This window comes from Lutra lutra, chromosome 6 (assembly GCF_902655055.1).
Source record: "Lutra lutra chromosome 6, mLutLut1.2, whole genome shotgun sequence".
NCBI lineage: Eukaryota > Metazoa > Chordata > Mammalia > Carnivora > Mustelidae > Lutra > Lutra lutra.
Genome location: NC_062283.1, coordinates 29,741,183 through 29,987,467, shown reverse-complemented (window position 1 = coordinate 29,987,467; position 246,285 = coordinate 29,741,183). Strand labels below are relative to the sequence as shown.

The 246,285-nt window shown below is 50.9% G+C and overlaps 28 protein-coding genes, 1 long non-coding RNA gene and 3 other non-coding genes across 99 annotated transcripts; 15 read left to right on the top strand and 17 right to left on the bottom strand.

Annotated features, from left to right (window-relative positions):
• Window positions 1-9,714: 9,714 nt before the first annotated feature.
• On the bottom strand, window positions 9,715-11,625 carry LOC125103200 (uncharacterized). 2 transcript variants are annotated; one of them, XR_007128312.1, is made up of 5 exons: window positions 11,472-11,625; window positions 11,249-11,287; window positions 10,983-11,024; window positions 10,194-10,388; window positions 9,715-10,017 (listed from the first exon to the last, which is right to left on the bottom strand). It is a non-coding gene; the product is annotated as an uncharacterized LOC125103200 (long non-coding RNA). The 2 variants fall into 2 exon arrangements; XR_007128311.1 differs by having other exon boundaries at window positions 10,198-10,388; window positions 11,472-11,624.
• LOC125103436 (small nucleolar RNA SNORD52) lies at window positions 10,494-10,561 on the bottom strand. Its single transcript, XR_007128422.1, has one exon. It is a non-coding gene; the product is annotated as a small nucleolar RNA SNORD52 (small nucleolar RNA).
• Window positions 11,132-11,194, bottom strand: LOC125103439 (small nucleolar RNA SNORD48). The gene has a single exon (XR_007128425.1). It is a non-coding gene; the product is annotated as a small nucleolar RNA SNORD48 (small nucleolar RNA).
• A 4,486-nt stretch (window positions 11,626-16,111) lies between the features above and the next one.
• LOC125102166 (heat shock 70 kDa protein 1) lies at window positions 16,112-29,294 on the bottom strand. The gene is made up of 2 exons (XM_047732983.1): window positions 27,173-29,294; window positions 16,112-16,506 (listed from the first exon to the last, which is right to left on the bottom strand). The coding sequence occupies exons 1-2, from the start codon at window positions 29,087-29,089 to the stop codon at window positions 16,498-16,500; spliced, it is 1,926 nt and encodes a 641-aa protein (XP_047588939.1). The 5' UTR covers window positions 29,090-29,294; the 3' UTR covers window positions 16,112-16,497.
• Window positions 29,295-29,562: 268 nt separating this feature from the next.
• On the top strand, window positions 29,563-33,387 carry LOC125102167 (heat shock 70 kDa protein 1-like). Of its 3 annotated transcripts, none has more exons than XM_047732986.1 (2): window positions 29,563-29,622; window positions 31,156-33,387. In XM_047732986.1, exon 2 carries the CDS (start codon window positions 31,169-31,171, stop codon window positions 33,092-33,094), a length of 1,926 nt encoding a protein of 641 aa, XP_047588942.1. In that variant the 5' UTR covers window positions 29,563-29,622; window positions 31,156-31,168; the 3' UTR covers window positions 33,095-33,387. The 3 variants fall into 3 exon arrangements, with proteins under 3 accessions (XP_047588942.1, XP_047588940.1, XP_047588941.1); XM_047732984.1 differs by lacking the exon at window positions 29,563-29,622 and adding an exon at window positions 29,642-29,794; XM_047732985.1 differs by lacking the exon at window positions 29,563-29,622 and adding an exon at window positions 29,801-29,894.
• A 2,223-nt stretch (window positions 33,388-35,610) lies between these two features.
• On the top strand, window positions 35,611-44,415 carry LSM2 (LSM2 homolog, U6 small nuclear RNA and mRNA degradation associated). The gene is made up of 5 exons (XM_047734603.1): window positions 35,611-35,879; window positions 36,534-36,601; window positions 43,408-43,438; window positions 43,555-43,614; window positions 43,908-44,415. Exons 1-5 carry the CDS (start codon window positions 35,877-35,879, stop codon window positions 44,031-44,033), a joined length of 288 nt encoding a protein of 95 aa, XP_047590559.1. The 5' UTR covers window positions 35,611-35,876; the 3' UTR covers window positions 44,034-44,415.
• Window positions 44,416-45,126: 711 nt separating this feature from the next.
• On the top strand, window positions 45,127-58,982 carry VARS1 (valyl-tRNA synthetase 1). Of its 2 annotated transcripts, none has more exons than XM_047734565.1 (30): window positions 45,127-45,459; window positions 45,735-46,157; window positions 47,599-47,733; window positions 47,829-47,967; window positions 48,183-48,307; window positions 48,389-48,476; window positions 48,723-48,823; window positions 48,960-49,087; window positions 51,996-52,160; window positions 52,376-52,457; window positions 52,955-53,074; window positions 53,163-53,271; window positions 53,353-53,447; window positions 53,687-53,777; window positions 54,032-54,156; window positions 54,241-54,344; window positions 54,432-54,590; window positions 54,713-54,803; window positions 54,929-55,034; window positions 55,118-55,188; window positions 55,275-55,400; window positions 55,734-55,838; window positions 55,921-55,989; window positions 56,075-56,153; window positions 56,278-56,405; window positions 56,793-56,948; window positions 57,121-57,327; window positions 57,399-57,510; window positions 57,635-57,960; window positions 58,839-58,982. In XM_047734565.1, exons 2-30 carry the CDS (start codon window positions 45,771-45,773, stop codon window positions 58,905-58,907), a joined length of 3,798 nt encoding a protein of 1,265 aa, XP_047590521.1. In that variant the 5' UTR covers window positions 45,127-45,459; window positions 45,735-45,770; the 3' UTR covers window positions 58,908-58,982. The 2 variants fall into 2 exon arrangements, with proteins under 2 accessions (XP_047590521.1, XP_047590522.1); XM_047734566.1 differs by having other exon boundaries at window positions 45,128-45,459; window positions 48,392-48,476.
• Window positions 58,983-59,045: 63 nt separating this feature from the next.
• VWA7 (von Willebrand factor A domain containing 7) lies at window positions 59,046-73,100 on the top strand. Of its 6 annotated transcripts, none has more exons than XM_047734570.1 (17): window positions 59,046-59,411; window positions 59,718-59,975; window positions 60,279-60,560; window positions 61,028-61,124; window positions 61,728-61,838; window positions 62,267-62,480; window positions 62,599-62,768; window positions 64,002-64,114; window positions 64,340-64,456; window positions 64,907-65,092; window positions 65,579-65,711; window positions 65,824-65,976; window positions 66,081-66,173; window positions 66,741-67,042; window positions 67,121-67,260; window positions 67,471-67,645; window positions 72,963-73,100. In XM_047734570.1, exons 2-17 carry the CDS (start codon window positions 59,733-59,735, stop codon window positions 73,098-73,100), a joined length of 2,667 nt encoding a protein of 888 aa, XP_047590526.1. In that variant the 5' UTR covers window positions 59,046-59,411; window positions 59,718-59,732. The 6 variants fall into 6 exon arrangements, with proteins under 6 accessions (XP_047590526.1, XP_047590527.1, XP_047590525.1 ...); XM_047734571.1 differs by lacking the exon at window positions 72,963-73,100 and adding an exon at window positions 68,436-69,032; XM_047734569.1 differs by lacking the exon at window positions 72,963-73,100 and adding an exon at window positions 67,752-68,354 and having other exon boundaries at window positions 62,285-62,480.
• Window positions 68,571-70,470, bottom strand: SAPCD1 (suppressor APC domain containing 1). Of its 4 annotated transcripts, none has more exons than XM_047734598.1 (5): window positions 69,928-70,470; window positions 69,552-69,692; window positions 68,962-69,075; window positions 68,785-68,895; window positions 68,571-68,680 (listed from the first exon to the last, which is right to left on the bottom strand). In XM_047734598.1, exons 1-5 carry the CDS (start codon window positions 70,120-70,122, stop codon window positions 68,588-68,590), a joined length of 654 nt encoding a protein of 217 aa, XP_047590554.1. In that variant the 5' UTR covers window positions 70,123-70,470; the 3' UTR covers window positions 68,571-68,587. The 4 variants fall into 4 exon arrangements, with proteins under 4 accessions (XP_047590554.1, XP_047590551.1, XP_047590553.1 ...); XM_047734595.1 differs by having other exon boundaries at window positions 68,785-68,850; window positions 68,980-69,075; window positions 69,928-70,465; XM_047734597.1 differs by lacking the exon at window positions 68,785-68,895 and having other exon boundaries at window positions 68,588-68,680; window positions 68,980-69,075.
• Window positions 70,539-93,367, bottom strand: MSH5 (mutS homolog 5). 7 transcript variants are annotated; one of them, XM_047734576.1, is made up of 26 exons: window positions 93,198-93,364; window positions 92,725-92,802; window positions 92,490-92,637; window positions 92,112-92,235; window positions 91,525-91,605; window positions 91,279-91,341; window positions 90,391-90,512; window positions 90,096-90,205; window positions 89,819-89,854; window positions 89,386-89,468; window positions 88,581-88,626; window positions 83,208-83,346; window positions 83,023-83,085; window positions 76,604-76,732; window positions 76,241-76,313; window positions 75,977-76,086; window positions 75,456-75,536; window positions 73,716-73,803; window positions 73,318-73,507; window positions 73,074-73,200; window positions 72,521-72,670; window positions 71,872-71,946; window positions 71,554-71,697; window positions 71,235-71,372; window positions 71,008-71,081; window positions 70,539-70,791 (listed from the first exon to the last, which is right to left on the bottom strand). In XM_047734576.1, the coding sequence occupies exons 3-26, from the start codon at window positions 92,622-92,624 to the stop codon at window positions 70,680-70,682; spliced, it is 2,493 nt and encodes an 830-aa protein (XP_047590532.1). In that variant the 5' UTR covers window positions 92,625-92,637; window positions 92,725-92,802; window positions 93,198-93,364; the 3' UTR covers window positions 70,539-70,679. The 7 variants fall into 7 exon arrangements, with proteins under 7 accessions (XP_047590532.1, XP_047590530.1, XP_047590531.1 ...); XM_047734574.1 differs by lacking the exon at window positions 92,725-92,802 and having other exon boundaries at window positions 93,198-93,363; XM_047734575.1 differs by lacking the exon at window positions 92,725-92,802 and having other exon boundaries at window positions 93,107-93,246.
• A 3,505-nt stretch (window positions 93,368-96,872) lies between these two features.
• Window positions 96,873-103,129, top strand: CLIC1 (chloride intracellular channel 1). The gene is made up of 6 exons (XM_047734588.1): window positions 96,873-97,124; window positions 99,160-99,269; window positions 99,460-99,585; window positions 99,745-99,851; window positions 101,003-101,184; window positions 102,200-103,129. The coding sequence occupies exons 1-6, from the start codon at window positions 97,086-97,088 to the stop codon at window positions 102,359-102,361; spliced, it is 726 nt and encodes a 241-aa protein (XP_047590544.1). The 5' UTR covers window positions 96,873-97,085; the 3' UTR covers window positions 102,362-103,129.
• Window positions 102,988-106,167, top strand: DDAH2 (dimethylarginine dimethylaminohydrolase 2). 2 transcript variants are annotated; one of them, XM_047734585.1, is made up of 7 exons: window positions 102,988-103,123; window positions 103,965-104,327; window positions 104,442-104,541; window positions 104,668-104,741; window positions 104,904-105,023; window positions 105,522-105,671; window positions 105,844-106,167. In XM_047734585.1, exons 2-7 carry the CDS (start codon window positions 104,031-104,033, stop codon window positions 105,958-105,960), a joined length of 858 nt encoding a protein of 285 aa, XP_047590541.1. In that variant the 5' UTR covers window positions 102,988-103,123; window positions 103,965-104,030; the 3' UTR covers window positions 105,961-106,167. The 2 variants fall into 2 exon arrangements, with proteins under 2 accessions (XP_047590541.1, XP_047590543.1); XM_047734587.1 differs by having other exon boundaries at window positions 102,994-103,123; window positions 103,969-104,327.
• A 306-nt stretch (window positions 106,168-106,473) lies between these two features.
• Window positions 106,474-110,667, bottom strand: MPIG6B (megakaryocyte and platelet inhibitory receptor G6b). 5 transcript variants are annotated; one of them, XM_047734591.1, is made up of 7 exons: window positions 110,604-110,667; window positions 109,641-110,048; window positions 109,079-109,426; window positions 108,835-108,925; window positions 108,445-108,485; window positions 108,226-108,305; window positions 106,474-108,096 (listed from the first exon to the last, which is right to left on the bottom strand). In XM_047734591.1, exons 2-7 carry the CDS (start codon window positions 109,699-109,701, stop codon window positions 107,992-107,994), a joined length of 726 nt encoding a protein of 241 aa, XP_047590547.1. In that variant the 5' UTR covers window positions 109,702-110,048; window positions 110,604-110,667; the 3' UTR covers window positions 106,474-107,991. The 5 variants fall into 5 exon arrangements, with proteins under 5 accessions (XP_047590547.1, XP_047590545.1, XP_047590546.1 ...); XM_047734589.1 differs by having other exon boundaries at window positions 110,323-110,618; XM_047734590.1 differs by having other exon boundaries at window positions 110,413-110,618.
• A 44-nt stretch (window positions 110,668-110,711) lies between these two features.
• LY6G6C (lymphocyte antigen 6 family member G6C) lies at window positions 110,712-113,973 on the top strand. 3 transcript variants are annotated; one of them, XM_047734600.1, is made up of 5 exons: window positions 110,712-110,815; window positions 111,199-111,286; window positions 112,732-112,747; window positions 112,823-112,904; window positions 113,282-113,973. In XM_047734600.1, the coding sequence occupies exons 1-5, from the start codon at window positions 110,734-110,736 to the stop codon at window positions 113,494-113,496; spliced, it is 483 nt and encodes a 160-aa protein (XP_047590556.1). In that variant the 5' UTR covers window positions 110,712-110,733; the 3' UTR covers window positions 113,497-113,973. The 3 variants fall into 3 exon arrangements, with proteins under 3 accessions (XP_047590556.1, XP_047590555.1, XP_047590557.1); XM_047734599.1 differs by having other exon boundaries at window positions 112,687-112,747; XM_047734601.1 differs by lacking the exon at window positions 112,732-112,747 and having other exon boundaries at window positions 110,719-110,815; window positions 112,794-112,904.
• Window positions 113,974-114,766: 793 nt separating this feature from the next.
• On the bottom strand, window positions 114,767-124,800 carry LY6G6F (lymphocyte antigen 6 family member G6F). Of its 2 annotated transcripts, none has more exons than XM_047734583.1 (6): window positions 124,743-124,800; window positions 123,627-123,956; window positions 123,284-123,547; window positions 122,145-122,300; window positions 116,978-117,124; window positions 114,767-115,053 (listed from the first exon to the last, which is right to left on the bottom strand). In XM_047734583.1, the coding sequence occupies exons 1-6, from the start codon at window positions 124,798-124,800 to the stop codon at window positions 114,830-114,832; spliced, it is 1,179 nt and encodes a 392-aa protein (XP_047590539.1). In that variant the 3' UTR covers window positions 114,767-114,829. The 2 variants fall into 2 exon arrangements, with proteins under 2 accessions (XP_047590539.1, XP_047590540.1); XM_047734584.1 differs by lacking the exons at window positions 114,767-115,053; window positions 116,978-117,124 and adding exons at window positions 121,736-121,760; window positions 121,897-121,963.
• On the top strand, window positions 118,444-120,475 carry LOC125102934 (lymphocyte antigen 6G6e-like). Its single transcript, XM_047734602.1, has 3 exons — window positions 118,444-118,855; window positions 119,474-119,605; window positions 119,733-120,475. Exons 1-3 carry the CDS (start codon window positions 118,804-118,806, stop codon window positions 120,047-120,049), a joined length of 501 nt encoding a protein of 166 aa, XP_047590558.1. The 5' UTR covers window positions 118,444-118,803; the 3' UTR covers window positions 120,050-120,475.
• Window positions 124,801-128,526: 3,726 nt separating the features above from the next.
• On the top strand, window positions 128,527-142,953 carry ABHD16A (abhydrolase domain containing 16A, phospholipase). The gene is made up of 20 exons (XM_047734582.1): window positions 128,527-128,731; window positions 129,725-129,781; window positions 130,487-130,553; window positions 130,788-130,874; window positions 133,667-133,752; window positions 135,333-135,406; window positions 135,590-135,712; window positions 137,877-137,991; window positions 138,076-138,177; window positions 139,289-139,352; window positions 139,766-139,815; window positions 140,157-140,280; window positions 140,983-141,087; window positions 141,320-141,383; window positions 141,653-141,709; window positions 141,850-141,912; window positions 142,028-142,104; window positions 142,188-142,286; window positions 142,386-142,432; window positions 142,620-142,953. The coding sequence occupies exons 1-20, from the start codon at window positions 128,600-128,602 to the stop codon at window positions 142,701-142,703; spliced, it is 1,677 nt and encodes a 558-aa protein (XP_047590538.1). The 5' UTR covers window positions 128,527-128,599; the 3' UTR covers window positions 142,704-142,953.
• A 4,663-nt stretch (window positions 142,954-147,616) lies between these two features.
• LY6G5C (lymphocyte antigen 6 family member G5C) lies at window positions 147,617-150,568 on the top strand. The gene is made up of 4 exons (XM_047731969.1): window positions 147,617-147,744; window positions 148,233-148,282; window positions 148,799-148,948; window positions 150,405-150,568. The coding sequence occupies exons 1-4, from the start codon at window positions 147,617-147,619 to the stop codon at window positions 150,566-150,568; spliced, it is 492 nt and encodes a 163-aa protein (XP_047587925.1).
• A 3,306-nt stretch (window positions 150,569-153,874) lies between these two features.
• LY6G5B (lymphocyte antigen 6 family member G5B) lies at window positions 153,875-156,294 on the bottom strand. Its single transcript, XM_047732163.1, has 3 exons — window positions 155,535-156,294; window positions 155,266-155,394; window positions 153,875-154,968 (listed from the first exon to the last, which is right to left on the bottom strand). Exons 1-3 carry the CDS (start codon window positions 155,656-155,658, stop codon window positions 154,556-154,558), a joined length of 666 nt encoding a protein of 221 aa, XP_047588119.1. The 5' UTR covers window positions 155,659-156,294; the 3' UTR covers window positions 153,875-154,555.
• A 151-nt stretch (window positions 156,295-156,445) lies between these two features.
• CSNK2B (casein kinase 2 beta) lies at window positions 156,446-161,415 on the bottom strand. 2 transcript variants are annotated; one of them, XM_047732161.1, is made up of 7 exons: window positions 161,305-161,415; window positions 159,861-159,943; window positions 159,055-159,157; window positions 158,389-158,504; window positions 157,656-157,731; window positions 157,318-157,507; window positions 156,446-156,678 (listed from the first exon to the last, which is right to left on the bottom strand). In XM_047732161.1, the coding sequence occupies exons 1-7, from the start codon at window positions 161,351-161,353 to the stop codon at window positions 156,588-156,590; spliced, it is 708 nt and encodes a 235-aa protein (XP_047588117.1). In that variant the 5' UTR covers window positions 161,354-161,415; the 3' UTR covers window positions 156,446-156,587. The 2 variants fall into 2 exon arrangements, with proteins under 2 accessions (XP_047588117.1, XP_047588118.1); XM_047732162.1 differs by lacking the exon at window positions 161,305-161,415 and adding an exon at window positions 160,579-160,755.
• Window positions 160,914-164,176, top strand: GPANK1 (G-patch domain and ankyrin repeats 1). Of its 5 annotated transcripts, none has more exons than XM_047732158.1 (4): window positions 160,914-161,214; window positions 161,787-162,098; window positions 162,388-163,012; window positions 163,559-164,176. In XM_047732158.1, the coding sequence occupies exons 3-4, from the start codon at window positions 162,402-162,404 to the stop codon at window positions 164,001-164,003; spliced, it is 1,056 nt and encodes a 351-aa protein (XP_047588114.1). In that variant the 5' UTR covers window positions 160,914-161,214; window positions 161,787-162,098; window positions 162,388-162,401; the 3' UTR covers window positions 164,004-164,176. The 5 variants fall into 5 exon arrangements, with proteins under 5 accessions (XP_047588114.1, XP_047588110.1, XP_047588112.1 ...); XM_047732154.1 differs by adding an exon at window positions 161,364-161,430 and having other exon boundaries at window positions 161,787-163,012; XM_047732155.1 differs by adding an exon at window positions 161,364-161,430 and having other exon boundaries at window positions 160,942-161,027; window positions 161,787-163,012.
• Window positions 164,177-165,427: 1,251 nt separating this feature from the next.
• C6H6orf47 (chromosome 6 C6orf47 homolog) lies at window positions 165,428-167,953 on the top strand. The gene has a single exon (XM_047732160.1). The coding sequence runs from the start codon at window positions 166,302-166,304 to the stop codon at window positions 167,163-167,165; it is 864 nt and encodes a 287-aa protein (XP_047588116.1). The 5' UTR covers window positions 165,428-166,301; the 3' UTR covers window positions 167,166-167,953.
• Window positions 167,954-168,076: 123 nt separating this feature from the next.
• Window positions 168,077-171,614, bottom strand: APOM (apolipoprotein M). Its single transcript, XM_047732164.1, has 6 exons — window positions 170,064-171,614; window positions 169,484-169,638; window positions 169,121-169,194; window positions 168,924-169,022; window positions 168,654-168,752; window positions 168,077-168,223 (listed from the first exon to the last, which is right to left on the bottom strand). The coding sequence occupies exons 1-6, from the start codon at window positions 170,175-170,177 to the stop codon at window positions 168,198-168,200; spliced, it is 567 nt and encodes a 188-aa protein (XP_047588120.1). The 5' UTR covers window positions 170,178-171,614; the 3' UTR covers window positions 168,077-168,197.
• An 846-nt stretch (window positions 171,615-172,460) lies between these two features.
• BAG6 (BAG cochaperone 6) lies at window positions 172,461-183,495 on the top strand. 28 transcript variants are annotated; one of them, XM_047732125.1, is made up of 26 exons: window positions 172,461-172,726; window positions 173,386-173,511; window positions 174,609-174,726; window positions 174,829-175,025; window positions 175,259-175,312; window positions 175,476-175,550; window positions 176,176-176,414; window positions 176,941-177,070; window positions 177,543-177,740; window positions 177,939-178,191; window positions 178,494-178,598; window positions 178,710-178,817; window positions 178,940-179,052; window positions 179,159-179,243; window positions 179,448-179,731; window positions 180,125-180,416; window positions 180,574-180,743; window positions 180,926-180,979; window positions 181,108-181,210; window positions 181,306-181,430; window positions 181,606-181,752; window positions 181,849-181,908; window positions 182,015-182,161; window positions 182,241-182,348; window positions 182,872-183,018; window positions 183,310-183,495. In XM_047732125.1, the coding sequence occupies exons 2-26, from the start codon at window positions 173,398-173,400 to the stop codon at window positions 183,403-183,405; spliced, it is 3,522 nt and encodes a 1,173-aa protein (XP_047588081.1). In that variant the 5' UTR covers window positions 172,461-172,726; window positions 173,386-173,397; the 3' UTR covers window positions 183,406-183,495. The 28 variants fall into 28 exon arrangements, with proteins under 28 accessions (XP_047588081.1, XP_047588080.1, XP_047588086.1 ...); XM_047732124.1 differs by having other exon boundaries at window positions 179,156-179,243; XM_047732128.1 differs by having other exon boundaries at window positions 172,462-172,726; window positions 178,521-178,598.
• Window positions 183,496-184,114: 619 nt separating this feature from the next.
• Window positions 184,115-199,125, bottom strand: PRRC2A (proline rich coiled-coil 2A). The gene is made up of 31 exons (XM_047733566.1): window positions 198,926-199,125; window positions 196,945-197,119; window positions 196,264-196,441; window positions 195,802-195,901; window positions 195,632-195,704; window positions 195,135-195,278; window positions 194,823-194,974; window positions 194,561-194,640; window positions 194,272-194,414; window positions 193,861-193,951; window positions 193,554-193,770; window positions 192,660-193,134; window positions 192,106-192,296; window positions 191,565-191,862; window positions 190,951-191,161; window positions 188,877-190,745; window positions 188,254-188,528; window positions 187,933-188,063; window positions 187,588-187,717; window positions 187,398-187,483; window positions 186,968-187,201; window positions 186,696-186,836; window positions 186,503-186,574; window positions 186,227-186,394; window positions 185,950-186,032; window positions 185,535-185,745; window positions 185,346-185,444; window positions 184,989-185,201; window positions 184,780-184,874; window positions 184,568-184,658; window positions 184,115-184,449 (listed from the first exon to the last, which is right to left on the bottom strand). Exons 2-31 carry the CDS (start codon window positions 197,054-197,056, stop codon window positions 184,309-184,311), a joined length of 6,504 nt encoding a protein of 2,167 aa, XP_047589522.1. The 5' UTR covers window positions 197,057-197,119; window positions 198,926-199,125; the 3' UTR covers window positions 184,115-184,308.
• Window positions 196,630-196,760, bottom strand: LOC125103443 (small nucleolar RNA SNORA38). Its single transcript, XR_007128429.1, has one exon. It is a non-coding gene; the product is annotated as a small nucleolar RNA SNORA38 (small nucleolar RNA).
• A 5,528-nt stretch (window positions 199,126-204,653) lies between the features above and the next one.
• AIF1 (allograft inflammatory factor 1) lies at window positions 204,654-206,460 on the bottom strand. The gene is made up of 6 exons (XM_047734290.1): window positions 206,309-206,460; window positions 206,071-206,132; window positions 205,915-205,981; window positions 205,510-205,551; window positions 205,162-205,324; window positions 204,654-204,857 (listed from the first exon to the last, which is right to left on the bottom strand). The coding sequence occupies exons 1-6, from the start codon at window positions 206,331-206,333 to the stop codon at window positions 204,773-204,775; spliced, it is 444 nt and encodes a 147-aa protein (XP_047590246.1). The 5' UTR covers window positions 206,334-206,460; the 3' UTR covers window positions 204,654-204,772.
• A 14,498-nt stretch (window positions 206,461-220,958) lies between these two features.
• On the top strand, window positions 220,959-228,258 carry NCR3 (natural cytotoxicity triggering receptor 3). Of its 5 annotated transcripts, none has more exons than XM_047734287.1 (5): window positions 220,959-220,970; window positions 225,758-226,048; window positions 227,440-227,784; window positions 227,922-228,029; window positions 228,140-228,258. In XM_047734287.1, exons 2-5 carry the CDS (start codon window positions 226,006-226,008, stop codon window positions 228,151-228,153), a joined length of 510 nt encoding a protein of 169 aa, XP_047590243.1. In that variant the 5' UTR covers window positions 220,959-220,970; window positions 225,758-226,005; the 3' UTR covers window positions 228,154-228,258. The 5 variants fall into 5 exon arrangements, with proteins under 5 accessions (XP_047590243.1, XP_047590244.1, XP_047590245.1 ...); XM_047734288.1 differs by lacking the exon at window positions 220,959-220,970 and adding an exon at window positions 223,367-223,462 and having other exon boundaries at window positions 225,961-226,048; XM_047734289.1 differs by lacking the exon at window positions 220,959-220,970 and adding an exon at window positions 223,374-223,654 and having other exon boundaries at window positions 225,961-226,048.
• A 619-nt stretch (window positions 228,259-228,877) lies between these two features.
• Window positions 228,878-235,414, bottom strand: LST1 (leukocyte specific transcript 1). Of its 2 annotated transcripts, XM_047734293.1 has the most exons (7): window positions 235,290-235,414; window positions 234,275-234,888; window positions 232,897-233,065; window positions 230,326-230,430; window positions 229,837-229,938; window positions 229,562-229,584; window positions 228,878-229,091 (listed from the first exon to the last, which is right to left on the bottom strand). In XM_047734293.1, the coding sequence occupies exons 4-7, from the start codon at window positions 230,330-230,332 to the stop codon at window positions 228,957-228,959; spliced, it is 267 nt and encodes an 88-aa protein (XP_047590249.1). In that variant the 5' UTR covers window positions 230,333-230,430; window positions 232,897-233,065; window positions 234,275-234,888; window positions 235,290-235,414; the 3' UTR covers window positions 228,878-228,956. The 2 variants fall into 2 exon arrangements, with proteins under 2 accessions (XP_047590249.1, XP_047590248.1); XM_047734292.1 differs by lacking the exon at window positions 232,897-233,065.
• Window positions 233,548-235,983, top strand: LTB (lymphotoxin beta). Of its 3 annotated transcripts, none has more exons than XM_047734281.1 (4): window positions 233,548-234,221; window positions 234,641-234,692; window positions 234,878-234,949; window positions 235,349-235,983. In XM_047734281.1, the coding sequence occupies exons 1-4, from the start codon at window positions 234,057-234,059 to the stop codon at window positions 235,819-235,821; spliced, it is 762 nt and encodes a 253-aa protein (XP_047590237.1). In that variant the 5' UTR covers window positions 233,548-234,056; the 3' UTR covers window positions 235,822-235,983. The 3 variants fall into 3 exon arrangements, with proteins under 3 accessions (XP_047590237.1, XP_047590238.1, XP_047590239.1); XM_047734282.1 differs by having other exon boundaries at window positions 233,561-234,221; window positions 235,367-235,983; XM_047734283.1 differs by lacking the exons at window positions 234,641-234,692; window positions 235,349-235,983 and having other exon boundaries at window positions 233,649-234,221; window positions 234,878-235,296.
• Window positions 235,984-238,164: 2,181 nt separating this feature from the next.
• Window positions 238,165-240,828, bottom strand: TNF (tumor necrosis factor). 2 transcript variants are annotated; one of them, XM_047734981.1, is made up of 4 exons: window positions 240,480-240,828; window positions 239,911-239,959; window positions 239,676-239,723; window positions 238,165-239,390 (listed from the first exon to the last, which is right to left on the bottom strand). In XM_047734981.1, the coding sequence occupies exons 1-4, from the start codon at window positions 240,663-240,665 to the stop codon at window positions 238,969-238,971; spliced, it is 705 nt and encodes a 234-aa protein (XP_047590937.1). In that variant the 5' UTR covers window positions 240,666-240,828; the 3' UTR covers window positions 238,165-238,968. The 2 variants fall into 2 exon arrangements, with proteins under 2 accessions (XP_047590937.1, XP_047590939.1); XM_047734983.1 differs by having other exon boundaries at window positions 239,911-239,956.
• Window positions 240,829-242,151: 1,323 nt separating this feature from the next.
• LTA (lymphotoxin alpha) lies at window positions 242,152-244,418 on the bottom strand. 2 transcript variants are annotated; one of them, XM_047734985.1, is made up of 4 exons: window positions 244,145-244,418; window positions 243,631-243,735; window positions 243,439-243,544; window positions 242,152-243,196 (listed from the first exon to the last, which is right to left on the bottom strand). In XM_047734985.1, the coding sequence occupies exons 2-4, from the start codon at window positions 243,724-243,726 to the stop codon at window positions 242,784-242,786; spliced, it is 615 nt and encodes a 204-aa protein (XP_047590941.1). In that variant the 5' UTR covers window positions 243,727-243,735; window positions 244,145-244,418; the 3' UTR covers window positions 242,152-242,783. The 2 variants fall into 2 exon arrangements, with proteins under 2 accessions (XP_047590941.1, XP_047590940.1); XM_047734984.1 differs by lacking the exon at window positions 244,145-244,418 and having other exon boundaries at window positions 243,631-244,014.
• Between the last annotated feature and the right edge of the window lie 1,867 nt (window positions 244,419-246,285).

Sequence of the window (246,285 nt, the reverse complement as noted above, 5' to 3'; positions counted from 1 at the left end):
TTTTTTGAGATAGAACAAGAAAGCAAATGAGCAGGGTCGGGGAGGGGCAGAAGGCAAGGGAAATAGAAAACTCAAGCAGCCTCCACAGCGCCTGAGGCAGGTCTCGATCTCAAGACCCTGAGAACGTGAATCAAGCCGAAGTAAAGATTTTGTTTTTAAGTAATCTCTACACCCAACTTGGGGCTTGAATTTACAACTCCATACCAAGAGTCACATGCTCTACCAACTGAGCCAGCCAGGCACCCCCTCATTTGTTTCCTTTTCAAATCCACCTGCTCTTTCTTTGAAATACCCTGTTTGTGCACAATAGAGTAAATTCCTTCCTTTATCTCTTTGAACATCTTCAGCCTTCATATATGCTGTTATCTGAGTTTCTTAGCTCTCACCTGCTGTTGGGTCTGCTGACTTGCTCTTGCTGGGGCGGGTGCCCAGGGTTTTGGAATCTGGCTCATTTTGGATGTCTTCCAAGGGAGCTCCATGTGTGAGCTTCAGAGTCCGTAGGTGTCCCTGTGGGAGTGACTTAGCTCTGCCTGTGTTCATCCCTTCAGAATTCACAGATCCCAAACCGTGCTTTTAAGTTATTAAGAAATAGTTTAGACATACAAAAATATGAAAAATCATACAGTGAGCACCCATGGAGCCCCTACATACACCCCCTTGACTGCATCACTCTCTACTAACCCTCTGGTCACAGCCCAGGTAACTTCTGGCTTGAATTTAGCATTTTAGCAATCTCATGCATTTCTTTTACTATATTATATTTAACTTTAAATAATAGTTAAGCTGTGGGCCACCTGGGTGGCTCAGTCCTTAAGCATCTGCCTTCAGCTCAAGTCATGATACCAGGGTCCTGAGATCGAGTCCCATATTGGGCTCCCTGATCAGCACTCCCCCTGCTTGTGTTCCTCTCTCGGTGTCTCTCTATCAAATAAATAAATAAAATCTTAAAAAAAAAAAACGAGCTGTAAATATCATTAAACATTTCATACTACATTTGGGCACTTGGGTGGCTCAGTTGGTTGAGCAACTGCCTTCAGCTCAGGTTATGATCCCGGAGTCCCAGGATCAAGTCCTGTGTTGGGCTCCCTACTCAGTAGGGAGTCTGCTTCTCCCTCTGATCCTCCCTCTCTCATTCTCTTCTCTCTCTCTCTCTCAGTCTCTCTCAAATAAATATCTTTTTGTTTCTTAAGATTTTATTTATTTATTTATTTGACACACACACACACACACACACACAGGAGAGAGAGAACACAAGTAGGGGGAGTAGGAGAGGGAGAAGCAGGCTTCCCACTGATCAGGAAGCCTGACACGAGACTCGATCCCAGGACCCTGGGATCATGACCCGAGCTAAAGGCAGACACTTAACAACTGAGCCACCCAGGCGCCCCTTAAATAAATATATTTTTTTAAAAAAATACATTATACAGGGGCGCCTGGGTGGCTCAGTGGGTTAAGCCTCTGCCTTCAGCTCAGATCATGATCGCAGGGTCCTGGGATCAAGCCCAACATCGGCCTCTCTGCTTGGCAGGGAGCCTGCTTCCTCCTCTCTCTCTGCCTGCCTCTCTGCCTACTTGTGATCTCTCTGTCAAATAAATAAAATATTTTTAAAAAAATACATTATACACTACATGGATATTCTTTCGTGACTTGCCTTTTCCCCCCTTCACATTATGCTTGTGAGATTAATCCACGCTGCCATGTTAGTCCCACCACTGCATGTAACGCATCACTGCTCTGTGGTATCGTATTTTACAAAAATGGCACAACTTGCCCATTTTCCTGTTGCAGAACATTTGTTTCCTCCCCCTCTCCCACTTACAAACAATTACCCGTTACCAAAAACTCACTAGCACTGAGGACTTTTGTCTACATAATCTTACATATGCATGCAAGTTTGTTTAGGGTGTATTTAGGGTGTATTCCAGAAGTGGAAACAGTGTTGAAGAGAATGCACATCATACTTCATAGGTAATTGCCAATTTGTTTTCCAAATGGATTGTATAAAGTTATAGTTCCACAAACGATGTCCAGAACAGTTTCTGTTTCTACACTCTAGCATTTCCTTACCACCCAAATTACATCCACAAGCTCTGTTGACACAACTGTCAGTCTACCCTATAGACCAAGGCACATATTTGTGACCCCAGCAGGCAAGCAAAACCTTTACTCCCTGAGCATTGACAGGAGAGTGCCCACCAGCTCCTGGCTTCATGCTGTGTGGTGGAGGCAGAGTGGGAAGTAGGAGATGGGTTTAGAGGCAACAGAGCTAGACCCAGGAGGACCCTGTTGGGTGGTCCTTGTGAAGACTTTGGCCTTCACTGTCAGTGAAATGGGAGCCATTGCAGGATACAGAGCAGGGGAGGGACAAGTTCCAAGTTTTGGCATGGAGGGAAACTTCCAACTACTGTGTGGATATAGGACTGTAATGGGGTCAGAATGGAAGCCAGGAGACCAGTTAGAAGGCTCTGTTGCAGTCACGTAGGTGAGCTGTGAAAGTGCCTACCAGAGTGAAATGGTAGTGGAGGCGTGGGATTCAGTCTGATTCTGGTGTTATTTTTGAGGTAACACCAGCATGATTTGCTGACAAATCAGATATCTGAGGACAGCAGACTATTCAAGCTCACATGCATGTAGAGGATTAAAGTACACAAAAGTCGTTGGTGGTGGGGCGCTTGGCTGGCTCAATCAGTACAGCATGTGACTCTTTTTTTTAAAGATTTATTTATTTATTTGAAGAGAGAGAGACACACACACACAAACACACACACAGCGAGAGAGGGAACACAAGCAGGGGGAGTGGGAGAGGGAGAAGCAGGCTTCCCGCTGAGCAGGAAGCCGGAAGCAGCAGCGCGGCTTGATCCCAGGACACCAGGATCATGACCTGAGCTGAAGGCAGATGCTTAATGACTGAGCCACCCAGGTGCCCCAAGCATGTGACTCTTGATCTCAGGGTCATGAGTTGAAGACCCATGCTGGGCATAGAGTTTAGTTATAAAAAATTTTTAAAAGTCCTTGGTGGTATTGTTTGTAATGGGGAGAAAAAGAAGTAACACACATATTCTCCAACAGGGAAATGGATAAATTGTGGTGTATTCGTAAAATGTAATACTGTAGAGCAGTGATGTGTTCCATGCAGTGGTGGCATGACTAATGTGCCAGGATGGATTACTCTCACAAAGACAAAATGAAGAAAAAAGGCAAGTCACAGACTACATATCCAGTATGTAATGTTTAAGAACATTTACAGCTAAACGACGTATCATTTAGCATTACAGAGAACATAAAGAAGTCAAGCAAACTCCAAGGGTTCTGTGCAGCCAGCAGGGTAGAGGTGCCCCTGGAGAAGCTACCAGACTGGCCAGTGGCTGAGAATCCCAGGAGTGAGAGGCGTGGACAGACAGGTGAAGGCCAGGCCCTGGGAGGCTCACTGTCTGCGGCGGCTGCCAGAGGCCAGCCTCTGCCCAGGGTCACTACAGAGAGCTGTGAGATCTGGCTAGTGGGTTAGGAGGGAGGGCTGTTTACTTCTGAAGTCACTTGTAGAGCATGGGGAGTGAGGAAGAATGTTTTAGGATAGAGGTCGTAACAAACCACCATCACTTCTGAGGGGACACTTGGGGCTCAAGGATGCAGAAGGCTGGAATGTGATTTCCATGCCTGAAATAAAGTTCCTGTGACCCTCACCATGGCTGTAGCTCAATCTTACCCCCCAAACCCGGGGCTGGTTCAGAAAGGAGGGTCCCAGCCCCCAGGGGAGGACTTGGACCATACAAATAAGGGCAAGAGGATGCAGAAGAGACCTCAGGGACAAGAAAGGAAGCTGACCCTCTACTAGTGACATCAGGGATGGAGGATGAGTGAGTGAGGTACTGACTAGGCTATGTACGTTAATGATTAAGCTCTTTGAAATAATATAACTGTAGCTAATACCTAAATAGGGTTTAATATGTGTGAGGCACTGTTTAAGCTCATGTGCACATATTTAAACCTAACAACAGAGGCGCCTGGGTGGCTCAGTCATTAAGCGTCCGCCTTCAGCTCAGGTCATGATCCCAGGGTCCTGGGATCGAGCCCTGCATCGCTCTCCCTGCTCATCAGGAGACCTGCTTCTCCCTCTCCCATTCCCCCTGCTTGTGTTCCCTCTCTCACTGTGTCTCTCTCTGTCAAATTAAAAAAAAAAAAAGTTTTAAACCTAACAACTCTTTGTAAGGATAGGTACTCTCACCCACCGACAAATAAGGAAACTGTGATAGAGTAGATATGTAACCCAGCCAAAGGGAATCAGTCTTGCTCCAGGATCTCGACCAGTCCCATATACTTCCTATGTGATACTGTTAACCTAGAAAAATGCACTTACAAATACAAGTCCTCATATATAGCACCTAGAGACACCCATCAACACAAACGAAGTTTTTTTAAGGTTTCTCCAAAATAAAAATGGACAGAAATGTATATGGAAGGGTACAATCTAAAATACAGGAAAAAACATGAACAAAAAAAATTAAGTTGCAGGGGTGCTTGGGTGGCTCAGTTGATTAAGCAGAGACTTAAGTCAGGTCATGATCTTGGGATCCTGAGATCAAGCCCCGCAACAGGCTCCCTGCTCCGCAAGGGGACTGCTTCTCCCTCGCCCTCCGCTCCTGCCCCCTGCTGGTGCTTTTTCTCTCTCTCAAATAAATAAAATCTTAAAAATAACAAAATCTTTAGGGGCACCTGGGTGGCTCAGTCATTAAGCATCTGCCTTGGGCTCAGGTCTTGATCCCAAGATTCTGGGATCGAGCCCCGCATCAGGACCCCTGCTCATCAGGAAACTGCTTTCCCTCTCCCACTTCCCCTGCTTGTATTCCCTCTCTCGCTGTGTCTCTCTCTCTCTGTCAAATAAATAAAATCTTTTAAAATAATAATAAAATCTTTTAAAAAATCAAGTTGCAGGGCGCCTAGGTGACTCAGTGGACTAACCCATCTGCTTTCGGCTCAGGTCATGTTCCCGGGGTCCTGGGATTAAGCCCTGTAATCGGGCTCTCTCTGCTCAGCAGGGAGCCTGCTTCCCTTCCTCTCTCTCTCTCTCTCTGCCTGCCTCTCTGCCTACTTGTGATATCTGTCAAATAAATAAATAAAATCTTTAAAAAAAATCAAGTTGCGATAGAACTACATGAACAATTATTCCATATTTATTAAGTTCAAAAAGATATCAAACACGCTATGTTATTTATTTATTTATTTATTCAGAGTAAAATTGTAAGAAAAGTCAGGGAATGGTAACAGCCACAATTCAGCTGGGTAGTTTCCTCTGAGTGGGAGGGATTAAAATGGAAAGTGAATCAAAGGCAGGTTTTCGGGGACGCCTGGGTGGCTCAGTGGGTTAAGCCTCTGCCTTCGGCTCAGGTCATAATCTTAGGGTCCTGGGATTGAGCCCCGTGTCAGGCTCTCTACTCGGCAGGGAGCTTGCTTCCCCCCTCTCTCTGCCTGCCTCTCTGCCTGCTTGTGATCTCTCTGTCAAATAAAAAATAAGATCTTTAAAAAAAAAAAAAAGGCAGGTTTGCTTCAGTTACTGGTAATGTTCTAAAGCTGGACGACTGTAAAGCAGATAAAAAGGAATTTGAATCCAGACTGATACTTTCTGACCTTAAGCTAATTCTCTCACATCCTGAGCCTTCCTTTCCTTGCCCCTGAAGTGAGGGAGATACTATTAAAATTTGCAAGATTGAGCTTTAAGGATCCGATGAAGTGAAGCACATGAAAAGCTTCGCACAGATCTAAGCACCACTGGCTGTGAAGATAAAACAGGTAGATAAAATAGGATGATGCCTAAGAGCCAAACAAAATTATGTGCTTGGGACCTTGCATCATAAACTGGTACATTCTTCATGGTACTGACTCAGAAATCCCTGGAGGAAAAAGTCCAAGTCTCCTCCTACCCTCACCCCATCCCAGTCTCAATCCCCTCCACAAAGTAACCTTGACTGGTAACAGACTAATTCGGTTCTTGTCTTCAGAACAAGAGCCCAGGTGAGGGATTTTAAGAATCCTAATTAAGTATTACCTACTTTAATACACGAAGTTTTAGAGAACAAGTCCCTTTTAAGTAGGGCTAATCCTAAGGTTTTGGGCCAAGGACTAAAGCCCAGGGCATCCTTTATTAGGGAACAGCAATGCAAGCAGCAAACTAGACACTGTCTTTCAGACATTACAGACATTCAACCAGGGTAATGTATGGAAGAAAAAAAACAAAACTAGCAAAGGTGATTAAGAAAAATAAAGGCTGGGGGGAAATCATTTCTAATTTATTATTTTAAGATTTATTTTCGAGAGCAAGAGAGCTAGCATGTACACAAGGGGCGGGGCAGAGGGAGAGAACCTGATTCCTTGCTCCATCCCACAACCCTAACCTGAGCTGAAAGCAAATTAGACATTCCAGGGACACCACCTAGGCATCCCTATCTATGCTAATTTAAAGTGGTGGTGGCGGGGGGGGGGGGGGGGGGGGAGCCTGTATGATCCAGTCATAGGTGTCTGACTTTGGCTCAGGTCATGATCTTGGGGTCCTAGGATGGAGCCCTGCGTAGGGCTCCCTGCTGAGCTCCAAGTCTGCTTATCTCTCACTCTGCCATCCCCCAGCTTGTGCTTTCTCTCAATAAAATCTTAAAAAAAATTTTTTCTTTTAAATAAAATGGTGACTAGGGCGCCTGGGTGGCTCAGTGGGTTAAGCCTCTGCCTTTGGCTCAGGTTGTGATCTCAGGGTCCTAGGATCAAGACCTGCGTCGGGCTCTCTGCTCAGCAGGAAGTCTGCTTCCCCCTCTCCCTCTGCCTGCTGCTCTGCCTACTTGTGATCGCTCTGTCAAGTAAATAAAATCTTTTAATAAAATAAAATAAATAAAATAAATGGTGGGGACCAAGCTGGAAACAGTAGGCAGGGGCACCTGGTTGTTCAGTTGGCTGGAGATCTGCCTTTGGCTTAGGTCACAACAATCTCAGGGTCCTGAGATCAAGTCAGCAGGGAGTCCGCTTCCCCCCTTCCCTCCTCCCTCTGCTCACGTAGTCACTCTCACAAAATCTCAAAAAAAAAAAAAAAATTTTCTTTTTCTGTAGGCAAATACAGAAGATGTAGTTTTAAAGAGATTTACTCATCTGACTCAGCTGATAGAGCACAGGACTCCTGATCTCGAAGTTTAAGTTCAAGCCCCACATTGCGGGATAAAGATTATACTTAATAAAGTGGCAAAGGTTAAAAAAAGACTAAAAAGTGGGTGCCTGGGTGGCTCAGTTGGTTAAGTAACTGCCTTCAGCTCAGGTCATAGTCCCGAAGTCCCGGAATCAAGTCCTGCATCAGGCTCCTAGCTCCATGGGGAGTCTGCTTCTCCCTCTGACCTTCTCCCCTCTCATGCTTTCACTTACTCTAATAATCTTAAAAAAAAGACTAAAATGTACTATGAGTTAACAGCACTAAACTGGTGTCAAGTGTTCCCACTGGGAGTAGCAATGACAGGTATAGGGAAAACAGTCCATCTCATGAGGACCCTGATGTCACCGAGCATAAACTGTACAACTTTATGAATATACTATGCATTGTTTTACGAGTAAATCCTTGAAATTCTATTTTTGGAAGTGTAGTATACAACTTCAGATGGGTGCAAATAGGGAATCAGCACTGGTTTACAGCCACTAGAAACCTAAATGCCCCCCTCCCAAAAACTGGATAATTTTTTTAAAGATTTTATTTATGTATTTGACAGAGATCACAAGTAGGCAGAGAGGCCGGTAGAGAGTGAGAGGGAAGCAGGCTCCCCGCTGAGCAGAGAGCCCGACGTGTGACAAGATCCCAGGACCCCGAGACCATGACCCGAGCCAAAGGCAGCAGCTTAACCCACTAAGCCACCCAGGTGCCCCCAGAACTGGATAATTTTTAAGTCCTAACAGCAATGGCAATTTGTACATGCTGGTGAAAAACCATCTTTGAAATAGTGGAAGTATGAATATGCTTCCCCCCCATTTTTACTATTATGAAATACACATAAAACCTACAAACTTTTTTTTATTAATTATTTTTTCAGCATAACAGTATTCATTATTTTTGCACCACACCCAGTGCTCCATGCAATCCGTGCCCTCCACAATACCCACCACCTGGTGCCCCCAACCTCCCACCCCCCACCCCTTCAAAATTCTCAGATCGTTTTTCAGAGTCCATAGTCTCTCATGGTTCACCTCCCCTTCCAATTTCCCTCAACTCCCTTCTCCTCTCCATCTCCCCTTGTCCTCCATGCTATTTGTTATGCTCCACAAATAAGTGAAACCATATGATAATTGACTCAAAACCTACAAACTTTTTTTAAAAGACTTTACTTGACAGGGGCATCTGGGTGGCTCAGTGGTTAAGCCTCTGCCTTCAGCTCAGGTCATGATCTCAGGGTCCTGGGATGGAGTCCCACATCGGGCTCTCTGCTCTGCAGGGAGCCTGCTTCCTCTTCTCTCTCTCTCTGCTTGCCTGTCTGCCCACTTGTGATCTCTGTCAGATTAAAAAAAAAAAAAAAAAAAAAAAAACTTTACTTGACAGAGCTAGATAGAGTGAGCACAAGCAGGGGGAACCACAAGAGAGGGAGAAGCAGGTTCACCACTGAGCAGGGAGCCTGACCACAGGACCATAACCTGAGCCAAAGCTTAACTGAGCCACCCAGGTGTCCCTATCTGAACCTTTTTTTTTTTTTTAAATATTTATTTGACAGAGAGATCACAAGTAGGCAGAGAGATGGAAGCAGGTTCCCCGCTGAACAGATGCAGAGCTCGATCCTGAGATCACAACTCAAGCAGGAGGCAGTGGCTTAACCCACTGAGCCACCCAGGTGGCCCTATCTGAACCAATTTTTTTTTTTTAAGATTTTATTTATTTATTTGACAGAGAGAAATCACAAGTAGGCAGAGAGGCAGGCAGAGAGAGAGGAAGCAGGCTCCCCGCTGAGCAGAAAGCCCGATGTGGGGCTCGAACCCAGGACCTGGGATCATGACCTGAGCCGAAGGCAGCGGCTCAACCCACTGAGCCACCCAGGCGCCCCTCTGAACCAATTTTAAGCACACACTTCAATAGTACTAAATACGCTCTGTAATACTGAACAACCATCACCACGATTTATCTCCTTTTTTTCTAAGATTTTATTTATTCATTTGGCAGGCAGAAAGGAGGAAGCAGGCTCCCTGGTGCGCAGAAAGCCTGTGGGGCTCAATCCCAGGACCCTGGGATCATGACCCGAGCTGAAGGCAGAGACTTTAACCCAGAGCCACCCAGGTGCCCCCATCTCCTTTATTAACAATTTTTTGAAGATTTGACAAAGAGGGGGAAGCAGGCTCCCCAACTGAGCAGAGAACCCAGGACCCTGAGATCATGACCTGAGCCAAAGGCAGAGGCTCAACCCACTGAGCCACCCAGGCACCCCTTCTTTACATCTTCTAAAACTGAAATTCTCTATCCAAATTTCCCATTTACCCCTTTCCCCAACCCCTGGTAACTACCATGGGTATATGCTTTTAAAATAAAGACCCATTTGTTTCCACTGACTCTTCAAAAGGCAAATTACCTGTGTCAGTATTTCAACACCCTAAAAACCTTATTTGTCAACACCTAGTCCATTAAAATCCTGTGGCACACCACCTAAAACGCTTAATTTTAATGTCAACCTAGTTTTAGCTTTCTGTATACAGTGGTACAGATGTATAGCTTTCAGCTGTGATACTCATTCACAGATGATTACCTTTCACCTCCCTACATCTTTTCATACCACCTTGTTTTTATGGAAACCAAACTTTTATTTTGCTTTAAATGTTTTATTAGAATCTTTTTGATAAAAACAAGTATTTTTGTTAAAGAAGTCTCATTGATCTAAAAATATTTAAGCATTTCAAAATTCCCGGGCAGTTTCATTTTTCAAGTTGACAGCTGCTGCTCACACAGGTTAATGCAGGAAGCTTAGATGGAAGTTCCTAGGGATCTGCCCAACACCAGAAGGAGATAATCCTCTGCGTTAACACCTGAAATTTCATAGAAGAACATATATTAGAACCATGCAGGCAACTGGAATTAAGACGTGAACCTGGGTGGATAGGGGAAACATAAGTAAATCAACGGTTTCAAAGATCCTCAGAGAAATGCTAATGGTTCCAAAAGGTTATCATTACCACTCTGGGGCTGCAAGAAAAAAGGGCACTCACCATAGTAGCCAGAAAGAAACAATGTGGCTCTTCTCATCACAGCCTGCAGGTTCAAGTGGCAGGAGCCATTACCTAGGCATCACAGACATCTCTCCCAAGAGGGCGAATTCAAAAACTTCAGCCCTTCAGCCACCAGACCGGTGCCTAATCTGAAAGGACGCGACCCCAGCTAGGCTTCCAGAATAATCACGCTAGAAAGATGAAAACAGGACAGACAACCCAGTGAGAAGGACAAGCAAAGTTAAGGTCCCCCTGTAGGCCCATTCTCTGAGACTCAAATATCCAGTTCTCCAAATGAGTCAGAATTTAATTTTTGACATCAAGACCAGCATCAGAGACTCTAGTCTGAGAAATCATCATTCCCAATTTAAGGAGACCTGGATCCCGGGAGGCCATTCTGGAAAGGGATGTAATACACTGAAAGACAACTGCCCCAGTGTAAGGATGTGACAAATGAAGAGTAGAGATCTAAGTGGGAAAGAGTAAAGTTGGGGGGGGCAGCCTCAGAACTGCAAAAAATACTGCCACCAGGGAAGCCCAGTATGTACAGCAGTAAAGTAGACTGAACCACGCTTGAACAAAACATGAGGAATTACAAAAGCTTTTTAATTGTCACAAAAGAAAAGTAAACCGAAAAGCAGTCCTTGGAAAATCACTAGGTAAAATACTTGCACTGCTTCGCGTGTTCATTAGAAAATAGATTCCACACTGACCCCATGAAAGAGGCAGGTTTGGGGATAAAACGGTGAGAAGCACGGGAGAAGGATCTCACACCTAACACTCACCTTTATTCAACGGTTAACACTCCGGCGGACATCTTAAGAAACCTGGTGGAGAAAACACAGGCATTCGTTACTAGCACAGGTTCTCGGCCATGAGTTTCTCCCCAGCGCCCCCCCCCCCTTAGAAAAACCCCGCCGGGGGGGAGGGAGATGGTCAGCGCGCTGCGGTGATGGCGTCAGCGAGACACTCAGAGTCACCTGGGTTCATCATTACCCCCGCCTTCCCCCAGGACCATCACCAGCCACTCCATCCCGCGCAATCCACTCACCCTCGCGGCGCTGCGGACACGCCTGCGGGGACCAGGGGCCTGGGAAGAAACAGGGAGTCAACAGAGGCCGGGGCGACGCCAGCCGCGTCCCCCCTGCCCTGGGCTGGGTCAGTTCGAAAGAGCGGCGTCACGGGCGCGTCAGAAACTCTAGTCTGTAACGGTAGGTCATCCTGCTCAGCCCGGGACTGCGGCCCCCTCACCCGCAGGGCCCCGAGACACTTACTCACAGGAAGCCGGGGCCATCGCCTCCCCAGGTGTCGGGGAGGGAGCCCAGCAGCCCCGAGGGGGGCAAAGCAGCACTCCCGCAATCCAGCGCAGCCAGACCATTGCACAAAGAGAGCGACAGCCCCTAGTCCCCGGCTATTTATAGCGGCGTGAGGCTGGGGGCCTGACAGGCATGGCTGTCTTCGTCCATGCCAGGCTCGACCCACGGCGTCGTCCCAGTCGTTCGGCCAAATAAGAATAAATCAAAGGAAGGAGAGGCAGGAGAGAATGTGTCACACGCTTCCGGGCAAATATGGGCATATTTTGTTAATTTTGAAAAACAAAAGACGGAGGACTTTTTCTCTCGACCGGCCGGGCCAGACGCATGCGCAGAGGTGCTCTCTTCCGAAGCTGCTTCCCCAGGGAAGGTCAATGCTCCCTGCAGTAATGACCGAGGGACCTCTCCCTCTTCCTCACCGGGGCCCGCTTGGGATCCCGGTCCCTCCGGGACAATGTCACCAGCTTCGTTTAGCTAGCGAAATCTGAATTCGCAACCCACTGCAGCCCGCAGACCTTAATGTCTTTTTTTTTTTTAAACAGCTTTAAGATATAAATGACATACAATAAACAATTTTTAAATAAAAAACCAAACACCATTTGAGGGGCGCCTGGGCGGCTCAGATGGTTAAGCGTCTGCCTTCCGCTCCGGTCATGATCTCCAGGTCCCGGAAGGGAGCCACACGTCAGGCTCCCTACTCAGCGGGGAGTCAGCGACTCCCTCTCCCTCTCTCTGCCTGCTGTTCCCCTTGCTTGCGTTCTCTCTCTCTCTCTCTCAAATAAATAAAATCTTAAAAACAAACAAACAAAAAAAGCACACCATTTGAGGGTTCCTGGGTGGCTCAGTCGGTTAGGGGTGTGCCTTCAGCTCAGGTTGTGGTCCCACAATTGTGGGATGGAATTCCGCTTTGGACTCCTTGCTCAGCGGGGAGCCTGCTTCTCCCTCTGCCTTCCCCTCTTGCTCTCTCAGTCTGTGTCTCATGCATAAATAAATAAAATCTTTAAAAAAAAATAACACCATTTGAAAAAATACACCATTTGATAACTTACTTTTTCCAAGTATTTTTATTTATTTTTGAGAGAGAGAGAGAAAGAGAGCAGAGCAGGGGGGAGGGGCAAAGAGAGAAGCAGGCTCCCCAATGAGCAGGGAGACCGATGCCATTCGAGACTCTATCCCAGGACCCTGGGATCATGACCTGAGCCGAAAGCGAACGCTTAAGGGTCTGAGCCACCCAGGCGCTCCCCATTTGATAAATTTAAAAAGCATTCTAACGTCTTTTAAGCGTAAAGTCAGTAGTGTTGAACATATTAACATTGCTGTGCAACCGATCTGCAGAACTTTTCTTCTCTTACACTACTAAAACACAAAACCATTAAAGTACTCCATTAAGCTGAACTACTCCCATTAAACTACACCCCATCTCCTATTTCATGTCCTCTGAGCCATGCATGGCCTGGGAGTTGGCCAGAAACAGCGGACTCACTCCATTCAGTACACTCTAAATAGCACTATTATCTCACGGGGGTTGGAAGCAAAACAAATGATGGTGGTGAGGCGACATCCAGGCCCTGTTCTCCCTTTGCTAGTTTTGCTCTCTCAGAAATCTGGTCACTTGCTCTTGGCCACTTAATCCATCAACTCATAAATTATCCCAAATCCCACCTTCCTGGACCTTCTATTGCTCCTCATTGCAGTTAATGTTTGGTGATGTGTGTTGGCATCCTCATCTTTTGTGAGAAAGACACTTGGGTGAGAGGATGAGTTAGGGGTTCCGGATCATAGGATATCAGTCCTTTTTTTTCCCCTTAGTAATCTCTACATGCAACATAGGGCTCAAACTCACCACCTGAGATCAAGAGTTGCAGGCCCTATTAATTGAGCCAGTCAGGCGCCCCCAAAATCAGCCTTAAGGCACATAATTTAGGCACAGTGAACACAGATTAAAATTTGGAAGAAGGCCAGTGTGGGTATAGGAAATATATCATTTTACTTCTGCAATCACCTTTCATCTGACTTCCATTGCCCCACGATTTCAGACTTCTATCAAAAAATCTCTCCCAGGGGTACCTGGCTGGCTCAGTGGGGCAACTCTTGATCTTGGGGTAGTGAGTCTGAGCCCCAAGTTGGATGTAGAGTTTAGGAATAAAAATAAATAATAAAAATTTAAAAATCTCTTCCAAGAATCCTATAGTATTCACTCGTTCATTTGGTACATTTCTCGGCTCCCAAGGACTGAATTCCACCCAGAGTTGATGTTGCAAAGTAACTTTGCCTTAAATTCCAAGATATGTGTATGTGCAGGGAGCCTGAATTCTCATACCCTTTTAAAAAAAAATTTTTTTTTGGACATTTGGAAGATTTTTATTTTTTCAAAAAAAAATTTTTTTTAAAGGTTTGGTTTTGTTTTTAACTCTCTATACCCAATGTGGGGCTCAAACTCAGGACCCCGAGATCAAGAGTTGCATGCTCTTCAGGTGCCCCTGAATTCTCATATTCTGATGTTGCTTTCTAAAGTACTATGTCCCCTCAGGGATTCTCTTTTTTGACCTGTTTGTCCTGGGAGATTTCCCTTACCTCTATCACCGCTGCTGAGTTAATCAACACTCTTTTCAACAACTCCTTTCAAGCCTTTGCGTTCCCATTCACAGCAGAAACCCTCTTCCCACTACCTGCTGCTCCTTGGAGCACTGACAGCTCCCTCCCTCTCCCATACCCCAGCCCTCTAAAAACATAATCAGGAGCAGCTTCTGATGCAATCAGGTTCTGCTGCACAGCAGAAACACTCAGGCACCTTAGCCCGCCCCCCAAAGACTAGACTCCTAGTAGAGACCAGGCAATGGGTATTTTTTTTAGCCTCCCCTGATGATTTTAATACACCACCACGTTGGAGAAACAGGTCTCCAGAGCTTGCACGTATCTATTCCCTCTAGCAGGCAGGGGGTGGGCGGGGTAGGGGTGGTGGGGTGGTGGGGAGGTGGGGAAGATAAGAAAGCCTGCAATTCCTGCTGCCGCAGCAATGTAACTGTACTTTCTAAGGCCTATGGTAGGAGGCTATAGTAGTATATAGTTCACTTATTTTGTGAGTCAAGCAGGCCTTTGAGACTTGGTCCAGGAACCAAAAGAGCTTACTATATTCCCTTTCCTTTACAAGCTGTCAAGGAGGGCTTTCTCTACTTTGTCATTCCTAAAAACATTGGATTTTTTCCCCCACAGGGTGAAGTTTCAACAAAACACAGAAACTGAACTTTAATTTGTTTTTATTTTGGAGTTGTTCTTTATAGCCCCAGTTTTGGGAAGGCAGGAGGTTGGGGTTCTACCAGGCTAAGGAAAATGCTAAGGACCTTTAATCTAACTGCTAGGGCAGGAAGAAGAAAGCCCATTTCCTTGATCTTCCCAGCTCCTCCTTCATAATTAAATTAGATGTTACTTTAAGTTCCTATGGTTTTGAGACTCTCCCTAAAAGGAAAAGGAGGTGACTGATCATTAGAACTGGGGTAAAACCGTCACTTAGAACCAGATAGGACCCAGTATCAACAGAGTCGAGGCAGTGTGAAAAAAACATTTGTTGCTAATTTTACCCTGGATGTAGTTGAAGTGACCACTTCCACATGCTAATCTATGAAAAAAACTTTAAAATACCTAATTAGGGGCGCCTGAGTGGCTCAGTGGGTTAAAGCCTCTGCCTTTGGCTCAGGTCGTGATCTCAGGGACCTGGGATCGAGCCCCGCATTGGGCTCTCTGCTCAGCAGGGAGCCTGCTTCCTCCTCTCTCTCTCTGCCTGCCTCTCTGCCTACTTGTGATCTCTGTCTGTCAAATAAATAAATAAAATCTTAAAAAGAAAAAATAAATAAATAAATAAATAAAAATAAAATACCTAATTAGGAGGGGAGATGAGAATTACTTAAGATTATTGGGGTGAAGCAAAGAACCTGCTTCATTTTCATGCCCCTGAAACCCTCAGACTCTCCCCCTCTGTGCCCTTGCTGGGATAACTGCAGCAAACTGACCACGGCTGAAGATACTGCTTATCTATCCCACACTTCTGCTCAAAATGATGTAGAACTTTAAAAGTGAGGCATTCAGACAAATTTCTTTTTTTTTAAAGTGAGACAACCAAAACTAAGGCTAATAATTTGCACTTGGTCACCGAACTGGGATTTACAAAGTAAACCACTGTATCTGCATCTCCTTTTTGCTGCTTTACACACCCCCAATTATCACTCATAACCTAAATAATAGACCAGAAGACTCATAGCTCAGAAGGGACAAATTAAGGGCTCTGCACACATTAAGAGCAAACAAATAAGGAGCCACGAACCCCTCTCAATACTGCCTGTAAACCCACAATAACTTATCCCTCAAACCATTTTTTTGCAGCCTCCATCCCCTCTTTTCCCCTAAAAAAGGTGCATCCAGGGAAATGGGCACCTAGAATTTTCTAGCCCAGACGTCATTTGCAACCTACAATTAAGTCCCAACATAAGTAGCCAAATCATAGCTCCTCAGAGTGCATATCTCTTCAGAAGTACTGTCCATTTCACCGATCTATGCAATTCAGATATTCCAAGAGCCCATTATTCCCACCTCAAATAAAAATAGACTCATATTTTTTAACATTTTATTTTTCATCATGAAGTATACAAATTATAAAAAACAACCATACGAACCTAAAATGACATTCCAAGACTTCTGGTGTTTACATAGCAAAATTGGACAGAGGGTGGCAGTATTTACTCATATTACAAAAAAAAAAAAAAAAAAAAAAGAAGACTTACAGTACCAGTTACTTTAAATGCAAAAAATTCTACCAAACACACTGGTATACTAAAAAGAAATAATAAAGACAAATACTATCAGGTAACAACCTTACTTTAGAATGAACTAAAATAGTAGAAAATGGAAGGTAGAACAAAACCCAGTGCAACAGCAAGGTCCCCAGGTCACTTCCAACTTGAAAAGAAACAGGGAGCAATGAAGGTTAAGGACCCTAATCCACCTCCTCAATGGTGGGGCCAGACCCAGAGCCCCCTTTGGGGGCCTGAGCCCCAAAACCGCCAGCCCCAGGGCCACCCGCCCCCTGGTACAGTCCAGTGATGATGGGGTTACACACCTGCTCCAGCTCCTTCCTCTTGTGCTCAAACTCATCCTTCTCCGCCAGGGTGTTGGCGTCCAGCCAGGAAATCACCTCCTGGCACTTGTCCAGCACCTTCTTCTTGTCCGCCTCGCTGATCTTCCCCTTGAGACCCTCATCCTCCACGGCACTCTTCATGTTGAAGGCGTAGGACTCCAGGGCGTTCTTGGCAGACACCCTCTCGCGCTGCACCTCGTCCTCAGCCTTGTACTTCTCGGCCTCCTGCACCATGCGCTCGATCTCCTCCTTGCTCAGGCGGCCCTTGTCGTTGGTGATGGTGATCTTGTTGGCCTTGCCAGTGCTCTTGTCCGTGGCCGTGACGTTCAGGATGCCGTTGGCGTCGATGTCGAAGGTCACCTCGATCTGGGGCACCCCCCGGGGCGCCGGAGGAATGCCGCTCAGCTCGAAGCGCCCCAGCAGGTTGTTGTCCCGCGTCATGGCCCTCTCGCCCTCGTACACCTGGATCAGCACGCCGGGCTGGTTGTCCGAGTAGGTGGTGAAGATCTGCGTCTGCTTGGTGGGGATGGTGGAGTTGCGCTTGATCAGGGCGGTCATCACGCCCCCGGCCGTCTCCAGCCCCAGCGACAGCGGGGCCACGTCCAGCAGCAGCAGGTCCTGCACATTCTCAGACTTGTCCCCCATGAGGATGGCCGCCTGCACCGCCGCCCCGTAGGCCACGGCCTCATCAGGGTTGATGCTCTTGTTGAGGTCGCGCCCGTTGAAGAAGTCTTGCAGCAGCTTCTGCACCTTGGGGATGCGGGTGGAGCCCCCCACCAGGACCAGGTCATGGATCTGGGCCTTGTCCAGCTTGGCGTCACACAGCGCCTTCTCCACGGGCTCCAGCGTGCTGCGGAACAGGTCCGAGCACAGCTCCTCGAACCGCGCCCTGGTGATGGACGTGTAGAAGTCGATGCCCTCGAACAGGGAGTCGATCTCCAGGCTGGCCTGGGTGCTGGACGACAGGGTCCTCTTGGCCCTCTCGCAGGCGGTGCGCAGCCGCCTCACGGCTCGCTTGTTCTGGCTGATGTCCTTCTTGTGCTTCCTCTTGAACTCCTCCACGAAGTGGCTCACCAGCCGGTTGTCAAAGTCCTCCCCTCCCAGGTGGGTGTCCCCCGCCGTGGCCTTCACCTCGAAGATGCCGTCGTCGATCGTCAGGATGGACACGTCGAAGGTGCCGCCGCCCAGGTCAAAGATGAGCACGTTGCGCTCCCCCTTGCCCGTCCTGTCCAGGCCGTAGGCGATGGCGGCGGCCGTGGGCTCGTTGATGATCCTCAGCACGTTCAGCCCCGCGATCACCCCCGCGTCCTTGGTGGCCTGGCGCTGTGAGTCGTTGAAGTAGGCCGGCACGGTGATCACCGCGTTGGTCACCGGGTAGCCCAGGTACGCCTCGGCGATCTCCTTCATCTTGGTCAGCACCATGGACGAGATCTCCTCGGGATAGAACGCCTTGGTCTCGCCCTTGTAGCTCACCTGCACCTTGGGCTTATCGCCATCGCTGATCACCTGGAAGGGCCAGTGCTTCATGTCCGACTGCACCACCGGGTCGCCGAACTTGCGGCCGATCAGCCGCTTCGCGTCGAACACGGTGTTCTGTGGGTTCAGCGCCACCTGGTTCTTGGCCGCATCCCCGATGAGACGCTCCGTGTCGGTGAAGGCCACGTAGCTGGGGGTGGTGCGGTTGCCCTGGTCGTTGGCGATGATCTCCACCTTGCCGTGCTGGAACACCCCCACGCAGGAGTAGGTGGTGCCCAGGTCGATGCCGATGGCCGAGGTTTTCGCCATGCCGCTGCCCTGCTCTCTTCCTTGCCCCGCGCTCACGTTCAGGCTTTGGGAAAAGCGGTCGGGATCCGCGACGAGGAACTCGGTCTTCTCAAAAGCTGCAAACTCGCGAAGGCACGAGCGGGCCTCAATAACGCCGCGAAAGTTGCGCTAGCGGCGCCGCCGGAGAGCCTGGAGCCTCTTGGCCGCTTTGCTGTTTGTCGGCGGCGGGGCGGCTCTGCACTTATAACGCTTCATCCAGCCCCGCCTTTTTCGTTCTCGGCCAATCGCGGAGGTCTGCGGGGCTGCCGGGTCGGGAATATTCCAGGGGTTTCGCCTCGCGTCCCGCCTCCAGGCTTCCTGGGACCAATCGGCGTCCCGGGCGCCGCCCCTCCCAGAACTCTCCAGACTCTTCTGGGATTCTTGGGAAGGGACCCGAGTCGTAAGGGGAGGGAGGAGAGGCGCTGGGGTTGGGCTGTTGTTGATTCTGCCCATCCAGTCTCCGTTACCCGCTGGCGATGCTGTCCCCTGGTATTATAATTGACCGGAAGGACTAGCACTGGGGTGGTAATTGTAGGGCGGTGAGAGGCTCGTGGCGTTTAAACTAGTTTGATGGCTTAAGATAGGATGATGGGCTACAGGGGTCCCGGGTATACCCCAAATACAGAAAGTTCCCGAGTTTCTCGAAGTGGGTGGGGTATCTGGGGGTCAAAGAGACTCCGATTGGACTGCAGTGATGACGGCCGGGTCCGCGTTTAGGCCGGCTAATGGATGGATACAAAGGCCTGTGAGCTGAGGATTGCCTTGGCTCTCCGCGGAGTTTTTCCCACCTTCGATTTAAAGCGGAAGAGAAGGAAATATAATACAATATAGTTTTGACATCATCTTTAACCTACATGGATGGAATATCTGGGGATGGGGAATTTGAATTTTTTGAAAGAAAATCAATGAAACGGGTGGTTCTTAAACGGAAGAACGTCCCCATCGCCCTAGAAGGGGCAGGCTGGGTCAAGGGCGGGGTGAGGGAAAGGCAGGGCTGGATCGGTGAACCCATTTGCCTAGGTTGGGCTCAAGCCAGAGGAAGAAAAAAACTTTCCATAGGACTACAGCTGTCTTTAAGGCCTTTGGGGCTTTTCCGTTTCCCTGTTCTTCCCAGCCTGTGGGTCTGGGCCACCCCTTTCCCACTTTTCCCCCTGTTAATTCCTGGTTCAGAACCCTGAACTCAGTCTTATGCACTCTCCCTGTCGCCCTTAGGCTGTCCGTCCTTTTAAAATGTAATACAGAGGCTGGGGAGCCGGCGGGGGAAGGGTGGGGATGTTCTGTCCTCCTTAGCAGCGTCATAAGCCACAGTGGGTGCAGGTGGTCCCTTTTAAACAGAATGTTCCGGAATCCTTATGCTGGTAGGTGGGAGGGGTTAATCCGACCCAGGTTCTACTTCCAGCTCCTTTAAAATTTATTTGTCATGCATTTAGTGCAACCACTTAGTTTTTTATCCTAGATTCCAACTTCCTGCACGTTATCCTCCCTCCTGCTTTGAATACAAACACATTTTATCATTCGCCCCCCCTCCCCCACACACACACTTTTTAAATCCTTTGCAGGCATGGAAAACCATTTGTTCGGTGCCTGATATAAAAATCTAAGGGACATTGGGCGCCTGGGTGGCTCAGTGGGTTAAGCCGCTGCCTTCGGCTCAGGTCATGATCTCAGGGTCCTGGGATCGAGTCCCGCATCGGGCTCTCTGCTCAGCAGGGAGCCTGCTTCCCTTCCTCTCTCTCTGCCTGCCTCTCTGCCTACTTGTGATCTCTGTCTGTCAAATAAATAAATAAAATCTTAAAAAAAAAAAATCTAAGGGACATTAAAGTAATAGCGTCCGGTTCACAACCCATCAAAAATAGGCTCATTGCTGTATACACATGGTTGAACACAGTAAATACAGTGGGAGAAGGCAGTTTTTTGTATATTTGCTTTTATATGAGAAGGCAGTTTTTGATGAAGGGAAGGAATCTTCTGAACATTTTGCTCGGCTAGAATTGCTTTCACAATCCCGTGTATGTTCGTGCAGGCAAGTGATAACTTTTTTTTTTTTTACATTCAGATGTAGCTCCCTAATGAGTCACCTCCTAATCTAGTCAAACTGGTCAAACTTAAGGAATTTTCCATTTCTTTATGCAATCTCTGGCGACTCCCCAATCTTCTGTTTTAGCTGCCCAATGTGTCAACACTTCTAGGGACCCTTAACCTCACCTCCTCCTCCCTCTGGAATCTTCCTTGCCATTAGCTGCTACTAGAGGCAGTTCTGGAATTACTCTTTCCTTCTCTTCAGATCTGCAATTTAGAATACTTTTTTGGCTGGAAGAAAGGGCATCACTGTACCCACTGCCTGGCAGGTAGACATGGTGACAGGACCTCAAATCTTGTTACTGTGGGTATAGCAGAAAAAGATCCACTAGAAATACTGTTTTCCATGAATCATCAGCTACCCCTTATAGCTGACTTACGTTTTGAGTCAAATCTCTCTGTGTAGACTGTTCTGGAAACCCAAACATCTATATTCTTTTCCCATTTCCTGACAAGGAGAGGGTCTCCTGAATTTTGTCTTTTATGCTAGATGCCTCCCAAGGCAAAAAGAAACCCAGTTGCAGGTTTAACTGCTGTGTAAGATGACTGTAAGAACCCCAAGAGCTTTCCAGAATTTTATTTTGGCTAATTTTGCAATTGTTTTTATAGGATTTGGCATTTTATTTTTTTATTTTATTTTTATTTTTTAAAGATTTTATTTGTTTATTTGACAGAGAGAGATCACAAGTAGACAGAGAGGCAGGCAGAGAGAGAGAGAGGGAGGGAAGCAGGCTCCTTGCTGAGCAGAGAGCCCGATGCGGGACTCGATCCCAGGACCCTGAGATCATGACCTGAGCCGAAGGCAGTGGCTCAACCCACTGAGCCACCCAGGCGCCCTAGGATTTGGCATTTTAAAGAATCAAGTCTTAGGTTCCCCAAACTGGTGGGACTGTCAGGTACTTATTTAAGAGTGGGGAACAAAAGAGAGAGCCAAGAACTTTGCAGTGCAGTTAGAGTGGAGGAAGTGAGCCTTCATGACCCTGAAGCTGCCACATTCTTTTTCTTCTCTCCTTTTTCCTGCAGTTTCTCCAACAGTACTTTTCTCTTCCGTTCTTTTAGTTTTAAAGATAGTACAATTCTAACGTTAGTTAGGAAAAAGCAAAAGAGATAACTGATATGAAACCCAGAGCCAGGCATTTTTAACAAGTCAGTGGCAACAGCTGCTGTGACTGTGGAGTGCTACAGATTTCCAGAAGCTTTTGGGAAAACCTGCGTTTGCATCTGACTCTACCTCCTTGTCCTCCTCCTCCTTCTTCACCATGCAGTACTTGTAAGTTAACTAACACAAGTCTCTGTATCTCTAACACAGAATTAACAATATCCATCTAATAGGATGGTAGCATCAGGAATTAATAGGATAATGCTTCTCAGGCCTTAGTTCTGTGCCTGGGACAGAGCAGTACTCAAAAGTTTGCTCCCTTTCTCCTGTCTTTGTTGGGATCCCACACTCTAGGGTCTGACCTCTCAATCTTCTCCAGGTGCTTACAAGATTGGGGACTACTGCCTGGACAATGGTATTACTTTCAGTTTACTAGAGAAACTATCTTAAGATTTTTAGGCAGAGGCTATTTAGTCAAACCTTTTCCTTTTTAAAGACGAACACAAAAGATCAGAGTTCAGTGGCTTAGTTTGGTCACCCTGAAGGCTAATTTTAGAACTGATGATTGAGCCTACATGTCCTCATACTCCCTATTTTGGACTCCTCTCAAGGCTGGCATATGCATCCTATCCTTCATTCTCTACAGAGAGGAAAACAAATGGCCACAGAAGGGAGTGAAGTGAATGTCAGGGCTCTGTGCGCATTAGGGGAACCACGGGGTATATGACCAGCTGGGACTCCCTTCCAGGCTGCCACTTCTGATTCATATCACCCCCCTCCCCCACCTTTCCCACCCTTCCAGATCTCCCAGCCCCGCCTCCCCCTCCTTTCAGAAGAGAATGTTCGGTCCGAAAGGGGAAAGCGGGGTGCGGGGAAGGGGGGGAGCCCTGTTACTATGGCTAAGCTGGAACATAGTTCACAGAATCTTCTGGAAATTAAACATAGAGCCATGACTAAGCTTGATGTTTTAGGGCGGGGTTGGGGTGTTGGGGTGTTGGAAGAGGTGTTGGGGACCTTGGACGGGGCAGCTTGTTGAAGCACGTTCTTACAAGTCAGTCCCCACCCCCAAACCCAGAAAACTCCAAAAAGCTCCTGAGGGCGCCGGGCCCCGGGATACGGACAGGATAAGGGCGGGTGCAGAGCGCGAAGGCCGCCGCTGGGACCTAGCGGCGGGGTGGCCGCGGGATTGCCTGGCCGCTACCAGGTATTTGTGACTTTTTCAAGACGGGATGAAAAGAGCAAAAAAAGGCAAGATCTTCACAGTTTCTCTCACACTAGGTAATTTATGCGACGAAAGCACTGGAAAGTCTTGTAACTCCTACAACTAAGCGGGGAGGGGAATCGGATGGCCAGACGCCAGAGTAGGAGGTCCCCAGAGCCCTAAGCGAGCGCGCACCGAGCCAGGCGGGAACGCGCGGCGGAGAGGTCCCTGCTGCCCTCACTCTGCCGCCGCCTCACCGCCGCCTGTCGCTCCCTCGCCCCGTGGGGACGTTGGGAGCGGTAAAAAAAGGTCAAAGGCCCTGGGAAGTGATTCTCATCTTCTGGACTCCGTTGCACGCTCCCCGCCCCCCATCCTTCCATCCTTAGTTGGGCGCGACAGGGACTGTCGGGACGCGGCGGGCGGGGCGGCTTCACCCCGGCCTCCGGAATTCGCTCCGCGGTCCAAGCCCTTAGACTTTCTGGGAGCGATGCTAGGGAAGGGGGGCGGGGCTCGTGGCGTTGCCCTGTTCCAATGCAGCGGATTCTCAAGAGGTGACCCACGGGGACGGATTTAGGGTTTTCAGTTAGGGTGAAGGTTGAGGACAGTTGTCATTTCTTATCCCTACCATGAGGATCGCCCCCTCACCTGAAATAACCCCATCTCCTCTTTTAACCGAAAGTCCATGTCCCTGCCCACTTCTTTTATATTTATAAAATTGTTTTGATTACCTTTTTAGTTTTTGATGACAGTCCTCTTAAACAGCAGAAATAACAGTAAGTATATATGTTGCTAACAAGGCAGTATCTTGGGTTCAAACAGTTGCATTACCATACCACTTGCCTTCTGAGGGCTGGCATAGGGAGATAGGTTGGATTGGAAAGGAATTAAGGAAAATATTTGACTTAGAAAGTCCTTTCCTCGGGGCGCCTGGGTGGCTCAGTGGGTTAAAGCCTCTGCCTTTGGCTCAGGTCATGATCCTGGTGTCCTAGGATCTAGCCCCGCATCATCAGGCTCTCTGCTCAGTGGGGAGTCTGCTTACTCGTATCTCTCTCTCTGCCTGCTTGTGATCTCTGTCAAATAAATAAATAAAATCTTAAAAAAAAAAATCCTTTCCTCACCCACAGTCATTTTTCTTCCATGTACCTCCCCCTACCCCCAAAATTTCTTCTGTTACCCAAGACATCACTTTCTCCAGGGATGGCACTGCATTCTCTTTACTTTAAATCTACAATTTTGGAAAAATAAAAAAAAATAATAAATAAATCTACAATTTTGGGATGCGGGGCTGGCTCAGCCTCTTAAGTGTCTGCCTTCAGATTAGGTCATGATCCCAGGACCCTAGAATAGAGTCCCCTGTCAGGCTCCTTCCTCAGAGGGGAGTCTACTTCTCCCTCTGCCTGCTGCTTGTGCACTGACAAATGAATAAAATCTTAAAAAAAAAAAAAAAGTCTACAGTTTCATCAGCCTGTCTCCTTTGACCTTACAAAGTGATTATTTCAGTCGCCGGTGCAGGTGTATACAGGCTATAACTTCTTATATTGATTTCTTAATAAAGCACCCATTCAATAACTTGACTAATTGGGCCATAGGAACTTATTTTCGCCAGGGTTATTTCTAGAGATTTTTCTAAACACTCTGATCAAAGGTGTTTGGTAGGTCCTTCCCAATCTCCACCCTTTTCCATCCACCTTCCTCTGCCACCTCTCCCCTAAGTAGTCATTGTGGCTGCTGGCTTGAAGAGTCACTGGTATCTGCAAATGAGTCACAAATGTTCCTGCAGCTCTAAGGGGGAGAGGAGGTACCATAGCAAATGCAGGTCCTCACGAAGACTGGTTTACGTTGTGGCTAGAGTCCACAGTCCTACAGTTCAACTGTCTTGAAGGTTATAAGCTGGCCTGGAAGCCTAAGCATCTCTTAGATTTCCATTTCCATACTTCCAGGACAAAGTCTACATGTATGGGCCATTCCTAGATTGCTGGTTTTCTTTAGAAGTGACTATTTATTTACTAAAAGGTTTGGTGGGCTCTGAAGAAAACAAACTCAGAAAATGCTTCTATGGAATATTGAGTGAGACTTTTTTTTTTTTTTTAAGATTTTATTTATTTATTTGACAGAGATCACAAGTAGGCAGAGAGGCAGGCGGGGGGGTGGTGGGGTGGGGGGAAGCAGGCTCCCTGCCCAACAGACAGCCGGATTCCGGGCTCGATCCTAGGACCCTGGGATCATGACCTGAGCCAAAGGCAGAAGCTTTAACCCACTGAGCCAGCCAGGTGCCCCGAGCGAGACTATTTTTAAAAAATTGTTTTTGTTGTGGGGCGCCTGGGTGGCTCAGTGGGTTAAAGCTTCTGCCTTCGGCTCAGGTCATGATCCCAGAGTGCTGGGATCAAGCCCCCCCCCCCCCCATAGGCCGTCTGCTCAGCAGGGAGCCTGCTTCCTCTTCTCTGCCTGCCTCTGCCTACTTATGATCGCTGTCTGTCAAATAAATAAATAAAATCTTAAAAAAAAAGTTTTTGTTGTTGAAGTGAAATTCACATAACATAAAAACCACCTTAAAGTGCACAACTCAGGGGCACCTGAATGACTCAGCCTAAAGAGCATGCAACTTGATCTCAGGGACTCAAGTTCGAGCCCCACATTGGGTGTAGAGTTTACAAAAATTAAAAAATAACAAAGTGGATTTAACAGGGATACCAAGTATATCCACAATGATCTGCAACCACCATCTCTATCTTGTTCCCAAACAACTTTGTAACCCCCAGATGCAACCGATTCTTAAAGGGGTTTCCTTCCCAAGCCTTGAGGATTGCAGCGGCGTTTTTCTCAACAAGGAGGTTGTGAAGGGGATTATTTCTAGAATGCTAGCAGCTAGGATATGCAGTATCTCAAAGGGAAGTTAATGCATGGGAAGAAAACCTGTAGTAGACCTCTCCCCTTCTAAGTTAACAAATACTAAGCCTTTGTTATCAGTCCCAGTGTTTATCTGATATAATTGTTTGGGATTCCATAAAGCAAAGGCAAAGGGGTAATGATTATGAAACCCAAGTTAGAACCAACCCAGAACCAGGCATGGTTAAAAACAAACAAACAAACACCAAAACAAACAAACCAAAATCACTGTGAACTTGGGACAGTCTGGCAAAAACGGAGTAAACCAGAGTTGGAATCTAGGTTTAACACCTTTGCTGAACTGAAATTTTTTTTAACCACTTAGGTAATTTTAGCTAAGTCTTCCCACGTGTTCACCTGTGCAAGTTATGCACCACCTCTCAGTGTGGTAGAATGAGGATTCGTAACACATAAAAGGCCCCCAAACAGTGCCTGGTACGTAAGAGCACTGATATATTAGGTCCTTCTGCTGGGACGCCAACTCAGTGACAGTTCCTTCTGGATACTCACTGGGCACTTAAAACATAAATAACCACTGTCAGAAATGTGACACTTCTATCTCAGTAACCTCTCAAATGAGAACTATAGACCGAGGCATCAAACCGGACTCTTTCATTTTAACGTATGAGAACGAGAGGTCAGAGTGGCTAATCCTAACTGGGAAACCCAGTGCTTTATCTCACTTTTCCTCACTACCAATTTAGGACTCACCTGTTCCTTCATGCTGAAACCAGATTATACATCATGGCTCTGACAGACCAGGGGCACTTACAGAAATAGGCAGCCAGGACCTTCCCACGTAGCTGCCTCTCCCTTCTGTCTCTTGCCAGCTTCTCCGGGAACACCCTACCCAATACCCCTTTCTCAGGCCACCCTTACATAGGGTCAACCCCTTCGCCAAACTCAAGGCCACTATGTCAGTAACCCTTAACCTTTTCTACAACCACAGACCCAACCCACCCAATACAAGTTGTTTAAAAAAAAAAAAAAAGCAAAACAAAACTCCCCAACAAACCATTTGCCTGAAAGCAAGAGCTCACAATGCAATATACAGACTTACTTCTCCAGATCCTGGACTTTTATCTAAGACACAAATTACCAGTTTTAGAGCAAAACACCAACCTATACAGACTCTAACCGCAAAATAAAACACAGAAGCAGGGAACACAAATATTTGAGTTTATTTACTCAGCAGAAAATAAAACAACAAAACAAAAAAAGGCCTGTTTGGTGTGGATATTACAAAAAAGAAAGGCACAAACGATGGCAGTATAAATTCTTGCTACATTTAGACTCTAGAAAAAAGGAACTATGTGAATTCACCAAAAGAGACCGTTGAAATTAGGCAAACAACTGGGAAAGTTGAGAGCTGATGAAACGCAGACATGTAAAGCAATGCAAGAGTCCTGAATTCCAACAGTCTTCGACACAAACATGAACAATTTGAGGAAGAAGGCCTAATCCACCTCCTCAATGGTGGGGCCAGACCCAGAGCCCCCTTTGGGGGCCTGAGCCCCAAAACCGCCAGCCCCAGGGCCACCCGCCCCCTGGTACAGTCCAGTGATGATGGGGTTACACACCTGCTCCAGCTCCTTCCTCTTGTGCTCAAACTCATCCTTCTCCGCCAGGGTGTTGGCGTCCAGCCAGGAAATCACCTCCTGGCACTTGTCCAGCACCTTCTTCTTGTCCGCCTCGCTGATCTTCCCCTTGAGACCCTCATCCTCCACGGCACTCTTCATGTTGAAGGCGTAGGACTCCAGGGCGTTCTTGGCAGACACCCTCTCGCGCTGCACCTCGTCCTCAGCCTTGTACTTCTCGGCCTCCTGCACCATGCGCTCGATCTCCTCCTTGCTCAGGCGGCCCTTGTCGTTGGTGATGGTGATCTTGTTGGCCTTGCCAGTGCTCTTGTCCGTGGCCGTGACGTTCAGGATGCCGTTGGCGTCGATGTCGAAGGTCACCTCGATCTGGGGCACCCCCCGGGGCGCCGGAGGAATGCCGCTCAGCTCGAAGCGCCCCAGCAGGTTGTTGTCCCGCGTCATGGCCCTCTCGCCCTCGTACACCTGGATCAGCACGCCGGGCTGGTTGTCCGAGTAGGTGGTGAAGATCTGCGTCTGCTTGGTGGGGATGGTGGAGTTGCGCTTGATCAGGGCGGTCATCACGCCCCCGGCCGTCTCCAGCCCCAGCGACAGCGGGGCCACGTCCAGCAGCAGCAGGTCCTGCACATTCTCAGACTTGTCCCCCATGAGGATGGCCGCCTGCACCGCCGCCCCGTAGGCCACGGCCTCATCAGGGTTGATGCTCTTGTTGAGGTCGCGCCCGTTGAAGAAGTCTTGCAGCAGCTTCTGCACCTTGGGGATGCGGGTGGAGCCCCCCACCAGGACCAGGTCATGGATCTGGGCCTTGTCCAGCTTGGCGTCACGCAGCGCCTTCTCCACGGGCTCCAGCGTGCTGCGGAACAGGTCCGAGCACAGCTCCTCGAACCGCGCCCTGGTGATGGACGTGTAGAAGTCGATGCCCTCGAACAGGGAGTCGATCTCCAGGCTGGCCTGGGTGCTGGACGACAGGGTCCTCTTGGCCCTCTCGCAGGCGGTGCGCAGCCGCCTCACGGCTCGCTTGTTCTGGCTGATGTCCTTCTTGTGCTTCCTCTTGAACTCCTCCACGAAGTGGCTCACCAGCCGGTTGTCAAAGTCCTCCCCTCCCAGGTGGGTGTCCCCCGCCGTGGCCTTCACCTCGAAGATGCCGTCGTCGATCGTCAGGATGGACACGTCGAAGGTGCCGCCGCCCAGGTCAAAGATGAGCACGTTGCGCTCCCCCTTGCCCGTCCTGTCCAGGCCGTAGGCGATGGCGGCGGCCGTGGGCTCGTTGATGATCCTCAGCACGTTCAGCCCCGCGATCACCCCCGCGTCCTTGGTGGCCTGGCGCTGTGAGTCGTTGAAGTAGGCCGGCACGGTGATCACCGCGTTGGTCACCGGGTAGCCCAGGTACGCCTCGGCGATCTCCTTCATCTTGGTCAGCACCATGGACGAGATCTCCTCGGGATAGAACGCCTTGGTCTCGCCCTTGTAGCTCACCTGCACCTTGGGCTTATCGCCATCGCTGATCACCTGGAAGGGCCAGTGCTTCATGTCCGACTGCACCACCGGGTCGCCGAACTTGCGGCCGATCAGCCGCTTCGCGTCGAACACGGTGTTCTGTGGGTTCAGCGCCACCTGGTTCTTGGCCGCATCCCCGATGAGACGCTCCGTGTCGGTGAAGGCCACGTAGCTGGGGGTGGTGCGGTTGCCCTGGTCGTTGGCGATGATCTCCACCTTGCCGTGCTGGAACACCCCCACGCAGGAGTAGGTGGTGCCCAGGTCGATGCCGATGGCCGAGGTTTTCGCCATGCCGCTGCCCTGCTCTCTTCCTTGCCCCGCGCTCACGTTCAGGCTTTGGGAAAAGCGGTCGGGATCCGCGACGAGGAACTCGGTCTTCTCAAAAGCTGCAAACTCGCGAAGGCACGAGCGGGCCTCAATAACGCCGCGAAAGTTGCGCTAGCGGCGCCGCCGGAGAGCCTGGAGCCTCTTGGCCGCTTTGCTGTTTGTCGGCGGCGGGGCGGCTCTGCACTTATAACGCTTCATCCAGCCCCGCCTTTTTCGTTCTCGGCCAATCGCGGAGGTCTGCGGGGCTGCCGGGTCGGGAATATTCCAGGGGTTTCGCCTCGCGTCCCGCCTCCAGGCTTCCTGGGACCAATCGGCGTCCCGGGCGCCGCCCCTCCCAGAACTCTCCAGACTCTTCTCGGGCTTGCTAGGGCTGGCACGGGTTCGTGCAGGGTGGGGTCGGTGCGAGGAGGTGGGAGGGGCTTAGAGGGCGGGAGCGGCAGTGTTGACGCTGCCCCCCCAGACGCGTTACAATGGGGTTGGTGCCTCTGACCTCATGGGTTAGTAAGCAATCGGGATGGTAGCACCGGAGTCCGCTCAAAGCTGTAGGGCGGGGCGGGTGGGGGGTGGGGAAACACCAGTTGCGCATTTTGGATGTTGAAGGAGCCCCCACCCTTAGGGGCTCCGCAATCACAACATTATCAAACTGGATCGAAGGCGACGGGATAATAGGTGAGCCTGGTGGGCTCTCACTGAAATGGAATGACAGTGGGCGAGATTAATAGATCCGCGTTTGAGAAAATGCTGGAACGTTCTGTAGTTTTAGTCTAAGGTATGAGGGCATTGACCAATCAGGGCAGGGGAATTCTTTAGCAGGAGCCAAGGTGGGTGGGATTTGTCAAAGCTGCCGGAAAGAGGTGGAGAAGCTGATTGATTAGTCTTCAAATAAGAGCCTTATTGCAGAGGAGGTTGGAGAGAGAGAGTGCTTGTTGGTGCTGTCTTGTCTGAGATGGTTTTTGAGGGTTTGATTGGGTTCCTAGCAGCCATTTTCACCCCACTGGCCCAATATTACTCCCAAGAAATCCCTAATTGAGCGTAAAGGAGCCGTGGAAGGTAACTAAACCAAAGGATGGAGATTCATGTTCTCTGAGGAGACCAAAACATAAAATAATCTTAGTTCAGCAGGAAGACAGGTACGATTGCAGAATAAAACATCACAGATAAAGGAGCAAGGTAGTTGAGTAAGCCCTGTGAAAGTTGAACACAATATATGCTAAGTGCCTCCCACTTGCTTCCACTTCGCTAAGAATACTCTAGTCCAAAAAGCACTCTCTGTAAAAGAAGGGATTAGGAAAAGATACTTGTACACCAAATTTATGGCAGCATTATTCACAATAGCCATGAGGTAGAAGCAGCCTGGGTGTCCAAGGAGGGAATGACTAAATAAGATGTGTTATATACATATAATGAATATTATTCAGCTCTAAGAAGTAAAGAAACTCTGATACATGCTGTAACATGGATGAACTTTGAGGACATCTTTCTTTCTTTCTTTCTTTTTTTTTAAAGATTTTTATTTATTTGACAGATCACAAGTAGGCAGAGAGGCAGGCAGAGAGAGAAGGGGAAGCAGGCTCCCCGCTGAGCAGAGAGCCCATTGCGGGACTCGATCCCAGGACCCTGAGATCATGACCTGAGCTGGAGGCAGAGGCTCAACACACTGAGCCACCCAGGCGCCCCTGAGGACATCTTTCTAAGTGAAATAAGCCAGTCACATAAAAAAAATTATTGTGTAATTCTATTAATATGAAGACCTAGAGTAGTCGAATTGATAGAGATAGAAAGTAGAATAGTAGTTGCCAGGGGCTGGAGGGAGGAGGGGAATGGAGAGTGGCTTAATTGGTATAGAATTTCAGTTTTGCAAGTTAGATTTCTGGAGGGTGGTCAACGATATGAATGAACTTACTGCTGAACAGTATACTTAAAAAAACAGTTAAGATGGTAAATTTCAGATTATGTGTATTTTTCTACAATTGAAAGTAATGAAATAAAAAAGCCTCGTGCCAAAACTTTATTTCATTTTTTCTTCTCAGGCCTCGGAAGACCATGGCTGCTGTTAAGGGAATGGCCATCGGCATCGACCTGGGCACCACCTACTCCTGTGTGGGGGTGTTCCAGCACGGCAAGGTGGAGATCATCGCCAACGACCAGGGCAACCGCACCACCCCCAGCTACGTGGCCTTCACCGACACGGAGCGTCTCATCGGGGATGCGGCCAAGAACCAGGTAGCCATGAATCCCCAGAACACTGTCTTTGATGCCAAACGTCTGATTGGCAGGAAGTTTAATGATCCTGTCGTGCAATCAGATATGAAACTTTGGCCTTTTCAAGTAATCAATGAAGGAGGGAAGCCCAAGGTATTGGTGTCATACAAAGGGGAGAAGAAAGCTTTTTATCCTGAGGAAATCTCTTCTATGGTGCTGACAAAGATGAAGGAGACTGCTGAGGCTTTTTTGGGCCACCCCGTTACCAATGCTGTGATCACTGTACCGGCATATTTCAATGATTCTCAACGCCAGGCTACCAAGGATGCAGGCGTGATTGCGGGTCTCAATGTGCTAAGAATTATCAATGAACCCACAGCTGCTGCCATTGCATATGGCCTAGATAAAGCAGGTCAGGGAGAGCGACATGTCTTGATCTTTGATCTAGGTGGAGGCACTTTTGATGTGTCCATCCTGACCATAGACGATGGAATTTTTGAGGTGAAGGCCACTGCTGGGGACACTCATCTGGGAGGGGAGGACTTTGACAACCGTCTGGTGAGCCACTTCGTGGAGGAGTTCAAGAGGAAGCACAAGAAAGACATCAGCCAGAACAAGCGAGCCGTGAGGCGGCTGCGCACCGCCTGCGAGAGGGCCAAGAGGACCCTGTCGTCCAGCACCCAGGCCAACTTGGAAATTGATTCACTTTATGAAGGCATTGACTTCTACACATCTATCACCAGAGCCCGGTTTGAAGAGTTGTGTGCAGACCTGTTTAGAGGCACTCTGGAACCTGTGGAGAAGGCCCTTCGGGATGCCAAGATGGATAAGGCAAAGATCCATGACATTGTGTTAGTGGGGGGCTCCACTCGTATCCCTAAGGTTCAGAGGCTGCTGCAGGACTACTTTAATGGTCGTGATCTCAACAAAAGCATCAACCCCGACGAGGCCGTGGCCTATGGGGCGGCGGTGCAGGCGGCCATCCTCATGGGGGACAAGTCTGAAAAGGTACAGGATCTGCTTTTGTTGGATGTTGCTCCCTTGTCTCTAGGGCTGGAAACAGCTGGGGGTGTCATGACGGTCCTGATCAAGCGCAATTCCACCATCCCCACCAAGCAGACACAGATCTTCACCACCTACTCAGACAACCAGCCCGGCGTGCTGATCCAGGTGTACGAGGGCGAGAGGGCCATGACCCGAGACAACAACCTCCTGGGGCGCTTTGACCTGACTGGAATCCCTCCTGCACCCAGGGGAGTGCCTCAGATTGAGGTGACCTTTGACATCGATGCCAATGGCATTCTCAATGTAACAGCCATGGACAAGAGCACAGGCAAGGCCAATAAGATCACCATCACCAACGACAAGGGCCGCCTGAGCAAGGAGGAGATCGAGCGCATGGTTCTGGATGCTGAGAAGTATAAAGCTGAAGATGAGGTCCAGAGAGAGAAAATCTCTGCAAAAAATGCTTTAGAATCTTATGCTTTTAACATGAAGAGTGCTGTGAGTGATGAAGGCTTGAAGGGCAAGATTAGTGAGTCTGATAAAAAGAAAATACTGGAAAAATGCAATGAGGTCCTTTCATGGCTGGAGGCCAATCAACTGGCTGAGAAAGAGGAGTTTGATCATAAGAGAAAGGAATTAGAGCAGGTGTGTAACCCAATCATCACAAAACTCTACCAGGGAGGATGTACTGGGCCTTCCTGTGGGACGGGGTATACTCCTGGAAGGGCCGCCACAGGCCCCACCATTGAAGAAGTAGATTAATCTTATCTGGAGTTGGAGGGTTCTAGGGTGCCTCTAAGGTGAATTTTCTTCCCCTCATCTTCAAACGTTGTTATGATTATTGAATTGAGTGTCCTGAACCTAAGTTACCATCCTTTCGGATTCTGACAAATCTTTTTTATACCATCTTTTCACAATCCATGTTTCTGACTTTTAGGAAAACTAGGCCCCTCTGAACCATTTGATGAATTCGAATGTCTGTTATTTATTTCTGACCTCCCCAACTTTCTTCTTCCTATGTGGATGGTTAAATGTCACTCAGTAAACTTGTTCCTAAAACAAATTTTTTCTGGTATCTTTATTGATTTATTATTTTTTAAGTTTATTTTTATTTATTTTTAAAGACTTATTTTAGAGAGAGAGAGCACATACACGCATGTGAGCACACATGAGAACGCTGAGGGGAGGAATAGAGAGAGAGGGAGAGAGAAACCCTAACGGACTCCACACTGAGCTCAGACCCCAATGTGGAACTCGATCCCACCACCCTGAGATCATGACCTGAGCCAAAACCAAGAATCAGACCCCAGTTGACTGAGCCACCCAGGAGCCCCTGGTTTTTTTAAATTTATTTAAGTCATATCTACACCCAATGTGGGGCTCAAACTTATGACCCTGAGATGAAGAGTCATATGCTCTTCTGACTGAGCAAGCCGGGCACCCCTTTTCTGGTATCTTTAGACTGTGAGTGTACCTTAAAAAGTAAGGTAAAGATTTCATGAAGAGCATGAGTGTGGTCCCATTGTGAAATCATTGTGAATGATTAATTAAACTGGCTAGGGGAAAGTGTTTGAATTTTCGTGAGCTAATTGTTTCCAGCAGGAAAATGACTCTTAATCATCACGCACCTTTAGCTCCAGCTGGAGCAGTTGCTCACTATAGTTTCTGCTTATAGTCAGTGAAAGACTGGTTTAGGTGCTTAGGGTTCAGCTGAGGGAACAAACTTGTTTGATGTTCTCCTTATGACATTTAAAGGTGAGGTCTAGGACATCCAGCATCTGTGTACTCATAGAGTCTATTATTACATCCTTTACATGCAGAAAACATTTTTAAAACAAACTGCTGACAAATGGGTACTTTTCTGGGAGATGAGAAATGGAGAATTTAGTAGTCTTATTCCTTGAAAAAAATATTTTCACCTATTGTGTCATAATATCATATATTTATAAAACCCTTAGGGGCATGAGTGTATAAGTCTGTGTAACTGTACACTTGCGTCCTTTAGTGTTTGAGGGAACATATTTAGAAGTCAAATATTAGAATAGGAATTTCTACCCCTGAGCAAGTTTTTGTTTGGTTTTACTCAGTCCTTTACAGGGTGTAAGGAGGGTGTGAGAAACATGGACTTTTATTTTTTTATTTTTATTTATTTATTTTTTAAAGATTTTATTTATTTTATTTGACAGACGGAGATCACAAGTAGGCAGAGAGGCAGGCAGAGAGAGAGGAAGGGAAGCAGGCTCCCTGCTGAGCAGAGAGCCCGATGCGGGGCTCCATCCCAGGACCCCAGGATCATGACCTGAGCCAAAGGCAGAGGCTCAACCCACTGAGCCACCCAGGCACCCCAGAAACATGGACTTTTAAAGGGTGTAAGAAACATGGACTGAGATTGGGTCCTTGGGAGAAATATGATTATTGGGAACCTTTTTAAATTTTATGTTAGTCACCAAACAGTACATCATTAGGTTTTTTTTTTTTTAATATTTTATTTATTTATTTGACAGACAGAGATCACAAGTAGGCAGAGAGGCAGGCAGAGAGAGAGGAGGAAGCAGGCTCCCTGCTGAGCAGAGAGCCCGATGCGGGGCTTGATCCCAGAACCCTAGGATCATGACCTGAGCCGAAGGCAGAGGCTTTAACCCACTGAGCCACCCAGGCGCCCCACATCATTAGTTTTTGATGTAGTGTTCCATGCTTGTTTGCGTAAAACACCCAGTGCTTGGTGCAATCCGTACCCACCTTAATACTCATCACCAGGCTCACCCATACCCCCATTCCCCTCCCTCCTAAAACCCTCTGTTTCTATTGGGAACCTTTGATAAAATCAAGATCAGTGCTCAGGCTCCTGATCTCAGGGACTTTGCAACATTTTATTTTTTTTAAGTTTATCTATTTATTTGACAGAGATCACAAGTAGGCAGAGGCAGGCAGAGAAAGAGGGGGAAGCAGGCTCCCTGCTGACAGGGAGCCCGATGCAGGGCTTGATCCCAGGACCCTGAGATGCATCGTGACTTGAGCTGAAGGCAGAGGGTTAACACACAGCCACCCAGGCGCCCCAACATTTTATTTTTTAAACTTTTTATCGAAGTGTAACGGATATAGAAAAGTGCATAAATCAGGAGTTTTCCCAAGTTCCTCGACAGTTTTCAATAGAGTGTCTGGAGGGTGTTAGCACCGTAGGCAGCACCATAAGGGAAAAAAACCCCAGAGTGGCCATGAACCTCTTGAAAACTGGGCTAACAGCTGGCGTTCGCGCCTGCGTGGTGGAAGCCCGCCACTCCGGGAGGAAGTGGGAAGGCAGGAAGGCCCGCCCCTTTCCTGGCTTCAGCGCCCCTGCGGCTCTCCACAGCCCGCTCTCCCAGGGCCGCGAGTGGGCAGTGCGCTCCTGTCATTACTCAGAGCTCCCCCGGCTCTTCTCGCTACGCCTGCGCGATTCTGTGCGGCCCCACGCGCGGGCTTGCATCCCGGTTGCCGCCCGGCCCCAGCCCCGTGGTTCCCGGCCCTCGCTTTCCGGGTCCGGCCGGCAGCCCGCGGCTTGAGCACCATGGTAGGTACCGTGACGTCACAAGGGGGCGCCCTGGGGGAGAGCAGGCGGGCGGAAGGTTGAGGAGCCGGGAGGGGGTCGAGGCTTTGACCCTCGGAGCCGGAGTTGGGCCCTTGGGTTTGCTCTTTATTCTTATTAGTTCCTGCGCCTTGCATTCTGTGGGGGGGACACACCTGGGAGCTCATTGGATTTTTTTTTACCCTTATGCGGGAACAAAACAAAAGAAACGCGCGGAAGAGTTGGGGACAGGAGGGGAGGGGAAAGCTTGACCTCGAGTATTTCTATGACGGAGGCCAGGCTTTGGGAGGGTGAGAATGGGACACTTTCTACAGTTGTGCCCACTGGGGGTTAGGGGGTGGAGAGGAGCCCAGGAAAGGTGGTTGATTGAGAGCCCGACCCGGAGAGCGAGAGGGGTGCAGGGCAGAGCATCTCTCTGGAGCTTTAAGTCAGGGGCTCAGTGAAGTGTATTTGGGCTCCAGCCGGAGTATTGTGTTCCGGGGGCCCACAGAGTATTTTTTCCTGTGAAGTTTTCAGAACTGCCAGAGATGTGGCCGGCATCCCAATGTCAGTACTGGAAATACTACCAGAGGGAGGGGCACTCCTTCCTACCCTGTGTGTAACTTCCCAGGTGATGGTTTTCCCTCTCTCGCCCAATAGCTCTTCTATTCCTTTTTCAAGTCCCTGGTGGGCAAGGATGTGGTCGTGGAACTCAAGAATGACCTGAGGTAGGCACATGTTCCCGCAAGTCCGTAGGGGGTGGGTATATGCGGGGCTCTGGAACCTCTTTGACAAGTATTATTTGAGGGCTGGACAAAATGGGAGAGATAGAAAAGAAATAAATGACCTGTGCCGTTTGGTTAAAGTACTAGAGAGCCATCAGAGGGCAGAGGCATCGCTAAATTTATGTTTTTACGAAAGGAACATAGTTTTGTTTTTTTGATTAAATTGTTTACTCAATTATGGAAATGTAGGAATCAGTTCCACATGTAAAGGTGTATTACAGGGGCGTTTGTAATTTTATTTGCAGTAGCCAAAAATTGGAAACAAATAGCCATCTACAGGGAATGCGTTAAGTTGTGGCACTTCGTAATATACAGCTGTCACAGAGGAATAGATGTATTGATATGAAGAGCTGTTGCAGAATGGTAGATGTGGCACAACTTCCATTTTGTTAAAGAGAACGTAAAGGATAAACCGAAGACCAGTGCAGTCCCTTATGTCTGCTTTTACAGCCTCTACCCCCTTGTGTCATTAGCTCCTAATTAGCAACCAGGACATGGAGTAAATGCTGTATCCTTGGAGACACTTTTTTCCTGGTCCTTCTAGCCAAAGTAGTATCTTTTATATAGTCTATTTTCTTCCTAGTAGGTGCTTCTGAAATTGTGATTTCCTAAAAGTATGTTTAGTATTTACAGCCTGTCCTTCCTACAGGGCCAGGACCATGTTTAAGCTCACCTTTGTGTACCTGATTTCTGCAATCAGGCCTAGTATATCATAGGTGCTTAATAAGTGTGTGGTGAAAGAAGGAAAAATAGCTAACATTTGAGAACATCCTATCAACTAAGCACTATTCTGAATACTTTACATTTATTAACATTAATTCTTTTAACAACTCTATAGCACACATACTATTGTTGTTATCTTACACATGAGGAAACTGAAGCATAGACAGGTTAACTGCTCAAGTCTACACAACTAGTAAATGAACTAGTCCAGTTCTGTCTGGCTTGCACACGTTTGCACTCTATTTATTTATTTTAAAATATTTTGTTTATTTATTTGACAGACAGAGATCACAAGTAGGCAGAGAGAGGGGGAAGCAGGCTCCCTGCTGAGCAGAGAGCTGGTTGTGGGGCTCCATCCGAGGACCCTGGGATCAGGCCCCTGGGATCGTGACCCAAGCCGAAGGCAAACGGTTTAACCCCCTGAGCCATGCAGGTGCCCCACATTTGCACTCTTTTAAATTAAAAACGATTGGTTAGAGAAGGACAAATACCATATGATTTCACTCATATGTGGAATTTAAGAAAACAGATGAACATGGAAAAGAGAGAGACAAACCAGAAAACTTTTTTTTCCTTAAGATTTTATTTATTTATTTATTTGACACACAGAGAGAGGGAGAGAGCACAAGCAGGGGGAGTGGCAGACAGAGGGAGAAGCAGGCTTCCCTGCTGAGTGGGGCTTGATCCCAGGACTCTGGGATCATGACCTCAGCCAAAGGCAGACACTTAACCAACTGAGCCACCCAGGTGCCCCCAGAAAACAGACTCTCTCTTTTTTTTTTTTTTAAAGATTTTATTTATTTATTTGACAGAGATCACAAGTAGGCAGAGAGGCAGGCAGAGAGAGAGGAGGAAGCAGGCTCCCCGCCAAGCAGAGAGCCTGATGTGGGGCTCCATCCCAGGACCCTGGGATCATGACCTGAGCCTAAGGCAGAGGCTTTAACCCACTGAGCCACCCAGGCGCCCCCAGAAAACAGACTCTTAACTATAGCGAACAAACAGGATTGTTGGAGGGGAGGTGAGTGGGGACATGGATTTGGTGGGTATTGAGGCTGGCATTTGCTGTGATGAACCTTGGGTGCTCTATGTAAGTGATGAGTCACTAAATTCTACACCTGAAGCTAACATTACACTGTATGTTAACTAACTGGAATTTTAATAGAAATTTGAAAAAACAAATAAATAAAAATGGGATCATATTCTTTTTTTTTTTTTTATTTTTTATTTATTTTTTTTTTTTAAGATTTTTATTTATTTATTTGACAGAGAGAGATCACAAGCAGGCAGAGAGGCAGGCAGAGAGACAGGAGGAAGCAGGCTCCCTGCTGAGCAGAGAGCCCGATGCGGGACTCGATCCCAGGACTCCGAGATCATGACCTGAGCCGAAGGCAGCGGCTTAACCCACTGAGCCACCCAGGCGCCCTTTTTTTTTTTTTTTAAAGATTTTATTTATTTATTTGACAGAGAGAGAGAGATCACAAGCAGGCAGAGAGGCAGGCAGAGAGAGGGGAGGAAGCAGGCTCCCCGCAGAGCAGAGAGCCCGATGCAGGGCTCGATCCCAGGACCCCGAGATCACGACCCGAGCCAAAGGCAGCGGCCCAACCACTGAGCCACCCAGGCACCCCTGGGATCATATTCTTTATGCAACTGTGAAACTTGCTTTTTGTTTAGCAGTATGTTGTGGATATTTTCCATGTCAATAAAGTTGATCTTTAACATTCTTAATGTCTATATGGCATTTTTTTTAAAAAGATTTTTTATTTTATTATTTATTTGACAGAGATCACAAGTGGGCAGAGAGGCAGGCAGAGAGAGAGGAAGGGAAGCAGGCTTGCTATCGAGCAGAGAGCCTGATGCAGGGCTCGATCCCAGGACCTTGGGATCATGACCTGAGCCAAAGGCAGAGGCTTTAACCCACTGAGCCACCCAGGCGCCCTTATATGGCATTTTTATTAGCTGGTGGGAACTAATTTAATCGAGACTTTGCTGTTGGACATTTAGGCTGTTTCTTGCTTTTACAAATGATGCTGCCCTGAACATCATTATGTGTGCAACTTTGTACACATCTTTTTCTTTAGAAGAAAAATCCTTTAAAAAACTTTCCTTTAAATTAAGTATATATTTAAAGTATTATTACCTGATGCTCTTTTAGAAAATTCTGTTTATTTAATTTTCTCAATTTTTAATTTAAATTCCAGTTAACATAAAGGGTAATATTTTCAGGTGTAGAATTTAGTGTTATCACTTATATTCAACACCCAGTGCTCATCACAAGTGACCTCCTTAATACCTAACTTTTTTTTAAAAGATTTTATTGTATTTTATTTTTTCTTTTTTTAAGATTTTATTTATTTATTTGACAGATAGATCACAAGTAGGCAGAGAGGCAGGCAGAGAGAGAGGGGGGAAGCAGGCTCCCCGCTGAGCAGAGAGCCCGATGTGGGACTCGATCCCAGGACCCTGGGATCATGACCTAAGCTGAAGGCAGAGGCTTTAACCCACTGAACCACCCAGGCGCCCCTAAAGATTTTATTTTTAAATAATCTCTGCACTCAAGATGGGGCTTAAACTCACAACCCCAAGGTCAAGAGTCACATGTTTAAACAGACTGAGCCAGCCAGGGTTCTCACCTTTAGAAACTTTGAATCAGTGTATTCCCACCTGCCCCCAACAATATCTTCCATGTTTCTTTTTGAGATAATTTCTCAGTGTGGGAAACATTGACACAGTATTGATGGCGTATAGATTGGGGCCATATGGAGAGACAGGTATGGAAGGCAGAACCAGCTAGGCAATTCTATGAGAGGATTTGTTTTTGGTTTCCTCTTTTCTTCTTTCTGGGTCTTCCATATGGCAAGAATGACTCACATTATAGCCCCATGTCCTAAAGCAGGGATTTAAAAGATTTGAAGATAGTCCATTGGTATGGGAGAAGGGTTCTTTTCTCTCATGCTTGTTTTCAGACCATTGTGCCAGATATTAAGAGACTGAATGAAATGACACCACCTATGCAGTTTCGGAAGTGACTTCACCGCTGCAGAAGGTGATAGGTGTTGTCAAAGTCTTTCCAGCAGTCAGGGATGTGGGGAAACCATCACGGAGAAGTATGTTTCTCAGGCAGCGGATTTTTTTTTTTTTTTTTAAAGATTTTATTTATTTATTTGACAGAGAGAAATCACAAGTAAGCAGAGAGGCAGGCAGAGAGAGAGGAGGAAGCAGGCTCCCTGCTGAGCAGAAAGCCCGATGTGGGGCTCTAACCCAGGACCTGGGATCATAACCTGAGCCGAAGGCAGCGGCCCAACCCACTGAGCCACCCAGGCGCCCCTCAGGCAGCGGATTTTAAAGACTTAAAATTTAACAAAAATTGGGGCCCAACAGAGAACTGCCAGCTTTGATTTTGGCAAGAGAAAGACTTTTTTTTAAAAAGATTTATTTATTTTAGAGAGGGAGAGAGTCAGTCTTTTTTAAGAGGGGAGAGAGGCAGAAGGAGGAGGAGGGAGAAAAGCAGGTTCCATGCTCTGTGCGAGCCCCATGTGGGGCTCCATCTCAACCCTGAGATCATGAACTGAGCCAAAATCAAGAAATTAAGAGTCCTGGGGCGCCTGGGTGGCTCAGTGGGGTAGGCCTCTGCCTTTGGCATGGGTCATGATCTCAGGGTTCTGGGATTGAGCCCCACATCAGGCTCTCTGCTCAGCGGGGAGCCTGCTTCCCCTCTCTCTCTGTCTGCCTCTCTACCTACTTATGATGTCTCTCTCTCTGTCAAATAAATAAATAAAAACTTAAAAAAAAAAAAAAAGGAAAGAAATTAAGAGTCCAGTACTTAATCAGCTGAGCAACCCAGGCGCCCCAGGGAGAGAGAGCTTTAAGCAGACTGAGCATGGAGTCTGATGCAGGATTCGATCTTATGACCCTGAGATCATGACCTGAAGACCTGAAAGTGGCCAAAATCAAGAGTCCCAATGCTTTTTTTCCCCCTTTTCTTTACAATTCTTTTTTTAAAGATTTTATTTATGTGAGAGAGAGAGACAGAGCATGAACAGGGTGGGGAGGGGGAGGAGGCAGAGGGAGAGGAAGAAGCCAACTCCCCACTGAATAGGGAGCCTGACGCAGGGCTCGATCCCAGGACCCCCAGATCACAATCCGAGCTGAAGACAGACTCCTAGCCAACTGAAACACCCAGATGCCCCCAAGAGTCCGACACTTAAGCAACTGCACATTACAGTCATTTCGTTAAAGTTTTTAAAAAATTTTTAAAAGATTTTATTTATTTATTTGACAGAGATCACAGGCAGGCAGAGAGAGAGATAGGAGTAAGCAGACTCCCCACTGAGCAGAGAACCCAGAACACCGGGATCATGACCTGAGCCAAAGGCAGAGACTTTAACCCACTGAGCCACCCAGACACCCCAGGTTTTTTAATTTTTTATGATTTCATTTGTGAGAGAGAGAGAGCACAAGAAGGGGGAGCAGCAGGCAGAGGGAGAAGTAGGCTCCCCGCCGAGCAAGGAGACCAATATAGGGACTTGATCTCAGGACTCTGGGATCATGACCTGAGCCAAAGATAGGCACTTAACTGACTGAGCCACCCAGGCAGCCTGAAAGTTTTTTTAATAACAAAAAAATAGCAAGGGCAATTAAAGAATTATTCTTAGGGAGGAAAATATTGACAACCTTTAGCATACTACATACGCACCCAACAAACGCTATCCTAACCCGTGTTTCTTTGTCTCAGACTTAAGAAACCTTTGAGCACACATCAGTGTTTGAGAACCACTGTTCTAAGGAACATAGAATCTGGTGATGACATGCAGGGTAGTTAGGATAAAGGCGGCAAGGATGGAGGCTGGCCTAGACTGAGGTGTAATAAGACCTTGGTTTGTAGAAGTCAAACTAGAAAGAGAATTTTAGAGATGTTAGGAAAATGTCCAAATGATGGGGACATGGTTCATGGAGGATGGTGAAGTACAACTCAGAATTTGAGGTTGTGAGACTGTTGAGGCCACTCACAGAAAGTAAAGAAGTTGGGAGAGAGGTAGCATGACTGATAGCATTCCTCATTCACATTTCAGAGGGCCCAAGGATTGAGAAAAGGAGGGGACATCTTGTGCCTGCATCACCAAGAACAATGTTAAGCTACTTTGTCTACTTTACATATGGGGTTCCAACAGATGTTTGAGAATAGCTGCTGGTTTGGGGTATCAGACAGATGTGGCCTCAAGTCCCTGTTTCTTCTACACTTGTGCACATTACACAATCTCTGAGTCCCTGTTTGGTAAGAGCTACCTTGTGAGGTATCCGTAAAGACTGCAAGTACTATGTGGAACACAGGCCTAGTTTGTAACAGTTATTTAATACTAGCTGCTAAGAGTACCTTGGCTTGGGTGCCTGGGTGGCTCAGTGGGTTAAGCCGCTGCCTTCAGTTCAGGTCGTGATCTCAGGGTCCTGGGATCGAGTCCCACATCGGGCTCTCTGCTCAGCAGGGAGTCTGCTTCCCTCTCTCTGCCTGCCTCTCTCTCTACTTGTGATCTCTCTCTGTAAAATAAATAAATAAAATCTTTAAAAAAAAAAAAAGAGTGCCTTGGCTTTAGGAGATGTGAGGTCTAAAATATACACTGCAATAAAAGCATTGTCTTTCTTTTTTTTTAAATTTTTTTTTATTTTTTTTTTAAAGATTTTATTTATTTATTTGACAGAGAGAAATCACAAGTAGGCAGAGAAGCAGGCAGAGAGAGAGAGAGGAGGAAGCAGGCTCCCTGCTGAGCAGAAAGCCCGATGTGGGGCTCGAACCCAGGACCTGGGATCATGACCTGAGCCGAAGGCAGCGGCTTAACCCACTGAGCCACTCAGGCGCCCCAAGCATTGTCTTTCTTGATCCTGGGCTTAGGAATGCCCCCTTTCTGGTTCTCTCTTTTCTGCCTTCCTCAAACCTTGACTTCCCCCAGCATGTTCTTATCCATGGTCTGAAATTGTCTCATGGTTGATTTTGGTGTAAACTGATTGGGTTCTTTCGTCTTCTCCCCCAACAGCATCTGTGGAACCCTCCATTCTGTGGACCAGGTGAGATATGTAGGAGCCTAGAATGGGGTCTTGGGGAAGGAGAAGGGAGAGTTTCAGGGCTGGGTGCTTGCATCTTGTCTCTAGAGCTAATGATGGTGTTTGTCTTCTTTTCTTAGTATCTCAACATCAAACTAACTGACATCAGTGTTACAGACCCTGAGAAGTACCCTCACATGGTGAGTTGGTGATGGTGAAGAGGAAACAAAAGCAGGAAGTTCCTGGGTGGATAGCTGGCATTCCTTTTTTTTTTTTTTGAAGATTTTATCTTATTTCTGTTTATTTGAGAGAGTGCATGAGTTAGGGTGGGGGGCACGGGGGACAGGTAGATGAGACGCCACCCAGTGAAGCACCCTGAGATCACTACCTGAGCCAAAATCAAGAGTCAGATGCCAAACCGACTAAGCCACCCAGGTGCCCCAGATAGCAGACACTTTTAAGGGTGTTTTCTTGTTTATCTGTCTGGGTCTAGTTATCAGTGAAGAACTGCTTCATCCGGGGCTCAGTGGTCCGCTATGTGCAGTTGCCGGCAGATGAGGTGGACACACAGTTGCTACAGGACGCAGCAAGGAAGGAGGCCCTGCAGCAGAAACAGTGACGGTTCCTCCCTGTCCCTCTTCTGTTGGTGACCTTTCACCTCAAGTTGCAGCCCAGGACCCCTCTCCCATATTTGAAGGCTTTTTGTCTTTTTTTTTTTTTTTTGTCTTTTTTGAATATTGGAGACTTTTTTTTTTTTTCTCCTTCAAGGGATGAGTGGATGAGAATAATAATAGTGGGGAGCAGCTCTCCTCTGTTGAGGAGGGGAGGATAAGTAGGCTGGGGAACTGCAGACCTGCCTTGTCCTCAGCACCTGCCTTTCTCACTCCTTCCCTGGATATGGTGGGAGAATCTCCTAGATCTCTCCAGGACAGCATGTGATTCATTTTGGGGATGGAAGGAATCTGTCCCGCATCGGGAATAAACTTATGATGCACATTCGAGTTCTGGTTCTGTGTGTGTTTTGGGAAGGAGTCTGGAGGGTGGGAAAGGGATGTTGAAGTCATCCAAGCCTGCTGCTCTATTATCCCAGCCAAGAATCCAGCCCAACTTCCCAGCATTATCTGCCACTCTTCTCCCTGGTGTAAACTATGTAGTACCTCACCTGGGCTACAGCATGTTTCTTGAACATGCCCCTACCTGTATGGCTTGCCCACGGTGGTCTGCTTGTACTGTACCCACAAGGAGTACCTGTTGCCTTTCCATGTCTGTCCTGTGAACTTGACAGTTAATGTTATGAGACACCAAAATGCACCCCATGCTGCCGGACTGCCTCCTCAACCCAGCCAAACCACTTCACGCTTTCGAAATATAGCGGATTAATACGAGTGACATTTTTCATCGTGGAGAGTTAGGACTGGGAATGAATCAAACCGGTTCATTCAGATAATAGGAGTTTCCTCCACACCGGAGTTCTCAGTTCTAAGGGACCTTCCGGGCCACCCAGCGTGACGCCTGCTTCTGCGGGAGGAACCAGGCTCTGGGAGCAGGCGAGGCGCCCCCTGGGTCCTGGGGCGGCAGCGCCCTGCCCGCGGGTTCCCGGGCTGCCCGCTGGGCGCCGCCCTCCCGCCGGCCCGGCCGAGGACCCGCGCGGGGTGCCCGCGGTGGCGCCTGACGGGAGCGCGGTCCCGGGAGCATCCTCCGCTCCTGCGCCCGCGCCCCGTGCAGTCCATCGTGAGCGCGGCGGGCGGCGAGCGGCTAGCGGCGCGGCTCCGGCGGGGTGTCGGGCAGGGCAGCCCCCGCCCGCGCAGGCGGAGCACGGCCGCCCGCGCCAGGACCCGCGGGCCCGGAAACGCTCGTTGTCACAAAGGGGGTAACACGTGGGCGCCCGCGGCCCGGCTGCGGTCGCAGGGAGCTGGGGTCGCCCGGAGAACCGCCCACCGTCCCCGCCCGCCCGACTCCTCGACCCCGACCGCCAGGTCGGTCCACCTTCGGCCGGCGCCCGGCTGCGAGGTGGCCGTCCCGCCCGGTGTGACCACCTCCCGCCAGTACGTACCTGCGGCCCGAGCCCGCGTCCTGCCGGGCGCCGAGGGGCTGGCTTCCCCGAGCCTCCCGCAGTCCCCGAGCACGCGCGGTCATGGGGAGTCTCCCGCTGGCACTGCCACTCCGGTAGCCGGGCCCTTGGCTCTTAAGGCCGGGTCAGACCTCCAGCCCTGGGGGTCCCGGACGCCTGCGGTACAGGAGTCCCCAAGGGGTCCCCTCTGTTCTCCCAATAGGACACCTCTGGGTCCCTCAGTCAGCCCCTGTCTCTCTTGCTTCTTAGGTTTTCTTCCACCTCGTTTGGACCCCCAGCGTAACCATGTCCATCCTGTATGTCTCCCCTCATCCAGACGCCTTCCCCAGCCTCCGTGCCCTTATAGCTGCGCGCTATGGGGAGGCTGGGGAGGGGCCGGGCTGGGGAGGAGCCCACCCCCGAATCTGCCTCCAGCCACCCCCGACAAGCAGGACCCCCTTTCCCCCACCCCGCCTGCCCGCCCTGGAGCAGGGGCCCGGTGGACTCTGGGTGTGGGGTGCCACCGCTGTGGCCCAGCTGCTGTGGCCGGCAGGCCTGGGGGGCCCTGGCGGTAGCCGGGCTGCTGTCCTGGTCCAACAGTGGGTCAGTTACGCCGACACCGAGCTAATACCAGCTGCCTGTGGAGCAACGCTGCCCGCCTTGGGGCTCCGAGCCTCTACCCAGGACCCTCAGGTAAGTGGGAAGAAGAGAAAAAGGAGACGGAGATAGAAGAAAGATTGGAATGGGTAATGAGACAGGAAGACAGTGTGTCAGATGTGGAGAAACACTGATCAAGTCCCAGGTTGATGCCTGGTATGATAACCTTGGGCAGGTTTCTTAAACTCTAAGCCTTGGTCTTTCCATGTTTGAGAATGGACGTTTTCATTTTGAACACGTTGAGACGGTAAGAGGTGTGCAGAGTGGTGTGGTGCCAGGCGTTTTAAAGTCTGGGAGTAGAAGTTTAAGGAGTCTTAAGCCGATGAGAAACAGGAAAAGACTGGAGAGAGGAGAGGCAAGTGGGGTGGGAGAGGTGGCTGTGCTTGGGGAGATGGAGGAGAAGGCAAATGAGGAGGGGAAGGAAAGGAGAGAGAGAACTAGACCAATTGAGGCTGTGAGTCCTTCCAAAGCAGACCCCCTCCTTGCAAAGTTGTTTTTTTTTTTTCCTTAAGATTTTATTTATTTGTCAGAGAGAGAGAGAGCACAAGTAGGCAGAGACTGAGAGAGAAGCAGGCTCCCTACCAAGCAAGGAGCCTGATGTGGGACTCGATCCCAGGACTCTGGGATCATGACCTGATCCGAAGGCAGTGGCTTAACCAACTGAGCCACCCAAGCATCCCCTCCTTGCAGAGTTTTGAGCACATGTTGGATCCTTAGTATTTCTTGAATGAATGAATGAATGAATGAATGAATGGGATGAATATGTGATTCAGAACCTGGCTTGCTCCCTCATATCCTGCTTACTCTGTCTACCATAGAGGTCCCCTCTCTGGAATGCCTTGTCCCCCTCAGCCTGATTTATTTTTCTTCATAACACTTACGGAGAAAAATAGGGTAATGCATTCTGTATTCACACCTTTACCGTCTCCCCCACTGGAGTGTAAATTGCACCAGTCAGGGTCTGTGCTTGTGTCTATATTCTTTAGAGAAGTGCCGGGCCTGTAGTAGGTGCTTGATAAATACTTCTTTTTTTTTTTTTTAAAGATTTTATTTATTTATTTGACAGAGAGATCACAAGTAGGCAGAGAGGCAGGCAGAGAGAGAGAGGAGGAAGCAGGCTCCCCACTGAGCAGAGAGCCCGAAGCGGGGCTCGATCCCAGGATCCTGAGATCATGACCTGAGCTGAAGGCAGAGGCTTTAACCCACTGAGCCACCCAGGCGCCCCTTGATAAATACTTCTTGAAGCGATTACTGTGTTGCCTCCTACAGTCTTTAATTTCTGATGTTTAGTATATTTCACCTGGCACATAGTAAGTGTCCAGCAGGAATTTGTTGAACTAATGGGAATGTTTCTGTTATGACCATTTGACCTCAGAGGTGGTGATTCGTGAGAGCAGAAGGGGGCCACATGGATTGGATGGGGGTGGGAATTGAGGTGGGCCAAACCTTGTCTCATACCCCTTCCCTTTCCTGCTAGGCTGCCCTCGGGGCCCTGAGCAGGGCCCTGAGCCCCCTGGAAGAGTGGCTCCGGCTGCACACCTATCTGGCCGGGGAGGCCCCCACGCTGGCTGACCTGGCGGCTGTCACAGCCTTGTTGCTGCCTTTCCGTTATGTAAGTCACTGGGTCCTGGAGAAGAACCAGGGCAGCCCCCCTTTGACCTTGCTGTAGGGTGACTAAGGGTATTTCGTTTCTGTTCACCCTCCCAGGTCCTGGACCCCTCTGCCCGCCGGATCTGGGGTAATGTGACTCGCTGGTTCATCACATGTGTCCAGCAGCCAGAATTCCGGGCAGTGCTGGGAGAGGTGGTTCTGTACTCAGGGGCCAGACCCCTCTCTCAACAGCCAGGTGAGGAAGGCTTCCTCTGGGCCTTCTCTGTAGCTTGCTTTCCTTTTTTTCTTTTAGGAATGGCAGAGTCACTCAGGAAGGGGCCTGAGGGAGGACAGGGTGGGAGAGCATGGGGAGCCCTGGGGCAGCTGGAATGGTCCATCTGAAGTATTGTGATATGGTTGACAGAGAGGATCCCCAGTGCGCTAAGTTGGCATTTCTGTGCCTCTCTCTAGGCCCTGAGGTCCCTGCACCCCCAAAGACGGCTACTCAACTCAAGAAAGAGGCAAAGAAACGGGAGAAGCTGGAGAAATTCCAACAGAAGCAGAAGACCCAACAGCAGCAGCCACCCCCGGCAGAGGTGAGAAGCTAAGGGTAGAACTGGAGGGTTGGCGCCGTGGTGGGTGGATGACCTCCCTGCCTATATCATTTCCCTCCTAAGCAGAAGAAGCCAAAACCAGAGAAGAAGGGGAAACGGGATCCTGGGATCATTACCTATGACCTCCCAACCCCAGCTGGGGAAAAGAAAGGTACGAGAAGGGGGAAGGGACCCCCATCCTTCCTTTCCAGCCTCCTCAGCTGCTGCCTTTCCTTGGTGTTACCCCTTCCTGTTCTGCCCTCGCTGCCACCATTTGGCTTTGGAGGATTTGCACAGCCCCCCAAATCTCCCAGTGCCTGTGCTATCATGTGAGCAACAGAGGCCCGGTGCCTCTGCTGGCCCACTGTCCCAGCAGTGGACAACCTGAGGGAACTGACCCTCCCCATCTCTCCCCCAGATGTTAGTGGCACCATGCCCGACTCCTACAGCCCTCAGTATGTGGAAGCTGCCTGGTACCCGTGGTGGGAGCAGCAGGGCTTCTTCAAGCCCGAGTATGGAGTGAGTGGGCTCTGCTGCCCAGGCCTGGGAGGACATGTGGGAGGGTGACAGCAGGGCCTGGGACCCACTGCCTGGGAGGGGGCTGGGAGAGGTGGTGTGAGGCCTTAGCGTGTGCCCATCCTTCCTCCCCTATCAGCGTTCCAGCGTGTCTGCACCAAATCCCCGGGGAATCTTCATGATGTGCATCCCACCCCCCAATGTGACAGGCTCCCTGCATCTGGGCCACGCACTCACCAATGCCATCCAGGACTCCCTGACCCGATGGTAAGCTCCAGTGCTGTCCTTGGACCCTATCCTTCTGCCTTCTCTGCCTCGTCGCTTTTCTCCTCCCTTCTCTTACCTGATAGGCCCTCTGTCCTCTCTTCTTCCATATAGGTCCTCAGCTGTGCCCCCTGGTGGTCTCTTCTTCTCTCATCAGTCTCCTTATCTGATCATCAGCATAGATTCCTAGTTAGGCAACCGGTTCCCCTCGCTTGCAGACTCTCTCAGTCTCCCTTGTCTTGCTACTAAAAATAACGTTATTTTGAGTTAAACAAGAAATACATAAATATATTTTTGTAAGAAATGTAAAGCTTCAAGTCTCTTTGACTACATCCCTATAGACCTACTCCCGCATAAAATTTAGCCATTATTAACACTTCGATGTGTATCATTCCAGATCTTTCTTACCTTTTTACTTACAAATACGTGTATCCATAGAAATTTATAATTTTGGGGCGCCTGGGTGGCTCAGTGGGTTAAGCCGCTGCCTTCGGCTCAGGTCATGATCTCAGGGTCCTGGGATCGAGTCCCACATCGGGCTCTCTGCTCGGCAAGAAGCCTGCTTCCCTCTCTCTCTCTCTCTGCCTTCCTCTCCGTCTACTTGTGATCTCTCTCTGTCAAATAAATAAATAAAATCTTTAAAAAAAAAAAAGAAAAGAAAAGAAATTTATAATTTTGTTTTTGGGTGAGTTTTTCTTATTTCTGTTCTTTAACATAAAGGAGTCAACACTAACTTTTTCCTTGTACTTAGCCATTTATTTTGGAGCTTTTTCCTTGTTCTTGTACACACACTGACTTCATTTTCATTCATTGTTCCATAGCATTCAATACTGTGGCTATCCCATAATGGAGTCTCTTTCTTTCTTTTTTTTTTTTCTTAAGATTTTATTTATTTATTTGACAGACAGAGATCACAACTAGGCAGAGAGGCAGGCAGAGAGAGAGGAAGGGAAGCAGGCCCCCAGCTGAGCAGAGAGTCCCATTCGGGGCTCGATCCCAGGACCCTGGGATCATGACCTGAGCTGAAGGCAGAGGTGATGTGAGCCACCCACACGCCACCTTGGAGTCACTTTCTTATTTATGGTTGTTCCCTAATTTTTCTCTGTTGAACACCTGGCTGGAATGCACATTCCTGTATATGCTTTCTCCAGCGCGAATGGAAGGATTTCTATGGTGTTCTGTCAGGAACTGAAACTGCTCAGTTGGAGGGGCATGCTTCTATTTAGTTGCCTCAGAAATGGTCTTGGTGACTTACACCTCTGTGAATTGCCTGGGAGGGTGTTCATTTCCCCATGCCCTTTCTGATCCCAGACATTATCGGTGTTTGTTTGCCAATCTGATGGGCAAAAACATGCTACCTCTGTCGTTCCTGATTCCTGAGGCCGAGTGGAGTCTGTCTGTGTTGCTCAGCCAGTCAGGTTTCCTTGTATACGAATTGTCTGTACCTACCTTTCATCCGTTTTTCTATTGATTGTGCTGTTTTTCTTTAATTGGTTTGTTGGAAGATTCTTTAATATTCTAGATATTGATGATTTGGTTTGTTACGTTTATTATAAATGTTTTCTCCTGTTCTAGCACTTGCTCCTCTCCCTGACACATTAACAGTGTTAGCAAGTACGTAATCTAATATCTCACATGACAGGTTCCTTTAAAAAGCATTTTTTATTTACTTTAGAGAGAGAGCATAAGCAGGGAAAAGGGGAGAGGGAGAGAGACAAGTAGGCTCTCCACTGAGGGCAGAGCCTGATGCGGGGCTCAGTGTCAGAACCCTGATGTCATGAGCTGAGCTGAAATCAAGAGTTGGATGCTTAACCAACTGAGCCACCCAGGCACCCTTAAAAATGTATTTTAAGACAACTTTTTATCTTTGGAAGCCAGAGTTTGTTCATTTTAAGTTTTGAGAAGTTTTTCTACAGTCCTACTTGCTAAATTAACTTGGTTGAAAATATTTACTGGACATCACTGTGCCAGCTCTGCTCTGGGCACTGGGGATACAACCTCGGATTTAGAATTTTGCAAGGAATTGAAAGCTGGAAAAACAGAATTATGTTAAATACGTACATAACACACAAAGAGTTATGTTAAATACATACATAACAAACAATGATCAAGTTTCCTGATTGAGATCAGAAAAGAACGAACAATTAGAAACCTCTTAAGGTAGCAGCCTTTTATTTATTTATTTACTTATGGACAAGAGGGAGGGAGGGGTGGAGAGAGGGGGACAAGTAACCCCTGCTGAGTAGGGAGCCCAATGCAGGGCTTGATCCCAGGACCCTGAGATCATGATCTGAGCCGAAGGCAGACACTTAACCAGATGAGCCACCCCAGTGCTCCGGTTTGCCAGTGTTATTTGACTTTGTGTCTTACTAAAGATGGCCTCTCCTACCTCAAGGTTATAAACACTTTCATCTGTGTTCTTCATTTTTTTAAATGCTTTTCTAATAGTGTTGAGTTCACGAATCAGACTAAAATTTATCTTTGTGACTATTGGCAAGGAGGGAACTAATCAACTAGTTGTCCCAAACAGATTTATTCAGTTGACTGTCCTTTCCCTACTGATAGGAGATGCTGCTTTCAGCGAATACTAAGTTTGCTCAGATCTGTTTCCAGACACTGTTTTGTTCCCTTAATCTGTAACTCCATTCCTACATAGTGAATTACTATTTGAATAATCGTAACCCCCTCCTGTGTTTGGTTTCTGGTTGGGCACAAGCCCCTCTTTGTTCTTTTGTCAGATTGCCTCAGCTGTCCTTGCATGCCTCTCCCTGACTAATTTTAGAATTGGGAGGATCCCTCCCACCTCCCCTTTCTTTCCTGAGTCCATCAGCTCCCTGCCCAGGAGCCTCTTTTCCTTTGGTGCCGGGTCCACGGGCCCACTCACCTCGAGTCCTCTTGGCTCTTCCCACAGGCACCGCATGCGCGGGGAGACCACGCTATGGAATCCTGGCTGTGACCACGCAGGCATTGCCACCCAGGTGGTGGTGGAGAAGAAACTCTGGCGTGAGCAGGGGCTGAGCCGGCACCAGCTAGGCCGAGAGGCCTTCCTACAGGAGGTCTGGAAATGGAAAGAGGAGTGAGTGCAGCACCCCGTCCCCTGTCCAGATAAGACCTCTGTAGTCTCCGGCCCTGGCTGCAGGCCCAGGCCCTCACAGAGGCTGAGCGTTAGTTGGCTCTGGGGCGCAGGTCACTTTCAGAGGGATGAGTGATCCCCATCCCCTCCCGTCCACCACCTCATTTCTCCCTCCAGCCCAGGCCTGAGTGCCTCCGGGCCTGTCTGTCCACTTCCAGGAAAGGTGACCGGATTTACCACCAGCTGAAGAAGCTTGGCAGTTCCTTGGACTGGAATCGAGCCTGTTTCACCATGGACCCTGTGAGCAGGAAGGATCTCAGGCCCGGGGCAGGAGTGGGTAGCTCCCCAGAGCAAGTAACCCACAGAAGAGACCACACATGCTGTGGCCCTCCCCTAGGAGGGGAGCCCACCACCCCTAGGAAACCACTAAGGGCTCAGCTGCAAATAGCACTTCTCGACCCTTCTCCTGGCCCTTTGTTACCTGGGAGCTCAGATTCCCCCAGGTGGTACACGACAGGGCCTCACTCTCCTGTGGAGCCTGAACTCCCAGGATTCTCTTCAGCAGCATCTGTCCCTAGCTGAGTGGTTTCCTTGCCATCTCCAGAGTCCTCGGGCTCGTTGCTTCCCTTCATGTCCCCATAGCCCTCTCCTCTTCAAAAAAAACGGTACTTCTCCCCTCTAGCCCTCAAAGGAGTCTGCATGCTGGACAGTGGGACTCCAAACAGCGCAGCTATCATCAGATCCTGCTGCCTTGGCAAGTCTGCCTGGGCCCATCTCCTCCTTTCTCTGCTCCCTAGAAACTCTCCACAGCTGTGACGGAGGCCTTTGTCCGGCTCCACGAGGAAGGAGTCATCTACCGCAGTACCCGCCTTGTCAACTGGTCCTGCACCCTCAACTCCGCCATCTCCGACATCGAGGTGCCCCCCCCACCCCAGCCCAGGATCTCTCCCATCTCCGCCCCCAGCCCCTGCTCCTAGGCCACTTCTCTTAATACCCATGTCACAGGTGGATAAGAAGGAGCTGACAGGTCGTACTCTGCTCTCCGTGCCTGGCTACAAGGAGAAGGTGGAGTTTGGGGTCCTCGTCTCCTTTGCCTACAAGGTCCAAGGCTCAGGTAGGAGCCGGGGGCACCAGGGTCCTGGGCTGGGTGGAGAAGGGGCCAGAACTGAGACCGCAAGGCTTCATGTCACCCCAGACAGTGACGAGGAGGTGGTGGTGGCGACAACACGGATCGAAACAATGCTGGGAGATGTGGCCGTAGCTGTGCACCCCAAAGATCCTAGATACCAGGTGCGGTGGGGTGCTGCCCACAGCTGGGGAGGAGTGCTGGCTGGAGGGGCTCCCACTCTGTGAGCGGGTGTGGGATGGGCTCTTAGGCCCTTGGCTGAGGAGAAAATAGGCTTAGAAACTCATCTGCTCCTTTCTGGCCCTGAAGATGGAATTTGGGTGTGGGGCAGTCTCAGGGCCCTGGGTGGGAGGGAGTCGGGTCTGGGCCCTCTTGAATTTTTGATGTCACCCCCTGTCCCCAGCACCTGAAGGGGAGGAGTGTGATCCACCCATTCTTGTCTCGGAGCCTCCCCATTGTCTTTGACGATTTTGTGGACATGGAGTTTGGCACAGGTGAGCAAGAGGCTGTCCTAGGGAGAGAGAAGGAGGCCATGAGGCCCGCTATGGTCATTCATCTTCCCTCTCAAAGTAAAAGAAACAAGCTTCTCCTGAACCAGCAGGACTTGGGCTGGGATTCAGGGCACAGTACTAGATACATGGGGGAAAAGGGAGGTCTGGGAGTGACATCTTCCAGCAAGAGGGGGGTTGTGTGTGGAAAGAGACTCCACTGAGTCCCTCGTGCCTGGGCACCCCTGCGTGCACCCCAGGTGCCGTGAAGATCACCCCTGCACATGACCAGAACGACTATGAGGTCGGGCAGCGACACGGGTTGGAGGCCGTGAGCATCATGGACTCCCGAGGGGCCCTTGTCAACGTGCCCCCGCCTTTCCTGGTGAGACTGTGGGGTGTGTGGTGGCCTGTAGAGAGACGTGTGGGGTACCTAGGCATGGCCTTGACAGGGCCTTCTCCCACCCAGGGCCTGCCCAGGTTTGAGGCCAGGAAGGCGGTGCTGGCAGCACTGAAGGAGCGGGGACTGTTCCGGGGTGTCGAGGACAACCCCATGGTGGTGCCGCTCTGCAAGTGAGGAGGGGGCTGGGGTGGGGTGGGAGGAGGGGCAGGGCTCCTGGGGGCACTCACACCTGTTCCCCCACCCGTGCATTCCCGCAGCCGCTCCAAGGATGTGGTGGAGCCTCTGCTGCGGCCACAGTGGTACGTGCGGTGTGGGGAGATGGCCCAGGCCGCCAGTGCCGCCGTGACACGGGGTGACCTCTGCATCCTGCCTGAGGCCCATCAGCGGACGTGGCACACCTGGATGGACAACATCCGGTGCGTCGGCCCCTCCGTGTGGGGAGGGGTGCTGGGCGAGGGGCCGGGCAGGCAGGGGGCACAGGCAGGGGCACCTTCCTCCCCTGCCTGATGCATCCCCTTCCCCCCCACCCTCCCTGCAGGGACTGGTGCATCTCCCGGCAGCTGTGGTGGGGCCACCGCATCCCGGCCTACTTCGTCACAGTCAATGACCCAGCTGTACCCCCAGGGGAGGTGAGCCCGGGCAGGGGCTAGACGCTGGCCCATCTCCGGGGACTGAGGTGGCTGTGAGTCCTTGCTGACAGGAGGGGGCGGGCAAGCCAGAGGCGGTCCCTCAGTGCTCACTCCGCCTGTGGCAGGACCCAGATGGGCGGTACTGGGTGAGCGGGCGCAGCGAGGCTGAGGCCCGGGAGAAGGCAGCCAAGGAGTTTGGAGTGTCCCCTGACAAGATCAGTCTCCAGCAAGGCAAGGCTGGGCCTGGGGGGTGGATGGCAGAGCTGGGGCTCTGATCCCCGTCTCTGCCTGCTCTGACCTCTGACCTCCCTCAGATGAGGATGTACTGGACACCTGGTTTTCGTCTGGTCTCTTCCCGTTCTCCATCTTTGGTTGGCCCAACCAGGTGTGTTCCTGAGGGACCAGCTCGGGGTGGGGTGAGGTCTGGGAGGTGGGTGCTGGGCCCCCCATCATTGCCTGCTCTGCCTCCAGTCAGAAGATCTGAGCGTGTTCTACCCAGGGACGCTGCTGGAGACGGGCCATGACATCCTCTTCTTCTGGGTGGCCAGGATGGTCATGCTTGGCCTGAAGCTCACTGGCAAGCTGCCCTTCAGAGAGGTGCGGAGATTGCTGAGACCCATCCCGTGGTCCCTACTCTCACCACCCCCCCACGCCACAGCTCGGGCTCAGCATGCACAGGGACATGGGGACACAGACCTCCCAGTCAGGGAGGTCTCGTGGGCACTGAAAGCCGGCTGGGCTTCCCCACAGTGATTCTGTGACCTGGCTTCCCGGAGGAGGAAGTACCTCTGATTCCCGTGAAGGTGCTGAATGGACTGGCAGGGACACTGAGGGGTCTAAGGTTCAGAATGGGGCCCGCATGAGGCAGGGCCCGGGGCAGGCGCTGCGGTCTGGGTGAGGAGACACATGGTCATGGGTCTTCCCTGCCAGGTCTACCTCCACGCCATCGTGCGAGATGCCCACGGCCGAAAGATGAGCAAGTCTTTAGGCAATGTCATCGACCCCCTGGACGTCATCCACGGAGTCTCCTTGCAGGTGGGGCTGTGCTCGGGGCCAGGCGGGTAAGGGCTGTGGGGCTGTGGCGTCAGCCCCCTGAGCACTCCCACCTCACCCTCAGGGCCTCCACGACCAGTTACTGAGCAGCAACCTGGATCCTAGCGAGGTGGAGAAGGCTAAAGAAGGGCAGGTACCAAGGGCGGGCTTGGGGGCTGGAGTGTGGGCCTGGGGAGGTGCGGCCGCCTCAAGGTGCCCCCCATTGCCTCCTCCCACAGAAGGCAGACTTCCCGGCAGGGATTCCCGAGTGTGGCACCGATGCCCTGCGGTTTGGACTCTGTGCCTACACGTCTCAGGGTATGGCCTCCAAAACCTCTTGGCCGAGCCCCTTCTCCTTCCCCGAGGCCCACCCTTCCCTTCCCCATGATGGGCACAAGTCAGGAGGGAGAATGGTGAGGACTCAGCCTCTGCTCCCACGCAGGTCGTGACATCAACTTGGACGTGAACCGGATATTGGGGTACCGCCACTTCTGCAACAAGCTCTGGAATGCCACCAAGTTTGCGCTCCGGGGCCTTGGGAAGGGTTTCATGCCCTCGCCAACCTCCGAGGTGAGGACCCACTAGATGGCAAGGTGGGCAGCACCTGCACGGGCTGTACTGATGCCACTCAGGCATCAGGCGTGGCCTGTGCTGGTCAGGATCGCAGCCGCGGGGTTGGGTGGCCCAAGCCCTACCCTGGAGCAGCCTTTGTGTAACTGAGGGGACGGATGGACACAGGGACGGACAGTACAGTGAAAGCCTGGGGCATTGGGGTCCTCCCCCAAGGAGGCAGGGGCCCTGTCCGTTTTCCTCCACATAACAGGCACATGATGGTTGCCTCGGACCTGTCACCCTCCAGGAATGCAAACCTGCCCATGGTTCCTGCTCCCCATGGGCTTTTGCCTCCTTCCCTGGGGCATATGGTACCTACTGGCTGATACGCTCCTTCTTCCCAAGCCTGGAGGCCACGAGAGCCTGGTGGACCGCTGGATCCGCAGCCGGCTGACTGAGGCCGTGAGGCTTAGCAACCAAGGTTTCCAGGCCTACGATTTCCCAGCTGTCACCACTGCCCAGTACAGCTTCTGGCTCTATGAGCTCTGTGATGTCTACCTGGTGAGGAGGAGTGGGATGGGGCTGAGGGCGGCAGAGCCCTGGGCCTTTACTTTGCCAGTGGCTGGCTGTGAGACCTGGGCCAACCTCTTACCTTCCCGGTCCTCACAGGCACAGGGAGGGCTGGAGTCTAGACCTTTTCCATCCCTGAGCCCCATGCTTTCTGGTCCCCTAGGAGTGCCTGAAGCCTGTGCTGAATGGGGTGGACCAAGTGGTGGCCGAGTGTGCTCGCCAGACCCTCTACACCTGCCTGGATGTTGGTCTGCGGCTGCTGTCACCCTTCATGCCCTTTGTGACTGAGGAGCTGTTCCAGAGGCTGCCCCGGCGGACACCACAGGCTCCCCCTAGCCTCTGTATTACCCCCTATCCGGAGCCCTCAGAGGTATGGGATGCAGCCTGGAGGGGGCTCTGGTCTGCCCCCCAGCCTCCCTCACCACCTCCTGCACCCTGCAGTGCTCCTGGAAGGACCCTGATGCAGAAGCTGCCATGGAACTGGCCCTAAGCATCACACGGGCTGTGCGCTCCCTGCGTGCGGACTACAACCTCACCCGGATCCGGCCTGACTGTGAGCCTCCGGCCTCCACACCCACCTTGTCCCCTGGTCCCCTCCGCCCACTCAGACCAGCATCCGGCGTGGCGGCCTCATGGCACATCTCAGAGCCACATCTCTCCTTCCTCCCTCCCCACAGGTTTCTTGGAAGTGGCCGATGAGGCCACAGGTGCTATGGCATCGGCAGTGTTGGGCTATGTGCAGGCGCTGGCCAGTGCGGGTGTGGTGGCCATCCTGGCCCTAGGGGCTCCCGTGCCACACGGCTGTGCCGTGGCCCTGGCCTCTGACCGCTGCTCCGTCCACCTGCAGCTGCAGGGGCTGGTGGACCCGGCCCGGGAGCTGGGCAAGCTGCAGGCCAAGCGCGGCGAGGCACAGCGCCAGGCACAACGTCTGCGGGAGCGCCGCGCTGCTTCAGGCTACCCGAGCAAGGTGCCCCTTGACGTCCAGGAAGCAGACAGAGCCAAGGTGTGTGGAGCTGCCGGGTGCTCCTTCTCTGTTTCCCTCACCATCTGCTCCCTCCCTCATCAGACCCCAGACCTGGGCAGTCCCGGGGGAAGAGGTACCCTGGGCCCCTTGAACAGGTGGGGTCCGTGTAGTCTGTTCTCTTCCATGAGGAACAGGCAAGGGGCGGGGGGCACCGCCCAGGGTCACACAAGCCAGGTGAGGACGGAGGCAGACCTAGAACCAGGTATCCTGCCTCCCAGCCAGAGCTCTCATGCCTTACCCAGTGCCCGGAATGTGGCATCCCACATGCCTGGGGCTGCTCTGCGGACCGCCTGTAGTCAGGAAGCCCAGTGGGCTCAGCTGGGGTCTCTCCAGGGAGGAGCAGTGGGGTGAACCACATGGACACAGAAATGACCAGAGGCTGAGTTACTGAGCCTTGGCAGCTGAGTGGGCTGGCTGTTCTCCCGGAAGCTCTACCATTGCCATTTTACAAACGAGCACCCAGTGCCGGCCTAGGATCCTGTGTTCCTAACCCCGGTGCCCCACCATTCATCTGGGGGTGGGGCTGCTGGTTCTGAGGCCCCTTTGTTTTTGGGGACTGGCCACTCTGGCAGAAGGCAAGCCCTGGGAGGTCAGTGATGCTGGAAGAAAAGGCAGGTGGTGCTGGGGAGACTGGGGAGAATGAGGGGGGCGCAGGCCTGCCAAGCTCACGCAGTCCCCAGAGTATTCCCTGCCTGTGGTCCTCCCCCATCTTTCCACCTCGGACCCCTCTGCCTGCCATTGTGGGCATCGCATCGTGGGTCACCTACCCTGGGCTGTGCCCTGCTGCTGGCATTTGTCTCCTCTCTTGGGCCTGGGTCCTCATCACCCACACCCCCTCCCCCTTGTTCCACCCCCAGCTCCAGCAGACAGAAGCAGAGCTCAGGAAGGTGGATGAGGCCATTGCGCTATTCCAGAAGATGCTGTGATACACCCGACTCCACTCTTCATAACCTCCAGTGTCCACCATGGGGGTGGCAGCAATAAAATATTTTGCCACAAAACCCTCTGTTGTCTGTGTGTGCTAGGACTGGGGAGGGGCACGGAGGGCCTGGGTGCCTACACCCTCGGACACAGCGGGCATGAGCAATGCGAGGGCTACAGGCCAGAGGCACTGGGTGGGCAAAGAGGTGTGTCCGTCTGGGTCTGTCCCTGGCGCTGAGCCAGGCCTGAGTCATGTTGCTCACTCCCTCCTCCCAGCTCTTCTCTGCTCACCTCTGTGCTGCTGCTGAGGGAGGCCCGCCCTGGTGCCGGCTGCTGCTTGTGCCCTTGGGTGGGCATGGGTAGAGGGGCCGGGGCTGCCGATCCTGCCCCATCCCCTGCGCAAGCTTCCCTCCCGCTGCACTGAATGTCTGCTTAGGTTAATTATAACTCTGACCTAAGTGCCCTGTGACTCCAGGCCCCAGCGGCCCTGCCGGAGAACCAGCAACCAGGTAGGGAAGAGGCCTAGAGAGGGGATTCAGACGTTCTATATGTGGGGGGCTAGGCTAGGGAGATGTAGGTCTAGATGTGGGGGGGGGGGGTCCTAGGAGAGGAGCCTCCGCCCCTCTCCTGCAAGTGTATGTCCCTAATAGCTTGATAAGGCCCTCGGGTTATCTGGGCAACGGAGGAGAGGGTGGGGAAGCCAGGTTGGGACCTGTCAGGTGCTTGAGGCAAAGCAGATGCCCAGGCGGACAGACAGCTGGGCATGCCCTGGACTCGCAGCTGCTTCCTACTTTTGAGAGACTTCTGTCCTCCAGGTCCATGTCCCAGCCATGCTCCCTGCAGACGTGCCCCTCTCCCACCAGAGCCCTCCGGTGCTGTCGCTGCTGCTGCTGCTGCTGCAGCTGCTGCCCCCCACAGCTTCCTTCTTCCCCAACATCTGGAGCCTCCTGGCTGCCCCCGGCTCCGTCACCCACCAGGACCTGACTGAGGAGGCGGCCCTCAACGTCACCCTACAGCTCTTCCTGGAGCAGCCGCCCCCAGGTCGGCCCCCACTTCGGCTTAAGGACTTCCTGGTGAGCATCCTCAGGTCCTGTCACAACCCAGCTGGATTCCCCAATTCTTTGGGACTTCTACTCACTGAGGGCTCTGCTTGCCAAAAGAAGGGACATCCTCTCCTTGCCTCCCCACCTCTACCCCCTGTAATGAGTTCCCAAGGGTCCCGGTCCTGAAAATCAAGAGTCCACACTCCTTAGAAAGATCCGGAATTGCCCCTCCCTCATAGGGCCCAGCACTCAATTCCTTGCACACCTCATCCGAGGAAACATGGGCAATGGTCCACTCCCAGGGACCTCTATTCCCTAACCTACTCTCTCCAGGGCCGCACCCTCCTCGCTGACGACCTCTTTGCTGCCTACTTTGGACCTGGATTTCCTTCCCGGCGGTTCCGAGCAGCCTTAGGTGAGGTGTCTCGTGCCAATGCAGCCCAGGACTTCCTGCCAACATCCAGGAACGACCCTGACCTGCACTTCGATGCAGAGAGGCTAGGCCAGGGACGCATGCGCCTGGTGGGGGCTCTCCGGGAGGCCCTGGTGGCAGCCAGGGCCCTGGAGCACACCCTGGCCCGCCAGCGCCTCGGGGCTGCGCTTCACACTTTGCAGGTGAGAATAGCCTGAATCGGTCAGGGGGGTTCTTCGCTCTGGGTCTTCCCATCCCCCAGAGAGAGGCTTCCTCAGGGTGCCTCCTCGTCACACCTCCCCCTGCTCAAGAAGGGATGGGTGCTGCTTGCTAAAGCCCTGAGGCTGGTCCCTAGTGCCCCAGCTGTGAACTGGCAGCACTTCCGGTGGGAGCAGCAGGAGGCCATTGTGGCCCGGGGAGAACACGGCGGCCATAGGTCTGGCCTTTAGGCTCTGAGGGAGATGGGAGCAAACACTGGGAGACTCTCACTTGAGGAAAGCTCCCTTCTGGGCAACAGGCAGAGGGTGTGGAGGGCACTTGGGACATCTGACAGCAGCCGCGGCGTTGCAGGGGTTGATAAAAGGAGACTTTCTAGATGGGGAGACTCAAAGGAGTGGGGTAAAGGGCTGGAGATTGTGATGACAGTCCCCTTCTGCACCCCTGCGCCCAGGATTTCTATAGTCACAGCAACTGGGTGGAACTGGGGCAGCAGCAACCACACCCTCACCTCCTCTGGCCGAGGCAGGAGCTCCGGAGCCTGGCACGAGGTACAGCCATGACCCTGGTGCTGCGGGAAACCCACAGAGCCGAGTCCTGTCAGCCTACCCAACCCCTGTGTCACATCCTCAGGTCACATACGATGTGACATTGCTTCTTCTCGGGAACAACCTGTGAGGTCCCCCCAGCCCAGCCAAAGTCCAGGTCACTTAGATAGCTTCTCCAAGGTCAAACGGGAGGACAGAGCCAGGGCCAAGGTCTGCAGACCTCAGCTGAGTTCTCTTTTATGTGGCTTCCTCCCCCAACATGGCATGGAGCATACAGAGCTCTCCCTTACAGCCCCCTCTTCCTTCCACCTGAACTATGGCCCGAAGCTGCCTCTTGTCTACTACAAGTTGGCTTTGTGTCCACAGCCCACATAGGGCTCAGTCCCTGCAGTACTGCTCACCATGCTTCTGGGTTTCCTAGCACAGTCCCTGTCTCATATATTCAGTCTCATCACCAGATGATCTCCGGGGTTTTTTTTCCTCCAAGCCTAGAAGGGTACATACGGGCTTTGGCAAGCTGGGAGGAAAGCCAAAGTTTGGATGGACAGGGATAAAGGTCAGTGGTGGTAGAATCTTGGGGTCTAGACCCCTGTTCTCTCTTCCCAGTGGATGATCCTACCTGCTCTGATTGTGAGGAGTTGAGCTGCCCTGGGAATTTGTTGGGCTTTACACTCCTCACGTCTGGCTACTTTGGAACTCATCCCTCCAAACCTCCAGGTACCAGGTAGAAGTAAGAGGAGAAAGTCCCCTCCTTTCTTCTGGCCGCCTCCCTAGGGATCTCAGAACTGTAGGCCCTCGTCCCATTTCCTATGGCTTCACTTCCTGGAAGAAGGCGAGGGCCTTGGGAATGGGGTGGGTGGATGGAGGCCCACTGAGGAGGCCATGATTGTTGGCGGGGAAGAGCTTCTTACTCAGCTGCTAAGACCTCTCCATTACCCAACAGCAGCTTCTGGGGACTGACTGGAGGGATCAGGGGATCCACTGTGTACTGTGATGACTGACCCTTCCAGATTTACTCTAGATTTGCCCTCCACAAAATGTCATCTTTCTTGCTGACCCTTGGCTGAAGGCTGAGAGGTCAGGCCAGGTCAAAAAGGGCCTCACTTTCTTAGGAGGCAGTGGCTTGTTTACCTCCACACCCCCAGATCTCTTTCCCAATCCAGGGAAATGTAGCCATGGGGGCCGTTTTGACCGGAGCAGTTCCCAGCCCCCACGGGGAGGCATCAACAAGGATAGCACATCCCCAGGCTTCTCCCCCCACCACACACTACACCTCCAGGCGGCAAAACTGGCCCTTCAGGCCTCCATCCAGGCCTTCAGTCTCCTGAGAAACCGCCTGGGAGACAGAGGTTTCTCCAGGTGAGTGGTTTCTGCGAGACGCGTTCCTCAATGGGCGTGTGCTCCTGGGGGACCTGAGTAGTCAGTGGCTGGGGACAAATGTGCAGGCTCTTCCCTGTGTCTCCGGCCTTCTCCCCAGACTGCTGGACATCAGCCCAGCCTCCAGCCTGAGCTTCGTCCTGGACACTACAGGCAGTATGGGTGAGGAGATCAATGCTGCCAAAATCCAGGCTCGCCACATTGTGGAACAGCGGCGGGGCAGCCCCATGGAGCCCGTCCACTACGTCCTGGTGCCTTTCCACGATCCAGGTAACTGTGGTCGGAGAGGATAGTGGAGGGAAAGTCCAGGGCAAGGGGTATGGCTCCACTTCCTTAACAAAATGGTGACACCTCCCGTGGTTGAGTCTTTACTGGTACCTGTGTGCATATAGCAAACAACTGGGCACGTCTGGTGTTTCCAAAATGGTAGCACTTTCCATACGAGGTTAATCATGATCTGTGCTTAGGTAGGGGACTCTGCGTCCATGCTAATCAGCCATTCTCAATTCTCTCCATTTCCTGTGGATGAATGTTGGGATGAGGGCGGGGGTTGGTGGGTGCAGGCCCCCGTGAAGCCTCTGAGACAGTTAATTATAGTGTATTTCCTTTCCCCACTGAACTGGAAGTCAGAACCTCTGCCCTGGGTTGACCAGTCACTGTGCATCCTTAGGCTGATCATTTAGCCTTTTTTGCCTCAGTTTCATCGTCCATAAAATGGGTCAGTACTTGTCTTATCCTGCCCATCTCCTAGGGTTGAAATGACTGCCAAATACCCATAGGACTGAGAATTCCCTATGGGCAGAAGTTGAGTCCAATCTACCTGCATAAATCTCACAGTAGCTGGCATTTAATAGGGGGTTAACACATATTTGATGGAGGTTGTTTTTTTTTTTTAAAGATTTTATTTATTTATTTGACAGAGAGGGACACAGTGAGAGAGGGAACACAAGCAGGGGGAGCTGGAAAGGGAGAAACAGGCTCCCCACAGAGCAGGGAGCCCGATGTGGGGCTCCATCCTAGGACCCTAGGACCATGACCTGAGCCAAAGGCCCACGCTTAACAACTGAGCCATCCAGGTGCCCTGGAGTTTTGAATAATTAAGAATTTAGCACTTATAATGGGTCAAAGCACAATTCTAAGGTTTACAAAATCAACTCATTTAGTCCGAATGACTCTGTGAAGTAAGTACTGTTATTTTTCTGATTTTTCTGGTGAGGAAATCAAGGCCCCAGGTCTTTTCATACTTACACGCATACCTGATAAAGGCCTGCTTAGGACCACAGGAGATGCTGACATTTTTTGAAGGAAATGAGGTCCATTTTCCCCCAAGTGTAACTAGCCCTTGCCCTGCCCATATAAATATAAGGGAATATTGTTATTTCAATACTTGTTCACCCCAGGAGCCTGGCCTCGACAGCAGGCCTCTTGACTGGGGAGGTGCTCCTGGGTAGGGATAGGGGACCCTGCTCCTCACTCACCTCAACCTCCTTTCTCCCTCCCCAGGGTTTGGTCCTGTCTTTACAACCAGTGACCCTGACAGCTTCTGGCAACAGCTCAATGAGATCCATGCTTTGGGGGGTGGAGATGAGCCTGAGATGTGCCTGTCGGCCCTGGAGGTCTTCCCTACCCCCCCACTCTGTCTTCTCCCTTTCCAGGTCCCACCACCCAGGGGAATTTGAGCCTTCCTGGGACCTCCATCTCCCTCCCCACCTTCAGAGCTCAGTCCCCCTAGCTTCCCTCCCGGGTTCCAGGGTCCTATGTCCTTCAGTTCTGTCCTCCCTGGTTCTACCCATTCACCTGCTGCCACCATGTTTAATGCCAGCGCTCTCCCTCCCTGCCAGCTGGCTCTGCTGCACACCCCTCCGCTCTCAGACATCTTTGTCTTCACTGACGCCTCCCCCAAGGATGCCATGCTCACCAGCCGGGTGGAATCCCTAACTCAAGAGCGGCGCTGCAGAGTGAGCACAGCTGACGGGGACCTGATGTCAACCACCCAGGGATGTGGGGGACCTGAGGATGACACCTTCACAAACGAGCATCACCCCACACTCTGGTGGCTGACCCAGCCTTGGTGTGGGGCGGGAAAAGCAGACAATGAGTATAATGTTTTCGGATCCCTTATTTGATGCTGAATTCATATTTGAACCTGTCGCCAATAAACCTCTTAAAAAACTGGGGATCTAGTTGCCAACAATCCACCCTGTGGGTGACATATGGTGACAAGTACAAAGGAGTGGCGACTGCTAAGTGAAGGCCTTGGGGTCGTGTCACTGAGAGACCCAGCAGTGGCAGTCGGAGGGCAGACAGGGACTTGCCACTGGTCATCAGCTCTGTAGAGCCCTTGGGCACAGAAGACCCCTGTTTACAGTGGGGGAGTTCTCAAGTACTGGCTTCTCTTCTGGGCACAGGTGACGTTCCTAGTGACTGAAGACCCATCGAGGGTTCAGGGCCGAGCTCGGCGTGAGGTCTTGTCCCCTCTGCGTTTTGAACCATATGAAGCGGTGGCCCTGGCCTCAGGAGGAGAGGTCATCTTCACCAAGGACGAGCACATTCAAGATGTGGCCGCCATTGTTGGGGACAGCATGGCTGACCTGGTGAGTAAGTGTGGGCACGGGAGGGACTAATGCTTTCCACTGAGAACTAAGGGTGTGGGTGAGACGGCCTCTCTTTCTCACAGATTAATGGTTTAACCCAGTGTGTTGCCACTACAGTCAGAAGGGTGGGAAAGGAGGTTTCTCTCCCTCTGAGATCCGTGACTACCCACCTTCCACATTGCTCCTTCCCTATGAGTACTGTCCCCTGTCCTCCAACCTTGGCCTCCAGTAGTCTGTCCTCAGGGCCACCACAGGAAATCCTACCATCTTTTAAGGAGGGACAAGAAGCCATGGCTTCACCCTCAATCCCTTGTCTCCACTTTGTCACTGACTGTAACTCCATCCCTGGCCCCCTCCCTGTCACTGGCCTCCCTTCTCCTTGTGTGACTTAGTTTCCTTCTGTCTCCACCCTTCTCCTGTCTTAGTTCCCACCTCATTCACTGCCTTATCTTCTCCTGTGTTTTGTGGTTCTTCCCATCCTTCAAGGTTACCCTTCCCCTGGAGCCTCCTGTTGTGGTGTCTGGGAGGCCACTTGTGTTCAGTGTGGATTCGCTGCTCCAGAAGGTCACAGTTCGGATCCACAGGGAGGTCAGCAGCTTCTGGATCAGGAACCCTGCAGGTACTTCCCCATGTGTGTCTTGAGGCAGAGGGAAGAATGGAGGAGAAGGGTGACATACTAAGGGATGGGGATGGTCCCCTGTGCCAATCGCTTGCTCCCCCTCTCCCATCAGGGGTCTCCCAGGGCCAGGAGGAAGGTGAGGGGCCTCTAGGACACACGCGTCGCTTTGGGCAGTTCTGGATAGTTACCTTGAATGACCCGCCACAGACAGGGACCTGGGAGATCCAGGTCACAGCTGAGGGCACGCCCCGGGTGAGAGTGCAAGGTAAGGAGGGAGCTACTCCTGGGAAGGGAAGGCTGCAGAGCTCAGAGAGCACTATCAGTCACATTCCTCTCCGGAAGGTCTCTGATTGCCTTGGCTCTCCTCAGCTCAGACATCTCTGGACTTCCTCTTCTACTTTGGGATTCCCATGGAGGATGGCCCCCACCCTGGCCTCTACCCCCTGACTCAGCCAGTTGCAGGTATATCTGTCCCCCTGCCCCAACTTGTCCATTCTTATTTTTTAAGATTTTATTCATTTATGAGAGAGAGAGAGAGAGAGAGCGCGAGCGCGCCTGCGCTTGCACTCATGAGCTGGGGGGAGGGGCAGAGGGAGAGGGAGCAGCAGGCGCCCACTGAGCAAGCAGCCGGATGCAGGGCTCAATCCTAGGAGCCCTGGATCATGACCTGAGCTGCAAGCAGATAGATGCTTAACTGAGGCATTCAAGTGCCCCCATTATTTATATATATATATTTAATTTTGTATTGAGTTACAACCTGTATAATGAAGGGCACCAAACTAAAGTACACGCGGGGCGGACTTCATATAACGAACCATGTAACCAGTCCTTGGTTCCAGATTTAGAACATTTCCAGCATCCCAGAATCTTTCCTGACCCTGCCCAACAGTAACCCTCAGAGGTAACCCCTTTTCTCCATCTGTACTCCCCAGGAATAACCCCTATTCCAAAAGCCATTCATTATTTTCTCCCTGTCTCTGTATCTCCTGCGGACCCCGTTCTCCCCACCCGTCCCCGACCCTGTCCCAGGCCTCCAGACCCAGCTGCTGGTAGAGGTGACAGGGCTAGGCTCCAGAGGCAAGCCCGGAGACCCTCGACCACACTTCTCCCACATCGTCCTTCGAGGGGTCCCTGATGGTGCTGAGCAGGGCCGGGTGCCTCTGGAGCCCACAGGACCGCGGGAGCGTGGTCTCTTCACCGCCTCGCTCCCACCGGCGCTTCTGTCCACCACGGGACCCTTCACTGTGGAGCTGATCGGCCAGGACGGAGAGGGGCGAGGCCTGCACCGAGCGGCCACCCAGCCATGCACCGTGGTTCCCGTCCTTCTGGAGGTGAGACGCCAGGGGAAGGTGTGGGTGGCGAGGGCTGCAGCAGCCCCTCTTGCCGTGACCCACCCTCCTCCTCCACAGTTGGGCGGCTCCCCAGGGTTCCTGGCTCCAGGCAGCAAGGTCCCACTCAGCCTCCGCATCACTAGCTTCTCAGGTCCTCAGGATCTCGACCTTAGGACATCTGTCAGCCCCAGCTTCCCTCTCACCTCCAATCTCTCCAGGTACAGCCCCTGAACCCGCCTGCTCAGTTCTGGCGAACCTTTTGGTTCCTGGCCTTGGGGTCTGATGCCTGAAGCCCCACCTATAGCAGCCCCCTCCGATTGATGCTGGGTCTCCGCCTGCTCGCTGGCGCTTAGCTCAGACCCTCCGACCGCTGACTCTCAGTTCTTCAGAGCTCAGCCCTCGGCCTGGTGTCTGTGTCCACTTGGCAGGGTTCGCCTGGAACTGAATGAGTCCGCCTGGGGATTCCTATGCTTGGAGGTTCCGGACTCAGCCATGACAGACTCAGTGGTGACAGTGACTGTGACCGTGACAGGTCGAGAGGCTAGCCCAGGGCCTCCCACCCACGCTTTCCTCCGGCTCCTGGTGCTGGGCCCCGCCCTGCAGGTGAGGCACGCCTATTCCCATCTCAGGCCACACAGCCTAAGAGGAGGGCCCTAGTAGGCTTAATTTGGGTACAGACATCCTGACAGCCTCTCCCCCTTCTCCCCAGGACCCTCTGGCCACCCCTGCCCACTCATCTGGCCCCATCCTCACCTCGACCAGCCCAGCCTCCACTTTGGTGACTCAGGGAAGGGCCAGGGGAGGGCGGGTGGACAAGCCCTGGTGGGGCACAGTTGGAGGGGTGCTGCTCCTGCTAGGCCTGGCCTCCTGGTGACATGGAGGGATGGCTCTCCAGAGCTATTTGCAATCTTGCCCCGTTGGTGAGAAGGTAATGTGAGCCTTGGGACCCCACCTCTCCCAGCTGGGATGGAGGTTTTCCTTCTCTTGCACTTGTCCCTCTCTTTCTTAGTGAGATCGGGATAGAGGACAATAGATTTTCCCACAGTGCACTTTCTTTAACCCTGGTGGGAACTAAACCAAATACCTCTTTTTGGAGAAAATTGCTTCCTATCTCTCCATAGCATCTCGTTATTCCACTATTTATTCATGCTTTCCCAAGCTCAGGTAGAAGGAAAGATATATGGAGAGTAGACTAAATTTGGGAGTGGGGTTTATTTATAGAATTGTTCTTATTTAAAATTCTGAAGAAGCCCCTATTTTATTTTTGTATTTAAAGTTCAAGGACGGTTTCAATAAACATGTGTTCTCTAGAGTGGGATTTTAAAGAAAGATCATTTAAGCACATCATATAAGGGAGAATGAGGGCATAAGAAGATGAAATGGAAGTTTTCAGTTGCAGAGAAGAAACTTTACACCAAGATGTTGGGACTTCAGTTGACCCACCACCTGGAGCCATTTATCTGTTAAGTCAAGAAGCAGAATGAGGAGACTGGGGGTTCTGACTCAGCCTTCCCCCTCACCAAATGAGGAAACCCAGAGAAGGCTTTACACACGGGTTGGGCCCTTCTGCATCTTGGGACAGCCCAGCTGAGGGGTCTCTCCTTTTGGCCGAATGCCTCCCTTCTGCCTCAGCAACTCCTGGAGGAGAGAAAGAGTGTGGGCATCTGCCCACCGCCCTCCCCCCCAGCAAGGGTCCAGAGCTTCTGCCCTATACAACCCCCCCCCCAATTCCTACAGTTTACCTGTTGCTGCTGTAAGTTCTGCTTCCTTGGCCTTCCCTTCCAGTCCTGGGCAGCATAGGAACTAGCCTTATTTAGGGGATATGGGGAGGGCGGGGGAGGGGGCAGGGTTTGCTTTTTTTTCTGTTAAACATTGATCCCAAGTCCCCTCTCTACCCACACCTTCCCAAAAATCTAAACGAAAAACAATAAACTCACCTTCTCCTGAATCAGATTCTGCAAACACATGTTCACCCTTTGAATCTGGGCTAACTGGGGGCCACGAGGCTCTGAGTGTAAATCTGTTAGAAAATTCTAAAGGAGGAGTTGGTGGTGAAAACTTGCGGTCCATCTGCCACTCTTTCTGTCACCACAGGCCATACATCTTCTCCATCTGGATCCCCTCATCTCAGTAGCCCTCAAGGCAGGTAGAAAAACCCAATACTCTCCACTCCCATCTCTTTAACAATCCAGTTCCTCCATCCCCCCGCAAATAGCACAGTACCCCTTTCCTTATTCCTTACGGATCCTCCCTGTCTAGTCCTGCCCCACTGAAATAATCCAGGCCACTCCCCCATCTCAGTGGAGTGATCCAGACCATGTCCCTCTGAATGGAATGCAGGCCAGCCTCCTCCAATCCCAACAATGAACACCAACCTAACACTTGGTGGCATCCAGTCATCAGCTGCTTCCAGTTCATGATCCCTGCCTGTTAACTCTTGCCTTTCCAGGGTGGTGTCAGGCTCTGCCCCCATGTCCCTGCTCCCCCACACGGCACAGCAGCTCCGTACCTCACCGAGGGCCCCTAGATGCAGCTGTTGGTGCTGGGCCTCCCTCAGACGGCCCTCAAACCAGGCCTGGCCATGCTCCAGCAGCTCCAGCCCCTGCCACAGGGCGTCCTGCTCCCTCTCCAGAGCCTGCATCCTCTGCAGCTGGGAAGGCAAGAAGCAGAGGCTGACTTGCTCCACAGCAGGGCTCTGGGCCGTGGCCCTTCCTCTCAGCCCTTGGTTGGGGTCCCTGTCTGGTCACTGAGTGTGACTCCAGACTGACCACTGAGCACCTGGAGGGCAGGGGAGAAGACTTACGGGTCCTCAAAATTTAGTGGAAATGGAAGGGCAGATCCAGGGAGTGGGCGTCCCTGGGACCGCTTGCTGGACTAATACTCACCCAGAGGAAAAAGCTCCGGGCCCCTGGGTCTCGGCAGCTTGTTCCCAGAGGCAGCAGCAGAACCGTGTAGGGAGCCCGGACCCGGGGCGGTCCACCAGGACCCTGGCTCCCCATGGCTCGGAGGTGGGAAGGGCAGAGCCACGCCCACGGGTGCCAGGGCTGGTCCCTCCCCATTCTCTCCTGCCTTGTGCCCATCCTACCTTGTTTTTCAGCCTCCCAGAGCCCTTTTTGCTGTGTCTATCTGAGGCTAGGGTGCCCCTACTTAGGAGAAAGACCATCTCTGTTGGGCTTCTTTGTCTTCCTTTTCATCTGCTTTTGTAGTGTCTGTTGAAACACCTGGTTCTCCCCCTGGGTGGAACCCAGGGTCCCCCTACAGCAGTGTCACTGTGGGTTTGTGTGTGTTTATTTTTAGTAATCTCTACACCCAATGTGAGATTCGAACCCACGACCCTGAGATCAAGAGTCGCACACTCCCAACTGCACAAGCCAGGCGCCCCGTTGTCCCTGTGTTTCTATTGAGGCAGGGTAGGCCCCTTTGTGGACTTCCGCTTGGTGTTTCATCTTGTTCTTATTCTTTTGTTTTGTATTAGCTGGTCTAAAGAAACAATAACTTTCTCTGAAGTAAACTTTATTCCTAATACGAAACAAAATTTGCAGAAAAGCTGAGAATTCTGGGTCTGAGGAAGGTGAGGAAACAGGGCGTGGCAGCCCACTGGGGTCTTGGAAGGTGGAGGAAGGCCAAGGAAGGGCTCTCAAAGGATGGCAGTGGCAGCAGGCAGCACTTCCTGACTCATGAAAAGGTCCAGGTCCAAGCTGGGATCTTCCAAATCCAGTTTCAGAAATTTATCAACTAATGTCTGGCAACTGAGGGGAGAAAGGACAGCAGGGTTTATGGCAGAATAGAAAGCTGTGTCCCCAGGCAGAAGGGAGAGGCTGTAGCACAGTGAACCAGGAAAATTTAGGGATTTCAGAAACAAATCATGGGTCTTTGAAGGGCAAAGAGGCTGTCTGGGTCCCTAAAAGGGGAAGAAGAGCTGTAGAACATGCTGGAAAGAACCAGGACACTGGCCACACACTCACTTTTCCATCTGCTTCTCCTTCAGCAACTCTTTGACAGGCTTGATGGGTTTCCCACTGCGGATCAAGTCTGAGACCTAGCAACAAGAAGTGGGGTGAGGTGGGGGAGTTGGGTAAGAGAACCAGAAATTAGGATCAGAAATCCCATGGACCCAGAAACCCAGGCCCCTAAGAAGAGTAGGGACAATGGTAGGGAGGCCTGATGGAGGTGTTTGACCTTTGGATCTCACCTCCTTGCCACGAGTAAGGAGTTGGTCAGGAAGCCCAGCCTGGGCAGCTGTGTGGGAGGCATGGCTGGACTTGGCAATGCCTTCACACACCTGATAGAAGAAGACAAGTTCGTCCCCATCCTCACAGGTCTCCATGGTCTTAAAAGAGATAGAAGGGGACAGTGAAACATGAATCAGTCTGCGTCCCACCCTGAAACCCCTGGCTGATCCCTGTGGAGAGTGAGAAATGGGAAGGATCCCTCTGTTCTGAGGAGCCTGTTCTGGGTTCTGGTAAATGTTCATCCTAGGGATCCCCAGAAGGCTAGAATGGTGTCCTTACCAAATACTGCAGAAGGGGCCCCTGGGGCAGCAACTGGAGCTGAACAAGGCTCAGAAAGTTGGTGGCCACAAAGATGTGAGGGCACGCGGGTCCAAGTGCCAGCCAGTGTCGGAGGACAGCAGCTAACAGCGCGAGCCCGTCCACCTGTGCACAGGGCAGGGGTGAGGGTACTGAACCACAGGTGCACCCCCTTATACACTCCACCTGCCCTAGCCATCCCCATCTTGTACTTTCCTGCCCACATACCCCCATTCCTCTCCTGAGCACCCCACCCCTCCGTTTTCCCCTCCTCGGTTTCTCTTCATTTTGTCTCCTCACCGTGTTGGTTCCCTTTCCAAATTCGTCAATGAGGACCAGAGACTGCTTGGTGGCATTGTTTACTGCTTTCGCCACCTGCTGGGGACCAAGTGGACAAGGGAGAGTTTCAGTAGCGTTCAAGGCCTGCAGTGAACTGACCAGTCTGCCTGTGGGTAAAGCTGCTTGTGTGTGTGTCAGCCCTACTGGACTGCAAGTTCATTAATGGCAAGACTCGGGGGGGCACCTGGGTGGCTCAGTGGGTTAAGCCACTGCCTTCAGCTCAGGTCGTGATCTCAGGGTCCTGGGATCAAGTCCCGCATCGGGCTCTCTGCTCAGCAGGGAGCCTGCTTCCCTTCCTCTCCCTCTGCCTGCCTCTCTGCCTACTTGTGATCGCTCTCTGTCAAATAAATAAATAAAAAATCTTAAAAAAAAATAATAATGGCAAGACTCAGGTTTTGTTCACCCTTTCATTGCCAACAGTGCCTCATGCAAAGCAAAGGTTCAAAGTATTGATTCTCCCAGTCTCTGAACTCGGTGCTCCCTGCCCATAATATAGAAGGCACGCAGCAGAGGGAATGGTTTTCTTGTTCTGATCATTTTTCAAGAATAGAGTTCCTTCCCCATTAACACCCTCCACCAGTCCCACCCCCGCAACTTTGCTCCCTTTGACCTGGTTGAGGTCAATCATAAAGGTCGAGAGGCCCAGGGAGATGGATTCACAGCTGTGGATTCGGGTGAAGATGGCGTCTACAGCCCCAATTTCGGCTTCCTCTGCTGGCACGAAGCTGCCCACCAGGGCCATGAATGTGATCAAGCCTACCTAATAGGGAGGAGACAGGGTCTTGAGCCTGGTGGTGCGGGCCAGGGTGGGGGTGAGGCAAGGCTGAGAGGTGAATTATAGATCAAGGAGGGGTGGACACAGTTTAAAGAGAGCCCCTCAGCTCTCTTTAGAATCAGGAAAGAGTGCGGGAGAGTGGGCAGTGTTCCCGAGTGTGAACAGCATGGACCTGTTCAGAGTAGGGGGAGGCTTTCAGGCCACAGAGGGATCTGTTAGAGCATGGCTCTCTCTCAAGTAGAGAGAACATGTGTGCACAATGGCCTTTCTGTGACAGGTCAGGTCAGAACACCTCGGAGGAGCTGCAGGGACCTGTGTTTGGAGGCAGGAGGGAGATGGAGACAATGAAGAAGATGCCAGAGGCCCAGTGTGCAGGGACTCTCCTCACCTGTTTGAGGTATATGCTCTTCCCTGAGGAGTTGGGTCCGGTGATGACTTTGACCCTCCCTCTGTCCCCACCACATTCTGCAGAGTTGGGCACGAAGGTTCGGGCACAGAGTTCCATCAGAGGATGTCTGCCGTGGGTAGAAAGTCACCTCACATGTGGCCTCTCAATGCAGACGAATGAAGCCACCAGAAGATGGGGCCTTTGGGCCCCTTGTGTCTATGCCTCCACCCGCTTCTGTTCTCACCTGCCATTCTGGATTCGGACCCCAAGGACCTGGGGAGAGTAACGGGGCCTTGAGTAGCCATAGTCCCGGGCAGCACTGGCTAGAGCCAGCAGGACGTCCAGGCGGGAGGCAAGATCCAAAACCCGGGTCAAGACAGCGGCCCGTGCCAGCACCTGACACTGCAGCTGGTACATCAGCAGGGTCTCCTGGTCTGGGGACGGGGAGGGAGGAGCTGGGCGTCAGCTCCAGGAGAAAATGAAGAAGAGACAAGCCCCCAGACACCAGATATAGTCTGAGACCTTCCAAGATATTGAGAGGAAAAGGTGTGGAGTCAGAGTGAGAGAGAGAACAGAAGGAAAGGAGCCTGTAGGCTGTCCTCCAAACTGCCCGCTCCCCTCCAGCCTTTTGCTTCTCCTCACCCCGGATGTCACAGTGCAGGTCCCCCAGCAATGCGTCCAGCTCCTTGGTTCGAGCGCTACGATAGTGCAGCTTCTCCTCTGACAGGAACTGGGAACAAGGGCTCAAAGCTATGGGCTTTGTCTCCTTGGTCCCCGTCTTCTCTAACACCACCTCCACCCCACCCTGACTTTTTTATTCTTTTAAAAAAATTTTATTTAAAAATATAAGAGATATGGGGCGCCTGGGTAGCTCAGTGGTTAAGCGTCTGCCTTTGGCTCGGGTATTGATCCCAGGGTTCCGGGATTGAGCCCCACATTGGGCTTCTCCGTCTCCCACTCCCCCTGCTTGTGTTCCCTCTCTCACTGTGTCTCTGTCAAATAAATAAATTAAATAAATAAAAACATACACAGAAAATTGTATAAAACAAATACATAGCTTAAGGAATTATTATGAGGCAAATACCCTGGTAACCAACCATGTAAGTTACAAAGTAGTTAAAAAACTAAAATTTTGGGCGCCTGAGTGGCTCAGTGGGTTAAGCCTCTCCCTTCAGCTCAGGGCATGATCCCAGGGTCCTGGTTTCATAAAAAGGCCCTTAATCCATTTTGAGTTTATTTTTGTACATGGTGTAAGAAAATGGCCCAGTTTCATTCTGTTGCACGTAGCTGTCCAATTTTCCCAACACCATTCATTGAAGAGACTGTCTTTTCCCCATTGTGTAATCTTTCCTGCTTTATCAAAGATTGACAAGGGTGTCTTATTTTATTTTTTTTTTATTTTTTTTTAAAGATTTTATTTATTTATTTGACAGAGAGAGATCACAAGTAGACGGAGAGGAAGGCAGAGAGAGAGAGGGAAGCAGGCCTCTTGCTGAGCAGAGAGCCCGATGTGGGACTCGATCCCAGGACCCTGAGATCATGACCTGAGCCGAAGGCAGCGGCTTAACCCACTGAGCCACCCAGGTGCCCCAAGGGTGTCTTATTTTATTTACCTCAGAGACAGAGGGAGAGAGAGCATGAGCTGGGAAGCGGGGAAAGGGAGAGGAGGGGCAGAGATAGAGGGAGAAGCAGACTCCCCACTGAGCAGGGAGCCCAACATGGGGCTCAATCCTAGGACCCTTAACCGACTGAGCCACCCAGGTGCCCCAATAAATAAAATTTTGAAAAAAAAAAAAAAAGATTAATTGACCATTTAATCACAGGTTTATTTCTGGGCTTTCTGTTCTGTTCCATTGATCTATATGCCTATTTTTGTGCTAATATCATACAGTTTTGATTATTACAACTTTGTAATGTAACTTTAACTCTGGAATTGGGTTACCTCTGGTTTTATTTTTTTTTCAAGATTGCTTTGGCTATTTAGGGTCTTTTATGTTCCATTCCAATTTTAGGATTATTTGTTTTAGTTTTGTGAAAAATGCTATTGGTATTCTGATGGGGACTGCATTAAATCTGTAGATCGCTTTGGGTAATATAGACATTTGAACAATATTTGTTCTTCCAATTCCAGAGCATGGAATGCCTTTCCATTTCTTTGTGTCACCTTCAATATCTTTCATCAAGGTTTTATAGTTCTCGGAGGACAGGTCTTTCATCTCTTTTCCACCCTGACTTTTTTCCTTTTTAATCTCAGAGCTGGCAAGGATCAAAGTAGAACTATAGAAGAGACATTCCATATTGGGCAGTGCTGATAGGGTAAGGCCCTCCCTCAGCTGCTGACTTATTTCTCTTACCTCCCCCTACAGAAGTCAAGGGTCTTACCATGAAGTCCAGTCCTTCAATCTCAAAGTCACTAGCCTCTGCCATGGAAGGCAGGCGGGGAATAGAGAGAAGGAAGCCAATCTGAGGAGAGTAAAGAGATAAAACAGGGAATAAAGCACCAAGCACCGGGATGCCTGGGTGGCTCAGCCGGTTAAGCATCTGCCTTTGGCTCAGGTAGTGATCCCAGGGTCCTGGGATCGAGTCCCATGTCAGGCTCCCTGCTCAGCAAGGAGCCTGCTTCTCTCTGCCTGCCGCTCCCCCTGCTTGTGTTCTTGTGCACTCCCCAACAAATAAAATCTTTAAAAAAAAATAAAAAATACAGTACCGGGCACCTTATTTCCCTGGAGGACAGAAAGATTCCTGTATTCTGCAGTGCTTCCCTCAGGGGCCTAACGCTACCACCGGGTGTTCATCATCTTCCAGCTTCTCCAGGAGCTTTCTTACCTAGCAGTCTGTCCTTCCTGAGCCTACTATCTCCCATGAAAGATCCCTGGGGGTTACACCCACCCTCCTGCCCTCACCAGAGGGATGTAGATGACACTGCATGATGGAATACGGGAGTCCAGATTCTCTAGCTCCTTCCTGGCGACCTCAGTGAGGAAACTGGGAAGTCCCATCAGCCTTCGTTTTTCTAGGAGGGTGGAAGACATGTGGGTATCAAAAGGAAGGCTCCTGCCCTGTTAGCAACCCATCCCCAGTTGTAGTGGCCGCCTATTGATGATGGCACCCTGTCACTGGGTGAGGCTCGTGTTTCAGGGCTCACAGGCTGCACACCCAACACTCACTCTCATCAATGTCAGGATCTATGTTGGGGAGGACTGTGAAGCGATTTTCAGCAAGACTGCCCTCAAAGTCCACCTGAGGAGATAAAAAGTCCAATTGCTCATCACCCAGAACCGTCCCCAGTCCTGTTCCTCATCTTTCCTTGGGCCCCTATTCTCCCTGCATTTCCTGCTTTGACACTAACCCTCCAAGCATGCCTCTGATGTTCTGCCCACTCCTCTCACCATCCCATTCTTTGGTCATCCAACTGAACTTGATGTCTCCCATTTCCAATACCACATTCCCCAGAGGCCAGTTTTCTCCATCCTCTAATCCCATCTCTCTCCCCTAGGTCCCCAGGGGCTCTGCCTCATTCTTCCACTCACCACCTTCCCAATGAGGCTAGCAATATGGTGCAGGTCATCAGAGAATTCTTGGGCAATGTCCTGAAAGAGCTGGATGGACTGGGGCAGGGAGCGGCAGGCATCCCTCAGACCCAGGGCACTGTACACAGTCTGCAGCAGAAATGGACAGAAGGTGGGTTGAGGCGAGGGGACAGGGAAGGACAGAGGAGAAAACACAATAGGACAGACAGAAGATCTCAGAGGCAAAGAAGAAACAATAAACGAGGAAATGGCATCTGTCAAACTCTGCCAGGCACTCCACTCAACACTGAGGCCACAAAGAACTAAAATGTGGCCCCTGTCCCAGAGGAGCTCATGGTCTAGTGAGGAAAACAGAAATACACCCAGAAGATTTAAAAATAAAGTGGTAGGTGCTTTAATAGAGGAGAGGATTCTTCATCTTGAGGAAGGAGAAAGAGAAGAGGGGATATGAAAAGCAGAGAATTACATGCAAAGAAGGGGCAAGACACACTGAGGTAAGGGAGCAGGAAGAGAGAAAGGGTGAGGGTCATTGACAATTAATTCTGCAGGATGAAGGTCAGTGCCCTGAGGTGGCTGCCAAGGTTAGACAGTGTGGACACACTGACATCTACTGAGCCTTACTCGATGGCAGAGGACCCAAGTATATGAATCAAAGGTTTATAATCTAGCCATGATGGAAACAAACAAGCACCAAAAACAATGGCTACCCACAAAAAAGACTGATCAAGTTATGAAACTGACTAAAATTATTTTTTTTTAAGATTTTATTTATTTATTTGACAGAGAGAGATCACAAGTAGACGGAGAGGCAGGCAGAGAGAGAGAGAGAGGGAAGCAGGCTCCCCGCCGAGCAGAGAGCCCGATGCGGGACTCGATCCCAGGACCCTGAGATCATGACCTGAGCCGAAGGCAGCGGCTTAACCCACTGAGCCACCCAGGTGCCCCAAAACTGACTAAAATTATTAAGGAAGTTCAGAGAATAAGACTAACTCGGGCTAACATTATTGGAGATATCTTTACAGGGAAAAGGAAACGAGGGGCCCCTAGGTGACTCAGTTGACTGGGCGCCTGACTCTTGATTTCGGCTCAGTTCACTATCTCAGGGTCTTGGGATTGAGTCTGGAATCAAGTTCCACACAGTCATGGAGCCTGCTTGAGATTCTCTCCCTCCCTCTCCCTCTGCCCACTTCCACCTTCCCTGGCCAAGTGTGTGCATACGCTCTCTCTCTCTCTCTCAAAAAAACAAAAACAAAACAACCAACCAAACTAGGTTATGGATAAGGCTATTCAAAGGAACAAGGGTGTTCTGGTTGAGAGTATGAGCAGGGCAAACAGCAGTGGGAATAAAAGCTAACACTTTCTGAATGTTTACTAAGTGAAAGGCAATATTCTAAACTCTTCACATATGTTAACTTCATCCATTCCTAAAAATAATCTTAGGAGATAGGGACTAGCATTATCTCCATTTTACAAACAACAAACCTGAAGCACAAAGAAAAAACAAAATTTGCTTAAGGTCTCACAGAGAGTAAACAAAAGAGCTGGGATTTGAACCCACATGGCTGGTGTTGAAACACCACACTATACCAAGCAGAACGTGGGTGGCTTAGTCGGTTGGGTGTCTGCCTTTGGCTCAGGTCATGGTCCCAGGGTCATGGGATTGAGCCTGGCTTCGGGCTCCCTGCTTGGCAGGAGGCCTGCTTCTCCCTCTCCCACTCCCCCTGCTTGTGTTCCCTCTCTGGGCGTGTCTCTGTCAAATAAATAAATAAAAATCTTAAAAAAAAAAAAAAAAGAATAGGGTGGGTCTCCTCGGCAGAGTACCCAAATGCATAGCCTGGCCAGGCTGAAGCAGAGGATGAATGTGGAGTAGTGGAAATGCAATATACAAATAATCACCTATAACCATCCATGTTCAAAGAAAATTGCTATAGATAATGAGGAGCAGGTTTCACACTGTCAGAGAAGGAAGTTACAAATGAGGAAAGGAGGAATACCCCCTGTGGTATTGACCTGGAATCAGAGGTATAAGTATGAACTCATGGGTTCTTTAATATATAGATAGATTTAGGAATATAGGTATGAGTGTATGGGTTACCATACACGGATCTATTTCTTAGCTCTGTCTCTGGTGAGAAGTGAGATACCCCAGTAGCAATAACCACATCTAGTGTCCAGATCCTGGTTTCTAATACTATTCTCCAAAGAAAGTAACCAGGACTCCTTGGAGAAATGGTTGATTCCAGGGCTGGGGCAAGGAAAATATGAACCTGGAGCATCTTGTAGTTGCAGAAAGTTAGGAAATGTTCAGAAATGCACTGGGGGCCATGTCAGAAGAGCATTATCAGAAGGGCAGTATCTGAACCTGAAAAGTCAATCTGAAGGCCAAATGGGCAGATTAAAAGTCAATCTGAAAAGAACAGTCAAGGCTCTAAACTAGAAAAAATTGAGCAAAAATAAACAATAGCATTGAATTATGAATAATAAAATAAAATATGAGATAACTGGACTATGGTTATATAACATGTTAACATTTTTTTATCAATATATTAACATTAAGGGAAGCTGAGTGAAAGAAAGGTATATGAGAACACCCTGTGCAATTTTTGCAGCTTTTCTTTACGTCTTAAATTTTTTTTTAAAGATTTTATTTATTTATTTATTTGACAGACAGAGATCACAAGTAGGCAGAGAGGCAGGCAGAAAGGTGGGGGAAGCAGGCTCCCTGCTGAGCAGAGAGCCTGATGTGGGGCTCGATCCCAGGACCCTGAGATCATGACCTGAGCCAAAGGCAGAGGCTTAACCCACTGAGCTACCCAGGTGCCCCTTAAATTATTTCTTAAAAAAGAAATTAAAACAAAACAACAGAAGGATAAATCTTAAAAATTTTATAATAATCTTTTTTAAAAAGATTTTATTTATTTATTTGCCAGAGAGCGAGCGTGGGAGAGAGAGAGTACAAGCAGGGAGAGCAGCAGGCAGAGGGAGAAGCAGGCTCCCCGATGAGCAAGGAGCCCAATGCAGGACTCCATCCCAGGACCCTGGGATCATGACCTGAGCTGAAGGCAGACACTTAACTGACTGAGCCAAATCTTAAAAAAATTTTAAAGAAAATGTTATTAGGTAGAAACGGAGAGAAAGATAGAAACTAAAATTAGTTGCCTATACCTTGTTTGGATTACATTTTGGAGCTGTGTTAATATTTTACATAATTATAAAGGTAAATTAAATATTAAAAACTAATCCCTAAAAGTCAAAAATAGAATGAAACATATGAACATGAATGTATATTCAGGTAGTGATATAACCACACAGACAGGAACTATTTCAAGTGACTAAAACACAGTAATATGACTGTATCCTTAGTAGGGACAAAAAGAACTTCCCTTCTTCCCCCCCCCCAAAAATCTTAAATTATTTTCAGCAATAATATTGTTGGTAGTAGTGCTGGTATTGCTATACTAAGACTGTTGTGGGTGTAATGTCAGAAAAAGCAAATGAATGATATTCTGATCTTATCATTCCTACTGTTACTGAGAACCAGAATTTCCACTATGGAAGAAGGAGTGTTGAAGAGGATAGTATAGGAATATGCAAGGTAAGAACCCTGTGCTTCGGGGCGCCTGGGTGGCTCAGTGGGTTAAAGCTGCTGCCTTCGGCTCGGGTCATGATCCCAGGGTCTTGGGATCGAGCCCCACGTCGGGCTCCCTGCTCAGCAGGGAGCCTGCTTCCCTTCCTCTCTCTCTCTGCCTGCCTCTCTGCCTACTTGTGATCTCTGTCTGTCAAATAAATAAATAAATCTTTAAAAAAAAAAAAAAAGAACCCTGTGCTTCTGAATTTAAATTGCTGGCATCAGTACCAATTTATCATGTATTTTACTTTTTAAAAATTCCTAGATACGTCTGCAGAAAAGCCTTTAAAGCAATAAGCAAACCATGCTGTGCACCCTCTAGGATTCAGACTGTGATACAGAAATGCCATTTTTCACTAAAAGGAACCGGCACTCTTTGGAGAAATGTCTGATTCTGGATCAGAACCAAGAGATGTAGGGGTGCCTGGCTGGCTCAGTCAGCACAGCATGCAACTCTTGATCTCAGGGTTGTGAGTTCAAGCTCGCTTAGGGTACAGAGATTACTTAAAATAAATTAAAAAAAAAAAAAAAAGAACCAGGAGATGTAAATGATATATCTGGTACATCTTGTCAAACCAGAGAGCAGGAGGGAAGCTATCAAGTGGGGACATCTACTGGGGTCATGTTTAAAGGACTCAGAAGTCCCATTGGCCACAGATGGAATAATCTGAACATGCAGAAAGATTAAAAATGCAATGGACTGAAACACATGTGTAAATCTGAGCTCATGATGATACTAAAACAACAAAAACCACACTGGCTACCTTGGGGGATGGAAGGTGTTAGGGAACACTAGTAATTTCCTGTATGCTGAGAGCTGGTAAATAAAGGCAGGGGAGAAAATCAAGCAGTTTCTATTATATTAAATGTACCACTGAGTAACCAAAAAACAAATGAAAGGAAATTTCTCTTTACAGAAACATTCAGACTAATAAATGGAGAAAGAATGACAGAGTAACATTATTTTGTAATTCCTAAGGAATTAATGGACTTCAGTATTAAACATCAAAGCCACTAATGTCACAAAAGAAGACACAGACAGGGGCGCCTGGGTGGCTCAGTGGATTAAAGCCTCTGCCTTCGGCTCAGGTCATGATCCCAGGGTCCTGGGATAGAGCCCCACATCCGGCTCTCTGCTCAGCGGGGAGCCTGCTTCCTCCTCTCTCTCTGCCTGCTTCTCTGCTTCCTTGTGATTTCTGTCTGTCAAATAAAATAAATAAATCTTAAAAAAATTTAAAAAAAAAAAGAAGACACAGACATATCAGGCATTATATTCCTCTGCTTATAAAACAATATTAAAGGGGCGCCTGGGTGGCTCAGAGGGTTAAGCCTCTGCCTTCGGCTCAGGTCATATCTCTGGGTCCTGGTATCGCCCGCCCCCACATCCGGCTCTCTGCTCAGCAGGGAGCCTGCTTCCCCCTCTCTCTCTGCCTGCCTCTCTGCCTACTTGTGATCTCTGTCAAATAAGTAAATAAAATCTTTAAAAAAAAAATTCTAGGGGCCTCTGGGTGGCTCAGTGGGTTAAAGCCTCTGCCTTAGGCTCAGGTCATGATCCCAGGGTCCTGGGATAGAGCCCCACATCGGGCTGTCTACTCTCTGCTCTCTCCTCTCTCTCTGCCTGCCTCTCTGCCTACTTGGGATCTCTGTCTGTCAAATAGAAAAATAAAATCTTAAAAAAAGAATTCTAGAACAGAGTAAAACATGTCAAAAACACGTACAGAATGTAATCTGCGAAATCCAGGTTAAGGAAAACTACTGGGCAAACAATCCAACTTCTTCACCAAATAACTTGCTAGGGGGAAAAGAGAGCTAAATATTGAGATAGAGATGGAGGGAGAACAGTGAAATGAAAAAGGAACCCACAAAGGTGACTTCAAGAGACATCATCCCATTATATATGTTGAACGTATTTGCATCCTAATTAAACAAAACATTTTTTTTTTTTTTTAATCATGGCATTTAAGAGAGGATTAGAAATGTGTACATCAGGGGTGCCTGGGTGGCTCAGTGGGTTAAAGCCTCTGCCTTTGGCTCAGGTCATGATCCCAGGGTCCTGGGATCAAGCCCTGCATCGGGCTCTCTGCTCATCGGGGAGCCTGCTTCCTCCTCTCTGTCTCTGCCTACTTGTGATCTCTGTTTGTCAAATAAATAAATAAAATCTTAAGAAAAAAGAAATGTGTACATCAGATAATTGATAATATTCAAGAATTATGCTAATTGTTAGCAAGATCATGGTATTGCTTGTTTTTTTTTTTTTAAGATTCATTTATTTATTTATTTGACAGAGATTACAAGTAGGCAGAGAGACAGGCAGAGAGAGAAAGAGGAGGAAGCAGCTCCCCGCTGAGCAGAGAGCCTGATGTGAGGCTTGATCATAGGACCCTGGGATCACTACCTGAGCCAAAGGCAGAGGCTTTAACCCACCGAGCCACCCAGGCGCCCCTTGTTATTCTTTTTTCAAAGTAATTTTCTTTTAGCAATCATACTGAAATAGTTATGGGTGAAATGATATAATGGCTGGGAATTGCTTCAAACTAATCCAGGAAGGAGAAAGGGGGAGAAGATATACATCAAACAAGATTGGTTATGAGTCTAGGTGTTAAAACTGCATGGTAGGTACGTGGGGGTCATTATATTATTCTAATTTTTTTGTTAGTTTCCACAATACAAACTTGTTATTGTTGTTAAAGTGTTGGGATAAAGTTAGATGGGTGAGCAGAGTGCAGAGGATCTGGATTGCTTGCTAAGAGGCTTAACCTGGACCTCTAAGCTTCTAGAAGGGAGGCCTTACCTTGTACAGAACCTGCCAGTCACTGGCCTTGGTGTGGGACAGCTTCATGCGTTTCAGAATCAGCTACAGTCAGACAATGGGATGACTGTTTTACTTCTCCCACTTTACTGCCCCCCAAGAAGCCCAATGGCCACTACTGACCCTCAAGCTCCTTCCCCACCTCTCTGCTCCCACCCTGGGCTCACAGGTACATTCTTGATATGACCCAGCAACCGATGCAGCATTTGAGCCATGTCCAGATTCTGAGGTAGGAGGAAAAACTGAATGACATCCAGCCGAGAATTTAGCTCTCCCAAGTCCTGAGTTGGACGTGTGAACCACAGCCTAGAAGTGAGGGATAAAGTAGGGGAGACCAGAATTTACATCTGTTGTCATCACTGTCTTTTTTTTTTTAAGATTTTATTTATTTGTGGGACACCTGGGTGGCTCAGGTCATGATCTCAGGGCCCTGGGATCAAGCCCCACATCGGGCTCTCTGCTCAGCAGGGAGCCTGCTTCCCTTCTCCCCACCCCCCAACCTCTGCCTGCCTCTCTGCCTACTTGTGATCTCTGTCAAATAAATAAATAAAAATCTTTAAAAAAAATCTATAAAATTAGCTTTAAAAAAAAGATTTTAGGGGGGCGCCTGGGTGGCTCAGTGGGTTAAGCCGCTGCCTTCAGCTGAGGTCATGATCTCAGGATCCTGGGATGGAGCCCCAAATCGTGCTCTCTGCTCAGCAGGGAGCCTGCTTCCTCCTCTCTCTCTGCCTGCCTCTCTGCCTGCTTGTGATCTCTCTCTGTCAAATAAATAAATAAAATCTTTAAAAAAAAAAGATTTTATTTATTTGAGAGAAAGTGAGCTTGAGAAGGAGGGAGGGTCAGTGGGAGAATCAGACTCCTCGCTGAGCAGGAAGTCCAATGCGGGGCTCGATCCTGGGACTCCAGGATCATGACCTCAGCTGAAGCCAGACACCTAACCAACGGACTGAACCACGTAGCCCCCAATCACTGTCTTGTTCTCAGTTTGTGAGAGTGTATGTTTGGAGGGCCGTGGGGATCATGGTGATATGTATCTGTACTGGCAAGCCCAGTGTCCTATCTATGCGGGTATGTTTACACATATCTACTAAAAATCTCTGCATGTGAGCACGACTCTGTTTATCCTGGTTTTGATGGATGTGACCATGTGTCATTCCATGTGGATAGCGATGGCGCTTGTCAATATTTAGAGGGAGAGCAGCGTATTGAGGTATTTGTATGCCAACTGCTCCAGCTTTCTCTGCGGCTGAGTAGGAGAGGGTGAGTCAGCATGAGTTTATCTGCATTTGTCTGTGAAAAGTGCCTCTGGGTGTAATGGCACAGACGTTAGTCTTTTCCCGTTCTTCTGTAAAAGTATATAGCCATTCCATGCAGAACGGTAAGTCCCCAATTCATGATAATGGTCATCTCTGCAGAGAAAAAAGGACTAGGGAGGGACACAAGGCTTCAATAAATTGTCTTTTTAAAAGACTTTTAAAAATTAATATTTATTTATTTATTTGAGAGAGAAAGCATGAACATGGGGAGGGCCAGAAGGACATGCAGACTCCCTGCTGAGTGGGGAGCCTGATGCAGGGCCTCCATCCCAGGACCCTGAGATGATGACCTGAGCTGAAATCAGACGCTGAACTTACTGAGCCACCCATCCCCCCCCCTTTTTTAGTAAGCTCTACGCCCAACGTGGGGCTTGAACTCATGACCCCAAGATCAAGTCACATGCTCTACCGACTGAGCCAGCCAGGACCCCTTTAATAACTCTGCCTTATTCTTAATTTTGCTGGTGTAAACACAGAGGTGTATAACATCATCATCATTATCATCATTATTTCTACCCTTTGTGTGCCTGAGGTATCTTCTAAGAAATTAAATTAGTATACAGTAATAAATGTCTCATCTGGTTTGTCTAATTCTGGGTGTCCTTGTCTTTTGATGGCTATGAAGAATGTGAGATTCTGCAAGGACACGTGAGCCATGAATTCTTTTCTGCATTACAGTAGGCCATTAGGCATGCTATTTTATATAAGAAACCTGTGGAGACACTGGGGCCTGGGGATATGCATCTCATACCATAGACGAGGACCAGTTACCCTGGGTTAGGATACCCCAAGTTAGAGTGAAGCAGAAGGCTGAGTGGGATTCAAGGGTGGGTTTTAGGCACCTCTGCTCCTTAGCCACAGATAGCTCTACTTGCAGCAGTGTAGGCCAGACTGAACACCTGTCCCCAGCCTGGAGAGCTTTGCCAAGCCTCCTGTCTTATAAAATCCTGAGGTTTTTCTGACTTATGTACTGCTAGTGCCAGCAGAAATCTTAGACAAGCTAAACCTTCTAATTTTACAGCTGAGAAAATGAAGCCTTTAGAGAATAAGCCTTTAAACCGAGGCATCCGGGTCAGAGGTTCAGGTGTTGGGCAGGCTGGCCTGGGGGCGTTCCCCAGATACTTATCCAAAGTCACTGTCCTTTTAAGAAGTATAGCTGGGTCTTGAACTCAGGTGTGCAGATGGCTAGGACAGTGCTCTTTGGAGCATACTGTGACAATTCTGTCACCTTCCTGGTGCCCCATCCAGCTGGGCCGATTGGATCCTTAGTTCATAATTCAGGTTATGATTCCATGTCCTACTGGAACCTTCCTGGGGGATCTGCACTCCTTCCCAACTTAAACTCTGTTCTCTTCTCCCCTAAGAACGCCTTCCTTCTCATCCCTGGCTGAGGAGAGAGACCTGCACCTGCAGAACGTGAGGGTAATTAAATCATCCCAATTACCTGGAGATGACCTCAGGAATTATCCTAAATTAACCTCCAAAAGACACACAATGCAGGGCAGGTGAGGTGGGGAAAGAATTGTGCACCTGTGGGCTAGCAAAGTTTTCAGCTCTGAGTCTGCAGAGATGTGACCAGCAGGCTTGCATCTGGGTACCATGCTCACTCACTGGGTCTACCACATCCAAGGCCATGTGCCAGGCACTGAGGCCACAGGCAGGACCCCTGTATGGAGCTTGCAGTTATGAGAGCGAGCAGGTTCACTGACCACTAACTCCAAGCTGATGTGACGGTGCAGCCAGAAAACATAAACAGGCACTAAGCAACGGGAAGATGGGTGCCAGTCTCCCTACAGGTGCCTGTGAAAGTTTCATGGAAAAGGTGATAGTGGGCTTGCACCTTGAAGAGGATATAAGATTCTGAAAGGGGAAGAACACGGGAAAGACTTTCTGGAAGGAACTGCATAAACACAGGCTTGGTTATTTCCATGATGGAAAGTGGCCCAAAGGACTGGAATATAGGGTGGATCCAGAGAGAAAGGATTTAGGCAGGGCTCAGAAGATAATCATAGAGGGCGCCTGGGTGGCTCAGTGGGTTAAAGCTTCTGTGTTTGTCTCAGGACATGATCCCAGGGTCCTGGGATCGAGCCCCCCGCATCTCTGCTCAGCGGGGAGCCTGCTTCCTCCTCTCTCTGCCTGCCTCTCTGCCTACTGTGATCTCTATTAAATAAACAAATAAAATCTTAAAAAACAAAATTGAAGAAGATAATCATGGAAATTCAAGTTGACGTAAGTGGGAGGGGCTCTGAACACCACACTGCTGAGGACGCTGATCTTCACCCTGGCCGGGAATGGGGAAGTCTCCTGAGGTTTCTGTTATTTTGTTTCTACTTAAGGTTTAAAAAAGTGGAGTGACACACTCAGGTATCTATTTTGGAATGACAAGTATTTTGGAATGAAGGACAGATTAGAGAAAGAAGAGATTAGAGGCAGAGAGACCAATTTGAAGGTGACTGCGATGCTCCAGGTTGGAAAACATTATAGCCGGAATTAGAGCAGTGGGAAGAGGAAGGGAGATGGCTGAGAAAGACATCTCAGGGTAGAATCAATAGGCCTTAGTGAATAATTGAATATGAAGGGTGAAGGTTCAGCACTTGAGCAGTATTGCCAGCAATGCCATTAGCCAGAAAAAAAAAAGGATGCAGGAAGAGGAACCGGTCCAATGGGCATCAGCTTAGATGCTCTGAGTTTGAACCGCCTGTGGAAATTGCAAACGGCGATGATGTGAGGTGCACATTCCACATATAGAAGTTGGAACCAGAGACACAATTTTGAAAGTCATCAGAAAATAGTTTAAATTTGAAATATGGTTTTTATAATTAAAGATAGTACCATGTTGGATGCGTGGCTGACTCGGTCAGAAGAACATGTGACTTTGATCTTGGGATAGTGAGCTAGAGCCCCACGTTGGGGGGTATATTGTACTTAAAATTAAAAAAAATCTTTTAGGGGCACCTGGGTGGCTCAGTGGGTTGAGGCCTCTGCCTTCGGCTCGGGTCATGGTCCCAGGGTACTGGGATCGAGCTCCGCGTCCGGCTCTCTGCTCAGCAGTGAGCCTGCCTCTCTGCCTGCTTGTGATCTCTGTCTGTCAAAAGGATAAATAAAATCTCAAAAAAAAAAACCCACAATCTTTTAGGGGCACCTGGGTAGCTCATTTGGTTGAGAATCTGACTTTGGCTCAGGTCATGATTTCAGGGTCTTGGGATAGAGGCCTGCCTCAATCTCCCTGCTTAGCAGGGAGTCTGCTTGTCCCTCTCCCTCTGCTCCTTCTCTCTCTCTCAAATAAAGAAAAAAAAAATCTTAAAAAAATAAATAAATAAAGCCCAGGGTGCCTGGGTAGCTTGGTGGGTTAAGCGTCTGCCTTCAGCTCAGGTCATGATCCAAGGGTCCTGGGATCGAGTCCCACATCTTGGTTCCCTGCTTGGTGAGGCGTCTGCTTCTCCCTCTCCCTCTGCCTGCCACTCCCCCTGCTTGTGCTCCCACTCTCTGTCTAATGAATAAATAAAATCTTTTTCTTTTAAGATTTTATTTATTTGACAGAGAGAGAGAGGTCACAAGTAGGCAGAGCAGCAAACAGAGAGAGAGAGGGAAGCAGGCTCCCCACTGAGCAGAGAGGCCAATGCAGGGCTCGATCCCAGGACCCTGAGATCATGACCTGGGCCAAAGGCAGAGGCTTAACCCACTGAGCCACCCAGGTGCCCCAATAAATAAAATACTTAATAAATAAATAAATAAATAAAGCCCTACCATATGAGGTAGAAACTTCTAGTTATTAAGAAAAAAGAAAATGTGCAGCCTAAGAAATGTAGTTAATATTGTAACAACTTCACATGGTGACAGATGGTTGCTAGATTTATCGTGGTGATCACTTCATAATGTATATAAACGTTGAATCACTATGTTGTACACCTGAAACTAACATAATATGGTATGTCAACTACACTTCAATAAAAAAAAGATACTACCATGTGTGGATTAGTGTTTTGCGACTGTGCTTCTGCTGCTTGTGTGTGTGCAAGTCTGTATCATCAATGGGCATATATGTATTTGTGCAGACAACATCAAATGAAGATAACACGAGCTACCCCATGGGGTTGGTATAAGGATTAAATGCATTTAGCCAGCATTTGGAAAAGGGCAGTTGCTTTTATTACCACCAGATGGAGTGGTGTGTGTGAGTCGAGGACTGCAGGCCTAAGCCTGTGGCATGTCTGTGAGACTCACCTGAGCAGCTTCTCTCCCCACTTACAACGGCATCTGTTGAGGATTCCTGTGAGGAGGAGCAGGAGCTGGGAGTAAGCTTGTTATAAGGCAGGGGCAGGGAAAGGAATGTTACAGATGTGTCTAAACCGAGGCATCCAGGCCAGAGGTTCGGGTGTTGGGCAGGCTGGCCTGGGGGCGTTCCCCAGATACAGGACGCAAAGGCAGCTAAAGCCAGCGCCTGGCCACAAGTCTGAGCCAGGATTACCTTACATGGGCTTAGGGGAGGGAGGGGCACTCCCAGGACCAGTCAGCCAGAAAAATACACAGAGTGGTTGTAGTTGGAATCACCAAGAGCCCAACACATATATGTAAACATTAGACACAATCCACCGAGATATGCACAGTGAAACCATGTAGATATTTGGGGCCATGTCCCCACTACACCCTAAAGCCAGAGATAACTGATAAAGACTCAATGCCAATAAAACACAGGCAGTTATGCAGTTATGTAACTCTCTTTCTACACTGAGCTCCCCAAGTCCCTGGACAGGTACTCAACTAGCAGAAACAGTCATACAAGCCTAAGGAATGAACATGGAATTGGTAAAGACAGAAATGATAGGCTAATGACACTGGGCAACTGTGGGTGAGGGGAGATGCCTAAGCTCAGGGAAGGTACAAAGAGGCTAAGAGAGCTGGATGGGAGTGGAAGAGACATCTGGCAGTGGGAGTGAAGTGGGGAGAAAGGGGCTAGGACACGTGTTTGGAGGCAGCGGCTTTTCTGGCAGGCTTTTGCAGTGAGAGATGAGGGAAGGGGCATACTTACCAAAGAGGCTGAGCCCCTCTTTCAGTCCACTGGCCACTTTGTACACTGAGGGATGGGACTCACTCTTAAATATCTGCAGAACACTGTCGGGGAGAAATGGAGGAGTTTGAGGTAACTTGGGTTTTTAAAAGGAACTAGGAAAATGGAATGGAGGTTGGGAAGATGCTCCTGAGGACAAGGTTTGCTGTGAGGTCTGTCCTGCACTCCTCTCTGCCTCAGTTTGTCTCTTTAGGATAACTCAGAAAGGCAGGCTATCTATTTGACACCTTTGTGCCTTTCTTCCTTTCTCCTCGCCCTCTCTTCCCTTTCCCTCAAGGAGACAGACCTTAATAACCCCAGGACTAAAGAAACTGGAGCCTCATTAGGATTATTATAGCATTAAACTTAATCCTTTTCCCTCCCCAGAGATGACAACCTGCCTCCATCTCCTTACCTGTACGTGTCTTGATCTATGCTTACCAGATGGGTCCTGAGGACAGAAAACAAGCAAAAGCGAAGGTGGCTAGGGTAGGGGCAGTGTGAGTTCTTTGCTAGGTTCCACCCTTCTCAGTCTTCTCCCCAGAGCTCTATATCCCCTTCAGGTGCCCCTGTATGTCCTAGAGCACTTTACCGGATAGGATACTGCCCACTTCCTGCACCCCCCACCCATCTTACTATTCCGGCCTCCCAATCCCACCTAACTTTGCTTGAGGTTAGGGTGAATCACGTACAACACAAATTTCTTAAAGCCCAGGATGGGGACGCTGACATTATAGTCTTCCAGTTCAACCCCAATCCTTCTTCGACCCAGAAACTTGAGCAAGCCTCCAAGGGCCCGAACCTGGAAGGGGATCAGGAATGGAGCTGAGGTCAATCCCAATGTCCTCGAGATTGAACACCACCAGGGAAAACTATTATTTTCCAGCGCTGGACTAGTATCTCCCAGGACTCAAAACCAGAAATGGGTGCTTGTCCCTTTCTCCAGCCTGCTACATCCCAACCCCTGCATCCCAGGACCCTTCTCACCGTGAGGATGGAATCAAAGGGAATAATAGAGGAGAGGAAGAGGATTTTCTCAGTGGCAGTCATGGAGTCTGGAATGAAGGCGTAGTTTCCAGAAAGGAGGCGCTGTTTGCTTATCTCCAGACCTATTTTGGGGGAGGCATGGGAGAGAAAGCTCATGTAGCCCAATTTTTCACCCCATTTTAAAAATGAGACAATACTGACAAATAAATAAAATCTTTTTAAAAAATTAAAAAAAGAACGAGACAACAGAAGCAAGAGAGATGATGTGACTTGCCAAGCTGCCACAGGCAGTTAATGGAGAGCTGAAACAAGAACCAAATCTTCACTCTGTCCATTTCTCTCTTTATTTTACATTTAACGTAAAGATCTTTGGCTAAGAGCAAACCTCAGGAAGATATCTATTTGGAATCTGGAGTCAAAAAGATCATTTTAATAGAGGAATGAATAACACTAATGTTAACACTTAACATCTAATTAGGATAGAACATTCACTATCCTTTTTGCAATCCTGGGAAGGTTATTGTTATAGAAGTGTCTTATGGATCATCAGCCTTTCTTTTTCTTTTTCTTTTTCTTTTTTCTTAGGGACAAATGGCTCTGTCTTAAAGGCAAAATTTTCAACAATCAAAGCTATCCACAAAGTGTCACCACTCCTTCTTCTCAGGGAAGGCCCTCAACCCTAGACATTCTATGTGGAAGTTTCACAAGGTTTCAGGTTATTAAAGGGTAGGGAGCAGGAGAGATCTTGAGGACACTGGTTATGGGACTTAGAGAACACAAAGGGTTAGGATGAGATAAAGCTGAGGGGAGACTTGGGATAATGGGGCTGGAGAAAGAAGAAAGGGTAGGGGAACTGGGATTGGGGGCTGGGCAGAGCAAAGGAAGTACCAAAATCCACACTTGGCAAAAATACGATTTCAGGTCTCTTCGGCTCTCTGTGCTCCTGGGAGGCTGTAGGGGAAGCAAAGAAAGGGCCATTGGTCTGGACATCTCAGTCCCCTGCTTCTGTCCCACCTTCCCTCTCTCCCAATTCTGGCCTCCTGGCTGTAGCTCCCTCCAAGACTGTTTAGTCTCCTGGAATATTTCATAGTTTAGTCCTTCCCCATTTTCACTTTTCCCTTACCCAGTCCTTACCAAGCTTCCCTAGAAACCGAGTCATATTCTCATCCTGTTTGGCACTCGTAACAATAGACCGGGGATTGATTTCATCCAATACTTAGAAGAAGAATGGAGACCAAATAAGTTAAAGGATCTTTATCCTCTAAAAGGGAACCCACAGCCCTTCCCTTTCTATCTCCCTTTACCCCTCCAGGAAACCCTCCAAAAAACAAAACAAAAAAAAAACCCTTCATTTCCTCCCTCAAAAAGTAAGGAGTGCTCTGTGCTCTGCACATTGGAAGCATAGGTACGAGTCAAGCATGAAGTTTTGGAAAAGAGTAGTGAGACTGTCAAGGTGGTACCAGGGAAGAGGAGTGGCTTGGAGGTTGACGCTAGACTATAAACCTCTGAAGGACAGACATGACTGATTTGCCCAGGACTATATGTCCAGCACCTGATACACTGTAAACACCTAATAAATGTCCCTTGAATAATGAAATGAATTCCTATAAACAACAGAGAGAGCCTCTAGGAGTCAATAAAATAGATTGAGTCAGGTGAGGATATATGAGTGAAATACACGTCCAGTCCCAGAATAGAGGAACCCATGGTTCTGCCCCCACCTCTCTGGAGAAGCCTGAGACTCTCCTGATCCGGAGCATCTGGCATGAAGTGGATGGTGGAGTCACTAGTGTCGTAATAGGCAATGCCCAAGTATCCTGAAGCCCACAGGACACACAGATGGGTCTGTCCCGGGAGGAAGAAAGGAAACATATTTGAACTGCTGGGTTATGCAGGGTTATGCCATGTCTTGCTTAACTGTAATCATTTTATCAAACCCCTGAGAAAGTCATCATCATCGCGGTTCATTAAGGTGAAGCAGCAGAGGCATGCGACTAGCTAGCTCTTCCCAGCCCATTTATACTAACATCCCGAGGGGCCAACCAAAGCCCTGCTCTCTGGACCCAAGAGCCTGCTCCCAACAAGGCCACACCAAAGACCTCGGCCAGCTCCTGCTCGTTCTCCTCCGCCTCCCCACGGCCTGGCACCGGGGCCGGGCTGGGAAAGCCGGCCGAGGCTGCCCCGGGCCCCGGGCTCTGCGGCGTCCTGCCTGGGATCGCTCCGATGGAGGCCATGGCCTCGGAGGTTCTGCGGGAGCAGAAAATGAAGCCAGTTCAGGAGCGAGGTTTCACCGTGAGGAGCCTGGGGTAGGGGGTGCGCAAAACGCAAACCCACCCAGGACTTCTGGGAGGGGGCTGAGGTGCAGGGCGGCGAGGGCCGAGGAGAGCTGCAGTAACATTTTGTCTTTAACATCTGTGGGACATTTAAAAAAAAATATTTTACTTATTCATTTGACAGAGCAGAGAGCCCGACGCGGGGCTCAATCTTAGGACCCTGAGATCATGACCCAAGCCAAAGGCAGAGGCCTAACCCACTGAGCCACCCAGGCGCCCCGTCTGTGGGACACTTTGACAGGCGACTTCTCAGGTACGTCACTAAAGTCCGGACTATGCGAGACTTCACTCGCCCCACCCCCATTTTGGTCACGCGGAGGTTGTAGTTTGGCTGGAGGGCCCTGTGGGAGGGGGGTATGTATCTCTCCTCTCTCCGCCATTACCAGTTATACTCCCACGATCGCAGCCTTAACCTCCTGAGTTTCCCAACCCAGCCCTGTGCAACTCGCGGCGTTTTCCCGCGTTTTCCGTCACCTGGGTTGCTACGTGCCCGAAACCGCGTCCCTACCAGCCCTGCGCCAGCAGGAGAGTCTTACTGGCGTGAGGATTAGATGCGCGCGCACACGCCCCGCCCTTCGTAGCGGCTATTGGTCGGAGAGATCCGGATCCTGCCTGGAGATGCAACGGAGCGCGAGAGAGGAGAGAATGGCCGTGGTTGGGGCGGCTGGACACTGATTGGCCTATTCGCATATGGGGCGGTGCCAGAACGTTCAAACTTCCCGCCCGTGGGGTTGCTTGGCATTCGAGCCTCTGGCCTTCCCGGTTTCTAGGCTTTGATTGACGCGAAGTAGAGCCTGTGAGAAAGTCGGAAGGGGAGCTCGAGTCAGAACCCGGAGAACTGGTCTAGGGGTGTTGAGGGGGGAGCTGGCTAGTTGCAGACTAGCAGACGCGAGTTGCATTTTTTTCTGGAGAGTGGAGATAAGCAACATTAATTAAGCCTATGCCAACAACTCTAAATTAATATTTGTACCCAGGAGGGACACCTGGGCGGCTCAGTTGGTTAAGCGTCTGCCCGCGGCTCAAGTCAGGATCCCAGGGTACTGGGATTGAGTCCTCCCCGCCGTGGCTCAGCAGGAAGCCTGCTTCTCCCTCTTCTGCCTGCTGCTACCCCTGGCTTGTGCTCTCTCTCTCTGACAAATAAATAAAATCTTAAAAAAATAAATTTGTACCAAGTTCATATTTGTGAAAGCTTAGGACAGTTCCTAGAAAACTAGTAAGAGCTACTAATATATCAAATAAGCAGAAATAAGTGAGACTCCTATTTTAGTCCTCCTTTGCCTATTTCCTTGATGCAGGGTATGACTCAGGAGGGCAATACTGTGCCCGACTTAAATTTTGGTCTTCCCAGAAGAGCGTAGAAGTGTTCAAATTACACAAAACTCCGGTGGAGAATAGACCTGAGAACACCTACACCCCTCACTGAGACATGTCTATACCCCTCCGCAGGTGCACACACCCACACCCCTAAAGAGAGAGGGGTGTCATTCACTCACCCAGCAACTATTTAGTGCCTACTCTGGACCAGGTGGCAGACTCAAAGTACTGAACATTAATTATGGGCTTCATGAAGCTTACCTTCTAGTGTGTGTGAGAAGAGAAGCAAGGAGATTATGAGGGGGACAGAAATAAATATATACTTTTAAAAATAGATCCCTTGGGGGCGCCTGGGTGGCTCAGTGGGTTAAAGCCTCTGCCTTCAGCTCAGGTCATGGTCCCAGGGTCCTGGGATAGAGGCCCGCATCGGGCTCTCAGCTCGGCAGGGAGCCTGCTTCCTCCTCTCTGTCTCTCTGCCTACTTGTGATCTCTCTCTCTCTGTCAAGTGAATAAATAAAATCTTTAAAAAATAAATAAATAAATAAATAAATAAATAATAAATAAAAATAGATCCCTTGGGATCCCTGAGTCAGTTAAGAGTCTGCTTTCAGCTCAGGTCATGATCTCAGGATCCTGGGACCAAGCCCCACATCAGGTTCCTTGCTCAGCGGGGAGCCTGCTTTTCCCCTCAGCCTGCTGCTCCCCTGCTTGTGCCCTCTCTCTCTGACAAATAAATAAATATGATCTTTTTGTAAAAAAAATTAAGTTAAATGAAAAATAAAACAAAATAATATCCCTTAAAATGCATCCTTCTCTCCAGCTTTGTCCTAGGTACCCTGAGATGGGGAGATCCCATCCAGGAGGTGAGAGAAAATGGTGGGTTAACCCACTTCTACCACGAAAGGACTGGAAAATCCCCTCCAGCAAGGAAGGTAGGGGAGGGAGTTAAGGACTAGGTTAATGGTTACCCCTGGCAAATTGTTGAGCAATGGAGCTATGGAAACCTGGGAGAGATGTCACAACTCTAAGGCGTGTCAGGGAGGGACACACCTTCCAATCTGGGGTGAAAAGAGATTAGAGACTGGTTTACCAAGCCAGGGAAGGCAAGGGAGTGAAATAAAAAGCCACGCTTTGAAAGAAAGGTTAGATACTGAGATAGGAGAAAAGCAGGGGTAAGGAGGTGAGACCAGAGGGAAACGTCTCTGATGGAGGATTTGGGGGCGCAGCCCAGGGGGCATTGCTGGATAGTACCAGGAGAGGGCAGCATTACCTGTCATCTGGGAAATGAAGGAGAAATACCTTGTGGGTAGCCATGCCAGCCACCCAAAGTCAATATTGATGATCAAACCAGCTCTAGCCATAAAGCCGTAGGACAGAAAGAGGCAGGAAAGAAGCTGCCAAAACCTGTTTGGGCTCAGGCCTGGCGCCATTTGCCTGAGGCATCTCCCACAAGGGAGATCTTTGTGGGGCAGATTCTCTGATAGACATTAATGGGCTGGAACAGAAGAGGGTCCTGAGTAGGGGTGTTTTGACCTCCTTTCCTCATGAGGAAGGGATCTGTGTGCAGAATCTGAGGATCACCCATGGAGGAGACCCTCCCCCTCAACACACACATTCATGAAATCATCCTACAACCTTACAGGATCTTACAATTCAAGGGAACAAACACAATATATCTTCTCACTGGGGAGGAGAGAGATAGGCCTTCCCCCAGGGAGGCGAAAACCCACAGAAGAGGAAGCAGGAGAGGAAACCACTAACTGCTGGTTTCCAGCAGCACAACTCTCACTCCACCCCAGTCCTCCTCGAAGTCTCCTTTTCTTTCAGTGTCAAGTCCTGTTTTGCTCCTCTACGTCCTTACACTTCCACTGTGTTTTTCTGTAACTGTAGGTCTGTTAGACAACAGGTGGTGAGAAAGAAAGAGAAGGTAGGGTAGGGTAGGAGAGAGATTCAAGATACGGAGGCCGGAATGTTTCCAGTTTGGAGGACATATTTTTAAGCCGTTTTTCAGTAGCTCATAAAGAATTTGACAGAACCTCCAAAAATCAAGTTACTCTTCCTCTACCTCCCTACCTATTTGTGTCCCCAAGGACTCCACTTACATTATGCCATCTGATCTTTGCTTAAGACCAGCTACCATCCCCTCCAGGATCAGTGCAACTCTATTCTAGGGCCAGAATAACCCCACTCTCCACCCGCCCCCATTCTCTCATCTTCAACATATCAGTGAGAAAAGGGCAAGGGGCACAGGAAGGGGCCCCCACAATGGGGGCAGAAGTGGAAGCATTTAAGCTGACTAGGCTACTGAGGAGGAGCTGACCTCCCCCAGAGATGAGTCCCTTTGGCTCAGCTTCTTGTTTCCCTAGCAGGAGGCTTGGATGTCTCCCCTCCTATCACCTCCCCTTCCTTTCACCACTCTCTTCCCCCAATCTCAGTGTCTACTTCCAAGTCGGTCCTGCTGGAGTCTGGAAGAAATGTGGGAAAAGGAATAAACGACCACCTTCACATTCTAAAGTTCCCCCCGGGACCTCATGGGCTTGACCAAGCTGTTGGGGTCGTTTCTTGTGTGAGGGTGGAGTGGGAGTGTCCTCTGATTGAGACAGCAGGGAAACTGAGGCAGAAAAAAAAATCCTGTGTTCCAGGAGACGGGTGGAGAAACAAGGAGGTTCCCAGGATTCCCTCCTCCTTAAAACCCCCATCCCTTATCCTCTAGGAGACCTGAGGCTCCCCCTCCGGACCCACTGCCTAGATCGTCGAGTCCCGCCCCCTCCTGTCCCCTCCCCAGGTTCAGGGCGGGGCCGGTCGGTGAGTCAGCTGCTCCCTGATCTAGCCCGGGAGGGGATAGAGCTGGAGGGGCGGGGTGTGGGGTACGCTGGGCTGGTGGGGAAGCCGGGTCCTGTGTGAGCGGGTCTCTTCGGGCTTGTGTGGCGCAGAAGGGACAGCCCTAAGTCTGGGGGAGAGAATCCCTGCCCGTGAGACCCGCCTTCCCCGGCCCGAGCCCCTCCCAGTTCCCCCAGCGACAGCCGCTTCCTGGTCCCCGTCGCAACCATGGCTGAAGAACAACCCCAGGTTGAATTGTTCGTGAAGGTAGGAACACCTTCTCGCTCCTAGGCCGGCCTCCCCATTCTTGGAAGGCAACTCTCACCTTGACCCAACTCCAGTCTTGACTCCCCAATCCCTTCTCTCCTTGACCCCCACCCAACCCCACGTGCAGTCTTTAGTGTGCGCGCGTTGTTGGGGGTGGCCTCCGGAGGGGAAGACCGTTGTTGTGAGTGCGGGTAATGAGAATTCTGTGCTCGACCCTGAAAAGTTTGTGGAAGTGCAAGTTTCAGCAGCCTAAAGGGCCGGAAGGTAGAGAAGAGGTCCCAGGAGTTGAGACTATTCACGGGGGTTGGGGGCGGGGGACAAGCTGATGGAAAGTAGGGAGAGAAGGGGGCAGTGGGACTCAACAGGGTTTGGGAGGTTCAGAGGGAAACATCAGGACATGTGGTCGTAAGAGAAGACCAGAGTGAGGGGTGTCTTTGGAGAGACTTGAAGGAGTGAGTGAGTTAGTGAGAGAGAGTGCGTGTGTGTGGCAGGGCAGGTTTCAAGGAAGAGGGTGTGGCGAGGAGGGCTGAAAGGAGGTCCCCGGCGGAGGACTGGTGGGGTGGAAGGAGATGGAGAATGGCAGTGCAACCCGAGGAAGGGTGGGCCCTGAAGGTACCCCGGGACTTGGAGAAGCGAGAGAAAGTGAAGTGACCATATGGGAGTTTAGCTGGGGCTACCAGGGGAATAGGTGGGGAGAGGGATCAGAAGGAGGAAGAGAACTGGGTTAGGGTGTTTACAGTTTGGGGGTTTTAGAAACAGGAGAAAGAGAGTCGCCCAGCTCTGTCCTCTCTCAGTGGGTGTGGATGAGGAACGGTGGTCCTTTGGCCTTTGGAGATGAAAGCGCAGACATCGGACTAGCGGACTTCACTCTCTCTGCTCTGCTCCCCTCCCCACTGCTGGGGCATTCTTACCCAATCCCGGACCTCATCTCTGCACCTCCCTCTCCGTCTGTGCCTCCTTGTTTGCACATTCTCCCCACCCTTCACTTTCCTGCCGCCTTTCTCTCCACTTCCCCCCTTTGTTCGTCCTTCTTTGTGCATTCCTGCTGCTTTTTCCCTCCTTGCTGCTTGGGGCTTCTGGGGAAGCCATTCCTTCTCCCTGTGCCCAGCCGCGGCTGGGTCCGCCCCCCTTAGGTGTGGTCCCCACCTCACTCACACTCGCCTCAAGGGCTATTTTTATTCGTGGGTGAGGCTGCCCTACAGAGTCTGGCCTTGGGTCCAGTGTGAGGAGAGTCATCTGGAGCCGGGGCCATGTGTTGGGAGACCCCGCAAGTAGTGTGTGGGGAAGAGGAAGGTGGCCCTCCGCTGCCCAGGCCTCAGCCTCACAGGTCCCTGCCCCCACTCCTTGCCAGGAAGGAAGCCGCTGAGGCAGAGACAGTGTGAGATGAATCACTCTCAGCCCAGGGGGAGGTCCCTTGGGGGATGAGGTCACCACTTGCCAATTAGAGGGCAGCCCCCCTCTGCAAAGCCCTCTACATCTTTAGAGGCTCTGGGCCCCTTGACTCCCCACCCAGCTGCCAGGAGGAGGGTGGAGGTATAGAGAACCAGAACTCTGGCTTCCAAACCCCATGGTACCTTGCCCATTCTCAGGCTCTACTCCATTCAGGAATCCAGGAATCCAGGCCTCTAGCCTACAACCCTGGCCTCACCAAAGTCCCTCTCTAGGGATTTGGGAGAGTTAAATACGCTTTTGTATGTAAAGTGCTTAGGATAGCAGGTAACACTGTCTTCCCTCTCTAGGGTCCAGATCCTCCCGAGTTCTCCCAAACGCAATCCCTCTGCTTACCTCCCAGCTGTCCTGAACTCTGTGGGGAACCAGAAGCTGACCTTTGCAGAAAACTTCCCCGCTAATCTGCCCTTAGGTTTACTCCGCCTCCAGAGTGGAGAGCCCATGTCTGGGGAGAGCTGTTAGCCCTGAGACTGTGTGTCATGATTAGGCAGAAAACGGTGTGATCTGGGAGGGGGGGTGAGCAGAGAATGGCCTGTGGTAGGTGGAGTATACCAGGCCTAACCTTGGGGTGGGGGTTACTTTTCAGGCTGGCAGTGATGGGGCCAAGATTGGGAACTGCCCCTTCTCCCAGAGACTGTTCATGGTGCTCTGGCTCAAGGGAGTCACCTTCAACGTCACCACTGTTGACACCAAGAGGTGGGCCAATTTCTGTTCCTCTAACACCCCGTTTGCGTGCGCGCTCACCCATCCTAGTCCTTTCATCCTGTGGCTTTCCCCCTGCCCCCGCCCTCCACCCAGAGCTCCTTTTTCTTTCCACATGCTTCAGCTCCCCTTTCTGATTCTCCCCGACCCCATTTTCCTGTCCTGATGCCTGGCCTGTTCTCAGGAGGACGGAGACAGTGCAGAAGCTGTGTCCAGGAGGGCAGCTCCCATTCCTGCTGTACGGCACGGAAGTGCACACAGACACCAACAAGATTGAAGAGTTCCTAGAGGCGGTTCTTTGCCCTCCCAGGTACAGGGACACTTGGAAAGGAAGGGTTGGGTAGCTGGGAGATTCTAGGGAAGAGGGAGGTGGAAGAAATGGAAAACCAAAATGGTGGGGGGCCGGAGCACGGGAGCTAAGGCTCCTCCCCGGAAGATAGCGTCTCCTGTTTCTCCTACTGGCTTTCAGGTACCCCAAGCTGGCAGCTCTGAACCCTGAGTCCAACACGGCGGGGCTGGACATATTTGCCAAATTCTCTGCTTACATCAAGAATTCAAACCCAGCACTCAATGATAGTGAGTCTCAAGGGTTGGAGGCCAGGGTGCTAGGAGGAATGGAGAAGATCCAGGGATTGGGAGGCATTAGGGGCACCTGGAAATTCCGATATTGGGGAGATGGAGCAGATGGTGGCAAACCCTCACTGCCTCCCACCCCAGCCCCCTTATTTTTGTTTAAACTCAATATTTCCTTGCATTTTCATTGCCTTTGACTTTAAGTTTCTCTTTGTCTGTCACCTAGCCTCTCATGTACCACTGTGTTAGTTGGGTTGGCTACTGGCCTGTTTCATGGCAGAAGAGGGTTGTGCTTAAAAACAGTGACTCTTTGGGCACCTGGGTGGCTCAGTTGGTTGGGTGTCTGCCTTTAGCTCAGGTCACTGTCTTGGGGTCATGGGATCCCTGCTTGGTGGGGAGACTGCTTCTCCTTTTCCCTCCGGCTCATGCTCTTTTTCTCAAATAAATAAATCTTTAAAAAAGGGGGGTGGGGCGCCTGGGTGGCTCAGTGGGTTAAAGCCTCTGCCTTCAGCTCAGGTCATGATCCCAGGGTCCTGGGATGGAGCCCTACATTGGGGCTCTTTGCTCAGCAGGGAGGCTGCTTCCTCCTCTCTCTCTGCCTGCCTCTCTGCCTACTTGTGATCTCTGTCTGTCAAATAAATACATAAAATCTTAAAAGGGGGGGCACCTGGATGGCTAAGTCTGTTAAGGGTCTGCCTTCGGGTCAGGTCATGATCCCAGAGTCCTGGAATCTGCCCCACATCCCATCTGGCTCCCTGCTCAGCAGGAGTCTGTTCCTCTCTCTCCCTCTCCCCGGTGCTCTCTCTCTGTCAAATAAATAAAATCTTAAAAACAACAGCAACAACAATGACTCTAGATCCAGACAGCCTACACCTTCCCTAGCTAGATTAAACCCTACTAGCTGGGTGAATTTGGGCAGTTCATTTAATTTCTCTGTAAATCCATTTCCAGATCCATAAAATGAGGCTAACAATGCCTGTTTCATGGGTTGATGTGAGAATTAAGAGTTTTTGTGCGTAAAGTGCTTAAAATAACACATGGAAAATGAACTACATTCATGTCAGATACTATTATTTGGACTGGCTCCACTCCCCAGGCCCTCCTGGACTATGTTGCTCTCCTGATGTTCTTACCAATTCCCCTTTCTTGCACAGATCTGGAGAAGGGGCTCCTGAAAGCCCTGAAAGTTTTAGACAATTACTTGACATCCCCCCTCCCAGAAGAAGTGGATGAGACCAGTGCTGAGGATGAGGGCATCTCTCAGAGGAAGTTTCTGGATGGCAATGAGCTCACTCTTGCTGACTGCAACCTGTTGCCAAAGCTCCACATAGTACAGGTGGGTGGTCATTGTATGAGTAGAGGGTGGCCTCTGGGATGGCTCTTGAAGAAGCTCCCACACAGGTTCCCTATGACAATGACTCCAAAGGTGATTTCTTTCTTAGGATGGTTTCCATGGATTGCCATCAATAGCAGACACACCCCATTCCTTCTCACCAGTCATTGCTTCAAGGCTGTTGCTTTAGAGAATTAACATTCGGTGATACAGGCTGTGGGTGCAGACTGGCCGGGAGTAACATATCCCAATGTTGTTGTCAAGAGTGCTCTTCCTGTCTCTATCGCTGCCAAATCCCCACATCACACAAAGCAGGCTTTTCCTAAAATCAGAGCTTTAACTCTTTATAGCATTGGTCTCCATTCTGTCTTGTGATGAAAGATGAAAACTGCTGGTTCCCATGTTTTTGACTCAGCCTCAAAGCTATGGTTTAGTTTGTGAAACATGGGCCTAATGTCAGTCTGCACAGACCTCTGTATTGAACATCTGTGTACTAAGCACTGAAAGACAATAAAGATGGATGACTGACGATTGGTCCTTGCCCTCAAAGGATTTGAAATCTAGCCAGGAAGATAGAACAGTCACATGAAAGTTAAGTAACAAAACATGATTAAAAGCCAAATGAAAAATAGGGACAAAAGTCACTGTGGAAATTCAAGTGGAGAATTTTCTGTGTGAATTACATCTCAGTAAAATCAAGAAGAGAGCAATAGCACCATGGAACGGGGTGGTCTGAAAAGGAGCTGGTTAAAAATGGCCAGGATTTCAGTGAGTGGAGAGGAAGGGTGAAGACAGAAGATCGTGAGTTAAGAAAGCCAGTTGGATGATTCATATAGGAGAGAAGAATCACAGGAAGAGAAGCCAGATAGCAGGGGTTCTTGAATGCCTGGTCAGGAAGGCTAGATTTCATCCTGGAAGTCTTGGGAGAAGGGAAAGACCCAAGAGCCTAGCCGCCAGGGCTGCTCCCCTGAGGCTGACATGTTGATCCCATTGATCCCTCTCCTCTCCCCACCCCCAGGTGGTATGTAAGAAGTACAGGGGATTCTCCATCCCAGAGGTGTTCCGAGGAGTCCATCGGTACCTGCGCAATGCCTATGCTCGGGAAGAGTTTGCCTCCACCTGTCCAGATGATGAGGAGATCGAGCTGGCTTACGAGCAAGTGGCCAAGGCCCTCAAATAAGTGCTTTCTGAGGCTCCGTCTCCCTCTGCACAAAGGCAGCAGCTGGTTTCCACGTGGCTATCCAAGGGACACACTCCAAAACAGCCAGTGGGCAGAGAATCCTGGAGCACTTGTGCAGGGCTGGCTGGGGGGCTGAAGGGAAAGATGGGGAATCTAGGTAAGATTTTTATTGTGGGGTGGTGCGGGTAGGACAATGTATTTCAGTAATAAAATACAGAATGAAAATAAAGTGTCGTTTTACACAAAGGGGTCTTGAGTGTGGCTAACACGGGAATGAGAGGTGGGTCAGTGACCTTGAGCTCAAGGCAGAAGCGAGGAAATTAGGAGAGGGGTATTGGTGGTCAGGCTTCCATTCTTCGTGCCGGTCCACCGTAACGCTGTCTTGTGGTCCATGTCGCGTTTGCAGCCCAGCCGCCGGGGCCAGCCAGATCTGGGTGGGCCTGGGCAACACTCACGGGGCGGGGCCAAGTTCTGAGGAGGGGAGCGAAGTCCCCCTGGAGTGGGCGCGGCGTAGCAGGGCGGAATGGGCGTGGTCTCTAGGAGCCCCGCCCCGTCCCGCTTAGACAATGCCCGGGAGCCGCCAGACCGTCGCGCCCCCGCCCCACCGTAGTCCTTGAGCTCGCCTACCCAGGGACCCCTCAAAAGCAAAGAGCTCCAGTCCCCGAGGCTTGAAGACTAGGACTCCCTTCTCCAACTCTGTCCTCAGGGGGGTGGGGCCCCAGCCAAGATCACAGAACGCAGGAGTCGGGGTGGCAACTGGAGGTAAGTCTAGGGGTTGGAGATGTCCTCTGGACCGTGCGCGGGTTGAAGCTTGAGGATGCCGGGTCCGTGCCTGCAACGGACAGAGTGCAGGAGGCCGAAATTTGGGTGCGGAGCTGAGCGGGGTAGACTTTGGGGAAGATGGACCAGGAGACGGGGTCCTGGAGCCGGGAGTGGCAGCCGCTCCCTGGGACCACGCCCCCGGTTTCCCCGCCCCTTGGATTTCGTTTTAGACCTCTCCCAGTCCTTGGGGACTCGGTCTGGTTTATACTGGGTCGCGCTAGGGGCAGCGGGACCGGCCCGGGTGGAGGGAGATTTAACTCCTTAGATTCTAATTTCTCCCTCGTTACCCCTCTTTTCTTTTCTCGTTTGGGCATTCAGGACTTCCATCTTCCAGGCCTTGACTCTCTCCCCAGCTGCCTCCTCCTGTCCCATAACCCCTTTGGGTCCCTCGCCGCACTTCGGGTCCCAATGGCAGCGAGCAGCTGAGGGTTAAGGGGGCGGGACCGTTGCATTTTTGGGGAGTGAGCGCATCCTAGCGGCTGCCAAGAGGGGCGCCTAGCAGGGACCTCGCAAAGCCCCCTAACTGGGGCAACAGGTGTTGTGAAAATTAGGGGTCCGGGTCTTGTTCCTCGGACTCCTTCCAAAGAAGCAGACCAGACCCAGAAGGGTGCGGGGTGGAATGGGGTCGGCAGGAGAGGAAGGTCTGGAGGGGGTGGGGCGAAGTGGGAGGGGCGCCCGGAGATGGCAGAAGGAAGACCCGGGCGCTCTTAACCACCCCCCTACGCCCTTCTGTGCCTGTCTCTTTCTCTGCCAACCCCACTCCCCTTTTCTCTTATCCCAGACAGGTGAAGTAAAAAGAGAAAACTAAGAAATCAGCGCGGCTGGAGGGGGAGACTGTGTGGATGGGATGGGGACGCCAGGAGAGGGGCTGGGCCGCTGCTCCCATGCCCTGATCCGGGGGGTCCCGGAGAGCCTGGCTTCGGGGGAGGGTGCGGGGGCTGGCCTCCCGGCTCTGGACCTAGCTAAAGCTCAGAGGGAGCACGGGGTGCTGGGGGGTAAACTGAGGCAGCGGTTGGGGCTGCAGCTGCTAGAACTGCCTCCTGAAGAGTCGCTGCCGCTGGGACCGCTCCTCGGTGACACCGCCGTGATCCAAGGGGACACGGCCCTAATTACGCGTCCCTGGAGCCCCTCCCGCAGACCGGAGGTGAGCGCCGCGGCGCGGTTTGGGGGGTAAGGGGAAAGGAGTAGCTGGACGTGCGGGGCTTTAAGAGTTATGGTTGGGAATGTCTCTGCCCCGCGCCCTCTTTCCTGCCCTAAGGTCGATGGAGTCCGCAAAGCCCTTCAGGACCTTGGGCTCCGGATTGTGGAGATGGGGGATGAGAACGCGACGTTGGATGGCACTGATGTTCTCTTTACGGGTGAGGCTGAGGTGCCTACATCCCTGGGCTTTGCATTGGGAAGCAGAGCTGGGGAGACTAGGCCATTTTGGGCCTTGTTTCCAACTCACTCTGGCTCTCAAACCTCCGCGGCCTCCCTGGGCTCAGGTCGGGAGTTTTTCGTAGGCCTCTCCAAGTGGACCAATCACCGAGGAGCTGAGATCGTGGCAGACACGTTCCGAGTGAGGAGCGGGACCAGCTTCTTGCTGGGGAAGCGGGGAGCGGATTGGGTGGGAGGGGCGCACGGAGGGGGCGCGGAGTAGAAAGGAGCCCAGAGCAACCTGTGTTTGAGGGAATCCCCCATCCCTCCCGCGTCCCTGAATAATTTCTTTTGCTGCCCCTAGGACTTCGCTGTCTCCACAGTGCCGGTCTCGAGCTCCTCCCACCTGCGCGGCCTTTGCGGCATGGGGGGACCCCGCACGGTCGTGGCTGGTAGCAGCGAGGCTGCTCAAAAGGCTGTCAGGGTGAGGAGGGTGGGGCCAACAAAAGTGGGCGTGGCTCTTGGCCCTTAAGGCTGAAAGCCGGGAGGTTCAGAGACTTAATTCCAACCCCCGCCCTCATGGAACTGTCCATCTGGTATGAAAACACGTCAGAAAGCAAGAAGTTACTATGGCAGGACAGGAAACACAGTCAATTAACATCGTCTTCCCGAGTTTCAAGAAACTTCTCAAATGTGGCATCTAAGCAATGAGGAAGGATGGATGACATGGACTGGTGGGGGCTGGAGAAGGGGAGAAGAGGGCTGCAGGTAGTAAGAACTGCATGTGGGTCTGAGGTGGAACTTAACAAAAGTCACTAAAATGCTTAGAACAGTGCCTGACACATACTAAGGGCAAGTACTTGCTATCATTATCATGCAACAAATGTAACTGTGTTCCCAGCCCTTAGTGGTGGTAGGGCCACCAGACTCAGTTGTGGGGAGGCTCAGAGACTTGACCACTTCCTCTTTTTCCCTTCCTCAGGCGATGGCAGTGTTGACAGACCACCCCTATGCGTCCCTGACTCTCCCAGATGATGCAGCTGCTGACTGTCTCTTTTTGCGACCTGGGCTGCCTGGTGTGCCCCCTTTTGTCCTGCACCGTGGAGGCGGGGACCTGCCCAATAGCCAGGAGGTGAGAGGAGGCAAGAGCTCCACTACTAACAACAACCAGAGGAAGGAGTCTCGAGCCTTCCTAGTGGGACAAAGAAGGGGTACCTTCTCTAGAAGCATGGCCGGCTCCAAGAAGGGCCTGGCTGTGGCCTCAGAGTCTTACTCCCCTCTCCCATTTCGTGTTCTTCCTGCAGGCATTGCAGAAGCTCTCTGATGTCACCCTGGTACCTGTGTCCTGCTCAGAACTGGAGAAGGCAGGCGCCGGGCTCAGCTCCCTCTGCCTGGTGCTCAGCACGCGTCCCCACAGCTGAGCTCCTGGCCTTAGGGTTCTGGCTGGCCAATGTTTGGGCAGCATAGGGAGTAGAAGCGGAAGGAGGCTTAGATAGAGGACGGTGAATAGGTATAGTAGTGGGGAGAGGGCCCCAAGATGGGGGGGGAGGGCTTAGTGTGGGAAAAATGATAGAGTCCACTGGGTGAGTCCTCTTCCACAGAACTAATAAAACAGAACTGACCTTTTAGACTGGGCTGTGGCTGGTGTCTTAACTGGGATAGGGGCAGGGCTGAAATCTGAGGTTGAGGTTAGTCTTTCATTCATCAAACCCTCATTAGGCACTTACTGAGTCATTGCCCAGCCCTATTATAGGTGTTTGGGTGCAAGATGGACAGGATAGAATTTCTATTGTGGGGAGCATATGTGACATAGAGAAGAAAGAGTAGGGTGGATCACTCATTATCTAAATGTCAGATGATTCAGAAAGTGGTAGATTACCAACCCACCCCTAGTTGATAGAAAGGAAGAAGTAACGCTTCCAGGGACATTCATTTTCATTCACTCATTTACTGAGGCTTAGCAGTAATATAAAAAGGGTCAGTCTCCTGAGAGCAGGGAACTCACAGTACATTGAAACTGAAATACAGGTTGTGATGGAACAATTTACAGGGTGTGATTGCTAAGAGATAAATAAGGAGACTGCCTACAGCATCAAAATCAAAATGTATGCAGGGGTAGGCAAAGAGGGTCAGGAATGGCTTCCCAGAAATGACTACATTTCAGCTGAGTCTTGGGGATGAAGAATTATTAGGCAGGAAGGTAGTGGGGAGAAGGAAAAAAGGGTGATCCGGAAAGAAGGACTTGCCTGGCACAAAAATGTATTTGGAGGCTGGGGAGAATCTCTCCCAGGCTGCCAGGCTGTGCACATGTGGAGTACCAGAGACAAGTCTGGAAGGTAGGCAGAGTGCTGCCAGCACCTTGTACCCAAAGCCAAGGCCCATGGGTCCAAGAAAAGGTCCTGGAAAGACATCCTGGAACTCTGGAATACAGGTTGTGAGGAGGAGGTTTGCATTTGGGGAGGACCCCTCTGGCTTCAGGGAGGAGGGCAGGGGCAAGAGGATGAGGTGGGGCTATGAGTCAACCAGGGAGGAAATGAGGAGAGTATATTCAGGTGGCAGCCCTGGGCATGAAGAAGGGTATGGATTTCACAATGACATTAAAATAGAAAGACAGGACTTGGTTCGTTGTGTGGGAGTGAGCAGAACGAGGTCTGCATGACTCCCAGTTTCTGGCTTAGGCAACTGGTTGATCAAGAGAGACTACAGAGGAGGATGAAGTGAGTGACAGTGAGTTGGGTTTGGGATATGCTATGTGAAGAATGTCTATGGCTGACCAGGCAGGGCTGTCCCAGGGATAGATGGGAAATCTCATTACTTGAGATCTGAGCTGGAGAGAGTTCTGAGTGTTGTTTGCAGAGGTGAGGCTTGAGGACTGGCTGTGGATGCCAGATTCCCAGAAGAGAGGGAAGTCAGATAAAGGGACGAACCTAGAATGGTGGGGAATACCATGGGAATAGGGAGGAGGGCAGAGGAGTCCAAAGGGAAGATGCCAGCATTAAAGAAGGAAGTAACCAAAGACCAACTAAAAACTCTACTGGCGTGGCCATTAGGACATCACTGGCAACCTCATGGAGAGATGAGGAGCAGTGTGAGTGGAGTCAAGGAGAAGAAAAAGTGTAGGCCCCTGGTTCAAAGAGCTGGACTGTGCAGGGGAGGGAAGAGACAGGACAACTATCTAGGACTTGTTGATGTCTTAAGATAGGGAGACAGGGCTTCATCAGGTTTAGAGAGGGCACCAGTGGTGAAGAAGATGTGAAAGTTATAGGAGAGATGGGGTAACTGAAGGAGCAAGATCAGTGGCAGAGCAGAGAACCCAGGGCTCCTGACTCCCATACTAGTGCTCATTTCTGTCCCGTGGTGCATCCATTGCCAGGTGAGGGGCCGAGAAGGAGAGGGGAGCTGTGGAGAGCTGGGAACCTTCAGCTTGTGAGGTTTGAAATAAGGGCTTCCCTTCAAACTACAACCGCATAGATGGTCGAGGCATCAGCTGGGACCATGGGGGACAACCGGAGGGGCCTTCTGAGGGCCAGATGATCCAGGTCTGCGTAGAGCAGGCTCTGAAAGGTGAGGAGGAAGGCAGGAGAGTCTCAGAAGTCTGACTCGCTGGGGGATTCAGGTCTCTCTCTTTCTCAGTCCACTCTTCTCAGGGATTCGGTCCAACCCCCTTCCAATCGCCAGGCCCTTACCGCCTCCTGGTCCAGGTCCCCTGCAGTCTTGGGCTCCTTCTCCTTTACTGGCCTCTGGGGCTTGACTTTCGCGAGTGGATCTATATGAGGGGGAGTGGTGAACAGAGCTGAAAAATGGAGAGAAAGGGACCAACATTCTGCTTCCAGCAAGGGCTCAGACTCAGGAATTGAGAGGCGGGAAGTATGGGAGCAGTAGAAAAATGGGGTGGTTAGTCTCACCAAATCTGGGGAGTGGTCGAGGCGGGTGCGGGGGTGATCGTCTGTAACGGATGTATAAGTCTTTGAGAGCCACCAGTTTTATCTCGTCTTCCTCGGGGCCAACAGCAACCCAGCAACTCAAAGGCTCAGACCCGCAAAACAATTTAGGCTCCACCCCCACAGATAGTTCCGCCCACGCTCTGATCCAGCTCCGGCTCTAGCCTCCTTAGCCAGGGCTCCGCCTACCAGCCTGTGGCCTCGGCCCACGGGGTGACCTCCCTCCTCCGCCCCCTTCCTCTATAAACCACACGCCGGAGCTCTAGGTCTAGCTTCTGTCTGCGAAGGTTCTGGTCCTACTCCTCCCGCCTCCGGTCCCGACCCTTGTAACCAGGCCCCGCCCATTGTGCTCACCTGCGCCACCACCAGACCACGCCCAACGCCCCGACTCCGAGCACCAGCCCAGCGCCCAGCAGGGGGATCAGGAGCTGGGGATTCACGGACCCTGGGTGAACAGAGGACAGGGTGGTGACGGATACTAAGGTCAGGGGTGCGAGGACAGAGAACTAGATCTCCCGTGCAGGAAACCTCCCGCTAAGGCCTCTCTTCCTCCCGAGGGTGTGTGAGTGAAGTCCCAGGCGCAAAGGCCTGGACCTACCATGGGTAGACCCTGGTGCCCTGCAATCAGCCCCGTCCCCTAGCACGTGAAGCACTGTACGGCTTTCTTCTTCGTGGCGGCCCCTGCAGAAAAAGGTGCCTGAGTCCCCTGCGTTCAGGAGCAGCTCCAGCCGCCGGATACTGGGGTCCAGGGCACGTAGGCGACCAGCAAAGGGCTGGACTGGAGACACAGTAGGAGTCCCGCTCGAGGAGGCCCACAGGATTGGGCGGCGTCCTTTGGACAGGCCCTTGCAGGCAGGGAAGCTAGGCGCCCAGGCCCAGCGGATGGGATGCGAGACCCCTACGCAGGAGAAATTCACCCGGTCTCCGGGACGGCCGTCCAGTGAAGCTGGGGTTGGAGGGGACAGGGGTTAGGGCAAGTCCACAGGGCTAGACTAACCCCACTCCCGAACCCCATTCCCGTCTCCTCTCTCTCCCCTCTCTTCTGCGCTCCCGCCAGCCTGGATCATCCCCCACACATCAACCCTCCCCTCCCCAGCATCCCCCGCCCTTCAGTCTTTCCTCGCGCCTACTCCCAACTTTCCTGGGGGAAGATGGCTTACCCCCGGGGTCTCCCTGGGCCCTTGACAGCAGCAGCGGCAGTAGCTGCAGAACCAGAGCCATGGCTGGGATGTATGTGGTGGAGATAGGAGGCAAGTGGAGGAGACCAGAGGGAAACTCGGGAAGAGGGGGTTGGGGGGGCACGGGTTGGGGGCTCTGATAAGAGCGGGGCGGGGCTACCAGCCACCGGATCCCTCTGGGAGTCCTCGCTGGCTCGCTTTCAGCCCTCGGACAATACTCAGTTGAAAGTGGTGCTCTGCTGGTTATGGAAGCACTTTCCTGTACTTTAACTCCCCCGGGGTAGCGGTGCCCGGAGCATCCTGGCTGAGTTCAAATCCTGCCTGCCTTAGCCATCTACTAGCTGAGTGATGTGGGAGAGTCGTTCAACTTCTCTGGGCCTGTTCATTCATCTGTAAAACAGGGATAAAAAGCACCTACCTGGGGCGCCTGGGCGGCTCAGTCGTTAAGCGTCTGCCTTTGGCTCGGCTGTGATCCTGGGGTCCTGGGATCTAGCCCCACTTTGGGCTCTCCGCTCCGAGGAAAGCCTGCTTCTCCCTCTCCCACGCCCCCTGTTTGTGTTCCCTCTCACGCTGTGTCTCTGTCAAATAAATAAATAAAATCTTAAAAAAAAAAAAGCACCTACCTTCTAGAGTATTGAGAAATTTAAAAAAGTAATACACCTACAATGCCTAGAACAATGCTTGACACATAGGAGCACTGGATGCTCATCATTATTGTTACTACTGCAACTTCTTATTCTAGCTTCTCCTTCACCTCTCTGTGCCCACGCTGTCCCTCCTGGCCAATGGTGCCCCACCCAAACTGGCAGGTTTTGGTCTGGGAGACACTTTGGAACAGGCCACATGCCCCACACCCTGGACTTCATCGGCCCTCGCCCAGGCCAGGCCAAGCCCTGGTTTAGCCAGGGCAGGTTCCCAGAACCTTCTGAGGGCCTAAGGCAGCACCTCAGCAGGCAGCCCCAGCCTAGGTCCTTGCTGTTGTGACATCACAGAGGCCCTTGGTGACATCACGAATCTTTCATCTTTCATCCTGGCTGAGCAGGGGTTGGGAAGACCATGTCAAGGCTGAATCCAGATGAAGTTAGCCCCTTCTGTCCTCAGTTTCTGCTCACGCGCCCCTACCAATGCCCCCCAAGGACCCAAATTGGGCAATGAGTGTAGGCTACACCCCATTATCCGTTTCCCGGAACCAGTAGGTGCTGCCACCATAGCCGCTGTAATGTCACAGGGGCTTCGGTGATGCCTTTTCAGAGGACTGTGCGGGCAGGGCTGTCAGCTGGGAACCAGGAAGGGTGTCTTGGCCTGAAACCAAGAACCAGAATGGAGTTGGCCATGAGTGTGCCTACCTTCCAGTACCTCTCTCTCCCATCCCTACTCCCTCACCTAGTTCTGCTTAGTCCCTCCCCACCCCTGGTCATCAGGGTATAAATGGGGAAGGAGGGGCCACCAGAGGCAGGGAAGGGAGGGACCTTTGGGATTATAAATTCCAAAAAGGCCACTCAACTCCCAGAGCTGGATCCCTGAAACTCTACTCTGTCAGCTGCTGCACTTGCTACCATCCCCGGGGACCCTCATCATGAAAGGCTTTCTGCTGCTCATCCTGTCTGCTCTGCTCTGCTGGGTCTCAGGTGAGCACTGGGGGACCCTCAGGGACTTCTGCACCTTCTCCCACCCACTGTGCTCCATTGCCCACTGCTTGGGATCTCAAATACCCTTAGCTCCAACTGGTGCAGCTCTCCTGTGACGGGGTCCTTGCTCCATTTCTCAAGGACCCATGTCTCCTTCACGCTTCTCCCCACCTCCAAGACCTACCCTTCTAACCTGCCAGAGCTCCAGGTCCCCTGTCCCCCACTCCACGACCAAACCCAGCTTACTGCTTTGTCCTCTCACCATCTGCACTCAGCAGAGTCCTCCCAGAAACCTAGGCGTCCAGCCTGGGGCTTCTTGTACACCCCACCCTCCCCACCTCCTCCTCCAGATTCTGTTCTCAGTCATTCAAGCAATAGCCTTTCCTAGTTCACCCCTGCTCTTCCCCGGAGAGCATACTCACAGGGACACCAGCTTTCTGGAGGGTCCCAGTGATCTCCTAGAACCTCCTGGGGAACTGGGGAGATAGCCCAGTTCTAGGGAGGGGATGCCAGGGCTGCTCACCCCCAGGGTGAAGTGGATTTATTTCACAGAGGTGCAGTCACTGGGCTCCTCTGCCCTTGGACTGAACCCCTCCTTCACCAAATTTTGCTCATACAAGCCTAGAATTAGCTGAGGTGGGAGCCTGGAGGGTGACACTTTTTGCATCCACCCCCTCTCCATCATGGAATGGTGCTCAGACAGCACCTGACCATCTGCTTCTCAGATATTATTCTTTTCTGTCTGAATGCTGCTGGAGAGGATCCCTCAGGTCTGGTTCCTCTTCCCACCCTCATGGTGGTACCAGGTGGGGAGAGTAAATCGCTAAAGCTGGCCACAGGTTGTTTTGTTGCCAGCCTCAAGTCCCAAGCCACTGATACAAGTGTTGCAACCATGACTTTTATTTATTTATTTTTTAAGATTTTATTTATTTATCTGAGAGAGATCAAGCCGAGCACAAGCAGGGGAAGCTGCAGAGAGAAAGGGGGAAGCAGGCTCCCTGCTGAGCAGAGAGCCTGTGGGGCTGGATCCCTGAACCCTGAGATCGTGACCTGAGCTGAAGGCAGACGCTTAACCAACTGAGCCACCCAGGCACCCCAAGAGCCATGATTTTTTATTTGTAGTATTTCTTCTCATTTCAAGTCTCCGTCTGTGACATCTTCTGAATTCCTTCATCTTTTCCCCCACCTCCTCCATTCCTTGCCCACAGTAGTCTCACATTCCATCTATCCCTGGCCCTGTGTTTTTGTTGGTAGCTCTGCCCCTCTTGACTCATCCCCAAATGGGGTGGGGTGCAGGACGATATTTAAGGTGTAGGCATTCACAGAGCAACAACTCCACCCTCACCCACTTCCACTATTTCTGTTTCACTCACCTGCTCGGTCACTGTCAAACCAAACAGGTCAGAACACTTACTTGACTGGCTCTTCTCCACCCTACCCCACAGCTCGGCTGGTCCCCAGGTGAGTCAGACACCCCATCCCCTCAGCCTGACTTGTGTCTTCCCAGCTGACATTCGCTGTCACTCCTGCTACAAGGTCCCCGTGCTGGGCTGTGTCGACCGGCAGTCCTGCCGCCTGGAACCAGGACAGCAGTGCCTGACAACAAATGTGTACCTCGGTAACACGCCCCTCTTTAGTAGGGACAGGGGGCTGGTGGGAGACTCTATGGCAAGGGCCAAGGCCCAAATGTGGCTCAGACTGCAATGGGACACACAGTCCCAGCAAGGACAATATTTGGCCAAGTATTCTTAAGTGCCAGCCACCATTCTATGACTTTACATGGATTGTGGGCAGCAACAAGTCCGAGGACCAAGACTGGGGTGAGGGGGTGGGGGACGGAAGTGCAGAAGGACAGTCAGACTTACTGAGAATAGATAAGGAGGGGAGGGGCAGGGGCAGAGTGGGGAAGGAAGCCTGGGCTGGTGCATGGGCGGGGGGACACAGGCACGCCAGGCACCCGTGCTGGCTGACCCCACGGTCCACTCCTACCCTCAGGTAAGATGTGGGTTTTCTCCAACCTTCGATGTGGCACACCGGAAGAGCCTTGTCGGGAGACCTTCAACCAAACCAACCACAAGCTGGGCCTGACCTATAACACCACCTGTTGCAACAAGGACAACTGCAATAGCCCAGCTCCTCGGCCCACCCCAGCCCTGGCCCTCGTCCTCCTCACCTCTGTGGCCGGCCTTGGCCTCTGGCTGCTGCACTGAGACTCACTCCATAGCTGTCCCTCCTCCCACCTACCTTAGCCTGAGTTTAGCCTTAGGTCTCCTTGTCCCCCGGCTCCCTACACTGGTCTCTCCTTAACTCCCTTCACTCAGAATAGCATTTCTCCAGGCTCTTCACATTTCTGTAATTAGACAGCAGTCTCCCCACCCATCCTTCCACCTTACATCCTCCACTGACCTTCTCCCGAGTCCGTTCCTATATCCCTCTAGACCACCCCAGATCCTCCGGTGGTCCCAGAAGAGCTCCGCACTTTGCGTCCTGCACTCTACCACGCCCAGCTCAGAGAGGGACGGAGATCTGGGCCTGAAATGGGACTTCTGTCCTGTCCCCCGCAAAGGCTCCCAGGAAGGACCTGATGACCTCACTGTATGGGGTTGATTCCCCCAAACCCTCGGTCCATATGTACCTCATCCCCATGCTTGCCTCTTTGCATTTTGAGTAATAAATGTCTATGTCTGGTAAACTGTGTGTTTTTTTGTCAAAAAACCTGTCGTCAGAGGCCCCCCTCTTGGGAGATAACACTCTCAGCTCCTGCCCTTCCCCAAGAATCCTCCAGGAACTTTCCCTGGGAGGCTGGGCTGGGGCAAATGGAGAAACGGGTTTTTCAGGCCTCCATCCTTCTTCCTTCCTGTGTCTGGGGTTGACATATGCGTCCAGTGTTTGGAGCAACAATCCTTATCCCAAATTTAGGCCACACCTCTGATGTACTGCCAAGAAGGAGGTGCGGCCTGACTTGAGGGCTCCCCCAAAAGGGTAGGAGAGCTGCATGGGGATGGGACACAGGACCCTCTTAGCAGGTTAGAGTCAAGGGCCTCACTTGGCCCCATTACTAAGCAGGGCAGCAAGCAACCCTCCCATCACGGTGTTTCCATTTCCTTTCTCAATCCTATAGAGTCACATTGAGAACCAAGTTGCAAATGGGAGAAAGGGGAAGAAACCCAACCATGTTCTTTGGTTCCTGGTGACCCCCATTCAGTCCAGAGCCCACTCCCCCCGCTCAGTGGTCCTCACTGCTAAGGAAGATTCTCCCTAGCAATAGGCCCCAGGGGTCACTTAGGGCAGATTCTCCATTGTCCTTTGGGGGTCCGTGGTAAAGGAGTGCACTGTTGTAACTAAGTCCGCTGACACTTGGTAATTAGAACATGGATGGCTGCATAATACTCCTGCAATTCTCCCATCAGCGAAAGATAGATTGCATTTTCCAGTCAGCTCTAGAGTGGTGGAGAGATTTTAATGGCTCACAGAGGGTTGTTTGTCTTCTCACCTCAGCTCTCCTTTGTTCCCTTGCTCCCTTGCTCCTCCCGCCCCAGCATACTAGTCTCTCCATAGTGCCGGCAAGAGCCAGGCCAGGGCGGCGGCTGCTGCAGCCAAGACACATGGCGGGGCCACGGTGCTTGCCACGGCGCTGTTACACAGGTCTCCGACGCAGCATTCCCTGTGGGTTGTGTAAGTCACGTCTCCCACCAACTCCGTTTCCACTTGATTGCAATGATGGGCCGCCACACAGGCTCGATAGTGATGAATCAAGGTAACTGAGGCTGAGAGAAAAAACAAGACTGCGGTGTTGGACTCTTGGCTTGAGGACTTTCCTTCTAGGGTAGAGCAGATGTGACTTCCAGGAGCCCGGAGGGATTCTCTGTCCCCTCCAGAAAACACCTCCATGAAACCAAGTAACCAAAATGAACACTGACATTGCTAGCGCTCTGATTCAAAGGTGCTGAAAAGGGCCGATCTCCCTTCGCTGTCCTGTTCTGGCCCAAAATCCATGACTACAATCTAATTATGAGAAAATAGTAAATAAATGTAAATTGAGGGATGGTCTCTAAAATAACTTATGGGGACTCTTGAAAAGTGTCAAGGTCATGGAAGACAAAGAAGCAGAACTGTCCCAGATCAGAGGAGACTTAAGACGTCGTGAGCACTAAATGCAAGGTGGGATCCTGGTTTGGACTGAAGCCAACATCTCTCTTGTCAGTTCAGGTGGAAAATGAACACTCCATGTCCTGTCACCCTCAGGCACAGCTGGACCGGTCAATGAACACACAAGCCTAGGCTCAAGGGACAGGAATAATGGCTTATCACTCAAAGAAACCTGCGGACAAGTAGTTAATCAGCACTATTCTAAAGACATAATCATTGGTTGGGCCTAATGAAATGTCTAACATGGAGAATAAAGAAATTTTTTAGATTCCAAGGTTGTTGAAATAGAAAAGACTTCTGGGGGACCAGACAAAGTGGCACCACAGCGCCTGCTAGCACGACCTCATGGGGGTTCAGTCAGCAGAGCCCACCTTCTCAGAAGACCCCTAGCCCCAATTTTGCCCTCAAAATCTCTCACTTGCCAGCTGTCAGGGGGAAGGGGTGGGGCTTTTGAGCATCAGCTCCCTGTTCTCCTGGGTGACACCACACTAATAAATAGCCTATTTTTCTTCACTGCAGAAGCTCTGTGTCAGATTTTATTGGCTTGCTGTTGCAAGCGGTTGATGAACTCTCATTTGGTTTGGCTATAGGACCAGAAAAAAGACATGACTAGATCATCTGGCTACTCTGAATAAGGTCTGTAGATTAGTTGGTATTTTTTGAAAGAGTTATTTTTTTGAGAGTGAGCGAGCAGGGGGGAGGGGCAGAGGAAGAGGGAGAGAGAATCCTGAAGCAGACTCCCTGCTGAGCCAGGAGCTTAACTCAGGGCTTGATCTCAGGACCCTGAGATCATGACCTGAGCCGAAATCAAGAGTCAGAAGCTTAACCCACTCAGCCACGCAAGTGCCCCTAGTTAACAGTATCGTACCAGTGTTATTTTCTGATTGTGATCATTGTACTATGGTTATATTAGATGTTAGCATTAGAGGAAGAGAGGTGAAGGACATACAGGAACTCTACTATTTTTGGAACTTTTCTGTCAATCAAAAATTATTTCAAAATCAGGGGCGCCTGGGTGGCTCAGTGGGTTAAGCCGCTGCCTTCAGCTCAGGTCATGATCCCAAATCCTGGGTTCGAGCCCGCATCAGGCTTTCTGCTCAGCAGGGAGCCTGCTTCCTCCTCTCTCTCTGCCTGCCTCTCTGCCTACTTGTGATTTTTCTCTGTCAAATAAATAAATAAAAATCTTTAAAAAAAATTATTTCAAAATCATATACATGTACGCGTGCACACACACACACACACACACACACATACACACACACACCCCAGTCCTTAGCTAATACCTGCAAGTTTGGTTTAATATTTTGGTCCCTGCGTTCAAGGGACAGAACTTTTTCAACGACTTAGGAGTGAATGGGCCTCTGAGACTCTGGGGAGTTAAGAGGAGGAGGTGACAGGGACAGTGGGCTGCTGAGGGGCTCAGTGCCAGAGCCAGAAGGGGCTCCAGAGCTCTCTACTCTGCCATGGCACCATCTGCCTGGAGCCAGACTGAGCCTGGGAGCAGGGGAGGGCTGGGGGAAGGGGGATAAGCTGAGGACTCACGGTTTCCAGACAGCTTGTTCTGCCCAGGGCCAGGCTGGGGCTTGCGTTCCAGGAAGCCACAGTGCTCCCCCTCCCCGCAGGTGGCCACCGTCTCTTTGCAGGAGTTGCTGGAATCTCCTTTGCACTCGAAGCACCGCATGCGGGTTCCTGGCAGAAGAGAAGAGGCGCTTGACCTGGGCTGACCGGGAGCCAGCTGGCAGAGGCGGACAGGGCTTGGCTGCCTCCTTACCCAGGGCAGACCCCAACAGGGTGCTGAGCAGGAGCCCGACCAGTAGAGAGTTCATTGTGTCTGCCAGCAATGTCAGTATCACCTCTCTCCCACCCCCCTCCCTGGCCCTGATCCGCCAGCCTTATATCCCCCTTGCCTTGGGCTTTATAGGGCAATAAAAAGGGAGTAAAGAATCTCCCCCAGCAGGCACTGGGGCCCCACTAGCGACAGGGAGGCCCCCCGCCCCCCAACAGCAGAAAGAGCTCCTGGCATCCTCTGGAGTCCCCAGATGGCTCCATCCTCAGCAGCGGTTCTCAGGCTGTGGCCCCAGAACTCCTGGCCAGAGGGTCCTCAATGGTCTTCCTTTCCCACTTGCACACCTACAGGAGGTTGGCTTTTCTCCACGTACTATCACCAAAACAACAGGTCGCAACTGCCTAAGGGCAGAAGCCATGTGACAACTGGGCCATCTTCTATTCAGCCTTTTATGTAATTCCCCAAAGTGGAGAGCAACCGTCCTTTTCTGTGTTGTTGGGAAAGAAGTTACTTTTCACAAAACTGTGTTTCATTAACATGTGATAGATTTATTATTTTTATTTTTCAAATAAACCTACTTAAAATGCTCTGTGTTGATTTTGAATATAGTAAATACTATAATAAATACCAATATTAACCCACACAGAGAAAAACTCTTTCGGGCCTTCAGTAATTTTTATGAGTATAAAGAGGTCCTGAGATTAAAAGAAAAAAAAAAAAAGGATATCTGTCTCCTCTGCCCTCCTCCCTCCCCTTTCTTACTCCTGATACATCCCTGCTCTGATTCCCCAGATCAGGCTCTCCTCCCTCAAGGTCATAAACCTCAGTTTTCCAGAATCTACCATCACCTCCTGAATCTTTTCCCTGCATTCCTTCCCAGTCTTTCTGAAACAACTCCCCCCCCAGTGGAAACACATCTGTCCCTCTGGCCCCACCCATGATTAATTCCTTCTTCCACAGTAGTAAAACTGGGAGAGATAATTATAGGGTACAAATGGTGAGGCTTGGGGGGATCAAAGGGATGTGAAGCTGGGTGGGGTCCCACTTATGCAGCTGAGCTTTGTGTGGAGGGAAGAGTGGGAGAGGGCATTGTTGGTTCCACATACAGACACCACGCTGGAACAATTCTGGGCCAGGCGTTCTAGGAGGGTGACCTTGAGAGACTCCAAAGCACGGAGAGGGGAAGGATGGAGCAAACAAAGACAGGGAACTGAGCTGACAGAGCCGAGAACAGCTTGAGACAAGGGGAGGTGGGGAGGAATGAGGGGGAAGGTGACAGACAGAACTCTGGAGCGGCAGACACAGCTTAAAGCACAAAGCACAGCACAGAGAAGACCCTGAAGGCTCTAGCTGACTCGAGTCGGGGGCGGGGAGGATGTGAGAGGTGTGGGACAGAGGAGTTGCGGGACCAGAGCCTCTACTGCGTCAGGCTGGTGAATCTGGTCCCGGTTCCACCCCGCCAGATTCACTCCCTAGGTGTGTTTGTTTACTGGTCCCTCCCTGTCTCGCTCAGATGCTCCAGCTCTAGGGATCTCTGGGTGCAGATCACATTCTCCCAGACTCCTGAGCCCTGGGTCCAGCCATGGGCCCCTCCAGCATCTTCCTGTGCATCCTGTTTCTCTGTGGGGCACTGGGTAAGGGAGGGCAGGTGGGAGAAGCGGGGATGCTGAGCAAAGATTTGCACGGGCTTCAGAAAGAAGAGCTCCTGGGAATGGCCTCAGGCCAGGAGAAGGTGGAACCAGAAGTTTCTTTTCCAAGGCATTTGAGAATGAATAACTCTCTCTTCCTTGCAGCATCTTGACATGCCTCTGTCCTCTGTCTCCCCTGTTCCTCATCTCACCTCTTGCTTCTTTGCGGGGACCTTGCGGTCAGTGTCAACTCTCATTTGCTCTCTGTCTGGGGCACCATCTGCTTAACTCTTTCACTGCCACTCTGCCTTCCTGGGTCTGGCTTTTGGTGTCACTCTCTGCCTTCGCCTCTGACTCTCTTGGCTTCTGTCATATCTGTGTGTTTCTCACAACCTCTGGATCCCTCTTGCCTCTGCGATTTTTCTTTTCCTGAGTTGTCTCCCCTCCCTTCCCTGTGTCTCTTCCGCGACTTCTGTCTGCCCTTCTCCTTCCCTTTCCCCACTTCCCTCTCCCCACTTTCTGTGTCACCTCTCTGCGTGAATCTCTCTCCTTTATCTGGGCTCCAGCCTCTCACAGACCTCTTTGTCTCTCCTGTTCTTCGCCGACAACCCCCCACCCCCGCAGGTCTCACCACGCCCCCGCCCCCTGCCCGAGGTCGGCTCCGCTGTTACACCTGCAGCTTTGCCAAACCCTGCTACCCGGTTCCCACCGAGTGTCAGGACGACGAAGCTTGTGGCATCAGTATTGGCACCTCAGGTAGGACTCTGGCCCAATGGCCTTTCTCTAGGCCAGTCTCCATCCACCCATCTTGCTTTTCCTGCTGCCCCACTGCCCTTACCTCCTTCCTGCCTGGACCTCAGCATTCTCTCATTCTGTCCCACAGAGCAGAATGAGATCATCGAGCGGAAGGGCTGCCTCCCACGGGCCCAGTGCCCTCTGCAGGGCCATGCCACCTACTGGTCGCGCTCCTACGCTCTGCGGCACCACTGCTGTGAGCAGGACCTGTGCAACACAGCCATCACGCTGCAGCCACTCCCCAGCCCCCTACTTGCCGCCCTGCTCCTCCTTGCAGCCAGCTTCACCTGGGGAGGTCCCCTCCTCCGCTGGCTTCAAGCCAATCTGCAGCCTTCAACCCAGGACTCTGCCCCCCTCCTCACCGCCCTGGAGACCCCTGCATCTGAGATATGCCCAAGAACCTGATTCTGTAGAGAACTCCGATTCCCAGCCTCACACCTTCCCAGACCCCTCCCAAGGTCTGGTTCCTGCGGGCACCACTCTAGCCTGGATAGGCACCTGTCCAGAGCCCTGCCTCATAAACAATACCTGTTCTAGGTCTTTTGTCTTTTCTAGATGCCCACGGCTGATGCCCTATCTCAGCTCCAGGTCTTGGTCAAGGCAGGCGGTTTGTTGAAGCTGGGGGTCCCAGGCAAGGGGATTGAAGGGGCATCAGGAATGGTGAGGAGGACAGTCTTGCTAGGAAAGATTAATTTGGCAGTTCAGGAACTCAGGAAGGAGGTTCTTGGGGGAACTGTAAAGAGTAAATTTAATAAAAGTGCTATCTGGGAGTCTAGGACACTGCCGTGTCTGTGTGTGTGTATGTGTGTGTGTGTGTGTTCTCTTTCTCTCCCTTTCCCTCCCTCCCTCTCTCTCTCTCTTTAAAAGCAAACTAGAGCTGCCTGGTGGGTTGGGCTGGGCTGCTGGGACCTGAACTGTAACTTTCACCTCATTCTCCCTCTGTGTCATTTGCCTCCTCCTTCTTGCTAATAGCTTAGCTTGAGCCCCTGTAGCATGAAGGCTTTCAATGACACTTCTGAGAAAGATTTCCTCCAGTGAGGCCCAAATTTGAGCAGACACACAAAAGGGTGTCTGGTAGAGTTGCTTGTGATGGTATGTCGGGGAGACTGGCTCCTTTCTGCCTGAGACCGGGAACAGACCAGTTAGGAGCATCGGTGCCCTTCCCCGCTCCACCAGCCCAGGCTTGTCCATGGCTCAAAGATAGCCCAGCACACACCCCACTAGGGAATCCACCCACCGCCCCTGTGGACACTCCCTCTACCCCCAGAAATAGCATGTGACTCTAGGGCCTCCCAGGGTGTCAGGATGTTGATAAGCCTCTCACTGCTGGGCTCCGGATGCCACAGGAAGTGCTAGGATAAGGAGGGCGGCTGGGAGTGCAACCCCACCCCCCTGCAACCCCTGACTCAGTGCCCTCCCTGTCCTTTTGAGGAAGTCTGAGGTCTGATTAAAGGTGCATGTTCTCCTTCCACTTCTCTGTGAGAATGAGACGGAGCAGGGATGAGGGGATGGGGGTGGGGGATGGTCGGGCTTAATTTCAGGGCAACTCAGTCTTCTTCCAATTCTCTGTCATTCAGTCCTCCTACCTAGTGCTTCTGTTATCTTCTCTCCCTGCCTGTCTCTTTCCTCTAACTTGAGTCCCTTCCCTTCCATCTTCTTTAGTTGCCTCCATTTGTCCAGTGGTTTCCCTGAGACTGACTCTCCAAAATTGCTCAAATCTCTGGATTCTCCTGTCTCATCTCTGCCCATACCCACCCCTCCTCACCCCCTGGCAGCCACCCTGGGCTCCCCTCAGTCCCATGGTACTGAGGGCTCAGGACCACCCCTTTACTGGCTGCTATGAAACAGGAGATCACACCTGTGATCTCAACAGGTGACATCGCAGAATAATACTTTGCTTTCCTTCAGCGCCCCTGAACATACACACACACACACACACACACACACACACAGCGTGACTGCTGGAGACCAGCTGGACTGTAGGGCAGCACTCGCAGCCCTTCCCCCCCTTGCCAAGGTTTTCAGGCGAAGCCTCAGGTGCCAGATGGCCAGAGGGACAGCAGGTCACACTTCCAGCAGATGTCATGGAGATCATCTGATCTTGGGGGCAGGTGGGCTGTGGGTTTTGTGAAGCAGAAAGACAGATTAAAGATACTTTCATTCTCTACCTCCTCAGGAACAGGGGCCTCCATACCCACCCCAACCCCAGTCTCCTCTGGGATTTAAGCCTGCACCCCGGAGTGTTACCTCACCTGAGACGGGCCAAATGGATGTTCTCATAGACCTGGATTTCAGGTTTGAACTGAGGAATTGAGGTACCTGGGAAGAAGGAGCCACACGGGGTGCAGCAGAGAAATCACCAGATAACTCAGAACTATATTCCTTACTACCTCCTCCCCTAGAGAAGGTAGGGTATAGAGGCAAGACGTGAGCCCAACCCTCTGCCATCCACCCACTCACACCATGCTCTCTTCTTTCCCCCTGGGAGGGAGGGACTCACCTCTGCACTGAGCCCCCTGGGCCCTCTGTCTGCAGAGCACGATGCTGACGGCTAGGATGGTGAACCCCTGACCCACTGTGAGCAAGAGCATCACGATCCAGGACACGTCCCAGCCCGTGGAAGGGGCACAGAGGGCAGGGGAGGCATCCGTGGAGGCTACAGTAAGGGCAAGACAACAGGGATAAGGAGGGAGGCAATGAGGGGTTTGTTCCCATGCCCCAGAGAGAGGCTTTCCCCCTGTAGTCCAGCAGGCTCTTACCACCAAAAGACTTCATAAGCTTCTTTGTCCCTAGTTTCCACCATCCCACTTTGCCCATTTTCAAGCCTCTCATGTTGACCCCATCAACCTCTGTTGGTAGCAAATATCAACATACCTGTACCCACCTATGGACAGCTAACTCCAGAACAGACCATCAGCCATAACTGCAATTCTTCCTCATATCCTTAATAGTAATCCAAACTTTCAGGAAAAAATAGTGCCTTCCAATTCCTTCTTTCTTTCACTCATTTAGTCCATAAGCATTCCCTGAGTGCCCACCAAATGCCAGGCACCATATTAGGTGCTGAGGATGTAGAGGGAAGTAAGACCCATTAATTGGCCTTTGCTTACCAAAATAATGTCCATTTGCTCCTCCCTACTGCCTCATAAATGGGTCATTCTACATTCAGTAGCATTCTTTCTGTGGGTAATGGACTTCTAATTGTTAAAACAATTATATATATTTTTCCCCTTCTGTTTTCACTCACAGCAGTCCATTATAACATTAGCACATGTATCTTTACTTCAAAAGACAATTCCCCCATCAATAATTCTTTTCTTCATGTCTGTTATGAGATATTCCATAAAAGTCATAGATCACCCTATTTGTAATTAATGGTGTATTCCACCAGAATCCTTCTCATCCCTTTTGGCCAATGGTCTCTTCCACCAGAGAGTTGGCTTAAACAACCCCCTTCTCTATTAGGGAGTTATCAATGAGAAAAAAGGCCCTCTTCCTACAGGTGATGGTCTGCTCCACCAGAAATCACCCCCACCCACCCAAATCTGGCCAATTACAAAGTCATGTCCACCTCCCCTAGCCAGCAGGTGCAGAATGTGCCAGAGGCAATATCCTCTCCCAAATCCTCCCTCAGTTTACCTGTCAGGCTAAAGCTGACCCCTTTGTTGTGAGGCATGAGGCAGCGGATGATTCTTGGTCTATGTTCCCCCGACTCAGAGAGCCCCTCCCCAGGACACACCAAGAGCAGGGCAGCCCCATCACCCCAAAATGACTGTACACGGCCCCTCACAGGACCCTTTCCCTCTAGCCAGGTCACAGAGTCTAGGCGTCTGGCAGGGGCCACAGAGCACACGAGGACAGAGCAGGGGGATCCGTCGGCAGCCCTCGCAGATAGCTGGGATCCTGTGGGGAGAGAGGGACCTTAGTTCTCTGCTGGGCTTCCTGACCCCCAGTGGCCCCTGATTTACACGCCTTCACTCACCTCTGAGCACGGAGACATCATACATCCTCCAGTTCTGGTACCTGTGGTGCTGACCCAGCACAGCACACCAGTACCGACCAGCATCTCCCTCCTTGGACCCTTCTAGCCACAGTGAGAAGTTCCCCAGTAGTTTGAGCCTGGATGCCCTGGTGGGCCTCCCAAGGTCTGGGGCTGGCCTGACCACTTGGACTTGGGCCACCAGGGCAGTGGAGGAACCTGCTGCTGGGCTGTGGAACCAGGATAGGAGTTCGTCTCCACTCAGGGTGGGCGGTAAAGGACATGGCAGCTCCAACGCCTCCCCCGAGGCTACATAGATGGTCTGGATGTTGTCTGTGGGGAGGAGATGGTATGAGACTAGAAACCGCCATCAGATCAACAGCTCCCACTTGACCTCCAACCCCCAGCTTCTGCCCCTCCTGGGGACTCCCCCAGCATGGGTCTGGCTATGAGCACTTTCTCAAGTGACAGCTACGAAAAAGTGAGGAGGGGAGGAGAAGGTAGGGCCTTCCTCCTCTCTCCTCCAGTGGATGAAGGAATCTGAAGACAAGAGAAAAAAGGCTAGAATAGTTGGCAAAGACCCTTTCTCTTCCTCTCCTTTCTCCTTTTCTGGACGCATTTTCTCATCTATTCTTATTTTCTAAAGGAAACTGTACATAACAACAACAACAAAAAAGACAACAAAACAAAAGCCCCCAAATTAAAAAATTAAACATTAGGGACACCTCAGTGGCTCAGTCGGTTAAGCATCTGCCTTGGGCTCAGGTCATGATCTCAGAGTCCTGGGATCCAGCCTGCATCAGGCTCCCTGCTCAATGGGGAGCCTCCTTCTCCCTCTGCCTGCTGTTCCCCCTGCTTGTGCTCACTCGCACTCTCTCTCTCTCTGATAAATTAATATATAATTTTCAAAAGATTAAACATTAAAAAAGGAAAGAAACTGTACATAACCTGGACCCTCATTGTCTCTGGGTCTTCCCCAGAATTAGAGGAAGGGGGAATCAGTTGGGGTAAATCTATCTCCTTGAGTCAAATGCCTTCCCCAGGCCTCTGAGGAGAAACAGCAGTAGTTCCTTACAACCTTCCGAATAACCAAAGAATCCCCCACTTCCTCCTCCTTACCTGCAGCAGCCCAGGGGGCTCCACATAGGAACAGAAGGAGGAGGAATAAGACCGCCATGGGGAGAGGCTGCCAAGTTCTCTTGCCCAGGACCTGGTGTCCTGTAGAGGAAACAAAACCCAGATACAGTCCCACACTCCCTGGTCTAGAGTGACATGGGCCTCTGAGGGGATGGGAATGCTGGGGAGATAAAGCCCAGCTTCATGTTTACTGGGGAAAAAGTGACCACCACCTTTCAGTTCTGAGGAGGAAAAGACCCAGTCCAGGGTGTTCTGAAGAGGATCTCCTCACACTTCGGACTCCACATCAGCTGAAAGAGACAGATCAAAGACTTTGTGCTAAAAAGCCTCTGCAGAAGGGGGCACAGCTGTCTACCTTCATTCAGTCTGGAAGTACATTCTGTGCTCTTTCCTCCACCCTAGGAGAGATGCCAACCATGAGCGAAGAACCTGAGTCTTCATGTTGGTCTCCACAGAACCCGGCATAAGACTGCATACCTAGTCAATACTCCATAAATAATCTGGAATGACTTTCCCTGTGGCTCCCTGGCATATCATTGACCTCTTCTGAGCTCCTGATGAGTGTATTAAGTTACTACTGAAGGAACAGGATAACAGGGGCCCGGAGAATTCACCAAATCCCTTTACCCCGGGCAGGATTCTCAAAGCAGAGCTTCATATAGCTTTAATAGTTTTTAATGTGTTATTTATTTTTATTTTTTTTAAAGATTTTATTTATTTGACAGCGAGAGATCACAAGTAGGCAGAAGCAGGCAGAGAGAGAGGAAGGGAAGCAGGCTCTCTGCTGAGCAGAGAGCCCGATGCGGGGCTCGATCCCAGGACCCTGGGATCATGACCTGAGCCAAAAGCAGAGGCTTTAACCCACTGAGCCACTCAGGTGCCCCAAATGTGTTATTTATTTTTAAAGGTTAGTTTTTTAAAAAAATTTATGGTTGATCTATTTTTAAGTTTCTATTTATTTTTTTTAAAATTTATTTATTGGAGAGAGAGTGCAGGAACGTGAGGGGGGTGTACCACAGAAGGAGAGGGAGCAGCAGACTCCCCACACGAGCTCTGCCCAATGCAGAGCTCAATCCCAGGACCCCCGGGGGATCCTGACTAGGATCATGACCTGAGCCAAAAGGCAGACACTTAACTGATTGAGCCACCCAGGAGACCCTTTAAGTTTTTATTTTAATTCCAGTTAGTTAACATACAGTGTTTTATTAGTTTCAGGTGTACAATATAATGCTTCAACACTTCTAAACATCACCTGGTGCTCATGACAAGTGCCCTCCTTCATTCCCATCACCTTTCCACCCATCCCCCATTCCCCCAACCATCAGTTTGTTCTCTATAATTAAGAATCTGTTTCTTTCTCTCTTTTTTCCCTTTGCTTGTTTGTTTTGCTTCTTAAATTCCACATATGGGGATGCCTGGGTGGCTCAGTCAGTTAAGCATCTGCCTTTAGCTCAGGTCATGATTTCGGGGTCCTGGGATGGAGCCCCACATTGGGCTCCCTGGTCAGCAGGGAGCCTGCTTCTCCTTCTCCCTCTGCCGCTCCCCCAGCATGTGCTCTCTTGTGCATGCTCTCTCTGTGTTAAATAAATAAATAAAATCTTTTAAAAATTCCACATATGACTGAAATCATATGGTATTTGTCTTTCTCTGGCTGACTTATCTTGCTTAACATTATACTCTCTAGCTCCATCCATATCATTGCAAATGGCAAGACTTCATTCTTTTTTATGGCTGCATAATATTTTATAGAGATATGTGTGCGCGCATGTGTGTGTATACACACACGTATCTCACATCTTCTTTCTCCATTCATCAATCAATGGATACATGGGCTGTTTCCATATATTGACTATTGTAAATAATGCTGCTATAAACATAAGGATGCCTGTATCTCTTTGAATTGGGTGTTGTTGTTGTTGTTTTAAAATATTTTATTTATTTATTTGACAGATCATAAGTAGGCAGAGAGCAAAGAAGGGAAGCAGGCTCCTGCTGATGACAGCCTGATGCGGGGCTCGATCCCAGGACCCTGGGACCATGACCCGAGCCGAAGGCAGAGGCTTTAACCCACTGAGTCACCCAGGTGTCCCTGAATTGGGTGTTTTTTTAACTCTAAAATTATTTTCCTTTTTTTTTTAAATATTTTATTTATTTGAGAGAGAGAGAGCACAAGCGGGTGGGGATGGATGGATAGGGACAGTGGGAGAGGGAGAAGCAGGCTCCCCACTGAAAGCCCAACTTGACCTGAGCTGAAAGCAGATGCTTTTTTTTTTTTTTTTAAAGATTTTATTTATTTATTTGAGAGAGAGACAGTGAGAGAGAGCATGAGCTAGGAGAAGGTCAGAGGGAGAAGCAGACTCCCCATGGAGCTGGGAGCCTGATGTGGGACTCGATCCCGGGATTCCAGGATCATGACCTGAGCCGAAGGCAGTCGTCCAACCAACCAACTGAGCCACCCAGGCGTCCCTGAAAGCAGATGCTTAATCAACTGAGCCACCTAGGTGCCCCCTTAAAATTGTTTCTGATTAAATATTCTATGCATACCAAAGACTATATCAAACGTAACATAGGGGCGCCTGGGTGGCTCAGTGGGTTAAGCCTTTGCCTTCGGCTCAGGTCATGATCTCCATCCTGGGATCGAGCCCACATCCCGCTCTCTGCTCAGCAGGGAGCCTGCTTCCCCTTCTCTCTCTCTGCCTCTCTGCCTACTTGTAATCTCTCTCTGTCGAATAAATAAATAAAATCTTAAGAAAAAAGTAACATAATAAGTAAAAGAAGCAAGAAACAAAGGGCATGATTTGTATGATTCCATTTCTGTAAAATACGAAATTAGGCAAAACTAATCTATGAGTTTAGAAATAAAGATAGTGGTTACCCTTGGTGGGGCAGGTAGTGATTTGAGGAAGATCTTGTAGATGTGATATAATGTATTCTTGATCTGGAGGCTGAGTACACAGATATATTGAAATGGCGCACTTTTCTGTATAGGTGTTTACTGCAATAAAAAGCTAAAGAATGTATATTTTATGTGGGTGTAAGGTACAAGGAAAAAGAAAACAAACCTGAATCTCTAATAAGAAACAGTATTACTATTTCAAAGGTTCTCTACGCTGGGTTACACTATTCTAAATTTGCTCTTTGTCTTTCACTCTCTTGATCATTAAATTTTCTTTTTGGACGTTATATGTCCAAGTGGTGTCAGGTTGTATGTGACCTATGGCTTTCTTTTTTCCCCTCAACATTACGGTTTTGAGGTTTTGAGATTCGTCCACGCTTGAGAGCGATAATTCATCTTTTCTTTCTTTCTTTCTTTTTTTTTTTTTTACCGTATTTCACACCCCTTAACAATACTGAATCCTCCTATCCATGACTGCGATGCAGCTCTCCGTTTATTCAAGCCTTTGTTTAGCTCTTTCAAAAACATTCGTAATTCTCTTCATGAAATCTTGCATTTCTTTGATTAGATGTATTCCTAAACACCTTTTCTTTTTTGTTGCTCTTGCCAAGTGCTCCTAATCATTACCCTTCATTCCCACTGTCGCTCGAGAGTCTGCCAATATTAAGGAATTTTTTTAAAAAGGCGGGGGGGAACTTAACTACGCCTGATACGTTCTAACTCTCCGCGTTCCAAATGCCTCCAACTAATTTCTGACCATTGCTCTATCCGTAGGTCCATCTGCACGAAAACCGTCCCAAGGAGCGCGGAAAATGTCTCCCCAGGGCTCGAGGCGGAGCCGGTACGTGCTGACGTCAAGGGCACGCAATACCTTAGAGGCCGGGAAAGGGCGGGGCCAGCAAGGGGACCTGCTGCTGGGAGAGCAGCGGCCGGAGCGGGGGCCATGGCGAAGCTGCTGAGCTGCGTCCTGGGCCCCCGGCTCTACAAAATCTACCGGGAAAGGGACTCAGAAAGGGCCCCGTCCAGCGTCCCCGAGACTCCAACTTCAGTCACTACCCCCCCTTCCAGCTCCTGGGTGAGTCGAGTTCTCCCCTGGTCAAAAACATGGTACGGCCCAAACCCCTTTGCGGCCTTTGCTCCCCAGCAGCGCCCATTATTGGAAATCGGGGGAGCCTCCTTGTCAAGCCAGTTGTCTGCAAAGTGCTCTTTGTACTTCCTGGGTTAAAGTCACGCCTGCGGACCGGCTGCCTCCTTTATCGCCGTTTGCCACCGCTTTCTCATTCTGACTGCCATTCCTTGCTTTTTCCTCTCGCGGCCCCCCACCCTGTCTTTCGTGGTTCGTGCTGGTCCCAGTTGACTCTTAAGTCCTGGAAGAGACCCTGCGCGGATTCGAGAGCTGGATGATTTTGCCATCAGACTCTCTATTTCTTCTGCCTCGGTGCCCTCCCCAGTTCTGTTTTATCTTCCTTCCACCCTGGCCTTGAATTTCAAGATGATTTCTACATACGTATCCGCTGCCCCCCCCCACTCAACCGCCCACCCTATCTTGGAGGCCCTAGGGTCATCGCATCCGTGAAAGCTGGGGGTGGTGGTAGACTGTGCCCCTACATGTTCTTTACCTTTTCATTGGTAGTCTCAGACTCTGTTTATTGCCCTCCACAGCTGCCCGCCCTCAGCCACATTCTCTTCCTTAATCACCCCACTGTTACTTCTGATCTTCTTTCCCTCTTCAAGTTGTCACAGTGTCTCTCCTTTCTTCTCTAACTCCTGTCCCCATATGCACATGCCCACAACCCATTTGAAACTGGGTTGTGGAAAAGGATCACGAAATGTCCAGTGAGGCTGTCACTTTTGCTCGAAAGTCCAGGCCCCTATGTTCTCATGGTCTGAGGTAGGAAATCGGGTTTAGAGTGGGGGTTGGGAAGAACGGCTTCTTTGGGAGCCAGGGATGTCCCAGGAGGGATTACTTTGGAGGCTAGAACCAGGGGACACACGTCTGGGCTCTCAAAGGGAGGAGGAAGGACTTGTCAATGGACATGGTCCTTGACTCGGCTGTCTGTTTTGGCAGGATACGTACTACCAACCCCGTGCCCTGGAGAAGCATGCTGACAGCATTCTGGCACTGGTATGTCTGTCTGCCCTGACGTCTGGGACTACTGCATCTTTTCCCATCCAGTTGCCTTCCCGAACTTTCTCCTCCCCAGCCTGGGGGAAGGCAGCGCCCCTGGGGGGGTGGGGGGGATGCTCTGGGCTCTGCAGCCGACCTCTCCAACATACGTGTGGACGCGCTCTCAAGCACACATACTTGGCATTCCCCTTTGGTGTGTGCACTGCTTTCTGTGGGGCAGTCTGAGCCCTGAGGAAAATGTGTTTACTCTTGGGACCGTCTGCAGGTTCTGAGTCCTGTGGTCCCCAGTGACCTGTCCTCCCTGGCAACTAACCTCTTGGCTGCAAAGACAGCTGTTTTCTCTGGCAGAGTTCCTATGGTGACGTTTGTGCATCTCGTGGGGACCAGGCCAGGCACTGTCCTGAGCAGGGCTGATTGAAAAGGCTTGGTTAACTTGAGCAGAAAAAGAAACTGGCCTTTAAATGTGGTGAAATTATGTCTGGAGACAGGAGGAAGAAAAGGGAACCTATATCTAATCTCCCCAGCCTCTGTTATGCTCTGATATGTTGCCTTTCAACAAATATTAAGCACCTACTGTGTTACGCACAGAATAGGTCCTTGATATGATCTCCCTCAGGTTATCCACTTTGCTCAGAGCCTAGGCCTGGAAACGGCAAACCTGTGTGTGTGTATTGATTGCTTGTCCCTGTCTCTCTGCTGCAGGCTTCAGTCTTCTGGTCCATCTCTTACTACTCCTCTCCCTTCGCCTTCTTCTACTTATACAGGAAAGGTCAGTGTGGTTTCAAAGGTGGTGGGCAGGTTGTTGGCAAATGAGCCAACCCCCCCAAAGATGAAAGGGGACCCGTGAGGATGGCTTGGCTTCCCTCTTCCATCAGGCATCTTCTTCCTCCAAGGGCATGGCTGTCCCAAAGAGAGGGTATGGGGTGGAGGTGGGGGCTGACCTGGGAAGAGATGCCAAGGGGCAGTGGGGAAAACTTCTCACATAATGCCTCTCCCCTCCTAGGTTACTTGAGCTTGTCCAAAGTGGTGCCGTTTTCTCACTATGCTGGGACGTTACTACTACTCTTGGCAGGCGTGGCCTGTCTCCGAGGTAGGTCCAGAGGGAGCCTGGTTTGGATCTCTCCTTCACTGGGTAAATATTTATTATATAGCTTTTGCAAATATAATTTTTTGCTGGGTGCTGAGGGGGAATAATTGGGAATGGTGAAGACATGATCTTTTCCTTAAAGGATTTGGTTGTAAGTAATTGGCAAGAAACTTTGCCAAACTAATTGGCAGAAAACTTTGGTATTTTCTGGAAAAGATGCATATAGCCTACAATAATTCTGCACATATCCACATATATGTTTGTAATAATCCGAAACTGGAAACAAGTCCATGGCCACAAATAGTAGGATGGATAAATACTTTAGAGGGTTCTAGTTCTACAACAGAACACAACAGAGCAATGCAAGTGAACAGATTTAAGCTACACTTAGTAACAGTTGAGTCTCAAAATTGTCATGTTGAATGCAAAAAGCATTCAGCATTACAGATAATATATGCAGTGTATTTCCACTTACGTGAATTTCAAAAAGGATGCATATATAAGTGGCAAAACACAGGCATGGTTATCTTGAGAATCAGGAGAGTGATTACCTGGGAGAGGGAGGGAACAAGACAGGGAGGCCTCTTGGAGGGATGTGACTTTGTTCTCTTCCTTGTCTCAGGTGGTGGTCACATAAATGTTTGCTTTGCTTTTTTTTTTTTTTTAAACTGAATGTGTGTTGTATAAACGTAGTTATATCTCACAATTTAATAGTGGAGAGATGATCCAAATCATTGCCCCTTGGCAGGTGCACATGACAAATACTGGGCGAGGGGATGCTTGGAGAGGGAATGGCGGGTCAGGAGCTGGATGGCTGCAGTTGGGCCCAGACAGGGGTGAGGACCTTCTGCCTGCAGCGTTCTGCCTCCCGATCTCCACCAGGTTGGGCTCCCTCCTCAGAGAGTCCTTCCCTGACCTCCCGATCTAAAAGTAGCTACCACTCCTCGGTTTTGTCCTACATTTAAATTTTATTTATTTTTTAATTTGGGCACAAAAATTAAATACAGAAGAGCTCAGAGAACACAATAATACTATAATAACACTATAATAATAATTTTTTAAAAGATTTTATTTATTTGACAGAGAGAGAAAGCAAACACAAGCAGGGGGTAGGCGCAGAGGGAGAGAGAGAAGTGGAGCCTGACATGGGGTTCGATCCCAGGACCCTGGGATCATGACCTGAGCCAAAGGCAGATACTTAACCGGCTGAGCCACCCAGGTGCCCCAATATCATAGAGAACTGAAATGCTTATGTTCTGTGATACTGTTTCAGGTACCTTTGGTCAATAAAATACTGAAGCTTTGCATTCCGAGCTGGCATTCCCATTGGAATCTTCCCCAGTTCTGTGTTCCTCTTTCCCCAGAAGTCACCATTGCCATTTGGCGGGGTTTCTTTCCTGGTCCACATTTTTATACTTTTATGAGAGATAGACCTCACTTTATCAAATCTAAGCTGTTATGAATTGTAAAATGCATTTCGATTCAGTTTTCAAATGTGAAAGGAAATAGATGTTTTAGAATCTATGAAATACGGTAACTAAAAACAGTATATAGCCCTTCTTTTTTTTTTTTAAAGGTTTTATTTATTTATTTGACAGAGATCACAAGTAGGCAGAGAGGTAGGCAGAGAGAGAGGAAGGGAAGCAGGCTCCCTGCTGAGCGGAGAGCCTGATGTGGGGCTCAGTCCCAGGACCCTGGGATCATGACCTGACCCAAAGACAGAGGCTTTAATCCACTGAGCCACCCAGGCACCCCTATAGCCCTTCTTTTGTTCATTTTACATTTTTGGCACAACTGGCATCATCCTGGACAAACCATTCTGCACCTAGCTTTGTTCTGCATATCATATGGGGCCTCTACCCCTGATGATAATAGCATTCTGGTTCATTCTGGTTTTATTTTCTTGGTAGCACTTACCCCTCTCTGAAATGTTCTTGTTTACTTGCTTACCATCTTTCTCCAGTCCTACCCCACCCCCAACCAAAGCCCCAGCTCTCAGTGCTGGAACCTGTGTGTCTCATTTCCGGTGCCTCCCATATCATTGGTGCCTGGCCCATGACACCTGTCAGGTCAGTGAAAGCAGAGAAGTCAGGGCTTCAGATTCCTTGGCAGTGAAGGGAGAGCAGATATGACCGCCAAAGGGCCAGGTGAAGAGAGGAAAGAGCTGAGCATTGAGGATGGCTCTTGTTTCAGAGAGGGAAGTGGAAGGGAGGCTGGGAGGAGCAGTCTGGATATCAGAAGGTGGCAAAGATGGACCCAGGAAGTGGAGGAGGAAGGAGTCTCGAGGAATAGGAAGAGTGCTGAGAGGCACAGTTGGAAGAGAGCAGGGACAGAGAAAGGGGACTCAACATTCAGTGAGGAAGTGATTGTGGGGCTAGAGCAGGAGCCAGGAAGCCAGATGGCAGGGAGTTAGACTGTACAGAAAAGAGAGGGAAAGCAGGCAGCGGAGAACGCTGGCAGGGAGAAGAGAAACTCCGTGCTCACCGGGGTGAAAAGTAAGCTTGCATGTTGCTGTGGTAAGACTGGGAAGGTGAACATTCTGGAGGGTGGAGCATCGGTAGCCTATCAAGAAACAAACTGAAGAAGCTGGGTGGGAGGGGAACATTAAAGCTATATACAAAGGAAGGGGGTCAGCTCGACTCTCCTGTTTCCCCAGACTCTGGGCCATCTGTTCCTTTTCCTCCCACTTCTCTTTCCAGGGCCTTCTCCTTGCCCATCTCCAAGCTTCTTCCCGAAACTTACTCAGCTTGCTCTTCCACTTTTCCTAACGCTGTTTCCTGTCCTCTCTCTCCCAGGCATCGGCCGCTGGACCAACCCCCAGTACAGGCAGTTCATCACCATCTTGGAGGCAACACATAGGAACCAGTCTGCAGAAAACAAGGTGAGAGGTGCCAGACGTCTGGGTTCCCTGGCAGCTGCTTCCTCAGCTGCCTCCCTGGAGCACTGGGCACCAGCTTCTGCCCGGGGCAGAAGGTGGGTTTTGCCACAGACCACACTGGGTTTTCGCTTGCCCATCTCTGTATCCCCTCCCACCCTGTGCAAGTGAACTATCCACCCAAGGAATCTTCCTCCCCACCAGTCCTAATGGAGTGTTCCGCAGTGTTTCTTAGAAGGGGGTCTTCTCTCTGTCACAGCAGCTCAGTTCGGTAAATGGTGTTAATTTTGGCCATGTGCATTGAACACCATGCTAGTTTGGTTCAGAGATGGGACAAGATGGACAGGTATGTCCACTCTTGTGCCTGGAAGCACAGCGTGGTGCCAAGAGGGAGAAAAGCTAGGGCACAGTGTCCTTGGAGTCGGGCCAGCCCAGCTGGTGCTGGAGTGTGATTATCTTTCAGAAGGGGCTTTGGGGCCCTATAAAGCTCTTTCCTGTTACAAAGGGGTTCCTGGGATCAAACAGCTGTGACCACCGTCATCATGCTCCACACTGTCATTTACGGAGCTACGGAATGATGTCCTGGCACGCCGCCGTCTGAGGCATTTTGCATACATCCTTCCCAGGCCTCACAACAACCACATTAGGTGGTATTATTATACCTCTGAGGAAATAGACAAAGAGGTTCAGTCACCAGCAGAGTCACGGAACAAAGGAAGTGGCTGGGTCTGGATTTGCCTGCAGGTCTGAGCAGAGTCTGCCTGAAATTTGCTTTTCTTCATTTTGTTTTTTTTGCCATTTACATTTTCATACAGTGTTTCTATTGTTCCTTCTTAGTCAAGTTATTTTTGAAAATGTCAAAAAATTTCTGTGATGGAAAATTAAAAAACAGCTCTTAAAATAGAGCACTGGGCACTCTGGGGATGAGGGAGGGAGTACAGCAGAATAGAAGACACAGCTTCTGCCACCCTCAAAAAGCATGTGGGCAGACTGAGTGGGATGACCAGAGGCGTAGATGGTCTGGGTGGCCTCACCAGCCCCTGGTTGCAGAAGTTGAAGGAAGGGAGGTGGCCATGAGGATGGAACTGTCGGAGAGGGCCTCATTATAGAGGTGGTCCCAATGCAAAGGAAGCACCGTAGGCATGACTTCCCTTCTTCCCTGTCACCCAGCCTCCAGGAAAGCATCAGGTAAAGACCCAGTGGGGGAGAGGACATGTCCAGCCAACAGACCCCCCACACCCACACTTCCTCCTTCAGAAGCACCAGCATCTCTAGCCACCCGTTCTGGGTGTGGGTCAGTCTTAAATTTTGGAAAAGCAAAGACTATTAAGTTTCTCTTCTGGAAGCAGCCAGACCAGTCTTGAGAAAGGATAGAGCCTCCTCTCTTGCCTGATTTTTCAGGCCATGACAGAGCTTACCTTCTGTGAACTGGGTCGGTGTGTGGGGATGTTGACTTGTCTCCCCCTCCCCTGATGTGCAGGGGCGAGTCTTGTGGTTGATGAGGGTGAGATGAGGTTGGGTAGGTAAGCCTGCCCTCTTAGTCGCCCTTTTCCTCCCCCTCCTCTTTCTCTCCCTGCCCACCACAGAGGCAGCTCGCCAACTACAACTTTGACTTTAAGAGCTGGCCAGTCGACTTCCACTGGGAAGAGCCCAGCAGCCGGTGAGGTCCCAGTTCTTTCATTCCCTCCCTGCTCTGTCCTGTCCCACACCTCCAGCCCCATTTGGGACCCCAGGGTCTGCTCTCCAGTGCCATCTCCTCGTTCCTAGATCCCTGCCCTCTGGACCTCAGATGTCCAGCTTGCTGCTCCTGACCCCATCCTCCCCTGCATCTTTCCATCCTCAGGAAAGAGTCTCGAGGGGGCCCTTCCCGCCAGGGTGTGGCCCTGCTTCGCCTGGAGCCCCTGCACCGGGGGACAGCAGACACTCTCCTCAACCGGGTCAAGAAGCTGCCTTGTCAGATCACCAGGTGGGAAGCAACAGGGAGAGAGGCCCACTGGGGTGGAGGGGATGTGGAGTGAGGACTCCAGGACTGGGTGCTCCAGTTCAGTCCAGGACTGGGTGCTCTCGATGTCATTTACTGGGCCTCGAGCTGTTTGTGGTAGTTTCTAATCTCGATTTGTATGTGAAGAAAAGAGGCTCAGAGAGGTCCAGAGTCTCAAAGAAGGTTTGGGATGAAGGTGAATGAAGGATTAGGATAGTAACACGATTCTGTCTGATGACAAAAGCTCTTTCATTTTGTTATTTTTTCAATTTAAGTAAGCTCTGCACCCAACATGGGCCTTGAACTCAGGACCCTGAGCACAAGAGTGACATGTTCTACCAACTGAGCCAGCCAGGTGCCCTACAAAAGCACTTTTAATGAGGCTGGGAGGGAAGAATGAGGTTGGGGGTGCGGTGGAGACACATAGCCCTAGCCGGAGCAGGGTCTGGTGGCAGCTGTGTCCTTGTCCTAGACCCTCTGCACCTTGGCTATTCTACCTTAAGCGAGCTAGTTTCTGCATCTGTAAATAGTCCACCTCTCGAGATTGGTGAGATTTGGTAGGGTAACCTGTTCACAAGGGCTTCCACCTTGTGTGGGGCCCTGAGCGCGCATGGCAAAGCCCAAGTAAGTCATAGCTGTAGTGTCACAGTAGTAAGTATAGGTACCTTGCCGTGGTGCAGATGCTGTGGGGATTTTCTGTTGCTGGGGCCTGGAGGCAAGTTCTGGGATACCAAGGAAGCGGGAGGGTTTAGCGGTCAGTGTGGACAGTGTGCCCCCTTGTCAGAGGGGAAAACCAGATTTGCAGCTTTGAGGGGATGCTGGATGGAGTGGTACAGTGTTTTTCTGGGGACAAATCCTATTTCAGGATTAACTGGAAATGGTTAATTGCCTTTTTTAGGAACAGCACCTACCTATGTGTTGAAAGTAGCCCATTGGTTCAGTAAATATTTTTAGCCCCTACTCTGTGTCAGGCTCTGGCCACCGGCCACATGGCAGATAGAGGGCACATCTCAGTAAATGGAACAGTCAGGTCTCTGCCCCCATGGAGTCTGCAGTCTGGTTTGGTGTCTTTCAAACAATGGATCTTGGGGCGCCTGGGTGGCTCAGTCGGTTGGGCGTCCAACTCTTGATTTTGACCAAGGTCATGATCTCAGAGTCTTGGGATTGGCCCACCTCTAGTGCTGTGCCCCCTGGGGAGTTTACTTTCCTCTCCTTCTCCCCCTGTCCCTCCCCCTGCTCATGTATACACACACTCTCTCTCTCTCAAACAAGTAAATCTTTTTTTAATAAAGATTTTATTTATTTATTTATTTGACAGAGATTACAAGCATTCAGAGAGGCAGTTAGAGGGGTGTGGGGGGAAGCACGCTCCCTGCTGAGCAGAGAGCCTGATGCGGGGCTCGATCCCAGGACCCTGAAATCATGACCTGAACTGAAGGCAGAGCCTTAACCCACTGAGCCACCCAGGCGCCCCTAAGTAAACACATCTTAAAACAAAATCCAGACGATGGATCTTGACCCATTCAGGAATCTTGAAATCAATTGAGTGAATTATAGCTATCATTGTTTTTAAAGTATTATTTAACTGGGGACTTTTAATAAGTTTCATTTTTAAGATTTATTTATTTAAGAGAGAGAGAGCCAGATGCACGCCCACAGTAAGGGGTGGAGTGCAGGAGGAGCAGAGGGAGAGAGAATCTTAAGCAGACTCACGCTGAGCCCCAACCCAGAGATCATGACCTGAGCCGAAACCAAGAGTTGGACATTTAACCAACTGCACCACCGAGGCCCCCTCAGTAGTAATTACACATTAACAGAATCGTAATTAGTAATAACTTTGCTTTTACTTACCATATATAGAAAGTATCATCTCCTACATTTTTAGTATATGTAACAGATGTGTGTACTGGGCCACAAATAAAATGTGCCCCTTATAAAGGTTGTAGTAAAAAAGTTTGAAAAACATCAGCTTGGTACATACAATATTTCATTAAATCCTTAAGGAGGAACACAAACACATAAGGGTCAAGAAAACAAAACTGAAGTTCAAGGGTGAAGCGGGACCCAGGGTCTCTGGGTGTGCTAGGGCTGGGATGGGCCCTGGGCCCTCCTGAGCTCAAAGGTCGGCTAACCCCTGTGTTCCCCACAGCTACTTGGTGGCACACACCCTGGGGCGCCGAATGCTGTACCCCGGCTCTGTGTACCTGCTCCAGAAGGCCCTCATGCCCATGTTGCTGCAGGGCCAGGCCCGGCTGGTGGAAGAGGTGAGGCACCCCCGCCCCCGTGCCCCAATTCTCCTCCCCCAACCAAGGATGTCACCTCCCGCCCCTCATGTCTTCCTCACTCAGTGTAATGGGCGCCGGGCGAAGCTGCTGGCCTGTGATGGCAACGAGATTGACACCATGTTTGTGGACCGGCGGGGGACAGCAGAGCCCCAGGGACAGAAGCTGGTGAGAGGGAGCAGGGAGCCCAGAGGCAGTTGTGGGGGGCAGCAGAGGTTCTGGGGATCTCAGGCCTCCAGAAGCTCCGAGGAAAGACAGCTGGAATAATCCCTGTCTCCCAGCCCCACCCTCAAGACCTCTTCTCTTGGAAAACCCTGCCATAACAAAATGGAGCAAGGAGGAGTTGACATTCAAGGACCAAAAAGTAATCTTGTAACGGTCACCACTTAGGCAGCATTTCTACAACCCTGTGGAAGAGAAACTAATTTTTTTTTTTTTAAGGATTTTATTTATTTATTTGACAGAGAGATCACAAGCAGGCAGAGAGGCAGACAGAGAGAGAGGAGGAAGCAGGCTCCCTGCTGAGCAGAGAGCCCGATGCGGGGCTCGATCCCAGGACTCTGAGATCATGACCTGAGCCGAAGGCAGCGGCTTAACCCACTGAGCCACCCAGGCGCCCCGAGAAACTAATTTTTTATGTCAACCTATTTTATAGATGATGAAACTAAGGCCCAGGATAATTTTCCCAGATCACACAGTAAGTGAGAGAGCTGGGATTTGAACCCGGGCAGCCTGGCCTCCCAAGTGGCCTACCTCCATGAAGCAGCCCTGGGAGGAGCCCTGAGCCAACAGTCTAGGGAGCTGGCTTCTGGTCCTGGCTCTCCCCAGTGCTGTCCACGCGAGTCCACGCGAGCCCCGTCATCTCTGGGCTTTGGCATGGGGCACCGTGGAATGAGTTTATCTGACTCTGTGTCTGGAGCCCAGAGATGGAAAGCAGTTGGCATACCACACAAGACAAAGTGTCATGGGAAAAAATAGACTCAAAAGCCAGAAAGGAAAAAAAGTATCCCTACCCATTTCTGAGGGCTGGCCCTCTGCTGGTCTTCCAAGGAGAAGTGGACACTGTGCTGGGTGATTAGTACTTCCTCTTCCTCTGAGGGCTCAGTTTGCTAAGCCTTTGCATCCGCTTTGCTTTTCTTCTTAGATACCTTGTGGGTTGAGAAATTTCCATTCCCCTTGAAGAGAACAGGCCCTTTCCTCTTCCCACATCCTACCACATGGGGCATTTTCTATCCCAACTTGGCTCCTTCCCAGCCCTCCTTCCTGCCTCCCTCCACAGGTGATCTGCTGTGAGGGGAACGCGGGCTTCTATGAGGTGGGCTGCATTTCTACACCTCTGGAAGGTAGGCCCGTGGCTCGGCTCTCTTTGTCCCTGTCCTTTGGAATGGAACGGCCCCACCTTCCCACACTGATAGAACCTCCCTGCGCCAGATCGTGTGTTCCCAGTGAGGTTTAAAACTCACATCTGGGGGAAAGTGTACTCCCCCTTTGCTAACCATACATCCCTCCCCTTGGGCTGTGTTCCTAACAGGATGGCCTTCGTTCTGTCCCCACCACACCATCACGTTACCTCTCCCTTCTGCTGCCTCAGAACCTCTGGTGTCATCTCCCCATTCTGGGAAGGCTGGAGTTACTTGCCTCTGAGTTTGAGGGTGTTTAGAGCTCCAGGGTTCGGTTGCTCTTTCCCCCAGGGCTGGAGGGGTTTGGGGGAGGTGTGGGCCATGAACTCCTAGCCCCTCCCCCTCCATCTTTGCAGCTGGATATTCAGTTCTGGGCTGGAACCATCCAGGCTTTGCTGGAAGCACGGTGAGACCCTCTCTGAAATCCCTTTCTTTTCCTGAATTACAGTCTCTCTCCCCCTGGTCAGCCACTAGAGTTAGGAAAAGGAGTGGCTGTTTCTGGTAGGGGAGCTCCCACTCACCTGTCACCTGGGTGCCAAGGGCAGGGAGCCAGACTCCTCCTCCCACAGTGGGAAGAGGCAGGCAGGCTGGTTTCTGGAGAGTGTAGCCCTTCCCACCAGCCTTTTCTTCTGCACCCTCCCTGTCTGTTGCAGCGGAGCTGCTAGAAAAGTCCATTTTGGGAGCTTGCCAGTGACCCAGGTGGCCTTTGGTGCTGACTCACTCCAGTCTTTGCCCTTCCTCCTGCAGGGGGTGCCATTTCCTCAGAATGAGGCCAACGCCATGGATGTGGTGGTCCAGTTTGCCATCCACCGCCTGGGCTTCCAGCCCCAGGACATCATCATCTATGCCTGGTCCATCGGCGGCTTCACTGGTACCAGCCTACCTCCTGCCCCCCTCCTCCCAATTTGTGCCACCCCTACCCCACCCCAAGGAGAGGTAGGGAAATGCATGGGGGGCCTGGCAATGGGGTCGAGGCTTAAGGGAGGAGAGGATGGAGGTGGGATATCTGTGTGGGTCTGGAAGAAGGTATCCTGTTTGTATACATTCACATTTCCTTCCACTCTTATGCCCATTACTTTATTTACTTACTTATTTATTTTTAAAGATTTTGTTTGAGAGAGAGAGAGAGAGAGAGAGTAAGGGGGAGGGGCAGAGGCAGAGGGATAGAGAGAATTCCAGGCAGACTCCCTGCCAAGCATGGAGCCTGACACAGGGCTCAGTCTCCCCACCCCAAGATCATGATCCAAGCCAAAACCAAGAGTCAGATGCCTAACCGACTGAGCCACCTAGGTACCCTCTTTTGCCCATTATTAAAAGAAGTAGACCAGGGTCCTGGGCAGGGAGCACATCAGGGAAGTGAATCTTTGCTCTGCACATCTTCTTCAGTGCACTTTGATGTTCTCTCTCGATCTTCTCTGGAGAGTGCCCTGGCCAAGTGACGTGAGGGGTTAAGGGAGACCTTGGGCTAACCTAATAGGGAGGATGGTGTCAGCCTGTAGGGTCAGTGGGACAGGGATAGGGTGGTGGGCAGGAGCCTCTCAGTCCTCACCCTTCTTTCCTATCCTGGTACCAGCCACGTGGGCAGCCATGTCCTACCCAGACATTAGTGCTGTGATCCTGGATGCCTCCTTTGATGACCTAGTGCCCTTGGCCTTGAAGGTCATGCCAGATAGCTGGAGTGAGTACAACTCCCAGGCCTGCCCTTCCAGGGAGGGGGTGGGCTGGTACTGGGAGCTTCATTCTAACTGGAGATGGATCCTTTTGCTGTGGGTGGGGAGTGGGTCACCCCACTATTGAGAAGCAGGAGGACTCCCCTGTCTGGGGCCTCAGTTTTCTCTGTGAGCACTGGGGACTTTTGTGTTGGACAAGGGCTTTGTCTCTGTCATCCCTTCACTTTTATCCCACTCCAGGGGGCCTGGTGACCAGGACAGTGAGGCAGCACCTCAATCTGAACAATGCAGAACAGCTGTGCAGGTGAGAGAGGGCCGGCCAGCAACATCCTTCCCCGCCTCCCCCCTGTACAGGCTCTGCTTGGTATTCGAGCAGATCTCCCAGTAAGGCCAGACTTTGGGCAATGGGGCCCATTCTTTAATATTTTCTCATCCTTGGGTGATGGGCTAGCCCATGGGGCCCTCTATAGTGGGGGATGAGAAGGCAGCCCTTTGGGGGTGGGGGGTGGGCAGTGGCCGGGTGTTACCATCTCCCTCTGAGCACTCTCTCCCCCACAACGATCTCCTCTGAAGGTACCAGGGCCCCGTGCTGCTGATCCGCAGAACCAAGGATGAGATCATCACTACCACGTGAGTGCCGGGGAGCCTCTCCCCTCCTGGATCCCAGATGGAACTAGGAAGTTGCCCTTCCCACCTCTGCCCCTGGAAGGTGTCCAAACCCTCCCTCCCCAAACTCTAGCCTCTTCAGTGTCCATTCTTCCCACCCCCAGGGTTCCTGAGGACATCATGTCCAACCGAGGCAATGACCTCCTGCTGAAGCTCCTGCAGTACCGGTGAGCCAGGGGTGTGTGTACTGACACGGCACAGTGGGGAGCGGGGGAGGAGGGCTTGGGGTGAGGAGTGAAGGGAACTGGGTCCTGACTTCCCATCCCCATGCTCCCTCTGTAGGTATCCCCGTGTGATGGCAGAGGAGGGTCTTCGAGTGGTGAGGCAGTGGCTGGAGGCCTCCTCACAGCTGGAGGAAGGTGCATGCAGATGCTGTGAGGCCTTTGGGTGGGGACATGGCAAGGCCAGGCACTGACTGGCACTCCTCTCTCTCCCTGAGCAGCCTCCATTTACAGCCGTTGGGAGGTGGAAGAGGACTGGTGCCTGTCCGTCCTCCGCTCCTACCAGGCAGAACATGGGCCTGACTTCCCCTGGAGTGTGGGTAAGGGTGTCCTGGGGCAGGAGAGGGTGTCAGGAAGAGTCCAGGAAGGGGATGAATACCCGGATGTATGGACCCTGTGTGAGCGCCTCTTCTCTGCAGGGGAGGACATGGATGCAGACGGAAGGCAGCAGCTGGCCTTGTTTCTGGTGAGCTAAGGGGTGGCGAAGGAAGGGGGTGCCCGAATGGTCAGGGGACACGTGTAGGGCTTGGGGACAGCACTGGAAGTGGCAGCTTGTAGAGAGTGGGTGGTGGTTTCACGGGCCGTGGAGATGTTTGGTGGCTGCTGCTCACTGCAGTGTTCTGCACCCCACCTGTCCTGCCCTCTTTCTTCAGGCTCAGAAGCATCTGTACAACTTTGAGGCCACCCATTGCACCCCGCTCCCGGCACAGAACTTCCAGATGCCCTGGCACCTCTAGCGGCCACAGTGGGACTCGTTCTGAAAGAGTGGGACAGGAGGAGACATGAGGAAGGAGCCTCTTACTTGTGATTCTCTGTGTTCATGTTGCTGTTTATAGTTTGTGGAAAGTGGGGGACTGTCCCCCTTCTCACTGCCCTCTTGCACGTTTCCCCTCATCCATCCGGCGGTACCTAACCTTGCCCGACACGCACCCAGCATTCGATGAATGAATTATTCCTAATAATTAATAAAAAGGTATTTTTTCTACAGTTGGGTTAAGTGTTTGACTTCCTGAATGTCCAGGAGCCTGGGGCTGAAGCCCCAAACAGCTGGGTTTTGGGGAACCCAACCCCATCCAGCCTATTTAACCCTTCCCATCCCTGCTGTTCCCCCAGGCCTTCAGCCCCCAACCTGAACTGTCCTCATACGGTGGGTCCCCAAGCCTCCCCGTTTGCTGGTCTAGTAGTATCATCACGTACAGCCTCCCCTGCCGGCGCCCCAGTCCGTCCTGCGTAACCCTGCAGCCTCCCCGGGACCTCACGGCTTTGTCGCCTACAAAGGGTTCTAGTACCTGATTTCCCCTACTCAGGGATCTTCTATGGATTTCCAGATTCAACCCGCATGGCTTCACCATCAGTACCCCCAGTGTTTCTTGCAAAGATCTTGCTATTCCCATGAGGAGTGAGGAACAGCCCACTCCTCACGTCTTAAGCAGCAAACCCTGTATACCTCCTCACTGTGTCATTAAGTCTCCTTCAACAACAGGGCCTGTCAGGGACAGAGGCCAGAGCTCCAAGGGCTCATGTTCTCCTAGAGCCACATTTCACCGTTCCAGACAGCTATTAAAAGAAAATCCTTAGTTTGAACCTGAGGAAATTGGTTTCCTCTAACTTCTGTCCTATTTCCAATCCTTGTATTTCATGGAACAGAGTAAGTCCTTCTCCCACCCATCAGTAGGTTCCCTGGCCACTTCCTTCTTTGGGAACCTCTTTTCTAGATGACACTCCCCCAGATTTACCACCTTGGCCACTGTTTTGAACAAGCTTAATTAACATGGGCAAGCAATAAAGTTTTGTCCTGGATGGCCGCTGACTAATTTCAGTGTCTCCTGGGCTCCGGGGCATGAAGGTCCTTCTGCAGTCTCTGGGACAGGAGCATACTGAGTCTCCACTGGAAGGGTGATCTCTGAGACATCAGGTGATAGGACACCTGGTATTTGGGGTTAAAAGAGAGGAAGTGGCCACAGCTTCACCACTTTGAGCAAACACTAGAGAATTGATGCCGGCGCTCTGCTCCACTGTCCTGTCCCAGGGGGCAAACACGGTGGGAGGTGTGGAGCAAGCAGCTGTAGGCCCAGTTGCCAGGTTCTGAACCTCACCCTCCCTCATCTATGAATACAGTTAATCCCCTGGAAAACAAGTCTGTTCAGCTAAATTAACAACCTCCTTGAATGCAAATAGGGGGTACCTAGGCCCACCTTCCCACCCTGGAGGCAAAGGACTCCCCCTTCTTGGCCATGGCAACTAGGGACTCTGTTGACCTGCCTCTATCACCACTTCCCCCTCCCCCCTTCTTCCTGGACATACTATAAAGAACAGTGGATGTCATGAGGAGCCCTTGGATATCTGAAGTGGATAGCAAGGGTTAGGTTTAACATTTGAATTCTGGACACCTCTCACACAGGCAGGGGCTTTAGTCTACCTCCTTAGATTACTTCCCGGTTGGTAAAGCTCACATCAGCTGTCCGTTTTCAGAATAACCACCCACCGGGGTTGGGACCAGCTCCCTGTTCACCCCTCACCCTATATAGCAGGGTTCCGGCGGTCTCAGAACAGCTGAGATGCAGATCCCTCATCTGCTGGGGGCTCTAGACCTTGCCCTACTGGGCATCAGGTAAGGCCCGGATGGCCAGGCATCCCCGAGGAGCTGGGCACATTTGGTGAGAGGATGGAGGCTGAGACAAAGAATTAGCACCTGAGCAGGAAACCTGGGAAGGAGAGGGGGTCCCTGGGCTAAGCCATCCCTCATTTCCCCCTATCTTACAGATGCAGGCTCGCCCTGCACTGCTTTCAGCGTGAGCTGAAGGGGTCAGCTCTGGGCTCCGTGTTTGGGGTGAAGATTTGCTCCACTTCCCCAGGAGGGTCAGGTGTTTCCTTCCTGGCTGTCACAAGTGAGTGAGGGCCAGGTACCTATCCATTCATTCATCATCCAGCCACTCAACAAGCTATCCCAACTTCCTGAGGGAGGAACCGAGTCATTCTTTTTTTTTTTTTTTTTTTTTTTTTTTTCATTTATTTATATTTGGGTTTAAGATCGCTTCCCCGGTTCCTCTCCAGACCGCCTGGTCTAGCCTTTCCGCTAACAGAACTTGGCTCTCGGCCAGCCCAATCATCCCCAGCCCCGTCCCTTGCTGGCCCCGCCCCATTCCCCCGACGACCGCATTCTGTCCTCAGGCCCCATCTCCTTTATTTCTCACCCGGCGGCTTACCCCTAGGAATCCCTCGTCCCGAGGGAGGGGAACTCAGCGCAAATACCGCCCTTCGCTGCTGTCACTATGGCGACTACAGCAGCGCCCCGCCTCTTCACCCTGGAGAACCTCCTTGGAGCCCGTCACCGTGGCAACGAACTCACGAGGCTGTGCCAGCGCACTGGCCGCGCCCTGTCGCTTACACTGGGGAGTAACAATATGAAACAGGGCAGCTTTGCGGGCGCTGAGGCCACGCCCTTCCCGAACAACACCTTTTCCAGCCCCACCCAGCCCAGCCTGGGTGTGTTGCCTCCCGCAGAGCGCACCGACTGCGGTCTTCTAGTCCCCAGCGAGTCTTCCCGGACTCCTTCAGGGAGCCCAGCCTTAGCTACCCATAACTCCCTAGTGCTTGGACTTGTCGCTACGGTTATATTCGAGAGAGGGGTTTCGAGGACGCCCTTTTGTCCCCTTCGCTTCAAGAGTAGCCCCCGCTCTCTGATTCTCTTCTACCACTTTGTCGTTCCTTCAACAGACATTTCGGCTGGTGCCTGGCGCCCCCCCCCCCCAACTTCATTACTCTTTTTCAATAACACGTTTTTCTTTTTTCATTCATCCCAAGGCTCTTGGGAGCAGGGCGGCGTGCGCTTTCCTTTCGTGATTCTTCTTTCCCATTCGTCTTCTTGGCGCGAGTCTCCGTCCATTTCTTCCCATCTTCCCCGTCAGCACCCCGAGGACGGATGATTTTTGGAAGGTCCGGGACTTTAAGCAGGGAGCCCTCCGGCAGGGCCGCACCCCAAACCTCCAGACCCGAAGCTGGAGCAGGCGATCCGCTCTGTACGACCAGCTCTTCCCATAGCCCACCCACACTTAAAGTAAAAACCCCAAGGGGCGCCTGGGTGGCTCTGCTGGTTAAGTGTCTGCCTCTGGCTCGGGTCGTGATCTCCGGATCCTTGCTCATAGCGGGGAGCCTACTTCTCCCTCTTTCTGCTGCTCCCCCTGCCTGTACGCTCTCTCTGAAAAATGGATAAAATCTTTTTGAAATAATAATAATAATAATAATAATAATAATAATAAAGTGAAAACCCTAGGGACGCCTGGGTGGCTCAGTTGGTTAAGCCGCTGCCTTCGGCTCAGGTCATGATCCCAGCGTCCTGGGATCGAGTTCCACATCGGGCTCCTTGCTCAGCGGGAGCCTGCTTCTCCATCTGCCTCTGCCGGCCACACTGTCTGCCTGTGCTCACTCTGACAAATAAATAAAATCTTAAAAAAAAAAAAAAAAGTGACAACCCCAGGTCTCTTAGACCGACCTCGAAAGCAGCAATCTGAGTCCGCCAACACTTCGAGCCAAGCAGGCCACGCCCCCGCCCCTTGCCCCAGCAGAGGAGGTGGGCGGGGCGCCTGAGACGCCCACCGCCGCTGATTGGTTGCTGAGTAGCCTCGCTGGGAGGGTTGGTGGCCGGGCAGCGCCGCCTTCCGGGGAAGCCGCGTAGTCCTCTGGTTGTCAGGGGTGAATGTCTGGGTCCCACGCGGGCACGGCTCTCCCAGGTTTTCTTCCCAGCCGTTCCCCGCCGAGAACGGAACTTGGGCTGGGGGCGGCCCCCGCATCCTCCTGGGAGCCCTGAGGTGCAATCAAGCTCGGAGAGCGAGGGTATGGCGTCGGATCCCGTGGGCGCCGGAGATCAGAACCACTGACCTGCAGCTGAGCTTAGGCGGGCAGAGGAAGGGGGGCGTAAGGAAAGGTGCTGGCCACCCGGAACCCCCACAGAGGCCACTGGACTGAATAGGTCCCTGGGGACCCAGATGTCCTCGCTTTGGGATTTCTTACCGTTCCCCTTTTTCTCCATCTTGGAAAGCGGTAATCACCAATCACCTCCTTGTGCAAGCTTACCGCCCCCCACTTTTCCTCTTTCCTTATTCAGTCTAACTCCAGATCTGTCCAGTCTTTCTCCTAAACGTTGGTCAGATTCAGTCATACCGTCTCCTGCCTCTCTTCTGCTAGACCATACCGCCATCTTGTGACTGGACTCAGGAATAGCTTCCTAACTGGTTTCCTCGCCTTGGCAATCTTTTACAAAGAGAAATCTGATCTTGTTGATCCTTTGGTCAGTGCCTTTGACTGCCCAGGCGCTCCTGGGAAGCACTCGTCTCCCTCCCCACCCCCAATTATTCCTTGTTGCCTCCCCCACTAGACTGTGAGGGCAGGGATTTTGTGCCATGTTGTATCCCCAACATCTGTTACTTTGAATAAACTTCTGTAGATTAAATATGAAAGTTTCCCTCTCATTTCCTCTTGCCAGGGTCCTGTCCCCAAGGTAGAATATTAGGCCTTAGTGGGGTCATGGGTGAGGACACTCTGTCTCTCTGGCTATCCTGGCACTGATTTCCACCCCAAATGGGTGTTCCCTTCCTCTTGGCCAATTTCTCTTCCACCAATATAAGCCCCAACTGGAGGCTGGTGGGCAGTCATGCATCTTATGACAGGCCCTGCAGGTCGCTGGAGTATGGGGTCCCTGGGCCTCCACAGCATCCCCCAAGTCCTACACATGGTCCTTTTAACAGCGCTGGTCATGATGAGCTTGGTGTTTGGTAAGTGGCTCTAAGGGGTCAGAAGGGTCTCCTGGTCTGTGCTGAGTGGAGAAACTCACAGATAGCAGGTGTATGGGTACATCTGTCCAGGATGCTCGGGTAAACCCGGCAGGACGAAAGGTGGGATGGATTGGCTTGATGGAATAATGCCTAGGGACTGGCAATAGACTGATATTCACTCTGAGGGAGATTTCTAGTTTTTACCCCAGGGCCGTCTAAACAGCAGTGACCTGAATGGAGACACTGAAGTGATGCCGTTTAAATCTGGGGCAGTGCAAAATAAGGAGGGTCCCTGGAACATGCTAAATGACAGAACTAGGATCCCCAGAATAGAACAAACCTCATTCCAGCCTGATAATCTCCTCACTTGGCTGCAAAACACCACCTATGTAGAAATAGGATTCAAAGTATTTGTTCAGTATCTGCCTCACACTAAGTGCTCCTTAGTACATTCCTCATGGGTGTGGGGACTCATTAACGTGTGGTCTGGGCCAGGGTTCAGAGGAAGAGGGAGCTGTATATCCTCGTGGTTGGGGAGGGCTTTGGTGACAGCGTTTAATATGAGTGAAAAGACCACCAAACAGAGAATGTGGTGGTGGGCTGCTTGACGTCTGTCTACACAAAACACAGACTCCTCCTATCCTGTGATGATACAGTCTCCTGTTCACCTCTGAACATTACAGATTTAAGGAAGCATATTCAAAAGCAAGTCCATAGTGGTGGGGGACTGTAAAACCAAGTCCCAGAGGAAGAACTGTCCTCACTGAACTCCCCAAAGCTGGAATGAGGGGCCCCTGCCCATCCTTTGAACTTAGAAACTTGCAGAGTGCTGGGCACACGTTAGCGAGTGAATGAATTCCTTAATAAGTTCCTTATTTCAGGAGGTGTAAGAGCAGAGAATGGAGATTTTAACAAGGACTTTAAGGCCTCTGATAGAGAATTAATTCAGATGGTTTTCAAGAAATGGAGTTCTTATGGTTTTCTGAGATGGGGAGGTGGGGAGGGGGTTGACCAACCAGGAAATGAGGTAGGTTTGGAGTCAGTGTTTCTCTGTGTTCTAGGTGATTTTGATCCTGATTCGGTTCAGCTCCCCAAATACCTGCGCTGCTATCGATGCCTCTTGGAGACCAAGGAGTTGGGATGCCTTCTGGGGTCTGACATCTGCCTCGCCCCGCCTGGCAGCAGCTGCATGACCCTCCTCATAAAGAACAGTGAGCTGCTTGTCTTCGGCTCAGCCCATTCCCGAAATGCATCTCTTAGCTGCACCCCATGTTGGGTTCCTGCAACCTCTAGACACTGCTCCCCATCCTGGTCTCTTTCCTTACCTTCAGAGCCATTCTCGGTCTCCACTTCCATGCTCCTGTTCCCTCAGCCTGCCATTGCCCGGATTCTGCCTTCCTTACAGCACCCAGCCTTGTAGGGGACCCCTGTGATCACCAAATCCCCCAGTCTGTCCTCAGACTGCCTTCTCCCTGCCTGTGAGCCACAGTTCCTGCAGACCTCTCTGCCTTGTCCACTGCTTCTTCCTGGTCTCTTTCCCTGGGTCTTGCCTTATTCTCCTTGACCCTTAAGGTTCATGCTCACCAAAGTTTGGGCCTTAGCTGTCTTCCCACTTCACTCTTCCCAGAGGATTTGCTCGGATTCCTCCTCAGTTTGAATGTTAGGCCAAACTGTCATGTCAAATGGCCCTCTGGACAGCTTCACCTCATTTTCAATTTGCTGACAATTGTCTATATTCCGTTCCTCATGCCTGCTTTTCCACACAATCCTTCACACTTTTCTTTCTGCTCTCCCTTTTTCTTTCCTTCCTTCTTTTCCTCCTTCCCCCCACTTTCACCTGGGGGCCCCTCCCTTACCCTTTTTAAAACACAAAACACATATTATGTGCAAGCACAACCCTCTGAGATACGTACTGTTATTACTACACCCCACCCCATTTTACAGATGAGGAAACAGAGGCACAGAAAAGTCAATTCTTTGCCCAAGTCTCCTAGAAGCTGAGTCAGTTTGTGGTGATTCCAGAAATGGTGCTCTTAACCACTACACGAGATTACTTTCAAATTCAAATTCAAGTCTTTTTATTACACTTTTTAAAAATAATGGATATGGTCCGGGGCGCCTGGGTGGCTCAGTGGGTTAAGCCGCTGCCTTCGGCTCAGGTCATGATCCCAGGTCCTGGGTTCGAGCCCCGCATCGGGCTTTCTGCTCAGCGGGGAGCCTGCTTCCTCCTCTCTCTCTGCCTGCCTCTCTGCCTACTTGTGATTTCTCTCTGTCAAATAAATAAATCTTAAAAAAAAAATAAAAATAGATATGGTCCAATATCAGAGTACTCAAGCATATCAAAGAGATGCCTCTCCCAATTTTTTCTTATATGGTCCCAGCCAAAGTGCTGGTTCCCCTGGAGCAAGACCCAGCTCAGCCCCCTCCAACCATTACTATATTTTGAGTGGTTCTTTCCCACCAACCTTCCACAGAACCCATAGCTGGTAACTCCCCCTGCCATCCCTGCCCCTGGCCAGTTTCAGGAATTGTTCCCTTTTGGGGATCCAGGGAAGGGTGTGGGGGCAGTGATGCTAAGTCCATATGGAGTGAGGGGATGGAGGGGTTTGGGGGGTGTGCCTGGGACCTGGGATCTATGTATCACTGGTTGCTGCCATCCTTCCCCAGACAGTGGTTCTGACATCATGGTGAGTGACTGCCGCCGCAAGGAGCAGATGAGTGATTGTTCATATACCCGCTCTTCTCCAGTGTTTGGCTTCTGGATATTTTCTCGATGCTGCTTCCGGGAGTTCTGCAATAACCCCCAGAACAGAGTCTTCTATATTCCTTAGAATTTCTGCAGAGAATTTTAGAATAAAATCCTCCCAGCCTTTCATCTTCCTGATTTCCAGCTGGCTGGCACAGCCAGAACAACTTCCAGTTCCTTCTACCAGCCCTCCTGGCCTCCCTCAATAGGATCCCAGCCCTATCTTCCTCTTGGTTGACACCCTTCAACACTCCTATTCCCACTCTGTCCCTCCCCTGGGCTCCCTCTCCAGAAGTCTCTGAGTTTTGTTTTTAAGTCCTCAAGGTCTGACTTTTCTCCTCTCTTCTCCCACCTCTCAGCTGCTTCTTTGCCTGGCTTTGCCCCTTCTCTCACCTCAAGTCCCCAGGTGTTCCAAATAAATTGGTGTGCAAACTATACGGCCTGTCTGTCTCTTCTGGTCATGGTGGAGGCTGAGGGAGGCTGAGATCCTGCCTGACTTCCCCCCTGTGGGGGCGGGTAAGGGGCTCCCAGCTCTGCTGAGCTCTGCTCCTGCCCAGACTCCATATCTTGGATTCACCTCTAGGCACAAAAAGGTGAAGAGGAACTGGAAGTGCTCCTGCAGGGATGGCTGAAAGGGCAGGGGGCATCCTTGGCAGTGGGGTCAAATCCAGAGCTGTGTGAGAACCGGAAGGGAGGTTCACAGGGGGAAGAGGGTGCTGGTGGAGTGGAGCTGTGAGAGGCCCAGGCCTGGGGCGGGGTGGGGGAAGCCTTCAGTGGAAGAGTTTCTAGGTCTCGTGGAGTCCTGGCCTTATCCCAGGCTCAGCTTCCTTCTTCAAGGACTGTGAAGTTACTACAGAATTTTGGGCCTCGCGTTCCTCAGCCTCTGAGACTTCCTCTTTGCCTTGCTAGAGCTGTATAAACCTAGACTTTTACACCAAAATCAGAGGTGTGGAGAAAAGTGGGCCCAGACCGCGGCGAGTGCACACAGGTTTGACCTATTTTTGGACCTCCAACTGCTCCCTGACAATACATATTGATATCGGTGCTTCCTACCAGAGCACAGACCATTAAAGGGACCATGGAGCTCTGTTAACATTTGGACAAAATGTGTAAGTGAAAATATATGCCATAGGATGCCATGTGTATCAAGCAGACAGAATTCCTCTAAGCAGCTACAACTCAGGACAGTGGCTACCGCTGAGTTGGGAGACCTGCCTGGGAGGGTGCACAAAGGCAGCCTTGGGTGCTGATAAAGGCCTTTATACTGACTCGAGGACTGGTGACACAGGTATGTGGTTTACAAAAACTCAAGTTATGGTGTATGCAAGCTTCTGCATGTTTTGCCAGAGGTTTAAAAATAGGCCAGAGGGGCACCTGGCTGGCTTAGTTGGTACAATGTGTCACTTTTGATCTCTGGGTTGTGAGTTCGAGCCCCACATTGGGGATAGAGATTCCTTTAAAAAGTAGTAACAGGGGCACACTTGGTGGCTCAGTTGGTTAAGTGTCTGCCTTTTGGGCCCTGCATCAAGCTCCCTGCTTAGCTGGGGGTCTGCTTCTCCCTCCCCCTCCTCCCTGCTTGTTGTGTTCTCTCAAGAAAGAGGAGTAAGGGGACGCCTGGGTGGCTCAGTTGGTTAAGCAGCTGCCTTCGGCTCAGGTCATGGTCCCAGCGTCCTGGGATCGAGTCCCGCATCGGGCTCCTTGCTCAGCGGGAGCCTGTTTCTCCCTCTGCCTCTGCCTGCCATTCTGTCTGCCTGTGCTCGCTCTCTCTCCCTCTCTCTCTGACAAATAAATAAAATCTTAAAAAAAAAAAGAAAGAAAGAAAGAAAGAGGAGTAAGCAGGCTCCTTGCTAAGCAGAGAGCCTGATGTGGGGCTCAATCCCAGGACCCTGAGATCATGACCTGAGCTGAAGGCAGAGGCTTAAGCCACTGAGCCATCCAGGTGCCCCTGCTTGTGTTCTCTCAAATAAAACCTTTAAACGTTTTAAAAAGCAGTAGTAGGGCGCCTGGGTGGCTCAGTGGGTTAAGCCGCTGCCTTCAGCTCAGGTCATGATCTCAGGGTCCTGGGATCAAGTCCCGCATCGGGCTCTCTGCTCAGCAGGGAGCCTGCTTCCCTTCCTCTCTCTCTGCCTGCCTCTCTGCCTACTTGTGATCTCTGTCTGTCAAATAAATAAATAAAATCTTTAAAAAAAAAAAAAAAAAAAAAAAAAAAAAAAAAAGCAGTAGTAAGGGGCGCCTGGGTGGCTCAGTGGGTTGGGCCGCTGCCTTCGGCTCAGGTCATGATCCCAGGTCCTGGGTTCGAGCCCCATGTCGGGCTTTCTGCTCAGCGGGGAGCCTGCTTCCTCCTCTCTCTCTGCCTGCCTCTCTGCTTACTTGTGATTTCTGTCAAATAAATAAATAAAATCTTAAAAAAAAAAAAAAAGCAGTAGTAATACATACACACATGAATGCCACAATCTGTATGTACCCTTGTCCCTAGGGCATGTGTCTATTTTGGAGGCTCTCATTTTCACCTGTACACACACTTACATGCATTCTTTCAAGCCTATGAGGTACTAGCCACTCCTTGACAGGTGACCAAAGGTAGGGACAAACTTAACCAAATGGCAGAGGAGCTGGGATTGGGTACCCCAACCATTAAGCTGTACTACTTTTCAGATAAAGGTTTCACAACCCCAGCACCGGTTTATGAGATTCAGAATGAGCTGTACTCATTAACACCAAGCCCAGAACAGTGTGTTTACTACACGTATGGAAAAAGTTGTGAATATTCATTATTGCTTTCTGTATGCTTGTAGTTTTTCAAATGGAGTATTAAAATTAAATATCTAGCAATGGCAGCTCCAACCATGTATCTCTGAACACCCCCATGCCCCAACGTAGCTCCCTACTGAGGGGTCCTGAGTGCCAGGATCCTAAAAGGAACAGGCAAGAACCCAGATCCCTTAGCACCAGGTTACTCTGAGATATAGACCTGGGCCCTTTGGTTTGCTCCTGAGTTTTCCTGGTTCAAAGGTTTTTCTACCTCTCTTAGACGGAAAACCCTGATGTGACCGGAGTTTAACTTTCTATGTTTTGTTTCTAGGGTAACCTCTTTTTAAATTAAAGATTTTATTTTTAAATAATCTCTACACCCAATGTGGGGTTCAAACTTAACTCCAGGATCAAGAGGCGCATGCTCTACTGACTGAACCAGCTAGGCGCCCCATAAGGCAAGTCAAAGGCTGAGAAATCATAACCCTCACAGCTGAACAGATCTCTAGCTAAGCAGAAGGTGGGATGGATATAGGCTTTTAGGGGACAAGCCATGAGGAAGCCACAAAGGCCAAGTAGAGTGGACCAGGCTGTAGATGGTTTGATCTCCATGCCCAATCAACCTTCTTTTTGCTCATACCTGAGCCTGACCCCATAAACAGTGTGACACAGACTCAGCCCAGTCCATTTATTGTGGAGGTTGTGGAGAGCAAGCAGGAGATGTGGAGCAGAGCAGTCCAGACCCTCACCTCTCCTCTCCTCTGGCATCTACTGAAGTGGGTGTCAGGCCTCAGCGATGCCAAGTGGGGCTGAGGAGGCCAGGGACCGCAACGAGAGAGAGAAACAGACAACCAGAGCAAGGGTGGGGGTGGAGGCAATGAGGCAGGGACAACACAGTGCCTAGTCAGGAAGCGAGCAGGGAAGTCTACCCTTCATTCTTCCTGTTGCAAGTTCAGTCTGGGTCTCAAGATAGACACAGGATGTGATCTACAACCAGATCTAAACGGGGGCAGGTGACCAGAATGACAAAGGATTTGAAAGATGAGGGGGGATGACAGGCTCCGGTGACAGGAAAGGGATGAGAAAGCCACTGTGCCTTCCCCAGGCCAGCCTGGGCAGATTCTGAACTCATTATTTTCTAGGAGGGGCAGCACTGCCAGTTTCTGGGAAAGAAAAGATCCCAAAGCCACAGTCCTGCTGTGGAAGGGAGGTCAGAGAAATCAGAGAGCAGAGAACATAGGTGTTCTAGGAGGGCAGCAAAGGGGGCTGTGGTGTTAGAGAAAAGATGGGGAATGGAGTGAAATCCAGGAAGCCTAAGCCATCAGGGCCTAGCCCAAGGAAGAACCAAAAGTCCTGAACTGTTGAGGAACAAATATATGTGACGTAGGTCAGCAATGGACAAGTTCAGGTTCAGGGGCAGGATGGCCAGGGGGTCCAGGCCTTTGGGCTCCTTCCCAGCATGGAAGCTGCGGAGGGGCAGTGAGAGGTTCAGGGCCTGGTAGAACCACTGGATCTGGGACTCGGACAGGGGCAGGGCCCAGGCCCCAGCTGGGGGATCATCCAGGGCATCAGGCAGGGAGCTGTGGAGCTGGGGACTAGACCAGGAGTTGCAGTAATCATACTGGCAGCACTGGGCCTGGTACCAGTATTCTGAGAAGTAGGTATTACGTTTTTCTTGGCAGCGGTAAGAATTATACTGTCCACAGCCTCGGATGAGGAAACGAATCTTGGTATCTGGAGAAGAGGGAACAGCTAGCTAGTAACCCCCACTGCCTCCCAGTCCCCAGACCTGTTATCCTTACCCTAGACTCTCCCCATGCCTCACCCAGACCCGACTTCCATCCCAGACTCCTTCCCTCTGAAGGAAGGAAAAACTGGCTCAGCAGACCTCCCCGGAACCCTAGACTCCTCCTTCCAGGATCCTGCTATCTTCCTCTTGCACCCCAGGCCCTAAGCAGCCCTCATCTGAGAGGAAAGGGGACCAGGCCATGGGCTATCCCACCAGCAGCCCCTTCTTGGGGCTTGACTCACCATAATAGATGGTGATCACCATACACGGTGACGGCGTGCTGATGGTGCACTTCTCTGAGCCTGAAATACACCCTGCAGAAGGGTCTTCTAAGAGGCAGAGGTGGCAGGTCCGGACTTCAGGAACAGGAGCTGGGGAAGCAGAAGACAGATGGGATGGGAGTGTCGGCTCATTCCAAGTTCTGCTTACAGGGAGCCCATGAACCAGGGCTACAGCCCCACCCCATTCCAGGACTGTCACTTCTCCCTCCTCGCCCCTGGGCCCCACTTACCTTTTCCCACTGCGAAGCCCACCATGACCAGCACACCTACAAGCATGTGCGCCTTCATGATGGAATTCTGGGGAGAAGGGCAGTCCCTGAGGGGTATCCTGAAACCCCACCTTCCTGTGACCATGCTCTTTGATCCTGAGCTGCAGGGTGGTTTTGGTAGACAGTTTGAGCAGGAGCTGTAGATGCAGAGCTATATTCCTCAGCTGGGGGAGGAAGTTATTAACTTGGCTGGAGAACGGCATGTCCTCACCCACAAGGTCGGGTTCCTGAACGTGGGAGCAGTGGCCCAGACAAGACCTGGGCCTTTATCCAGCTTTCTATTGTTCTCATGCCCTGAAAAGATCTATTCCCACACCTAAAGGGTCCACGGATCAGCTTCTGTCTCTGGGACCACATGCTGTCCTTCCCACTGCAGAACAGTCCCTACTGTGCTGGGAAAAACTTTGGCCAGGCACCCAGGGTCCCCATCCTTCTGAGAAGAGCATATCTCAGCTCCCCCAGCAGGGGGTGCACAGACACCACCCTGCACCAATTGTGGACCTTGTCCCTCTCCACCCCTTACAGTTCTGTTTACTTCAGGACCACTTGCCCTGTAAAATCAAAACCGGAAGATTTTGTTGTTGGTTATACTACTTACGGTACAAATAAATAAACAGCCTTAAGTGGCTGAAAAAGAACAAATGTCTCTAGACTTTGAAATCTGATTTTCCCCTCAGGCTGTGGCCTTGAACATCTCCACATTCAGTACTAGAAATTCTGCTCTGCTGCTAAAGACCTTACCCAAATCCACTGGGCACCAATCTGTGCTGGTTTTCAACTTGAGGAGGGTGGGCTGGGCCATGAGGGCTCCTGGAATCAGGCACAGCAGTACCCTCCCGTCCCCCAACCCCAAGCACCAGCAGACCAGCTCATGGCCTTTTCTTCCACTTTATTTCATATTCCCACCACAATAATGACTCCTTTAATTTAAACTAAAAACCATAGAGGGATCCTGAAAGGGTGGCAGCAAAGGATCGGAGGTGTCAAAGACTGAGGGTCAGGTGGGATGGGGAATCAGCGAATCGTCTTGACTGGGCTCTTGAAGTTGCTGGCGGCTTGGAGCTGCAGTTGGTAGGCCATTGGATGGATCTTGAAACCGTAGAGCCTGGGCCGGGGCAGAGGTCAGAGAGGCAGCAGCGTGAGCCCCACCCTGGCCCTGCCAGTAGTCTATTTCCACCTCCCCACCCTAGCTTCTCCATGGGTCTGCTCAGTGCTTAAGGATAGTGGCTCCCAAATGTCTTCCCTCCAGGATACTGGGAAATGTAAACAGCCATTAAGACTCAAAATCTAGGCTACATGTAAACACACACACACACACACACACACACACACGCGTGTGTATGTGATTGCATGTTTGTGTGTGTGCAGATCAGCACTTGTTTCAATATAATACCAAGCTGTTCTTCCCAATAAACATGATGCTCCGGAAAAATAAACCACACTTTTTCCTAGCAAAAAGTTGAACACCCAAGATGATGACAAAAACAGCTACCATTTAAATGGTACTTCAGGTGCCAAATGTTTTTCAAAGCAACTATTTAAATATACCTTATCGGTCAAGTACTATCATCATCCCCATTTCACGGATAAGGGAACTGAGGCACAGAGAGGCAAATACCTTTCTCAAGATTATGTGCTCTGAGAAAGGCAAACCTCAAGAAAGGACCATGCCCTGTCTTCCCTTCTCTCTAGGGAATCCCGAACCTTTCCTTTGACCCTGGTTGATTCTATCCCTGCTCCCCACCTGGGCACAAACTGGTTGGCGGGCCGCTTGGGCCGGTACTCGGGGTGCACCATGAAGAGCATGTGAGGGAAACCGGTGCCGAAGTAGGCGCCGTCCGTGTGATGGTGCCTCGATGACTTGGGTGTGTACACGTCCATGCACTTGGGGCAGTAGAGCTTCACCATGGCCTCACCTGGGATGTCCGAAAGGCCTGGGAGACAGCCAGACTCAGCAGGCCGGGCACCCCCAAGCCTGCCCCACCTCCCTCCCAGACTCAGGCCCAGACTTGCTGAGCCCCAACTCCTTCCCAGGAGTACCAGCCATTTGATGTGGCCTCCTTTCCCTTCTCCAGCACTCACCGATGGGAAGCATTGGCTGGTTCTCACAGTACACACGGGGACAGTAGCCAAAGTCTCCCTGCTGGTACTTTTCCAACTGAGGCGAATAAAATGAAAGGGGTTGGTGGGTAGGTATGAACAGAAGAGGCAATCCCTTTGTCAGCCCAATTCACATTGCTCTGTCCTCCACTCCTGGCTTTCTGTCCAGAGACCCCTTCAAGCTGGCCCAAAAGGGCCCTCTCCTGCTTCCTCTGGAGGTTAGGCAGGTTACAGACCATCAGAGCCATTCGCTGTTTGTTCCCCGAGGAAGAGGCAGACTGCAACAATTTCCTGTCCAAGGTCACGTCTCCCTCCCTGTAAACACCTCAGTCAGCACAACCCCAATTAGGATTTAATTCCCAGTCCCGGGGCGCCTGGGTGGCTCAGTGGGTTAAAGCCGCTGCCTTTGGCTCGGGTCATGATCCCAGGGTCCTGGGATCGAGCCCCGCATCGGGCTCTCTGCTTGGCAGGAAGCCTGCTTCCCTCTCTCTCTCTCTGCCTGCCTCTCTGCTTGCTTGTGATCTCTGTCTGTCAAATAAATAAATAAAATATTTATTTAAAAAAAAAAAAAAATTCCCAGTCCCTGTATCTGGGGTTCTTCCCCTCATCTCAGCTACATTCCTTGACAAGGTTGAAAATACGTGACTCCTCGCTGCAGGAACCTCTGTTTCCCTTACTGCCTCAGAGGAGTCAAGTGGGAGCAGAGAGGCCTCACCATCTGGGCGATGCCACGGTTGGTGAGGATATAGCGGGCGTGGATCAATCCATAAAGCATCTCGGCTGCCTGCTCAATCAGGTCGCTCTGGTTGGGGTTGTCTTCCAGCTCTTCATCTGAAACATGGCCCCAGCCAATTGAAACCACTTGTCTTACAGCTTTCTTAGATGTCCCACCCACCTCCAGGGGCTGTTGGCTACAGGTTGCCTGGCACTCATCTCTGCACCACCCATCACCTGGGCATTTGACCCAGAAACTCCACGAACCCAAGAAAACTCTGCCTTCTCTCTACGCTTCTTTAGCCTTTTCTCTCTTCTTTCCCTCCCGACTCTCAACAAATAAATGAAAAATATCAATGCAAAAGATGGCACTCTAGACTAGAAGGTAAGAGGCAAAACAAAGAAACAGGAAATGAGACCCATGGGGAAACTAGCATCAGGGGATAGAGCCAAATTATAGGATCAGAGTGTGGGAACAGGTGGTGTAAGTCACAAAACCAGGCAAAAGTCAGATGGGGGACCAAAATGAAGGACAGGACTTTGGATAAAAGGAGTCGGAGAACCAAAAGAAAATTTGTAAATTCAAGAAGCAAATAAATAAGAATATGAAAACAAAAACAGAAACAAAAACCCATACACACACAAAACAACCCCGAAGGTGCCTCACCAGGCTCCAGGTCCAAGATCATGTCTAGAGCTTGTCGATAGTGAGGCACCTGCTCATTGAGTCCAGTGAGATTGAATTTGTCCTGGATGTAGTCCTCATCCACCTGTCAGGATGTGGAAATCAAGAAACTCATAGCAGAATCCTCAGCTTTGACCTGGGCACATCGCTCTAACTGGTGGCTTATTCTCAACACAACTGCTTCTATTTCCCCTCATAACCCAATTCCAACTTAGCAGAAGTACTTGAGTCTCTCTCCCCAGTTCACATACACTGCCTTTCCATAAAAGCTTTTACTTTTTTAAAAACAGCTATAACAATTTCCTCTTTAAAGAAACATTCCTTTCAAAATTCCGGTTCCTACTCCTGCCCCACATCTCTACAAATCTATTTTGTCCTCTCCTTAGGGAAAACCGGATTTCCAAGGAAAGTGGAGACTGAACAGCTTGGGTCCTGTGGGCAGTTACAATCCTTTGTATTATCAGCACACAACTTTGCACATTACAAAACATTTTCACAAACAGCATTTTAATTCTAACAGACTCCCAAAATATGGACTACCAGTAGCAATCTAATAATAATAATAAAGTTGACTTGTATAATGTTACATTGCTGGAAGATAACAGGCTTGGGACTTGGACAGTCTTGCCACTTCACAAGTTAGTGAAGGGGGCTACTGAACGGACTTTTCCTTGACAGGAAAAAGTTTCCATGGCAGCCTGTAAGAGAAGTGTATGGAAACTAAATATGTGGGAAAATACATAGCCAAACTTTGTGTGGAGATGCCCGGGAGACCGAGGAGAACTCACTTCACAGAAAAATTCATTGCCACGGAGCCCACAGAACCAGGAAATCCAGGACACCTCCTCTGAGCTGCTCATCTTCACGTCAGCTGCGGGGCGGGGGTGGGGGGGGGGGAGGGAAGGGTCTAAGTAATGCCCAAGCTCGCCCACCCTGCCTCTGGTATCCTCCCTCTTCCCACACTTTGCTCTCCAACAATGAAAGAATTTGGGGCCACCTTTCCTTAAAGGATCCTAGACTCTGGAGCACCCCTCTCCAGTTTCTGTTATTCACACCTCAGCCCCTTTTCTGAAATTACAGATTCTCTGGAGTCCCACCACTCTTCGAGTCCCACCACTTTGGACAGGTATTAACCATCAGTCCTACCCATATCCCTAACGCTGCGGAAGACCTGCTCCCTCTCCTCTTCATGTCAACTCGGGCAGGGCCGTGGGCTCGAGATCCCTACCCCACAGGTCTCTGCATGTCCACTGCGCCTTTCCCAAAGGTTCCGAAGTTTATCCTTTCCAAGCAAAGGTGGGCCCCTTTTTCTCTCACGGCCTGGGGGTCGCCGTGAGGTCCCGTTCACAGGAGTCCCCACAACCCGCCTCCGCCCCTCAGGCCATCCCTCCCTCCCCCAGTGCCGGACCCGGTCACTTCCTTCCCCACCCCCACATCAACTCGCGGAGACCCCATGTGCCGCGCCTAAAGACAGGGAACTCGCCGCGGCTACGACTTCAGACTCACCGGCTGGACGGGGACCGGGAACAGGGCGGGGGAGGGGAGTTGCCGCTTCCAAGGAACGCGAGGGCTACAACGCAGGCCACAGACCCGACCGCGGTAGCCGAAGTGGGGTGGGGGGGGTGGAAATTGGGGAGGGTGGGGAAAGGGCAACGCGCAAACGCCAAGGGTCGGGCGCCGCAGTGAACGCCGGGAAATGAAGTCCCTAGTAAAGAGAAACTGGCGAAACGAGAGAAAGGCGAACTACGAATCCCAGGATGACTCAAGAACGACCCTGGCGTCGCGAGGCCCAGGAGTAGGACGCTCGGGGGGCGGGGCGAAGCGAGATGCCACCGGAAGCGGAAGCGCAGTACCCCGTTCTCGGTCAGGGAGTATGGGAAATATAGTTGTAGGATTCCGCGGCTGAGGGGCCGAGAGGGGGCGGGGAAAGGAACGAGGCTGGCGGGCCGTTTCCTGTACGTACCCTCACGCAGCGAGGGTCGGCTTTAGGCGCTCGCCTGAAGCCCAGGGTACTGACCTTATCCCCGGCCAACCCATCGTGTCCTCATTGCCTGTCGAGCCTCTCGCCCAAGTCAGGCCCGCCACTGAAGGCCCCGTCGGGGCCCCTGTTTTACCCCGGGGTCTGGTCTCCTCAGGCGGGAGGTGAGGCCGGGCGACTTGCTGAGGGACGTGGGAAGGGTGGGCTGGGCTGAGGTGAGCGGTGTGAAAACCGGGACGGCCCCGTGCGCTCACCTGTGGTGGCGCCAGCCATTCTGCTGCTCGTCCCCTTGCACTTCTCCATTTCCTCTTAGGGCTTGAATTGGGGGATCCTCTGCTGCGGCCACTAAGTGTGACCTTCGAACCCTGGTCAGAATAATGGTGAGGGGCAGCGTGACGTTATTTCATTTCACGGCTTCGGGGGCATTCCACAGGTTTCGTTCCGCCTCCTCAGAGCCTTCTTAACTCACAGAGTGGTTTCGCAGCTCCAAAAAATGAGCTCGGAGCGGGGGCCACGTTCGGGGAGGCGAAGGGCATTGTGGGGGCGTTATGTTAAAGTAGGACCCCAACCGACAGAGCCTCTGTCCTCGCGCTACCTGGGCACGTGGCATTTTGAGCGGATGCTATCGGAAGGGTCCCGGGTGGGGAAGCTGAACCTAGCTTTGCAAACCTAACGCTTTGCACATGCCTGAGCCCTCAAGTTATGTTTTTGTGTGTGTGTGTGTGTTTTTTCCTAGTCACACGTGCGTGTTCGGGTCATGGTTATTTGATCGTCAGCTCCTTTGCTTAGAGTGGCGCCGTTTCGCCCTACGGAGACTACGAAGTCACAGAGACTGGAGCTTCTCCCCCTGCTCTCTCTCTTATTTCTGTGTTAAAGCCTGTTTTTATTTGGGAAGATGAGACGCGGACATAGGATCAAGGAAGATTTAAAGGGCTAGGCTGATTGTTTTCTTTTTTCCTTTTCTTTCTTTCTTTTTTGGCTGATTGTTTTCTTAATAGTACATCTTATCTGGTGGTCAAGTTTCAGAGAGAAGCTGTTTTTATTATTGGTGAGGACGGGGATGGGGGCAGAATGCAACCTTTGGGCAACCTCATTGAATCTTCTTTGTTAAAATAACCTTTACTAAACCGTATGGGCTGTTATTGTAGGGTTCCCTGTTTCTCCACATGACCTATGGTCCTAGGTTGTGAGGTCACTTAGGGAGTGAGAGGGTTTTGTTACTTTAAGGCTATTTCTCGTTCCAGCAGGTCTCTGGGGGGTGGCTCTGGTCAGTGCAGAGCCACCAAGGGATTGGCTTGCTTGTCTCATACTCCCTTTATCTAGTCTCATCTTCTCAGTTCTCCCAAAAGCCATGTCCAGGCCCTCTCTCATCAGCTTCACTCCAGCCACCAACCCCAGTGACCTCTGGAAAGACGGGCAGCAGCAGTCACAGCCTGAAGAGCTGGAGCCCACCTTGGATGGGACTGCAGCCAGGGCTTTTTATGAGGCCCTGATTGCAGATGAGAGCAGTGTCCCTGAATCTCAGGTATCTCAGCCTGAACCTACCAGTAAGAGAAAGAGGAAGAAGAGAAGAATGATGAGGGAAGCTGCTGCAGGAGCCTCAGGAGGACATGGACAAAGGAGATCCCTTGAGGCAGAGGACAAGATGACCCAGTGGATACTGAGGGCAGCTCAGGAGGGAGACCTGGCAGAACTAAGAAGGCTGTTGGATCCCCGTGAGGAAGGGGGAGCCGGGGGCAATATCAATGCTCGGGATGCCTTCTGGTGGACCCCCCTGATGTGTGCTGCTCGAGCAGGCCAGGGGGCTGCTGTGCGTTATCTCCTGGGCCGTGGAGCTGCCTGGGTGGGCGTCTGTGAGCTGGGTGGCAAGGATGCTGCTCAGCTGGCCGAAGAAGCAGGTTTCCCAGAGGTGGCACGCATGGTCAGAGAGAGCCATGGAGAGACAAGGAGTACAGAGAACGGGTGAGGGGAAGCCTTAGCCCATGCCCATCTTTCAGTGTGTTCTGCCCTTCCTAGCAACTCCACACCAGAGGCTCTAGAACAGAGCTGAAGTTTATCTTCCTGATCCCCTAGTATAGGTTGATAAGGCAGTGTAATAGAGTGAAAATAAATATGAGCTCTCTGGGTTTAAATCCTAATTCTACTTACTTGGGCAAGAACCTAATTTTAATGTGCCTCATTTTCGTTATCTGAGAAATGCAGGTGATAAGAGCACCTGTTAGGATTTAATGGGTCAGTATACGTAAAGTGCTAGAATGATGCTTACCACATAGTAAGCACTGTATATATATTAATTGTAGCCATTATTATGCTTTGCCCAAGAGCTTGTGAGGCCTGGTTGCCATTTCTTCTTCCAGCTGTTCCCCTCTGGGTCCCTCACTGCTAAGTGGGTTGGAAGGCAACTTGTTTTTTAGCAGAAAGACTGGAAGGACTTCCCACCTTGCCACCCCACTCTGAGGCCTCAATTCTTTCCCTGCCCTGAACTCTTTCTCTTTTTTTCCTCTGCAGGTCCCAGTCCCCCTCCCTCCGGTACTGTGAGACCTGTGATGCCCACTTTCAAGACTCTAATCATTACACATCCACTGCTCACCTGCTGTCACTGCCCCGTGATCTTATGTCCCCCAACCTGCCCATTGGAGTTTCTGCCTCCAGCCCAGGCTTCAAGTTGCTGCTGAGAGGTGGCTGGGAGCCTGGAATGGGGCTGGGACCCCGGGGTGAGGGCCGCACCAACCCCATCCCAACTGTCCTCAAGAGGGACCAGGAAGGATTAGGCTACAGATCAGTGCCCCAACCCCGAGTCACACACTTCCTGGCTCGAGATACTCGGGCCGTGGCTGGGAGGGAGAGAGCCCCTCGGGTGACCACACTGAGCTGGAGGGAGAAGAGAAGGCAGGAGGAGAAGGACAGGGCCTGGGAGCGGGATCTGAGGACATATATGAACCTTGAGTTCTGACCTTGGTAAGTAAGGTCTGATCCTGGTCTGTTGCTAAAGTCTGAACCTGGACCTAGGCACTTTGGCTTTTACTTACTGAGGTCTCCAGGTCCCAGATCCTCAGATTTTAGTCGGTGGGCTCTGCCTTTGGAAGAGAGGAGCCGAGAGCTGAAAATAAATCAAACTTCTTCCTCTTTTGTGTTTATTCACTTTTCTGGAAGCTATTGTGGGAAAGCCAAAGTCTGGGAGCCACATGCACTTGAGCCAGAAGGGGTAGCCCTTCCTGGTGGCATGATTGGGTCACCTACCTGCCAGTCTGGTTAATTTCCAGGGCCTAGCCCCTGCCTGGAATGCCCCACCTATTCTTTCAGTCTCCTGAACCAGGAATTGCCCAAGCTGTATGCCAGTCTCGCCTACCCCAGGAAGTATCTCCTGACTTCAGCCAATTCAATCACTGTTTTTATTTTATTTTATTTTTTCAATTAATGATTTTAAAATGTTTTATTTATTTATTTAACAGAGAGAGACAGATCACAAGTAGGCAGAAAGGCAGAGAGAGGGGGAAGCAGGCTCCCTGCTGAGCAGAGGGCCTGTTGTGGGGCTTGATCCCAGGATCCTGAGATCATGATCTGAACTGAAGGCAGAGGTTTAACCCACTGAGCCACCCAGGGGCCCCTCAATTACTCAGTTTTAAACAAGATCAAATACTATATCTTAAGAAGAGGAGTAAGACATATTCCCAACTTTCTAATTGCTCACAGCTAGAGGAGGACGCAGCTATGTGATCAAATATACAATGCATGGTGATAGGGGAAGCCTGGGGAAGCTCATGGAGGTGATGAGAGTAGATAGGGTCTTATAGGAAGAGGCCAATGGGCTGGAAGGGCCTAAGGATATCTAGCTTCTAGGATGATGTTAGTGGAACTAGAGCCTGAACCTCCCAGTGTACATTTGGCCTCCCAAATGTAAACTTTAAGTCAGGATTCTTCATTTTACAACCTGAAAACGCCTGAGGGCAGGAAGCATGTTCTGTTTGTCAACACTTGTCCCCCCTTCCCTTCTGCTGCTCATACCAGGTGCTGGGTCTAAGGAGAGCTCACTGTTGTCAGACCCAGGAAGTAAAATCTGCATGGAGGGACAGGAAAGATCTACACAAGTCCTAAGGACGCAGAGTCCTTTTCCGGAAAAGCCTTTCATGAAGTCTTGGATATGAAAAGGAGGAGTTGGGGGTGGAGGGTGCAGGGAAGAGCCAAAGAGCAGGAGGCTAAAGGGAGCGGAGGAGTTTAGGGAAGCACTGGCGACCCAGGGACGTATGGGCGACGGAGAGATTGTTAGCTTTATATTGCTGCCCTGACCCTGCTAGATCTCAGCTGGCGCCCTGCGGAGTGGCGCTACTAACCGCGCGGGGGCGCGGGGGGCGGTGGATCCGTAGGGTCCGCCCCGCGAACTGCAGGCTCCGCCCCCGTCTGTCCCTCCCGCCCCGGTGCAGCTGCTTCCGGGCTCTGCGGCCCCGGGCAGCCTACTGAGGCCGCGGCCCCAACGCCGGGCCCGGGAAGAGTCGCAGCGCGCAGAGCCCGGACGCCTGGGTCCCCAGGCAGGCCCGCGCTTGGCCTCGCGACGAGAATCTCCCAGGACATCTCTGGCCTGACCTTGCGGGGGACCTGCGTGCTCGGGGACCGGTCGGGCCACTTTGTAGGATTCCTAGCTCTCTAAATCGAGAAAAGAACGCTGCTGGCAGGAGTTTGCTGAACACCTCTCTCCTAACCCCCAGTAAGAGACTGCCTGCTTGAGCTCCCTTAGGTCAGCAGTTCAGGACTCTCCAGATTGGGAGCACTTGAGACCCAGGGCCACCTTCCTTCCTTCTTGGATGGAGCACCGCCTCCCCAGTTTCTGGGGCACCTTGGGGCGTGGCCTTGGTGAGTGAAACTTGGGGTGCTACCTGTAGGAAAGGGAACCCAGAAACCCAGGGAGGACACCGTGGGGGTGACCCAGGCCTTGTCAGGTCCTGGGGATTCTTGGCCTGAATCTTGTGTTTTGGGGTGGTGGTGAATGAATTTGGATGTGCCTCCCCACTTTACCTCAGAACTGAAAAGGAACAGGCCACTTGCCACACTTGAGGCTGCAGGACATCCAGAGAAGTGGGGAGCCACTTGTGAATTCAGAGTAGGACTCACGAAACAGCAGTTGTTCTGAGCTTGAACAGACTCTGGCTTCTGAGGAGACACTCAGCCCCCAAACTTGAGGGCTGAGTTCCAAACAGAATAGAAGCAATTCCAGGAAGCAGCCCCAGAATTTGGGGGCTCACTACACATCCCAACCATGTTCCTGCGACGGCTTAGTGGCTGGCTACCTCGCCCTTGGGGCCGCCGGAAACCAACGAAGCCCGACTTGCCTGCCCCAGAACTCAGAGGAGTGGACAGCTCCTCTGAGAATTCAGGGAGTGACTGGGATAGTGCCCCAGAAACCATGGGAGATGTGGGGCCTCTCAAGACCAAGGACCCAGGATCACGGAGGAGCTCTGAGGCTGCTTCAGAACCAAGTAGGGAGGTCCGAGATGAGCAACTGCGAAGCAACAAAATGGATTCCTTCAAGTGGGACAAGACTGTCTCTAACACTCAAGAGTCTGGGAGACTGGGGACTGGAGGGACTTTTCTCAAACAGGGCCAGGATCCTGTGGGCTCAAGTGGCACCAGACCTGGAGTGTCCCCTGAAGGGGTACTAAGCCCCCCTGGGCCAGAAGCCCCAGTGGAGAAGCCAGGACGGCGTCAGAAGCTGCTGGGCTGGCTGCGGGGGGATCCAGGTGGGGGAGCAGGAGCTCCCTTGCAGTACCTGGGGGGCCCAGAGGAGTGTCTGCAGATCTCAACCAACCTGACTCTCCACCTGCTGGAGCTGCTGGCCTCAGCCCTGCTGGGGCTGTGCTCACGGCCTCTGAGGGCAGCTTTGGATGCATTGGGCCTGCGTGGACCGCTGGGCCTCTGGCTGCATGGGCTGCTGTCCTTTCTGGCTGCCCTGCATGGGCTCCATGCTGTGTTGAGCCTACTTACTGCTCACCCCCTGCACTTTGCCTGCCTCTTTGGTCTCCTTCAGGCCCTGGTGCTGGCTGTCAGCCTCCGGGAGCCCAGTGGAGAGGAGGAGGCCACTGACTTGGATGGCGAGAAATTGGAGAGGGAGGGTGAGGAATAGAGGGGACACCCAGGAAAGGGGCTGTGACTGCAAGATGAGGTGTGACCTAGTACCCCCATCCTGAGTGGGGTGGGAGCAAGAGTGAAGATAGTGTGGCCTGTAGGAGGAAAGTGGGGGCCATGACCCAGATTGTAAGCACAGGGACCTCAGGGGTGGGGAAGAAACCCCAGAGGGTGAGGGCGTGGCCCCCCTTCATACACAAGAGAGAGTAGAGCTGTTTAGGATATCTGTTTATGGACAATGGGGATATTGTCCTTGAATTCACCAGCTGTTGTTACTTTTTGCTTTTACATTTCTCCCACTTCCAGTTTTTTCTTTCCACCTTTACTTTTTAAAAGAAAAAAATAAGTGTGGTGGTGAACAATAAAGACTAAAGAGTCCTCTTTACCTTTCAAAACTACCCAGGGGTGGAAGAGACCAGAGACAGGACAGACAGGCCTCTAACTAGGGTTAGAGGGTGGTTGGAGACCGAAGGGAGCCCTTGGATCCTAGGATCTGAGCCACCTAAGGAAGAATGGGACTGTGAGGTGGGTGGATTAAGGGGTGTGGATAGGAGCCAACAGTGACAGGGGCCTGCAGGAAGGATCTGGGTGGTCCCAGGAGCCAGGGGAAGGTGGGGATGGTGCAGGCAGTACTGGCAGGAGGGCCAATTCAGAGGGGTTGGCAGCTCAGACAGGCAGTATGGGGAAGCACTGGAGCTTAGAGTTCTCACTCAGGTTAGGGGTTTGCACACTCAGCAATAAACAACTGTAATCACACCAAATCCTAAATATACCACTACAAAGAGAGTTACCATCACTTAGTGTCCTTCCTGATGCCGGCCAGCTGGGGGTTTAGGTGGTAGAAGGTCCAGGGGGAGTAATGAAATGGAGATGGGGGGATTGCTTTCTGGAGACAAGCCCAAAATGAGATGAGGATTGAAAAATCATCTTTATTACTCTTGAAAGGGAGCTGGGAGTCTCCAGCTTCTCCTCCCCACAGCACAATTGCAGCTTCCACCATATCCATCTGGGGCACAGATGAAGCCACAGGTCAGTTACTGGACAGCTCGCAGGCCTCTGGTGGGAGGAGGGAGAAAAGAAGAGGATGGAAAGGAAAGAACTCCAGGGAGAAAAGGTTGGTGGTAATGGGGTGGAGGAGAATGCATTCCTGCTTTTCCCCGCATCAAAGAAGGGGTCCCTGAAGCCCTTTCCCCTATGTGTCTCGCCCCCTGCCCCTTTTATCCACCGGAAACTCAAGAAATCTCTCTTTTAAGTAGCCCAGAGCCCATCCTGGCTCCCTCAGGTGACACCAACACCACAGCTCTTGGCCACATCCTTCTGGTGCCATCACAGCCTATGACACAAATGGATGTGGTCAGTACAGCCACTCTAATGATGTCAGCCTTTGACCATGTCCTCCAGTGATATCACTTGAGTCCCTTTCATCCGGCACCTGCAGAAGACATGGTGAGTCCTAGTCCTCTTCTGTGGGACTTTACCCCCTCACCTTGATTCCTGGGAGTCTGTAAGAAGGTCTTGAAGTCCAGGCAGGAGGTCAGGGACTGGAATTCCTTCACACACTTCTCAGGAGGGTGTGGTGAGCGACCTGGAAGAGCAGGGCAGGGCCAGGCTCATCAAAGTCCCAGATTCTCAGTACCTCCCTGGTAAGGACGGCACCCAGCCCCTCCTGGGATGATATCATAGGGCCCAGAGTGAGAGGCTCTCCTGCCCTCTCGTTGTTTCTCTCCAACCCTTCCTGCCTGGCATCCCCACTCACTGTAGAGGAGAAAGCGCTGGTAACCCTGGCCTGACTCTTTCAGCATGATTCCACCAGGGCATGAGCTGGAGAAGAGCTTGGTCTTCATGTCAGGGCGGCCTGTTGGGGCGGGGGTTTGGTGGAGACTGTGAGGACAGAGAGGCAAAAACAAGCAAGCCCAGGGGACTTGGGGAGGGTGAGGGCTGGAGAGAACCAACCTTCAGTTCTAAGATCTGTGCTCTCCTCAGTCAGGTGGTAGATCCATTTCCGGGGCACACAGAGTCCATTTTTCCTGCAGAAGTGGTGGCAAGGATGAAAGACTGAGTGACACCCCAGCCACACAGTACCAGCCTCTGTTTATTCCATCTTATTTCTCTTTGAAGTCTGGGTCCCCTTGGGTTTCAGGCTACCAAGGGACAGTTGGTTAGGCCCATCTCTCTTCAGAGGGAAACTAAGAGAACTTTTGAACTCAGTGGGCCAAAAATAGTGGCTATCCCAAAGAACCTAGCTCTTTGTGGGTGAGCCCTCATTTTCTGGGCAGAGACTGCCACTCCTGGTGCCTCTGACTCCTCACCACTCACATGCGGATGGTAGCGCGAAGCTGGAGCTTCGTGGGGGCAGAGCCTGTAGCCATGTTGAAGACAATGTTGTCCACAGCGTCAAAAGTCATCAACTCCTCCTTGGTGGGAGCTGCCCCTGCGATAAAGTACCACCTGCCCAGGTGTGGTTCTGGGAACTGCAGAGAACGAGGGGATCAGTAGAGGGTGGGTCCCCACTACAGGGCCCATTCAACCTCTTCATCATCACTCTTAAGACGGCAGGACTTAGCAGTGGAGTGGCAGCTGCTTTTTCCCAACGAGGTGCTGGGTTATGACAGGAAGTCATTAAGTGACTTTTCCTTTGTGGCCCCTGAGTAACCACCCACCTCCCAATTCTACCATGTCTCCACATTGATGGCTATAGTACTAATATATATATATATATATATATATATATATACACACACACATATATATAATTTTTTTTTAACTTGTTCTCACATTCGTTATTGTGATACACCCTTTCTCCCTTCCTTTCCCAGTGTGGTTCTGGTCATCCTAGGCAACCCACCCAAGTCCCTCAGAGCCCCCACCATCGGCTTCCCCCATTCTCAGTCCATACCTTTTTCCCATCCACTCCCTGCGTTGTCAGTTGACTGTACTCAGGGCACTGGTAGATGGAGTTAAGGAGAATACCACAGAGGTAGAGCAGAGCTGCCCATATTTGGTGGAACATCTTCAGGCAGGAGGGAGCTGGTGCTCTTCGTGAAGTGGCTGGTGCCTTAACTGCTCTCTCTCCCCCTGCTAGTTATTCAGTCCACTCTGCTTCCAGCCCCCTTGCCTTGACCCTTGACCCTTTCACCTGCTAATGAGTAACTTCAACCTTGTTTTCCAGCCCAAGTCTGGATTACCTACAGTGTTGGGCCTTCCTCCCCCTCTTCTAGATGCCATCACACTCCATAATATACCCTGGCATGTCCAGGGTGTCTCAGGAATTATGAGAGCTGAGTCCTCTAGGTAGAAGCCTGTGGTCTTTCAGCCAGTATCTGAGCTGGATATTTGTTCTGTTGTATAGCACTGAAGAGAGGTGAACTGATTCTTTCATTCATTCACTAGCAAACTGTTGTGAGTCCCAGATGTTTGCCCAGCTAAGCCCTAGAGACATAAAAATGAATGACATAGTTCCTGGCCTTGAGAGCAGAAAAAAAATACTAGTTGTGTAAACGAAACAAATCATTGCAGTACACAGCCTGGTAAGTTATTTAGAACAGGTATGAACCAGGTGCTGGGACCTGGTGGATGGGAGGCCTTCTCTCTGAAGTTTGTAATTAGGGGAACAGTATGTACACCCCTGAGAAAAGTTCACTGATGCGAGCTCCTTCACGCAACATTTATTACTAGAAGGAAGAGGCTACGTCACATAAGGGTTAAGAGGATAGATATTGGTGTTAGAATGGGTGCAAACCCTAACTCCACTATTTGTTAGATCTTGGACAATTTTCTTAATCTCTATGCCTGTTTTTTTTTTTTTTTTCACTTGTAAGATGACCAAATCATCAGTCTCATAGGATTAAAAGAGATAATGCATGTAAAGCCCTTAGCAAAGGCCTGCACATGGTTAATTCCAAAGTAAATATTCGCTATAATTAATGTTTGTAAAGGCACCTATTACACTTTCTGGTGGGCTATAGGTTCTCAAATAATAGTATGGAAAGAATTGTCAAGAGGCACTCATTGGATAGTGCCAAGTGGGTGGACCAATTAATGCCATAAAAGATGGGGCTTCCTCAATAGGTTATGTATAAGCCACACAATGCCAAAAAATTTCTAAGATGTGAGGCTTGCTGTGGGCTTGCGATTTAGTTGAAAAGAATCAACTGGGTGACGGGTATATGAGAGCCCATTATAACATTTGGAGGTAATGTTTGCCACTTTTAATAATAAGAAGCAAATATATATAAAATACAACAATTTATTGGGGCAGTAAAGTAGAAGTGCTTGACCTACGGTCTGGTAAGCCTGGACTTGTCAGTTCTGCCACTTACATTCACCTAAGTGTGCTCCCCTGTAAGTTGTAGTAACTATCTCAGGCGTTGAAAGGCTTTTAAATGGGACTATACGAAAAATCCTGAGCAAACTGGCTGGCACACACCAAGTGCTCGCTGAACAAGTGTTTATTAGAACTTTTAACCCGCTGAGCCACCCAGGCGCCCCTGTATTATTAGAACTTTTAACTGAAACAGTACTGGGACCTGGGTAGAAACTACCAATTCCAGAAAGGTGGACACCCGGGGCAGCCAGGCCGGCAGCAACGCGGCATGTCTAAATCGAAGCGCCGCGGAGCCAGGGGCTATGCCCGAGGGCGGGAGTGGGGTGCCGACTGCCAAGTCTGCCCATCCACTGCAGCCTGCACCAGCCCTTCGACGGCCCCTTCAATATCCCAGGATCGAAGTCTTGGCTTTCGGTCCAGTCTGACTCCACTCGCTCCCAATTCCCAAACTTGGAGGCGCCCTTTCTGACGAAAGTCCTGAAAAGCAGTAAATCCTCAATTGCTCCAGAACATGGCGTGTCCTCCCGGCTGCACACCGCCGGCGAGGAATATGGCGCCCACCCCGCCGAACGCCCACCGGGCAGCACCGAAGTCAGCCCCAACCACGCGATCGCACGCGAGCTGCCTCCAACCGCCTAAAGAAACGATGACTTCCGGAGGCGCGGAAGGAGTAGCGCCGCGCTGGCCGGAGTGAGATGACAGAATTTTAGGAGGCCAGCACAGTGCCGCCTCAAATTGTCTGCTGGCCAAGACTTTAACATAGATTCATGAGGCACAATCCCCAGTCCCCAAATTCCCAAGAGGCACACAACTGTCCAAAGCCTCTCGAAGAATAGCATCTCATCTGGTAATTACTTTCAGGCATTTATAGTAGCCACCCCAACCTCCCAAGGCTCAAGCGCGTGCACAGAAAAAATGAACAGCGTTAGCGAGGGTGGGGAGGTGCCTAAGAGTGTACGCATGCGTACTGCGACGGACGCAGGCGCAGTACGGTCCCTCGGGCGACGGTGGTGGAGGCTCCTCGGGGTGCTCGGCTCCCTCCCATCCCGGCCGGCCCCGGCCCGTCTTGCCCCAAGGAATTCACTGTTTGGGGCCGTGAACTTCCTCATCGTGCCCCACAAAAGTTAAGCTTGGGGACCTGGGGGGAGCCGGAAGTACCGCCTAGCGATCCCCAAATACTATCGGGGAAACGGAAGTGGCCATCGGTGGCAAGTTGGGGGAGACCGGAAGTGACGGTACCGTGGGGAACTCGGGGGCGGAGCCCGAGGTGGTGGTGTTGGTAGTGGTGGGGTGTGTGTGTTTGTATGTGTGTGTCTGAGTGTCTGGTGTGTGTTTGGTGTGTGTTGGTTGCGCCGCTCTGCTGGAGCACCGAGGGAAGGCGGAAGAGGGGGGCAGCTAGCCAGTCTGGCCCCCCGTGAGTGTCCGTCATCTCGGGTCTGTCGTGACTTAGGCGGGTTCGATGGGCGTGGCGTGGCGCGCGTGCGCGAAACCACTGTCTCCGCAGACTCTGGCGCGATCCTCCGCTCTCGTGTGCTCCCCAGGGTTTGCCGACCTTTGGGGTCTTTGTGGTATCGCGACTGGTGATGACACTGGTCTCCTGTTTCCTACTTTCCTGGCTCTCTAGCCTGACTGGCCCTCCCTTATTGTGATTGGCATCGTGGAGCCCCTCCCATCTTCCCGTCCTCCAGCTCCCTGTGCCGTCGGTCTCCTGCCCTTTGTGTTTCTCTCCCCGTGCCCCGGAATCAGAAGGGGGATGGGGGCGGGTGTGAGTGTGTGTGCTTGTGTGGGAGAAACTCTTTAGGTATTAGGGCGGAGACTCAGACCGGAGAGGCTTCCGGGTGTATAAAATCTGCTTTGGGCGACAGCAGGCCTCCCTACCTCTATTCTTCCTTAGGGAGCTGTCGCCATGGAGCCCAGTGATAGTACCAGTACCACTACCAGTATGGAGGAACCTGACAGCCTGGAGGTGCTGGTGAAGACCTTGGACTCTCAGACTCGGACCTTTATTGTGGGGGCCCAGGTGAGACCCCAGCACTTCTGGAAGACACCCATTAACTCTTCCTCTTACAGGCTTCTTATCCTGAGAGAAGAGCCTGATTTTTTGGTCCTTGAATCTTCTTTCATTGGTTCCTTTGTCCATATCTTAGGACAATTTCTGGTGTTTCTTGTTGAGTGAGAAGGTATGGCTTCTGTTGAATGAGGCAGATTTTGTTCTGCCTTTTTCCACCTTGATAGAACTCAGCACAGAGGGAAATATGGAGGAAGGAGGAATCTGTATGCCATCAGCATGAGTGAACCCCAGCCCAAAGGGACAGACATGGCTCCTGCCTTTGGGAAGGGAAACAGAGATCCAAAATTCAAGTCTTAAAAACAAAAATCGGTCAGGTCTGTATTATGTTTTTAAAGGCCAGAAATCAGAGCCCATAGCTCAGGTAGATCCCTAACAGACTGTTGAGTGGAATTACTAGTATCTGTGGCATAATTTGAATCTTTTGATTTTAATGCCAGACACATTAAAAGCTGTTTGTGCCATTAATTCCTGTGATACTTGGAGACAGAATCTTGAGGGGTTGGTCCATAGCTTTTAAAATGTATACAAAAAAACCGTTTGGGCTTTTGTGATTAGTTGTATATAAATAGTCTGATACTTTCTGAAGACTCACATGTCCAATTAGGAAAGTGTTTATTCTCTTTCTGCTCAGTTGAGTCTTCTTAACTTGATTTTTTTGCTCCGCCCTTCCTTGTCATTGTATTTCTCTTTGAGATTGCAGAGTTGTATCATTTTGTGTTTGGGGAGGGTCACTGGTATCTGTAGACACACATTCCTTTGGGAGCCAGGGAGAGAAAGGAATGTCAGTTAGCTTTTCTGTTTCTCAGCCACATAATTTTCTTGTGGGCACATAACCTGAAGTTTTTAATGTTTATTGTCTGTTTTGACGGGTGTTAACATGTCTTAGTTTGGGGCTTTGCACAGTAATTATCTCACAATCAAGATAAATGGATAGTGATGTTATGATTGAGTGGTTTTTACCCCTCACTCCCAAAAGTCAGTTGTCCCCCTCTGTCCTTTCCATTTTCCTACATTCACTGATGGTTTTTGGTGTCTTTCCCTTGTAGATGAATGTAAAGGAGTTTAAAGAGCACATTGCTGCCTCTGTCAGCATTCCCTCTGAGAAACAACGGCTCATTTATCAGGGACGAGTTCTGCAGGATGATAAGAAGCTCCAGGAATACAGTAAGAGTTTGGGGAAGGCAGTTCAGAGGTTGAAGGATGAGCTGAGGCTTTGGGCTTACCTGATCGTATAATGCCTTGGTGTGTATCTTTTTTTTCCTGCAGATGTTGGGGGAAAGGTTATTCACCTCGTGGAACGGGCTCCTCCTCAGACTCAGCTCCCTTCTGGGGCATCTTCTGGGATAGGTTCTGCCTCAGCCACCCATGGTGGAGGACCCCCACCTGGTACACGGGGGCCTGGGGCCTCTGTTCATGACCGGAATGCCAACAGCTATGTCATGGTTGGAACCTTCAACCTTCCTGTAAGCTTGTGTTCCACTTAGGCCAGTTTTTGTGGGGAAGGGTGGTTTGGTTGTGGTAATAGCAGAGAGCTCATAAGACAGGAGTCTCGGTGTTTAGATTAGGTTTCCAGGTTCCTGAGGTCTGATATGGCCTCAGTCTGAGAAAAAGGGTGGGGCTCCAAAGAATGAGTTGGAGGTGTGGGGGCCTTAGTATTTGGCTTCTCCCAGAGCAACTTCCCTTACCCTTTTCCCAGAGTGACGGCTCTGCTGTGGATGTTCACATCAACATGGAACAGGCCCCGATTCAGGTATCACGGGCCTGGGAGGGTCAGGGAAGGGGATCTGGGAGAAGGAGGCCATAAGGTTGGGGGAGGACCTGGCTGAGGAGCTGGCTGGGTCCTGGTTCAGTGGGTGGTAGAGTTCATGCCTCTATCTCAGACGTACCCTCATTTTATTTTTCTTACTGTATAGAGTGAGCCCCGAGTACGGCTGGTGATGGCTCAGCACATGATCAGGGATATACAGACCTTACTATCCCGGATGGAGGTCAGTGGGCAAGGGTGGCTAGGGTTGGTCTGTCTCTTCATTCTCCCTTACCGTTCTGTGTCTGCCTGGCAGCGAAGGCGTGACTGGCCAGATCAGCTGGATTCTTCCTGCCTAATCTGGTCTCTTCTCTGCAGTCTTCACTCTTTGGGGGCAGAAAAAGTATCTTTGTTGGGCTATCTTGTCCCTGCCAAACCTTTGGGTGCCTGGTATTTGGAAAGTGTGTTGCAGACTTAGTAGATAACTCTTGTGGCATTTTTTTTCAATTACAGAAAACAGTTTATGCTTTTTTAGTTTTTTAATTACTATATTTGATGCTGAGATGTCCCAGTTTCATTAGTTTGTGTTGTGACTGTAGCGTGTGATTTTTTTTTTTTTTTTAATTCTCCTCGTGGAGGTTTAGGGAACCATCGTTTCTCTTTTCTGTTGGTAACTCTCAAGTATTATAGTTTATTTATTATGCATCTTGTTAAGTTTTGTGCTGGTTGCTGGAGGGTCAAAGAGAAAGGTGCAAAGCCCTGCTTTCAGGGAGCCTAGTTAGAGCTCCTTCTGCAACTTGTTCTCTGTTGACTGAGTAATCTGTGGCAGTCTCATCCTGCCTTTGGTATCCTGAATCTCTCCCCTTCAGTGTCGAGGGGGACCCCAAGCACAGCACAGTCAGCCACCCCCACAGACGCCGACTGTGGTCCCGGAGCCTGGAGCCTTGAGCTCTCAAACATCAGAACCAGTTGAAAGTGAAGTGCCTCCTCGGGAGCCCATGGAGGCGGAAGAAGTGGAGGAGCGTGCCCCAGCCCAGAGCCCAGAACTCACCCCTTCTGGCCCAGCCCCTGTGGGCCCAACGCCTGCCCCAGAGACAAATGCACCCAAGTGAGAACCCTGAAGGGACCCTTTGGGAGGGGGGTGGGGGGTCCTCAGTGAAGGATGAGAGCTGGGAAGGGTCCGGTCCGATGGGAGAAGGGGGGGACCACCGGGCAGTGTTACCTGGAGGGTTAGCGTAGAGGGGCAGAGAGAGGCTCTGGACCACCTGAGTGGGATTGGGGCTGGCATTTGAACCAGAAGCACTGCTATCCTTGGGGCAATGAATCTAGGTGGTGGTTCCTGAGCCCAATCAAGACTCTCTTCTCTGAGTTCACACAGGCAGCGTTTCTTCCTTCAGAGTTCGTTCCTTGCCATCATAGGGATGGGGTCATGTGGTGGGGAAGGCAGAAGCAATTGTTTTCTTCTCCTTGTCTCACCGTGGGTGCAGGTGAAGGGTGGATGTTCTGCTGGTCCTGGAAGGGATTGAGCTAGGGGTGTGGGAGGCTGCAGAGAGAGAGGGCAGCATAGTCTAGGTCAGCTGGGAGGCTGGGGATCAGAGGAAGGCCTCAGCTCACTCTCTTGGGGTCGCCCACAGCCATCCTTCCCCGGCGGAGTATGTTGAAGTGCTCCAGGAGCTCCAGCGGCTGGAGAGCCGCCTTCAGCCCTTCCTGCAGCGCTACTACGAGGTTCTGGGTGCCGCTGCCACCACGGACTACAACAACAACGTGAGCACCACCTCCCCCCTCACCCCCATTGGGTCCCATGTGGAATGGGCTGAAATGCAGATAACCCTTTCCCCCCAAAAATGACATTGTCTGCAACAAAACGGGTTTTTTTGTAGACATGGAAGTAAGTGATCTTTTTTCCCTTTTAGGGAAGTTGATAATCTTGGGGATGTCTAATGTTTTTATTTCTCAGTTCTTTGAGCGAGTTACTCAGGAAGCTCATGTAGAGGGAGTTAGGAAGCTTATGTAGAGTGAGGGAGAGGAGTAGGTGATGACGTGCTGATCATCTAGCAAACTTTTTGTATATGTGAAATAGAAATTATTTGCCGAGACTGGGCCCACCCAGTAGCTTCTCAGGCTGTGCCCAAAGGTGTAGAGAGCATGGTGTTCTTCAGGGGTGTTACTGTTTTTGTTACTGAGGTTCATTTCAGCGTAATACATTTTTCTTTTGTGCTTGGCCCCGGGGGAACAGCAAGAGGGGCGCGAAGAGGATCAGCGCTTGATTAACTTGGTAGGGGAGAGCCTGCGGCTGCTGGGCAACACCTTTGTGGCGCTGTCGGACCTGCGCTGCAATCTGGCCTGTGCGCCCCCGCGACACCTGCACGTGGTCCGGCCCATGTCGCACTACACCACTCCCATGGTGCTCCAGCAGGCAGCCATCCCCATTCAGGTGGGTTGGGTGAGACTGGAGGGATGGACAATGCATGGCTATTGGTGGAACGACCCAGAGTAGCTATCAGGCTTGAAGTGACAGGGGTAGGGACTTTGGAAATACAAAGGGATGGAAAATGGCGAGGTTGAAGTCTGTCTCGGGTGCCCTTGGTTAGGCTCTTGTTTTCCTCACTCCTGCCTTATCCATCTTCTCCAGATCAACGTGGGAACCACTGTGACCATGACGGGGAATGGGACTCGCCCCCCCCCGGCTGCCAATGCGGAGGCAGCTCCCCCTGGTCCTGGGCAGGCCTCATCCCTGGCTCCCACTTCTACCACTGTTGAGTCCTCCACCGAGGGGGTTCCCCCGCCAGGGCCAGCTCCCCCACCGACCACCAGCCACCCGAGGGTCATCCGGATTTCCCACCAGAGCGTGGAACCCGTGGTTATGATGCACATGAACATCCAAGGTGAGTTAGGGCCAGTTGTTGGTAGAGCAGAGCTGTACGCGACATGGGACACGGGACATGGGTTGGCATGGGGGTGTGAGGGAGCGAGGATGCGGACAGCTGGAGCAGAGGAGTGGGGGCAGAAGCGTTAGTCCGCTCCTTTGGGGAGGAGGGACTAGTCCTTGCAGATTTGTGTACGTGGCGAAGGGAGTGCCTCCTCCCTGTCCAGATGGAGGGAAAGGCAGTCTTTCTGGTGGGGGGTGGGGCCCGAAGGATGCTGATCTCAGGAGGGTACAGTTAGGCCTCAGCCCCACCTGTCTCAGGGCCACTCTCTCTGTCTCCCTGCCCAGATTCTGGCACACAGCCCGGTGGAGTTCCGAGTGCTCCCACTGGCCCCCTAGGACCCCCTGGTCATGGCCAGACCCTGGGTAAGAGTAAGGGCATCAGAGCAGGCTGAGCTCTGGGTAGAGAAGGGGTAGGGCCGAGTGGGTGGGTTGAAGGGGGTCCAGGTTCAAGGTTACATCAGACCCGCCCCCCAGGCTCCACCCTCATCCAGCTGCCCTCCCTGCCCCCTGAGTTCATGCACGCCGTCGCCCACCAGATCACTCATCAGGCCATGGTGGCAGCTGTTGCCTCCGCGGCCGCAGGTAATGACCCAAAAGGGGAAGCTTGGGAGGTGGGGAACGGTCCACGGTGGTGGGTGCTGCTGGCTGGCGGGCCGGGGCCCAGCCCTCAGCCCTCTTTGGTCTCTCCCCTCTGCCACCCATAGGACAGCAGGTGCCAGGCTTTCCGACAGCTCCGACCCGGGTGGTGATCGCCCGGCCCACCCCTCCACAGGCTCGGCCTTCCCATCCTGGGGGGCCCCCTGTCTCGGGTACTCTAGTGAGTAAGGGTGCTGGAGTTCTGGTAGGGGAGAGTCTGGGGAGAGATCCTCTGGTGGGGAATGGATAGGGCAGGACTGAAAGCTTCCCCTCTCTCTATTCAGCAGGGGGCCGGGCTGGGTACAAATGCCTCTTTGGCCCAGATGGTGAGCGGACTTGTGGGGCAGCTTCTGATGCAGCCTGTTCTCGTGGGTGAGTCCTTGTTCCTCACCGCCCCCCAGCGAAGGGATGGCCACAGCTCTGGAGGCTGGTGCTCCTCTCCTGGTCTCATGGGTACTTCCCTGATCTCTGCATAGGTCCTTTGTCTTTGCTTTTGTGCTGGGGAGGCCGGAATAGCAGTGCTGTTGTGTCTTCGTTTTTCCTTAGAGTTTAGCTTTTCTCTTTTGGTCTCTCTAGCTCAGGGGACTCCAGGAATGGCTCCGCCTCCGGCCCCCGCCACTGCTTCAGCTAGTGCAGGCACCACCAACACCGCTACCACAGCCGGCCCTGCTCCTGGGGGGCCCGCCCAGCCTCCACCCCCTCAGCCCTCCACGGCCGACCTGCAGTTCTCTCAGCTCCTGGGGAACCTGCTGGGGCCGGCGGGGCCTGGGGCCGGAGGGTCTGGCATGGCTTCTCCCACCATCACCGTGGCGATGCCCGGCGTCCCCGCCTTTCTGCAGGGCATGACTGACTTTCTGCAGGTGAGTGGCTGGCTTGCTCTTTGGCTCACCCTCCCTTTCCCTGAGCCCAGCTAGGCACCGGTGTCTTGTTGCTGTGATATTGCTGCTGGGCTCCCACCTCTGGGGGCCTGTCGGTGGGAGGGAGCCCTGGGACTTCCTTGACTCTGATCCTTGCCCCCCATTTGGAAGAGGAAGACAGGGCTGTGAAGGCTGCTTTCGTACTTAACCCGTTCAGCAGGAGAGGGGCTAGCGCTCCGCCTGCGTCTGCCGCCTGACCATATGTGCTTGTTCTGCTTCTGGGAGTAAAGACCAGAGCGGAGCTCTCCATCTTCCAGGCTCCTTTTGGTGTGTGCCTTACTGGTGCCTTGTTCCCATTCTCACCTTGTCTTCTGTTGTGTGTTCCTCCTCTGCCAGGCAACACAGACGGCGCCTCCACCCCCTCCACCACCCCCGCCCCCACCCCCGGCCCCTGAGCAGCAGACCATGCCCCCACCAGGGTCCCCTTCTGGTGGCGCAGGGAGTCCTGGAGGCCTGGGTCTTGAGAGCCTTTCACCGGAGTTTTTTACCTCCGTGGTGCAGGGTGTTCTGAACTCCCTGCTGGGCTCCCTGGGGGCCCGGGCTGGCAGCAGTGAGAGTATTGCCGCTTTCATACAGCGCCTCAGTGGATCCAGCAACATCTTCGAGCCTGGGGCTGATGGGGCCCTCGGTGAGCAAGCCGGGGGTGCCTTGGCCTTCTCCAGGGAGGGGCAGGTCGACGGCCTCTGTCAAGGGGTGTGGCTGAGGTGGGATGAGGCTGATAGGCTGGCGGTGGGTGGGCAGGCCAGGTGGTAAAGGCCACTGCTGACTTCGGCTCCTGTTCCCAGGATTCTTTGGGGCCCTACTCTCTCTTCTGTGCCAGAACTTTTCCATGGTGGACGTGGTGATGCTTCTTCATGGCCATTTCCAGCCACTGCAGCGGCTCCAGCCCCAGCTGCGATCCTTTTTCCACCAGCACTACTTGGGTGGCCAAGAGCCCACGCCTGGTAACATACGGGTAAATGAAGACCCTGGGCCCCGGAGCTCTAGCTCTTGCTCAGCTTCCATTCCTTTTTCTGACTTTATCCCCTAAAGCAGCGATTGCTCCGGCCCAAGGCCCTGGACTTACTAGAGGTGGAGGGGAGGGCAGTGTCTTGAGGGCTGGAGCTTGGCTCTAAACTTGTGCTGTTTCTCACACAGACGGCAACCCACACGTTGATCACGGGGCTGGAAGAATATGTGCGGGAGAGTTTTGTGAGTAGCCCTTCCCCGTCCCCTTGTCTCCGGGTGTTGTCAGGGTAGCTGCTGTTCCTCCTGCCTCCTTGATCCCTAGTTCCGCAGGGTTCCTGATTTGGGCTGTCTTTGTGTATCTCGTTTCTCAGTCTCTGGTGCAGGTTCAGCCTGGCGTGGACATCATCCGGACAAACCTGGAGTTTCTCCAAGAGCAGTTCAACAGCATTGCCGCTCACGTGCTGCACTGCACAGGTCAGGGGCAGGCACGCGGGGTCGTGGACATCAGGGGTGTCAGAGGCACAAGGGCTGCTGGGTGCTAGCGTCCCCTCCTTGCATCTTGCCCACAGACAGTGGATTTGGGGCCCGTTTGCTGGAGCTGTGTAACCAGGGCCTGTTTGAATGCCTGGCCCTCAACCTGCACTGCTTGGGGGGACAGCAGATGGAACTGGCTGCAGTCATCAATGGCCGAATTGTAAGCACCACCCAGCCCCCCATTTCCAGCCTTTTACTTTCTTAGAGTTCTATTCTCTCTGCTATCCTGCAGGTCTTGTTTTGTTTTTTTTCTCTGAACTGTCATCCTTTACTCTTTGATGCCTTTCAAAAGTGGGTTGAAGATGTTGTGTTCCAAGGCTGCTTTCTGCCCTCAGCGTCGCATGTCTCGTGGGGTGAACCCATCCTTGGTGAGCTGGCTGACCACTATGATGGGACTGAGGCTTCAGGTGGTTCTGGAGCACATGCCCGTGGGCCCTGATGCCATCCTCAGATACGTTCGCAGGGTCGGTGATCCCCCCCAGGTAAGGGCCCCGATGGGCTATGGGGTCAGGGGACTTGAGGGAACTAGAGAAGTCTGAGAGGGATTTTGTCTTCTCCTTCTCTGCCCAATTTCATAGCCCCTTCCTGAGGAGCCAATGGAAGTTCAGGGATCAGAAAGAACTTCCCCTGAGCCTCAGGTACCAGGGAGAGGTCAAGGGGCCAGATAATGGGGAGAGGAGGGCTGCAGGTGGAAGGGCTGGAGGCTAGGGATGCTGAAGCCTGCATCTTCCTGCTGAACCGCAGCGGGAGAATGCTTCCCCGGCCCCGGGCACTACGGCAGAAGAGGCCATGTCCCGAGGGCCACCTCCTGCTCCTGAGGGTGGCGGCTCCCGTGACGAGCAGGATGGAGCTTCAGCTGAGACAGAGCCTTGGGCAGCTGCAGTCCCCCCAGTAAGTGTCAGGAGGTGAGCTGGGAGGCCAAGGGCAGGCAGAAGTTGTACCAGTTCCTCATTACTTTCTCCCTCCCCAGGAGTGGGTTCCGATTATCCAGCAGGACATTCAGAGCCAGCGGAAGGTGAAGCCGCAGCCCCCCCTGAGCGATGCCTACCTCAGTGGTATGCCTGCCAAGAGACGTAAGGTTGGTCTACCTCTTCCTTGAGGATCTCTCTCTATCCCAGTTCCCCTGTCGTGTTCAGAATCAGACTAGTTAGAGCTGGAAGGAATTCTTCTTATTCTTGTCCTATTGCTGAGTGGATGAGGAAGCCTTCCTGGAACTTGACTTGCTCACAGTGGTGGCAGCGCACCTCACGCTAGCACACACCAGTAGTGCTGTCCCCCTCTAGCCACCTGACCCCCGTGTGGCTGGGGCCTGTTCCCTCAAGGTGGGCTTCCTCTCGTGGACTGACTAGCTCTGTGTTGGATGGCTCGACTCATCCTGCCCCTCGTGTTTTGAAGAGCAAGTCCAGCGCATGCAGTGCGCTCTCGGCCAGAGCCAGATAAAACTAGGAAGGCATTAACTGCAGTCAGAATCACCCGCGGGCCAGTTCCCTTTTCTCTGGTAGCCTAGAAACTCAGTGGTTGGCTCCTGGAAAGGGTGAGCTGGGCGGTGGCACTGGATCTGACGTTGATCCTCTTTTCCCTCCCGATCCCCTGTCCCCCAGACGATGCAGGGTGAGGGCCCCCAGCTGCTTCTCTCAGAGGCCGTGAGCCGGGCAGCTAAGGCAGCCGGAGCTCGGCCCCTGACGAGCCCTGAGAGCCTGAGCCGGGACCTGGAGGCACCAGAGGTTCAGGAGAGCTACAGGCAGCAGGTGCCCCCACCTTGAAGCAGAATAGGGATGGTCTAGTGGGAGGGGTCGGGTTAGGGCCCCTCTTCTCTGATCCCTCCAGAGACTCACTGTTCAGTTTGGGGCTACAACTTGGTGTTTTCTAAAAAGAGTTTCTCCCTAGTGGCATCTGGGAAGGCTCAGTGATGCCATTATCGGGCTCCCCACAGTGTGGCTGGTGGGAAATGCTAGCTCCTAAGGGATGGCCTTGCGTGCTTGCTGGGATCCTAGGGCCTTGGCTGGTGCCTCTCCAACCTGCTTGCTCTCTCTCTCTAGCTCCGGGCTGATATACAAAAGCGACTGCAGGAAGACCCCAACTACAGTCCCCAGCGCTTCCCTAATGCCCACCGGGCCTTTGCTGATGATCCCTAGCTCTTTGCCCTATGGCCCTCCCTCACCAGGGGACCATTTCCTCCATCTTCCTTCACAGTATTTAAGAAATAAAAGTCAGATTTTCCTGGCTCTTTTGTCTCTAAGTTGTCTTTCTTAAGTCTAAGTATTTTCAATCTTCCTTGAGCTTGTTTAAAATGAATAGTCCCTAGGAACCCAACAATAGAAGACAGCTTTTAACCTTCCTGGCAAGCAGCCGTGCACTACGTTTTACTATTCATGTGGCACAATGCTGAAATGAAGCCTGGTGACGGCGAGCACACACAAGCATCTTACATGTAAATGAAAGTTCAGAGATGGACAAAACCTATTTCTAGGCTAGCATTGGGCTCTCAAACTATCTGGTAAAAAAACATTCAATCTCCAGGCAACTGCAGACCTGAAATACAGTCTTAGCATGACTAGTGAAGTCTGACAGTGGTGGCACTCATCCCAGGTTCGATGGGCCTCCTGTTCATGTGCTTGAACGTGCTGGAAGCCAACAGACCTCACACACTGGCCCAGAAATGGATTTGGCCAGATGAGGCCAGCTCTTAACTCCCAGCCCATGAGACTTAAATATGTAATTGGTCAAATTTTGAGGTAGCTTATTACAACAGATCATCAGGATTAAATTTCCTAAAACCACTCCACAGATCCCTGGGCACTGTATTGCTACGAGAGGCTGCAAACAGCCAACCCATCCCCAAAATCATTACAGAAAAATTTTTTAATCCTTTTATTATTCTTTTTTAACAAACGGCCCCAGGGATAGGGGACCAGAGGAGGGGGGTGGAGGGGAAGTGAGGCCCCAGCCCCACAACCCCTCCCCACCCACCCCTTTCCCCCTTATATATTTATAATCTATATACAAGCCCCGGGGGGTAGGGGGCAAGGGGAACTCCCTCAGCGGGGTGGGGGCAACCCAGGCTCCTTGTCTCCTCGGGACCCAGGCTCCTCTGCCCGTCGGGAAGGCCCCTCTCGGGAAGGCGGCCCCGCCCGCTCCCAGGGCTTCGGCATCCAGCGCAGGGCATCTGGTGGGGAGGCCTAGGGAACAGTACACAGGCAAGGGTAAGTCATACCGGGAAGCCAAGGATGGAAAGACAGGAACTCAAGCGGTAACTCTTGGATTTTGACTTGGGGGCACAGGGGTCTCTCCCTTCACCTGCTGGTAGAGGTCGATGCGCTGGGTGCGGAAGACACCGCTGTAAGTAGAAGGCGGAGCCTTGATACGGGAATTCAGGCCAGAGAAAGACCTACAGGAAGAAGGGCGTTTAAGGTAAGCACCTTAAAACACCTTAAGCACCTGCTCCCTGCTCCCCTAAGCAAGCAAGCCCTTAAGGATGGGCAATCTGCATCCCCACTCCCTCCTCTTGCCTTCCAGCTGGGGGAGTACGAGACGACCCAGGTCCCCCAAGGTTGCTGCTCAGTTTCCGATAATCCTGGAACGGCTTTAGTTCCACTGGGTGCAGCTGAAGGAAAAAAACTCATGAGCCTCCTGCCTCTCAACCCAGTTCCTCTTCAGATTCTGAACCCCTGCCCCTAGCTCCTGCGAGATCCCTAGCCCTTCGGTTCCTGTACCTTACCTCTGCTCGCCCCAAGCTAGGGGGGAAAGGTCTGGCAGGTGAAGGCAGCACCCGAGTAGCAGGAGCAGGTGGGGGCCGCACAGCCAGGCTGGGGGGCTGCAGAGCAGGGCCCACAGGTAACAGAGAAAGGGGTGGTGGCGCAGGAGGTGGCGCTGGTGGCAGGGAGCCAAAGTTCACCACAGGCAACTGTGAGTCCACCATGGGTAAAAGCATCTACGGTAAGAAATACGGCCGGGGGTGGGGGGTGGGGTGGCAGGGAAAAATGTCAGAAAAGCAGAAATATAGTTAAGACAAACAAATAATCCAGAGGCAGGTCACAGAAATAGAATGAAGGGCAAAAAGCAGGACAAAAGGTACCTGCTGGGCAGGGGCCCCTGAGGGGAGGAAGCCACTTTGGCCACCAGGTTGCAGAGGAGTAGAATAAAAATCTGAGGGGGATGGCAGATCCTGGCGCACCTGTTAGGGACCACAGGGACCGGTGTCAAATCTCCCAAAAGCATTCTCTCCCTTTCAACTCCTGAAGCCCATCACCTGCCCACCTCTTACCTGAAGCAAGGGTGGATCGGGCAATGGGCTGGGGCAGAAAGCTGGAGAGTAAAGGAAGGAAGGTGGAGGGTACAGGATTCCTCCAGCTGGCAACTTCCCCAGCTCTGTTGCTTGCAGTGTGGAGAAATCCAAAAACTGGCCCTTGACAGCTACCCCAGAAAGCAGTGCTGAGGGGGGCGCTGGGCCCGGGGGGAGGTACAGGGGCTGTGATCTGGAGAGGGAAGACAAACAAACAAATTAATTAATTAAAAAATTTCAGGTGCAAGGGAGGAGTCAGGAAGCCAGAATCATTTTATTCATTTGTTCTAACCTAAATCTACCAGCTTTTGGGATCTCTGAAACAAGTCTTCCCCTTCCCTCCCAAGGAAACACAGTTCCCTCCTCCCTTCTGAGATCAAAAGACATCTAGTCTTACCTGTAAGGGTGAAGGGAGGGTGTCCCAGGGCGGAAGCCTCCATTGTTGGGATGTAACTGAGAATCTATGGCTCCCCCTGAGACCTGCGGGAGGGCAAGGCTGGAATAGCTCCAGTTTTTCTGGTCAAGAAAAGATTGCCCGCCCCACCTACTACGGTAAAAGCAAGGAGAAAAACGAAATCACAAATAATGATGGTTTATAACTACACAAATTGAAAAGGCTAGGCTGTGAGGGACAGCAGGCAGAAGGGGGTCATGGGACAGGAAGCAGGACCTACCTGTGAACTGGGGGGCCCAGGGCTGCCGTAGAAGACCTCAGGGTACAAGCGCTGGCCTGAGGAGCTGGGCTCTGGGCCACAGTGCCCAGAACTCAGGTTCTTCGATTGTGGCTCAGCTGAGGCAGAAGAACTGGGGAGCAGCTCCCAGTCTCGGGATATGGGGATGGCCTGTAAAGAAACCTGATTAGGAGCAGTATCAGCTTCCCAGACATCCAGGTCACACCCAACTATTTTCTCCAGAAACTGAAGGTCTTTCCACCAAATCCTTCCACTCACCTCAGTGACTGAGGCGGTTAGCTCTTTCTCTGCTTTTAAACTGTCTCCAACCACTAGACGCAGGTCTGAGTCCTGTGGCAGTGACAAGGGAAGACCGTCCCGTGACTCAAGTTGTGTATCCTCCACATCCCACCTCCAGTCCTTCCCTTCTCTCCACCCACCTCGAGATACTCAGATCCTGTCCATGCCATACCTTGTCACTGGTGCCAAACTGGACTGGGGGACCAGGGCGATGGGATGGCCGGAGGGAGCCAGGCTCTGGGCCTCGGTCTGTCCGCTGCAATCGTTCAGTGCCAATGGGGCCGGGGGGCAGAGGCTGCTCCCGGGGCAGCTCCTGGGTTGGGGAAGTAAAAGGAAGCCCAAATGAAGGAATGCCCACAACACACAAGCACAGGGAAGGAGACAAACGTATGGCCAAGGTCAGAGTCCCAGAAACATTCCTCTTATCTTTTCTTGATCTTTTACCTTTCTGTCACCATCATGGGGAGCAGGTGGCCGTCTCCTAGGAGGTTCAGAGGGTTCAGAGCCAGGGGTACCCTCACCAGGAAGAGCATTCAGGGGTGAGGGACCTCCAGGCCGCTTGGGAGGCCCCTCTGCTGTCCCCTTGAGTCCTCCATCAGGGGAACTTCGCTGGCTGCAGGGACCTGATGACACCTGAGAGTCCCCACTCAGGTCCACCCCACTGTCAGACTGACTCATCTGAAAGGAGCAGATAAACAGTTAAGTCACGGCAGAAAGCACCAAAGAGTAGAGAAGCAGTTAGTTAAGTCACAGCAGAAAGCACCCTAATACCTCACTGATGCTTATAAACACACAAACTGAAAAAAGGAAAGAACTACAGGGGTAGCCCCAGACAATACAGAACAGATGGGGAAGAATCCCAGCCCAGACGAACCTCAGTTCCAGCCACATCCTCAAAAGGGCTCAGGGGTTCCATCCAGGGCTCCATGGAGCCAGGCCGGTAACTCTTCCGGCTAGTGGCTGGGAAAACCACCAGACAGCAGAATTGAGAGACTGTCCTGAGACCACCCTGCCCTCTCAGCACTCTGACATAGCCTTTCCCACCCCTCCTCAGGCTTACTCACCAGTATGTAAACGGTTCCAGATGTGAGGGGTCAGGGCCTCTGTGCCTGTGTCTCTGCACTCTCCCTGAGGGCCTGGGCCCTCGGGCTTTGGGCCTAAGAATCCAGAGCTATGAGAAGGTGGCAAAGATTCCTAAAAGTGAGAAAGACCAGAGACAAAACATTAATAAACTGAGAACACGGAACTGGAAGAGCCTGGGCGAGTATGGGTCAAAAAAGATGACAACCAGTGATTAATACTGAGAATCTGGAGTGAGGACATAATGAGAATAGGGAAATGGAAAAAAGGTAACAAGAACCTTCAGGAGTAAGAGCAATGAAGCACAACGTCAAGCTCCAATCTCTCACCTCCTGCAGCAGCTCTGGTTTTCTGGAAGGCCGCTCCCGCCGTTTTGTGGGGAAGGAATTAACCCCAGCAGAGTCCCGGGGAGTCCCATTCACCCCCCTCACCATCAGCCCTGGCTCCTCGAAGTGGGGGTCTAGGGAAAAGGGAAAATCTATCAGCATCTGCTCTATCACTGACCTTTGCTTTTCCCATTAGCCACCTCCCAATCCTTCCACCCTTGCTCAGTGTAGACACCCAGCTTCAGGGCCCCCAGGCCAGACTTCCTCCCTGCCTCCTGACCTCTGGGGATGGAGATGCTCCCACCCACAGCCGCTCCAGCTTACCTGAACTGACGCTGTTGTTGTTGGTGGCTCTCTGAAGGTCATATCGGGTTGGGGGCCGAGGGGAGGGGCCTTGAGGGGTTTGGGGAGGCCCAGGCTTGGGCCTTGGGTGCCCCCCTGGTGCAGCTGCACTTCCTTGGCGGCTGCTGAGTTGGGCCAGAGCCTGTTGGATGCCAGCAGGGTTGCTGTGGATAACTTGGTCCAGGCGGAAGACAGCAGAACTGCTGGGTGGAGGGGGAGGTAAAGGAAGCCCTGGGGGCCGCTCCTCAGGAGGTCGGCTGAAGAAAACAGAGCATCAGCTCCAATATTCCCAGAATTATTAACATTTTCCCTACCAGTCCAAACTTCCAACCTCTCCCTCTTCCCCATTAAAATTTAGGTGTCTCTGAGGACATCTAACGAATTTCTATATGCATGCAAAAAGTAAGAAACAAATACATGCATGCTCCTGACTTGATCAGTAATCACGTTCCAGTTACCTTCCCTAGACATGACTGTTCAGGGCCTATTAGCCCATGCCCTTAGACCTCAAACTCCGTGGCACCCAACTTCCCTTTCCTTCAGATCTTCTTCCCTCCCCAACGGTTTAACCTTAGAAATAAACTCAAAAGCCCGTCCCTACCCACCTCCGGTTCTTGGGAGAGGGCCAGCTCCTCTTGTCCCCTCGCCCTGGGCCGGTCCTCCCTCCAGGTCCCCCACCACCTCCGCCACTGCTGCTGCCACCACTGCCAGCCTTGCTGCCTGGGCCCGGGCGCCGATTCTGCCTTTCCATGCCAGGCCGCTGACTCGAGAAGCTCCGCTTGCTCAAATCCTTAGCTCTCTGGCTCAGATCTCCACGGGACATGGCTGAGAGGCCTGGTCCGGTTCCACCTCCACCACCCCCAGGAGTTCCCACAGCTTTGGGGGCCAGCAGTGCGGGTGGGGGAGCCTCCTTGTCCCCCCGGCGCTCACTGGCAAAGTCGCTGCTCTCTGATGCAGTTTCCCATTCCTCATTGGCTTGATCGGAGTTCTGGTTTGACAGATCAGGAGACTTGGCAGCTGCCCGGCGAGGGGGTGGGGGCACAGATACTGTTGTGAGTGTCTCCTCTGCTCCAGAGGTGGGGGCTGGCAGGGCTAGGGAAGAGGGCTTGCCGTCCGCCCCTCTGGCAGCGTTCTCCCGTTCCTGTTTCAACCTCCGGAAGCGAGGCGGTTTGTCTTGCTGCTGAGCCCTCCCATGCCGCCTCCGTCGGGGCCGCTCACCATCTTCCATACCCATGCCCATGTTGCTGCCTCCACTGCTGCCTCCCCGGGCCACGGGGGACAGAGGCCCTGGGATCAGCTTCTCTTTCAAAGGCTCCTTACTTGGTGGCAATGCAGCTGCTGGAGGCTTCTTGGGAGCCAGGGACTTGGTGGGAGGGCTCCAGCCTGGACAAATGGGTGGAGGGGGCCTCCCGCCCCCTCGGCCCCGGCGGGATGGCACCCCTCTGGGAGTGAAGACACGCCCCCCTCGGGCAGTGGAAAAGCGGGCTGGGGCAGGTGAAGGAGGGGCTCCCGATGGTGGAGGAGCAAGAGGGACTTGGGTGAGCACTCCCTCCTTTGGCGGAGGAGCCTCCTTGTCTGAGGGAGCCAGATCGCTCTCGTGGGTCTCACTGCCCGTTTCTGAGCCCCGCTGCCGACGCCGCTTGGGGATTTCTTCGTACTCTGAACCCTCGCTCCTTGTTTCACTGGCAGTGCGGCCTCGGGGAGCAGGGGGATGGTTTGGTCCCCCTGCTCCACCTCCACGCCCATCGTCTCCTCGGAACTCTCGGTAACTACGGAACTCTCGGCTGCGGGCTCCCCGCCCCCGGCCCCCATAGGTCCCCCGAAAACCCCTCCCTCTGGCAAAATATTCGCCTCGGCCCCGGCCCCGGCAAGAGGCAGAACCCACTCTTTCATAGGAGTAATCCCTTCGAAGCCTTGGGGCAGGGGAAAGATTCCCACTGGGCGGGGTCTCCTTGGGGACCCCTATCTTCCCCTTTGCCGCCTTGAGGAGGTCTGGCTTTGGAACCTTGGGGCTTTCATCGCCTTGCTCCAGCGGCTTGGAAGGCAGCTCTTCAGCTTTCGTAGGTGGTAAGGGTTTCTTTATAGGCCCAGCCCGGCGGGGAGGGGCCCCTGGTTCCTCTGGAGGGATCCCACGACGACTGCTGCCTGGGCGAGGGCCCCAGCGGGTCTCAGTGCGGCTCTCTCTGCGAGGTGGAGGGGGCCCTTGGCCTCCAACTCCACGGGTAGGCTTTCGGCCGGCTTCTGGCCCCGTCAGCTGTGGAGCCTCCTCCTTGGGGGTTTCCTTCTTGGGTGGCGGAGCTTGTATCTTAGTGGCTTCATCATTGCCTGGGGGCCAGGGGAGTGGACGGGGCCCTGGGGGAGCTGGTTCATCCAGAGGGAAGCGAGGGATCGGGGGCCCAGTGGCTCCATTCTCAGGAAAGCCTGGGTAACTGGCCAAATAGGGTGGCGGGGGAGGTACTGGAGGAGTCTCACTCCTAAAAACGGACACAGAAAGTAGAAATTAAGTAACTCAGAATGAGGAAAAGCAGAACCTGGTGGAAAAAAAGAACATTCTATTACCCCCCCCCGACACTCCTCTCACATTTATTCCTCTCACCTCACCACTAATCCAAAGAACCTTTTCTCCTAACCCAAGTCCTTTCACTGGCAAATGCACCCACTTCCACTACACAGACTCACCGCATCCCCTTGTCATCCTCATCGGCAGTCTGGCGCAGTGGGGAGGTAAGCGGGCGGGGATCAGTGGGTGTGGTGGTGAAGACATCTCCTACCCAGGCCAACTTTGGATCCACTGGTGGGGTGCCCCGCTCCCGCAAGAGGGGAGGTGCATGGCGCTCAAACGGTTCTGAGCTTGAACCCCCACTGTCTGAGCGCTCCCGGGGAACTAAGCCTAAGAAAACAAGAAGGATGAGAAAGCTAACCCTCTCCTATGTGACAGGCCATCCAGCTGAAGAAGCATCTCCCCAATCTACTTCTGTCAGTCACGTCGACATCAACTCCTCCATCTCTTATTACCGGCAGGCTTGACCCTGACACTCTCCTGAAGGAGTTATCTTATTCACTCAGCTTCCCTATGAATGAATTGATGAATCCCTCCCCCCCAAATAAATCCAGGCCAACGGAAGCCCACTGTTTCTCTCCCAAAGCCATTCCTGAAACAAAGAGCGTTCTGAGCAACACTAAAGCACATACCCACCCTCCTTCACCCATGACCCTTCATCCGCACAGCAAGATGCGGACGTCTGCTTCCCAGGACTACAGTGCCCCCTACCCACCCCCTCAAGGGCTCTTACCAGAGGGATGCACACCAGGAGGATAGAAGTCCAGAGGGGGCCGGCCCTGGAGGAGCCGGGGGTCCACGTAAGGAGGTATCATCATCCAGCGGGGATCAAAGTTCATCGGGGGCATGGGTGGGGGACGGCCCAGAGCACCTGGGTATAGGGCCTTGGGGGGCGGTGGCGGAGCCTGTGGAGCTGGCACAGCCCCCATGGTCACAGGCTGTGGTGGTGACGGCGGGACCGGAGCAGGTGGGGCGGAACCCTGTTGATGCTGCTGCCACTGCTGCTGTTGCTGCTGCTTCAAAAGCTGCTCCTGGTGAAGGACAGCAGAGGAGACGAGAGAGGTATCAAAGCCCCTGCCTCGCCCCCAGCAGGAAAGGAAATAAGCCCAGAAACAAAGTTAATACACAGACGTGACAGATACTAGGACTAGATGGACACCAGGGTGATATACCAGAGATGGCAGTGGTAGGACCTGGAAGGCACCTTCTGAACTGGGTACAAGTGAAAGCCAGGGAAGGAAACCGCTCTTATGAGAAAAAAAGAAGGCTCTCACCTGCTGCTGCCGCTGGAAACGAGGTGGCAACGACTTCTGGTATTTGGGGTAGCCCAAGCCCTGGCTGGGGGGCTGCCGGGTGGGACCAACCCCATCACCCTTGGATTCCACCTTTGGGGCTGGGGTCGTAGCAGGAGAGGGAACTTCTTCTGGTTGTTCAGAACCCTCTTTTGAGGGCAGTTGGGGTTCCACTGCATTGACAAAAAGATAATCATCAGGGTGATCTGGTCCCCCGAGACCTGTGCCCAACAGCCCACTAACTCCGCTCTCCCCTCCAACACCCTCTCTAAAGAAGAGCCAACGATGGTGGCATGAACTATCCAGGAAACCTCGAAAGCAAGAGGTCACTGCTCACCAGGAACTCAGGGAGTAAAACCTCCCCCACCTCAGATATCCATACGAGCAAAGGAACCCCTTTTTTCTTCCACCACTGATCGTTTGATAAACTGAAACCATGCCTTCTGCTTCATTTCCTCCCAACCTTACCACCTGTGCCCTCAGCCCCAATGGAGGAAAAAAAAGACACCTAGAGTACCCTATCCCTATTTCCATACCTGGGCTGGCTTCGAAGCTGCCACTGCTGGTGCTACTGGTACTGCCGCCACCACTCACCAGCGTGGGAGCTGGAGCCACACCTGGAGCGGGGGCCGACTGGGCAGGAGGGGATGGTGTTGGTTCTTCCGATTCTTTTTCTGGTGTTGGGGCTGGTGCTGGTGGAGGAGCTGGAGGTGCAGAGAGTTCTTTGGGGACTGCAGGTGGTGGAGCTGGGGCAGGAGGGGCAGCAGGTGGGACAGCAGGCTCTGCTTTGAGCCGCTTGTCAGGTGCCCCAAACTTCTCATCAAGTCGCTTGAGCTTTTCTGCGCAGGCTGCCCGGCGCTCCTCTTGCATGCGACGCTCTTCCTCCTCTCGTCGGCGCCGAGCCCGCTCCACAGCCAAGGAGATCTCAGATGAAGATTGTTTTCGCCGCTGCCGCCAGGCCTCATCCTCATCTTCGGGTGCTGGGGGCTTGCAGGGAGGGCCCCCCCGATCCTGTCAATGGGCAGACCCGGCAGGGCCAGAGGTGTTAGTCGTCAGATTTCTTATCTTTTCCACAGACTGACCAACTGTCTCTAGCTGTGGGGGCAGGCACCGGCCTTGGGTTGGTGGCCTCTCTGGGTAAGGACAAACTCATCCTAATCTTGTTTCCGCTCTCCTTTCAGAGCCTGAACACCCAGGGCTCCTTGTTCTTCCTCACCAGCATCCCATTTCTTTTAACCCAGGCTCCCATAACACCAAAGACGTCCCAGAGATGCTCTGGATGCTTTTCAGAGCTGCTCCACTGCTTTACACTTCCTGGAACCCATTCCTGACCATCCCCCCAGCTTCCTCTATCACTAGTGCTTCAACTTCTCAGCTGACACTCATCTCCCACAACTGACCCTTCTCAACCCCTCATTGTAGACACTCACTGGGTAGTCCCCAGGGGGGCCCCAGTTCCCGGTGGGGCCCCGGTGAGGTGGGGGTGGGGGAGGCTTTGGGGCAGGAGGCCCCGGCTCTGTCTCTGGAGGCCGAGAGGTCTCTGCCCAGGCCGTCTTAGGAGGGGGCGGTTCGCTGCCGGGGGAGTTGCCCTTTTTGCCATCTGCTTCAGGGGGCCGTTCCTCACCAGCAGCTGACTGGGACTCCTTGCTGTGAGCAGACCAACAATGGAATTAAAATCAGCTGAAAACCAGCTCCCTTAAGAGGATATTACTGTGAGAGAAACAGCCCCCAACTCACTGGCCCTCAGCTCCCTCCTCATCAGAGTCTCGCCCGTCTTCCTCATCGCTGAACTTGAGCTTTTCAGTGTAGTCGACCTCTTCATGGGCCCCTATGGGGAGAAGGGAAAATTGATATCCCAAGCATTCTGCTCTCCAACCTCAGCTAACTTCTGGAACAGAGATCAGGGTCTGGTATTATGGAGTGCAAATGCGCTCCCAACACCAATCCCTCTCTGCATGAAGCCACACTGAGAGTCCTGGCATTCCCACACCTCTCAGTACTTTACCAGAACTTGGCTTTCTGCCATCTGTTTCCCCTACCCTTCAGCGTCTCCTTTTCTCCCACACAATCTCACCCACACAATCCCCTATTTATTCATCGGATTTTGACTTTTGAGATCAAAAGACTTTATCCTTCATATGCACTGACCTGCCCAACCATCATCATTCTCCTGGTCCAACTGGTCAAACTCTTTGAGGTTATCCTCTTTAAGAATCGAAGGCCGACCTACAGGCTCTACAAGGCGCATTGGCGGCCCTGAACCTCGAGGGCCTGCCACACGGGGGAAACGGCTGCATGTGAAAAGACAATTGGGAGACAGAGTGTCAAAGATGGCATGTTGTAGAACCACATACAAGACTCAGCCTCTGGGCCAGAAGACCATCTCCCTAAGAGGCTTCCCCTGCCCCAACCAGAAACCCACACCTGGATTACTCACCTGGGCCCATCAGGAGTAGGGTATCGGTAAGGCCCCTGGGGTCCATAGGGTGGAGGAAATGGGAGATACGGGGGATACATCTGCAAAATGGCCCAAGAGCAGATGCTCAGAGGAACAAATATGCAACCAGCTCCCTAAACCTATCATCCTTCCCTCTGTCATAGGTCCCGGCTTTCTTTCTGTCCCCTCCAAAGGCTCAGTCTTAGTTGGTAACACTTTAGTTTCAAGTGCAACCACTCCAAAACAAGATATGCAAACTCACGAAGGGCGGCATCATTCCGCGGTAGGGAGGGAACTGGGGTGGGCCCGAAGGCTGTAGCGCCCCCCGGGGATCATGGCTGTGATGAAGTTTGGAGTCTGGGCCCTCCAGCTCATCAGGGCCACGCCCACCTCCGTCCCTCCAAGTTGTAGAATCTGTATTTTAGAAAAAGCAAAGAAGGAACATAGCTAAAAATGATGGAGAAAAAGGTGAATACGCCAGAACTCAGCTCTGAGATGGAATAAAGTACTGTTCTGGACAAAATATAACCAACCACTCACTCACCCACCCAACTCACAAATGTTAACCACTCACTTTGGGGGCGGAGGCTTGGTCCGGGCCCAGACGACTGTTCGGCAGACTCCCTTTCCTTGGCAGCCTTGTCCTGGTCGCCAGCCGCCTGCAGGGTCGGAAATTCCTCTCGAGAGAATCGTGACAGTAGGCTTGATGCCCTTCCACCTGTTGGGGTTCAGAGTAGCAGACCAAAAAATACCAAAAAACCCCAAAAAACATATTTACTGAAAATGTACCACAAAACTCGAAGGCTCTGATAGTACCAGATCATCAAATTCCTGCTTTCAAATTCACCCCCTACACACTGAGTATCCACTCCCCAATAAACAAGGTCAGTTCTGGGACACCCCCTCGACCTCGCTTAAGACAGAAATGAACTTGCTCATGTGGCCTGTGAAACCTAATATGGGGCCCAAAATTTAGCCAGAGAACCAAAGAACACTTTGCTAAACGTATAGTGCAGGGCTCCTACCTATCACAGGGCACAGAACAAGCTCCCCAAGCAGCCCTGCACTCACCATCTCCATGTGCTCCATGGGTGACGCTGGCTTGTGCCCAGGACTTTACCCCGCTTGGAACCGAAGGAGTGTTCTGGGGAAGCAGAGAAATAATAAACAGTGATGTGAGTGGTGGAACTACAAACCATTCTTGCCCCCAGCCATTCAATACCACCTAGTTCTTCACACACCTCGGGGGCTGCTGGGGGTCGTTTCTGTTGGTTGGAGGCAGGCGTCTGTGAAGCCGGCAGTGGCTGCGATTCCGGCGGCTGAGCGGTTGAGGCATCGGAACTAAGGAAATGGTAGGATGGGAAAGTTATCCAGGACCTGAGATGCCTCCACTACTTGTCCAACTGATGGAGGACAGGAAGTGAACCCAAGCCCATCTGTTACTATTTACAAGTACTTGTAACAAAATACTATAATTTAGTCACCCCGTGTAGGCTGTCTTCTCTTTGTTGATCCCTTCCTTCCACCTCACAGAAAGGTAAAAGTATCATTCCTTAGTCCTCTAACTAAAGAGCCCTGGAATAACCAAGAGGCTTCCCTCGGTCTCTGGATCTTATGTGGCTGGGCTAGACCAAGCCCCAACCCACTCCTAAAGTTCAAAGTTAAGATAGTCATTACTCTAGGTCCCCCAGACCTCTGTCTACCTCTTGGGGTCGGACTGCTCCTGTTTGCTTGCCCATCCTGTTCCGTCTTTCGGCACTAGTGAGACGTTGGGGTCATTGCCTTTGTTCTCGGCTTTCAGGCTTGGAAGGTTGGCTGGGGGTGGCATACGCCGGGCAATGGCAACTTTCCCAAGACTCTGCAGGCCATGGCGAGGGGCAACTAGAGAAAAGATAGAAGGGTGAAGAACGCCCCATGTGGACAATCAGACAGTTTCCTACCCTAGGCCCCATTTGTACCACCTTAAAGTCTTATTACCAAACTTTTTTTTAAGAAACCATTCCTTCCTTTGCCCTCAGCAATCTCTAAAATTCCACTGTAAACACTAAGATGCATTACAGTTGATGCTTCTTTGTTGGATGGTTCATCTTGAGCCTGCAGGGAGCAAGCTGGCCCCAGACTTCTCCAAGTCCACATTTCTTTGCCTCCAGTTCTTACGTGTCCAAAGACCGGGAACTACAGACACGCCTTTGTAGGAGGGTCACTGGTGTTCATCCAAAGCCCAATGTTCCCTATGGGACCCAAGATAAAGCTGGGAAGTATCTAGTGTTCCTCTAGTGTTTTAATACTTGGCTATAACCATTTCCCTTCAAAGAGCTTTAAAAATGTATGCCCCACTCATGCCCAGCCTCTAGGAATTAGGAACATCTTGGCAGGACCCTCACCAGCGGGTTTCTGGATCTCTAAGGACTTGCCCTTATACGTATCAAACAGGTTGAGCGAGGAATACTTCTTTCCATCCTTCCCCTTGGCAGTCGGCCCCGAGCGATCGGACATTGCGCTGGAAGCTCATTGAGTACGTTGGGTCCTGCAGGCACCTCCCCCAAAACGTGCCGGAGCCTGTGGGCCAAACACCAAGTGTTTCAGTCTCTGCTCCCTTTACTGACTCCAAGAGAAACCTAGATGCTCGTCTGCATTTTCACTAGGGGCCCAGATACTTGGCCCTCTGATGTCTTTTTCTCTAGCCTGTTCATACTCTCCCATCCCTTTAAGCAACTCCCACAGAGCCCAAATGCCATGGTCCCTCTTTTCCCCAGACACCTCTTGCCAAGGAAATCTAAATAAAAAATCTAGTATCCTTCTGGTAGTAGACACACACTTCCTTTTGTGCCAGTATATTATAAAGGTAGTCACTTCTTCATTATCCTAAGTAAGAACCTCCCTCCACCAAAAGCATTCCAGAGACATATGATAAAACACGGCAAGTCCCAGCCCCAGAGACAACCAGAAAGAGGCATACAGCTCCATCCTGCAAGGAACAGAGCTTTAGACACCAGCTCCCTAACTGTGCCCCAGGTTTCTTTCCCAGCAGCCTCACTCCCATCTGGGGAGGTTTACACGAAGGTATGCCGGGAGTTTAACGATTTTATGAGCTTGCTCAGCCAGACTGGGGTCTGGTGCCAGATAATTCCTCATGGAATTGGGGCTCTACATACTCCCAAGCTACAAAACCCCTAGTATTTGGAATATTCACCCATTTTTCCCTATATTTGCCCCCATCCCAGCTCCTGGAAAAAAAAATCTGGTCTCCAGATGAAAACACTGGTGGGCTCTGCTATGCAGATGTGAGAAAAACAAAACATTACGGAGCCACCTCCAGCACACTCTGTAACCATGGGGCCAAAGCCAGATGAACTTCATTTTCCTCCCCTCAGTAAGAATGTTCATCAGCAGTCATTTCTTTTCCCAATATCCCTTCCTCCCCAAGCAGGCCAAACTCTGCATCGTCAGTGGGTTCCTGAGTGACCAGGCATTCATTTATAGGAAGGAATGGCGTACAGGAAAGAAATGGGAGGTGGTGGGAAATCCAGGCAGACCCGCGATAAAAAGCTGAGTAAAATCAGGATAAAACCAGGGAAAAGTTTTAGACAGGTAAGATAAAGACTCCAGTCTTTGAAAAATAAATACATGAAGGAAAAGGGGATAGACAAATAGTGGAGCAACACTAATAAAAAGGGTCAACATGAAAGGACGTGGAAAACAATACATTTAACCAGAAATGGTAAAGAAAAGATACAGAGCAAAGTAAGAGGGCAATGTCAAGACACCCAAGGTAAAAAAGGGGTGGGGGTGAGACAGAAAGGAAACAGGAAAAATGAAAAAGCACAGAAAGACTGAGGAACATAGAAAGCAAAGATGTAGAATAAAAGCAGGGTTCCAGGGTGGGAGTGACTCGACGCGAAGAGGGGCGTCAAGAAAGGGGAACCCAAGTACTGGGTGGATGGGAGGGTGGCCCAATATGGAGGAAAGGAGACTCTCCGAGGATCCGCGGGCGCGGCCCACCCCAGAGTGGCGGCGGGGAAGGGGACCCACAGACTGGGGTGAAGAGACCAAGAGCGCAGCTGAGGGTGGGGAGCTCAGGGCCCAGAAGAGGGGGTCACCCCATGAAGCCAGGAATGTGGGTGATTAAGGGCAGGCCATAGACTGTGTGTGAGGGGTTGGAGGTCCGGGTACCAAGCTGGGGTATCAGAGGGGGAGGGGCAGGCAGGCCCGGCAGCAGGAGGACAAAATGGCGGCGGCTAATGGCAGCTTCTTCTCCCCACCCCCCCGCCGCCGGCCCGCCACCGCCGCCGCCGCCGCCGCCGCCGCCGCCACCACCGCTCCCTCGCCGGAAAAGGGCGTTAGCACTCGGCTCCCCAGACTCACCTGGCCGGGTGCGCGGGGGTCCGGGACCGGGGCCTAGGGGGTCCCCGAGGTGGGATGGCGGTGGGGCGGGGGCGGATGGCGGCGGATGGCGCCGGGTTCGGCTCCTCCCGTCTCCCTCGCTCACTCCGCGGCTAGGCTCCGACTAACGGCCCATCCGGGCAACCGCCGCCCCCGGGAGCAGCCCCCCCCCCTCCCGCCTCCCTCAGCGTGTGGCACGCCCCCTTATTTGCATAAAGGGCGGGGCACCTTCTACCCTATCCCTCTTTACTTCGAGGGCTGTCCTTATTTGAAAAAAAAAAGGCTGGGTGTGCAGATCAGGCATAGGTTATTTGCATAAAGAGGAGGGACTTTCAGACGCTAGGATGCCGGTTGGCCAAAGAGACGCGATCCCGGCGTCGGCCGTTAAGACGCGTAGAGGGGAGGGAATGCAGTGGCCGTCCGCCGGGCGGTTACGGCGCAGGATTTGCACGACGAATGCGGGGGAAGGGGCGGAGCGTGCGTCGTGCGTTCGTGGAAATATGCGAGCGGAGAAACGTAGGGACGCCAAGAGTGGAACGAAACGATGGAAGACTGGCAGCGTTTTCAGCAAAGGAGATGGAGCGAGAGCACGGGGCGGAAGGGATTGGCTGCCGGGGGGCGGAGCTTACGTAACGAGGGAAGAGTCCCGACTCACGCGTCCATTCGCGAGAGGTGAAAGCATCAGAGAGGCGGGGCCTTCTAGTTATTAAATCACGTCATGCAAATGAAGTGAATAGACAGGCCAATCCTGGGGTGCAGAGGAGGGTCTCGTCGGCCCCATGCAGTGTAGGCATTCTTTTGCTAGTTCTATTTATTTGCATAATACATGCAAATCATTTGAACAAAGGTAGGATAGGAATGACCTCTTCATCAACCTATCGGCAACCAGTGACTAAGACATTTAATTTTATAACCTATAATTTTTATAAATATATTTGTATATCTGATATTATTGGCAGTTTGTATTCCCTTCACAATGGGTTTCATTCTACTAAGTGTACTAGTTCCCTCCTTTGTCTCTCCTATTACTGTGCTCCAATCAGACCTACTACCCGTTCAGCAAATCATTCGAAAACTATATTTCGAAGGCGTGAGAGATATCCACAATATATTATGAAAGTAGAGGAATAAAATCAGATCCTGCCTGGGGAGGTTCAGGAATGCCTCTAGAAAAACGTGGATCTTATTAAGAAATGTGAAGAACTAGTCAGGATTTAGCCAAGTTTGAGGAGAGGTTGCACAGCTCAGGCCCAGTGAACTGATGAGCAGAGGCATGGTTTTGGCGACCTGTGCCTCAGCTGGTGTGACTAAATTAAGTGCCTGTCCATTATGGAAAGTGAGAGCCGGAAAATTCGCAAGAATCTGATAAGAATTTTATCCTGAGGCACATTAAGATGGTTGAGATGCAGTTGCTAAGCATTTGAAATGGTTCTCGTGTCCCCCTCTCCCTGGTCTCCTACCACAGCAAAATTTCTTGGAAGAGTTACCCATCCTCACTGTCACCAATTTCCCTCCTGTCAGTCATTCTTTTTTCTTTCCTTTTTTAAAAAAAAAACATTTTATTTATTTATTTGACAGAGAGAGACAGTGAGAGAGGGAACACAAGCAAGGGGAATGAGAGAGGGAGAAGCAGACACCCTGCTGAGCAGGGAGCCCGATGCAGGGCTCAATCCCAGGACTCTGGGATCAGGTCCTGAGCTGAGGGCAGCTGCTTAACAAATGAGCCACCCAGGTGCCCCCTGTCATTCATTCTTTTTTTTTTTTTTTTTAAGATTTTATTTATTTATTTGTCAGAGAGAGAGAGGGAGAGAGAGCGAGCACAGGCAGACAGAATGGCAGGCAGAGGCAGAGGGAGAAGCAGGCTCCCTGATGAGCAAGGAGCCCGATGTGGGACTCGATCCCAGGACGCTGGGATCATGACCTGAGCCGAAGGCAGCTGCTTAACCAGCTGAGCCACCCAGGCGTCCCCCTGTCATTCATTCTTAAACCAACTCCAGTCAAGCCTTCACCCCAATTTTTTAGCCAGTGTGCTAAAAGGACATTAGTCTTATGTCTTGAAATAGCATTTATTGTGCTGATGACTCCCAAATTCATATCTTCACTGCAGACCTCTCTGACAAACTCCACACTCGGATACACAGCTATGTACTTGACATCTCCTCTTGGTTTTCTAACAGATCATTTCAAATTCAGTATGTCCAACACTGAACATTTGATCTCCTCAAAATTTGCTCTCTCCACAGCCTTTGTCATATCAGCTGATGGCAACTTAAAAATTATAGTTAAGGCAAAAACCCTGGAATCTTCATGGACTCCCTTCTTTATTTCACTCCCCACTTTTAATCAGACGGGAACTGCTGTCTTGAGAAATATCCAGAATCCAGCCAATTCACTTACACTGCTTCCACCTTGATCTCTTCTCACCTGGGTTACAGGAACTTGCCTTTAGTCTGCCCCTGCCCCTACTGCCTATTCTCTGCACTGCAGCCAAAGTGGGCCTTTTCTCAGAGGAGGCCTCAAAGGACTCCCTTGCTCAAAGTCCTACAAAGCCTCTCAGTCTCTCTCAAAGTCCTTAGGAGTGGCCTACAAGACCCTAAATGATTTGGCCCCCTGATTTTATCACTTTCCCTACTTCTGCCAGGCATGTCTCACCTTGGAGCCCTTTTGCTTCTCTTTCCTCTACCAAGTTGACCCTTCCCCGCAAAACCCACGACCCTTACTCCTTTACCTCTATGATGTCTTTGTACAGTGTAGGTCGTCTTCTCAATGAGGCCTACCCTGATTACACATTCAAAATTTTAATCTTCCCTGACCATCATGTTACCCCTGAACCCCTTTAACCTGCTCTACTTTTTCTTCTAACATCATATAAATTTTAAATTACAGTTATTGTTTGTTGTGTGTCCTCTTCGCATACCATTTTCCACAACAGAGTATAAACTTCACAATGGCAAGGATCTTTGTTTTGTGACTCTTATAACCCAAGCACCTAGAATAAGGAATGGTACAACGTTGATGCCCAATAAATGATTTTTTTTAAGATTTTATGTATTTATTTGACAGAGAGAAAGAGATGAAGAGAGAGAGAGAGCAAGCACAGGAGCAGGAGGAGGGGCAGACCTAGGGAGAAGCAGGCTCCCCAATGAGCAGAAAGTCCAACTCAGGGGATCCAAGGACCCTGAGATCATGACCCAAGCCAAAGGCAGACACTTAACTAATTGAGCCACCCAGGCACTTCCCATGCCCAATAAATTATTTTAAAGTCTTTTTATCAAAGCATATTATATTTATTTATTTTTGATGAATTTTCACAAAATGAGCAGAACATGTAGCCAAAAATAAAACCTTGACTAGCACCATGGAAGCTGCTAGAGGGCCTCTTCCAGTCACCGCCCTCCCCCAAGGCTTAGTACTATCCTTAGAACAACATACATGTATGTATATATATATATATTTAAAGATTTTATTTATTTATTTGACAGAGAGACACACAACGAAAGACAGAATACAAGCAGGGGGAGTGAGAGAAGGAGAAGCAGGCTTCCCTCTGAGCAGGGAGCCTGATGCAAGGCTCGATCCCAGGACCCTTAGATCATAACCTGAGCTAAAGACAGACGCCTAACAACTGAGCCACCCTGGTGCCCCTATAACAACATATGTTAGTTTTGCCCTCTCTTGTACTTTATACAGATGGCATTGTATAGTAAGGGTTCTCCTGTGTCTGTCTTCTTTTGTTCAACATTATGTTGAGGAAGTCCATCCACACTGCTGCATGTAGTTGTGGCTTGTTCATTCTTGTTGCGGTGTAATAATAGTCTGATATATGACTAGAACCCAATTTATTTATCTTGAATGAATGAATTATTTAAGTTCCAGCTCCTTTATATCTTCCTTGGTGTCACCAGGGTTGTTGCAAAGATTAAGATAATTAGTACACAGAAAGCATTCAGGGTGGTATAGGGTGGGTGCTCAATAGCTATTGATTTTGTTATATTCAGCTATTTTATCCAACTTGCAGTGATCTCTTCCTCATCTGAAGTGCCACACAGTTACTGTAGCACATTTTAGGAGGCTAACCTGGCTTCGCCACTGGGAAGAGCCAACACTCCTGTCCTCAGTACAGGAAACAAGTTGGGGTAATAATTCGATTATTACCTGGGATAATAATTCGATTATCCCTTCCCAGAAAGTCAGGAAATCTGAAAAAGTGGCCAGAGACTGGGGAATGCTAGAGTTAACTCATCTGGACCTGTTGGAGGAAAGGTCTAGGAATAGCCTTACTGAAGGCTTAGGAACTCTGACGTTCCTTCCTTCTCTGGGATTGGCTTTTTTTTTTTTTTAAGATTATTTATTTATTTATTTGACAGATGGAGATCACAGAGAAGCAGGCAGAGAGAGAGGAGGAAGCAGGCTCCCTGCTGAACAGAGGGCCTGATTCGGGGCTCGATCCCAGGACCCTGGGACCATGACCTGAGCCGAAGGCAGAGGCTTTAACCCATTGAGCCACCCCGGCGCCCCTCTGGGATTGGCTTTTTAATCCTTTCTACCATCCAAGTATTCTGTATCCCCAGTATCTGTACTCAATATCCTCCAAATAGAAGTCCCCTTTCCCTTTATTAGACTCAGTTCGGCAGCTTGTCCCCTAAAAGGACCTCACTGACTCATTTAGTGCTTAAGTTATCAGATGTTATAGTTTTGTGAATCCTTTACTCAATTCAATAGCATCATCAGTTCTTTCATCCATCCATCCATCCATTCAAGTTTTAAACATTATAAAGAGCTTCTGATACATCAGGCACTGTGAAATAGATCATATCATCCCCATTTTCAGATGAAAGACTGAGAAAGGTTTAGTGATTTTGTTAGGTAAACTAAGACTAGTGGTGGAGAATATTGGTTCAAGATAACCCTTGCTTGGGGCCCCTGGCTGGCTCAGTCAATAGAGCATGTAACTCTTGATCTAGGGGTTGTGAGTTGGAGCCTCACACTGGGTGTAGAGATTACTTAAAAAAAGCAAAATCTGGGCACCTGGGTGGCTCAGTGGGTTGGGCCGCTGCCTTCGGCTCAGGTCATGATCTCAGGGTCCTGGGATCGAGTCCCGCATCGGGCTCTCTGCTCAGCAGGGAGCCTGCTTCCCTTCCCCTCTCTCTGCCTGCCTCTCTGTCTACTTGTGATCTCTCTCTCTGTCAAATAAATAAATAAAATCTTAAAAAAAAAAAAAAAGGCAAAATCTTAGGGGCACCTGGGAGGCTCAGTGGGTTAAACCTCTGCCTTCAGCTCAGGTCTTGACCTCAGGGTCCTGGGATTGGGCCCCGGATTGGGCTCTTTGCTCGGCAGGAAGCCTGCACCCCCCCTCTGCCTGCCTCTCTGCCTACTTGTGATCTCTTGCTTTGTAAAAAAAAAAAAAAAAAAAAAAAGCAAAATCTTAAGGGAAAAAAAGAGAGAATCCTTGCTCTTTCCCATGGGCCTGGGTGATATTTTTTTGTCTGTACATGTCTTTTTGTCCCATCTAAATTCCTTGAGAACAAGGCTATCATATATCTGTACTCTCCCTTGAAGTACAAAACCATCTGCTATAGTTGACACATTACAAAATTGTGGATGGATTGTTCATATGGGCAAATCCTTTGGTGCCCTTCCCTCAATGATGCTTCACTTCTTCCCAGACCAAGGGAAAAAAATCCCCCCAAACGGAGACCAAACTGACTTGATCTGGAGAAGGATAGTTTATTTAATTTAGTGCACCTCTGGCCCACAATTCTGTGCCCTTTTTCCATGTTGGGGTCTTTAGAAGTCCCATCAATCTCACCACATCTCCCCTACCACAAATCAGGGCAACTCAGAGATATTTTTCTTGGCTGGGGGACCTGCTGGCTTCTCCTGTTCTCTTGCTTTCTCCTCGTACATCAGGATCCTAGTTGAGATGGGAAGAGACAGAGGGATCAGGGGACTGTCTTCTCAAGAGAATAAATCTTAGGCTACTGTGAAAGTCTGGAGGAAGACAGGGGTTATTATGGTCAGAGGAGAAGGAAGAAGAGTAGGGATGGCCATGCTAGGGGCTGCAGGGACCCGAACAATGGATAGGGATAGGAACTTGGAAGGGTCCCTCAAAGAAGGGAAGAAATGGACGCTGAGTAATGTATGGGTGAGCCTGGGGATGGGGGTAGGGTTGAGGAGAAAACAGGTAAGCATAAGAAAGGTTGGCACTGGACCCTCACATTTTTAGGATGGCAGATCTCTTGCCCAGCATCATCTTGAGGAAGTCAGAGTAACTGAAAGTCTCCCCAGAGCTGCCAGACACCTCCCTGATTAATTTCTTGAGCTCCATGTGGGTCTTGGGGACCCCAAGTTTCTCCAGCATCCGCTTCAGGGACATGATATCTAGAGGCAGAGGAGAGGGGATGAGAAGAGGGGAGCCTCTCTCTCTCTGTCTTCGCCTTCCCATTCCCATTCTTGTCCCTCCTACTCTGGTAGCTGAACCCTCTCCCAAATCACCAGGAATAAGCACGGTAGGAGACACCTCCCTCTTCCTGGGTCTGCACATGCCCCCATCACCCTTTTCTCACCGATATCTCCGTTTCCATTCAGGTCAAACTCCATGTATTTCTCTGGGTGAGGGGAGAAAGCAGATAGGGTAAGCACTGGCTGGAGGGTCCCAGGGAGGGGCAGCACAGGGGATTGAGAAAAGGGCCTCTGACCAAGTGCTAGGTGGGGAAGATGTGGAAGGGGGAGGTAGGGCAGGCAGAGGAAGTGCCTCTGGGTGGGGTTGAGGGGCCCTGTTAAGGTGTGGGGAACCAGAGAGGGTGCTGAGAGGGGCAGCTCAAGGAAAGAGACTGCAACAAGGGGGAACAACGGAGGCAGCCTCCCTTTTTCCCACCACACATGTAGACTCTGCGTCTCTCAGGTCCCTTCTCTGTTCTTGAGGAAATCCCCCCCCCACTCCCCCTCTGCCCCTTCAGTTTCCCCCTCACTCTTGAAGGTTTCCAGTTTGGAGGGCAGATCCTCATCACTGCTATATTTGGGATCATCCAGGAATTGCTGTGGGGAGAAAGCAAGGAGCCAGGATATGTCCCCTGGTTCAGGGGCCCCTTCCCCCCAGGCTCTGCCCCCTTAGATCTTCCTTTTACCTTGTTGATTTCATCCAGTCTCTCTTCCTGCTGAGCCTTCAGCAGCCCAAAGGCTTTTCCTCCTGAGGGGACACAGAGGTTAATGTTTCCTCACCCCCCATTCCTCTTCTTTCTTCCACACCAGCCCACGGTCATCACAGTTCTGCCCTCCTAGGTCTGCTCACCACCTCCTAGCCCTGCCCAGGTCTGTCCATCTCCTTGCTCTCATTTTAGGCTCTGCCTCTTCTACCTTCCTTACCCTGTAAATCCCTGGTTTGGCTCATAGCTCAGTAGATGCTGATGGAGAGACCAGTAGATAGGTGGATAGAGACCGAGCTGGAGCTCTGTCTACTGGCTCTCCTCTCCCATCAGCCTTCTCTGAGGCCTCCCTCCTGAACTTCCCCTTTCCCCTCATTCCCTCCTCCTCCAGTCCCAGGCCTCACTTCCCCCTCAGCTTCTGCTGACATGAGCTCCCCAGGAGGAAGGGGCCAGCGGCTCTAGGATTGAGGTGAGAAAATAACATTCTCCTAAACTCCTCTTAAGGAGAGCCCAATCTGTGCAGGAAAGAAAGAAGCCGCTGGAGGTGTGGGGGAGGGGTATTTACTCTCCGGAACAAATAAATGGTCTTTGAACAGGTCTGGAGGGTCAGGTAAGTCTTAAGGCTTGCATTTTGTCAGGTGTCACGAGTCTGGGCACACAGGTTTGGGTACACAGCCGAGGAAGGGCTGACTGGATTTTTCTATAATGTGAATGGGAGAAAAATCTGAAGTCCGCAGGCAGATCTAAAAGGATGGCAAGACGGTGTAGGGTCCGAAAGGGAGAGAAGCCTCCCTCTGGGTCTGAGGCACTTGGAAATAGGGCAATGCCTAACACATGAGTCGTATTTGTTCGCTTTCAGATGTGCAATGGAACCCGCTCATCTTATCTCCTCTGAAATAGTTTGTGAAATCTACAGAGCTCAGGAATTCAAGAATTTAGGTAGATTCTCTGGGGGAACTGAAAGTGGTGCTGAGAGAGATAGTATTTGTGGACACAAGAACCAGGGGGTGAAGCTGATGTTAGGGGCGTGTGAGTGTGTCTGTGTGTGTGTGTGTGTGTGTGTGTGTGTGTACGTGTGCCTGCACACGTGCATGTGTGTGATTAGGTATCAGTCACCACGGGTTCAAGAGAGTGGGTAAGTTGCCTCTAAAAAATGTCTTCCCCACTCACATCCTGTTTCCTTTTTTGTTGTATGGGTAGTCGCTTCCAGGGGAGAAGAGGCTAGCACGTTCCCCTCACTGAGACATTTTTGTTCAAACTCACCACCCAGGGGTGCCTGGGTGGTTCAGTCGGTTGACTGTCTGACTCTTGGTTTCTCAGGATTGCGAGATCTAGCCCTGCGGGGGGCTCCCTGCTCAGTGGGGAGTCTGCTTGAGATTCTCTCTCTCCCTCTCACTCTGCGCAACCCCCTCTCAAATAAATAAATAAATAAATAAATAAATAAATCTTAAATAAATATATAAATAAATAAACCACAAACTCCCCACCCAGAGCTCCACCCACCCTGCGCCAGCATCGATGGAGACACCTTTCCTTCTCCTCTCGCCTTCACATTACTTCCCCTTCTGCAGCTGGGAGCATTCACTTCTCACTGCCTTCTCCCTGACCCGTGCAAGTGGGGGACGTGCTGGGGTGAACTCAGAATTCTGGACTTCCCTTTACTGTAGCTGCCTCTCTCCTTTCAGAGAAAGCTGCAACCGTATGCTCAGGTCTTAGCGCCTAGTGGGGGGAATTCATTTCTTTATTCATATTTTCATTTGACAAATAATTATCAAGTGCAGGGGCGCCTGGGTGGCTCAGTGGGTTGAGCCTCTGCCTTCGGCTCAGGTCATGATCTCAGGGTCCTGGGATCGAGCCCCGCATCGGGCTCTCTGCTCAGCGAGGAGCCTGCTTCCCACTCTCTCTGCCTGCCTCTCTGCCTACTTGTGAACTCTCTCTCTCTCCGTCAAATAAATAAATAAAATCTTTTAAAAAATTAAAAAAAAATAATTATCAAGTGCACACTGAATGCCACCTCAGTGATCCAAACACATAGACCATAAAAATAAACATATTGGGATGCCTGGCTGGCTCAGTCAGTGGAGCATGTGACTCTTGATCTTGGGATTCAAGCCCCACAGTGGATGTAGAGATTACTTACAAATAAAAAAAATTCTAAAAATAATAAACATATCAAAGGTGGCAAGTACCTACGCAGAAAAACAAAGTAGGGAAGGGGGATAGGAAGTGCTGTGGTAGACTGCTGTTTTATTTTTATATTATTTTCTTTTTACTATTTTTAAATATTTTATTTATTTATTTGAGAGAGAAAGAGCTTGAGCTGGGGCGGGGCAGAAGGAGTGGGAGAGGGACAGGCAGACTCCCTGCTGAGCAGGGAGCCTGTGGGGGGACTTGATCCCAGGACCCTTCAATCATGATCTGAGCTGAAGTCAGATGCTTAACTGACTGAGCCACCTAGGGACTGCAGAGAGGCTTCTCTGAGAAAATATTTGAGCAAAGATTTCAAGTAGGAGGATATCTGACTAGTTCAGTGCAGCATGTAACTCTTGATCTTGGGGTTGTCAGTTTGAGCCCCATGCTGGGTGTAGAGATTACTTAAAAATAAAATCTTAAAAAAATTTTTCAAGAGATATGGAAATAAGCCATGTAGCTATATGAGAGAGGAGCATTTCAGACAAGTGCAAAGGTCCTGAGGTAAGAACATGTCAGGATAGGGGCGCCTGGGTGGCTCAGTGGATTAAGCCGCTGCCTTCGGCTCGGGTCATGATCTCAGTGTCCTGGGATCGAGCCCCGAGTCGGGCTCTTTGCTCAGCAGGGAGCCTGCTTCTCTCTCTCTCTCTCTGTCTGACTCTCTGCCTACTTGTGATCTCTCCCTCTGTCAAATAAATAAATAAATAAAATCTTTAAAAAAAAAAAAAAAAAAGAACATGTCAGGATAGCTGGAGTGTTTGTGAAGCAGCAGGATGGCCAGTGTAGCTGGAGCCAGGTGTATGAGTGGAAACAGGCAGGAGATGAGGCCAGATTGTGTAGGGCCATATAGGCCATTGGGAAGGCTCTGGCCTGTATTCAGGATGAGACTGCCTCCCAGACTATTCTTTCCATCAAGAATGGTTTGGCAGACTACCATAGGGGTATAGAGTTAGATGCTCAGAGAAACTTTCTGGGATAAAGTAACAGCTACTCTGACACAGGGCAAAAGTGGAGAGTAAGAGTATCTAGAAGGGCAAAAGAGTGAAGAACAAAACCCAGCCTAAACACAGATGTGGGGAAAGCCTGTGAAGAACAGACCTACAGGGGTCGCCTGAGTGGCTCAGTCAATCAAGCCTCTGCCTTCAGGTCATGATCCTCAGGTCATGATCCTGGGGTCCTGGGGTTGAGTCCTGCATTGGGCTCCTCGCTCAGCAGGGAGCCTGCTTCTGCCTCTGCCTGCAGTTAGCTCTGCTTGTGCTCTCCCTCTTTCTCTCTGGCAAATAAATAAAAAAATATTAAAAAAACAAAGAAGAACAGACACACTAGAAGACATCGCCCACAGACTCAGGGACCCAGACCCCACGGTCACAGAGAAGGCTGGCTCCTAGTAGCAGGGGTGAAGGAAGACTTCTGGGTAAGGGTTAGAAATGGTTGGGGGGTGCATTAGGGGGCAGCTTTGAGGAATCCATGAGAACACGGAGATAAAGAAAGTAGATAGCTCCCAGACAGGCTGCAAAATCTAGATCTGAGCAGAGATAATGCAGAAGCTCCTTAAAACAGTGGCTCTCTCAGACTGGCCCTGCCTGCAGCATTAGGCGGAAGTGTGTTAGAAATTGTCTGGTTGCAGGGCACCTGGGTGGCTCAGTGGGTTAAAGCCTCTGCCTTTGGCTCAGGTCATTGTCTCAGGGTTCTGGGGTTGAGCCTGCTTCCTTTCCTCTCTCTCTGTCTGTCAAATAAATAAATAAAATCTTTAAAAAGAAAGAAATGTGCCTGGCTGGGCCTCAGCTCAGACCTACTAAATCAGAGACTCTGGGGATGGGGCCTGACTATAGGTTTTTAACAAGTGCCTCAGGTGCTTCTGACGTGGTCAAGTGTGAAAGTCATTGCCGGGAAAGAGGTGCCCGAGCCTGTGAGGCTTGCTGAACCCAGACTGAAGGTGTCAAGGTAGCTTAAGCATGGGTTAGTGGGTGGTGGGGCTGGTCAGCCTTGGAGGAAGAAAAGGAGGAATCACAGAGGCCAGGCCTGTTTGTGTCCAGCCAAGCAGTCAGGGAGACAATGCTGAGCGGGCTCAAGAAATGACCCGCCAGAAGGACCCCATGAGATTAGAATCCCTGTGAACCGGCCCCATGTTGCTACGGGCTCTTGTTGTGATTCCATGCTCTCCAGGGGGAATTGCTGCTTAGAATTAGGCTCCATGGAGTGTGCTTACAGGAAAAGCATACACGGGCCAGAAAACTTGTTGGTGTGTGTGTCCTGTTTGCCTCTCTACCCTCCCTCTCCCACTTTGCTCTCTGCCATAGGAGGCTAACCTGTACAGAGCACATCAAGGGCACCTCTGGCTTCCAGTTGGTTTTGGCTATTGGAGAGCCTAGCAGGAAAATAGCAGGAGGGAAGACATTAAGCCGTGGGTGTTCGTTCTTCTGGCTCCCTTCCCAAGAGGTCACCTCAGGCTGGCGGAAACCTCCACTTATGCACAGTGCTTCTCACCAGGCAACCTGCACTGCAAAGCTCTATCTTCCTCTTGGATTCAGTAACCCAGGAGATAAATGTCAGGTGGTCTGTGAACTTGGAAAGGAAAAAATGTACACCCCTTTCTCATATTCAACATTACATGCATTGCTTGTCAAAATCCACATCACAGTTTAAAATTCTTTCTATTTTATTATTTTTTTTAAGTTTATTTGTGTGATCGCTGCACCCAACATGGGGCTTGAACTCTGAGATCATGACCTGGGCCCAAGGCAGAGGCTCAACCCACTGAGCCAACCAGGTGCCCCTTGAACTCCCAGCCTTAAGACCAAAAGTTGCCTGCTCTTCCAACTGAGCCAGCCAGGGGGCCCCACAGTTTAAAGTCCTTGTTCAAGCAATAATAGAGTTTGCACTGATGTGTCTTTATTTATTAAAATCTAACTTCAAGGTGCCTGTGTTTTAAGCAAACTCTACCCCCAACGTGGTGGGGCTCAAATTCATGGCCCCAAGATCGAGAGTCATGTACTCTACTGACTGAGCCAGCTGGGCTCCCTAACTGCATCACTAATGAAGTTATTTTTCCATTATTGTAAATAATAATGCTCATTTGAATACAGAAAGCTTTATCCACTTCTACAATTTTTTTAAGTAAACTCTAGCCACAATGTGGGGCTCAACTGACCAATATTTTAATTTTTTAAAATATTTTTTATTTACTTATGAGAGAGAGCGAGCATGCACAACCAAGGGGAGCTGCAGAAGGAGAGGAAGAAGCAGACTCCCTGCTGAGCAGGTAACCTGATGCAGGGCTCAATTCCAGGACCCCGAGATCATGACCTGAGCCAAAGACAAACGCTTAACCAACTGAGTCACCCAGGTGCCTGTATTTTAAATGTCTTATCTTTTATATAATGTGGTAATAAAGTACATGATTTATTAAAGTACATGATTTATTCTATCTTCTAACTTCTTTTTGAAGTTATTTATTTATTTATTTTTAGTAATCTCCAACCCAATGTGGGGCTCAAACTCACAACCCTGAGATCAAGAGTTGCATGCTCTTCCAACTGAGCCAACCATTCCAACTTTTTATTACTATTTTGGTAACTGGAATTCAATGTAATTGATTTATTTTGTTTTGTATATTTTTTACTTTATGCTTTATTAGAATGCCAAACACATCTGTGATACAGCCTGAGGAAGGCTGCTGTAATCTCTTTTCCCCCTCATCCCTTTGGACCTGGGGTGGCAATATCCCTTGGGATTCCCCTATACTCCATTCACCTTTATAAATAAACTAGCTCCTCAAATTAGCCTAATTTAAAAAAAATGTTAAAAATTTTGTTTATTTGAGAGACAGCAAAAGAGTGCATGAGCAGGGGTGGGGGCAAAGGGAGAAACAGACTCCCATTGAGAAGGTCTCAATCCTGGGACTCCAGGATCATGACTTGAGATGAAGGCAGACACCCAACTGAATGAGCCACTTAGGCGCCCTCCGATCAGCCTAATTGGAGGGTGCTGTTTCCTACTGGGACTCGGGCTGATACAGTGTGCGTGCATCAGTGTAAATGGGCAAAAGGGCTTCCTGGTGATGAGGGAGCAGGAGGTTGGCTGAAAACAAAGCAAAAGCTGGCACCTTGCACCCCCTCTCCACCCGCTCCCCTCGGTAATATGTATCACATTCCTTAGGCACCCCTGACTGCCATAAAGGAGAAACAAATAGTTAACTTGCAGAGATCACAATCCTGCAAGACAGAGTCTCCCTTGGTTTACAAATGTCCTTGAGATTTACAACAAAGAAGTTACCTTATCAATAGCCCAATTTCCAGAGGCACATAACTCAGTCCCTCAAGCCTTAATGTCACCCTCCCCTCCATAAACAAAACTGAAGGAGGCTGAGGTAGAAGGAAAAGTAAATAAAGTTAAATTTCTTCTAAACCCAAATCTCACTAACAAGGACGCTTGATAGCAGGAATGTAACATTCCACCAGGAGACTCCCAATTGTCTTTATGTTAGTGCCTCATTAGAGGGAAGAGTGGCCTTGGCTTGATAGTAACCAGGCCTTCAATATCCTGACAGTCTTCTTTACCCCAATAACCCTTCTGAATACCCCTTTGTCCTCACCTACCCAACTCCTTATATATATATAACCAGCCACTCCTCACATCCCCAGGGCAGCATCTCCGTCTGCCCACGGGTCCTGTCCCTGTGCTCTAATAAACCACCTTTTTGCACCAGAGACGTCTTAAGAATTCTTTCTTAGCCGTCGGCTCCGAACCTCACCCCACCGAACCTCACCTAGGTTCAAGAACTTCATCACTGGTGTATGCATGCACCAGACTCAGGAGCTTGGTTAACAAGATGCTCTCCCTGAAGCAAGGCAGAGAAGCATCAGCCTTACTGAAAGCCTTAGCTTTTCTAAAACATCTCCTTGGTGGGGGTCACCTGAGTGGCTGAGTGGTTAAGCGTCTGCCTTTGGCTCAGGTCATGATCCCAGGGTCCTGGGATGTAGCCCCACATCAACATCAGACTCCCTGCTCCATGGGAAGCTTCTCCCTCTCTCTCTCCCCCTGCTTGTGTTCCCTCTCTTGCTGTCTCTCTCTCTCTCGGTCAAATAAATGAATAAAATCTTTTAAAAATTAAAAAAATTAAAAAATAAAACATCTCCTTGGGCACCTGCTTGGCTCAGTCAGTCAAGCGTCTGCCTTTGGCTTGCATTGGGCTCCTTGCTCGGAGGGGATCCTGCTTAAGCTCCCCCTGCTTGGGCACTGGCTCACTCTCCCTCTTTCCTGAAAGTAAATAAATAAAATCTTTAAGAAAAATAAAACATCTCCTTGTAGGGCTTTGAGGGGAGCGTAGCAGCAATTTATTCCCAAATTTCACCTCTTGTCTCCTGGAAACCATACTCAGCCATAAGGAGATTGCACACACACACGTTCACACAAAGGCATGAGTGCTACATTTTCACAGCATACCTAGACTCCAAGTCCTGTGTTTGTGTGCCCAGATTCCAAATCGAACAGGCAGTCCCCAGCAGTGCCTCAGGGAAAATCAGGGAGAGAGGGAGGGTCCAAGTGTCACCTCTGAAAAAAGCAAATATTCCCTCCTGAGAGGAAACGCCTCAGCCCAAGGAGAGGCTGAGCGCAAGACTGACCAAATGCTTTTAAGTACTGGTAAAGTTGGGGGTGCCTGGGTGGCTCAGTTGCTTACGTGTCTGCCTTTGGCTCAGGTCATGATCCCAGGATCCTGGGATCGAGTCCCACATTGGGCTCCCCCTCCTCTGCGGGAGCCTGCTTCTCCTTTTCCCTCTGCCTGCCATTACCCCTGCTTGTGCTCTCTCGCGCTCTCTCTCTCTCTGTGTCAAAGAAATAAATTAAAAAAAAAAAAAAGTACTGGTAAAGGTGGAGAGAAAATGTTTTGAAATGTCCAAAGAGACCCAGAGGGGGCACATCTCAGAAAGTGCCAGCAAGGGACTCCTGGATGGTTCAGTTGGTTAAGTGTGTGCCTTTGGCTCAGGTCATGATCCCGAGGTCCTGGGATCCAGCCCCACATTGGGCTCCCTGCTCGTGGGGATCCTGCTTCTCCCTAGGCCTCTGTTGCTCCCCCTACTCATGTTCTCTCTCTCGCTCACTCTCTCTCTCTCAAATAAATAAATAAAATCTTTTTTTAAAGGTTTTATTTATTTATTTGAGAGAGAGAGAGATCACAAGCAGGCAGAGAGGCAGGCAGAGAGAGGGGGAAGCAGGCTCCCTGCTGAGCAGAGAGCCTGACGCAGGGCTTGATGCCAGGACCCTGAGATCGTGGTCTGAGCAGAGGCTTAACCCACTGAGCCACCCAGGCGCCCCTTAAATAAATGAATAAAATCTTAAAAAAAAAAATGAACATTTAAAAAAGATACCTGGCTGGCTTAGTTCATAGAGCATGCAATTCTTGAGCTCAGTGTCTTGAGTTTGAGCGCCATGTTGCGCATAGAGTTTACTTAAAAAAAGAAAAAGAAAAAAAAAAAAGAAATGAACAGAGATTCTGTTTGGTTAACTATGAGAAAAAAAGTAAAAAAGAGCAACAAAATCTTGCCATTTGCAATGACATGGATGAAACTAGAGGGTATTATGCTAAGCAAAGTAAGTCAGTGAGAGAAACACAAATACCATATAAATTCACTCATATGTAGAATTTAAGAAACAAAACAGATGAACATGGGGAGGAGAAGGAAAGTTAAAAAAAAAGATAAAAAGTCCTAAGAGACTCTCAATTATAGGGAACAAACAGGGATGCTACACTGGAAGGCAGTTGGGTGGGGGGATGGGTGATGGCATTAAGGAGGGCACGTGATGTAATGAACACTGGGTGTTACATGCAACTGATGAATCACTAAATTCTACCCCTGAAACAAATAATACACTATATGTTAACTAAATTGAATTTAAACTAAAAAAAAAAAAAAGAGAGAGCAACACAATTTACTGACAGATGACAACACACCAGAAATACATTGCCAAAAGCTGGTGGAAATTGCAGCCCAAAATTCCACCATGAACTGAAAAACAACAAAACTTGGTATAGTCCTTTAACAGTGAAGGAAGGACACATATCAGAAATGCAAGTACTTGGTGAACAGATGGTGGATAACAAGAGGGTATGGATGGGAACAGGAGGAAAGATTCAGAAGAAAAATACAAAACTATTTCAAAAATGAACACTAAATTTCATGGGAGAATGAAGACATAATATACATTCAAAATTTTTAAAATCATAAATGACTGTTGTGAAATGTTTTTCTTTCTTTTTAAAGAATATTTTATTTATTTATTTGAGAGAGAAATAGCATGAGTATGAGCAAGGGGGAGGGGCAGAGAGAGGGAGAGAGAAAAGCAGGCTTCCCGGCTGAGCAGGGAGCTTAATGTGGGCCTTGATCCCAGGACCTTGGGATCATGACCTGAGCAGTCAAAAGCAGAACCTTAACTAACTGAACCACCCAAGCACCCGAAATGTCTTTTTTTCTATTTTTAAAATTTGAGTAGTTGTTAACATGAATAAAAGCTGTGAAATGCTTTTACTGTATTGACTGAGATAGTCACATGGATTTTCCACCTTAATCTATTAATGTAATGAATTAATTGTATGGACAGAATTGGGAAGTGCATGAATAGTGAATTATTTTCCCAGGATAAAGACTGCTTGGTTAAGTTGTTGTTGTTGTTTTATTAAAGATTTTATTTATTTATTTGACAGAGAGATAGAGAGAGAGCACAAGTAGGCAGAGTGCCACGCAGAGGGAGAGGGAGAAGCAGGCTCTCCGATGAGCAGGGGGACCCATGCGGAACTCCATCCCAGGGCCCTGGAATCATGACCTGAGCCAAAGGCAGCCGCTTAACCGACTGAGCCATCCAGGTGCCCTTGGTTAATTAAGCTGTTTTATATTATTTATTCAATTCTGGTTTAGGTTTATTAATATATTTTTTAATTATTTTTTTAAAAATTTATTTATTTATTTATTTGACACAGAGAGAAAGAGAGAGAGATCACAAGTAAGCAGAGCAGCAGGCAGAGAGAGAGGGGAAAGCAGACTCCCCGCCGAGCAGAGAGCCCGATGCGGGGCTCGATCCCAGGACCTGAGATCATGACCCGAGACGAAGGCAGAGGCTCAACCCACTGAGCCACCCAGGTGCCCCTATTTTTTAAATATTTCATTTATTTATTTGACAGAGAGAGAATACAAGCAGAAGGAGCAGCAGAGGGAGAAGGAAAAGCAGGCTCCCCAGTGAGCAGGAAGCCTGACATGGGGCTCCATCCCAGGACCCTGAGATGATGACCTGAACTGAAAGGAAGATCCTGATCTGAGCCACCCAGACATCCCTGTTAAAATTTTTATTACATTCTCTTTTTCTTGCATTTATGTTCATGAGTGAAATTGTTCCATAATTTTATTTTCTCAGATCGCCATTGCCTGGCTTTTGTATGGAGATTACATTAATCTCATGAAGTAAGTGGAGAAACTTTTCCTGTTTCCTGATCACTAGAATAATCGTTATATGACTGGAATGACGTGTCTTGAAAGTTTCATAACTATCTGGGCTTGGTGATTTTTTTGATGGTTAATTTTTTTTTCCTAATTTTATTTATTTATTTATTTATTTAAGAAATCTCTACCCAACATGGGGCTCGAACTCATGACCCTGAGATCACAAATCACAGAGCCAGCCAGGAACCTCATGGCTAAATTTTAAACAACTGATTCAATTTCTAGTGGTTATAGGTATATCAGCCTTTTCATTTTTTCTTAAGTCAGTGTGGTCATACATTTTTCTAGAAAATTATTCATCTTGGGGGCCACCTTTGGCTTAAGTCATGATCCTGGGGTACTGAGATGGAGCCCTGCTTGGGGCTCCCTGCTCAGTGGGGATCCTGCTTCTCTTTCTACCTCTGTCCCTCTCCCCACTCATTCTCTCTCTTTTTCTCTCTCAAAAAAAAATAAATAAAGGGGTGCGTGGGTGGCTCAGTGGGTTAAAGCCTCTGCCTTCGGCTCAGATCATGATCACGGGGTCCTGGGATCGAGCCCCGCATCAGGCTCTCTGCTCAGCGGGGAGCCTGCTTCCTCCTCTCTCTCTGCCTGCCTCTCCCCCTATTTGTGATCTCTGCCTGTCAAATAAATAAATAAAATCTTTAAAAATAAATAAATAAATAAATAAAATCTTAAAAAAAGAAAATTATTCATCTTATCAAAATTTGCAATGTAAATATTTACTGTATCTGATATTATATTCCCTTTAAGTTATTTATCTTTTGTGTGTGTATGACTTTTTCTCCCCTTTTCCTTTCTTGCATAATCAATTTGGTCAGAGATTTTTAATATTAGTAGTCTCTGTAAATATGTGAAATATTTAAAAATGCTTCCTGCTCAAACAACATGTGTTGGAGAGGATGTGGAGAAAGGGGAACCCTCTGACACTGTTGGTGGGAATGCAAGTTGGTGCAGCCACTTTGGAAAACAGTGTGGACATTCCTCAAGAAATTAAAAATAGAGCTTCCCTATGACCCTGCAATTGCACTACTGGGTATTTACCCCAAAGATACGGATGTAGTGAAAAGAAGGGCCATCTGTACCCCAATGTTTATAGCAGCAATGGCCACGGTTGCCAAACTGTGGAAAGAACCAAGATGCCCTTCAGCGGATGAATGGATAAGGAAGATGTGGTCCATATACACTATGGAGTATTATGCCTCCATCAGAAAGGATGAATACCCAACTTTTGTAGCAACGTGGACGGGACTGGAAGAGATTATGCTGAGTGAAATAAGTCAAGCAGAGAGAGTCAATTATCATATGGTTTCACTTATTTGTGGAGCATAACAAATAGCATGGGGACAAGGGGAGATGGAGAGGAGAAGGGAGTTGAGGGAAATTGGAAGGGGAGGTGAACCATGAGAGACTATGGACTCTGAAAAACAATCTGAGGATTTTGAATGGGCCGGGGTGGGAGGTTGGGGGAACCAGGTGGTGGGTATTAGAGAGGGCACGGATTGCATGGAGCACTGGGTGTGGTGCAAAAACAATGAATACTGTTATGCTGAAAAGAAATAAAAAATTTAAAAAAAGTTTCCTGCTCTATTTCTTTTATTTCATTAATTTCTAAAAGTGTCTTTATTATTTAAAATTTAAAAAAATTATTCTATGCTCTTTTTCTGATTTATTTTTTTAAATTTTATTTATTTATGAGAGAGAGAGAGAGTCCACAGATAAGAACACAAGCAGGAAGGAGCAGCACGCAGAGGGAGAAGCAGGCTCCCTGCTGAGCAAGGAGCCTGGTGCAGGATTCCATCTCAGGACTCTGGGATCATAACCTAAACCAAGGCAGATGGGCTCAACCAATGGAACCACCCTGGTGCCCTCTTTTCCTAATTTCTTTCTTTTTTTATTATTAAACTTAAAAAAAAAAAGATTTATTTATTTGAGAATAAGAGAGAGAGCCGCACAAGTAGGGGGAAAGGGCAGAGGGAGAGGGACAAGCAGACTCCTTGGTGAGCTGGGAGCCCAAAGTAGGGCTCTATTCCAGAATTCTGGGATCATGGCCTGAGCCAAAGGCAGACATCCAACTGACTGAGCCACCCAAGTGCCCTCTTCTTCTAATTTCTTGAAATAACCGTCCAACTCAATGACTTTCAAATTTTTTCTTCTTTTTTTCTTTATTTTTTTGAAGATTTTATTTATTCATTTGAGAGAGATAGAGAGAGGCAGAGAGAGCATAAGCAGGAGGAGAGGCAGAGGAAGAAGGAGAATCAGACTCCCTGCTGAGCTGAGAGCCAGACATAGTGCTTGGTCCAAGGACCTAGAGATCATGACCTGAGCCCAAGGCAGATGCTTTACCATCTGAGCCACCCTGGCGTGCCCTCTTTTTAAAAGATTTATTTATTTATTTGAGAGGGAGAGAGAGCAAGAGAGCATGAAGAGGGGGTGAGGGGTGACGGGGTGGAATGGGGGGGTGGGGGTGAAGGGGAGGGGCAGAGGGAGAGAGAGAAGCAGTTTCCCAACCCTCAACAGTTTAGATAGGCAGGATTTTCAGTATCGTTCAGTACAAAATATTTTAAATCCTATTATTATATTTTCTTTAGCATTTGAGTTATTTAGAGATAGGTTTCTAAAGTTTCAAAATACAGGGGCACCTGGGTAGCTCAGTGAGTTAAAGCCTCTGCCTTCAGCTCAGGTTGTGATCTCGGGGTCCTGGGATCGCACCTCACATAGGGTTCTCTGCTCAGTGGGGAGCCTGCTTCCTCCTCTTTCTCTTTCTCTCTCTGCCTGCCTCTCTGCTTACTTGTGATCTCTCCCTGTCAAATAAATAAATAAAATCTTTAAAAAAATTAAAAAAAAAGTTTCAAAATACATTAGAAAATAGTTAAAATTTTTTTCCAAGCATATAATAAATATTCTTTGTTACTGCTCTTAAATTGTCATGGCTTTTGGTCAGCAATTGTATTCTATATGATTTTGATTCTTTTTTCTTTTTTTTTTTTTTAAAGATTTTATTTATTTGACAGGCAGAGAGGCAGGCAGAGAGAGAGGAAGGGAAGCAGGCTCCCCGCTGAGCAGAGAGCCCGATGTGGGGCTCAATCCCAGGACCCCGGGATCATGACCCGGGCCGAAGGCAGAGGCTTTAACCCACTGAGCCACCCAGGTGCCCCCGATTCTTTTTTTCTAAATGTCTTTGTTGTATGTGAAAATAACACATATTTTCTAGTTTTTAAGGATTCTACATATTTCCCTAGATCGAGCTTGTTAACTATCTGGTTTCATTCCTCTTTGTCTTTTGTAATTTTAAATTAAAAGTTAGTTTTCCTTTAATATTTTAGATTAATTTTTTTTATAAAGAATCTGGCACAGAGAATCTGAGGGCATCTGAGAGTGGTCCCAGTCAGCCTTGGTGGAGTCTGGGAAGGCTTCTTAGGAAAGGAGCGATCAGCTCCCAGAGGAAAAAGGGGAATGCCTTTCCAGCTTTGACTCATTCTCCCACCCAGAGAGAAATGGAGGAGAAAGAGCATGAAAGATGGGTTGGGTGAAAGAGATGTGTTGGGGGAAATATAAGGAAAGATGGAGAGGCAGAAAGAGATGTAGACGGAAATGAGGGAAGAGAGGGATGGAGAGATGGGTGCCTAGTGCAGGAAAGGTGCTTACCAAATATTTGCTGAATGAATGAATGAGTGAACAAGCAGATGGGTGTGGAGGGAGTGGGTAAAGATGTATGGAGAGATGTGGGATGTGGGTGGAGACATAGGGAAGAAACAAATGATGTGAATAAAGATGGTGAGAGGAAAGAGTTGTGGACAGAGATGTGGGAGATATGAGAAAGAAGGAGAGAGATGAAGAAAGATATAAGGGAAGAAGAAGACAGAACGCCTGGCGTGTGGGAGGAACTCAGTAAAACCGTTGTTGAATGGATGAATGGACCCCAAGACTTGGAGAGGGAGTTGTGGAATGGATACTGAGGAGAAACCACACTGTCCATCAGAGAAGCTGTTGTGCTGGTTTCATCCTGAGATGACAATGGCTTTAAACAGCAGTGACAATTAAGAGGTAGGAATATACTTGAGATATTTTAAAGGCAGAATGGACAGGACTTAGAGATTGTTTGGATGAGGGAAATGAAGGAGAACCCCAGGTTTTTGTCTTAAGTGATGGGGTGGACTGTGCTTCCATGCACTGAGATGGGGACCATAGGAGCCCGATGCAGTTTGGGAGGACACTGATGATTTTGAAATGCCTGTGAAACACTCTGGAGGAGATGTCTAGAGGACAGCTAGATATTCTGGACTTGAACCTCAAGAAAGAGGCCTCAGGTGAAGGTGTAGACTGAGATGGAGATATAGACTGGAGTCTCAACAGAGAATAAGCAGTAGTTAAAACTGGCTATAACAGGACTGCATAGGTAAGCCCCATGGTAGAGGCTCGCAATTTGTTGAATGAAAGTGAGAGAGAAAGACCAAAAGCCCACCAACAGCTGAATCACGTGAAAGCACATGTATAGGGTACAGGAATCTGGAGGGACTTAGGCCTAATTGCTTTTATTTTCCTGGGAAAGGGGAGGTAAGATTCCAAAGTGGAACAACTTCCATGGTGACATGATCCAAACTGTAGGTCATGGAAAATCAGGGTGATTGTTGGAGTAGACCAGGTAAAGCAACTGTGAAATTAGTATAGTGAAAAAACATTTGTTGGGGCACCTGGGTGGCTCAGTGTGTTGAGCATCTGACTCTTGATTTCCACTCAGGCCATGATCTTGGGGTTGTGGTATCGAGCCCTGAGCTGGGCTCTGCATTCAGCACGGAGTCTGCTTAAGATTCTCCCTCCCCGCACCCCCCATCTAGTACACATTCTCTTTCAAAAAAAAGAAAAGAAAAGTAAAGAAAAATCATTTGCAAGATGTGTACAGGAATGTTCATACAACCCACTTGTCCTCATCAGGTGAGTGGATAAATAAACTGTGGTACATCCATATTATGAAATAGCACTCAGCAAAACAAAACAAAACAAAACAAAACAAAACAAAACAAAAACAAAAACAAAAAAAACAAAGGATCAAGCTACTGATACACACAACAATAGATGAATCTCACAGACACTATACAGAATGAAAGAAGTCGGATACAAGAGGGTACACTTACACAAAGTCCAAGAATAGTGTAATATAGGGGTATACATTTGTAGGGGTATAAATCAGTAGTTGGTTCTGGAAGGGGAAAGGGATTAACCAAAAAGAGGCATGGGAGAATTTTTCTAGAGTGATGGAAATGATCTGTATCTCACTTCCAGTGTTATTTACAGGGGTATATAGATTTGCCAGAGAATGTCGAACTGTATACTTAAGATCTGTACACTTCAAATGTTTTTAAAAAGATCTGCATTTTGTTGTATATAATTATATCTCAATGTTTAAAAACATCATTTATGTGGACATGAAGTCTCCTAGAGAGATGGCAGCGGTTGAAATAGAAAGGAAGCTGGAAGGTTAGGTGCCTGCTCCTGGTGAATGGGAAGGAGATTAGATTGTGACGGCAAGGGGGCAGAAGGTGGTGAGGTCCAGTGCATGAGACTCAGAGGAGAAGCTGTGGTTAGAGACTGAAAGGGGAACATGAGGGCCGCTAATTCATTGAAAATGTTTGTAAGGACTTGGCTAGAGGAGAAGTCGCCCACATCTCACCACTACCAACACAGGAGGAAACCCCCAGTAAGATGGGACACGGTGCTGAGATTCCAGGGTTCCTTCTGTGTCTTCACCTCTTTTCCTGCTCTGAGCTCTGACCACCCTCGAGGCAGCCCATGGTGCGGTGTTAAAGAAGTTAGACCAGAGGGGCACCTGGCTGGCTCTGTGGTGGAACATGTGACTCCATCTCGGGGTGAGTTCAACCCCATGCTGGGTGTAAAGATTAATTAAAAATAAAATCTTTTGGGACACCTGGGTGGCTCAGTTGGTTAAGCAGCTGCCTTTAGCTCAGGTCATGATCTCAGCATCCTGGGATCAAGTCCCACACCGGGCTCCTTGCTCCGCAGGGAGACTGCGTCTCCCTCTGCCACTCTGTCTGCCTGTGCTCTCTCTCTCTCTCTCTCTCTGACAAATAAATAAATAAAATCTTTAAAAAAAAAAAAACCAAAATCTTTAAAAAAAATAGTTGGCTTCAAAATAAATAGATAAATAAATAAGTGAGACCCAAGACAGGTGCACATTCACTTCACAACTTCTTTATTTGTTGCCTTTCCTCTTGAGTCCCTGGTAAAAGTTTCTTTTGAAAAATCCATCTTTGAGCTGGTTAGTGCAGCGGTCCCGTCTTGTGGGTTAAAGTTCCCTAGAGAGTCTCAGAGCTACTGAAAAGGATCCCTGGAGCTACACATACACTAGGATTTATTCTAGATAGACTTAATAAAAAATTCCAAGTGCAATCTTTGGAATTCCAATTTTTAGATATTGGAAATCTTCGGTAGAGACAAGAGGTGGAGAGAGCGGGGTATCCTTGAGTTCAGGCACAGCTGTAACAATGGTCATCCTGGCCTCTGACTGGGGAGGACCTGGGGGCTAACATACCCTTGTCACCCAGTACAGCGAAGTCTGGACGTTGACAGATACTGTTCTCATCTCACGGGTGTGTGAACCAGTGGAACCAGGACTCCATATTAGGCTGACTTGACTTCTAAGCTGCATCGCCCTGGGACAGGGAGTAGCGCTCTGTGTGTGTAACTGTGAAAGTCTGGAGTTTGATCTTCAGGCCAGTCGCCCATCCCAGCCCCCCACCCCTACTCCACCGGTGGTGATCTCTACTCTCTCCTCAAATTGTGGGCTTCTTACAGTTGAGTAGAAGAGACAATTTCCTTCACAGTGACCCTCTGGGGGCAGACATGGCCTGTTGATAGGACGAGGCAAGGTAAGGGACTAGGCAGAAGCTGGAATTAAGGCCCATTCAAGAAAAACCAAGGGGGCGCCTGGGTGGCTCAGTGGGTTAGGCCGCTGCCTTCGGCTCAGGTCATGATCCCAGGTCCTGGGTTCGAGCCCCGCATCGGGCTTTCTGCTCAGCAGGGAGCCTGCTTCCTCCTCTCTCTCTGCCTGCCTCTCTGCCTACTTGTGATTTCTCTCTGTCAAATAAATAAATAAAATCTTTAAAAAAAAAAAAAAGAAAAGAAAAACCACCTACCGGTGTCTTGGGCGTCCCCATGATCCATGACCACCAGGGGGCAGCTCTTGCCTTGCCACAGGACCTCGGTTGCACACCCTCAGATTAGAGGCCCAGAGGAGGAAGACCCTCTACTGATGAAGAATGGCTGAGTCAGTCCTCCCCAGATTATGTGGCGTGTGGCTTGTGTAGGTGGTTTGGAGAGGTTAAATAATTTGTTCAAGATCATGTAACTAGTTTGTAGTGGAGCTGGCATTTGAGCCCAGGCTAACTCCACGCCAGCATTCTTAACCATGACATTGCTTCTTCTCCAAAACAAAACTCTAGATCACTGCAGTGATCATAATGTATTATGAAACAGAGCTAGAAACAGGGACACCCAGGGGAAAAAAGATGCATTAATATAAAAGGGGCCAGGGGCACCTGGGTGGCTCAGTGGGTTAAGCCTCTGCCTTTTGCTGGGGTCATGATTTTAGGCTCCTGAGATGGGGGCCCCACATCGGGCTCTCTGCTCAGCGGGAAGCCTGCTTCCCCTTCTCTCTCTACCTGCTGCTCTGCCTACTTGTGATCTCTATCCATCAAATAAATAAATAAAATCTTGAAAAAATATATATGTAAAAGGAGCCAGAGAGGATTGTGTGGTGAGGGCTGGGTCCATGCCACCCCAGGTATTGCGCCTGTAATCCTCCTCTTCTATGTGCTGTGCTGTCACGTGTAGGTGTGTGAGGCACATACAAGAATGTGTGGTATAGTCTTTTTTTTTTTCTTCATTTTTTAAAGATTTTATTTATTTGTCAGAGAGAGAGGGAGAGATAGCGAGCACAGGCAGACAGAATGGCAGGCAGAGGCAGAGAGAGAAGCAGGCTCCCTGATGAGCAAGGAGCCCGATGTGGGACTCGATCCCAGGATGCCGGGATCACGACCCGAGCCGAAGGCAGCTGCCCAACCAACTGAGCCACCCAGGCGTCCCTGTGGAGTATAGTCTTGAACAAATCCCTGTACAACCTTGGCGTTACAAACTCAAAGTCTTTCCTTTGTGTCTGTAAGAATATTTTTCATATAAGGGGCACTTGGTAGTTTCTCAAGAAATGCTAGCTAAACAGCGAATAAAATAATAAATGAGTGGGTTTACCAGTGGGTGGCAAGTATTGGCAGAACACAATGAGTAAAGCAGACCTCAGCGAGAGGTATATTCCTTTAATGAAGATCTGAATATGAATGAGTGCAGACCTCTCCATCAGGTTGCTTTCACTCAGCCAAACCACCCAAGTCAACACATCTAAGTAAAACAGGTTGATTGCTATGCAAATGAAGCTTCCAAACAAAGCCCCTAGCAACCGCCTGCCTCCACCGCCAATCAGCTTGCTTCTCCTAATCCCCTCCACTAGAGAATTTCTAGAGCAGTCCTGGGGGTGGGTCCGCCTAAAGGGAAGAGAACAGATGGGGTGGGCGGGGGCACTGCTGAGTCCAGAGGAGGGGGAAGTAGGTTAGCTCTGAGCCCAGGAGGGCTCCTGGAGGCTTATTCCGGGTAAATGGTTGGTCTTCTTGAACCTCAGGAGGTAGGGGAACCACATCCTGGTCTCACCCTCCCACCCTAGTGTGAGCCCTCCCTTCCCCCTCAAACACTTAGGCCACAGGACGATGTGTTGCCCCCCACTTCCTAGTGACCCAGACACTGCCATTAACAGCATCCTCTCTCCTCAAGGAGGCACGCTTGTGATGCCCGATGTCCTAGGCTGTTGAGGTTCTTTTTTTAAACATTTTTTTTTAAGATTTTATTTATTTATTTGACGGAGATCACAAGTAGGCAGAGAGAGAGAGAGAGAGGAGGAAGCAGGCTCCCCACTGAGCAGAGAGCCCGATGCGGGGCTTGATCCCAAGACCCTGGGATCATTACCGGAGCTGAAGGCAGAGGCCTTAACCCACTGAGCTACCCAGGCACCCCTGTTGAGGTTCTTGATAAGGGATGTGTGAGTCCTGTGTGTCATAGGAAGCTGCCCGCCTCCATCTGGTGACCAAAGGCCTGGCCACAAGCGGTGGGTTGTTCTTTCTCCACCCAGACCTTACTTCTCAGATCCCCTTTGCCAACGGGAACACCCTCCGACATGACCAAGATGCTGTTGCTCATCTTTATCATGGTCCATCCAGGTGAGAGGGCTTTTGAGGGGTGTGGGGCCAGGAGGAGCGAGGATGGGGAAGGCTGACATGGAGGCCTGAGGGGAGTGGCCAGGAAAGGAGAGTGGGAGCGGGTGGGGTCCTCCGGAAACCAAAGCAACATGGACACCCCCACTTCACAATTCCCTCCATTTCTCCATGTTGCCCACTGGGTGGGTCATACTCCAGCTTCCGTCCCTGAGGTCCTTTCTTCTATCTTACTATCCTAGCAAGATAAAGTTGAAGAACCAGTATAAAGGGCTTGAAGGGAGGAAGAGGTAAATTTTTTTGGAAGGGGTCAATTTTAATTTGATAAGCTTAATAAGCCTATTAAACAAGATTTATTATCTAGGGTCTAGATATAATTAGGAGTTTGGGAGACCTAATTAACTCTAAGGGAAGTTTCTTAGTGAAACCGATTTTAATTAACTGAGAGACGTTAACTATCAGCCATACCCATGAACTAAATGCAGTGTGGACTCCAGACCCACAGCTTTAGCATCAGCTGGGAATCTGGGCAAATTCTCAGGCCCCACTCTAAACCCGCTGAGTAAAAAACTGGGGGAGAGTCGGGCCCAGGAATCTGTTTTAACCGATGCTCCAGGTGATTCTGATGTGCTTTCAAGCTTGAGAACCGCTGTAGTAGACGAATGGCAGGTAAATTTCACGAACTAGAGAATCTAATCAGAGATTTTACTAATTGCTTTAATTCATCAATTTGGTTGAGTCAAATTGATTTCAATCAATTATTGCTATGTCTTCACCTGAAGACTTTATTAGTTAATGCTCTTTAACAAAAAACAAAGTAGTGGGGCACCTGGGTGGCTCAGGTCATGATCTCAGGGTTCTGGGATCGAGCCCCGCATCAGGCTCTCTGCTTGGCGGGGAGCCTGCTTCCTCCTCTCTCTCTCTGCCTGCCTGTCTGCCTACTTGTGATCTCTATCTGTCAAATAAATGAATAAAATCTTAAAAAAAAAAACAAAGTAGCAAGGGTGGTGTACCATATACAGTTTGCCATTGGTATGAAAGTAATGGAATAATATAGTTAATTATTAGTTAGCTAGGCAGCCACATTCATTAATGAGCTCCAATTTCAATGGGGCAGGTTAAGTTTCAGCAAGACACTACTAGTGAAGGTAGCCGGAGAGTGATAGGATAGGGTGAGGATGAGAGTTGGCACAGGAAAGGATTTAAAAAACTAATAAGCCATATTAAGAAATGAGGCTGGTGGAAAGGAAGGGGTTTCATGAGGTAGCAAAGTGCTTGACCCTCTGGGTCCTCCGTGGGTGGGGACACAGCTGGGATATTCTACTGCAAGCTCTCTTGTCCTTTCTCTGTATTGTAACCAGGGAGGTGTTTCTCTGGGTCTTCTCTCTGCCTGCCAGGATCCTGTGCTCTCTGGGTGTTCCAGCCCCCTGAGATTCATACCCAGGAGGGCACCGCTGCCTTCTTGCCCTGCTCCTTCAATGCCAGCCGAGGGAAGTTGGCCATTGGCTCTGTCATGTGGTACCGGGACAAGGTGGCCCCAGGGAAGGAAGTGAGGAATGGGACCCCGGAGTTTAGGGGCCGCCTGGCCCCTCTTTCCCCTTCCCGTTTCCTCTGTGACCATCAGGCCGAGCTGCACATCTGGGACACCCAAGACTGTGACTCTGGAATCTACGTGTGCAGGGTGGAGGTGCTGGGCCTAGGTGTTGGGACAGGGAATGGGACTCTGCTGGTGGTAGAGAAAGGTGAGATGGGAGTCCCGGCTCTTCCTGGAAGTTGGGAGTCTTTCCCTGAGTCCCCTGCTCTCTGTCCATCCCTGGGCCTGCGCCTGCTTCTTCCTTAGGCCCCCCCTTTCCCCCTTTCTTCTACCGCCCCCATGCAGGACGTCCTCCGCTAGGGGCCAGCACCATCCTCCTCCTTCGGGCTGGATTCTATGCCTTCAGCTTTATCTGTGTGGCCATGGGCAGCACCATCTATTACCAAGGCAAATGTAAGGAAGGGGGCCAGGGCAGTGGTGAAGAGAGAGCTGGAGGAGGGGGAGACAAAGAACAGCAGGAGAAGGGTTGCGGCACCGAGCAACTCCTGTCGTTTCTCCTGCAGGCCACCATCACTGAGAACACGCTGCCACTTACTTCATAGATGCCTCTGATGAGTGATTCCAGACCCCAGGCATCCAATTCTCTTCAAGAGACCCCAATAAATTCTCAGCCCTGTCGCTACCTTCTTAGGAGTCTCATGTGTTTCCTTTTCCATTCTCCAGGTACCCCAATATGTCCCTCTCTGGGGTCCCCCAACTCTTAACTTTCCCTTCTACCAAGCCCAGCCTGGAAAGGTCCAAGGAGCGAGCTTCCCAGTAACTGTGCCTGGCGCCCCCTCCCATCACCATCCCAGGGCTCAGCACCTCCAGCTCTCTGGGGTGCAGGAGGCTGAGGCTAATTGCTTTAATTGCTAATTGCTTTACTAATTGCTTTAATTCATCAATTTGGTTGAGTCAAATTGATTTCAATCAATTATTGCTATGTCTTCACCTGAATACTTTTTAAGTTAATGCTCTTTAACAAAAAACAAAGTGAAAAAACAAACAAACAAAAAAACAGTTCTCCTGAGAACGGGGAGTGTCAGATCTGACCCTTACATGTCAACTCCCCATTCCAGCCAGGCCCACATGTGGGCTCTTTCTGGCCTTCAGGAGAGCCTGGTCCTTCAACACCTTTCTTTCCCTGAGAAATTCCTACTCAGCCCCAGAACGGATGGGAAGATAAGTCATGTAAGTGTTGATGGCGGCCCTGTGGAATGGCACGAAGCTGAGTTGCACTGAGAAGCCTGAGACACAGAAGATGGCAAGACACAGTGTTTACTGGGTGGACCGCAGGGTCGGCCTGAGTTCAGGGAGGTGTCTGGGGGAAGCTTTGGTGGCTTAGTTCTTGGCGATGCAGGCATATTCGGTGCTGGGGTCCTCCTTGGTGCCTTCCCTGTGGCCGGGGTCGGGCCTCTCACTGCCGGGGATGGGGAGCAGAGATGCGTAGTGGAGCTCTTGCTCCGAGAGCTGGGCCTGGGGCAGGGAGAAGTGCTGCTGGCAGGTGGCCAGAAAAGCCCCCTCCCCCCATCCTTCCTGTGTGCTGCTGCCCACCCCCTTGCACCTCTCTGTCTCCTCAGCGCCCTCACCTCTGTCTCTGCCAGCCTGAGCCCCTGTTCTCTTCTCCCCTCGCCTCTTCTCCCTGGGTCTCTGTTGTTCTTATTCTCCATCTCTTTCTCTTGCCTGGGTCTCTCTTGTTCTCTCTGTTTCTTTCTCTCTCTAGTTTCTTCCTCTGTCTTTTTCCTTTCTGTCTTAGTCCCTTGTCCTTTCTCTACACTATTTCCTTTTGCTCTTCTCATTCTTATGTCTCTCTTTCTGCCTCTTTTTTCTCCACCTCTCTGGCTCTCTTATGCCCCTGCTTTCCCTTGCTTCTCTTGCCTTCACCTCCCCTTCAGCCCTCAGCCTCCTCTTGCCCCCATCACCTTGTTCCCAGCCCCCAGACTCACCCAGCTCCTCTCCAGCCTCCTCACTGGAAGAAAAGAAGAAGCTCAGCAGGACCTTCCCTCCCTTGACCCCCGCCCCAGAGGATATTTCCTCACTCGCTGACATCTCTGTGGTTTCCATGGCCAAAGCTCCAGTCTCTCTTTTTGGGCACTCTTTTCTCTTTCCCACCTTCCTGTCCCAGGACGGGTGGGAACTGATGGGGACTTCTGGGAAAGCAGTAGGAACAGGTGTGGATGGGGGCGACCCCGGGGGATATGTTGTGGGTGATGGGGCTTACCTTTCCGATGGAGCCGACACAGATAGGCGGACACAATGACCACAGCCAGGAGCAGGAGCCCTCCCAACCCCAAGCTCCCACCATTTAGGTAAAGACATAGCTCTGCAGGGCAAAACGGTGAGTATCAGGGTCCCATTTCTTCCTTTGTTACCCCATCCTCCTGGTTGACCGTGGGCATCTCAGCCCCACTCTCCAACAGTTTTAGAGGTAGAAAAACATACTCAGGTTCTTCACTCCAGATCGGGTTACCTCACCTCCTACCAGAGGTGCCCACCTCTCACGGGTTCCCTCACTCATCTCTGTGGTTGCCTCATTCACCCCTCAGGGGCTTCCCATCGCCATCCCTCCTGTCTCTGGGTCTCCCCATGAGGTCCCTTGCCCACCTGCACCAGCTGTCCCCTGGCCATCGACTCGAGGATGGACAGATACTGCTTTCTATCCTCTCTCTGTTCCCTGTATACTCCCCACCCTCCCTGTGCCTCCCATTACCTTTCATTAGGTGGAGCACTGAAGACTAACCTGGAGGTCAGGAACCTAGCCCTGCTCTGCAAGGCTAAGTGGCCTGGGCCAAGTCACGTGTCTCCAGTTCCTCATCTGCAAAGTGCGGTGCCCTCTGTTACAATTGTTCCAGGGCTGAGGAGCCCCACTGATGTGCCAACCCTGACCTAAGGCACTTTCCTTTTGTCGTCGCTAAGCCTCACAACGTAGGGGATTATGGTGCCTGTTTTAGTGGTGAGAAACCTGAGACTCTAGTCCAGACTCTAATGAGGAGGTCCAGCCTAGAAGTGGGAGAGTGGGCCTTGAACCCCAGAGCTCCAGAGCACAACCCCTTTCTTCTCCCCTAGGTTATCCAGGTGGTTCATGGGGGCCTCTCCAGCATGGGGTAGTTCTAGGTTCTGGTGAGGGGCTGACCGAGGAGGAGGACCCGGGGTTTCCAGTGTGTGTGTGGACCAGTGAAACCAAGGGGAGGTGGTATCCAGAGCTACCTGGCAGCTGGGACCGCTCCCTCAGCCCAGAGCCACTCTGGGGGGCAGGGCCCTACGTGGCTGGTATGGGGAGCCACTTCCCATGGACAGACACTGCTGGAGCTGAAGTGGGGCATGGAGGAGTGTCTGGGCCCCATAACTTCCCCTCAGGCACTTCCTGCCCTGCAACCACTGGTTCCTGTTTGAAGGCAAAGAGGGGGGTCGCTGTCTTCACACCACCAGAGCCAGCTGCACTGACCAGGGTCTGGAAACTGGGATCCTGCTGGGCTCAAGAGGAATGCTGGGGTGTGTGGGGGGGGTGGGTTGGGGAGCAGAAACACAGGTGGAGAGGAGGGCCTGCAGTCACCATGAGGGGAAGTGGAGGCAAAAGTGGCTTGTATTTAATTCTTTGGGGAGCAGAGACAGAGGCTGGACAGCAGATGCCTCCAGGGCTCAGAGAACCCCAAAGCCATACTGTCTTCTGTAATCTTAGCTTCATCTCACCGTGGGGCATGACTGCCCCTCCCTGCCCCCTTTTCCCACCAGGGTTCCTGCTCTCCCAGCTTATCCAGAGCCCGGTGGCCTGTGCGTAGACAGACTCCAGACTGTGGGAGCTGCCTGGGTGGAGAGGTGTTGCCACTTCAAACATTCTTGCCCCTCCTCCAGCTTTAACATCTCCCCCAGTCTGGATGCCTCCCTAGATCTGTCAGGAGAGGGAGTTAGGCTTTGAAGGTTAGTTAGGGTTACAACATCTTTCCTTTCAGACTCTTAGGACTGTAACTAAGCCTCTAAACTCCCTCAGCTCCAGCCATCCTGTTGCTTCTGCTAGTAGTCAGTGAGCGTGTGCCTCCTCTAGGTACCTTTACTCATTAACTTTTCCCCAATTACCCCTCCCACTGCCTGCGCTGGGAGCTCATGATCCAGTGCGTATGTGTAGACACACACCCAGGCTCCCACATCGGAGTGGACACTCTGGTAGATTTGGGGTAACTTGCCTGGTGTTCTGGGGCTGAATCCAGCAGGGCCCTTGACTGATTAACGAACAGAATCAGAGGCAGCTAGACTAGACAGATGTACAGGAGTACATGAGTGCCGCTGATAGTCTAGGACAGAAAGCTGGTGACAAGTTGGTGTTGGGGAAGGAAGTGGGGGCAACCTAGGTGGACTTCCTGTAGGAGGCAACATTCTGATGTTGCGCACAGAAAAAAAAAGGGCAGTGATCCGAGACCTTCTGGATAGACACCTGAGGAAGGTCTCTTAGTGGCACTGAGATAGAAAGGGAGATGGGTGCTGGGGGGTTGCACACCCAGTCGTTAAGGAGGGTGAAGACTGGGGAGCTCCTGTGGAGGCAGGAGGTAAGGTGGATATCTGTGCCTGGGTCCACATGCATTTGCATCTCCTTCTTCAAATTCAGAAACTTTCTGGTGTTTCTCCCCTTTCCCCCCATCCACAACACTCCCCACGTTGGACAGCAGGACAATTCATGTTTTGTTTTGTTTTTTCCACACATTTTATTATTAAAATGTTCAAACAGAGCAAAATTGAAATAGTTTTATAGTGAACATATCCATACCACCTACATTCTAAAATAGACAGTTTTCTATATTCGCTTGATCACATACCTACCCATCTATCTCATTTTTTGGATACCCTTCAAAGTTGCAAACATCAGTACACATTTTACCCCTAAAGCTCTTACCATGCTTATCAGTGACTTGAGTCCAGCTTTTGTTACCCCATTTCTTTTTTGGGGGGCTGAGGAAGGCAAGATTTACATACATTAAAATGCACAAATCTGAAGTCAGCACTCAGGGTTTTTTTTTTGTTTTGTTTTTTTAAAGCTGTCTTGTGATCAAGGTTCTGGAGCCAGACTGCCTGGGTTCAAATCCTGACTCTGCCACTACTGTGCAGCCTTCTATAAATTCCTTAACCTCTCTGTGCCTCAGTCTCTTCTTAGAGTTTTTGTCAGGATTAAAAGAATTATTATATATATTTCAAAAAAAAGAATTATTATATATAGAGTGTGTAGATTAGAGGCAAGCACTTGCTAAGTGCTATGTGTACAATAGCTATATGTTGTTATTATTATTATTACCTAATCGCAGAGATGTCATCAAGAAGGGGACATGATCTGAGACCACCTCCAACTTCCTTGGACCTGGTCTTTTCTCTCACTGCACTGTCTACCATACCATTTGTTGCTGCTTTGTTTTGCCTTCATTTGTCCTTCCTTCATTTATTCCAAAACATGTAGTCAGCACCTGCTAAACAGATGGGGCTCACTCTAGACAGCAAGCTCTTTGAAGGTGGGGCCATGCCCTATCACTCTCCCATCTACACTCTATGGAGGAAGGGAGGTAATGCTCATTTCCATCCCTTCTCAGTGAGTCAACAGGCAGTGGAGAGGCTAAGGTCCCTTTCAGCTGCTATATGTATTTTTTCCTTTAAAGCAATGCTCTTTTTAAAATTTATTTTTTTAAGATTTTATTTATTTATTTGACATAGAGAGAGAGACAGCGAGAGAGGGAACCCAAGCAAGGGGAGCTGCAGAAGGAGAAGCAGGCTTCCTGCTGAGCAGGGAGCCTGATGTGGGGCTCAACGCCAGGACCCTGGGATCATGACATGAGCTGAAGGCAGCCACTTAACTGACTGAGGGACCCAGACACCCTCAGATGCTATTTCTGTGGCCTGGCTTAACTTGGCTTCTCACCAAGCTCTGGGGGTTACGGGTGAGTGAGGGAATGGAAGGAGGAGATTTGGTCTAGTGCCGGCATAAGCTCTTCTCAGGGACCCATATATCCATCCCTCAAGACCTCAGTTCCTGTCCTCCTATTCCAGCCCTTGACCTCAGGGACGTCGACACAGCCCTCCTTCCAGCACCCACCACTGGGGTGTAGAAGAATGCAGACGGCCCTTGAAATCTGGAGTGTGGTGTTCTCGCGTAGCTCTGCTGCCTGACTTTTTGTGAGCTACCTTCCCTCCCTGGGCCTCAGTTTCCCTCCCTGATGAACCATAAGATCTCTAAGGCCCCCTCCAGCTCTACCCTATAAGCCTGTCTCTTCACCCCGACTTCTTCCCCAGTTCAGAGAACCTGGGCATCCAGCTGCCCCACCCCAGCTCTGGGTAAACAGGAAGCTGGGTGAGGGGAGCAGGGGTGTGCGGAAAGTCCCAGCCAGGTGTGTGGGTCTATGGGGAGGGGGTGGCCCCACCCCTGAAGTATGAAAGCCCCCCTGCCCTGGCCCTGGCTCAGTCTCAATGGGGTCACTGGGGCTAGAGGGCCGGGGTAGGAGGCCCCAGGGGAAGGGCTGCCTCCTGCTGGCTGTGGCAGGAGCCACTTCCCTGGTGACCCTGCTGCTGGCTGTGCCTATCACTGTCCTGGCTGTCCTGGCCTTGGTGCCCCAGGAGCAGCGAGGAGGCCTGGTGAGTAGCCACAACAAGCCTGGAGGGGCTGCGTGTTGCTGATGCCCACTTACCTCTAGCTATGCCTGGGGCTCTCTTGTCTCCTCCTGCTCAGTCGGCTTGGCTGTCCCTGATGGGGATGCCTTGTCGGCCTCTTTGTTGGTCCTCTTTCCATTGTTCCCGTGATGCTGTTGTGTCTTGATAGCTCCAAGCTCCTTCCTGGTTGTCTAGCTGTCTCCTCTTCTCTTCCCAAGACATACTCAGGCCTCCATCTCTGCCCAAGAACATATGCCTTGCTGGCTCTCCCTCCCAGGGAGATGTGTTTTGGGGATGGGGCTGGTAGTCAAGACCCCAGGCCTGGAGCTTGGGTCTGCGTTGGGAGGGGTGGGGATGGCATCAGCTAACACTGAACTCTGGGCACTGTGACCCCACCCACCCAGGTAACAGGGACGGCTGACCCGGGGGCACAGGCCCAGGCCCAGCAGCGTTTGGGTAAGAGCAGACCATCTCCCCTTCCCCTACTCCGGCCCTTCAGGGATGCCCAGCTCCCATCCAGCTTCATCCCTCGGTGAACTCATCCTTCCCAGAATCCCGTCCTGCTGCCCTTTCCTCTCGGGGGGTACCGTGCATGGAAGGCCGCCCTGGCCCGCAATCGTGGACTCTTTCCCCCCTTCCAGGGTCACAGGAGCTGCCAGAGGAAGAGGCAGAAACAGATTTCAGCTCCAGGCTCCCCGCCGCCCACCTCATAGGTAAGGATCTCACAGGTAGTCCAAGGATGCTAGCGCTGCTGCCCACAGTCCCTTTGCTCTGTCATTGCAGGGTTCGCTTTCCGACCTGCTTCACCACCTCTGGTCCCTAAAGCGCCCACCTTCCTCTCCTCCCACATTCCATCTCCTTGCTTCCCTTCTGGAGCTGTCAAAACCCCTCCTAGATCTCCCCACTACCCCACCACCGGGCTCCGCACCCCACACTCTGGTGCCCTCAGTCCCTTCCCCCAAATCACGGCAGAGGTGGCGCGCGCGCCCTCGCCCCGCCCCCGGGCTCGGATCCTGCTGGGGGTTAACAGCCCCGACTCTCCCACCTGCTCACCCTCCCAGAAGTCCCGGGCCGGGATCCTTCCTCCAGGATCCGCACCCGAGCGCCGACAGGCCCCGGTTTCTCCGCAGGCGCCTGGACGAAGGGGCAGGGGCTGGGCTGGGAGGCGAAGAAAGAAGAGGCGTTCCTGAGGAGCGGGACGCAGTTCTCCGGCGCCGAGGGGCTGGCTCTGCCGCAGGACGGCCTCTATTACCTCTACTGTCACGTCGGCTACCGGGGCCGGGCGCCCCCTGCCGGCGGGGGCCTGCTGGACCATTCGGTCACGCTGCGCAGCCGGCTGTTCCGGGCGGGGGGCGCCTACGGGCCGGGGACTCCCGAGCTGCTTCTCGAGGGCGCAGAGACCGTCACCCCGGTCCTGGACCCGGCCCGGACGCGCGAGTACGGGCCCCTCTGGTACACGAGTGTGGGCTTCGGCGGCCTGGTGCAGCTCCGGAGGGGCGAGAGGGTGTACGTCAACATCAGTCACCCCGATATGGTGGACTACAGGAGGGGGAAGACCTTCTTTGGGGCGGTGATGGTGGGGTGAGGGCGGAGGAAACGACTGCCTGGTAGGGACTTGTGACTCAGCCCAGGTATTGGGGACCCAGACCCCAGGGACCCCGTGGCGGTGGGGAAAATGCAGGAGACTGTCCTGAAACTGATGGCAAACCTGAAGAAAATAAAGAATGTAAAGCTTTAGTGCTGCGGAGCACGGGTGCCCAGGTCTCTCATGTCTTGATTCAGGGTGGGTACTGCAAGGGGCGGTTACCTAGTCTTTTCTTCTGGTTGCTTGAAACAATTCATATCACTTCCTGTGGCTTCTGCCCTCTAAGAAGGCGATCGGCTGATTTCCCACCCACCTCCTGTCTCTGAATGAACTTGCCCAGCATTAGCACAGTGGGAAGATGGAAGAAGGGGATCTCCTTAAGCCCCAAAGCATCTCCAAGCCTCCTTCTTCTCAGATCCCTGGAGCCCTCACCAGACTCCACCTGCATTCCTTTCTTTGGGGTCCCTTCTGTCAGTGAGAGGGATCCTGACAAGGGAAGGCAGCCCTGTTTGGAGGAACCAGGCTGGGAAGAAGGAATAAAGCCCTGGGGGCCTAGCTTCTTCCCTGCTGCCTGCCTGGCTGCCTGAAGCCCACTTTAGCCACTACCCCACAGTCCACTGTCCTCCAAGGAAAAATACACAGCTCATTGGGTGTGAGGGAAGAGGTGGAAAGATAGGGCCTGGGACATCAGGGCGAAGGTGGGGGGAAGAAGAAGAAAGGAAATCTGGGGCCATTGGCCCTATCCAGGGTGAGATGGAAAGTCCTCACCCCTTGTTCACACCTCAGGTCTGCTTTCCATACGTCGGCAAGTGTGGGGGCCCCAGGGTGAGTAACAGCAGCCCCCTCACCCCAGGCACCCCATGACCGACTTTCAGCTCCGGGTTGAGGGAGGCAGAGAGGGACCCAAGGCCCTATCTAGGTCACCCCAGTGGGTCATCCCACCCCTGCGGCATACCACACAATTTTCCCCTCCCAGCAGCCTGTCAGGAAGGAAAGCCCAACTTCCAAACCCAGTGGGGACTCCCACTCTCTGGGTCTTCACTTCTGACTCCATATTTGCGTGTGACTCTGTGTCCAGAAGAGCTTTCCTGAGGAGAGTTCTTTTTCTAGCCCATCTATCTCATGACCCTCCCCTCATTTTTCAACAAGAACATCTGGGAGAGCTGACATGTGAGTCCTTCACCTGCAGCCTATTCTGTTTTAAATTATCTTTTGTTTCTTCAATTCCACTCACTGAGGGGCGGAAGCAGATAGAACAGCTGGTGGCTGGACAAAGAAGAAATTCAGAATTCTCAGGCTTACTCTGCCAAGTGCTATGCTGGGTGCTCTGATGTAGCTTAGGCCTTCTATTCTCTCATGGCCTGTATGCAGGAGGTGTTCCTGTCTTCCTTGGGGAGATGAGGCTCAGTAACTGATTCAGGCTGTACAGTTAGGGCTTCTGGGGGATCTTGGGATCAGGCGATTTGGAGCCCTGATGCCTGAAGGTCTGGAAGTCCTTTGGCTGTGATTCAGGTGCCTGAGAATGTGGTCCTTCCCAGACTCTCTCTAGCAGGCTGCAACATCAGGAAATCTCACCTGAGCACTTGAGGTGCAGGACTTCCCCACTGGAATTCCCAGAGTCGGAAATTCCCATGCCCTGAGGGAGAGGTAATTAGGTTCAGGTTCCAGTTTCCTGGGGGAGGGGCTTATTTGCCCAGGCTTTGTTAAATGCAGGGCTCCTGAGCCCCAGTAGTCCCCTGGGTGGGGATGGTGTTCAGACATCTTTTTTTTTTTCTTTTGAACTTTTATTTGTATTTATTTTATGGGTTCAAGGATCTTTTTTTTTTTTTTAAAGATCTATTCATCTATTTGAGAGAGAGATTGCAAGCGCGCGTGCACGTGTGAGTGAGCAGAGGGAGGAGCAGAGAGAGAGGGAGAGAAGCAGACTCTCTGCTGAGAAGCGGGGCTCCATCCCACCAGCCTGAGATCAAGACCTGAGCCAAAATCAAGAGTTGGACACCCAACCCACTGAGCCACCCAGGTGCCTAGGTTCAGGGATCTTTTTTTTTTTTTTAATATTTTATTTATTTATTTGACAGACAGAGATCACAAGTAGGCAGAGAGGTAGACAGAGAGAGAGAGATGGGGGGAAGCAGGCTCACTTCGGAGCAGAGAGCCCGATGCGGGGCTTGATCCCAGGACTCTGGGATCATGACCTGACCCAAAGGCAGAGGCTTTAACCCACTGAGCCACCCAGGCGCCCCCAGGTTCAGGGATCTTAAGGCTTGTAGAAAGAGGACTTCAGAGAGTGGCCTTCCACCCCCAAAGGAGAGGAAGATGCAGAATTAATTCGATGAGACCGTGTTTCTTTTCTAAGCACATTTTATTTCTCGCCACTGACCAGTAGGGCGGTTACAGACATCACTCCCCTGGGGAGCAGAGGTTCAGCGATGCAGTGACAGTCAGTCACCAAATCAGCATTATTTAGATAACTCGATCAGATAAATATTTTTGAAAAATGAAAGCAAAAGGAGGCACAGAGGCCAGGAGGCCGGGTGGGAACAGCCTAGAGTTCAGCTCCATTTTCACAGAAAACATGTCTGAGCCAAGGCAGCCCCTACATTTGGTCTCCCAGGACACCCCAGCCTCCCAATAAATACATTCATCAGTAAATAAATAAATAATAAATAAATAATAAATAATCACAAGTGCAAACATAAATAGAGAGAACTGGCCCCATTGTGGGAGGGGCTGGGCTTTCCTTCTCAGGAAGAATCTGGAGACATTTGAAGAAAGGGAGGCCTGAGGTCCATTCATGTCAGGTTCTAGGTGAGATCTTCTCAAGGAATGTTCTGAAGTGTTCTAGCCAAAACGAAAAGTTCCCTGACCCCCACATTCCAAGTGTTCCAGGTTGCATTCAGGGATCCAAACCTGCGATGTCCAGTGAGCGCTGGAAGCCCCAGTTTGCATTCTTGGTGGGGGCCAGTGCTCCGTTGTCTGGGTCACGCATCCCTGAATCTTAGGTTTCTAAGTGTTGTTGTTTAAAGTTCTAAGCTTGAGGCCCAGCTCTGAGCCCCTAATTCTCTTTCTAAGCCAGAAGGGGATGGGGGGTCAGGGGGAGTGGATAATAAAAGGTTTGAGGTGGGCAAGGATGGACGTCCTGCCCCCTCACAGGGCAATGATTCCAAAGTAGACCTGCCCGGATTCGGCAAAGTCGAGATAGTCAGGCAGGTTGATCTCAGCGCTGAGTCGATCCCCCTTCTCCAATTGGAAGACCCCTCCCAGGTAGATGGGCTCGTACCAGGGCTTGGCCTCAGTTCCCTCTGGGGTCTCCCTTTGGCAAGGGCTCTTGATGGCAGAGAGGAGGTTGACCTTGGTCTGGTAGGAGACAGCAAAGCGGCTGATGGTGTGGGTGAGGAGCACATTGGTGGAAGAACATCCTTGGCCCTTGAAGAGGACCTGGGAGTAGATGAGGTACAGCCCGTCTGATGGCACTATTAGCTGGTTGTCTGTCAGCTCCACACCATTGGCCAGGAGGGCATTGGCACGCCGGCTCAGCCATTGGAGTTGCCCCTCAGCTTCAGGGTTTGCTGGAGGGAAGGAGAGAAGGAGGGCGGGGTGACCCTGTCAGTTCCACTCTCCACATCCTGGCCCACAAGTTCTGCCCACCCCCCACATCCGGTTCCTGTCCCCTCTGTCTGTCTTCCCACATCCCATCTGGCCATGAGGTTCTGAGTATTCCTCTCAAGGCCAGTGAGTCCTTCTCATACCATCTCCAAGGTCTGTCTACCCTCAGCCTGGTTCAGCCTCCAAATCCTATCCCTCCACATCCTAGCTGCATTACCGTTCCCCAGCCGAATCCTCCGAGCTCTTACCTACAACATGAGCTACGGGCTTGTCACTTGGAGTTCGAGAAGATGATTCTGAGGAGGAAAGAGGAAAGAAAAAGGTGAGACCCTTAAGCTTCCTGGAAAAGATCCCACTACTTTCACCTCCAAGCCTCCTCCCCTCAAACCGAAACCCTGAATTTCCCCCACTGTGGCTATCCCAGGACCAACCCCCACCCCCACCCAAGCCCAGAATCCGGAGAGGGGCTTTGGAGATACTTACTGACTGTCTGGGCCAGAGGTTTGATTAGTTGGAGGCCATCTGGGAGCTGCTGGGAAAAAGAAGGAGTTTTAGCATCAGAGCAAGTCACCCCAAATGAGAAACAGCTAGGCTGCTTCTGTAGCTCGTACTCTAGTTTCCTCTCACCATTCATCCATTCCCCAACATTTTCACTGAGTGTCTTCCACGAGCCGGACACACTCTTTCCTTATCTCTTTCCTCACATGTGTCCTTATCTCTCTCTCATATTGTCCACATCTTTCTGTCTCACCATCTTTATTCATATCACTTGTTCTGTTCCCATCTCTCTCCCCACACCCCACATCTCTCCACACATCTCTCTTTACATATGTCTGCGGGCTCATTCATTCATTGAAGAAGAATTCAGTGAGCAACTTCTGTGGGTTCCCTCCCTCTCTCTCTTCCCCCATCTCTCTCCATGTCTCTTTCTGCCTCCACGTCTTTCTCCGCATTTTCTCTCTCACTGGTCCCCATCAGCACACCTCTTTCCTCCACCCCATCTCTCTCTCTCCCTGGGTGGGAGAATGAGAAGAGTCTGGTGAGGCACTCACCTCTTCCCTCTGGGGGCCGATCACTCCAAAGTGCAGCAGGCAGAAGAGTGTGGTGGCTCCTGCGACGAGGAGGAAGGAGAAGAGGCTGAGGCACCAGCACCTTCGGGAGCCCTTGGGGGACCCTGCCTTCTTGGGGAGTGCCTCCTCGCCCAGCTCCACGTCCCGGATCATGCTTTCAGTGCTCATGGCGTTCTTTCCAGAGGGGCTCAAGTCCAGCTGGGCGATGATAGAGCCCTGGGGCAGTGTGTATTAGAGGGAGAGAATCGCTCTGCGCTTGTCTGGGGGTGTGTCGTCTGAGAGGTTATTTCCAGGGGTTCTGGAGTTGCTTCTGTCTCTCCTGGCTGGTGCCCTGGTGTCCTCTCTGAGGGAGCTTCTGCTGGCTGGGTGTGCAAACAGCTGCATTTATATACCCGTGGGGCGAGAAGAGGGCGGGGAAAGGCTCTCATTCAACCAGCGGAAAACTTCCTTGGTGGAGAAACCCATGAGCTCATCTGGAGGAAGCGGTAGTGGGCCCTACACCTTCTGTCTCGGTTTCTTCTCCATTGTGGGGGCGGGGGTTTGGAAAGTTGGGGACACCCAGGCATCAAGGATACTTCCTATCCATCCCACTCGGATTCCGAGGGAGGTTTGCTGGACCAGTCACTGTGGCGTATGTAGGACCCTGGAGGCTGGACCCCAGTTTCCCTCTGCTGGGAACTGGACCCTCAGTTCCCATTCCCTCCATTTTTTGGGGGGCTCAGGTCTGTGTCCTGTTTTCCTCTGATTTCCAGACTGGACTTAGGTAGGTGTAGAGCTAGACATGGGAAGGGGTTCAGAATGTCGACCCCTCGATGGGGAGAAAAATTGGGGGGAAAGCTATGCTAGGTCCTGAGACATGGGTTGGGGTCCCTGGGGGAAAAAGGAGCTTGAGAGAAGGAAGCTTGAGGTGGGGGATGTGGATGGTGTATCTGAAAGGGCTGGGGAGGGGTTGGTAATTGGCAGGGACATGCCTGGGACAGCCCCAGTGGGAGTGAAAGCAACCCTGGGAATTCACGAGCCCCATGAGAGCAGGCCTTCTCCTTTCATTCTGACAAGAGACTCAGCAGTGCTGGTTTCAGTCTTGGCTTCCAAGGGAATCTGAGGCCCTGAAGCCCCCATCCGTCAGAACCCCTGTGTGTAACCATGTATTCCAAAGAACTCTAGCGCCCTCCGGATTTCTGGAGATAGCCCTAGCTCTCAGAGCCCCTCTGTGTAACCATGTCTCCTGAAACGTCTGCTGTACTCCCTCTCCCCCCAGTCTTGGGGGTCTCCCACTCTATTTTTCAGAGGGTCCCCTTGTCCACCCCCATAGTCCTGAACACTTTTTGGTGTGGTCACTTCCCCCCAGAGGACTCCTGTAATCCCCATTCCTCAGAGCCTCAGAGTGGCCATATCTGCCAGTGGTCCCCTGACCTCCACTCCTCCAGACCTTGGACCCCCATTTTTCCTCTCTCTTCCCAGCTTATCCTTTGTTTTCCCTGCCATGGTCTGGCTGCCTCACTTCTGTGATTCCGCCACATTTCCCCAGGGCTCCTAAGACCCCTTCATCTCCTTGTAGTCCACAGTTCCTGTCTCTTCTGAGGCCCCTGTTCTCCTTCCATTTCTTAGAGACCTGGGAAATTCTCCCCTTCCAGACAGACAAACAGACATAGGATTTCAGAGAAAAGAGGTTTATTGGGCTTCACAGAAGGTGCAGATGTCTCTTCATGGGGTGTTTAGTCAAACAGTGACGATCTGAAGAGTCTTTTGATTCCTTCTAGAGATCCCTGGTGTCTCAGGCCTGCTTGTCTTCTCTTTCACTGGATTATCCTTACACCGATGTTCTCTCGCTCTTCATCTCTCGAGCTTATTTCTCTCTCTGTCTCCTGGTGGCCCGCTATTATTCCCTTCCCTCTATCCTCCATAAATAAATAATTTAATTTTTTTCCCTTCATAAATAATCCCTCCTCCCCTGCCTCCTGTCATCCTCCCTGCTTCTCCCGGTGTCTGCCCCCTCCATGTCCAGGGCTAGGTCCTCCTTCGACTGGCAGGACAGATGAAGAGCCCTGGTCAGGAATTTCTAGGCAGACTTGAAATCCTCAGCCTAGCACTGGGGTTTGCTGAAGGGAGGTATGGTCCCTGGGGTGCCTAGAATTCCTTCTTTGGAAGCTCTAGGTAACACGAGCAGGGGAGACTTGAGGCTATTGGAAGGGTCAAAAGAGAGGCGCGGTGACCCTTGAAGTAGTTGGAATGGAGGTAAAATGGGGAGAAGGTCTTGAAACCAATTATTTTTCTTTCTGGATTTTTCTACAGAGCAAAGGCCCCAAAGAAGACACTACTAGGGCTGAGGAGTAGGTGGGAGACGCCATCTGTGTGAGTGGAGAGCTGATCTCCCTGGGTGAGCAGGAACACAGCTCCCTGGTACACGGAGCGCACCCAAGGTCCCTGTGGCCCTGGGCACACGGACTTCTGAGCGCTGAGGAGAGGCACGTGGAAAGGGTACTGGGAGGAGAAGAGCTGGACCTCATGGGCCAGGTAAAGAGGAGTGGGGGTGGCCTTGGGGAAGCAGCCTTCCCCAGAGAAGACCACCTGGGAGTAGACAAAGTAGAGGCCACTGGTGGGGACCAGGAGGGAATTGTTGCTCAAAGAGAAGCCATGGCGGAGGAAGGCACGATCTGTGTTGGCTCTCCAGCGCAGTGAGTTCTGGGTGCTGGGGTCTCCTAGGAAGAGCCAGAGGGGATGGAAGAGGTCAAGAACCTGGGAGTTAGCACTCTTAATTCCTGAGGAAGTAGGTGCTGGGGCAAGCTCCTGGGGGATGGCTGGGAGGACAGAGGGGAGTGGGATACCTCTGTTCTGAGGCATGGGGGACGTTTGGGGAGAGGTGCAGTAAATGCATGGTCGCTTGAAGGGGGTGTAGGAGAAGAGCTGGGGGGACATGTCCGGGGGGCCGGGTGATGTTTACCAATAAGATGAGCAGCAGGTTTGAGGGTGCCTGGCGCCAAGTGCTTCTGAGGGTTGTGGTAGGCAGTCCGGGCAGCTGAGGGTGAGATGCTGACACCAGGAAGCCCCTAGGGGACAAGAGGGTGGAGCGTGGCTCTAGGGCCCAAAGTTTGGCGCGCCCCCCCCTGCAGCCCCCATTCTCCTGCTGCCTCACCTGGGCCTCAGGCGGCAGGGCCAGCAGCAGCCCCAGAAGGAGGAGGAGGGGGGCGCTGCACACCCGCAGGAGGTAGAGTTGTCCAGGTGGTGTCATGGGGAGAACCTGCGGGGAGAGAGACAGTGAGCGGGGCGGGGCACGGGGCGGATGACGGGCCTCCTGCCAGCGGAGACAGCAGCGGGAGAGCCAGCGCCACGGCGAGAGAAGGGGACAAGATGCAGTCAGGAAAACCCCGGTGTGAGCAGGGGGGCACAGAAAGAGAAACAGGCACGAGAAGGGAACAGAGAGGGAGCGTGGCAGAAACAGAGAACGTGTGACAGACACAGAAAAAAGACTGATGAAGAGTCAGAGAGCGGGGAACAAACCACACGGACCCCCCCACCTCGTCCCTCCCGCCCCAGGCCCAGCCCCAGGCAGGAGGTACGGGAGTGCCCGGGCGCCCGAGGAGGGGCAGGGGTGCCCAGGGGAGTGCGCCGCCCAGGCAGCCCCAGGAGACCGGGCGGGAGAGTCTCACCTTCTATGCGGGGGCCCCTGGGCCTGGACGCCTGGGTCCCTTTATAGAGGAAGCGGCAGTGGCAGCGTGGCAGCGTGGCAGGCGGCGGGCGGGTTCTAGGCCCCGGGCTGGGCCTGGGGAAGCCCCCAGGGCTGAGAAGATGCTGCCGTTTCAGTCGAAGGCAGGAAAGGCTGAGGCCTAGGAGTGAACCACAGGCTGGGGGCTCAGACGACTGAGTTCTGGGAAAGGGAGCGGGGTCAGGGGAATCGTGGGCTGGGAGGGCCAGGGAGCGGGGTCAGCCTTAGGAGTTCCAGAGAAGGGACAGTCAGTTCGGGGAGGAGGGGGATGGGAGCAGCTGGGGCGTGGGCTGGAGGCCAGGTTCCCTGAAGAGCGATTATATATAACACCTCTGCACCCTTGGTTGATTACAGGCTACTCTCTGTGCCCATTTCCTCCTCTTCTACCCTCGTCCTTGTCCCAAATGGTTAAGTCGCACTCGCCCCAGTATGTGTATTTTCCCGGCCCTCTGGCAGGTTTTCTATCAAGAAGTTGCATTATATACCCCTTTGCCTGGGATATTTTGGTTTATGCTTGTTGTCTCGGTGAAAATGTTCACGGATCTCCCTTTTGCTCTCACAAAGTCCTGGTTTGGAAGATAAATGTCATGGTTCCTCTATTAAGAGATGTTGCCACAGATCAGATTTTTTATTTTTTTAAGATTTTATTTATTTATTTAATTGAGACAGAGAAAGAGAGAGAGAGTGGGGAAAGGCAGGAGAGGGAGAGGGAGAATTCCAAGCAGACTTCCTGCTGAGCAGGGAGCGTGATGTGATGGAGCACTCCATCCGGGGACCCTGGGATCATGACCTGAGCAGAGGCCGACGCTTCACCAGCTGAACCGCCCAGGGGCCCCAGATCAGATTTATATAACCCCAAACACACACTCTGGGCTGGAGGAATGTAGCAACTTCCGAAGTTCTCTACAGGGAAGGCTTTGGAATTCCACCCAGGAGGAGCTTGAGGGTGGGTGACTAGGGTAGGGTGGGGATGACCAAAGGACTTTTCTGGAAGCTGTGTTTGCAGAGACAGGATACTGTTTAAGATTCCCCCCTTTTAACTTGGGTACAATAAGGCGCATGTCTCTTTTTTAAATTTATAGCCTGATGAGCTTTGCCATCTGATTATAGCCATAAAGCCACGATCCAGTTCAACATATTTGCAGATCCCAGAAGTTTCCTTCATGCCCCTCTTCCAGCTGATACCCTCCAAAGATAACCAGTCACTTTCTGACCTCTATCACCATAGATTAGTTGTTCCTGCTTCTGAATGTCATAGCGAAGTCACACAGAATGTACTGTTTGGGTTTGACTTCTTTCACTCAACGTGATGTTTGGATTCATCCATGTGGCTGCATTATCTGTATGTTTTTTTTTTTTTTTTGTCTCATTAGGATGTAATAGTCTATCATGTGAATATACTCTAGCTTACTTACCCATTCTTCTGTTGATAGACGTTTGGTTTGTCTCTACTTTTTGGCCACTATGAAAGATGTTGATATGAACATTCTTAAAAATGAGCCAGTTTTCGCTTAATTTGTAAGTAAAAAAAAAGCAAGGTTTCTAAAGATGATTTTGTCCATGTTTCAGAAGATTGAGAAAATTGGCTGTCTCAAATATCATGGTTATTTTTATTGATGTTGGTATGCTTTCATTTTGAGAGTTTTGAATGGCTAAAGTCCCCCCCACCCCGCCCCTGTGACATTGGGGATATGGTTGTCCTCCTCTGGAACAATGTTTCTGAGTAGTCTTGGGGTCCTGTGGCACAGAAGTAACATTGAGGGTGTGTATGAGCCATTTCTCCTGCTTTCCTCCCCCTTCTTGAGGCCCTTTGGCTTTCATGCCTTCCTAGTCCGATAAGACTATTGTTTCTTTTCATTCTCCTTCCACTTCTTTAGCTTTCTCTCTATTTCACAAACATTTATTGAGCACCTTATATAAGGCATTGAGGATATATATGAGAAAGAGAGTCCGCATGCACTCTGGGACCTCAAAAACCAACAAGGAAGACAGGAAAGTTAGCAGATAATTACAATAGAGTGTGATGGTGGGCTTATGGTTGTCCACAGAAAAACCATTGAACTTGGCTTGGGGGACGGGTGCTAG

Excerpts from the sequence above, each read along its gene's own strand:
- LOC125102166 (XM_047732983.1), bottom strand. The coding sequence starts at position 29,089 with ATGGCGAAAACCTCGGCCATCGGCATCGACCTGGGCACCACCTACTCC.
- LOC125102167 (XM_047732986.1), top strand. The coding sequence starts at position 31,169 with ATGGCTGCTGTTAAGGGAATGGCCATCGGCATCGACCTGGGCACCACC.
- LSM2 (XM_047734603.1), top strand. Across the intron at positions 43,439-43,554 it reads CCCTCCATTCTGTGGACCAG|TATCTCAACATCAAACTAAC; the intron begins GTGAGATATGTA and ends TTCTTTTCTTAG. Across the intron at positions 43,615-43,907 it reads CTGAGAAGTACCCTCACATG|TTATCAGTGAAGAACTGCTT; the intron begins GTGAGTTGGTGA and ends GTCTGGGTCTAG.
- VARS1 (XM_047734565.1), top strand. The coding sequence starts at position 45,771 with ATGTCCATCCTGTATGTCTCCCCTCATCCAGACGCCTTCCCCAGCCTC. Across the intron at positions 48,308-48,388 it reads AGCAGCCACCCCCGGCAGAG|CAGAAGAAGCCAAAACCAGA; the intron begins GTGAGAAGCTAA and ends TTCCCTCCTAAG. Across the intron at positions 48,477-48,722 it reads CCCAGCTGGGGAAAAGAAAG|ATGTTAGTGGCACCATGCCC; the intron begins GTACGAGAAGGG and ends TCTCTCCCCCAG.
- VWA7 (XM_047734568.1), top strand. The coding sequence starts at position 59,733 with ATGCTCCCTGCAGACGTGCCCCTCTCCCACCAGAGCCCTCCGGTGCTG. Across the intron at positions 61,125-61,727 it reads GCTCCGGAGCCTGGCACGAG|TGGATGATCCTACCTGCTCT; the intron begins GTACAGCCATGA and ends CTCTCTTCCCAG. Across the intron at positions 65,712-65,823 it reads CTGGATCAGGAACCCTGCAG|GGGTCTCCCAGGGCCAGGAG; the intron begins GTACTTCCCCAT and ends CTCTCCCATCAG.
- SAPCD1 (XM_047734594.1), bottom strand. The coding sequence starts at position 70,122 with ATGGGCACAAGGCAGGAGAGAATGGGGAGGGACCAGCCCTGGCACCCG. Across the intron at positions 69,693-69,927 it reads CCCGGAGCTTTTTCCTCTGG|CTGCAGAGGATGCAGGCTCT; the intron begins GTGAGTATTAGT and ends TTGCCTTCCCAG.
- MSH5 (XM_047734576.1), bottom strand. The coding sequence starts at position 92,624 with ATGGCCTCCATCGGAGCGATCCCAGGCAGGACGCCGCAGAGCCCGGGG. Across the intron at positions 83,347-88,580 it reads TGGGGAGAGAAGCTGCTCAG|GCTGTGGTTCACACGTCCAA; the intron begins GTGAGTCTCACA and ends CCTCACTTCTAG. Across the intron at positions 70,792-71,007 it reads AAGGAGAAGCAGATGGAAAA|TTGCCAGACATTAGTTGATA; the intron begins GTGAGTGTGTGG and ends TTCTCCCCTCAG.
- CLIC1 (XM_047734588.1), top strand. The coding sequence starts at position 97,086 with ATGGCTGAAGAACAACCCCAGGTTGAATTGTTCGTGAAG. Across the intron at positions 99,270-99,459 it reads ACCACTGTTGACACCAAGAG|GAGGACGGAGACAGTGCAGA; the intron begins GTGGGCCAATTT and ends GCCTGTTCTCAG. Across the intron at positions 99,586-99,744 it reads GCGGTTCTTTGCCCTCCCAG|GTACCCCAAGCTGGCAGCTC; the intron begins GTACAGGGACAC and ends ACTGGCTTTCAG.
- DDAH2 (XM_047734585.1), top strand. The coding sequence starts at position 104,031 with ATGGGGACGCCAGGAGAGGGGCTGGGCCGCTGCTCCCATGCCCTGATC. Across the intron at positions 104,328-104,441 it reads GCCCCTCCCGCAGACCGGAG|GTCGATGGAGTCCGCAAAGC; the intron begins GTGAGCGCCGCG and ends TCCTGCCCTAAG. Across the intron at positions 105,024-105,521 it reads CTGCTCAAAAGGCTGTCAGG|GCGATGGCAGTGTTGACAGA; the intron begins GTGAGGAGGGTG and ends TCCCTTCCTCAG.
- MPIG6B (XM_047734591.1), bottom strand. The coding sequence starts at position 109,701 with ATGGCTCTGGTTCTGCAGCTACTGCCGCTGCTGCTGTCAAGGGCCCAG. Across the intron at positions 108,926-109,078 it reads GGCACCAGGGTCTACCCATG|GGTCCGTGAATCCCCAGCTC; the intron begins GTAGGTCCAGGC and ends CTGTTCACCCAG. Across the intron at positions 108,097-108,225 it reads GGGACCTGGACCAGGAGGCG|AGCCTGCTCTACGCAGACCT; the intron begins GTAAGGGCCTGG and ends CTCACCTTTCAG.
- LY6G6C (XM_047734599.1), top strand. The coding sequence starts at position 110,734 with ATGAAGTTAGCCCCTTCTGTCCTCAGTTTCTGCTCACGCGCCCCTACC. Across the intron at positions 110,816-111,198 it reads ACCCAAATTGGGCAATGAGT|CTGCTGCACTTGCTACCATC; the intron begins GTAGGCTACACC and ends CTACTCTGTCAG. Across the intron at positions 111,287-112,686 it reads TCTGCTCTGCTGGGTCTCAG|GTCAGAACACTTACTTGACT; the intron begins GTGAGCACTGGG and ends CAAACCAAACAG.
- LOC125102934 (XM_047734602.1), top strand. The coding sequence starts at position 118,804 with ATGGGCCCCTCCAGCATCTTCCTGTGCATCCTGTTTCTCTGTGGGGCA. Across the intron at positions 118,856-119,473 it reads GTTTCTCTGTGGGGCACTGG|GTCTCACCACGCCCCCGCCC; the intron begins GTAAGGGAGGGC and ends CCACCCCCGCAG. Across the intron at positions 119,606-119,732 it reads CATCAGTATTGGCACCTCAG|AGCAGAATGAGATCATCGAG; the intron begins GTAGGACTCTGG and ends TCTGTCCCACAG.
- LY6G6F (XM_047734583.1), bottom strand. The coding sequence starts at position 124,800 with ATGGCGGTCTTATTCCTCCTCCTTCTGTTCCTATGTGGAGCCCCCTGG. Across the intron at positions 123,957-124,742 it reads AGCCCCCTGGGCTGCTGCAG|ACAACATCCAGACCATCTAT; the intron begins GTAAGGAGGAGG and ends TCCTCCCCACAG. Across the intron at positions 115,054-116,977 it reads GAACAAGCTGTCTGGAAACC|CCTCAGTTACCTTGATTCAT; the intron begins GTGAGTCCTCAG and ends TTTTTCTCTCAG.
- ABHD16A (XM_047734582.1), top strand. The coding sequence starts at position 128,600 with ATGGCGAAGCTGCTGAGCTGCGTCCTGGGCCCCCGGCTCTACAAAATC. Across the intron at positions 140,281-140,982 it reads GTCCATCGGCGGCTTCACTG|CCACGTGGGCAGCCATGTCC; the intron begins GTACCAGCCTAC and ends TCCTGGTACCAG. Across the intron at positions 142,433-142,619 it reads AGCAGCTGGCCTTGTTTCTG|GCTCAGAAGCATCTGTACAA; the intron begins GTGAGCTAAGGG and ends CTCTTTCTTCAG.
- LY6G5C (XM_047731969.1), top strand. The coding sequence starts at position 147,617 with ATGCATCTTATGACAGGCCCTGCAGGTCGCTGGAGTATGGGGTCCCTG. Across the intron at positions 147,745-148,232 it reads AGCTTGGTGTTTGGTAAGTG|GGTTCAGAGGAAGAGGGAGC; the intron begins GCTCTAAGGGGT and ends GGTCTGGGCCAG. Across the intron at positions 148,283-148,798 it reads CGTGGTTGGGGAGGGCTTTG|GTGATTTTGATCCTGATTCG; the intron begins GTGACAGCGTTT and ends TCTGTGTTCTAG.
- LY6G5B (XM_047732163.1), bottom strand. The coding sequence starts at position 155,658 with ATGGTCACAGGAAGGTGGGGTTTCAGGATACCCCTCAGGGACTGCCCT. Across the intron at positions 155,395-155,534 it reads GGGCTTCGCAGTGGGAAAAG|CTCCTGTTCCTGAAGTCCGG; the intron begins GTAAGTGGGGCC and ends CTGCTTCCCCAG. Across the intron at positions 154,969-155,265 it reads GGTGATCACCATCTATTATG|ATACCAAGATTCGTTTCCTC; the intron begins GTGAGTCAAGCC and ends CCTCTTCTCCAG.
- CSNK2B (XM_047732161.1), bottom strand. The coding sequence starts at position 161,353 with ATGGAGAAGTGCAAGGGGACGAGCAGCAGAATGGCTGGCGCCACCACA. Across the intron at positions 159,158-159,860 it reads GCAATGAATTTTTCTGTGAA|GTGGATGAGGACTACATCCA; the intron begins GTGAGTTCTCCT and ends ACATCCTGACAG. Across the intron at positions 158,505-159,054 it reads GATCTTGGACCTGGAGCCTG|ATGAAGAGCTGGAAGACAAC; the intron begins GTGAGGCACCTT and ends GCCATGTTTCAG.
- GPANK1 (XM_047732156.1), top strand. The coding sequence starts at position 162,402 with ATGTCCAGGCCCTCTCTCATCAGCTTCACTCCAGCCACCAACCCCAGT. Across the intron at positions 163,013-163,558 it reads ACAAGGAGTACAGAGAACGG|GTCCCAGTCCCCCTCCCTCC; the intron begins GTGAGGGGAAGC and ends TTTCCTCTGCAG.
- C6H6orf47 (XM_047732160.1), top strand. The coding sequence starts at position 166,302 with ATGTTCCTGCGACGGCTTAGTGGCTGGCTACCTCGCCCTTGGGGCCGC.
- APOM (XM_047732164.1), bottom strand. The coding sequence starts at position 170,177 with ATGTTCCACCAAATATGGGCAGCTCTGCTCTACCTCTGTGGTATTCTC. Across the intron at positions 169,195-169,483 it reads CTTCGCGCTACCATCCGCAT|GAAAAATGGACTCTGTGTGC; the intron begins GTGAGTGGTGAG and ends CCACTTCTGCAG. Across the intron at positions 168,224-168,653 it reads ACAGACTCCCAGGAATCAAG|AGGCCTGCGAGCTGTCCAGT; the intron begins GTGAGGGGGTAA and ends TCCTCCCACCAG.
- BAG6 (XM_047732145.1), top strand. Across the intron at positions 181,753-181,848 it reads GGGTCGGTGATCCCCCCCAG|CCCCTTCCTGAGGAGCCAAT; the intron begins GTAAGGGCCCCG and ends CCAATTTCATAG. Across the intron at positions 182,349-182,871 it reads TGCCTGCCAAGAGACGTAAG|ACGATGCAGGGTGAGGGCCC; the intron begins GTTGGTCTACCT and ends CCTGTCCCCCAG.
- PRRC2A (XM_047733566.1), bottom strand. The coding sequence starts at position 197,056 with ATGTCCGATCGCTCGGGGCCGACTGCCAAGGGGAAGGATGGAAAGAAG. Across the intron at positions 193,771-193,860 it reads GAGGAGGGAGCTGAGGGCCA|CAAGGAGTCCCAGTCAGCTG; the intron begins GTGAGTTGGGGG and ends GTCTGCTCACAG. Across the intron at positions 187,484-187,587 it reads CTGGAACCGTTTACATACTG|CCACTAGCCGGAAGAGTTAC; the intron begins GTGAGTAAGCCT and ends TGGTTTTCCCAG.
- AIF1 (XM_047734290.1), bottom strand. The coding sequence starts at position 206,333 with ATGAGCCAAACCAGGGATTTACAGG. Across the intron at positions 205,552-205,914 it reads CAAACTGGAAACCTTCAAGA|AGAAATACATGGAGTTTGAC; the intron begins GTGAGGGGGAAA and ends CCCCTCACCCAG. Across the intron at positions 205,325-205,509 it reads GAATGGAAACGGAGATATCG|ATATCATGTCCCTGAAGCGG; the intron begins GTGAGAAAAGGG and ends CTCTGCCTCTAG.
- NCR3 (XM_047734284.1), top strand. The coding sequence starts at position 225,433 with ATGGTTGGTCTTCTTGAACCTCAGGAG. Across the intron at positions 225,460-225,960 it reads GTCTTCTTGAACCTCAGGAG|ACCTTACTTCTCAGATCCCC; the intron begins GTAGGGGAACCA and ends TTCTCCACCCAG. Across the intron at positions 226,049-227,403 it reads CTTTATCATGGTCCATCCAG|GGAGGTGTTTCTCTGGGTCT; the intron begins GTGAGAGGGCTT and ends TATTGTAACCAG.
- LST1 (XM_047734293.1), bottom strand. Across the intron at positions 229,585-229,836 it reads GTGTCGGCTCCATCGGAAAG|TGAGGAGGCTGGAGAGGAGC; the intron begins GTAAGCCCCATC and ends CTTTTCTTCCAG. Across the intron at positions 229,092-229,561 it reads GGAGGCTGGAGAGGAGCTGG|GCCCAGCTCTCGGAGCAAGA; the intron begins GTGAGTCTGGGG and ends TCCCTGCCCCAG.
- LTB (XM_047734281.1), top strand. The coding sequence starts at position 234,057 with ATGGGGTCACTGGGGCTAGAGGGCCGGGGTAGGAGGCCCCAGGGGAAG. Across the intron at positions 234,693-234,877 it reads CCAGGCCCAGCAGCGTTTGG|GGTCACAGGAGCTGCCAGAG; the intron begins GTAAGAGCAGAC and ends CCCCCCTTCCAG. Across the intron at positions 234,950-235,348 it reads CCCCGCCGCCCACCTCATAG|GCCCCGGTTTCTCCGCAGGC; the intron begins GTAAGGATCTCA and ends GAGCGCCGACAG.
- TNF (XM_047734981.1), bottom strand. The coding sequence starts at position 240,665 with ATGAGCACTGAAAGCATGATCCGGGACGTGGAGCTGGGCGAGGAGGCA. Across the intron at positions 239,960-240,479 it reads TCGGCCCCCAGAGGGAAGAG|CAGCTCCCAGATGGCCTCCA; the intron begins GTGAGTGCCTCA and ends TCTTTTTCCCAG. Across the intron at positions 239,724-239,910 it reads ACCTCTGGCCCAGACAGTCA|AATCATCTTCTCGAACTCCA; the intron begins GTAAGTATCTCC and ends TTTCCTCCTCAG.
- LTA (XM_047734985.1), bottom strand. The coding sequence starts at position 243,726 with ATGACACCACCTGGACAACTCTACCTCCTGCGGGTGTGCAGCGCCCCC. Across the intron at positions 243,545-243,630 it reads CCCTGCCGCCTGAGGCCCAG|GGGCTTCCTGGTGTCAGCAT; the intron begins GTGAGGCAGCAG and ends CTTGTCCCCTAG. Across the intron at positions 243,197-243,438 it reads ACCTGCTGCTCATCTTATTG|GAGACCCCAGCACCCAGAAC; the intron begins GTAAACATCACC and ends GGCTCTTCCTAG.